Source organism: Zosterops lateralis, assembly GCF_965231275.1.
Source record: "Zosterops lateralis genome assembly, chromosome: 6".
Taxonomy (NCBI): Eukaryota; Metazoa; Chordata; class Aves; order Passeriformes; family Zosteropidae; genus Zosterops; species Zosterops lateralis.
In genome coordinates, this window is record NC_139761.1 from 14,546,362 (window position 1) to 14,834,719 (window position 288,358).

Genomic DNA, 288,358 nt, shown 5'->3' on the forward strand with positions numbered 1-288,358 from the left:
TATTTAAGACAGAAATTGCAGGAGCATCCTATCTTTGTGATTTCTCCTTCTCAGTCAAATCTGGTTGAAACTGGTCAATAAGTTCAAAAGTTACTGAGAAGAGCACTCAGAGACACACAAACACACACATATACATTGACCACATAGGCCTTTTCACCCAAGTTAAAAATAGAAAACAAATTAAATACACAAAAACTACTTTAAAAGATGAAGGCTTAGGCTTAGGCTGGAAAGAGGCTTTTGTTCCCCCTCTCCAGTATTACCCATCAGTGTTTTGCTGTGTTGGCTCAGCACGCTGATGGGGTGCAGGATAACCCACCAGCCCTGGCAGTGGGTGATGTGAACACCAGGCAGCTGTACCACAACCCCATTCCCAAAAGGACTAGGACAGGGGTGCAACTGTTGCCTTTGGGAAGGAAAAGGTGCCAGTCCTGTCCTTGTATCTATACTGCCCCATCATCCTTTCCACACTCCCTCCAGGGAATTCCACTGCCCTCTAACATATATACTGATATCACAAATAGCCATGGAAATGAGATTAAACCAAGATTCAGATCAGAATTTCTGTGAAAATTTGGATCAAAATCCTCATGGCAGGGCCCACTGAGAGCCTCCAGCTTTAGGACTTTGGTGATATGCCTGCAAGGGCTTGTCAGTCTTTCCTCACAGGACCTTCCCCAGAACAACAAACCCACCATCCTGTAAGGCACCAAATCCATCTCTCTTAATGAAGATGATGCACCCTGATGTACCTCAGTGAAGCATGGACTACCCAAGCAAAAAACATTGGGTCAGTTTAGCAAACAGCAGCTTCTCGCAGGAACGTGAACTTCTTGTCTTTGTTTACCCAAATCCTAGGATTTCTCAGCTTTGCAGAGTACCGTTTTCATTCCACCTGCTGCCTGCCACAAAGGTGTAGTTGTGCTGTCAGGTAAAATGGAGACGGCTGCAGAAAAGCACCCAGACTGCATCAACAAAAGGTCTTAAACATGAGGGAAAGAAAAAAAAGAAAAAAAAAAAGGCAGGACATGTAGCTCAGCCAATGCAAACATGTAAGAAACTCTGCAAGGGCTCAGAAGAGAAACCAGATTGCTGTTGAAATAGCTGGTTAACATTTTGTCTGGAAGCACAGCTTCAATAAAAATAGGTAAGGAAACCAGCTAAGGACCCCCAATGGCAAACATATTTATTGAGAATCCAATAAAAGTCTCAGAACAAATAGCCTGAAGGACCTGTAGACACAGCCTCTGCTGTAATAAAAGTGCAATACAAGGCATCAGGGAAATGGTAAGGGAAAAGGGCTGCTCCATGAGAAAACCAAACAAGAATCCCAGAGCATGAGGCCTGGAGACACAGGCTGGGATGTAATAAAATAACTGCCATTGGGGAAAAAGAAAGAAAAACAAAACATCTAACAAAAGCACAAAGAAGCCCCAGATATCCCAGCTAGTCTAGAAAATCACAAGTTGCCATAAAAACACATGGGAAAATAGGAAAAGGGTAATGGCTGCAAAGTGATCAACTCCTGCAGGTACCTAAGGGCAGTGTGTAGGCGAAAGTCCACAGGAAGCCGTGTCAGCTGCAGTAAACTCTGAGGGTGCCTAGGAGACAAGGCTGTAAAAGGTGACAAAACAGCAGCCTCAGAGGGGCTAAATCTCTGCATGGGAGAAAGATTTACTTTAAATCCGAACCCCACATTGCACGGAGCTACGGCTTTTGTTTTATTTATCTTGGTCAGCAAAACTTTTTGGTAAGTACAAAAAATGCTAGAGAATTTCTATCAAGAGTGCACAGGAAAAAATGTTTTCAGAGACATCTGCAAGCTCAAAGGTTCGAGCTGCACCCGCTTATTGTGAATTTTCATGTACCACAAAAGCAGCCAGAAAAATGGGCAATTATCGTCAAAGTCATTGTCATGTTAAGTACTGTTAATGAAAATTATATAAAAGAAGGGTTCATAAGAACAAGCATGATTTTTGAAGGCAAGTGAGTAAATTCAGAAAAGAAGGTGATTTTCATTTCCTGGCCTCAGCCACACACTGCAGGTCTCAGCCATAAAAGAGCAGCTCCCGTAGAAAGGTGAAGGAAGAGCTGCGATGTCGGGCTGTGCCGCGGCTGCCCAGGGAGCACAGGGGACAGGACAGGACAGGACAGGACGGGGCAGGATAGAACCTGGTGACCACACAGGCTTCTCTGCACTTGCCCCTCGTTCCACCTTCATTTAGAGCGAGTTCTACCTGGGCTCTGCAGGGATGCCCTCAGGACAACCCAAAGTCCAGACTTCACCTGGTTTTCTCCAGGTAAATGCCAGCCCCAGAGGAGCTGTGGCACACATAATACAGGTCTGCAGTAGAGGTTTGTGTCTCTTCGAAAATTTATTCAATCCACATTTAGGGGTTTTGCTTCTTAAAAAAATAATATACATACACACACACACACACATATATATATACATACATATGCTTCTTCTGGAATAGCTGCAGAATTAATTTGCTTAGGTATGTGCTGGAAGTTGTCAGTAACAAAGGTGGTTTTTTTACAATTAAGACACCTAAAGCTGACAGTGCTTTGGATCCACTTGTCAAGTTTACTTTCCATTGCTGACAAAGAATTATGTGCTTTTCCAGTAACACTTCTTCCACCTGCTTGTCAGCTCTGCCCCTTGCACCAATCACTTTAAACCACCCACACTTTTGAAATTGTCCTTCCTGAGCTGGTCTGCCTGGGCTGCACAGTCCTAGGGTTTCCTGGGCACAGGGTTGGTAGGGGATGTGGGATTAAGATTTATGTTTGAATCCCCAGCCAAGCATGTTGTGAGCTGTTCCTCACAGCTTTGATCTCTCCAGTTCCCATCGATACTTCGGGGTAGAATTCACCCTTCTTGTGTAATTTACAGTGTCACTCCCTTTCAAAGACTCTTCAAGTTTTAGACATTTCTTCCAGCCCACCTAAGGTGGTTTTATCCATCATTTCCATGCAGCTGCCATCTGCTGCTATGCCACAAAGTGCTCCAAGGACACAGTGGTGTCTGCAGTTCACCAAGCCACACGTGCAGGGGTGCTCTCATCACGCGCAGGTCTGGAAGGAAGAAAGCCCAAAAAGACCAGTTACAGCAGAAAGGTTAAGCTCAGAAAGGTTAAGCTGTTATGTCTGTGGTCCAAAAGAGCAGTGAGCTGAGCTCATTCCAAGTCTCTTGCTAATCTGGTGCTCTCATGGGTGTGAAATATTATCAGCTGTTAGAGTTATTAACCAGTGTTAACCAGGTAGTGCATGCACTGAGCTATGTTTAAGGTTAACTGTGCCATTAAGGGCTTACAAACTCAATTAGAGATTTTAGTGCTCAATAGCTAATGGTTAATTTCTGCAGATGTCCTGTTTCCAATTACTATTCATATATAATGTAAGCAGCATGGCATCACACTTCAAGTCAGACAGACCGGTTTTTTTAATATATATTTTAGACCAGCAGAAGGTTTCACTTAATTGTGTAATACCAATATTTAGTATTCCTGGAGTGTCTTTGAAATCCTTTTTAAATACCAACAATTTTCACCTTTCTTTTTCTATTATTATCACTGTTCCCCACATCACTTGTGCTCATCTGACCTCACAAGGTTACAGAGATGTTCTCTGCTTTGTGCCGTGACCCTGCTGCCCAACAGGAAAAAGGGCTGCTGCAAAGGGGTCCTTCTGCTTCCCACAGTCACAGGGAGAGACTCAGAGGGCTTTTATTTTTTTGTCTCATTGGAGATGACGTGGGAAGCTCACAGCCCCCAAAGTGTATGGAGGAGCTCAAATGCAGATTTAAAAGCCTACATTTGATCCTGCTGAGTTTGGAAACTTTTGAGCAACAAAAACCCTCTTGTAAGACCAACTCTGATAAGAGAGAGTTTGGCTAAATCTGCAGAGGGAGTTACGTGGAAAGTTCTGAGCCCTGGAGTTACACCCAGGTGGAAGGAAACTTGTTGCTGTCAATAAAGAAAAAGAGTGAATAAATCAGCTCTCAACTAATGAGCCAAATAACTTCATAAATTCACCCATTAGGAAAAATCAATTACTTTCCATACACACAATTGCGATATTCCTCCTGAGAAGGACGTGAACACATACCTACCTCTGCACATATGAGTAAATCTATGCTTATCATTAAATCTAAGTTAAGACTACAATTAAATTGAAATTAAATATGAAATGCTCTGGGAACTACTCATGAACTCGAAATTCAGTCACTTAACTGCAATGTTGAACTGGGGCCTCTGGGAGAAAAGGACCCCAGGGAGATGCACACACACTAGGCTTGCAAAACCCTATGAGATGGTTTCACAAGCCCTTCCAGCCTCCTAACGACTGCACTGCTATTAAAAAGGCATGTCCCACCTCTTCTCCCTGCCACGCTTCCCCAGCACAGCAACCAACCACGTTGTTTGGCCAACTGCATCAGCAAACTGATCTAGACCAAAAAACAATCCTCCAAAATGCCCAATAATTTTCAGATGGGTGTGTTCCTTGACTCACATGACTGCAGGTGCTGTCCTGAAAAAAGAAAGGGTGGGAGAATAGGGTGATCCAACCTCTTCTGGTGGCAGCAGAGCCATCAGCTGGTCAAGCTGGTAAGGAAACTTCATGTGCTCTGAGGGCCTGTTACAAAGTTTCTGTCATCTGGAAAGTATTTGCAATCGCTTCTGACCTGTTTTATTGTGTATGAAATCATGGCTGTTTGAGTCATTCTTTCAGGTACAAGAGCTTTTTGCATGATATCTTAGGAGATGTTGTTCTTTGACATTTATAGTCACCGCAGGCAGTGTCAGTGCCTGTTATGGATATTCAGGTCAATGTTAGTCTACAGAAAAAGCATGAGCCATCAGATAGAGATCTGCTTTTTCTGTAAGAAACACCAAACAGAGTAATTACCCCAGTGGTGTAAGTATGGGAAAGATTTGAGCAAGAGATTAACAGAAGGGAGATAAAACTTCAGCTCCTAAATACAAAAGAGGCAATGCTAAGTTCATATAGTGGAATATCAAAAAAATTATGGTGGATGGGAATAAGAGGGATGGGGCTCAGAATTTGTCTAAATGTCTCTGAAGTTTTGGGGTGAGATCCATCCTTCTCAAGTGTGCAGTGAATTTACACTGTGCATAAAGCTACTCTGGGAAGGGGTCTCCACTCTGGTGGTTGTTCAGAAGCTGTGGGAGGAATTCCAGCAAGGAATTCCTAATGCTCAGTGCTTCTTGCTGCATGTCTCCCACAGAAATACAGACTATTGAGCACCTCTAAATGCCCCCCACCAAGTCCCCAAAGGGGAGAGATTCACCCACACAAACCTGTAAATGGAAGGCAAGAGAGAGGAGGAATAAGGCATACATGACAGATATTCATCACATTCTTCAAAGCATCACTGGATGAGGTTCACATGGATTGTGCAAGTATGAGCAGTATGGAACACATCCAAAACTGAAGGATTCATCTATCCTGCTTAAGGAGTGATTTTCACTTAGCACTTTCACCTTGATGAAGATTAAATTTATATATATCAGGCATTTACTTTACAATGGCAGTGGCACCTCTAACCAAGTCCAGGCTGCCAGAGCAGAGAATAGCCCCAGCTCCCTAAAAGAGGCAAAATTAGGAGGAGTTGAAAGGGTTTCTCAGACTTCATATGATTTTTCCTTGCCTTTTTTTTTTTTTCTCAGTAGAAACTCAAAATAGCACTCAAGTGAATGGCAAAGTGTCTCACAAATATCTTGAATAATTTGGCAACCGCAATGTTCCACATCTAATTTCATTACAGCACACAGAATGTTTTGGGAGTTTTTACAATGGTTTTTGCACCTTTAACAACATGTTGATTATTGCATTTTGAAATAACTCACTTCTTTAAGAATAACTTAAGTGAAAATTTCATTTAGAGTTGCAACACCTGGAGAAAATCAACATCATGTGACATGTAGGCACTTCTAAACAGGAAATACTCCATTTATTTTTTTAGCTGTGTTTGTGTAATAAAGTCTAGCATCCAAGTGTGAGCAACACATTTTCTCGTTTTATTAAACAGCATGAAAGGATTTATTACTTCTCCTCTGAATGCACTTCTGGCACCAAATGGAGCTGGACAATAATTGTCAGGCACTGAGTTTAACATTACGAGAAAACACCTTTGGTGGAGTTCAGAGTTTATTGTATAATGAAAAATACACCTAGATGGTGAGGCTTCCTTTGAGAATTTCTTTGGTGAGTATAATCTCAGGTACTGCTGCTAATAAATTGGATTCGTTGAAACAGAAATTAAAGTACTGAAATAATATCTAAGACAGTTATTTTTCTTTTCCTCCTTCAGCCATGTAAAGTGCCCTGAGAAGGAAAATAAAAACAGAGGGAATGGAGAACACTTCTTTTACCACTCAGCAGGTTAGCACTGTGAGGTGCTTGCAAGAGCCATGTACCACATTTGGAATTTTTCTCACTTTCTCCTCTGATCTTTCTTGAATGCTCAGGCTGCTCCTCCTCCTGTGATTCCACTCCTGACCAGAGAAAGGCTTGAAGGACTTGCCTCTCTCTCTTTGTTTTTTTCCCTGTATTGCAAAGGAAAGTTTCCCCAGCCAGGGCAGGAACCTTGAACAGAGGGTTGGCTGGAGAGAAACTCAATGAGGGTTTGCAGGTGTGCAGCATTCTTGTACCCTCAGGAGTTCCTCAGGAATGGAGGCAGATGAGAAAAGGGAGAGAGGTGGTAAAAAAGATGTGGTAAAAATTAGTCCTGCATTTCAGAGGATGAGCAGCAGGGACCAATCTGCAGCACCCTGCTCTGAGTCCTCTGCATCTCATACAGGCAAAGGTGCCTGTGCCAAGTGCCTGGAAAATGTGGCAGTTTTATACTCTCTAGACTCAGTCACAAATGACTGCTCCAAGTTGAAATAATAAAAAGGCCTTGTGTATCTCTAGGGTCCAGGGCTGACAAATTCTCCCCAGTGTCCCTGTGGAGCATTGCAACACTCAACATTTGATTTGTTTTCCACTGAGACTGGCAGCATATGTGCTAGAGGTTTCAGGTTAACTACAGGAATGGGAATAAGCTTTACACAACCCCCAAATTAGGGGCTCTAACTAATGAAAAGCTGTCCCATTTACTGCCTTCCTTGGTGCAGGAGAGCAGGCTGCAGGCACCCAGGCATGTCCCGCTGGGGACTGCAGGAAGGTGGGGAGGGGAGCAGGGGTGGGGGTGCTCCCCTAAGGCAGGGAAGCACCGAAACCATCTTTATTGCCGCAGTTTTTCACACCGCCTTGTAGTTACCTGCAAATTGGGTTATAGCCAGGAAACCTCATTCCGTTTAACCATCCCAGAGCCCGCGGCTCCTCCCGAGATGCGGGCAGGCGCCAGGAGAGGGCAGCGGTGCCCGGGGACCAGCGCGCCCGCCCAGCGCGGTCCCCAACCACGGAGGGCAAGAAAGGAGATTTTCTATACCAACCACCGAGGCTCAGATGTGCCGCTTTGCTGCCGTTCATGCTGCCCGTGACGGCCAGACGGCACATGAGCCACCAGACACACAGGCATTCAATCGTCTTCATCCCCCGCCTGCAGTGCAAGCCATCTCTTAAGGGGATGAGGGTTTTAAGGCCAGAAAGGACCTCATCTTTATGGTGAGGCACAAAATTTTTAGTAGGGCCTGTTGCAATAGGACTCGGAGCAATGGTTTCAAAATAAAAGTTTAGTAGACTATTTATTAGGAAGAAATTTTTTACGAGTGTGGTGAAACACTGGCACAGGTTGCACAGAGAGGTGGGTGGATGCCCCATCCTTAGGAGCATTCAAGGCCAAATTGGACCAGACTCTGAGCAACCTGATCTAGTTGAAGTTGTCCCTGCTCATTGAAGAGAGTTTGGACTAGATAACCTTTAAAGGTCACTTCCAACTCAAATTATTCTAAACAGCTCTTACTTGATTAATTTCAGTTGCTTCTTCTGAGTTTAAATGATCCTTTTCATTTGTGTGTTCTGCAGATCTCATTGGCAATGCATAAGAACCACAGGTGAAGCAACCTGCCAACAAAAGAAAAACTTATCTACTGGTCTATGGTGCTCACAGAGGGAATATAGTAAATCACAGTCAGTAAATACATTTAAAAGTAAGATAAATCTTGAAAATTGTTTGTGCTTTTCCACATTAATGTCTCAATGCAGAAAACAGTTATGCATATAATTGATGTTACCACCCTGATAATCCCATCGTGGCACATTAACTGTAAGTATTTGCATTTTTATAGAAAGCCACAATAAGAAAGCACAATAAGGTCTTTTCAGTTCTACCTCAGTTAGGCAAGTTGCAGGATTTTATGTCCTTATGAACATGTGGGAAAATGACATTTTGAGGAAAATTATTATAATGTATAGATATTACAGGATCAAGACCTGGTTATAAATAACAAGGTCATTGCTAAAACGGGGATACTTTCCAACCAGTTTTAAAGTTTTTGTCTAGCAAAAATAGGTCAGGTCATACTAAATGGTGTTTCAGGCAATTCTGAAATCAGTTTGGAGGAATTGATTTAGAATTTATACAAGATATATAATGAAATTTTAAGCAGAATAGTAACTGAACCTCAGAAATCAAATGCAAGAAAGAGGTGGTCAGAAAATGTCCTGAATACAATCTTTTTCTAATGGGCTAGGTATACATGGCATGTACGAATGGCAAACTTCTGAGGCAGATCTTAGGGGCATGTTAATTACCTTCATAATCCTGACTCCTCACAGATCATAAATGTCTCCTTGGCAATCAGACCCTGGAGTCACTGATAAAGGCTTCATTTGGCTGGGAAATGACTCCTTCAGAGTACTGCATTTGCACACACGAAGGTACACACTGTGTGAAGGCTTGTTCCTATGGAAAAGTGCTGCTGGGATTCGAGCCATTGCTTATATTTGTACTTGGTCTGTTTTTTCATGAAGTCTCTCCAGTGTGATACCGATGATAATTCTTGCCTGACTAGACAGCTCTGTGCCTGGACCCTGTTCCCAGAGACAGAAAAACTGAGCCTGATAACTCATATTGGTGAGACTGAAGTGTGATAGGAGTAAAAATAATAACAAGTGTTTTTAAATATGTGCTTACTTCCAAGTTTCTGCACAGAAATCTAGAGCTGGCACTCCTATAACATTTTTACAGAGTGGACATTGTTCCTGTCTGACGATTTCAGCAAAGCAGCTGAGCATGTGTTTAGATATGAACGATGGTGGGAACAGAGAGAGAGAAAAAACCATGATAAAACGTGGCTATTCTTCCTAGCTGGGCCTGAACCCTGGAGATATTTGGAATGAGGAGGTGATCCTTAGAAATTGGGTAGATACATTAGGGTTAGCCAGAAAAATGTTACCTCTAAAGAAAGGAGGGAATTGGAAAGACCTATCTTGTACTGTCAGGATATAGAAGAATACATAGCCAGCCTCCAAGTCAAGTCCTCTCTAGCATCATCCCCATGGAATGTCAATTCCATCATGTCAGTGTCTGGTACTTGTGCAGGAAGAGGTTAATTCCGCCTCAGCCTTTACAAAGTAAAAGCTCTTGTTATTTTTGTTTTGGTTTGGTTTTTTTAAACTGTGTGAAGAAAGAGGCAGGCTTTAAATATTTGCGTAGGCTGCTTGGCAACAGATTGCATGCGATCTTTACAAAAACAATGAGCTCTCATAGAATTTACATTGTTTGAACTGGATGCTAATGGCTCCTGACCAGTGCTCAATGGCTGGTCTGTGGGAAGAAACAGGGACAGAGGTGTTATATTGTGCATTGTGTGCTGCTGCTCCAACTTTCCCAGAAAGAGGCACTGGAAGAAGTTGAAGATCAGGGCAGGAATAAAGCCACAGCTTTTACAGCACATAAAACGCCTGAGGTGAGAGCTGACACTGGCTGCGGTTGTGCACTCAAGGCCAGTGTTGTGGGGTTAAATCTGCACACACGAAATGGTGCTCCCAGATATCACCGATGCCCACAGACCTGTCTTCTTTGGTCTCAGGAAACAGCAGTGTTCCCAGTAGTTTTACTTCAGAAACGACGACGTCTACTTGTCTGCAGCAACAGCGCTATTAAGCAGATTGCAATCCTTTCCCTATAAGCTGGGAACTGATTTAAAACTGATCTATCATCTGTTCAGCTGTTCAGGAAAGGCAGAGCATCCCCTTGCCTGCAGCTGTTCAAAAATAATTGAAATCAGCTCAGAAATTATAAGATGTCTCAAAGCAATAAGCAGTACTTACTTTGTTTGATTGGTCCTTTCACCTCTAGGATACAACTGAAGCATGTTTTCTTAGGTTTCTTCCAATACTGTTGGAGCAAAACCATGCTTCATCTCTCCCCCAGATTTTCTTCCTGGCAGGGAAAGGGACTTTTAAGCAAATATCTTTTGCAACAGCAGTGAGAAGAAATCTGAGAATTTCTGGTACTTTCCATAATCTGAGGAGATTACACCATTTTCCTGCACTGACAGCCTTAGGTTAAGAACTTTGGAACCATTCCTGGTGATCACAGAGGGGTTAAGCACATGCAGTACCAACTGAGATACTCGAAAAGAAGACATAAAAGAGCATAAAAAACATAAAAACCCAAAAAGAAGACATAAAAAGAGCATAAAAGAACATGGGTATATCTAATACCCTACCTTAAAACATGCACAAATAAAAACTCTGATCTCTGTTGCTTCACTTTTACCAGCCAAAATACAGGCATTGCATTCTGTTTATACAGTGAATAATGAAACCACACAGCCTTCCTAAAACTATCTCCACATCAAGAGACATGAGAGTAGCAATTCACCAGAGCTGGGAGAGGTAGGGCATAGTAAACCAAGAGCATCCATATATAAATAAAACAATATGAAATTCAGAGAAATTAAGTGACTTATATATGATTACGTACGCCCTAAGCCACAGCCAAAGCCAAATTAATATCCAGACTTTTCACATTCAGGTGCTCTGAATTGAGCGAATGATGCTGGTAACGTCCTGTAGGTGTGACACTATCTGTGTTTTAACTCTCAGAACACACCTGAATGGGGAAGATGAGCTCTTGACAAGGATCACCTGGTAACAGGGCACCCACTGACTTCGAGCCTCTCTTTGCAGATATTGTGTCAATGTTATGAGCCTTTATGAAGTTATAAGAGGAGCAGGAGGCAGTCACTTCTTGCGCACAGATGTGTGCAACTCATAGAAATAGTGCTGAACCAAGCAGACATTCATATGCTCATGTTCCACCAACAACACTCCTCTGTTTACTCCCATATTTATTAATTCCATACATGTATATTTACAGGTACATAGAGGATAATTTTGTACACACCTTTGGCAGAGAGGCCATTCAGGTCAGCTATACACACAGGTATGAACTGTGCTGTAACAACCAGCTAGCAACATGTATCTTCAAATGTCATGTCATTGACTATAAATTCAGGGTAACCTCGCAAAAATGGACTGTGTGATTTTGTGACTGTCTTGCTGAATTGATAGAAGAGGATTAAATTATGACTATCAAACCATTCACCTTTGTCAGTGGCTCTAATCACAATCTGTTTGATAGCAACAAAAAAAAAAGCCGTCTGACGGCAGCTTTGTAGCTTTGTGAATGAGTGAATTAGTTCCCACTGGCTGAGCACTAACTGCTAACTGTTATCACTTCACAGTTGCTATTATGACTTTTGCTTTGCTCAACGGCTTCATTTTCCAAGGTAGAAATCTGTAAGGAATGGAATTGAAATACTTTGACCTAGTCTGTGCAAGAGCTGGAAAAACGAAAAGAAAAGCAACACTCTTTTAAGATAAACCTCACAAAACTAAAGGCAAAGGACCATTAGGCAGATCCTCTGATATAGCTTTTATTTTACAAGTCATTATACTTCACACAATTAACCCACTTTTGAATAAATTGTACTGTTTGTATGGCACATCTTCTAGAAAGGCACGCGCTCTCTCTGAAGACATTATGAGCTGGCAAATCATCATTTCTCTGGATGACTGGCTCACTATTAAAATCTCCTCATTTGGATTCATCTTGGCTTCAGCTTCTGGCCATTGGTTTTTGTCTTTCTTGTCCCCAGTGCATTTTAAAACCCCTTAAGGCCTGCTGTTTTCTTCTTAAGAAGGAAATTAACTGTGTGTGTGAAGAGTCCTGAACAGTTTGCTTCTTCATCAAACACTTCAGGGATGTTTCTCACCAATGATCATAGGAAAGAGCTCCTGGACATATACAGATTTTAAAATCATTTGTGCAATAAAATGCAACAAGATTTGTAAATGCTGGTAAAAATCACCGAATACAAAAGGCAGAGCTCTCCAGCACACCTACATGTGGTCACACTTTTACCTCATCCTGGAATCTCAAAATGCTCCCATAATTTTTTTTTTTTTTTTTTTTTTTTTTTTTTTTTTTTTTTTTTTTGGATGAAATGGGATAAGCCATTGACTTGGATAAAACCACAAGAAAGAAAATCTTTGATTTTCAAGTTTTGTGCCTTTTGGCAGTCTTAATAGAACTTAACAAAATTGGGGAATTTATCAGATTTTTATCTCATCAGTTCTGCAGTACTGGAGATAAATATTGCTGTTGGGACTTGCATTCAAACCCATCGCTTGCAACTGTGTTGGTTTTGCAAGGTAGGAGATTGCACCAAATGCCTTTTCTGGTCTCTTTGAAGGGGAGAATTAAGGGTATTTTCAATCTCCAAATTTTTTTCTCAAATTAGACCAGCTGAATTTTGTACTGTGGTATCTACGATCAGCTGCCAGTTCAAGTCAAGGGAGCTGCAACATAAATAGATGTATTCCTAAGCCTCTCTCAGAAGCAAAGTACAAACATTTCCATCAAAGCTGACTTAAGTGAGGATGCCTCATACTTTTGCCTTCCTTGTTAACGGTTGTTCATTTTTGCAAAGAAGTTATTATAACAGGGAAAACAATGCATAAATACATACAAATCCATCCCTTTTTTTTTCCCCTCAACCTGACTCTCTGGTACAGGAGGGACTGGGTGATGCAGAGGAAGGCTGGACATGGGGAAAGGCTACATTAATGAAATTCCCAAACTGAACTATATGGGCAAGTTGTCATTTCAGCATTTCTCTGCTCATGCACACACCAACACCTACAAACTGAGCACAGAAAGTTCTTTTTGGTACTCCATACCCACAAGATATTGCTGCTGTTTTCTCTCCAGATTCCAGATTTTTCTGTTTAAAGAATGGGTTTGAAGTCCAGAGCTTGATTTGGAAAATGCATTTGGAAAAGAGGACGAGAACAGATCAGAAGGAAGCAGGCAGCCACCTCTCACTAGAAACACTGCCTGGCTGGGGTGCTGCTCTCCAAATCAACACAGGGCCCTGCTGACCACAGCAAAGCAAGGACATCAAAACCTGCATAAGTAAAGGCTCCACTTTGTGATCTCTAACATGACTTGTAAGGTGATTAGTCTTTCAGGGCATATTGGTTAGAAGATAACAAACCCTGACAGACGTTTGCAGTTAACTATGCTCAGGTGAAATACCACCAACCATGACTTCTAAACTCCCCCTACAGGCACCACAAGGACATTCCTAGCACTCCTCAAGGTCACACTTTGAAACACGATAGAGAGAAACTTTCTAAATCATCAACTTCCTTCTGCTAAGGAATGACTGATGGGTTTTAATGCTCCTTTTTTTTGGAGGCTTCTGGCAGAACTGTGACATTAAATATTCAGTGAAATATAAGTAAGGTTTGAAAATGCCTGCTCTGAAAGAGCTTGGAATCATTAGTGAGTGCATCTCATACTGCAAAAGCCTCCGTCTGGCAGGTTATGTATTGGAGTCATCCATTTCTTACCCCAAAAAATTATCAGTTTATTTATCAGCTACAGGGTACAGCCCCTCCATTTGAAGCATTTATATATTTCTGTTACTTTCCAAACTAATATTGTTTGGGAAGGTCAGGGAAGGAAGCTCTTCTCACATCTCTTTCACAATCAAACTGACTTGACATTGGATGTAAAATTGAAATCCCTTCTTCAAACAGAAACAAACAAATAGGAAAAGGTTGAATTGCTTTGGAAGGGTGCTGCATTGACAGGCAGTTTAGCTGAATGTTGCATTTGAAGAATATTTGACATCTTCAGTGCTGTGAAAGAGGTCAGGCAGTTCAAAAGAAGCCTTCTTGCTTGCTGGCTTCTAAGAAACCAATTCATTTTGTTACTATGGTGAAGTACGCAGAATAGATCACACATAATTCATTCCTCCACAAACATTTTATTGCAAAAATATACTGGTTGTTTTCTGTAATACCAAATATTATTTCAGGGCTTGTAGATTTTGTTTCAGATAGGTTATGCAAGGAAATTACAGAAAATTGTAATATACAAGAGATTTGAAATCTGCAGATGGAAAGCTGTGTATAACAGCAATGTTAGCATTGTTTATACAGCAACTGCAGTGCTTTAACACTACTAATTACTTGCTGCCCTGCTTCCAACTCTAATATTCACGGGGTAGGAAGACCAGGCAATCTCCATTTTCACTTGAAGCATTCACTTCTAGTTGGTGTTAGAGAAGGCTAATTCATAATTTACCCCATATTAAATATTTGTAGTTATGTCCAGAAATAGTCTTTGCCAGCAAGTACTGTTATAGAGGCCTTACTTGTATCTCTGGGGTATACAATGAATGTACCACAAGTTCCTCTAACCAGGACAATTGAGGCAGAAGAAGGTAACCAGGGCTAGTCAGGGTGAATCAAAGCTGAGCGTTGTGCAGAGATGGCCACCCCTGAGCAGCTGGATTCAGTTCAGCTGGATTGCTTCTTCCTGCCCCACTTCACCAGCTGACACTGCTCTGCAGGACCCTCCTGCCACCATCATCATCTGCAGAGACATCCACACACCAAGACACAGCTTGTTGTCCCTCTCTCCTTCCATGCAGTAACCCCTGACACAGAACTGGCCCCTCCGTTTCCTGGGTTAATATTTAAGGTACTGCTTGCACCAGGCTGGCATCTCTACCTTTGCATGGAGATCAGACAGAATGAACCCATGAAACTCATGTTATGGGAGCAGGTTCTAAAGAGATGGAAGCTCCCAGGAGATGCTCAGATGCTCTCAAGGTGAAAGCTTTGTTTCTTTGGTCTTTTCCCTGGCCTATAGGGTGCTACACAATATCTAGAACCAGAAAATTGATCCCTTTACTGATAAACATTGCAACCTTTGTTTAGTATCTACTGGGGAAACAAACCTTCATAGCATGCTGGAGCACACAGAAGGGAATCTGAAGGTCCTGAATTCAGCTGGTCACAGATGAGTGAGAGCAAGTCAGGCTCAAAGGGTCAGAATTACACAATACTGTCACATGGATGAGACAACTGCATCCCCCATCCATCAGAAACAGAAGGAAAATAGAAGAAGAATAAAGGGAGAAAATAACAAACAAGTTTCCAAAAATTAGATGGAACTTTTTTTGTGTCAAGTCCTCTCTGAATCAAGGAAGGGTTTTGCCCTAGGAATGGGAGATTTTCAATGAAAGGCTCATGGCAACAGAAAGAAATCAGCTCTACAAGTACATAATATTCAAATGAGTTTTACATAACTACTCTCCTTTTCTTCCAACTTCCATCTGCATGAAAGAACAGCAGAAAACCAAACTGAATACAAGAAAACCAGCCTGAAGGCCAGAGAACAGCCTTTCCCATTGCCTCTGTCAGATAAAGCACATATGTTCTCAATAAATCACACCTTAAAAGGAACCACATTTACCAAAGAAAATGAAAAAGCAACAGAGGGAGGACTGAGAGTGACCCACACAGCCTTGCTCCCACCACACCAGCTGTCCTGATGAAGAATCAGAAGGAACTCACCTCTAGAGCACTAGCACATTAAAGTTGTGCCCGTGATCCCACCCCATCACCCCAAAAGACCCAGATTTGAAAATAGCCAAGTGTATTTTGTTACTAAGTCAATCCAAACCACCTTACCTTGGTAACAAGCAAATAAAACAAATTCACCTTCCAAGTTAGAAGCCACTGTAACTCCTGGCATTAATCATGGACTGTGTGATGAAACTTATACATAGCACATAATGACCTTCCAGCAATTTCCATAGTCTATTTTTTGCCAGTATGTGGCAATAGTTGTTGTGAATCACTGTGGTTCATCAGTGTGGCCTCTGTGGTGGACTTCTGGGACTCAAGGAAGGAGGACACACAGCAGAGGGAGGCTGCTCAACATCCAGAGTTCCTAAATGTGCTCAGTGGCACACTGAGGCAGGGCCAAGAGTCATCCCTCCTCTTCCTGTCTTACCATCTGAAAAGGACTAAGAGGAAGACGGGTCTAGTGGGGCACAACACTCCTATTTCTAAGGTGGTATTCATTTTATTTGTTATATACATTTTATAAATTAATTCATTGCTAGTTATCACACTTTGGTTGGACAAGTAGACCACACATTTTAGTGTACACTCCCTTTCCTTTGAAGAAGTCATAAAGCACTTATGTTTCATATCTTACTTGGGGTTTTTTTGCACATGACCTTACTTCCTCCTCTTACTACAGTTACTTAATCCTCTTACTACATTTTTCTCAGTGTCTCCTCTTGACTTGGTTGAATTAGACTGTCTTTTTCTCTCCTGACTTTTTTGGTGTTCTGCTTTGAAAGTCTGTTTTACATGGTACCCCTCCCATTGTTTACATGTGTGTGGGCAGAGGAGCCAGACTATGGGGTGGCTGCTGTCAGACAGGGTAATAGAAAATAAATCTTTGCTTACCTGTTCATCTGGGAGAGCTAATGAGTCTTTTCTCTGGACTGGCCCTCCTTGGTATTTCAGATATGGTCTAAGCAAGGAAATAAAATGTTGATGGGACCTACACTAGCATGATTATTGCCTTAAAATGGAGTGACCACTCAAGTCAGTCTGTTGTAATGTATCTGTAAAATAAAAGAGTTAAATATGAATGTGGAATACTTTCCTGTGTTACAGACTTTAACTTTCCTTTGTTTTCTCATTCAGCTATAGGGTAAGACAGCATCCATTTTCAGTCCTCTTCCTGTAAGACTTCAGAAAAAGTGTTAAAAATTGAGTGAGATCCTCACATACTCTGCAGCCCCTTTAACAAGCCAGAAGCACATGCAAAGACTCAGGGACTGTGCCAGTAGTGCAGGGGCAGGACCCAAATGCCCACCACCTTTCCTGATACACTGTTTGTCATGAGCAGAGAAACACCTTGCAGACCTGTGGCACTCAAAAAGGATGTTTTGGGAATGTGGGCAGAGGGAGGTCTAGAAAGGATCAGTGGAAAGCTGGTTTTGTAGCTCTTTGGTCAGAGCAGCCATGGATGGCTGAGGCATGGGTGGATAGGAAGTTACACTTCTCTGAGGTTTGGATTGAAATGCAAGATATTTTCACTTGTTGCAAGATAAACAACACCCTTTTCTGGTTTGGAACTATTTTAAACAAAAGCAAGAAAAAAATCCATTCCTAGAATGATTGTTCATATGGAGAACTCTGTTTATAAAGGCAAAGCAAATTAGCTTCAATGGCATAAATATCTCCCTTAATTTCAGAAATAGCTTCCTTTCTGTGAGAAACCTTCTCTTACAATTTTAGCAGGAATCACAAGGTACTCTCCATCTGGACAGGCACAAAGCTGAGCTGTAGAACTTGATGGCTTTGTCCCTACTATTACACAACCTTCAAGTGTAAATTTTCTTCTCAAACTGAGAATTCAACTCATTAAATCACTCACTGGTAAGATAGGCAAAGGATGGGAAACGAAAAGCTTTTTAACATCTTTATTCTGCATAGGCAAAAAAAAAAAAAAAAAAAAGACTACGCAGAAGAGTGGTAGGTTCTCCATGAACTTCCTATCAGACTCCCTACCTTCTCATATGTGACCAAACTCTTTTTTTAATAAACAAGCTATTATAGTTCAGAGTCTCTGCCAAGTGTTTACAGCATTGCCCTAAGTAACAAGTCTGAGCCAAGGGACTTAATTAAATCTAACCTGCTTTTTCAGTTATAGAATAGTCCTTTAACATCAAAAGGCAAGTGGACTTTGTTAATAAAATCTGAAATCACTTTTTGTTTAAGAGAAGTTCTCTACTCCTCACTGCATACAATCAGTTACTTCTTAGAAGGCATAGAGTATTTTCACAGATAATTTCCACATGCCTTTACAGAGTTTGCAACGGCTAACATAACATTCGGTGTTCTAGCTTTATATGAGAATCTCAGATTTCATACTTTCTTGCTGAGCTGATTCACAGACCCCAGGTTGCAGGGAAGAGCTTAAAAACTTAAAGAAAAATGTTTATACAGGATACCTTGTTGATCTTAAAATTTTTAAATATCCTTACAACTTTAGAGGCTTAACTTTCCATTGGAGCACTTGGTTCTGCAATGTTTTTTACAATTACCTCAAAGGATGTTCTACATATGAGAGCTCCTGCTAACCACAGAGCTGATTTGGGGAAGGTGCTGGAGAGCCATCTGAAATGGATGGACAAACACAGGTGACATGGCTGCTGCCACGGCACACAGCTGCACACCTACTAAGTGAAACTGGATTAGGGTTTTCATTCACAGCACCTCATGGCCCATGGTGTTAATGTAAGATGAGGCTGATGTGCTGGGCCAGAAACTGGAATGATCAGACCTGGCAGACAGGCTGAACCCCAGGCTGAAGTCCTGCCTGACTCGCTGGCAAGAGAAGGGCAAGGCTACTCTGCTGATGGTTTTGTCTCCATTGGCACAGGCAGAACTGGCAGCCCCAGCCTGTGCTGCTGCTTGACCACACCAGCCTCTGCTATTGTGCCTTCAGAGTACAGGGCAACACAGAGCAGGTGTTTTCCCAGGTAAGAATGGTTTAATGCCTGTTTCCTCTCTCTAAGCAGAACTTTTAACTTCCCTGTGCCCACAAAGTTAATCATTTACATCTTAAACCCAGCCTGACTCTGAGACCCAGACTGTGCAGGTCAAGTGCAGGTACCTGGCAGGCCTGGCAATGTTAGTGACGTGGGCTGCACCCTCAACCACCATGAGAGTGGAACTGAGTGGAGTGGCAGCTCTTGCATGAGGATAAGGAGGGTGAAGGCACTAATTAGCTCTAGGGAAATCTGCAAGAACAATGAATCACAGCTGTAACATCACAGGTCAGGTGGGGCTGGCAGCAAGGAATTACAGCAGAAAGAGTGTGGCCAGATTGACCAGGGCAGTGACTGTCCTCCCACACCTGGCACTGGTGCAGCTGCACCTTGAATCCTTTTCAGTTTGGGGACCTTCATTGCAAGAAAGACATTGAGGTGATTGTGGAGCTGGAGCACATCCAGACAAGGGTAAAGAAGATGGTGGCAGGTCTGAAGCACAAGTCTTGTGAGGAGCTGCTGAGGGAGGGTTAGCCTGGAGAAAAGAAGGCTCAGGAAGGATCTTATTACTCTCTACAACCACCTGGAAGGAGATTGTAGCCAGGTGAGAATTGTGATCTTCTCACAAGCAACAGGTGATAGGACAAGAGGAAATAGTCCCAAGTTGTGCCAGGGGAGGTTTAGATTGGATATAAGGAAAAATTTGTTCACTGAAAGAGTTGTCAAGCATTGTAAAAGGCTGCCCAGGGAAATGGTGGAATTGCCATCCCTGGAGGTATTTAACAGACTTGTAGATGTGCCACTTAGGGATGTGTCTTTGTGGTGGCCCTGACAGCGTTAGTTTGTTTGATGGCTGAGCTTGATGATCTTAAAGGTCTTTTCCATCCCAAAGAATTCCAAATCTGCAAGTCTATGATTCTGCTGCTCAAGGTTGCAGGTTGGTTTGCTTGTCTTCATTCATTTACCTGTATCTCATACTGCCTCCCTTTGTCCAGCTGCTGTGCTGACCATAGCAAATGGCCACTCAGAGGTCTCACAAGCAGGCCAGTGCAGAATGGAAAAGGCTATTTAGAGAGCTCATGACACCCCAGCTCCTGTAGGATGCTCACATACAATGGGACAAAGTCTCAGCTGTTCCCATCCAGTACTGGGAGTAGTCCAGCCTCGAGTTGCAGTGTGGATTAGGGATCTCCAGCTGCCTCTGGCAGACAGTATTTCAACTGATGCTGTGAAGTCATTCACCTGTTTTTCCCACAGCCACACTTGCTCACTTTCCAGCTCCACCTCTAAATGTGGTACTGATGCATTCAGCCCACTTGGATAATGCCTGGAACAAAAACAGGTCCTCCCAGTGTAAAATGAAGGCAAAGCCTGTCATTGTGATTTGTGCAAATCTATCTGAGTTTCAAACACTTGTTCTTTTCCACAAGCTGTTTTTTCCGCTCCTTACATTCAAGCTTATAAACTTTTTGTTATGGTGTTCACGTGTCCTTATACCTGTGCAAAACTTTCCAGTCTTTGTATGTAAACAGCTGAAGACTGCCTCAGACCCTTGGAAGCTGCATTTTGGGATAGCAGACTGCTGCATGTTACAGTGGTGACAAATCCTTATTAGATGCTTAAGGGGTGACTTTGCCTTCTTACCATCTCCATCTGATTTTGAGTCTTAATGGCCAAATCACCAGAGGAGGCTGTGGGAAGAGTGCTCTGCATTCCTGAGCTGGGTGAAACGACTGGTTGTGTGGAGTGTTTGCTGGAGATCACATAAACACTTCAGACTTGAAAGAGCCACAATTTCTGGATCCCAGTTTGTTTATATTTAACTTTGTAGATTTTGCTTACATGTTTTGCTAGTCTAAGTCTTGATGCTATACTGGTCTGACTCGATCGTGTCCAAATCTGCTGTTTACTAGCACAAAGGTACAAATAGTGGTATATTGCAATGAAACGCCTTGTATGCAAATAAAATGCTCACGCTGCTCATCAGGTTTGTAGAGAACAGATTTCAGTGACACCCAAGGGCCTTGGTAACAATTACTGTCCAAGCAGGATGAAAAACGGTGTACATGAAGACAGTCAACGTGAGAATTCACCTCAAAGGAAATTTGAGAGCCCGAACAGACTACCAAGAGCGAGCTAAATCAGTATGCAACTATTAGTGTTTTTGACGTACAGTGCCACTGATTTCATCCCCACGAGGAAAACCCCTTTACTGCTCATACTCTCGTTCTTCCATAGCTGCCGTGGGTGCGTGACTCTTGTTGTAGGGACAGCCCCCCTCGGTAGGGCAGGGCAGGGCAGGGCAGAGGACGCGGGCACAGACCCGGCGGTGCTGGCGGCGCCCCTGGCCCGGCAATAGACGCGTTTTCGCGGGGAGCGCGCAGAGGCCGCTGCGGCGGGACGGGCGCGGGGTCCCGCTGCTGTACCAATGTCCCCGTGCGCCCGAGGGGGCGGCCGGGCCGGTGGGAGCTGGTGCGGGGCCGCTGAGGGGAGGAAGGCGCAGGCGGTGGCGGCACTGCCCCCGGCAGGGGCACGGCCGGACCCCGGCCCGCTCCGCTCCGCCCCGCGCAGCGCCGGCGCTCCGCCACCCCCGGCCGGGCGGGCACAGGAGGGAGGGAGGCGGCCAGCTGGAGCGGAGAGAGGGAGGGACGCGGGGCGGGGCGCAGCCGGCGCGGAGAGGGGCCGTCCCCCGCCCGCTCCGCGCCCGCCGTCGGTGCCGGTGAAGGCGGCGGTGGCGGTGCCGCGGGCTCCCGCCGCCCCCCGGCCCCGCGTCCCCATGGCCGGGCAGGAGTGGGACTGGTTCCAGCGCGAGGAGCTCATCGGGCACATCAGCGACATCCGAGTGCAGAACCTCCAAGGTAAACCAACACCCCCGCAGAAACCCCTCCCTCCGCCCCCGCCCCGCTCCCCGGCCCCGGCCGCTGCCGCTCCTTCTCCCCCGCCCGCCCCGGGCCGCCCTGCGCGCCTCCCGCAGCTCCCGCAGCTCTGGGGCCGGGGGCGCCTGCGGGGCCGGGGCCGGGGGAGGTCGGCGGGGCCAAAGTTTCCCCCGAGCGCGGCGCCGGCCCGTCCGGCCGCGGGGAGCCCGGGGCAGGGGCAGGGACGGGGCGCGGGGCTCGCCCGCTCTGGGGATCTCTGGGGATGCTGCGGGGGCGGCGCTGCCGCGTCCCCCCGGGCGGTGCTGCCGCCCACGGCCTCCCCCGGGGACCGTCGGGGCGGGGGTTGCGGGCTCCGGCTGGGCTGGGGGAGGTCGGGGTGTCGCCCTGCCGAGGGAGACGGGAGCCCACAGCCCGGGTGCCCCAGGTGCGGGCGGAGCCGCTCCCCAGCGCACAGCTGGGGTCACGGCCGCGGCCAGGGCACGGCTCTGGCTCCGGACACCGCGATTGCGAGCCGGTGACTGTCAGAGGACTCGATTTAATGTATCCTCTAATGAGCTACTGTTGAATAACGTGGATGGGGCTTTTGGATAAATCATCTCCGAGATGCTCTCCTGCTCTGCCACAGGCTGTGCAGGCGGAAGGGATGCAAGCACCTGGCTCTGAATGTAGATCGGTATCGATGTAGTAGTTGTAGTTGTAGTTCCTCCAAAGTTATGTTTGCCCCTCACCAGGTAACTCCTCGTGATTGGAAAAGACGGCAAGATTCGATGGAAGAGGAATAAAAACAGCAGTGGTTTATGGGAGAACAACTTGTTTAATGCAACATACTGATCTTAATCAATAGCTCACATAATACTGTGATGTATCTTCATGCTCCATGAAAATAATAGACTTGAATCAGAGGTCATTATCTCTTCCTGTCTATGCATAATTATATTAAGGCACTGACTACTGGCAGAGCAGTGCAATTGCTGGAAATTAGTTTCAGTTTGGATTGATTATAGAAGATACATAATTTATCAGAAAAGAGAGTCAAATTAGCCATTCTTTCAGCTCTAGTGTATTAATGCATTTAGCTGCTAATGGAGTCGCTCCACATAATTTGGACCTGCATCATCCTAACCTCTGAAATTCAGATCTTGAGAATGGTCAGGGCTGTTGTTTCCAGGTTGCATTCCCCTTGGGTTTTGACAGTCTCTTATTGCATTGTAGTTCTATGTAGTTTCTGGCTTCTGTCTCAATCCCTTTCGATTCTCTGTGTTAACATGGCTGGCCTGCCTCTGTTGCTCAAAACTATAGTAATTAAACCAAGTTTAATCCTTAATTCATGGGCATTTGAGAGAAAGAATACTCAATAATTTGTGAGAGAATGGTTAATTTCCCTTTCTGGTACTTAAAATGCATGTATACAGATGCACACAGCCTTATCTAAAATTCCTGTAGTTGTGTAGGAGAATGTCATCCTACAGAGCAAATTCCTTTGAATGACGTTATGTTCATGAAAAAAACCTCCTGTTCTCTTCTTACCATCCAAGAGAAGTTTTGAAACATATATTGATTATCACCTTGCTTGGATTACTAAATGGGTTTTCAAGATGTGTCATGCCTCACATGAGCTCCTATAGGGCAGAAAAACCATTTGTTCTAAGGTGCTGCTCCAAATCAAGTGATAATAGCTGTCACAAAAGATATGATTTGTAATACATAGTTCTCACACTATCTTCTAGAGATGAAAAACATTTTACAGATGGCGAGTCTAATACTCGTGAGAGTGTGATTTTTGTCGCTTGGGAGCTTGGTGGCAGAGCATGATGCTTCTCTTCAGAACAGTTTCTTGTAAAATGGCAGCATATGCTCTATGCTCATATGTAGTAATTAAATGTGTTTCTGCTTTATAATTCAAAATTCATTCTCTCAAAACAATGCAATCTGAATCATTGCTTAGTATCATTGTCTGTCTGTTGCAGAATCAATAACAGCTTTGATGTGCTAGAAAGTCAAGAGTTTAGGATGACAAACTGGGTGAGGACAGCAGAGTTTCCATCAGCACCATCAGACCCCTCCACAGGGCCCTGGTGCCCAGAGCCACATGAAGGACCTCATGCAGTGATGGTCCCTGTCTGCTGCTGCATTTCCAGCTCCTGCAGAGCTCTCCTGTAACACCAGCTGTGTTTAGAGTATGGAGTGGATGGTTTGTCTTGTTTCAGAATGCTCCCATTCAGTGGGACATTTCGCATATGGGGAGGTGCCTCCTGGTCTCTGGGGAATCCATCATGTTAATATAGACCCAAGAAGGAGTAAGGAGAGGATGGGAGGCAGCAGCTAAATATTTGCAGACATGAACAACACATGCAAACACTGGCATGTCTGCATGCAGAGGTGGAGACTTCTGGGCTGATGCATGGAGACAGAGAAGTGTGAGGTGTGCAGGGCAGATAGAGACTGTACAGCCATACTGTCCAAGCCATCCTGCCCAGCCTGGAAGAGCTGCAAGAGCCCAAGTGCTGATGCCTGTGAGAAAGGGTCCTGAGCAGACTAACTGGTATTAAGGTTTCTGCAGGAAACATACAGACATCTGCTGTAGTAGTTTTCCATACCCTTTCTTTCTCCTTTTTTAAAAGTGAAAATTGTTTATTTCTCTTGAAAATGTCTTCATTATGTCTGAGCTAAGCTGTAAAGCGTTGCTGTCATAGAATTCTATTTGAAGATAGCATATGTTGTTTCAGTCTGTTGCATCTTCCCTCTCTAGTTTGGTTGTTCTACATCCAGGAAGAATCCAAGATGCCAATTACTGAGAAGTGTCTGCTCTTACGAAGATGCTTTTGCAGTGGTATGATCCCACTAAATTGAGAAGATTTGGTTGTTGGTGCATGTGCTGGCTGCAGAAGCAGCTTTAGGAACTATATGTTCTGTCATGTAACTATGTAACTAATGAGTGAAATTATGGCCTCTGTGGGTTTTTCAGCTTTTTCATAGGAAGACTAAAACTGACAGCAAGGGGTGAAATGTACTAAATGGGCTGGACTTCGGGGGTGGAAAAAAAATTATTTTACTAATGGAATTACATGTTGATATTTAGGCATCTAATGATAGGTTTCTATTTTCCCTTTCCATCAAGAGATTTTCTATTTTATTTTTTAAAGGGAAGTGAGATTTCAAAACTGTATCAGCTAAGTCATGCTAAAACCAGGTGCACTTCTTCCATTCTCAACAGAGGTGATTTCAGAGAACAGAAGCAGAAGTGACAATCTAATGGAGAAGAGGAGAGAGGAATATAAAGAAGGAATAAACACTAGGTGTGCTGATGCACAGACCAAGTTCCTCCTTCCTGGTCTGCTTAGTTTCTAAATGCATTTAATAAACTGATACCCTTGTGCTCTTTGTTCTGTTTTTATATTCTCCATAGTGAATTTCTCCACATACTGAGAGAGAAAAATGGAAAGCCTGCACAGAATGTAGGAGCACATTGTCATGCAGGGGAATGCTCAATAATTAATTTCCTGCCAGGAGATGGGTTTTTTCCTCTTTCTTTCTTTCGTTATAACACCATTGGGAACATTTTGTTACAATACAAGAATATTTTAAAATCTTCCCTACTGGAAGCTTCATTTAGGATCATCAAAAATATACTTCCTTATGTGGTGAATTGCACTTGCTAGAAAGAAGCAACATCCTCATCCTCTTTTAGATGATATGTTGGTTGTGTGCTTTGCAATAGTCTAAATGTCTGTAGAGTAGTACATATCTGTCCTTACATTGCTTGGAATGAAATATATAGATATGAATAATTGTGCAGTCAGATGTATTGTTCATCTCTGGCAAACAAGTGCTGCTAACACATCTTTAAAATAATTATGCTTTGAATGTTCATTTTGTATATTTCTAATAGAGCAGATAGGCTGGAGTGGTAGAACTCTACCATTCTCCTATCAGAGGACAAGTCGAGGTCCTGCTGCTCAAACTCACTCAAGGTTTGATCCGGAACTCACAGAAACCTGTACATGTTTGTTCCTTGGTTTCTGTAGATTTAACTGTTCTCTTGATTCTCATTCTTGCTCTGCTAAGGGGTGCATGGCCTTAAAAAGTATTTGGAGGGCTACACAGGACTTGTAGCACTAACAGAAATAATGGAGAAAAAAAAAAGGGTGACAGACTGGAAGAAATAACCTGAACAATATCAGCCCTGTTGGTTCCTTGCCATAGTTTATATCTCTGGGTGGATCACTTAGTCATAAAGTCCCAGCACTCTCTGATTTTGCTTGTCTTCCTGATTGGATCCGTGAGATCTAGACTTCATTAGCTTTGGAGAGTAGTAACTATAATTGTCACTAGCATGAATCTCAACATTTTATGAGGTAACAGATTCTGAAGCCTCTGTCTCAAGAAGTAATACAAATGCTTAACTCACAGAAGTTAACTCTGGCAGTGAGAGTATCTGTATATCTTTACTTTGCAGGGGCATCACTAATGGATGACCAAAGGCAGGTGCTATAGTCAGACTTGAAAATGTTTCTCTCTTTACTTTTCTTTTTATTTGTATACGAGACATATTTTTAATTACTTTTGCACTTGACTACAGAGAGTAATAGTTTTTCCTTTAATTACAAGATACAGCAGCATTCGACTTGTTTGCTGTAGTTTGACATGCTTTTCAAATACACGGAAATTTCACAAGTAGGAGGAAACCTTTTTAATGTATCCATTCATTGTGACAAAAGTAAGGTGCTGTAACTGTTCATTACTTTAACTCTTCTATAACTTGTAACCATACTCAGCAGGATTTCATTCTGCCTGTAGGCATGTTCATTTAGTGGAGTTCTTTGTAGATTCAGGTGACATTTGGAAAGTTTAAATTGCCAGGAGAACCTTAGGGAAAGCGCTGTACAGCTACAAAATGATCCCATTCTATATAAAAGTGAAGTTAAATAGGCCTGAGAATTATAAATGTGAACCACCCAAATAAAGATTCAGATCCAGGTATAAGAAGCCAAAGTTAATGCTGGAAACCTAAGTGTCCTAGTGGGGATGGTCTTTCTAAGGGCAGTCTCTTACCTGACAGTATTTGTCAGCAATGGAAGGAAGAAAGGAAGACTTTCCTGCTCCAGATGTAGGAAGCCCTGGCACTGAAATAAAGGAGCAGTAAGAGGTGAGACAAAGTGGAAATTGCATGTTTCAGCATGTAGTTTTGACAAGGTTAGTGCCTAATTTCTCTAACAAATTAGAAGTCTGGGCTCTCTGTCCCATTGAATGGATGAAATGACACCAGATTCAAATCATGCCCAGTAGCTCCACAGTCACATGAACTCACTTGTGCGCTGACACTTTGTCTTAAGAGAGACTCTGTTTAGCAGCTGCATGGACCTGACTCGAGGCATAGGGTTGATGAGCTGTCACTTACAGCACATCACCTTCTCTGTCTTTCCTGGGTGAGCTGTTGCTCAAGTGCTGACCAGGCTCAGCATTAGGGGAGCTGGTGAGACCTGAGATCACATCACTTGCCTGAAGTCGTAGTTTAAAAATTGCAGTCTTCAAAACACTGTGTTAAAACTAGTGATGATTTAAAAATATAATGGACTTTTCCTAGTTCTCCTGCTTGTTTTTGTTTTGTCCACTTGACTTGGACAGAACTTCAAACAATTTTCTTTTTCCTAAGGACAATTTCAAGGTTATGCCACGTGCCTTCTGAAGTACGTTTAGCATTTATTTTGAAAATATTACAAAGAGATGACTCGATTTCCTTTTTTCACTTTTAAAGACAGACTTCTGTTGGACTAGAAAAAGCAACCTTGGGCATTTTGGCTTGTCAGTGTCCATTTAGATGTTTGTTTATGTCCTAAGTTGTTGAACCTTGCGGTTGTTTCAGAATGATTCTTAAAGGGCATATGTCTAAAGGGAAAGAGCCAAATATCTGTCTTGTCATGTAGAAGTCAAAATGATCTCAAAAATGTATTCAGGAGTAGATATTATCAGATAAGCAATGAGATGTCAGTCAGTGCTGGGGTGGTGAAGGGCATCATGGCACCTTATAAGAAATAAGTGTTTTTTTTTCTACATGTCTCTGTACCTGTTATTCTATTTTTATATCTCCCCAACCAGTTAAATACAGGGGACTGTAGGTGGAGGATTGCAGGATGAATTTTACTTCATTGTAATTGCTGTATATTTCTGTGCAAAGAGCTGAGCTGTATTTTAGCTGCAGTTTGAGGCTGTACAGCCATAAATAAAAGTTTAAATCAGAATCTTCTAGGGATGGTAGTAATAGCAACAGCCTGGATTTCTACAGAGTGACTGCCTGTGGACCTGGAAGCTTTAAGCAGAGGATTTCTTTATAAAACCAGAAATCCCACTGAATCTGAATAGATGTTATCAAAAACACTTAAAAGATAACTCTAATCCTGTACTCATTACTTAATTTGATAGCATGATTCAAAACATATTTTTTACACTAATATAATACTTTGAGGGATTCTATTAACTTTCCACTGATTAATTTCAGACATAAATTAAAAAGTATTTTATGCTCTAGTATCTTGAAAGTTACTCCTGATGTTGGTCAATGTAGGTCAGACCAAATATTTTTGTGAAGAATGAGTTACCTTGGTTTTTATACTTTTAATATTAGCATCTCTTACTGTTAGCAGTCAGAAATTAGATCTTTCTAGACTTTCTAATTTGCTTCATTATGTTTTTCCTCTTGGTAGTGTAATTGGCTGTATAACTCCTGTTGTTTACAAAATAAATCCTCATTAAATATATTGTCACAGGGTTAATTTTAAAAACAAAATTTGTATTCCAGTCCTCATTATATTTAATGCATTCATCCTTTTGTATCTTCATTTTATCAAAATTAAGACTGTGGAGATGAGTGCATTTTGTAGTGTCCATTACCAGGAAACATGTCTGTTTAGATGCTCCATGTGCCTGAGTTCCTCTTGAGCCCTGCTAAGGTCAGAGGTGCTTTATCCATACCCATGGAATGGCCCAGATGCATTTTTACTCATCCAGTCTGCTTTTCCTAAGTTTTTTTCAAGAGACCACATAACAGTGCATTAAACCCCTGATGACTGGGGGGCCATGTGTTATTCAGATGTTGTGAGAGTCTCATCACAGCCTGAAGTGTCCATTTCACAGGACTCCAGCTGAAGCTCTGAACTGCAGCCAGAGCAGAGGGAGCAGTTACATGCACAGGCTGTTTTTCTGTTGTGCACTAATGGCCAGATAGAACCATCTGTCTTTTTGAAGAACCCCCTAATGTATGTCAGTAGGTATTTGGTGTATTCAGCCAGGGTAGTTCACAACTGAGGGCTGATTATGCTTCTCTTGGCTCAGTGAGAAATGGGAAGGGCAAGAGAGACCTGGCTCTGTGACAAGTGAAAGCAATGCCAATGAAGATAACTTAAAATCTGATCCTTCATATGACTGCATCTGGACACATGATTAAAGTTTTCTGGCTCTTAACTGATGCTCATGATAAACATGAACTGCAGTTGTAACTTAATAAAGATACAGCATTTATAAATAACGTAGTATGAAATGTCTTCTTCAGACTTATTGTCTTAAATACAAGGAATGAAACATAAATCTGTCTGGGCTGTTTGCCCAGGGAGTAACAAGGCAAACAGGAGCAGGCCCATGGGGAAGAGCGTGTTCCTCAGAAACCCAGATAGTGCAGGAGGGACTGTGGCCAGCACTTGCGCGTCATACTTAAACTTGGTGAGACATAAAAATCCTGGTCAAATGAGATGATCTTTCAGAGACAAAATTTCCACTGGCTCTCCCTTTTTGATAAGGTACTCCATAAGCCTGTTTCTGGTACAAAACCTGAGTGATTCCAAGAGTAAGAGACAAGAGAGCTGGGAAACATTTGGTTCCTCTCCTTGTTCTCAGGTTTCAGGCTGTGTAGGGGACTTCCTGCCCTGATGATTAATGCCACTGAACAACATTTAGTTCTTGTTGCTCTCATTTTTTTCCATTTTTGTTTGGTTTTCTTGTTTGTTTGTTTTGGTTTTTGTTTGTCTGTTTGTTTGGAGTTTTTTTAAGATCTCTCAAGACAAGGGATGATTTGAAGTTTAGACTCTTGCCTGAGTTCTTCTGTTTTTTCCCATTATAAAGAGTTGTTAAGGGACCTAACGTTGGTTAAAAGAACTCGTGCTCAGTCTTCTTGCAGAAGTTGTTTGGTTATTGACATTGGAGAGAAGACAGAGTATGAATTTTTACTGGCTAAACTGCATTTCTTCTTGTGGAGGTAGGCAGTCTTTTTGATGTATTCAGTGTTGGCCTTTCAAAACTTTAAAACATGTGTTTCCTTATTCTTATCAGAAGGATTAAAGAAGATAGGAGACCTTCATTCAACAACTGTGTGTATGAAGAGGAAGCACCATGTTCTGGTTGCTAGCACAGCTAAGGGATGCTGTAAAATCCTTTGTCTAAGCTGCAGCTCATGGTATCACTCATCATGAGTTTATTTTAATTTAAGAATTTGGAGGTTGCACCAGTGTGACTCCTGTGAAGTCAGGAAGTGGTTGATGTGTTGACCCTGGTGATGGGAGCCCATTTCTGCAGGAGAAGGACAGTGCACACTTCCTGTCCACACCCAGGCAGAGCCAGGAGGGGCCATTCTCAGGTGCTGAGAGATCCCCGTGTAGTGAGGAGGTCTGGGAAGCTGATATCCATCTATTTCAAAACTGTTTGGAAACTAATTAATACAGCAAGTTGTATTCAGATTTTGTTTTAACTAGTTAGATCTTAGTACTTTTCAAGTCCTTGACAGCCTTTAATTTTTGGAAAGGTGAAAGCATTATTTCATTGCCCATCCCACAGATGGCTCTAGAGCAGTTTTTTCCCATGCAGGATCTCAGGCTTTTTTCATGCATAGTGATTCCTTTGCTTTTCTGCTGACACTGATTACGAAAGCCAGTAGCAGAGGCAGTCTGGATGCCCACAGCAAGCACTGATGAGACCCCCTTGCTGCGTCACTCGAGCCAGTAAACAGCTTTGTCATTTGGGCACTTAATTATGAACTGAATGTTCACTTGACCTCTTATATTCTCATTTCACTAATGAACCAAAGCTTAGGAAGAGTGACTGACTTCAGAGCTGCAGCAGTTGGGGCTCTTTGAGCCAAAGTTTCCACTCATTTCATTTATCATACTAATGATCAGTTTTGGAGCCTAAACACAGGAGCTGCATGGAAAATACAGCGTAATGTGCTAATGTGATGGCCACGTGACAGAGAGATTGGCTGGGGCTGCCCACTTCTTCTTGGCTTTCTAGTCCTGCTACACAGGTGTATTCTTGCATGCAGCATCCTTAAAGAAGAATGAAGGGGCTGTTATGGATGTGGAAGTAGCGTTTAGGAATCTTTGGTTTTACAGAGAGGGTCCAAACTTGAGTTCTGGTACTCAGATAATATTGATGCCCTTGGGCTGGCTTTCTTACTGATTTTTCTTTGTCTTGACTAAAACTGAAATGTGTTCCTACTGCATTCTATCAGGGATTTATTTCTGGTTTTTTAATGTTTGGGTGTCTTACGGTTTTAGTGTGTTTCTCTAGATGACACCCTTAAGTTAGGTTTGAGGATAAAAGACACATGAATTGATTTCAAAGTTAGGCAGACAATCGAATGACATGCTTTTCTATGTATGAACATGGAAAGTGTTGGTGGAGCAGGCCTTAAATCTTGTTACTCTGTTTTCAAGGTGACCATTGGAACTACCTGATCAAATTCCTTTCTTCCCATATTCTTCTCTCCTTCACTGTGTTACAGCAAAAGCTAACAATGTCCCCTAACAGTGCATGTGAACTCTAACACACATATACTGCCTTCTCCATAGTAAACCTTTACAAAGCTGATAATTTCCATGAAGCTACAGACCCATCTTTCACCCCAGCATGTGGTGTTCTCATGTTTGGTGGCAGGTGGTTCCCCTCTGGGCTTGCATGTGCTTGTTGGTGTTCTGTGCTGTGCACACCAGTTGGTACGAAGGTTAACTGCAGTCACATTTCAGTTTGGCTTGACTTGGGGTGTTTTAAATGCAAGAAGAACAAATTGTTTGTAGAATGAAATAAACCTGCTTTGCTCTACTTTTTCCCCATTTGTGAAGATGTATTTTTTGATGTCTCATGTTGATCATCTCTATGAGTTACTAGTTACCATCTTAAAGTAGAAACTCTTTTTTCCTCTAAGGGCTTTGGAATTACCTCAGTTAAGATCCAAATTAGCTGTGCTCCCTCTGGCTCTTTGTACTATTCTTTCAGTTCACTGAGTTTGTTACAGAAGTTTTGTTTATTTTGTTTTGAGTATGTGTTTCTAGAAAGAAGATAAAGTGAAGCTGGGGAAGGAAGAAAACTTCCTGCTAGATGGAGGAGGGTAATTAATGATGAACATCTCCAGGAACTATAATTTGTTTTCTTTGAGAAATGTATGCTAATAAAAGCTTTCTGCTTGCATGCATAAATGAATCAAATTAAATTTTATCCCAGCATGAACTTGCTGTCAATTCATGCTCTTCAGTTCAGTTCTCAGAATCATCCAAATTTTTTTTAACAAAGAGCAGTGCTATATCCATTATCCTAAAACTCTGTCTGCCTTGTGCACAGGTCTGAAAGAGCTTGGTGGGATAGAGAGGAAGACCAAGGAAGAGATTGCTAAGGGCATGGATGAGGCATATTTATCTTGTGTGAATGTAAGGAAATACGTATTGAAGGATGTGTGTCTGCCCTGGGTGATCATAGGAATGAATATGTTCTGCAAGAGAAAGAAATCAGAGAGTTAATAAAAACAAAATTAGAAATAGGACAGCAATCAGATTCTGTGTTTTCTTACTGCAAAGGTCACAGAGGAATGAGGCAATTAATTGCCTAACCTTTAAATGTGGTTTATAATGAAAGCTCTGCCATATCTGAGAGCATAAGCTGCCTTGAGTTGAAGCCAGTTGAAGCTGCTGTCTTGTGGAGTTACAGTTTGATAAATAAGCCATTCTGACCTGCTCCTGGAAGATTCCTTTCTTTCTTTGTTCTCTATTCCCAGTTTCTCAAGCTCTTTGGTGTTTGTTTGGTCATCTCCATCTAGGCTTGGTTTCATTGCAGGAGCAGAGGAAAGCATTGCTGTTTATTCTCATTCTTAGAGGTGAGTTATTAATACTAAGAGGAATGAATAAATGACAGGTGTTTGCTGAGCACTTTCCCCCCACCTTCTCAATCCTTCTTCCCACCAGATCATGGGAAGTGCTGAGGCTTGGTAAGTCCTGAAATAGCCCCAGGTCTTCCCTGGGCAGGTTCTTCCCACTGCACACAGGCACTGCCTTGCGATCAGCGTGTGCGTAGGAGCTGATCCATCGCCTAAGGCTTCTTTGGGAACCCCAAAGAACAATAATATCCTGTTGACTGGGATTTTACTATTTATATCCATCAGCTGAGCAGCCACCTCCTGTGTCTGCTCCTTAGTTACCAGTCTGTAAATCTGTCTTTAGACCACATTGTCTACTGTATAGGTGACAACATGATTTTCAATTTTAGATGGATTTGCTTGAGACACATATAAGAGCAAATATATCAATGATGAAAGGCATCAACTTTTCTTGTTTTGGTGACCTGTTCACTTTTTGGACATCAGACAAAGAGACTGGCAGGAAGGTAATGTGAAAAACAAGGGCTTTCATTAGGAAACAGTCAATAACAAGAGGAAAACAATCAGATCCCTTATAGGTATGTTTGTGAAAAGTGCTGACATACACCTGTCAGATTAAAGACTGAATCCTGCCACCCACATACTGTCCTGGCAGTTTATTTCTTTCCCTTCCCCCCCGCCCCCCTTTTTTTTTTTTTTTTTTTTTTTTTTCTGCAGCAGATTTTCAGTCTTCTTGAGTAGAAAAGGTGTCATTTTCTTCCAGAAAAACCCTTCTCTGGCTTTGAAACATAAGGAAAACCTGTCAAATTTAGCCTGGTGTTTTCTAGGCTGTTTTTTCAAATGTGAGCTTTTTAAGAGAAGCTGTACAATTTACTTTGAAGAGAAAAAATACAGTTTAACCTGTGGGAGTTAGCTAGAGTGAAGTGAAAAGAAAGCAATTCTTTTACTGCAAGCTTTTATGAAGTTTTTTGAGGCTCCTATCAGAAAATAGAGTATGCTAATAATGGAATTTAGTTATAAAATCCAACTGCTTTGGCTCCCGTATGGATAAACCCATCGTGGACAGAGGGGGTTAAATCTGATCTGGATCAGAAAGAGTCATTCCTCCTCATTGGAGCTAATTTTAATGGTTTGAATGCAGAACACTTGTTTCTGTAATTTTGCTTTTGTGCCATCCTTCATGACCAGAGACCGGTTCTTTTTTGAAGACCTTGCTAGTATCCACCAAGAAGAGGCACCATATAGCTCTTGGCTTCCTGGTTCCTTTTCTGCACGTTGGAATGTGATGGTTCTGCCCATCTCCCTTCTGTGCTGTCACTCTCCAGCTCTGCCTTTTGAGGTTTTCCAGTGCATATATATTCTTCCTGTTAAGGTACTGCAAGCAAAATACATGCCATATTCAGCAGTGAGAAGTGAACTAGAAATACTCAGAGAAACCAGTATATTTTCTGAAATTATTTTTTAATTATAGTGAAAGCTTTGTGCTTATAGAAAGTTTGGAGTATTTTTGGTACCATCTGGATACCTAAGCTTGGACAACAAATCACTTTTGACATAATGACGACAGTGTATAATACTGTGTTCTTCTAACCCATGTCTCATTAATGTGGAAGCACATGGATTTTCCTGCAAAATGTGGATTCACCATCTGTGCTAGTATTCTTTGCATGAAGTGAAAGACTGTTCTTTGTGTTGTGATTGCAATAGAGCCATTCTGCTTTCACTGCCTTTTCTCTTGGACCAAATGGAGAGGTCACAGAACAAAATAAATCTACGCCAAACACTACTTACTGCTAATGCTTATCTACCTTACATCCAGTGTGGGAGCTACCAACATTTATTAAAGGTGGAACTCACAGATTAAGTGACATTTTAATGTTGTTCCCACTTTCTCTTCTTTATGCTTTGACATTCATTGGCTTATTTGAGCTGGAACCTCTGGCCTTGGAGAAACTGTGAATTCCTTGTATGCCTCTTGTAGATGTCAAAACTTAAGGGACAGCAGCATTAAGAGATAAAATGTTATGGGCAGATGTGTTGCAGCTTGGTTTGAATCATGCTGCACAGCAGTTATAAAGTAGCTTAGAGGTTATCTGCCTGTAGAGCTGGGATTGGCATTTTAGTCTGATCTAAGACTGGGGATCCTCAGCTTCACTGTACTTCACCATTGATGTCTGAACTGCTATTTAAATTCTCCTGCCTTCATTGTGACTCTTTTTATATTTATGGAATAATAGTTAAGATTCTTATATAGAAGGTATTGCAGAGCAGTCTGTCTTTTAACCATTATGTAATTTGAAGTATTACAAAAAAAGTGTTTTATGTGCTCTGAAACTTTATACCACTATCAGATTAACTGATAGCTTCATTCATACTCACAAGCTAGTACTGATGGTTTCCCCATGAAACCTGTCAAGCCCAGGGATCTTTGATCATCTTAGTCTTTCTTCATCTCTGTCAAGTTCTTCTTTTTCATACTGTAGACGCTGAGAAATAGATGGAACATCTTTAAGTAATAAAATAAATATATTAGCAGTAAAAATTTAATCTTCTTCAGTAAATTAATTGGTGTAGTATGACTGAGCAAAGAACTATTAAAGGACATATTCTATTTTCTTGTACTTTAGTAGTTTTACTTCTGCAGTCTCATGGAGATAAGCTGCTTTATAGAAGATACAGGTTTGTGTTTTATTAATTAACTTTTATGGTAATTTTGATACATCAGTAAATAACACCAAAGGAGAAGGAAAGAGCTCTAAAAGAGGGGTTTTTGTTGATGGATTCAGAGTATCAGTTGAGGGGTTAGACTTCTCTGAGGACACTGCAAGGGAAGACAGAACAGCAAGAAGATGCTGAGGCTGGAAGGGGACTGAAGGGGCTGGAAGCTGGACAAGCTGATGGAGAAAGAAGGTGCCTGATTCCTGTGCTTTGGGGGCAAGTCCATCTTTCTGCAGACACAGTGAACTCTTACTGGATTTGGTAACAAATTTGAAGCAGTAGTAGCAAAGCTTTTCTTAGGTCCTTAATGCAAAATTCTGGTGAAGGTTTAACAAAGAAGAGCAGTGGCTGGTGGTGGTCAGCAGGATAATATCAGAGAATTGCCTGGAGTAGCATTTTCAGAAATGAGAGAATGTCAGTAGGAGAGACTTGAACATGTAGGTAGAAAAACCCTATGATTTTGCCTGCTGGAATGAAAAAATCCAAAGCTGCTCCACAGGGGATGTGGAGGAGGACGTAGTTATAACATAGGAAGATAAAAGATTTTGATGCTTTGTTCATGACTTAAATCCACCAAACCATGCACTTGTGCAAACTTCAGTAACTCTAAGCTGTTAAGCTTGCCTTTATCCTTCCTACTTGCCATATGAATTTCTTTGCCTGCAACTGGGATTTGATCTTGCACCCACTGAATTTTTTGCCATTGAGCTCAGTGAGGCTAAATCTGGCTACTGCAGTGGAGAAACTGCTCATCTCTGCCTGTCTCTCATGTACAGAGTTGAATGCTAAGGCTCTGAGCACACAGTGAGGGTCCTCCAAGGGCTGCAGGGTGGCTGCAGCCAGTTTATATAAATGTATCTGCCTGCAGTTCAAAAACCTGAATGTACAGAACTACATACCAGAATTAAACCTAGATCCTCAAATCAGCCTGATAATCCCTTGCACCTGTCCTGGGTTGGAATGTTGCCAGGTGAGCCAGCAGCACACCTGTGCAAGAGGGGTGATGTGGAACCCCTGGGTGGATATTGCAATGCTTTATGCATTCATTTGCCTGGCTGTAGGAGTCATTCTTATGGCTTCTGGCCTATTTCTCAGCAAAGCAATTAGCAAGTCCGAAAGGTCTTGCCTCAAGGCTTTCACAAGCCATGAATTATGCATTTTATTCTGTATCCTGCCTTTCCATTCTCTAACATGCTCTTTTCGATCATGTAATGTCTTATTTTCCCCTCCCATAAAATCTGACAGCCTGGTGCCCAGAGCAGAGGCAAAGGAAAGCCTTTTCATCATCTATTTCCAACATACAACTTCTTTAGTTGGTTGGCTGGTTGATTTTTTTTCAGGTGGTGTTTATGAAAGAAAGTGCTCATTGCAGACAACGATATCTTTAGGCTATTCAGTGCCTTCCCTTCTGAGAGCAATACCAATCTGCTGGGCATTCAGCAGCAACAGCTGCTGCCCACCTGCCACCACTGAAACCCAGGTTTAGCATTTATTTACAGCACCGTGGAGCCATAAAAGTGGCCACTGCCACTCTGGTCTGGTGCAGCTAAGGAATAACATAGGCTGCATCAACATGAGTACCTTCAAAAGTTAATGAGAATTAACTTCCCTGAAGGTCAGCCTGGATGCTGGTGTAATGGTTCCCCTGAAGAATGAAGGTGGCTCTGCCTCAGCTGTTCATAGTTAAATGTAAACTGAATTCCATTGCATGCTTGAAGTCGACCCCTTACAACAGAAGTGGATGCAGAGAAAGCAGTGAGGGTGGCAGAGGACCCTGAATCCACAGAGTTGGGCCAAGCTGTGCTACTTTGTACCAGGATCAATCTCTGTGGAGCTGGGCTCACTCACCGCTGCTGATGCTGGAGGCTGTGCTGGGAGGGGCAGGCAGAGGAGAGCTTTGGCTGGAAGGGCTGAGCACAGAGCCCTGTCCTGCTGGAGCACTGGGGCTCATTTGTCTGTAATTCTGGTTTTGGCTTTTGACATTGCCTTGAGGCAGGGAGGAGGAGTTAAGTGGCTACTCTAAACAAAAATAGGCTAGGAATTAATTTCAAGAGCATTTTCCTGCTTTTCTGTCTCAACAAGAAGCTCACTGGGGATGCCTGAGCTGCTGTTAATAACAAGGATGCTGGAAAGTCACCACATGCATGTGGGTATATTTATTCTGCAGCTGACAAAGCAGGGTTATATACTTAATAGCTATATACCTATAGTGGTTCCTGGAAGCAGTTTATTAGGCCTCTCCAGACTTGGAGGATGCTCCAGGGAAAATGCCTACATGGCCCCATGGCTATACATTACCTGTTCATCTGCTGATCCACTGGATGCAATTATTCCTCCAGCCTCAAAGAAAATACCCTCCTAATTGAATTCCGTGGTATTGAGTGTGGAATGAAAGATGATTTTCAGCCACTTCAGGAGCTTGCTGCTGCCTCCTCTCAGGAGTCCCCAAGGAACCTGCACGCCTGCAAGGGAGCCAGCTAGTCTCTCACATCACTTATTTGGCATACAGACCCACCCACTCTAGTGATGGTAATTCTGGGCAGTGTCAGCTGGGAGGTAATTTGGTCCCAAGGCCCATCATTTTGCTGCTGGGGATTCTCCGTGGATGCTGGGATTGCAGGGGGTGGGGGCGAGGGAACTCACAGATTCGAAGCCTGTGCTGGCCAAATTGCACAAGCTGTGTTTCCAGTACCAGTGTTCTCATGCCTTCTTTGCCCTTCTGCACTGAACATCTTGCTTAGTTAACAAAATCAATTACAAGCTGAGGCTGCTCTTGGACTTCCAGTAAATGTTCAATTTAATTGCTAGGATGAGAAAGATTTGAGTAGTGAATTTAGTGCCATGATATAAGCAAGGCAAGGTTTGTAGGGAGAGGTAATGCCTTTCTTAGGCTGGCTGATAAGTTGCTGTGTTGTTTTTCCTGATCCTGTTTCCTGGCCTAGTGAAAACTCTCACCTCACCTCAGATGTTTTTTGGTGGCATGCTTATCTGAGCAACAGAAATCAATTACATTAGCCTAGTGCAAGTGGTCATGTTTCCAGACTGCAGAAACAAACAAGTTCAACGTTAATTCGTATAAATCCAGTTTATTTATTGTCTTGCTTATATTGCTTTTTTATCTAATTTGTGACCATTAAGAAAATAATTAGGTTCTTTCATTTTTACAGGGTAATCTCTTGAAAGTACATCATTGTACATTCAACAGCTTGGCTACAAATAAGTGAGATTACAGCAGTGAGTGACTGAGAATTACAAGTAACTAAAAGCCAAGGCCCAGCCTGACTGCAGATGCAAAATGTGAAATTTGGCCTTGAGAGGTAGTAAATGGATAAATTAAACTACAGCTGTAAGCAGGAGAACACAGTTTAGCTGTACTGCCATAACCTGAATTTTCTCAGTGATGCCCAGTCCCTGAACAAAGTCAACCATCTGTGCTTCATGGTAAAAAGCAGCACATAAAATACCTACCCAGTCTGCAGCCTGCTTGAAATCCCAGCATGTATAATGTATCAAAACAAGAAGTTTCACTGCTTGAAATGCAAATACTACAATTTATATATACATTTTCCCTAGTTTATTTGACTCTGTAGGGCGAGGCCTATTTAAACTTCATCCTCCCTTAGCTTATTTATGCATGGAAAGTCCTTGAGGAGTTCTTTAGGGAGGAGGCATGAGCGAAGGCTGGGAGATGCCTGAGTGTTTCCTCAGCCATTGCCAGGCTGTCAACATTGTCCTGGGATCATTCATTCCCAAAACCAGTGTTAGGGTTTAATTCACCTTTGCTGTTCTTGCAATGGCTAGCAGAGCAAAGTGGAAATATATTTTAATTTACTAAAGCAAGATTTGAGATACTAACAAGAACCTCATGTCTGGGACGACACTTGTGTAAACAGTAGGGAGATTGATTGAACTGCTCACTTCCCGAGTACTTCAGCAAATGTTTCCTTGATCAGTACAGTCTACTCCTATCTCTAGTCACCATGGCTGCTGGTATTACATGCCTGGAAGGTCCCTCCTGTTGACTTAGCCCTCATTAAAGCTGTGCCTTTCTCACAGCTGTGACTCCTAATGACAAACACTTTGAGTTGTGGCACTTTGCAGGGGCTGGATGTGATCCCTGAACCGAGCTGCCCAGTCTCATAAGACTCCCGGGAATCTCTTTACAGTTTTGGCTCACTGGGTGGCATTTCTCTTCAGCCCAAACCAGCTGGAAGTTGGACCTTCTCAGCTGGTCATGTAGGCTTCCCCTGCAGCCGTGACTTCTCCCTGGGTTTGATGGTTATTTGCAGTGCATGAGAACTTGAAATGCTAAATACCAGGATCGGAAAGCACTCTCATTTGCTGTGAGACTCAATTTCAGCCTCTGCTGTAAGTCTGCAGACACAGAAAAAGGTTTGCGGCCAGCAATGTAAACACTGCAGTGTAAGCCCTGCAGCTACCGAGGTGGCAGGACTAGCAGGGGGGAGACAGAGGTTGCCTCGATTTCCTTCTGACAGGGTCAGCAAACACTAATCCTTCTCTGCCAGGGGAAGGTTGCTCTGTTTCCTCGTAGGGAGCCCTTGGTCACGTCAGTCCATGTTTATGCACCAAGCACAGTATGAGAGCACATAAAAGAGCAGTGTTGTCAGCTGAGCACCCCCCTGCCCTATACAAACACTGCTTTGTTTAGCCAGCTTGTCATTTCTATTTCATTTTGGTAGGATAAACTCCTTTTCTTTTTCTTCTGTGGTGTTGGTAGAAGACTGTGTTCCATCTATTGGTTGCATGTAGTACTTGCTCACTGTGTCTGCCTTAGACACCTCCAGGTTTGTACATCTGCACCATCCCAGGTGAAGACTGCAAGAGGCAATTCCCCTGCCCCCCTGTCACTGTGTATTCTGAACTCAACCTGAACTGCTTACCCACATTCCTGGTTTTCTTACTGAGTGCAGATTGAATATCAACTGCTTAGGCACAGGTTAAACTATCTGTTATAATTGAGTCCATTAAGTTAGTGCTGAATTATCAGGACAATTAAGTGAAAAAGCCCTTGGTTATGATTGCTCATGTAGGCCCAAAGAACATTTTGCTCTGGAAAAAGAACAACTCTACCAAGTCTGAGTTTCTGTTTCAAAGAAACTTGTCGGATGATTGCAGTTTTTTGATTGTTGCTTCATTCCCTTGGCCTTCTCCATCCCACCAGCTTGATTTCACTAATAAATATCACTAAATAATCTCTAAAAATCAGAGTGCTGATACCTGTCCTTGCAGAGAGGTCATTGCTTTTCTTTGTAAAGGATGCAAATGTAGAGCAGAAGGTAACTCTAGTCCTTTCTCCCTGAAAAAAAATATCCAAGGTCAAGGAGAGAATTTTCATGTGCAGAACTTAAAAATAATACTGAAAACATAACTTAGTTGTAGTCATGCTACCTGTTTTTAAAGAACCATTGAAGTGGTATTGCAAAAAAGCCCAAGCAGTGAAAAGCCCCCCAACAGTCGTTTCTGTAGGTGCCGACCTTTCAAGAGCTGCCCTGCTACAGACTCCGTCACTGCTACCTTGGCATGGTGTGCGACCTTGGACATGTCTGAACTATGCTGAGCTTGTCTGTAAAGAGATGGGAAGTACTTCAGAGTAGAAGCTTTGTGTGTGTGTGTGTGTGTGTAGCTATGCAGTCTGGATCAAACTCTCTTTGCTTTTAAGTTGTGCTAATAATTAACCCTCAGCTTGTAGTAACTATCCAGCATAATGATAACCACACTGCTGGCTCCTGTCCACAAGGTTATTGGGTATGTACTGCACAGCATATCCCTTCCCCTCTGTGTCTGGGAGCTGGTGTCTGTGAACGTGAATGAATGTGAAAGAGTCTAAATTAGGCACACTTGTCAGTATCTTTTTCCAAATTCTAATGCTTTATAGGTACATACCAGTTCATCTGTCCTTTGACCTGTTATGTCAGGCTTGAGAATTCTTGTTGCAGAGACTTCATAAAGCTCTTGTGCACACACTGTGGGCTGTGTTCTCATGTTTGTGTTAGTGGTGGTGCTTTTTCATGTTAAACTGGTTTGACCATAAACTGTATGAGATTAAGTCCACATCTGTTTTATCTAGATTGTTTTTTTCCTTCTTCTGTGTTATGTGATGGTGGCTAAGCAAAACAGCAGTTGAGTCTCTGTGTTGCTAATCACCCTTTCTGTTCAATTCCTTGAGGTATGGAGGATGCAAACAGGCAGCAAGTGTGTTCATTTCTGCCAATCACTGATACTTTGGCAGCTCACATAGAAACTAAGAGGTGCAGGAATTGACTTAACTTTTGTTTATACTTAAAATATAATTTGCTTTAAATTTCATTTGCTGCTTCTTGTCAGATGCTTTGCCCCAGCTGCGTTCCCTCAACTGATTGTCATCAAAGCTGAAATCCTGGCACAGGTGATGTGGCTGCGGATTCCATCATTGACTCTCATCCTGGTGGCTGAAACTCAGCAATGAGAAACTTTTCACTGCAATCCAAACAGGCTGCTCCCACAGCCTGGGAAGGGGAGCAGAAAACATGCCCTCCCCTCTGTCTGCCCCTGTCCTGAGCCTGCATGGTGACCCTGTGTGGTGACCCTGTGGCTCACCCCACAGACAAGCCATCCTGAGTCTCCCACCAAGTTGATTTACAGCCTCTCCTTAAATGCATGTGTGAAGGAAGGGGAAACTGAGCTGTAGTTAATCTCATGTTTCTAAGCAACCAGGTAATTCTCTGCAGCCAATCCCTAAAGGGAAATTCCTGTTTTCCTGCACCACTGCTCAGAGGACACCTTCCTCTTTGCCTTCTCCAGCTCCTGGGCAACAGGCAGTGGAGTCTGAGGAGGTTCACAGCTTTGCAGCACTTCTCCAAATGCTGTGGGGGAGGGCAAGAAAGCAGAAAAATGGCACTTTGTTAATGATCTGTCACAGGTAAGGAGGTGTTCCTTGCAAAATCAGTAGAATAGACAGAATGTGAAAGTTTGAATGTTTTTTCCAGAGCTAAACTGAAAATCACAATCAAAAGTTAGGGGTGGGAAGCTGTGTTCTGAGAAGCTTAAAGATGTCTGAATAGTGTATTGCCAGTCCTGTTTACAGTGAAACCCATTTGCTGCTTAGTTTTGGTGATAGAAGTGACTGAATTCTATTCTGAATCTGTTTAAGCCCCTCAGAGTGACTATAAGCAACTAGCCTTCTATTGATAAAAGGCTTCTGAACCTCAGACTATTGAAATTGGAGTTACAGGAAATTGAAATGAAATGAGATCTCTCAGCTTCTCCACTGTTGGGAGAATGGATGCCAGGCTGAAGCTTCATAATAATAATTATTAATTTTAGGGCTTTAAAAAAAAATTCACATGGCCTTTACACAAGCAGTTACACTGCAGGGACCTCAATCTGCTCAGCTCCACCACTGAAGGTGATGTGTAGTGAACCTAGAGATGTGCTGGAATGGTGACAGGAATTGGGCAATGAACTCCAGTCACAGCTCCAGCCCAGTGGGGAGGGTCAGTACCTGACCCTGGAATTAGCTCATTTGGTTAGAGCATGGTGCTAATAATGCCAAGGTCACAGATCCGATCCCTGTACAGGCCATTCACAGAAGGGTTGGACTCAATGAACCTCACTGGTCCCTTCCTGCTCAGAATCTTTTGTGATTCTGCTCAGGGAAGCAGTGTAACTTTAAAGGAAGCAGATAATTTGAGAAATGCTTCTGTTTGTTGAAGGCTGCTCATTTGACCAAAGAGAACTACTGGTTAGAGTGGGGGGATGGCAGGGGAAAACGCTAGACATTCAACAGTAGTCAACAGGAGGGAATATAGTTAATAGAAACAGACACGCTGTGTAGGACAGGTGCATCACTGTTTTGAGGTTTGGGGGTTTTTGCCTTGCCTGGTGTTCTATAATCTGGACCTCAGCTGAGAAACTGTCTCTGTTGGCCTTTGTCCTGTTTATTGACAAATGCATGGTATTGGCTACTGTTGAGAACACCAAGTCCACTTCCATTTGACCCAGATAAGATTCTGTGTCAAATGGACAGTTAGGTGTGATCCAGCATTCTGTCCAGAAAAGTGCACACTAAACCACTCTGCACAAAGGTTTTATAGCTTGGGTAACCACATGCTGGGAACACAATTCTTTGGAACAAGTCTACAGGCCTGATGCATTTAAGCCTGTAACAGGCATGTGCTTTTACAGAGTGAAGTACAGAAATAGGTAACCTTTTGAAAATATAACTTCAAAGTTATATTCTTGAGTTATAACTTATGGAAGGGGCACTCATGAGATGGACTTGCCTTTGGCTGAAGTGCTGACTAGGCAGGGTGCCTTGTGCCATGTACCTCCTCACTTACTTTGGGGGAGCCACACCTCTGTAATGGCCAAGTAAAACTTCTTCCCCAGCATCACCCTGGCCCTTCACTGGTTTGCCTTGGAAGCACAAGGAAAGGTTCACCTGGGTGTGGCCTGCCCATGGAGCAGCCTGTGCATGGGCTTGCCTCTCATGGTGATGTGCAGGGGAACACAACCAGGGCTGCCTGGGGCTGGACAGATTTTATTTCCAGGCAGGAAACGCTGTCAGGGCAAATTACGAGGAAATCTTCCAGCAGACTCATTTAAGTCTTAAGTCTTGGCTACGTTTATCTCTTCATGTGGCAGTAGAAGAGCACGTACGACAGGGTAGTGTGGCTGGCACAGGGTAGTGTGGCTCATGGGGCAGTGTGGCTTACACAGGGCATTGTGGCTCACAGGGCAATGTGGCTTACCAGACAATGTGGCTCATGGGGCAGTGTGGCTCACAGGCCTGCCCTTGGAGTTCAGTGGTGCAGCTGACATGGGCATGGCAGGTCCAATTCCATGGCCTGAGGTCAGCATGGGTACCAAGGAGAGTGTCTGGCTGATACCTGGCAGCCTGTGCACAGTGAGTTTCTTCCTCTATGGTACTTTTGTTGGAAGATCTGACCATGGCTAAAGGGAGAGATTAGTGAGCAGGAAGTGCCTGACAGATCAAAGCTATTGTTGTAATTTTGGTTTGGGAACACACAAGAAATATTCTATCTGACAACCACCAGCACTGCATATGAGGTAGCTGTTTTCTGTCAGGCATGTCTACTCTCAGCACCAACATGGGCTTTCATCTGTTTTTTAATTAATGTTAATTACAAGTTATTAATACTTTTTTAAAGAGCAAAATGCAGCTGAAAGCAATTACTCCTAATTACTAATTTGTGTATGTACACCCAAAATGGTAATCTCTTCATCTGAACACCCAGTTCTCACTGGAGTCAGTGTGGTTTTGCTTCCATTTTTTACTTCAGTTTTGGATTGTATGATAGTCTTTGTTTTTAATGGCTTCACTGAAAGCTACAAGCTCTCTTCTCACAAGTTCTGTGATCTTCTGGAAAGCATGATTTAGTTAACAGTTAAGGAGGCCTCACTAATGAGATGTTCTTTGGTTTTGGAAGAATGCTTAAATCACAGTCACTGGCATTGGGAATTTATCAGTTCTTGCAAGTTGTGCATAACATTTGTGCTGGATCTCAATTTCATCTGTGAACATCATCCTTTTTCAGAAGCTAAAGGCCACAAAGGCAGCTTGTGCTGATAAATTTGTGGTACAGTTCAATGCTGACCTTTGCAATCCCAGATGTCTTTGGACTTTAAAAATTTAATTCATAGATAGCACAGCTTTCCATCTGCATATTTTCATCCTTGCCAATGTAGGAAAGATTCAAAGCTGCCAAATTCTGCCAGTGGGAAATGGCCTTTCTGGTACTGCAGTCACAGTATGGTGGAACAGATTGTTAGATGGTTTGAAATCTGCTGAGACCACCTTCGGCTGGACTCCAGGAGATCAGAGGGCTGACATCCAGCTGGCACCCAGTAGTGAGCAGCGTACTCTGCTGGAGTCCACGTTGCTCGACATTTTGATCAGCACAGAGTGTGCCTTCCTCAAATGTGTAAACTACACTAAATTAGGGGTAGCAACAGCAAATGAGAGACCCCAAATCCACAGGGATCAATGTGGTGACTAGGCCAGTGTGAAGCTTGTGGAGTTCAGAAAGGAAACCAGTCTGCACCTTGGCAAGACCAACCCCTTGCAGTGGCAGAGGCTGGGAAGCAGCTGTGTGGCTTGTAGTCCAGCTGATATGGACGTGGTAGATCTGAAGGTTGAAAACAACCCAGCAATGCACCTTGACTGTGAGTAAGTGAAGCCATTTTCTTGGTTACATTGGGAAGGTCATTGCCTTCTGCGTTTCAGTGTTAGTCACGGCCAGTCTTCTCCAAGAAGCGATCACACTGCGGTTGACATTTACTGACTGTGGAAAGGCACTTGCCTGAGAGATGGTGCATTCCTGAACACTTGCATTTGTCTGAGCACTTGCATATTGTCTGTGTTTTTATCCTAAAGTTTTACTTGAGATGTGCCTGTTTACACTTCCATAGGAAACCTGAAAAAAGTTGAATAAGGCAGGAAAAATGTTATTGGGTATTGACCAATCATTAAAGCAATGACTTTTCTTTGTCTAAAATAGCTCAGCTTTTAAAAAGAACTGAAGGAGGAAATAAAGTGATTTTTGTGCCATCTATTCTTAGTGTTACAGAACTGCCTGCCCTTTTTGGAAGATGTGCAGTACTGCAAGTGCTCAAGAACTTCTTTCCAGAAGCCAAGACCTGCAGCTGAGCCCTGTGCCCATTGCCCTTTGGGCTGCCTTTCCACAGCCAGCAAATGCCAACTGCAGTGTGGCCACTCCTTGGAGAATATTTGTTGTGACTGTGAGGACTCCCACGTGGAGGCAGACAGGACTCTGCCATGATCAGCCTTCAGGTGTTTTAGTTCTCTTTAGCAAGCTGAGTATTCACAGGGCCTTTGTCATCAAAAGTTGTTCTCTTATTTTTCTTGTTTTTACATCTGTACCTCAAATGTTAAATCCACCTCTTAGCCTGAGGTATATCCAGAGTACTTTTCCTGCACTAATAAGGGTAAGAGGACTTCTGACTGTGCCACTGGCACTTCAGAACTGTCAGGCTGTTAAGGAGGAAAGCGCAGCTGCCAGGTCTGCTATAGATCTTGCACGTGTCTGCAGGCAGCAGGGCCAGCCTCCATTGCAAGGCTGTAACACAGAGATTTCTGGACTGGAGAAGCATCTGTTGCACCTCCCATCCTACCTGGGTAGGTATGGACCATGCCATGTGTGCCCAGTCCATCCCACTGTGCCCCAGGATAGCTGGCAGCACCAAGCCCCCTTGGAGAAGCTTCCAGGGATTTCAGCTAGCACCAAGCTTTGCAGCTTGGCTGAGAGCAGGGATTTTAGTAGGTTTCACCTGTGGAAAATGATTTTTAGCCATGGTCTATATTTAACCACCTTCTGTTTGTGCATAATTAAGTCACTAGAACAAGATGGATTTGTTTCATTTTCACTGATACGGCATCTTGCAGTGAATGCCAGTCAAATCCCACACCCTGAGCCCAGCTCTTGTTTAACTATGTGGCACATTTCATCCTGGAGCAGCTTGTTAAATTAAACTAAAAAGGAGGGAATCTTCATCTGCCTGGTGATGTGCCACCAGCACGGTGAAAACAGGACAGTTGTGCCAGTCCTGCAGAAGGCAGGGATGCCTGTGTGACAAACACATTCCCCAGCTGAGAGCCAGAATGTCTCAGGATCAGTGGGTGTGTGCTCTGCTCTCAGACCTCTGCTGCCAGCCTGCTCTGCATATGTCCAAGGGACCTTTGACTCATCTAAGCTCTTTCTTATATATGAAAGTCTGGATCTGCTGGATGTTGTTCTCTCCTAACTAAAGATTTAGTTCCAGTGAAGAATACCTGCTGCCTTTAATTATTCATTCCTTCGGCTATGAAATAACCAACAGAGAGGATCCTTTCATGGTGAGCTGGATTTAAAAGGTAGCAGCCCCTTGTGATTCTGATATTTAATGCATGAGCGAGAACTGAATGCTGCTATCAGGCCTCCTGAGATGGTGCATCAGCTGCTGCCTTTGGGCAGCATAATGCAGAAATGCCTAAGGGGTGTTGTGTTCGTCTTGTGCTGGCCTGAAATGTTATAGCTGGAGTGACTAGGTATGTGTATTGCTCCCCTAACCACAGGTATCACAGAACAGCATCAGAAATGGGTTATGATTGCTCTGGTTTTCCAAATTGTTGTCTGATAAGAAAAGGAACTATCTCTATAGGGCTGCACCACATTATCAGATGTGAGATGAAAAGAAGGAATGAGGAAGGGAAGAGTAGGAGATAACCATGTGCCAGGATTACAGCCAAGATCAAAGACTGAATGGGAAATCAGCACCACCAAAACAGAGAGGTAGGAATGAAAAATGCAAAGCAGGCAAGGAGGAAGATAGTTATTGATCCTTGTGTCTCCAACCACTTGTGCAAAACAAAGTCCTCCACTTACATCATTGGGAGTAGGACTGGGATGAGCAGCTAACAAAATGTGTAATTTAAATGTTGTAAATCAACAGTATGTGTATTTTTTGCTGTGGCTTATCACTGGATAGGTAAAGGTAAGTATTAGGGAGAGGCAAAATGTAGAAACTCTTAAGATAAGGACTTTTTTTGTAGTGCAGACCCTGCAAATACACAGGAGGGAATGGACAGTCAAGCTGTTGACAGACATTACACATACCTAGTTTTTATCACAGCTTTATGTTACATTTTTGAATGCTTTTAAGAATCTAGAGAATTTAAAGGTTTTTTTCAGCTGGTTTTTTCATAGACATGCAATCAAAATGTTAGTTCTCATCCTAAGGCCTTACAAAATGCTTATGGAAGGTAGGGAGACTGGGGCATGAAAACAAATTTGTTTGCTTCTCTCATGTTGGTGGCGTACCTCAGCCAATCCTTTGCTTTAACTACCAAACTGCAACTATTGCTGAAAATACAACCATTGTATGCAGCCGTTGGATAACTGAATATTTTGTTAGACATGCCATAATTTTCCCTCCTTTATGAGGACTCATGTTTTGTTTATGAAGTGTCTCCAGTCTGGACAGCAGCAAAATTCTGTGTGATGTATGTGTGACTCAAGAGACTAAATAAAATGGCTCAAGGGCTATTAAGACATACTTTAACATACAGTTTAAATAGAAAGAAGCCAGTGCTGCTGCCAAGACAGGCAGAGCTATTACACACCCTTTTCCCTCTTGGCTCATACAGGCACAAGTGTTTGTGTGACTGTGCAGTGAATTGGATCGAGTGACCAAGTTAAAATAAACCCTTTTGTCCATCAGGTTAACTTTAGCTGACATCAAATCCTGCATCTGGTTTCCCATAGAATTACAGAAGGATTTAGACAGGTCTTCCCTATCCCCCCCTCCCAGCCATTTGAGTCTGTGAGCTGATGGAGAACATTAGGCAAATCAGGTGCTATCTGCCTGCTCTCATTGGGTGTGTAAACCATGAATTTGTGATAAAGGCAGGGAAAAAACAGATACGGCACTACACGTCATGTTTAGTCATATCGCACTGAAGGTTGAAGAAGAAAGCAAATTGTCATTCTGGGTCTTTTTTTCCTGATGGGGTATTGTAGACTTGCAGCTCTGTCATGAGATACATGTTATGTGGCTGATGAAGCCTGCTGTAGGCAGGCATTTCTCCATTTCTGCATCTCTGCTTTTGATTGCTTCCTAGGATGGAGATTTGAATTCAACTACATGAATGCTTCTAAGTTAAAGATGTAGTAATATTTTAGTTACAACCTCTGTTTTCAAGAATAGGCTACAACAAATTACATGACTGAGTTACAAACATATTCAAATGTGACAGTCACAATAAAAGTAGCAAACAAAACTTTTTTTTCCTTTGAAGATGGTGAGAATATCCCTTCCCTTGCAAATAAGCTCTGATCCAGGCATTCCACCACTACCCTATTTATAGGCATAAGGGCTTTAGTTTGCTTCCAGACCCTCATGGGGAAGGAGTTGAGGGCAAAATGAGACAGGCAGAATTTGCTTTTCTTGCTCTGCATTCAGGTCCCCTCAGAGGGTGTAAAAGGAAGTCTGAGGCTCTCCTGGGTTGGATTGCAACTGGCTGTGCTAAAATACAAGATGAGCCAAGAACAGAGTTGTCATTAAATGTTTCCCTCCTTTTGGTGGGTGCCAGGATGTGATGCACAGGCTGATGTGGGACAACCTAACTCAGGAGAGAAGTGTATCCTACTGCCCCACCTCATTAAAACCAGGAGTTATTTTAACACTACCTTTCCCATTGCTGTTAATAGATTATATGTTGTTTCTGGACAATGAAACAAAGCAGAGGTAACTGAGATCACATTTATTTCTCTGCTGCATTTGCCAGAACATGCAATGAAGAGTTTGACAGCTCTGCACTGACCTGCTGGCTGCAGAGCACCAGACAATAACTGATGTGATCCAAACTTGGAGATATGAAGTTAACTTCCAACTTTTTTTTTTTTTTTTTTTTTTTTTTTTTTTTTTTTTTTTTTTTTTACATAATAAAGCCGCTAGGTTATATTAGTTTGGCATTTTGTGTGATGTGGGTTTTTTTTTTAAATGGTTCCAACAAGCTTTAGGATGGATTTATTGTACTGTTAAACTACACTGTTGTTCTTTGCTGCTTATGTTATTAAGTTATTATGTTTATCTCTGAAGATAATGAAGTGAACTAAAAATTTACTTTGCTTTACAAAGGTTTTAGGAGACAAACTCTTGGCTAGAGAAAACAGCCTCAACCTGGCATTTAGAGTATCTTTTTGAATGATTTTCTGGGAAAATTACATAACCTACATTTGGGATCCAAGCTACCATGGGGAATAGAGAAATTGAATGCATATGGGGGAAATGACAGTGTCTCTAATTGTGTTTCTTGTCATGAGTCTTGGAACATCAATAAATGTTTAAAAATGACATTTTTTGAAAGGGTAGGAGTGCATTTTTCTGAAAGCTTTAAGCAAGTACTTCAGCTTTTTCAGAACAAAGCATAAAAGCTAAACTGACAAAGGAATAGAAGATGATGAAAGTAATCCTATTTAAAACAATTAAATAAATACATCCAGAAAACACTGGCAGCTTACTAAAGAAATACTCAGCAAGTAATTTCAGTGGTTTGCTAGGCAACAGGTACTTGGGCGCCTAACGTGTAGGTGACCTGAAATCTTCAAATAATGCTTTTGGCTCCAGAGCTGCACCAGGATATCTGTCCTTTCCTGTGTGCACCACCAGTCCCCCTGTGGCACCTCCTTAGCCTTTTCCTGCCTCTGTGCCAGGAGAGGAGTCTCAGCCTCTGCAGATGTGGCTGCAGGTCTTATATCCTAGTCACAGTTTATGGATATTTTGCACATAATAATTTGAGAATTTGTAATAGAAAAGTTTATTCTGATATGTAGACAGAATGAACTAGTTAAAAAAGTCAACAGATCTAGTGGATCGATAATTGAATGATAATTCAGTAAAACTCAGTACACTGCATTTTCAAAAAACACTTGACAGTTCAGTGTAATTTTAACCAAGACTTACAGAAGCTTAATGCTTCAGAGTTGGATAGTCATCTTTGGAGCTACAAAAATATCTGGGGTGCTGACATTACTCCAAAGATAAAATCTACAGACTGATATTTACTTAATAATGTCCATAAATCCTTCATTTTCTTCTTCCTTCCTTTCACCCAGAATCATTTTGGCATGGAAAGTGTTATTTTCCATCACACTGCCATTGCATGGTTCTTTTTGATGTATCACACTTGCACACTTCCCACAAGCTCTGAGCTGCTGATTAATCTTATTAAGGAGTTGTACCCAAATTATGCAACAGGAGTCAGTGGGCCTTTTGGAAATCCTAACAAATAGCATTTAGTCAGCTGAGGTACACTGTGCTTATTGATGAGAGTGATGCTTTTAAAAGTGGCCTGCACAGCTGTTTCCTAATTGTGGAAAACATTTAAACTGAAAGCAGTTTAAAACATAATGATGCTTCTGTAGAGGAACCTTTCATGTCCCTGAATTATTTACAATATTTATCTGCTGTGCTTGCTTTTCCATCTGCCTTTCATAGGCATGAAGAAAAAATGAAACTGCCTGTGATTTGCAGCTACATTTTTTCCTTGCTACCCAAAATGTTCCTACTGAAGGTCAAATTATCAGACCTGGAGAAGAGACAGAGATATATAGCATGTTTATGAGGAAACACAAGAACTGCTCAAAAGCAGCATGAAGCAATTTGCATTCAAATTTGAGGAAGAAAGGTTACAGAGGAGAGGAATTTGCAGAGCCCCACAAGAATCTGTGTGCACCTAGTGAGACACAAGACAAGCTTGGAATTAGCTGAGGTGTTTCTGAAACCAGCTTTTTCTCATATTTTCTGAAACATTTTATTTTCTGGTACTTGGTAATTGTAATAGAATCAAATAATCAATTTAATGAGTAAGAATAGAATAGGAAAGCAAAGTAACAATAACTAGAAGGGCTGTGCATCCAGGAGAAGCTACCTGGAAAAAGGGGCTCCTTGGCAAATAATGCTTGCTTGCATCTGGAAACAGTACAGAGCCTGAGTGCAGAGAGGACCATGGGAAAAAAAAGTAATTTAAAAAAATCACTTAATATTATTGTCTAGTGATAGAATGGAGGAGCAAATGACAAACTGGTGAATCTGCAGAATTTATTTCTGCTGTTCAAAGTACATGCAGCATCAATTTTTAATGGGATAGGATGTACTTTTTGGGGAGAGAGGAGTATGCTTTTTTTTTTTTTCTTTTCATGACTTGACTCAAGAAGCAGAAGGAGGAGGGAATGGTGGGATAATCTGAGGAACATGTGACTCCATATCCCAGGAAAAATTGAAATCCAGCCCTAGAGAAATGCCTGTAAATTGCAAAGGCAGATGAACTCTTCAGGAAAGGATAAAATAATGCCAGCCACTAGTGTGGAAAAAGCTTCCAGGCTGCAATTAAAGGAGCTCGAAGAGATTAATGAAGACAGAAAAAGTAGCATCTTATCCAGTGTGCATATGTTAGACAGTGGCACGCCAAGTGTGGAGCGAAACTCGTCCCTTCAGGCTGGGGCTAAGGAGGAGAAAGGTAGGGCAGTTCCCCCTATGGGCCAGGCTGGCAGAGGTGCTGTGAGGCTGCCCTGGTGCCTGCAGGCCCTGGGGTGCCAGGCTGAGGGCAGGCTGGGGCTCCAGCCATGGCACTGCTGCTCCAGGAGCTGCTTTGCTGCTGCCCCCAGCACCTCCTGCCTGGCTCAGGAGGGTCAGCAAAAGGGGATCATTCTGACAGAACTGGGTTAGCTGTGGGTACCTCTGCAGCTTTGAGGAGAATTGGCAGGAGGGTACAAATCTGGGACGGTGATGTGGGACACTGGCAGGAGCTGTGTGGAGCACGAGGACATGCAGCTGCAAACGGGCACCCGGAGGATGTGCGGGTTTCAATTGGGCCTCACCTGTAACTTCCTAACAAGGAAGGAACTCCCTTTTTCTCTAAAGCAGCAGAGTAGATTATCCATTATCCAAAATGATCCATTTTCCAAAGACTGATACATCTGATACTACTCATACCACCAACTCCATTCAGGGCAGAGGGTTTCACTGGAATGAGCGTTCACCCAGAATGAGCATACTGGTGTGCAGAGCTAGTTACAACACCTGTGAACCTCTTCAGTACAGACAACTGCAGACAGTGTAACTTGGTTTCAGGGACATTTTTGTACAATTTCAAGCAAGAACCAGGCACGTGAAGGTTAAGCATGAGTTGGTGTTTCCAAACTGAAGGCAAAAATTCAGGTGTATGATAATTGGCCATCAACTTCTCATTGATCCAGGTTGCAACTTGAGAAACTATAAACTTTTTAAAGAAAGGTCTTCTCCGAAATTGGATTGCTGACAGCATTCCTTAATGCAAAACAATTCTACCTTCTCACCTCTGTATCTGAAATGAATACAGAGTCTCCAAGCCATAAGAAACTGCTGATGAGTGCGTCCAGACCAGTGCAGATCATTTGAGGTTTAAGGACTGCAGTGTGAGAAGTTCCTGTCCAGGAACTGCAAGGCAGATAGTCTGAAGGGAATGTGTCCTTGAGAGTGCAGCACAGGTGGCTTTGTGGGAAAAGTGCTTGGATATGCACCTTGTGCACAGGTCATGAGTAGTCGCATTGCTTGGGGACTGAGCTGCTTCCTCAGTAAGAACACAGAGTCTTTTTTGATAACTGTGGTATTCTCTTTTGCTCTAGGCACAATTCCTGAAAAAAAACCAACCAGTTAAGAGACGCCTTTTTTCTTCCCTTCTCAGAAAAGAAGAGGCAGAAATGAGATGCTTTGAATTGAAAGAACATTCTCATATATCACCATACTCACAGAATTTATAACATTATTTTGAGAAGAGTCAAATTCTTCCCTTAAAATTCTTTCTTCTTGTCTTTGACTGATAACTTCTCTGCCCAGAGCATATTCCAGAAGTGCCAGGATGCTCTTACAGGCCAAAGGCAAGAACATTGGACAGTCGGTGCAGACATGCCTGGAAGCAGCAGGTTTCTTTATAAACACTCAGTTGATGTAGTATTTCCTTTTTAGAGCAAGTAAATACAATGGTGACCTTGTCTGTCAAGCAGTTGCATTGTTAGGAAAACCTTTAATAGTAGCATTTTCCATATCCCTAGCTGCTCAGCAAACCTGCTTCACTACAAAAAGCTCTCCTGATGAAGGGAGGGAAAGAAGACGGGTGTTTATACAACCTAGTCAGCCCAAGGGAAAGCAGGCACAGCCCTAGGGAAAGCAGGCAGAAGTGTCGTTTTCTGATCTCCAGGAAGGAATTAGGGGTCAGGCTAAGATAAACAGATCTACAAGGGGATGGAGAAATAAATCTCCAGAGGATGTTGGCATCAGTGAAATAGTGCTCACTGAGAGCATAAGAGAAAGTAACTGCTCTTTGCTTCTAGTCCACATTGAGCAGACTCTTTCTGGTTTAAAAATACTCTCTGTGGTGACCTGTCTGAGAATAATTTTGTGTTACTTTCCTGACTTTATTTCTGGCTTTTGATTTCCCATAGAGATCTGGAGCCTGATGGATTAGACCTGTTTCTGGGAGTAATTGTGGCAGTCAGGAAGGGCCCCGTATCTGGAATGTGCTTTCCTTGGCAAGCACTGGGTGGTGGAAACCTTCAGGGTGTGACAGGAGACCTATTTTTTTACTTTGGTTCTTATGCTTACTGTAGGCGTTTTTCTGTGTGTCCAACTTGGGATGACAATACTCGTCTCCCACCCATGGGCTCTGTGATAGCTACACTGTCTAAGACATACACTGCAGAAATCTTTCATGGCTGTTCTAGTAACAGACAGCTGGTTTAATAAGGCCAGCTCTTTTATAAATAGGTTAGTACATTTTAAATTAAGAAAGTAATTTGTTAAAGCAGTTGACTTTAACAGGGCGTGTTAGTTTTTACCAGTAAAAGTGAGTGAAAGGCTCTTGGTGCTGGAATCCAAAAGGGTTGTTTTATCCAGGTACTTCCTTCTCCCTGATCTTTTTTTTTTTTAATACTTCAGTCCATCTAAGGGTCAGACCATACAAGGTTGTGCAAAGAAGATGGTAAATTGATGTCAGGTATGGTAACAATCATCTATTTATCTGCAGTGGTGGAAGTCCTACTGTAGACTGGACAGAGCAGGCAATAGTGAAAAGGAAAACCACACCCAAGCCTCTTGCCTTGCCACTGCTACACAAGTGTGAAAAGGCAAAGGTTTCTCACTTTTTCTCCACCTCTCAGGGCCTTTTATCCAGAGTGGTTTTTTGCCTCAGCCTAGAACATGTCAGCATGCATTCAGCCCAGGTCTCTGACCTGTCCCACAGCTGAGACTGCTGCACTGCAGTACCTGGTAGGAGAATGTGCAGGAGGCATGTCCTCACACAAAGGTCTGCCTGGCCAAGTCTTCTCTCTCTGACAGTGTCAAAGGGGGGTACCTAGTTAGTATAAGAACAGGGCAAGAGTTTTCACAATTTCCTCATCCAGTCTGCGACTATTTGCAAAACAGGGACTTCCAGAGCCAGGAGGAATTTTGCTGGTGAACAACATGGGTGAATTTTCCTTCTGTGACTGTGCCTCCCCTTAAGCTCTCACTAAATGTGTTGAATCCTCATTGTCTGGCTGTGAGGACTTCAACAGTGCAACTACGTCAAGAGGCAATTCCCTTAGTTTTATTTTTAAACCTGTGCCCTGGTGTTTTCGATTAGTTCCTTAGTTCTTTTGCTGGGAAAGACACCAAATAAATCTCTCAGTGCCACTCATGAGACACCTCACACAAAGAGAAGAAATTATTCTGTCAAATCCTAAAGCTCCATTTCTTAGATCAAATAATCTTACTCTTGCCACCACTCTTGTATCAAAAGATAAAAGAATTGTTTGTCACTGAAAATATCCATCTGCCAGGTAAGCAGCCACAAGAGATTGGCATGATGTGTTCCAGCACCTCTGTTCTGGTAGAGATAAGGATGACAGGGCAAAGGCTGGTATCACCCACTGACTTTTTTTCAGAGCCAGCTCTTCCTAGGCAGAGACACAAGACAGCAATTACACCCTGCCAAACCCACTGCAACTTGGAGATCTTGTTAGGAAACATGCCAGGACCAGCACTGCATCCTACTTGTAGGTGGATATTGGCAAGAAGTTCAATACAGGGTAACCAGAAGGAATGCTGGAAATATGCAGCTCCTTCTTCTTGCACCCTAGAAGTGAAATATTCACCAGGATTTATGCTTTATCCGCAAGGAAACTGGGACTAATGCTTACATTAGTGCCTGGGTAAGGGGGGAAACCACACACCATGGTGACTTCACAGATTTCCTCCACTGGTTCCCAGGAGCTCCTCGGGAATGTGTCATAGCTTAACTGGTACAGCTCTGGATCTTGCTTCTAGAAGTGATTGGTGCTCAAGTGTGCCAGGCATGATGTGAAGTCAGGATACAGTCCCTTTCCTGGAATGCCTGTGGTACCTGGCTGAGCACCAGCTGTCTCAGACTTGAAGAGTAATTAGTCATGCATCTCTATTTTGATGCCAGAGGTTAAAAATGTTTTAGGGCTACTGCTAAAGTAGGAGATGAGGACTTGCATGAATTGACTTTTAGAAGTAACTTGAATCACTGGTTAGGTTTGTTACATAATGTTGTTACATTATTAAAAATAGGTGGATCCTGAGAAATTGTGGGATTTGATTAGAGTGGGCAAGTTTCAGGGATACTAACTCAGCATTGATTAGCCCCTCTCTGTACTTGAAGAACAAACTGTTAGTACAAGATGAGAGTGGAGCAACTGTATTTAGAAACACGTTTCCAGGGAAACATTAGTTTCCCTGGAAGACAACCCTGAGACATGAAATTTTATGTGACTCTTGGGACAAATGTTAAGTTTGAAGACTTTTTTTCCCCTTACTTTTTATAGCAAGTACATTCTGCTCCAAATTCATTCTCTTCAAACCTGTATGGTAAAACCTATTTTAACTGTGGAGTTCAGTATCTCAGTGGATTTCATTAAGAAAAGGGCCCACACAAGCTGCATTTCAAAGTTCCATCTCTTGCATAGCAACTCAAATCAAATCAGCTTTCAAAACATATCGTGGCATACCATGCAAAGTGTGATTTAAAAGAGCAAGGCTTGAGATGTAACTTGGCTTCTTGTATGACATCAGACAAATCAACCAAATGTAACTTGTTTGTAAAATCAGTATAGTGGTAATTTTTTAGCTTTTGCCATGAAATTGCGTGGATCAATTTTAAAGGTGTCTAAAAATCCAGAGGAAAAGGGTCAGTTTATACCAGCAGAAAGTTCTTCCTTTGACTGGCGGTTCCTACTGAAACCAGATGATTTCATCTCAACCCCTTTGCAGCTTCCTTACCAGCAAAGTTCTCTAGAAGACTGCTGTATCTCATTTAGTGAGCAAAGTTTATGTTCTTTATGCAAGATCTATGTTGAAATTGTAAATACTATGAACTTTTTAAGTACTTTTTGTCATTATTTCGTAAATTTTAATCTGTTCATAAACTCAAAGTTTTTATTTCTCTGCATGTTGTCTGTGACAAAAAATATGTCCTTTGCTATATAATTATACTTCTGTACCTGATTGTATCCAATTTTTTTTTTAGTGGAGAGAGTTGTCTGAAAGTCTAAGTGGAAGGATTTATATAATTAAGCTTTAAAATCCGATGTTTAGTGTCATAGAAGTAAATCAATTGATTATTGTTTTTCCAGCAGAGGCATATGAGCCAATACTAGCACTTGTAAAAGTCACTAGTTATCTCCATTTTTAATTTTCTGTCCCAGGTAGGAGAGGCAAATGAGATTTTTCTTGGGAATTTGAATGACCCATGGTCCTTTCTTCTCATCTGTTAATGTCAAAGTGTCTTTATTTGCTTACATATGTGAGGTTTAATGTGACCATCCTACAAAAAACAGCTATAAAATTAAATCTTTTCAATGTTGAAAGAACAGAGTAACTATTACTTATTCTTTTATTTATAATGAAATGATCTACAAATTAAATCTGTTTGTTTTAGCAGACAAAAAAAAAAGCTAAATCCTGATGCTTGTCTTGAGCTGTGGGTGCTGTCAAGGAAGAGCCTCTGTGGGACACAGCTGTGCCCAGAATGCTGCAGGATGTGAGATGAGTGAGGAATGAAGGTTCTGCAGACTTTAAAGAGGTGTGCAGCACGTTGTGGTGTCATAGCATCAAATCCTGATTAAATTATGTGCTTAGGGATTTCTGACAAGCTTTTTGTACTTAATTGCCAGCTACGTGTTTCATCTGGCATGGAACTGTAAGTAATTATGTTGCTGTCTTTGGTCCATACATGCTTTCTTTGCTTTTATCAACTGTTGCTCTCCAGCAAAACAGCAAAACCCTCCTCTGACAATGTGTCTCCACTTAGAGGATTCCCCCTTACTCTGCACTCACCACAGAAGATGAAGAGTGTTCATGTTATTGGTGTTGCTGTTGCTGACCATTTGAAAACAAACAGAAAGGAAATTACTGGTCTGTCAGCCAGATGCAGCTGTAGGCAATAGTGTGAGCTGACTGGCAGTAAAGCAACATGGAGCAAAGTTATTTTTCAATCAAGTTAGGCTTTACCCTATTAATCCACTGAAGCTGCAAAGGCTGTTTTCAGTAGACTCGTCACTTTATTAAATGGGAGCCAAAGCCAGAGGAAATCCACTTAAGAAAGGAAAGTTAAACAATGTAATTCTGCAGCTGTAGAAATAAACAGAAATAGAGAAGGTATATTTTCAAAGCCATTCTTACAGCTAAATTGCAGTCATAATTATTAATGGAAAAAATAAACTAAAGGGTAACCATAAAAAGTCTCTGTGAAGTTGCACTAAAACAAAATTCCCATCCTGACTTTTCTGGTGACTTTCTTATGAATGTCATTTTGGTGAGCAAGGGAAGAGTGGTCTGCTGATGAAGTTCAGTTGTAACATTTTCTCCTCTGTTACTTCCAGTATCAGTAACTTCTAGGGTTAATAGGTAAAAGATGTTTCTGTCTTTACAACTTTACTGCACTGGGGTCAATATACAAGTGCAAACAAAGGTAGCACAAGAGAGGCACACTGTTGTATCAAGTCATTGGCATTCCTTGCTTGGCTGAGCAAATGTTGTTATTGATCAGCAATTTTGGTATTGTTGGATACATGAATCATGAAAGTTACCTTGCAAATTCCTTGTTTTCTAAACATTAGGGCCTGACTTTGCAGTCAGTGTTTGTGGCTTCAAAGTTTGAATGATTGCAGATGAGAACCACAGAGCATGAAAATTTACCCAAGGCCTGAAAGGAATTCCCACAGGCATTTAAGATTTTGAGCCTTCTCCTTGACATACTTTACATAGGATTTTTTGATAGAGGTCATACTCTGGTATCCTTGACCTTCCTAGTAATATTTTGTAGCAGAGTCTAAATGCTGTTTTGCATTGAGAGTAATTTTATTTTTTTAATGATACCTCAGCTTCAAAGTAGCATCTTTTGCTTAAAGACTTGGTGTCTTCCTGTTGCTGTGCAGGAGGCTGCAGTCAGGTTGTTGCATTCCTGATTTATTTTTTCCTCTATGAAGATTTCATTGTGTTTCTAATCCTGAGGGGAGCTGACTGTGTATGATCATGTTTTAGTCATGATTACACAATTCTCTGGTCTGACTTTGCCCGTACTATGGATGCTGCAAGTGCTTTGATGGTGCTCATTACCATGCAGACTTCAAGCCTGCCAGAGTCCTTGGAATACTTAATAATGTCTTTCCATGATCTCCAAATGACACACAATGAGGATATGTGAACCCTGGCTCTCAAAATCCCTGAGTCATGTCTCATATTTCTGAAATGCTCTGTTTGCTTTAAGTCACTTCATAGAGCTGTAAAGAGCAGAAACTCCTCACAAGAGTAAAGTTTCTCAACTTAAAACCAGGCTCTCAAAACTAAGCAGTTGCTGGATGGCATGAGCCAGGCAAGGCACTGATTGCTGCCCAGGACCATGACCATCTGCAAAAGCTTCTCAGCTGAAAGCACCATGCAAAGGCAGAATGGCTCTGTCCTGGCTCTAACACAGCTCCGTGAGATACCTGGGATTCTTATAAAAGAATCTTGTACAAGCCATATACAGTCTTAAAACAGCTTTGAAATCTTTAGGTCTGAACATAGGGCCTGAGTGAGGAGATTTTGTCATCCCATTCACCTGCAGTGCCCATGCCCATGCTTGTACTAGCTCACCTGATTTCAGTGTTGGTGATGGGTCTGCATGCAGTGCAGCTTTCCTTATGCTTTTGGTGTCTTTTCCTATTTTACTGGATATTCCAGCTCCTTATGGATTGCCATAAGGAACTGGAGTGTGTAGTCCTGACAGCAGTGGTGTCCTTTCTGCTGTTCATCCATGCATCCATCTCATTTCCTATGGTTGAAGAAAAATGGAGGCTAAGGTATTGATTTTTCCTGTTGGAGAACATGCATGTTCCAGCTCTAAAGGTAACTGGAGGCCTAAGGAAGGTGGAGGTATCACCTATTAACCATATCCAGCACATACCAGCATTCCTCTCAGCTGAAATTGGCAGGTGTGCCTGTCAGAGAGAGGAAAAAGAGGCAGAACAGAAGCTGACTGATTAGGGCTCTTCTGACTCCTACAGTGGCAGGAATGCTGTCAGCCCTCATGTTCTGCGTTATTCCCCTTGCACAACATTCCTGATTTGATATGGCAAAAAAGCAAGAGGAACATGCACTAACCAGAAACCTGTTGTTAGAGCTTGGGGTGAGAGATGCAAGGCAGTGCAATGTGGGGAGCAAGAGTGAGATCTTGTGATAGTGTTAGTAAGTGCTCTTGGGCCAAGGGCTGCTGTACACAGTAGGCCAGCTCTGCTGCCAATGTGGGGCTTGACACCCTCCCTTGTGCTGGCCCTCCCTCTCATGCCAAAATGCCTTTATTCCTCTTGCTAGGGACTGTGACATATATTGGAAGGTCTGCCTTTCTCTGGAATATCAGATTAACTTCTTCTGAGTACAAGCTAATATAGCAAATAAATGGCTTATGTCCCTTTTTGAAGTGTATCTCTTAAACACATCTCAGGAGAGATCATTATGCATGCTGGGCACAGTTCAAAGCAACAAAATACGTGTTCTTTCCATGAGCTATTTTTTTCCCTTTTTTAATTTTAAACTTGGCTTTTGGAAAGATATGATTATGCCATATGAGCTCTGCAGATTGTATTAAAGGAAGGGCTTGTTGCTTGCATGATAATTGGTCCCTGAAGTTCTTGCTGCTCCCATTTGTTTCTTTGTAACAGAAGACACTGCTATGTCTTGTCCCCAGGGATGGAAAAGTCTGATAAGGAGGATGACAGAGCTGACGAGGTTGAAGGTACAATGCAACCACAGAGTATAGTTATGTAGTAACCAGGGCTTTGCTGGAAAGAAGATTTTCTTGCTAACGGTAATACTGTATATGAGGAACATCTCTGATAAACATTGTCTTTGGAAATGTCCATAAAGAGCACAGATATTTGCTTGGCACTTAAATCCAAATTCTTTTATGTTTGTCTTTCCTTCTGAGTGGATGTTCCCATGTTGTCTATGAAGGACAGTGTGAGTTTTTATGGTTCCTGCCACGTTCTCATTTGAAATTTGGAAAATAGTTGCAAAAAAAATATAGCAAGGTAGAGGCTGTGGTGCAAAAAAAATATAGCAAGGTGGTGGCAGCCACCACCAGCAAGGTGATGGCTGTCCTGGAAGCTGCAGCTGAACTATTTAATAACAAAGTGAAGAGGCATGTCAGTGTCAGTGCTGAAGATGCATGAAGTGTCTACAGCTCACTGTGATGTGGTTTTTGATAGCACTGATTTAATGCCATAAAATGGTACTATTTTACTGTTGGATCCTCAGAACAAGAGAGCTCACACACACATTGCTCTTTCTTGGGTTTCATCCTGGCAGATTTGCTCAAACCTGCCTTCAGGCATACAGCTAAAATTGTGGAGCTCCATCAAGAGCATCAGTCAGTCATTTGAGGGCTGCATTTCCACATTCTTGGAGACTCAGGAAAAACTGGGATTCTGAGTGTTACTGCAAGCCTTAATCCAAACCCAGTCCAAGATTTTGTCTGATACCTTCTAGCTTTGATTGATTGGTAAGCTGTGCCAATACTATTTCTGACCTATGTTCATAGATTATAACCTGGTCTTATTTCCTGCTGGATCAAAGGAAAGACTGCTACTGACTTCAGAAAAATAATTTCTCTTCTCACTTTTGGTAGCTGGATAGCATCACCCAGAATAATACCCAGGACTTGCAGTTCACAGTTACCTGGGTGCTCACCAGGGTGCAGAGGGAACCAGGCTTTCTGCTGCCCACAAAGCCTGTGTTAGTGCTGGAGGGGCCAGGCTTGGGGTCTTGTGGAGGACACTGCGTGGTTGACTTTGCTGAACACTCAGAATTTTGCCCTCCTTAGTCTGCCTGTAACTTCTTCTATGTCAGGCACCCTTTTTAGAAAAGTAGGAGGAATTCTCTTGAAGCCTCCTAGAATACATCCCAACTGGTCATTTATGTCAAATGGCAACTCCTCAGGAGTATGTACTGATCACCTTGCTCTTGCATTTTATAAAATTGCATCTTAAAAAGAATTTCTACTGTGATTCAGCTTTTTATCCATTTTAATTTAACTTTGGCAGTATACAGTCTGCCTTCACCCATTTTTGAATGGTGGTTGCCTTGTGCTGCAATACAGCACCTTATATAGTGTAGCTTCTGCCTCTTATATGGTTTTTGGTTTTCTGTTCCTCTCTGCCCCTCCAAAAGAGTCTTGTACCCTCTACTTCAGATCATGCGTCTGGCCCACAATGAACAAAGCATCTGCTTATTCCTCCAAAGTAAAGAGGATTTTTCTCTAGTTAATATTAATCTCCATAAATCTCTTCAATCTTTTGCTCTTGGAGTTGCATGTTTTTCTGCATGTTTCTAATATTCACCTGAGTACCATGCTCCTCACTCTATTTCTTCTGTGCTGCTTATTGGCTTTGATAAAAGACATTAAAAGGATGAGTAAGTGGGAGAAAGGCAGAAGGCAGTGTGGCTCTGGATTCTGCATATCCATCCAAGGCCACTCCATTTCTTGAGGACACCAGTAGGTTTTGGTAGTCCCTGCACTGGGTTGCTCTCTCTGGCTTTTATTACTGCTCTTTCAGTACTGCATACATATAATTAAGTTTTACTTCTGAACCTCTGCTAATGCTGTGGTGTCCAGAAGGCTTTGTAAGCCTTGCTTCATTTGGATAATATATTGGCTGGGTAATCTTGAGTTGTTTGGGGATAGTGGGGGAAGCAGAAAAGAGAAATCCAGAAGCCACTGGTACCCCAACAAACAATTCTTTGTGATTTCAGGGCTTTTGCAAGGTAGTTCTGTGACACAATTGTGGTTGCCTTTCCTTACCCGATTTTAGAAAATGAAACTACCGTCTTTTAAGTTTCCCACATGTAAAGGCAAATTCCAGAGAAGATTATACCCCTCTGGCAGTTGTCTTCTCAGTTTTTCTATACCATCCTATGGTGCTTTAAAGATCCTGGTTAATAATAGCAAGAAGTCACATTTTGTGTTAAAGACTGATTTGCCTGAAGAAGCTCAGGAAACTGCCTGGGACTCTTCTGTGGAAAGTGGACGTGTTGCCAATCCCCTGTACCTGCATTTTCTTCATTCTACTCACAGATTTAATTACAATGGTTTCAAATGCATAAACATACAGTTAAACACCAACCTGTTAACATTAACTGACAAATATAGGAAACAGTGGGACTCTGGGCACGTGCTAGTTCTCATCTGATTTGGAATGTCAAGAAATAATCCTGACACATAATGTGGGTTTTGTTTGGCTCCTTTGCTCATCTCAAATTTTTCAGGCTTTAGCACTTTTGTCAGATCTGATGTATAGCAGAATGTCTTACTGCATTTCAGAATTTGATGTTTCAACAAAGTTAACCAGCCAAAATGATTTTTTTTCCTCTCTAGAAATGAAAAAAATGTGAAGAATAAAGAATGCTTCACAGTTTAAGTTTTCTAGGTTTGCCGTAAGTGAAGGTAAATGCAAAGTGGAGATGGAATGGACTGGACTCTGTGACTAGCGCTTACTTGCTGGATGTGGGATGGTTTCTGGAGGATGATGTATTTTTCATCTTAGATGCCACAGGGTAAGAATGGAGATCTTGCCAGGGATCACTTAGAAATCATACGTAGATACTGGTGCAGATACTGATATGGCTGTGGGACCCACTTCTCCATGGGGGAGGGAAAGGTTTGTGCCATGTCAATGTGAACTTTATTCAAGAGGCATTTCTTTAACTGATAAGAAGATAGTGCTAACTGGTACCTGACTGAACATGAACAACTATGATTTTGTTAGTTTCAGAAGGGCTCTCCTGATTTTATTTTTGAGCAAATGCAGAGGATCTGACTGGATATACTCCAGTAGGTAGAAAAGGTGCAACAGGTCGAAATTGAAGTTAAGCATTGTGCTTTAAAGCAGAGTTCAGTATGCCAGCAATGACAAGGGTGGGATATTTTGCCCACTGTAGAGCTGGGGACCTCAGTTCCTTCAAGAAACATCAGCAGTCCTGGGAGATGAACCATTTGGAGAAGCCAGTGCTAGTGCATCATGAACTCTGGGTGAGGAGCAACTCTTAAAACACGACATTATTGGTTGATTTTGCATTTCTCCTAATGGCAATTAGGAGAAATGCAAACTGGTAACAGCAAATCCTGTTTCTTTTCATACTCAGAAGGAGGTATTATGGTCCTTGAACAGTATGTAATAAACCACAAGAGGTGCTCTGCACAGCCTGAAAACCCCTTGCTGGATCAACACTTAAGTCACTTTTTAGATCAATTTCAAACACATTGAATTTAACCTAATTAATACTTTTGTTGGGTCCAGCAATCTTCACAGTTTCTCTTTTTTAACCTTGTCAGATTTTGTTTCATAACAATGCTGGTATGTAAATGAGAAATTTTGTTAATCTGTTCAATAACATTCCCGTGTATATAAAGAGTCATGCGAACAAAGATGTTTGCTTTGTGATTGAAGGGTACATGAAGGGGAATCTTTACCATCTGCCACTACTAAATTAGTTTTCAAGGGAAAATATAAATCCCTCTTATTGGAAGCTATTTTGATCAGCTCTAATAGTAATATTTTATGTAGGATTTCTCTTCCAAAGCCCAATAGAATTTACAAGTAAATTCCTCTAATTCTTTGGTAAGAGAAACATCTGTCTCAGACATTATGAGGATTGAAGCACTAAGCGTTTTTTAGAAATCTCATATTCATTCTGTAGTATTTGTCTGGTGCATGTAATCTTAATATACCAATTGCAGCAGTAAATATTTTGCTATAACCAGACACTGAAGTCCAAAAGAAACCTGTTTAGCTGCAGCTAATGAAAATGTAATGCTTGGGATCTTACAATGTTTGCGTTCTGCAGCACCAACCTGAGTTTTAAAGAATTTTGAACCAATAAGACTTGGGCTCTGCAACTTTGATGGAATGAAAAAGCCTCAAGCTTTCAACACCTGCCATAGAAACTTAATAAGGACCCTAATAAATGGGTCAGTTTCAACAAACAATTAACTTAAGAACTTCATCTGGAGGGCTTAGAGGCCCTGTTCATAAGAGGTAACTTGAGAGCAGATTCATGTTATATAGTGTAGTTAATGTTTCCTTTAGAAAACCAGGGTTTTTAAGATTTAATATTTCATGTGCTCCAGATTACATCAAATTGGCATATGGTACACAACAAAGCCTTCAACCCCTGTACAGATCAAACAGAAAATTTATATTAATCTTCTAAGCTCTTTGGGGGTTTCTGAAGCACAAGGAAAATATAGAATTCGCAGGGATTCATAAGCTTATAAAACTAATTTTGTGGGCAATTTGGCTAAAATTATTCCTTATATTTCAATTATGCCTTTAAAATTCACACTCCTACAAATATGGAGATTTTTATGTGCAAGTACTGAGTGCTCACAGAACAGTGTTTCTGGACTGCACAATATACATGAGAGGAATGTTGTGAGCTATTTTTTCATCCTCTTGTGAAAACATGTAATAGAAACCGTGTCTCTGAGCATTCATAGTTCAATGTGTTTAATGTAACTTTGTGTTGAGATGAAACAAAAGTACAAAATTTAATTGCACTTTCCCCTGCCCTACTTTACACATTTCATCTTAAACTCTCCAGTTCTTTTGCTCTAAGTTGCTACTCCCACACCCAGTCTCTCTTGCTCACCCCCTTTTACTTTCGATTACACCTTTAATCATCACTCCTATGTCAGATGTGTTGCTTGCATGTGCTCTGTCCTTGGGCTGTGCACCTGAACTTTGTCCCACGTATTGTGTTTGAACAGTAGAAGGCCTTCTGGACAAGGATCTGTACTTCCCTGGGGTTGTCAGCATCCGGTATCTGTCATCAACATCCTGTATCTAGTGCCTGACCACGTACTCTAATGGCATGGTCTTTATTTGCCTGTAGGCAATTGCTTGCATCTATCATCATCTCAAATTAACAATTTTCGGTAAAATCCTAAGATGTCAGTCTGGCTTCCTTTGTGAACACTGTTTGCAGAGAAAGGAGTATTCAGATCAGTTAGTATGATGCCTAGTAATCAGAAATACCCAAGCTGTGTCACAGTGCAGGAACACCATGAAGCAGCCCAGTTTAAAATACAGTTCTCATTTTATTTAGTGGCCTGGAGTTCAAAAGTGGATTGTTCAATGTGTGTTCATTAGAGACTGATTGATTGCTTAACTCTGTGAACAGGGACTTGGGGGTGAAGAAGGCAGGAGAGGAATTTGCATTTCCCAAGAATTAGGGTGTCTGAACCATATTCCACTTTGGAATTAGGCTGTAGTACTTGATTATCATATATTTTCCCATATATTTTTGTTGTGTAATAAGAAGTGCCATTTTCTCCAGATCAAAGACTTTGGCAAAGCTGGGATACATCCAGAGCCATGCACATTATGAACTGGTTCTGTGATGGCCACTGGGTACTTGCAAATTGAATATGGTGGGGTGATTATCCTGGCAAGTTATTGCCACTGAAGCCAAGGGTGGTTAAAGCATCCTCTGTCACAGTTAGATGGCAAACAGCAGCATTTCCATCTTGAAGATTTGCTTCTTGTTAATACTGAGTGTATCTATGGAGGTTGAGCTTATGGTAGAAAGAAGGAAGCTGGATTTTGTGCTTATTATAAAACTGGAACTTGGCAAGATGTCTGGAAGGTAAGTTGTAAGTGGATCTACAAGCCAGCTTGGCCTGTTGTGAAGGTTTTAATGTCATTTGATGATGAAATCCTAGATGAAATGCTAATAGGTTTGGAAGCAAATTTAAGTGACCTGCTTTGCTTTGGGAGTAATATCCATACATGCAAATCAAGCAGTTTCCTGAAGCTATGTAATTACACACTGACAAGTGTTCTACTCAAATCAGCTTCCATGTTTCATAGTTCCTTGAAGTGCCCAGCCCCATGGTGGTGTGCCTCAGAGGATTACTCATAACTGGTTCTACAACAACAGACTAAATAGTATTTAGAAGCAAATCAATATTTGCTATCTCCAATTTGCTGTTGAACATAGAGACTCCTAGGGATTGGCTTCCTGCAGGTGATGTAAACAGTAGTGACCTTTGAGGAGATTTGGGAGAGGGAGAAATGGCATTAGCAAATGCCTGAGGAATTTCTACTGATGGGGAAGGAAATAGTGCCACACAGGAAAGCAGCTGAACTCTTTTGTGCATTAGCAGCTTAACCTTGAATTTTACCAACTAGTCTTTGAACTAGCTTAGTTTTACTCTTTGAGGAATTAGTTGCCTTTGCCATAAGATTTTACAAAGCAGTATATCTTTGTGAATATTCAACACTGACTAGGATGCAGTTCCTGGCACTGAGCCAACTTCTGCCAACTTCTGCTGTCCTCTAGGACATAGTTGTGGGGCAGAGAACTGTGTGGGTTATACAATAGGGTACACCCAATCCTAACCTTTTCCTTCTCCAGTGGCTTCTTGCCCTCTAAATTATTCCAGCTAATGCCTGTCAGTGCTCTACCCATGCACTTTGATACAAACAGTGCCTCTTATACCCTCCTGTGAAAGCATGTTGTAGTTGGGCTTACTGGAAGAGTGTGGAAGACCCAGTTTCAGTGAGTGGTCAGAATTTGTCTCTATAATTTTTTTCTTATATCAAGATCTGAGCTGAGCTGATCAAAAAGGCAATTCCTGACTTTTTACTAGCTTCCAGCATTACATCTTTCAATTCAACCCTCACAGCAGGCATCCTTCTTTTCCAGTATAGGATTTGTGTGCAGGCCAGCCATATGGTGGGTGTAATTATTATTTTATAATAGTCTTACTGCTCTCTAGCTGCCCAGTAAACACAGAGCAGTTTTAGTAAACTATATATGTAAGTATAGGAACTTTGGACTTGAATGATTTTCTTCACTTTTATATAATATTAGGTGTGAAGGAGAAAAAAAGATTCAATTTAATTTATAGAAACTGCATAAAGTTTATAGAGTCTCTACAATCATCTTAAATGAAAAGATTGTGGAGAAGAGAGGCTGTACTGAAACTGGGAGGTCCACAAGACCAGAGCAGAATAACAGTTAAAGGCACACATCAGTAAATACCTGTGCTGAACTTTTCCCATTAATTCTGCCATCGAGCATATGGACTGCATTAGGGCTTTGTGTGCCTTAGGGATTTTATAAACACATTTCCTCTCCTTTCCTCTTCCCCTTCCAGTTACTGTTGCTTTAGAATTTTACAGAATCAAATAGTGCCCGTTCTGGGGTCATCTCTCTTCCTGGAAAGAAGCTGTTTGCCATGGAGACAAATTCATCTCAGAAACCTGTCTATGTATGCAAGTGCTTCCATGGATGTGCCTTTTTTTAATGTTTGGTGTGTGAGCTTCCCGAAGCAGTAATACCAGCTTGGCTCATCCATGCTTTGAGGCATATGTGCAACTCCTGATTTGCATCATGGCAAAATTTCTGGAGCAAAATTAGGAGCCAGTGTGTGCTCAGTTTTCTGGATGATCTGTAAATAAACACAGCTCTCTTTTGCATCCTTATTTACACTGAAAGTGAAGGTTGCCAAAGTGACTGGTGAAAAATATGACAAGAAACCAAGCCTCTGATGATACCAGAAAACACTATGTTTGCTTCTGTGAACCTTTCTGTGTTTCCTTTTTGATTTTGGTTGACATTGTAAATCTGTATATCCAGCCCGTTTGGTAAGGTCTCCTTTTTCTTCTCTGAAGCCTGGCACTGGTGCTCATCCAAGCATTCCTCAGCATTTCAGACAAGTTTAATAGGTGGCCCTGTTGTCTGCTGCTAGCTCCTCTCCCTATTCTGCCTGCCCCTTTGCACCAACACCTGTATTTGAACAGAAAGAAGTATATCTGGGAACTATTCTGGCTTAACCTCCACCCACTGTCAAAAGTTAATTTTAACAGCTCGATTGTCGAAGTTACACCCTGGGTGACACACAGCACTTCTGCTGCTCAGCCATGGCTGTGGGAGTGAGTGCATGGAAACCCAGATCTGAAGCTGAGGAGCTGAAGAAAGTGAAGCCCAAGAAATATGTGACACATCTCTAAGTTTATTGTACTTTGGGATTTGTAGGTGGTAAATGCTGTGGGTGTTTTACAGATACTCTGGAGTCCTAATATAATTTACAGTTCCATTTGTAGAGAGCTATTTCAAATCTTTGCACATTCTTCTAAGACATTTTAAAAGAAAAGCCAACAACAATAATTAGTTTGGCATTTTCTATGTTTTCTAAAGCACTTAAAGGGTAATGACTTTTTTTAACCAATCTTGGAGAAAATCAGGTTTTATGGAATAAGATGACTTAAAAGGCCTAAATGGACATCAGTGACAGATGTACTTCATGCTGAAAAGCTCTATTCCAATGCATCAAAATAAGGAAAACAGTTATACATATGATTAGAGGCTGCTGACCCTTTGGTTAAAATGATCAAACAGAACAATATTAAAATTTGATTTACAGAAGCTACTGCTTGGCCTACAATCAGTCTGACCAATAAAAGCAACCCAGACTTTTTCAGAATGTGATTTCCCAGTAGATAGGTTAGCTGTTTTTGTAGGGTTGAAGAAACACAAAATGGTTTTAAAATATATTTGATATGCTCTATGAGTAGATTGAAATACTAGCATATAACTAGTTTTAATGGGTTTTGTTCATAAATTGCCAGATTTCCTTAATTCAAGTGAAACTTGAGAACCACTTGAGAATAATTGTCTTTAAAGTGAAATATTACTTTGACAGTCTACTTCATTTATATTAAATATACAGTTTACTTTTTTATATTAGAAGGTAAATGAAAGCTGGTCAGTAATATGATTCCTCTTGCACTCTTGCCATAGTTCACTATGGAAATGGATTCAGGAAATGGCAGATGTGATTAAAAACTCTTCAGCTGGCCCAAGAGCTGTTTGTACAGCACCCAGTGCACAGCACTTCTGGCAAGGAACAAGCACTTCTAGTCTTATTGCAATATAAATAAAATGATTCTTCAGTCTGGAGACTTGGGATTTTGATTCTAAATGCACCAGTTAGGAGACTGGGGAGATGGGATTTCACGAGGCTTTTCCATTCATAAGAATGAAGACAAAATTGTTGTGTTAGTTCTGTTTCCTTGTGCATGCAAATAAGTACCTTGGAATCCCTGCCAGCCCAATTTGCATGAGGGTGTCAGAGCAATAATCCTGTAAATTGACATAGAGGGGTCAAGCTGCCTGCTCAGAGGGTGACAACACTGGAGAGCTGTGCACAGCACATAAATGTTCACTTTTCAGAAGCTGAACACTGAAGATTGCAAAACTAAGAGAAGTTTCTTTCTCCTGCCTTTAAAATGTGTCTACAAATGTATAGCTCATGTCTGGGCAAAGAATTTGAATAAAACACTGAAACTGAACCTTGTATCTTCTGATTTAGAATGTATTTATTTTATTCACCAAGTTCTCATGAATTCTTACTCTTTTGTGCATCAGTTTCTGAAATTTCCTACCAGTTTTCCCTCTTCTGGAAACTTAAAGTCTGTTTCTTTGTTTCTGATATTTCTAGTCGAACGCGAAAATGTACAGAAGAGGACCTTTACCAGATGGATAAACCTGCATTTGGGAAAGGTAAGACTGACAGTCTTGATATCTGGATACAAGGACATAGCCATGAACAGATTGCAGTTAACTTCTCTTAAGTAGTTAAACTTGAGAAACAAAGTTGACATCTGTGCATATAGGGATGCTTGGTGGCGAATGAGCCAAAGCTCAAATCCAGTTTCTGGATTAGTTAAATTTAGTTTTCAGGCACAATGAATGCTTCACTAGCATTTATCATCTCAGGTGCATTTAAATCTTTAATGCCACTGACTGTTACCATGAGGGTAGACTTTTCCCATAGAATGCACCCACATAAAATCAAATATGGTTGAAGCTCTGAGGTGATGATGTCTCTCTGAAGTGGATGTTTGAACATCTGAGGAATCATGGCTAAAGACAGATGTTCTTCAGAACCTGTCTTTGTCCCAGATCTGAAGATGGAAAACAGTAATTCCTTGTCAGTCATGTTATGGGGGGGGGGGGTGGGGTGGGAATATGATGGGATCTTCCCATATCCACCTACGTCAGAGAGCTGATGTTCGGACATCATATCTTTAAGCTGTAATTGTTTCAAAATGACACCATAATATGGCGCTTAAACCTAATTTGCTGTTCTTATTGATGGTAGATAAGTACTACCTCTTCTGAGTAATCTGTCATGCAGAGAACGTTTTTGTTGCTGCTGAGGTTGAAAAGAGAAAAAAAATATCCTAATGCTACTGAGACAGCAGCAACACTTAGCGTGGGGTCAAGGAGTGAGACCAGCTTCCTGATCTAGACAGAGCCTTAACTCAGACTGGTGATTGAGCTTCACAATGCTTTAGTATGTGTGGCTAAATATCAAAAAGTACAGATTGAGACTAGGTTTGGGCTGACTTTCAGTTTAGTAGTTCTTGAGAAGTGATTGCATTTCAGACACAATAAAGTAAAGGGGTTTTAGAAGAAAGGCATCACACATATAGTTGCTTAAGTCTACCACTCTGCAGTGAGTGTTTCTGAAGGCATAAAGGGATCCTCTTAAATCTCTCTAGAAAATCAGAATAAGGCTAGTTGGAAATGTTTTGATTAGCAATTGCTCTCAAAGGCCTCTCAGAACGAAGACAGTGTTATGTGATGCCTTCATGAATCAGGCTCTAGGGCTTTAAACTAACTGCAGTTTTGGAACTTGTCAGAAAGGGTTGTCAAATATGTGACTGCAAAGAAGGTCTTTGATTTACAGAAGGAATTATATAATGAAAAAGGCTGTAGGGTGCTGTTAATTCTGCTGTGCCAGGCATATGAAGTCTTAGAACCTTTGTGAGCAGGTCAGCTTTCCCTGGAGTGCATACTAATTTTTTTCCTCTCTGATTCAACAGTAAAAATGCTTTTCTGGAGAAAGGGTGAAAGCCTTCTGCTTTATTAATGTTTTTGCTGGAAGTGGCACAATAAACATAACCATGTAAACAGTGACAGCTTCGCCAAAGCTGTCTCTAATTACAGGTGATTCCCTGAGGACACTCACTGAGAAAGGTGTCTTCTGCCTTTATTCTCAAGGAAGCACTTCTTGCAGAGTGGCTTCTTTTTTTCAGAGGCGGTAGTGAAGTCTTCTTGTACTTCAGGAAACTTTTGGTGTGATCCCACTTGGATCATGTCTTGAGAGAATCTAGCTCTGCTGGTCATGGGATAACTGGGAGTAGTCTGAATTTTGGAGTTCTGTTTGTTCTTGCTTTAAGTACTGAAATAATAGAAAGTGTTTGGGCTTTAGTCTTTCAGATAAGTTATTTAATTTTAAAATGAAAGATACTTTGCTTTCTTTCATGGAGTATTTTTTAGTCTTTTGGCTAGATTAAAGATCAGTAATGAAAATATGTGGTCCCAGTTTGCCAGGAGCCATGCTGAATCGAACAGAAGTGTGTTGCCCAACCAAAGATGAAAAGATTGGGCTCTTTAGGGACAGGTGAGTGAGTGACACCTGAGTAGGGTGTAATTGCTGCAGCTGGGGCTACCCCTAAGGGCTGAGCTGACTTGGCTATGTGCTTTGAAGTGCACACATCCACCAACACTGAAGTGAATGAAGACATGCTTTCCTTTGGAGAAGTTTGCTGAGAAAAGAGAGACACAATACAAGAAGTTGCTTTTTAAAGTACTTAGAAAATGCTGGGAGACAGATCGGCACCACCAGAAGCCTTTCACATAAGAAGGGACATTGTGGCTGTCTGGGATATGGACTTATTTCAAAGTGGTATTTGCTTCTGCTGGACATGTCTTAGTCTGAGGGATCAGCACCCAACCCCTGGGTGGTTATTTCTTAGGCAGGGTATTTAGAGTTAGATTCTCTTATGGGAAATCTGGAATTAGTCCTTGTCTGATTTCAGTTTTAGCTGCAACATTCATAGGACAGAATTGCCACCGATGTGAAGAGCAACCAGCTCTTTATTACACACAGCAGGCTATGATTTACTTCTTGTATCTCGGTCTTGTAAAATTTTCCTTCCATCTCTCTGAAATCATGGTGATTTATCAAAAAGTAGTGCTTTAAAACCTATCTGGTTTCTTTTCTTCACAGTGCAAGCCTCCTTTGAAAGTGAAAGACTTGTTTATTGATATACAAGATGGCAAAATCTTGATGGCGCTCCTGGAAGTCCTGTCAGGACAAAAGCTGGTATGTACAGAGGGGAAGAAACCTCCATACTTAAGAGCTCAGTATGTTACAAGCAACAGTGCCTGGACGTTCAAATAATAAGGGTGAATTTGGGCCCATGTCTTGCATAAGGTAGTAAGAATTCCAGCAACTTTGTTGTAATTTCCTTATGTTAAAGGTGGGTGTCCTCAGCTATAATGTTTCAAGGAAAAAGATTTCAAGGAAATATAACAATGAGGTGTAAATGGTGTGTGATCAGTGTTAATGTTCCTACCCCTAAGGGTTTTTAAGACTTTAATACTTTAATGCTCACACATTCCATTTGGAGATTACCCAAGTCATATTACCAAGAAAACACCTATTTGCTGTATCATATTTTTAATCCTTAAATTCTGTTTCTGTTTTGTCTAAGTTCATTATGTCACTCAGTAGGTCTTCTGATGCCTGCTGTAGGTTTGAGTTTCATTCTGATGTCCTGGCTCAAGTTTCATTAGTCTTACTAATACAGTCTAAATCAGCAGGGCAAAGCTTTACTAATCAGAAACTTCTTCTCCTCCTTTCTTTGTAAGAGCTGTATAAAGTTCCACATAATAGAAATGGAACACCCAATGCAAATACAAATGCACTTGACTTTAATGTTTTCCTTCTCCATCAATCTTGTCATCAGAACTCTCCTGTGTGTGGTTGTCACACTTGGGTAAGAGGAGCAGCTGTCTCACCACTGCAGATGCACCTGGTGATGCTCTGTAGTGACTGACCACCTGCATACCCTGCAGCAGGAATGCCTCAAATGTGTGCCCACACATTCACAGTCAAGAATATTTTTTAATATTCTTGAAAGTTAGCAGAGCTGCAGCAGAAGCAGCAGTGTCTCTATGTGCATTCACAAGATTGCATTGAAGGCCAGGCTCAAAATGAATTGAATGGGGAGATACATCATGGTAAACCCTAGGCTATGCTCTGGAAGGTCAGGGAGGAGGTGAGAGAAGGGGGTAAGGTCAGCTGGCTGTATTTCTTGCTAGCTGTTTCTGCACACATGGGATGAAAACAGTGTGCCAAAGTGGAATTGCAGGGAGACAGGCATGCAAAATCTTTCATTTGTGCCAAAGTGAAGGGTTTTGCCTCCCACCTCCCTGTGCCTGCTATTAGAACTGCTCATGCTTCCTAATTAGGACAATTTCATTTAATTCAAGACAAAAGAAAATCTGTTATTATGAATTTTCAGGCAAATTTGATCCTGTGACTGAACATGGTTGGGGAGTGATTACATAAATAATCAATGTGGCTGGTCCAAGAGAGTGGTAACATCTGGAGAACAAGAAAGCTGGTTGCTAACCCTGTTTTGCTACAATCATGTAGTTGAAGCATTTTACTGCTCACAAAAGATGGCAATAATTTTTCATAGATTTCCTTAGCTTTATTTTGCCTCTGCGCTTGTAGTGTTTTAAGCTTTGTATGATGTGGTGAATGATTCCACCAGTTTTAAAAACAGTGTGGCACTTCTTTTCTCTAGATGCACGAATACAAATCTTCAACCCATCGCATTTTTCGTTTGAACAACATAGCAAAAGCACTTAAGTTCTTGGAGGACAGTAATGTGAGTATTTTCAAAGACAGGTCTTAATATTTTCTCTTGATATATGCTGCAAGTGTAATCGTTGCCAATCTGATGCGCTGTGTGTATGCAAGAGGAGTGTACTGCTCAAGAGGCTGTGACTTACTTTTGCAGCAATGCTGAAAAGCCACATAAAAATGCACAACAAGAACACCTACAAGAGTCTAAAACAAGGATTATTTGCTCATTTTATATGTTAAAGTTCAATGGGATCAAAGGATCAGGAACCCAATATTAAAAGAAAATATAAAGAAATGCAAGTAATTTTTATTATCTGGGTCTTAGTCGCATTGCTTCAGTTACACCGATGGTAAATTACTTTCTTTTCTCAGAAATACTTTCACTATTAGAAATCATGTATTTATCTGGTAAACTGATTGCTGCAGCAGCTGATCATGAGTCAAAAGCAAGAGAAAATGAAATTTGGGAACATGAGATAAATGCATAATTCCAGGAATATAACTTCCCTCATAGTCAGTGTTGTACTACCTCAGCATCACTTCCTACAGCTTTAAGTGACCAAGTGTGATCAGATCCTGTAGCTGGAAATGATTCATTCCTTTTTTAATTTCTCCTGTGATTGGTTTATTCCAAAACCTGTAGCAGTGGGAGTAACGGGGTCAAGAGAAGCCATGTAACAATTTGTATACATGGTATACCTAGATCTTCCAGAAAGAGAAAACAGGTATTGGGCTGTTTCCTACAAGACTCCAGTAAGGTTAAACTTTATAGTTGAGGAGGGATCAGTGTGTATGCAAAACCCTGCCTTGTATGGGATGCTCCAGCAGCAACTGGTGTCATTTTGCTGCTTCCCTGCACTGAGCTTAGCTCCTACTCCAGCAAGCAGGAGAGTTGCTGCAAACCCCAGTGCAGGAATGAGCATGATGTCAGGTCTTAGCACATCTCTTATCACTTTGTAGATGTGGGAGGTTTAACATCCTTTGCCTTTTTCCCCAGGAGAGGATGTGAAAGGTCAAGAAGTTGTCCAGTAACTTCCAGGTGTTCCAGCCTCCCTATGGAAACTCATCAGTAGGGGCTGATCTGGCCCTAAATGTGTACGTCTACACGTCCTGCTGTAGAACTGCTAAGAAATATTTTATGTATTCACATATTTCTTAACAGTTTCCCAGTTGATGCTTTTTAACCAAATCCAGCTAAGGCCCACTGGCAGATTATTTCTCTCTATTGGTACCAGTGTTTGGCAGAGCTGCAGCTGAAGCATATCTGGTTGCCAGGACCTCACTAGGTCCTCAGTCACCAAGGCCAGGAAGGAGGAACCTTGAATGCAGGCTAGTAGTGCTAAAAACTACTTTCCTATGGATTTCCTGTTCATTTAAGAGTAAGCAGTCAATATCTTGTAGCTGAGTATCTTTGCTGGGCTGGGTGACAAACATAAGCAGCAGTAAGAGGACAGAGCTCACACTAAGCACTGTAATGATAAATGCGATTTCCTCCCCATTTTGGAGAAACTGCTATTCAAATGTAATAAGTCTTAAAGGTTTTCCCATGCCAAATACCTTGGAGCTAGCAAGAAATCTGATCCTTGACATATGACTACTAGAGGTGTCTTCTTGCTGAGACTGAAAATGTTGTGCAAACCATTAGATAAAAAGTTATTTTGCTTTCCTTTTTTCAGCTTAACCAAACCAGTTAGTGAACGGTGGCGATGAAAGTGTTGGCAAAATGCCTCGGCTGCCAAGAACTTCAGGGTTAGATATTAAACCAGAGTGGGTGGAACCCGACAGTGTCTGCTCCTGTGGAACTGGGGCAGCAGGGTAAAGCCCTGCTGAGTGATTCACCGTGTCCGGGACTTGTCCGTGATAAATGGGCTGCTGGGCTTTAACTCGCTCTGGGTGCCATGTGCAGTAGTGACAGCTTCCTTGTTTCCTCCCTCCTGCCTGACCTTTGCCAAAACCAAGTCTGTGTTGTCTAGGAGAAAAACATCCTGGTGTTATCAGCTGGAAAAAACCTCAGTGTGGGAAAGTCTAGAGTTTGCTTGGTATTAGGCAACCCTATCTGTTGCTAACTGATTTAATCAAAGCTCTGTGACAAGCTGTGTAAGGTGGGATAAGGAAGGAAAAAGGAGATGCATAGAAAAAAAAAGAAGTAAGCAGATCTTACTAGGATTTTAGATTTTTGTATGAGAAAATGACTCTCTACTTTTTATGAGTGGGGTCCACTGGAGGGGGCCTCATCTTCTTCCATTTTTGTATGGAGGAAACACATTTGTAGTCCCAAAAATGCAGAACTGATTTCACTTCTGTTCTGCAGACTCTGCTGAGGGTTTCAGATAGAAGTTCCAAGAGAAGGGTGATTGTGACCAGGGCAAATTTTCGCTAATACAAGATTGCAGTATTGCTTTTTTGCTGGCCTGTCAGTGGCAGCAGTGGTAATGGACATATCCAGTAGTCTCAGTGCATTTTTTGCATATACCTTCCTGCTTTGAATTTGGCTCTGAATTTATGATCTCTTCTACAGGTAAAGCTTGTTAGCATTGATGCAGCAGAAATAGCAGATGGAAATTCCTCTCTGGTACTTGGACTAATATGGAATATAATCTTGTTTTTCCAGGTAATAAAATTAGAATACTTTAACCATAAGTAATCTGTCTTCATGGTATCCATCTATTCCAGCTGAATGCTGATTTTTAAATTGATTTTTAATCTTAAAGAACATAATAGATCATGCTAAACCTGAGCTTTCCCCCTCCTAATATACACTAATTTTATAATTGCAGCTTCCTTCATTTTACTTCGTTTGACCTATTTTGATGTAAATTAGAGACAATTTAAACCCTCATTTAACTTGGACCTGAAAGAGAGCTTCAGATTACTACTTTCCCTTCTTTCCTGTGTCTTCTCAGGATTCTGTTCCAGATTCCCTGGATCTGAACAAATGTCCTGGGTATAGTTCCAGGTCACGGTTTATTTTCAATAACCTTTACCTGGATTTGGTCCAATATGGTGGGAAATTCCATTTAGAATCACTGTTCTCTGGAGACTTACTCAACACAGCAAAAATTTGCAACTGATATACATGGTCATATGAAAGATCTCAAAGGACCTGGAACTGATAACATATATTTGGGCCTGAAAATTGATTTATCCCCAGGCTTAGATTAAAACTGCTCCCTCACCTAGACATAGTTTGAAAATTATCTTCTAGATAATCCCAAGTTCTAACAGACAGAGAGAGATGGAGGGAGGGTTCTGCAACTCTCGTAAGACTGTGAGGCCCTTTCATTCTCTCGGTCTGATTTAAAAAATAGCTATAAGGTTAAAAAAGTGATCTCCAAGTTGCACTGGGGCTTCTCTCCCTGGCTGAGCTCCTCAGGCTGAACAGTGCTGCACAGAACCAGTTTGGCCAGGCAGACTCACAGGCAAAGACTGTGTCACCCTGGCAGCAGAGGGCACAGGGGACCCAAAAGCAGCAGAGTCTCGAATGTCAGTGCTGATCAAGGACAGGAGTGCTGCTGCAGGTCATCTTTTCTTGACAAAAAATATTTCACTCAAGCAATTCCTGTGAAGAGAACAATTTCAGTTACACTAACTTTTCTTTCAAGGACATGTTTCTTTGCTCTTTGTTTAATTTGCACAGTTTGGCCTGAACTGATAGCTTGCCCTTTCTGTTGCCTGGGCTGCTGCTGGCTGTCATGCTTGTAAAGTACATGTTTAGAGTTAAAATGAACAGGTTTATAATTATCACTTAAAATTCAGTATGGCACTGATCTCTTTAAAGTTTGCATGAAAACAAGGACATGATGCAGCCAGTGATAATAAAGCAGAACAACTGTGTATTTCACCTTTTATTACAGATTAAGGAGCTTACAGGCAACCTCAACAGGAACTCCTCCTCCTCCAGCCTGTCCTCTGGGCCCAGTGGTCCAGAATCAGACACATCCCCCAGCACTCCCAGTGTGGAGAGAAACATGTCCATTACAGTGAAGGATCAGCGGAAAGCCATCAGGGCCCTTCTAATCTGGGTTCAGAGGAAAACCAGAAAGTAAGCTAACAAACCCTCAAACAAAACAGTGTCTTGCCACCTGCCCCTTTGAAGCTGAGTATCTTTTCTCTGTCCTGCCCCATGGGAGTGTTACCATGAGCTGTGACTTCTTCTGCTTTTGAGGTTTGGGAGCACAGGGTCTCTGCAGGGGGTGTTTCACTATGGCCATGTGTTTACAGCAGCCAGCTGACCTTGAAGGCCTCTGCTGCTCCATGGTTTGAGTGTTAAATGTTAACTTGCACTAACCTGCTTGGTGCTGTTTAAAACAGGATCTGCCCCCTACTCCTGGACCCTGGTTTTCATGCAGCCTATTTGACATCTTTTGCTGATTAAAGGTTAGGTATAACCAGGGGATGAACTGAAAAGAATAAATGTACTGAAAGACTTTATCAGCAGCCTTTTAAATTAAGCAGTAGCCCAGAGGAAGCTTCTCTGTGCACTGTGAAGTGCCTTGAAGGACAAAGCCCCTACTAGAGTCCCTCCTTCCTCAGAATTAAAGGGGGGAAGGGGGTGAAACTTATGCCACTTCTCTTGAACTTGTAACATTTGAGTGCATTTCCACTGCACAAGACATCTCTCTCCTCTTTAATAAAAAAGTGGTTCTTTCACCAAAGCATTCTGGCAGAGTTACTGCCAGGTTAAAAAACTGTAGTAAGATGTCTCAGGCACATGTGAATATTTGGAGTGTATTTTACATGTATTGTTTATTGAAGTAGTGACTGGCAGAGAGTTTTAAAGAGGGCATGTGTCAAAGTTATTTATGCAGGTTGGTTAGCTGAATATTTGACATTTTTGTCTCTGGATTTATATTTTGCCTTTGAACACAAATTTTCTGTGTCTAGTGTTGAAGACAAAAATTTACATCTTAAATATTTGGTCCTGTGGATCACATCATCCCTTGGTTATCTCCAGTGAAGCTAAGGGTGCTTGTTAAGCAGATAAAATTCTCTCATTGGGATCTGAAGTTCACTGCTACCAGTGCAGACCATAGAGGAAGTCCAGTTTTAGTCCAAAATAATGCTGATGTCATCATTAATAGGTGGCACAAAGAAAGTGAGGACTTGAGAAGTAAAGGCCACAGACTTTTCAGCCCAGTCAAACAGTGCAAATTTATAAGATCTAATAAGAGAAAATTGTTCTTGCAACTGCATTATTTAAAACATAATAGCATCATTGTAATCCTGTTATCCAATGATCTGTGCAGAATTTTCTATTCTGGGGCTGTATTATTGCAAGTTTGATGGCTGTTTTTCCTCCAAATCTTTGGGCCTCTAACACTCTTGTGGTTTATGCATATGCTGACACCATTTGCATTTGGCAAATTTTCTGCTATAGAAGGCCAAGTACACAGGAATGTGAATCATTTATGCTTATGTGTTTAAATATTTAAATCTTGGAAGTTTTCCCAAGCTATGGCATTAAAATGCTGGAGAGCAGCAGAAACAGGAATCACAGAGACATTTGGTTTTGTGAATGTTAAATGTGGTTACTGAATTCTTAAGGGCTTTGTTTTTACTAACTACTTCCTAAAAGCAGGTTGGTGTCAGCTGTTAGCCACACCAATTCAGTTTGTGAACCCATGTGTTTTCTGAATGTATTCCTAGATTTTGAAATCCAAAAATATCTCAAATGTGACAAGTGCTACTCAGCAACCTTATGTTTTAACTTTGAGGAGTCTGAAAATGATGATGCCTTCACTTTGGATTTTGTAACAAACCATGCATGTAAACAGTATGTGATTCTCTTTAGGTATGGCGTTGCAGTCCAGGACTTTACAAGTAGTTGGAGGAGTGGCCTTGCTTTCTTAGCCGTCATAAAAGCCATAGATTGTACTTTGGTAGACATGAAGCATGCACTGGAGAAATCAGCACGAGAAAACCTGGAGGATGCTTTCAGCATAGCACAGAATAAACTGGGTGTCCCTCGGCTCCTCGAACCAGAAGGTAAACACATCAGCTTTGTTGGGTAACACTCAGCCTACAATGAACTCATGAATATTGCATTGTGATACATACCAAAAACCTCCCAGTGATTAGGCTGCTGATGGATTCAGTGTGCTGAGCTTTTTGATAAGTAAAATAAAAACGGTCAGTGGCTTGTAATTGTATACTTCCAGTCATATTTGTAAGCTTCTTGAGGTCAAAGATCTTACCGTGGTTTGAGCTATGTACACTGGTCCTGGTTATGCTTAGATGCTTTGTGATATCTGCATTCAGATGCAGGGCATTAATTGTTGTGCTGAGGGGTGTCTCAGTGCATTAGCATGTTCTGTAACACCTAGGCTGCAGAGACTAAATGTCACTCCAGGATGAACTGTGCAATGCTGCCATACCAGGCAAATGGAGTGATACCCACTCAAATGTATCTGCATCTCCCAGTTTTCCCCTTACAGTGCATGCATACACACAAGTATTTATACACATAAACCTAAGTGTGTACATGTACATAAAATATGCATAAATGGATTTCTTGTCATTCTTTTTACTGAACTCTACTAGACTGGTGCTAGGCCTTGGTGTCATGATTGAAAGCACAATTGTACTTTCATGGCCTGTTAGAAGACTGAGCCATCCTGCTAAAAATAAACCTCTGTATTGTCGCTCAACAACAGTTAGCTGTCTAGTGACAACAGCATAAATGGCAGTATAAAAGTGAATGAAAAGGGAGCCCTGATCAGGGTTCAAGGATGTGTTTGGAAATAGGAAAAAAATGAATGTGAATAGGATGTTGAGAGCTCTGTCAAGTGCCATCACCAGTGAAGAGCATCTCTCTTATCTGTCAAGAAAAAAAAAAGAAGTAGCTTGTTATTTATGTGACCATAATGGCAGGATAAATGTCTGACAATCTGTTCCTTTGCAAGAACATTTCAAAGCTGTGTGTGCTCAAGCCCCTCGCGTCTGTCTCCACAGATATCATGGTGGAGTCACCCGATGAGCAGTCAATTGTGACATATGTGGCACAATTTCTGGAGCACTTCTCAGAACTGGAAGGGGTATGTGTTTACTTCTATGTCATGTCATTTCTTTAATTTGTCTTGGTGTACGTAATAAAGTGAGATTTATTTTCTAGGTTTCTTTCTAAGGTATTTAAAATAAACAACAAACCTGGATTTAATTTTTCATATTTTTGTTAAATCCAGTGAAATGGGCTTTCACTGGTGATTACTAAACTTATTTAGGTAGAATTGTGCTTTTATACATTTACGTCCAATTGTGACTTTCAGAGGTTAGAACTGGTTTCACAGAACTCTACTGCTTTGCTATATTGGTTTTAAATAAGGCTGAAATTTACTCCTTTATCTATAATGATTCATTGGACCTCAAATTTAATTTTTACTTCTATCTTCTCAAGTTTGAGGGTCATGATCAGTCTGAATTTAGCAGGTGTGAGACACAAGATACCAAAAGCTGAATCTTGTCAATATAACAGTAAAAAACACTCATTATAAGCATGAAATAAATTGCAGTTTAAATGACTAGGATTTTAATGCAAGAATAAGGAATTGAGGATTGAACATGGGCTGACGTTATCAAGAATTGCCAAAGGCCTTTTGGAGAAACAGACATTTTCTCTCATTTCTTGACTGAAGGGTACAGTTGGGATATATTTTGTAGTTGATAAAATTGGTGGACATTACCAAAGTAATTGAAATAAAAATTATTATAATAATCTAATTATTATTATTATTAGATTGGATGAGCAATAAGATTGGTCGACATTAAGACTTGATGGCATTTTAATGGACAAAGTTAAAAATGACCTTTCTTTTAATGGAGTCTGTTGGAAAGAAATAATGTGGTAAATCAATATATTTCACAATGGATTTATTGGAGTTGTTAGATTTACGTTATTCTCAGGGTTTGGGATTGTGTCAAAAAGCCAAGTCAATTGTCTCCACAGGTGCAGCAGGGAGAGATAAATATATTAACAATTGAGGAGTAGGCTTGTCTGCATTCTGATCTTCCTGTACAAGTGCTTTCTTGATGTTGAGCTTTCCTCAAGGCACTTGACTTGCCAAATTAGTTTTCCTACTTTCAAAATAAGTGAGTCATTAATTGGCCATTTATAAAGTAATGGACTGAAAGACTAAGTATTTATTCTTTCCATCGTGTTTTGGAAATGTAAAATGGTATCTGAGCTAGGATTTGTTTCTAATGGTATATCACCACTTACAGGAAGACTTTACAGATCCTGACAAGGAGCTTCCAATTGAGTCCACATATGTCCATATCAAAGACACACCATCAGAAAAGGAAGGCAAAATCTTGATTTTAAGTGAAAGTGAAGAAAACATGTATACTGTTAATCATGAGAGGAGTCATCCGGCTCCTCCAAAGGTCCATATTCATGATATCCCTGAGAGAATCCCATCAGAAATCACTTCTGAAAATTGTAATGGGAAACTGAGTCAAGTGTTAGGTGATTTACAGGGAATGTCTGAAGAGGAGCCTCAAAGGCCTACCTCACTGAAAATTACAGGACCTGTCAGTTTTGAATCCAACTCCTCTTGGGAGGCTCTAAATGATAAATTCATGCCAGATGAAGAGAGCATCTCTGATGATGCACTGAAACAGAATGATGACCTTTCTCCAGCTGTTCTGACAGATCAGAAAAATTCAGTTGACTCTTTTGAAGAATACTCTGAAGAATTAACTAAGGAAACTCCTACTGAATATGACAATGAAACCAAGAGCCTTTCAGCCAATACTTCTTCTTTGAGTCCATTATCCTGGACTTCAGGTATACTTACAGATGATTCTATTAATAAAGTCGAAGAGAGCAAACCCCAGTCTTCAATTATTTTGCCAGAAGATACATCAAAACAAGAAGATACACAGAAGTACGTTCTCCACCTTCTAAATGATGAAATACAGACAATTCCACAAGATGAACATACAAAGGAATCACCTGTCCTTGAGACAATAGAAACAAACCCTTGTTCACCAAATGATTCTAATCTTGAAAGCCAAGAACTAGCTATACAGCATGAAACATCTGATGACTCTCTCTCAGATGTACCTAAAACTCCAGAGGACCTGGACAGCTGTGATGAAGTTGAGTCTGCAGCTGAAGTGCTACCCAGTTCTTCAAAAGTATCTGTGATACCCCATGATCTCTTTTATTATCCACATTATAATGTTCCCATATCAGCAGTTCTGAACGCTTACCTTGAGCCTTGTATCGAAGGTTATGATACAGGAAATGAAAAAGCTTCTTCTGAAACAGTAACAGATGTTGTACATGATGAGAACTCACCAGAACAGAACCACAAGGAAGATGATCCAGAGCCAGACTTGGAGAATAAGTCAGGTACCCCTCCATCAGAAACAGATACTGAGAACAGCGAGGAGGAAACTACAAAAACAAGCAGTCATGTGAATTCTTCTGATGAAAAAGAAGTGCCATTACTAGTAGAAGAGTTAGAAATAGAAGAAGATGGCAATAAGGCCATCAACCATGAAGATTCTGCTATTCCACAACATCCTGAGGTATTTTATTTTATTACAAGCATTTCTTTGTGTCTATATGTGGGCTTAGCATCAGATCCCAGTGGTTTTCATTTTCTTTCATTTTGCAATGTTTGGGAGAAATACTTAAAATGCACTCGGTTTCCTGTTCCATTACACTGTTTGCCACAGCCCCCTACTGGAATGAATGGAATTACAGATCCCTGAGAAGATCTGACATTTAAAGAGAAAATAAACCCTAATACCAAGGGCATTGCAAAAATGTGAATTTATATTATGTTTTAAAATAATTTAAGGCTTCTGTAATCTCTAAGCCTAAACGATTACATAAAAGTGCAGCAAAAATGTGAATTTTTATTATGTTTTAAAATAGATAGGGGTTTCTGCATAATCCTTAGGCATAATAGATTACCAGAGAGGATAATTTTAATAATCTGTAATAATACAGAAATTAGTATTTATTCTAAAGAAAGGATACAGGCAATGATAATTTTTGTCTCAATCCAATTAAGTTTGCCTACAAAAACTTAGAAAAACAATTTGAGTAGATACATTACACAGGTAAAATGAAGGCTTATCTGCACTGGAGGAGGAGAAAGAAGTGGGTACTTTGGGGGTATTTGATTTAGGCAGTTTGCTCCTGCATCTCCTCTTGCAGACACCAGTTTTTGAAGTGCTGTACATGTTTTCTAGCACAGTAATTTTTGACAGTGTCTTTCAGGAATATGTGTCCATTTAATGCTGCTGTACATGTTGCTTAGACATGTTGCTTGAACATGTTTTGATCCTGACTCTAACTACAGTAATGAAGTCAGTTTGCTGTTAACTTGAAGGACTAATTGGGGGTAGATTTTAAAAATTCTGGTGGATTGCTTCAAAGAGCCATGTCATATCATGACTTCTTAATAGAAAGATCTGACTTTCCAACTGTATGTATGTATGTTGAACTGATGATTCTGTGTATCCCAAAAGATTTTCAAGAAATTCATTGCTTTTTTATTCTCTTCAGTGGGACTTTCAATCTCATACTATCTGCAGTTGAGTGTCAGCGTAGGCTGCACCACTAAGATATTTGGAAGGGTGGGGAATCAGTCTTCTTGTCTTAAGGAAAACATTTCTTAATTTCAACAGGCCATAGCAGAACATCTAGAGGATTTACCAATAGCCATAAAGACACCTGAAGAAAATAGTGATAGGGAGGAGGAAGAGAAAAATATGATTGAAGAAGATTTGCAGATCTCAGAAGTTGCAACTACTACTCTGTCACAAGATGACCTGGAAGAAAATGCTGAATTCCAGGACTTTACCAGGTATTTCACATCAACTTTGTCTTAAATACACCTAAGCAGTCTTTTAAAAGTTCCCTGTCCATTGGATGTTTGTTGTAGTCTTGTTTTAGGAAGAAATATTGGGATTCATTGGCTTCTTCTTGTGTTTCTCTTAAATATGTCAAGTGATTCAGTAGGACTTGATTTGACTGTGCTACAAACTTTGCCACACAAAACCCAAGTAGAAGCCCAGTGCATTTTGAACATGGAAGTGTTACAATTGCTTTTCTATCAGAGTATTTTGTAATGTAGATGAAAGAGTCCATGTGCATTGTGACACTACATGGAAGCGTGACACTGATTGATTTTAGTAAATACTTTTTTGGATGTTTTTTCTGGTTATGAGCAAGTACATGAAGCGTTGGAGAGAAAATAAAATTAAGAACTCACGGGTCAAGGTAAAGGCATTTTAATGAAAAGGCAAAGGCCAATGCGTGGAAGCAAATAAGAAGACAAAAAAATATAAATTATTCTCTACTTCCTATCAGCATGGCAGTGTCCAGCCACTTCCTGGGAAGCAGGGTGTAGTGGTTGCTTCAGAAGACAGATAAAAGATCAAGTGTGTGTGTATGTCACTGCCCTTTGGTCAGCTCTCCTGGTTGTGTCCTCTCCAAGTCTCTTGACCAGCCCCAGCCCAGTGCTCTGTGGAAATTTAACTGCAACCCAGCCAGGCCCAATACAGACACTCAGATAATTTTGCTCCATTTATTTCTGTTTTTTTTCTTATGTTCAAATTTATTCTTATGTAATCTATTTGAGCGGGACATGAACTGTCATTTGCTGATGCTTATAACTGAAGCACTCTAAAGAATTTGAGAGTTTGCTTAGAAAAACCCATTGTTCCCTTCAAGCTTTCTGTTTCCTGTCAGTCCTTTTTTTTTATATCAATGGCCATAAAACTTGGGTATAGTCTCACTTAAATGTCAGTGATGTCAAAGGCTTGTGCCTTTGAAATGCTCTCAGATACAATTTTTCAGAAAAGATTCCTTTCTGAGCGTATGAATTTTTATTGTGGGTCAGATTTTCCCAAAGCCATTTTTATCATGCCTATGATAAATTCCAGCCCATATTCTAATACATGCAACAATGCATATATGTGGTTTTGTGTAGCTTAAACCTGTCACATCCATTTGCAGTGTCTCTTTTTACCTTAACTTTATGAATTTAAAAGCTTTGCTTTCACATACAGAGACAGTGACAGTGACGCCAACATTCATCTCCGAAAAAGGTTTTCTCGTAATGCTTCTGAGGAGGTAAGTGTGGACATTATTTATTGCTGTTTCTCTGGTTCTCTTAAACTCCAGAAATTCACACACTGTAAAAAGGTCTGTGACAGTATGAAAGTCTTGTGACTTCTAATAATTTTAGTGCTAAAACCAGGCATAGTTGCAAAGTTTTACTGAACTCTACTAGATACATACTAAACTTTACTGAACCTTCAACAAATTCACAAAGGAGTACCTAATACTACAGTTAAATCTATTGTAACTTTAAATCTTACTTCATCATACCTGTAAGCTGCAACATTTTGCTTGTTTGAAGCTGCCTTTGTATGCTACCCCAGGTTTTTTTTAGTTCTTGCATTTTCTGTATGGTGTTGGTGCCCTGGTCTCAACCCTGCAAAAATGCTGGGTGTCCCCTGAAGAGCGCTGTTTCTGAAAAACTGGGCTCTGTCCCTTTTCCTCACAGTGGCAGTGTATTATATTATATTTTAGGGTTAGCAGCAACTAACCCTAAAAGAATTTTAGTTGTAATGTGAAACTGTCTCCCTAATGACAGATGTGATTCATACTGGCTTCTTGGGAACACGTGATACAGCTGTGTCTGGATTTTTGTTTTTAAAGTCAGAAGGAAGGGACAGCATCAGCAATCTGGGCATGCTCAGCAAGGACAGGATGGCTTTTTTCAATACAAAAATAAAATTCTGTATTTGTATTTTTGTATTAAAATTTGTATTTTTTTCAATATAAAAATAAAACTCTGACCATCTTAGAGTTTTAAAAAAAATGCTGCCACCAGTGTTCAATGAAAGGGAGATTTCACACAGATGCTTTAGTTGCAGTGCTGTCAGAGCTACTAGAAATACACATGAATGAAGGAAGTTTTATTCAACTGATGAAAGTGGTTGAAACCAAAAAAAATCTTATTTGATAATTTTTTAACTTTTCTGTGTGTGCACTAGACTGCAGTGCTGGATGTGCTGCTGGGAAATATGTTTATAAGCACACTTTCATTTTATTTGAGCAAACATAAGATACAATTTGCATAAAACACAGTTACCATCTTTGTGAGATGCTGAATTTCGTTTTTGTTATCTAATCTATTCCTGGTTTGTTTAAGGAAACCTATGGTGTAAATGAGGAGAAGATGACAGATATGGGTGAAAATCCATTATTCATCGGGTGAGTGTTTCTTATTCAAACTTGGGTATAAGACTTTTGCAAGGAAGCCATAACTCCTAGGTACTACTAGCAGTGATACAAAGGGAGCTGGAAATTAATTTTAATGGTAGCAGCTGTCTTCTGTAATAGCTCAGAGTCCACATTTCCCATAGGTGTAAGATACAAAATTCTCTTATTACTCAATCTGTCCCTTGACTAAAATGCTTTTTCTTTGACCTGAAAGATTCAGCTGTCTAAGCAAGATTGTTAGCATTTTCCCCATGTGGTGGCTATCTCAGGCTGAGAGAAGAGTGGGAGAACTTCAAATGTTAGGCCTTCTGGCAGCGATGACTCTTTCCAGGTTTGGAAGACTCTAAAAACAAAGTTTAGTGAAATCAATGCCAGGGAAAGTCAATTACTTTAGTGGAGGACTGGGCTCTGTTGGAGGATCTATGAGTTTTGATAATTTGTATGTGTTTGGTTTAGACTTATGGTGACAGGTCATGAACAGAGATGCATCCCTTTGGTATTTTGGTCTAAATATCTATAAGAAACAAGGATTGCTTTAGGTTTTGCCTCTTAGCTGATACTAAATAGTACCTCTCAGAACTTCTAAAAGTAAAAGTAAAATGTTTGTTATATTTAGATGCAGAAAACACACAAAATATTATCAGGATCCACTGGCCTGTCTCTCTGTTAAAAAAAAAAAAATACACAAAGAGCTGTTACAGTTGTATCAGTAGTACAGTTTGCTGATATTAAGTGAATTTTGTGTAATACTGAGGTATATATCCAGTAGGAGGCCCCAAGCAGAAAAACACAATTTTTCTCCAAAAGTAGATTAAAAACACTTTACCGAAGTATTTTTCTTACAGTACCACAAAATTATAAAATGATTGTACCATCTTGTGCCTTTTTAAGTAAGACTTTTCCTTGTCTTTGTGAGAGTTCAGTGGTGCTGGCAGAGTCCATTGGACTTCATCCTTATGAACCACAGCTGGAAATTTGGAAAGTTGAAATTTTGTCCTGCAAACCCCCAGCAGCTAGTTGGTTTCTTGGCTGAAAGTCTTGGGCTTTTTCTGTTTAATATCCTAGTGCCTCGCATGAGGGGCTCTGAAAATAGATGATTTGGGGAAAGTATGAGATGTGTTGCCCAGTGCTATGTTTACTGTTCTGAAAATAAAAGGGCATCTTTTTGACAGGTGGAAATCTCCTTACATCAAAAGGTTGTGCTGTAATGGCACTTACTTGAACTACCTGAGAATTTGTCTGGAGTTTTCAGAAGATTGATTCTTACATGTGTTCACTCTGGAAGGAACACACTGCTAATGCAATGCCCCTCCAAGTCTAGCTGGGCCCTCCAACTGACTAGACTGAAAAGGTTCATTAAACTGCTGTCTTTTAGTCCACCCTCTTCACAGTAATTATTAACACTGGAGGTTTCTTCTTTTCCTTGCCTCTCACTGAATTCTCTTCTGTTTTCAGGGAGAAAAAGGACTTGGAAGCAAGTGAGACTCCAGCACCAACTCATGAGATAACGATTTTTGAGCAGCCAGAGCTATTCTACTTTGTCATTTTCTTCTGGGTGCTGGTCTACTGCCTTTTACTCCTTCCACAGCTTCTTAGCAACAAAGCTTGATCTGTGTGAGGTGTGGAAAATAAAGGGATGGTGTCTGGATTGCTTTGTGTATCTGCATATGAATATGTTTCTTCAGGTGAAGCACAAACAGAAATCCAGGACCTGGTATTTGTGTTTGTTATCAGGTTGTCTTCAATTCCGCTACTGTTGTGCTATGACAGTGTCAAAGCACGTTTTATATTATGGTAATTGTGTAAATATATATAAAAATTATCTGATTTAGTAGATGCAATTTTGTACATTTGTGCCTTGCTTTATAAGATGCTAAATAAAACCAGATAATTATCAGTAGAAGTATGAACAATTCAGAGCTCTAGTCTTCAAAAATTATTCTTCTGGCTTCATTTTCTTATGTAGGGCCTAATAGCTGTGGAAGAGGGATGGTGTTGACTTACCTCTGGATCTGACTACCTGCAAGGGCAAGGCTAGAAATGCTTCTTCACAGTTTCCATATGAAAAAGTTAGAGGCAGAGCAGAGCTACAGGTGAAATACACACCAAGAATTGATTACAGTTCCAGCAGCAATTCCAGTGGAGTAACAAAATCAGGTTGAAAGTTTATTGGGGTAGGGAAGTTTGACTTTTTTAGGATTTAAAGTAATTTTTATCCTGCACCTTTTGGTATGTTTCATTTGCAGAAATAAATTGGGTATGGAGATGTGTGAAGAACATATATGCTAGCTGCTTCCTAGGAGACTTTATATGGGAAATCTCAGGCCAGAAACTAAAGTTTTTTAAAAGTACCTCAGTGCTTCTGAGTCTGCTTCTCCTTCAATTTCTTTGCTGCTTATATTTACAGATCACAGAAAGATTTCTCTCTTTTGCAGATACAAAAAATAATAGGTAACTAGCTTTGCTGAGGGTACTGTTAAGGCACTCTGGCATCGCAAAAGAATTAGAAATACCTTTTAAGTGTCCAATTCAATTGAGAAAGAAATGACAGAAATAAAACTAAATACAAAGAAATGCTGACAACCAGCACTTCCTAGTGCAACTAAAGAGTGGCCTATCCATGGGCACAGTTGAGCTGCCTCTTCTAAGTTTTGTCCACATCAATGATCACTTTAAGATATTTGATATAGGATTTTTCCCAGAGAAGGTGTACCATGCTTTGTAGGACAAAAGAGAAGTCTTCAATTTCATAGTAATAACTTTTCTCCATGGGGCTTTTAGTGAAGTCACTTCTCATTGGCACAATTTTAGTTTCACTGTATGCTTTATGAGACTAGATCACATTGCTGCTTCCACCTGAAAATTCAGAAGGTTGACTTCAATGTGCTTCCTAAAATGAAGGGTGTTATAATTTTACACTGAATGAAAAATAAATGACATGGCTGTAAGTTCTATATATTTTGTTGGAGCATAAGGTATATCCCTACCATGGCTAAGTTTTCAGATGCACTAATAGCCCCTTGATCAAGATACATCAAAACGTATAGCAATTTATTTGCAGGTATTTAAAACCTGTCTGTAGTCATGTTATCTGCTGGGGTAATCCTAACCATCCATCACACTTCATTCTTCTTCATAAGCTTTTTGTTCCCCTGGGATTTTTCTCCTCAGCTGCAGTTAGAATCCAGTAGAAGTAAGGAATGACAGGAGATCTTAAACACTGATGATAAAATTCTGGACACCTTCCAACAAAGCTGAAATCTTTCCTATTCTGTCCTGCCACTGTTAACTAGAGCTGGATTAATCTCATGAACCTAGAAATAAGATCCATTGTTCTTGGTGACAAAGAGATCCAAATGCCCCAACGTAATTTGGTTTAAATCAGCTTAAGTAAAGGAAAATACATTTCTTCCATCTTGTTCATGAAAATAGTCAAGATTTTGAGTAAGCTGATTTTGTGATCCGTGAACTTGTTTGTGCTTATTGTGGAAGACAATGACACTTTCTTCCAAAAGAAAACCTATATAAGAATTTTTGAAGGCGCTTTCTGGAAGAAGGCTAAAATAGAAAGTTGAAAGGTTAGTGCTTTTTCCTCTGAAAAAAATAAAACTTAGTACAAGAAAAGTTTTATGCTTATCCTGAAAACCAGGGAATACCAGGCTGGGGTACGGCATCTATTAATTAGCAGCAAGCAGCAGTGTACTACACTAGTTTGGAGCAAAACTGTTGACAGCTTTTCATTATGTTCCACTCTTCATAGACTTCTTTGGTTTATGATAACTTTTTCTGACCCTTTTAATCTTTACTCTGGTTCTTTCATGCTTATTCATCTTCAGCAGAGGCTATTTGGAGTTGGATTACATCCTCTTTATAAGGCTTTACAGCTATCAAAGTTCAATCAAGTATGCTCCCTTCTTCTTTCCTTACTTCTAAGGAAATTAATCAGGATGAGGAGCTCTTTGGATGTCTCAGCTAAACAACTGATATCCATGAAGAATGGGAAGGTGAACAGGAACGTGCAGATGCCAGAAATGCCATTACACAGTGTTTCTGTCCAAGAAGGAGAAAGCCCAAGGTTTTCTTTGTTACCTGCCACTGATGAATAGTGACTGATACATTGAAATGAACAGTTTAAATGTCAAACAGAATCCCACAATTGTATTAGTCATCTCAGCCAGTGTTTCAATTGAGGTACACTTTCCAGTCTATCCCATTTAGAGACAGAGATTGCTTCTTCCATCCAAAAGAGATTAAAAAAAAAAAATACTAGGCCATTCCATGATACTTGGTATTATATTGCTTTCAATTTTTGGGTTTGTTTTGTTGTGGGTGTGCTATAACAGAAGCAGTGTACCTTACCCAGCCATTCCATGGGTAAGAAGATCCAGGGTGAAACACTAAGAGTGATTACACTGGTAGTGTCAATTGTGCTTAAAAAAACCTATTGAACTCTTCAGCCATTTTGCCTTTAACTGGAACTGTAAAGACTGACATCTGCATAAGCAGCAGCTTCCTCCAGTTAAACTGACTAGTGAGCCTGCATCTCTTCTTCCACAGTGCAAGGTCCAATTCCTTAATGTAAGTGCCCTGTTCCAAAAACACTGCTTGGTTTTGGGGTTTGTGGCCTATTCTGAGCAACTGCCTAAAAGCCTGATTATGAAACATTTGTTATGGCAAAGCCTATTTTAACTTGCTGCCCAGAGGACTGGTTGGTGATAGTGGAGGGTTTAAACCCTGGTGGGCAATCCATTGTCTACCCATTTTCCAACAAATCTGTGCACTGTCTGAAGTTTTTGCAGAATTTTTTCCTAGGTTGAAAAATGCTAATCTTGAACTGACCACGTTTGGTATATTGATTTAGTGGCTTAATTCAGATATGCAGGGATACTGATCTTTTAAGACTTTCTAAAACCTGCTGGTTTTGAGCAAATGTGGGTAGCAGAGCATTGTGAAGTGTGAGTGTTAGGAAGTGCCTTGAGGATCACTGGATAAAGGATGTTTGGTGTTCACAGAAGCAGCATTAAAGAGAGTGGCAACTGTACTAGGATGGTTCAATGTCATCGTAGTCATGTAACTTGACTGCAAAGTGTTTCATTGTGATTTTGTAGAAGGTGCAAGGAAAGATACACTATTGAAGACACAACCCCACTAAACATTTATGGGGCAGATGACTTAGAGTTGAGGAAATGAGTTAAACAGTCACATAATCTACAAACTGACCAGAATAGAGCTTTTGCCAAATTGTAGGAAATTATCGGTGCAAAGGCAGGGTAAGCACAGACTACAGTAAAAAACGACAATCAATTTTCAACGCCGTGAATATTTTTGAGAGATTGAGCTCTAAAATGTATTTTTATTGAGTTTCTAGATTGTAATGAATGTGTCTACAGAATTTTATGCAAAGCTTGAGAGTTCAGCTGTTTTAAAATTATTTTTTTTATATAGCAGTGATTATTTTATCTATATATTTAATAGAATTGTAAAACCATTTTACGAGTAGCTGTAAAATTCTATGTATGTGATACAATTATTTATTAATTATGACTCATGAGAATGAACATTAAGCTATGCATTGGTTGTGTCATCCATTTGAAAACTGGAAACTGCAAAGAGAAGAGCTTTTAACAAACAGCAGATATGAAAAGCAGGGAAAATGATTGAATACATTTGTGTGATTCTTAAAGCTGCATAGCAATATGTCATTTTGTGATGTTAAACTTTCAGCTAAAGTTGCAAAATATACTGAGTGATTGAGCTACTTTCTTCCATTAAAACTTCCTGAGGCTGAAATTTCTACATGTTGATATTTGGCATCTAAACACACTTAAATCCCGTACATTTTCTGGACCCTCTCAGTTTACTCCTGTTCAGTATGACTGTAACTTCTTTATTCACGTAGTGCTCCACTGAGTTTACAAGGGTACCATGCCATACCCAGGGGTTTAGAGGGTTCTCTGCACTAATCCTCAAAGAATCCGAGCTTTAGGAGATTCATTTGCCCAGTGTACGTGGTATCACATCCAGCCATCTAACACAATAATAGTTATAATAGTGCATTATCACTTATGCTAGCTTTAAATACTTGGGAGTCCCTTCTTGCCAAGCACAAACGTGAATGCATCCAGTGATGTGTTCAGTTCCTCTACTTCTGTGGAAGTCAGTGCAACACATCTGTGTGCTAAGCACACACTACAAGATCTGGCCCTGCGGGCACTTAAATCAACATCAACCACATAGGCCAGAAGTCTCTGAAGCCTATGCAATGCCCATACAAATCCAATGTACACCAACCATACACCACTCACTTCAGTTACCTCCAATTACACAGAGCATTTGTTTGCCTAAATTCTTCACAATCAACCCTCCAAAGAGAGGAAGTTAACATCTACTTCCATCTTCAATTAAGAGAACAGCAGCAGGGAACAAGTAACTGGAAAACAAGGGTGAGGTTTCAGGCTGGGGTATGGCCATGGAAGTTCCCAGGCTGCTACAGCTGAAAGCTCATACCCTGGCAATAGGTTGCCTGCTGTTTCCATTGAGCTTATAGGTAACAGATCTGAATGGAGGTAAAAGCATTAAATGCTTTGTATTTCTACATTGTGCAGGTTTTTGTCAGGTAAATAACTTCCCCTGGCACACCACTGATAACACTAAAGTACAGCTGCCCAAATTACCATTGTTCACATTCCAGGTTTGTATGTAATCAGGACACACAGTATTGGCTTGTCCTCACCCATACCAGCCCAAGATCATGAAGCCATTTATGCAGGAGGATGGGATACATTCACACTAAATTATACGGAAAAGTCATGTTCTCTGTGGAGTAGCTCACTTGCTCTGTCCATCGCTTCACACAACTCCAGAGCTCACAAAGGGTGAAAATTTAATCCTTATTTTTTCAAGTGCCATAGTCATTTCAGGTTTATCTTAACTGAAATGGTGAATCATCAAAATACTTCTCTCCTTCACTATTTGCCTCCACTTTTCTCCTCCTATTTTCACCTCAGTGGCACTTTTGACAATTCCTTTACCAGCAGCTACTACTGTTGATACTGGAAAATGAGACCCAGGTTATTTTCTCCACATAACGGGGGAAAATGTCTAAGTTTATGTCCTTAGAACATTAAATTTGCCCCTGAGTGATTAATATATTTTTTTCTTCATGAAAAGGTTAGAAGGACCAATAAATATGATTTTACCTTAGTAAGAAATACTAAAACCTACCATTCCAAGACAGGCTAGTTCCTGCTAGGTCGTTGCTGCTGTGTTAAGGACAGGTAATACCTTATTTCCCAAATGGTTTCATCACTTTCACTGGGCCTTCCTGGAATCTCTTTGATTCACAGAGTAGATTTGCTGTGTCCAAGGACCAGTTTGTACAGGGGGGTCCCTGGTCCATGGCCATTATTCAGACTGTAACAGAAAATCACTCTTGTTTATTTCAAAATGACTGGTCTGATGTGAATCAAGTAATGTAAATGCTGCTAAGTTTTTGAGAGAAACAATGCAGTCACATTTTAATGCCAAATGAGTTACACAAGTCAAATATTTTTACTGTAATAAAAAATTCAACTTTTGTCTCGAACAAAACATTTTAGTAGGCATACCACCTTGTGCTATTGTATACCGCTGTGTAAAAAGCTGAATAAACTGTTTTACCTTTCTTGTAAAGTTCTCTAGTTTAAAATGTAAAGTGCTAGATGACTAAAGAGTTAATGAGGGCCTTCATCTTAAATAAATCATTTGTAAGTAAGGAATGTAATATTTAAAATACATGTTTCTCTTTGGCAAGTGGTGAGGAATTATGGGGTTTTTTTAAATGACAACAAATGCTGGGAGGATTTGAGTGGTGTCCAGATATACTGAAGGAAAGGCATTTTCATGTACTTTCAAATACATTTCTTCTGAACACTTTCAGTCACGGGCTTGTATTGGATGTTTGCACTAGTTGATCAAAGCTAACTTTTGTGAGAAAGAACTAAATTCTTCTGTATAGCTGGTAAACAAAATGTTTTTAGAAACTGTTATGCTGTAATAAGAATAGTATTTACTAGTGAATAGCTCCAGTTTATTTTACAGAATCTCCAATTTTGAAATAAATGGACAGGCTTCCTGTATCTAATCTGTTATCTGTGGGTTTGTCCTTGTGGATTCTAACTGTTTAATTTATTAACTGTTGTTGTTATTATTATATATTGTCTCTATTATATATATAATTTTTATCTATTTACACATTTTCATGCCCAGAAACTAAATGCACTTTTTAGGAGAGAAGACCTCAGTAAAGCAAATTCATAAAGTGCATTGTTTCCCACTTACCCAAAAAGTGACTTTTCATTTTGGAGGAAGAATCTAAACTTTTTTTCTGGTCAACAAACAAATGGATTTTAAATTTTTATAAAGGGGAAGAATTACTAATTTATTAATGCATACTGGCATTATAAAGGGAAGCCATGGGAAAGCTTACAAAAACAGTTGTGCTTAAACAAATTGTAAGAACAGTAAATAATTATCTGGGCTGTTTCTATATTTATGTTTAAGACTTGGGGATTAGTAAATTACTAGCTGCAGTACCATTTCATATACTATGTACTTCCCCCTACACCTTAATTCCCTTTGCAGTATATGAGAAAAAGAAAATAAACTAAATTGAATAAACACAGAGAAAGGAAATGGCATATGGGAAAGGTATAGGAATGCTTCTTCTCTAAAAGTTTCATGGGTATCACATTTTAGGACTTGTTTTAGGACTCCTTTAATCTTTCTACAAAATCAAACCATCCCACATGCTTTCAAAGTGTTTCTAACCACTCCTGGAGTAGCTGTACCTGCCTGTTGGACCACCCTCCCCCACACCCAAGCATACATAGCAAGAGACTATTCATGGTGCTGTTGAGAATTTGGGATAATTTGGGTCCAGTCCTGTTAGCAATGCAGATTTCCAGAACCATAGAATGGTTTGGGCTGGAAGAGACCTTTAAATGTTATCCAGTCTAACTGCTCTGCCATGGGCATCTCCAGGAAATCAGGTTGCTCGGAGACCTGTCCAGTCTGACCAAACTTTTTTTTTTTTTTTTTAATTTAAAAATTGGGGGGTTTTTTTGGTGTTTTTTTTTTTTGTTACGGACACTGTGGATAGGAATTTGCAAGTGCACTGCGGAGGGCATGAAGTTCAAATAGGCAAGATGGGTCATAGTGTGTGGAAGCAGAGTAAACTTTTACAATGGTATAAGATCCAAACTTTAGTTCAATTTCAAACATAGTAACACAGGAACCATTGGACTGGTTTCCTTTTAACTACTCTGGGATAAAAGTAATTCTGACAGAAACTCAAAAATAATCTCCCTTATCCTTGCTGTGTAATCACAGTTTTTGTAGCTTGAAGGTGATGCACATGCAGTGTTGGAAACATTGGATCCATCTGGATCTTGGCAGTGACAAAGACAAGCACAGGGTTCATTTAAGATAAGGAGCCCTACACATGTGTACACACTGAGTATGTCCTTGGGTTGTGCAGGAGCCCAGACCTCCTAAGGATACCCTGTGGCCATCACATATATTCTTGCTGATAGTGTAAACTGAAGCCTTCATCCTCTCTCCAGGGCTCATTTTACCTGGTCAGTAAACAAAAAGCCAGCAGGAGCAGGAGAACCTTCAATCTGGTGAGTGGATATAGCAAAGACTTTGACTTGAGGTGTGATCTCTATTAAGACACCAATATATGATGGTAATCTTTTCTTGAATTGCTATTTCTACTGATGTTACAAGGATTATTTTCAGGAGAGCTAATTGCAGCAATTGATGAGATGCCTTCTGTGACTAACTCCATTTTTTGGTAAGACAGTACCACTGGCAAACTACACTTTATCTTGGAATGTCATATAACAAATGATCAAAGCAAAATGTATAGCTCCATCTGCTGTAAATACTTTGAATTGATTATTTTTACATTTCTTTTTTATGGTTGCTCTGTACCCTGGGGAACAGATTTATCACTCTGCTGATATGTATTTTCTGCATGTTATCAAGAATCGACATAAATGTAGATTTATACATTGTAAAGTGGTATTTCTTAGTTCTCAGGCATAAATGAGCATTAACAAGGGTATACCTCAAGGACATTAGGAGCTTCTGTTAACTGTTGCATAACAGATCTTTATGCACTGTGCCGTTGCAGCTACTTGTAGAATTGCTTCTCTCTTTCAGTAAAAAAAGTCCGGTCAGGTGAAGTCCCTGGTGACCAGAAAAAGAGAAGCCTTGCACCCACTTTTAGAAAAGGTAAAAAGGAAGAGCCTTTCCCCCTTGCTCCTCTGGTTCCCTACTGGCACAAACCTGAAAGAAAACAATGCAGTACTCAGTTCTTCAAGGGCTGACATCATCAGTAACCCTGAGCAAAACTTTTCCTTCTTGCTGCCCGTGTTCAGGAGATGTTTTTAGTCACACCAAAGTCTTTTATGACTCCCTTTTTTTTTCTACTTTTGATGTATTTTTAAGTTTATAGGAAAACTAATCACAGCATCCAAACCCATTGTAGGTTTGATGGCATCAAAATAAGCCAAAAATTATTTCTAGAGGAGTTGGAAGCCAATTTTGGTTTAAAAATATTCTCTCTGTGAGACATTCCAGAACAGCCAGCACAATTACAAGCTCAGAGTTGAACACAAATCTTATGGTTGACATAAATTTTGTCCCCCGTTGTTTGTTTTTTTTTCACCCATTGGAAGCTACAGGGGGTCAAAAAGGGATTTCTTTCCTAACAGAACATTTCTTTTTTCCATCCTTCTTCCTTACCAGTGATTTAAATTTGTTTAGCTTCTTTAGTGTGTGATAGAGACACTCTGGAGACTTTAAGTAGAAGATGATGGAGTAGATCATCAGCCTGGAGAAATCCAAGGAAAAAGCAGGGAACTTTGCCTGGGGAATGTTGCCAGGAGACAGAGGAGTCAGTTTCCAAACTACATCAGCTCATATCCTCATGTCAGTAATTTAAAGAGGTTAAAAAAAAAAAAAATTACTGAAGTTTCTCTTGCACTAAGGAAAATATCCTTGGAATTACAAAGTCCGGGTCACTGAAGCGGGAAAGCATGCCGTATTTTTTTAATGCATTTTAGGATGGGAGAAAGATTCATGCAACCTAACACCTTGTTAAAATCTAAGCTTCAATTTTAGAAATGGAATCTGTTCAAAAAGGGTTCTTTCATTCTTCCAATGTCCTTCTCTATAACCATACCTGCAGCTTTTCCCCATAATACATTGCAGGTGTTATTATTAGCACTGTGGTTTAAAATGTTTACAACTGCTCTTTCCTGCAGTGATTCACGGCTATCAGCTAGAAAACCTGGTAGCCAGACTAGGGGCTTCTTGAGAAGAAAACTTCAAGGAGAAATTTCCCGAGTGGAGTGCTGAATCAACACAGAGTGCTGAATTTCCTGGCCAGAAACTAGAATGCAACACTTGGGCATGTATTTCCTTGGTAATTGCCAACTTGTTTCAAAGTACATTAAGTGAACCAGTGTGTGCCACCAGGCCAAAGACATCGTGGCTCTACCAACAGCAGGGAACAACAGAGGTCACCATTGTCCCGCAGGAAAGAATCTCTTCAGAGTCCATTTTGGAACCTGATGTGACGAGTGGAGCCAAAACGCCCGGTGTCCACCCGTGTGATTAGAGAGTTCTGTAGCACGAACAAAGACAATTCATTGTGACAAAGTGATTTTTAATGTCAGTTTTCATCTTTTCTAACCCAAACAGAATTTTTTTTTTAATTTTAGTCAACAGAAAAAAAAAAAAGCCTCCACTCCCCATTCATTACTGATTTTTAAAAAAGAGAGATAAATGGCTCTATATTCCTGTTGTCTAACAACAGTTACTCCACAGAGTAAATATCAGTATATATAGTACTAAAGATAAGGGGAAGGCTGTTACTTGGTACATTGTCACTTATTCTTTTCCACATTTTAATAGTTGGGCAATATGTCCTTTTCATCCCACAGCCTGTTTGCTTTGTTTTTATGGTTGGTTGTGTGGGTTTTTACCAAACTCTGAATGCCAACCAGTTTAAAATATGTGGAATTTTTCAGTTGCACCTCACATGGATGAGTTCATCTTACTTTAAAAATCTTTGCAAGGAATTTGTGAAATCAACATAAAAGTAAAATTTTAATTTGGGCTTAAACTCTGGTTTAAGGTTAGGTCTGATGACACAAATATATGACATCAAATATTTGTTTCTTAGAATGGAGAGAGGGTAGTGGGGATTGTAAGGAACAGCAGAGATTGTATCCTGTGTTTTTTTATCAAAAACTCCTGTCAGCAGACAAGCTCAAGGAAGAAGTAACTGTGGAGAAAGACACCTGATTTTATAAGAAAATAACTTCCATAATTCTCCTGGTATGTGTCTGTTTTGTTTTCTAAGTGTTCTGCTTGCTTTCTCTTTGAACCTACTTGAAATAGATAAAATTCATTATTTAACCATGGCCTGCATTAAGGAGGATTTCTTTCTGCTCTATTTTATGTTAGAAGCAATCAAGAATGCCAATTTCCTTCAGTACTTCAGCTAAAATTGGAAAAATAGATCCATATGCTCTGACAGTTCCCACTGGATAAGGCAGACCAGCTGCTCTTCTTCCTCAGCTTTTGTCATGGGATATAATTATTCTTCCATCCATAAAAAACCCAGAAGGATGCCCTTTCAATCCTATAAAAATACTGAGTACTGTAGCATTTAACAACATAATGGTGGGCATTACAAAAGATGTGCTCTAAACAGCAGCAGAGGTTTGTGCCGAGAAAATATACTTAATTTGATAATAGCCCAGACCTCTAGATCACTTTGAATGTGAAGTAATTTACTCAGGTTGTTTTAAACGAACCTTAGGAGTGCTCCAGTCAGCTTTATCTTTTCACAGTGATTTTGTAGGCACAGTTGTGTTACCATGGCAAGTCCCTGGTGGAGAGGAGATGGAAGGAGGAAGCTGGATGTCCAGCAACAGATCTGCCACTGAAAACACACTGCCTTCTGCACGACTTACAAGGGCAGTGACTGGCCAGAAGTGGCATCACATTTATGGTCATTGCTTTATTAGGCACCAAGGCCGATCACCATCCAGTCCTTGTGCGAGCACATGTGATCACAGGAGACTCTCACTTGGTCCCCGGCTTAACACAAATGTAACTCATCCACCTCTGGCTGAAAAGTTTTGGTCACGGCAAAACTTTACCCTATGCCAGCTGTTTAATCTCAGATATTTCAGGGCACTTTAAAAAGCATTTAGTAGCAATATCTACTAGATCAGTGGAGTGTTGCCAAGATACCGGAGTGAGACCAGTGGTCCAGCCGGGCAACAATCTGCCTTACGCAATTAACAGAAGGAGATGCTGCCTTGGGAGCCCATATAACCCAACCACCTCCAGCTGGCCTTTCTTCTTCCTCCTTCTGGGCCCTGCACCAGCAAGGACTGAAGGCTCCCCAGTGGAAAAGTAGCGCTTTGTCTGTGGCAGGAAGGAGAATTCTGATGGAAACGGCCACCTGTGTGTGGAAAGGTGGGATTGTGTTACACAGTCACGAGACTGCACAGCGCTGCTCTCTATCCACATTACCCAAAAGGGACCACGGTTTTTTTCCCTACGGCTTGCCGTGCGACAGAACAACCCCGTTCCCTCAGATTCGTCCTCCCGTGCCCAGCCGTGCCCCAGCGGCACAAGGAACGAAGGCCCGGCCCTGGACCCCCTTCCCAAGATGGCGGGCGCCGCCCTCTCCGAGCGGTGCCGCGCGCCCGCCGCCCCCCGCCCCAGCGCGCGAGACCCGCCCGCGGGGCACGGCCGAGCGCTCGCGCCGCTCCGGCGGGGGAGGGGAGGGAGCGCGCACGCACGTGAGCGCCCGGAGGCTTTCCGGCAGTCGCTGTATCCCGCCGTCCCATTGGCCGCCTCGCGAACCTTTCACCTTTTACCCGGCCGCGGCCGCCAATCGCCTGCCTCCTCTCATCGCGTGGGGGATGCGGAGCGTGCGGATTGCGCAGGGCGGAATTCTCGGAGCGGGGTTGCGCCGCGGGCGCTGGGCGGCCCCCGTTGGTACGGGCGGGAGGGGCGGGGGCGGCGCTCCGTTTGCGTAGCGCCGGCCGTAGCGCAGGGGCAAGGGAGGGAGGGGGAGGCCGTCCCGGGCCCAGGTGAATGGAGGGACCTGACAGCTGCGGAGACTGAGGCGGCGGCAGCGGGGAAATGGCGGCGGCGGGAGCACAATGAGACGCGGCCTGTAGTGGGGGAAGCGCCGGGCTGGGTCCGGTCCGAGCAGGTAGGAGATGGCGCGCCGGGCGCTGCATGGCGGCCGAGCGCGGGTGTGCCGCAGCTGCCGCGGCCCCGGCGGGGTGGGATGGCGGCAGTCCGTCCGTCCCTCCCTCCCTCGCGGAGCCCGGGCGGTGCCGCCCCGCCTCTGCCCCGTCGGCAGCCAGGGCCGACGCTGCCCGGGCCCCGGGATCGGCCTGGGCAGCTCCCCTGGCGCCGTGGGGCCCGCTCGGCTGGGCCGCGCTGCGGCCCCGCTCGGCTTTGTCTGTGAGCGGCGCCCCCCGGGGGCTCCGGGGCCCTCCCGCCGTGTCCGGGGAAGCAGTGGCGGGTAGTAAAGGAGTTTAAACTCGGCAGTGCTGATGTTAAAGGCGATATAGGAATGTCTCGTTTCCCCTCTTTGCCTCCTTTCCATCCTTTTTCAGGGTAAATGAAGGCAGCGTGGTTAAGGCAGACCTTCTGCTGTGTTGAATATGCGTTGGAAAATGAAAGGTTAAAAAGACATATTTTGTTGCGGTGTTAGGTAATAGAGAAATACCTTGCGTGAGTTGAAAATGAAGGGTAATATTGATAGCTGACCAACAAAAAAAAAGATGGTTTGGGGTTTTTTTGTGTTCTTTATGCTTAAGCAGAAATTAGTTCTTAATAACAGTGACTCTCAAATAGTGAATGTCAGTTAACTGCAAACAGCCTGGAGGATGTTTGGCACTTCAGATCAGCTTTGAGTATTTTTGATGTTAAGATTTTGGGCTCCAAGTTGCGTGGTGGGCTCAAATGTTGAAAGTGTGTAGGCTGGAAGATTGTCTTCCGTTTTCTTTGCCTAAACGTGGTAATCAAAACAGTTAACTCTGTAGACACTCAGTTTACCGTGTTTTACTGTGTTTTATGTTTTCTTTAAAAAAGCCACTCTGGATGCTGTGTTGAAAGGCTGACTGCACGTGGATGTTCCGTAGGTGGAGGTGGTGCTTGTTTTAGCAAGTTCATACAGACACGAACTGAAATTCATTTCATAACTATTCTCTTAAGTTCCTCTCTTAAGAGAATCTTACTGTCTCTCTCCACATTGCGGTCTTTGAGCTTTGAAGATGCTACTAGCAGTTTTTCAGCTGGAAGGTGGTTTTTTTATATGCTTAATAATTGGATTGTTACCTTATTAATTGGTAGGGTTAAAAAATATGTATATATTTAGTCAGAAGTGTTGACTCTGAATTAGCTACTGCTGTTCTTCAGAGCATCCTGATGATACAGTTCTGTGAAAGTGACAAGTCAGTACTTGGTACTTGGCAGCCACAAAGTGGTTAATACAGGAATTAACAATTAATTGAGAAGGAAATGGCATCAATATGTCATTGTATAAACCTGTTCTCAGTCCATATGTTTAATATTAAATGCAGTTTGGGTATTTTCTCTTTATCTCTCTTCTACTTTAGAAAGGTTGTATTAGTCTAAGGAACAGTGAAAATTGACTGGAGCTTTTCACATGAGGAGGAGACATACTAGTGAAGGGATAACAAACATCACAAAGAGAGTCGTGAAGAAAATAGAAGAGGGAAGTGTTGATTGTTTCTCTGCTGTTTTTGAAGGATTTCTGTATCCTACAGACTGAACACAAATGTGATGATGCTCCTTTACACTATGTGTAACTGAAAGACACAGTGCATCAATCTGTTGGGAATACCAGAAGTTTACAAGACAGTTGAAACAATTTGTAGTGAAATTCACCCAAAGCTATTAAAGCAAGAATATCTTTTCAGTCTTGGCAAACACCGAGGTAGCTGGTCCATGGAAGGTACTTCTGCCTGCCCTGCAATTATAGAGCTGCATACATGTTCTCCACTGGTGACTGTTAGGGGGAAGCCAACCAAGCTGTTTTGTCTGTTATATTATACTGTGTTTTTCTAGAAGCTACACTTTTTTTTATTATTTTTTAATATATCTGGATCACCTGTAGCATACAAATGGAAAAAACCTAAAACCTGCAGTTCAAAACCAAGTGTGTTTTCATGGGTTTTTTGAATGAAGTCCATAGGTGTTTCTCCTTTCCAGCCTTAAAAATGTGCTTTTCCACTTTTTCAGCAAGGCGTATGGATTTGCTTTAGCACAGGTGCTCAGAGTCTGAATATCACTGCTTGACCCATCTTGGCTTTCAGTATGAGCTGACTAAATGTGCATTGAATGCACATTACTGGCAAAACCAAATGAAAACACATGCATTTGTAAAAGAGCAGCAAGTTATTAGAGAAAATGGATAAAAGAGCTAAAATAGTTTAATTTCTCTTTCAATAAGCTCTAGAATGTAAGTGAGAGCAAGAGTTCAGGAAGATTTTGAAAAGGGTTCTAGGGCTTTAGGGACAATGAGCATTATACGTGCCAAGACTACAGACAGGTTTTTTTGAGGCATAGGTTAATCTATTGATACCAAACTGGTTTTTGCCATTTTGCTTCTATATATTCTCTATATTCTTTACGTAAATATTTGTAGCTCTGTAGCCTATTATTGTATTTGTAGCATTTTACCTACTCTATTAGACAGAAGGACAAAAGAAATTCCTGGTGGCTCCAAGCCTCGGGGGTCTAAGGTTATGTTCTCTGGGAACTGTGGAAAATGACTGCTTGAGATACATTTTCATGAACAAAGTTCAGTTATTATCCTGAGGGGAGGTTCAGAAAAGAGTAGAACCAGGGGGTATCAGTTCATCACCTGTGTCTCCATTTGGGGATTCTCATCAGTTATGCGAATTTACTGAACATACAAATTGTATCGGCTTTATGTTATGTGTGCATCTTTGACACTTCTCATCCAGCATGTTGTGCATCATAAGGATCCTTGTAAAGGTGACTCCATTTTATCACCTAAAAGTGTCTGGCTTGTGATTTTAGGGCCAGTGAAAAGGCATCACTACCAGGCAGCAGGGAGAACTTCCGAACATTCTGAGATGGATTGTTCTGTTGTTCCACAATTCTCTCTGACTTTTTCCCTCTCGTGTAGGTTATGCTAACTAGAGAGTATATGTAGAGTGGTAGGTTGTTGGCAGAACAGCAGGGTGGCTCCTGACTGACTCTGTCACCTTCATGTATTCAAGTAATTTCTTCAGACTGATAGCAGAAGTTTGTTTTTAATTTTATATATATATGTATAATTATATATAATATATACACTTTTTTATATATATATATATATATACACACACACACTAAGGAAGCGCTACTTTTAGAGAAAGTATAAAAATTAAAGTATAATTGTAGTGTTTTGTAGAACAGATGCTTCTATAAAATGTGTGCAATGTGCTTTTAGAATGCTGTATCCTGAAGGCTACAAATACTTGGAGTAGGTCAAAAAGCATGATTTTGCTTCACACCTTCCTGATACATTTTTTTCATCCTTTACCCTTTTGTGAGTACCATATGTATTGTGATAAACCAGAAGAGAAGAAACTTGATCTATAATAAAAACTAAAAGTTAATTTTTTAGCTGAAGTTACAGTCTTTGTTGACATTTCAAGTTTTGATGTTTAAACTGTGTTGATTTGGGATATGGTGGTTTTAGGACTGTTACTAAAATAAACATTCTAGAAGACTTAATCTAGAAAACAAAGCAGTGCCCACTTAAATCTATGCCATGTTATTATGTTAGGTCAACTCTTGGTTTTCATAGTTCTTGCAGGCTTATCTAGTAACATCACGATTTTTCAAGTTTGCATACTGAGCAGTATTTTTGGAATTCCCTTGTTATTTCTGCTCTGCATTACAGACTGCATTAGTTAAATCAGTTTTGCATTATATTTGTTGCCTTCAAAATCTTACAGTCGAGAAGCAGAGAACTGAAGCTTGTGTCAAGGAATTTACGTGCACTGTTGCAGGTGTTGAAATGCTGTTCTCTGATGGGAAGGAGAAGGAGCAATATTTTCCACTTTCATAAATTACTCCTGGGTCCAGGAGACTTCAGTACTGCTTGTTGTGGCCCTTCCTTTAAGTGCAATACACTTGTCAGTCTGATACATGTTTTGGTTGGCACGGGTGTTACTACTGAGTTCCTTCTTACCAAGACAAAAAATCAAAAGTGTTCTCTCTTAATCTTTGCTAATGGTAATAGAAAATCTTGGTTTGCTGTGCTGTCCTCTCTTTATGTCAGTGACTCAGTACTTGTGTGATGTGAGCTAGCATGATCAGTTTCTGCCCATGTTTTAAATACTCTGTTATCCTTCATGAAGGATTAATTCCTGTGGGCTCATTGAATGAGCGTGAGAGATCTGAGAAGCAGCAGGGTGGCTACTGACTGGAAGGATTGGTTGCTGGGAAGAGAGGTGGACAGTTTAGGACTGTTTTAGCTGGCCTTGGGATTTTTTTTTTTTTTTTTTTTTTTTTTTTTTTTTTTTTTTTTTTGTTTGTTTTGTTTTGTTTTGTTTTAAATATCAGTATCCTTGTGTTTTTTCATTTGTGCAGATACACACACAAACATAAAAACCCCACGACCTCAAATGCATGTTTGACCCAACCCCTGAGTGTTAGTTATTAAAACCTGATTTCCAGTACCTGTCTTCTCTTTTGGATTCTGATCTTGATAGTTTGTCGTGCCATTCAGCAGCCTTTTCCTCAGCTCAGATGCTAGTAAGTAGCTGGGTAGGAGTAAAGAAATTTGTCTTAAATGTAGAATTTAGGATTTTTTTTTAATCTTTTATTTTGTAAACTGAATTGGAGTTTTAGACCTGCCCACTTACTGATTGTATAAATCTCCTTTCATTAGGAAGTGAGGTAAATACATTTTGCTTTTTAAAGTTAATTTGTTTGACTCCATTGTGGTGATTTGGCTAGGCAAGCATGTCTGGGCTGGCTACCTTTGCAATTCATGTTTCTCTTTTGTTTGCAAAGTCTGCTTTGTTTCTGATCTAGACCAAGTTTCTTACAGCTTTCTTTCAACAGTTGCTGGCCTTTTATGTTATTTTTGCTCTATATTTTTTGTTCAAACAGAAATGAAAAAGGCTTAGCTATATAAAGGTGAAATTGCCATGTAGTTTGTAGTAAAACTTCTAGGGGTGATTTGAATTCTAGACAGCATTCAAACCATAGAAGACTTAACTTCTCTCGTTGGGTTTTGGCAGCTTAATTCAGGGTGGGGTTTTCACCCCCTCTTTTTACTTTCAGGTGTATAAATAAATGACATTTTTCAGATGTTTATATTCTGCATACCTTAAAACATTTAAATGTATTTGATCTGACTTATTAACTGGGGGTTTATAGATTCAGAATATTAATTTATGTATTTCTTCTTTATTCAGATATTAGTGTCTCAGGTCAATCTCAAGCAAGACTTTTAATTCCTCACTGAAGTTGTGTATTTCTGAGCAGGCAAACTTGTGCTTTGCTATGCCTTCATGGTCAATGGCTGCTAGGCTTTTGGTTTTGGAAGAAGACATAAAATGAGTGCTTACAATACAAGCAAAAGCTCAGGTCAGTCAATTTATTTTAGTGACCCACAACCTTTGCTATCTTTCAACAAAGTTAAATGGCCATATTGTCAAATTGCTGTGTCAGGTCGTTAAGAAGGGATATGACTTTTGTTAAAATTTGTTTTGGGGAAAAAATCAAATGCTTCCCCTCTGGCTATTGAAAGTAGTTTTTCATGGTTCTTGCCATGAAAAGTGGCAACTAACATAGTGCTATCTCAATGACCTCTAAGACTGTAGAAATGGAATTGGAGATAGATAATGGACATTAAAAAGTGCACTACATCTTAAACCAAATAAACACACATTTAAACCTCTGTTTCTGCTGTGTGTTTTTTGAGTCCCCAAGAAGATGTGTGTTTTTGTCATTTGTTCTTCCTGCTGCTTATCCTTTCTTGTTTCTGTGAGACAGAATAAGAGGAAAATTGGAATGTGAATATTTTCTGCCAGTTTAATGAACAGAGTCAGCATGAATGGTGGAGACTGTAAGGGGGAAGTGACAGAAGCTTGTTACTGAGAGTCATGGGATTATCTTTGTATCTTTTTCATTATTTCTATAGTTACTGTCAGAAAGGTCTTGTGGACTACCTTACCATTTTTTATGATGTGTTAAAAAAAGCATGTGGGGAAATTTTTTTCTTTCTTCATTGTTTCTGAAGAATATTGAACTCTATCAGCATTGGCCTCAGGAGTTCACTGACACTAAAGAAAGATAGCAAACTGTAAGTGATAGGGCAATAAGAAACTGTCTGTATACTTTCAAAGATTATAACTCAAAAAATAAACATATATCCAGATATTTCCAGAAATGTATACCTAATATATCCAGAGGTTTATGTACCAAATAGATCAGTGGGCTTGTTTACAGTGTAATCAGCCACAAAGGCTCTAAAGGTAATGAAATCTTCCACTACAGAAGTGTGGCTCTACCACCTACTGAGCGAATTGGAGGCATGATGGGTGATGAAGCTCTGGAGGAGAAAGTGTGTAGAGTTTAGGAAAATAATGCGTTTTTATCTTCAAGTATTTAATTGAAAAAAGGATTGGAAGGATGCCAAAGACATTTATGAGCTCCCTGGGTCTTTGAAAGACGTATGATCAACTTCCAGGAAATGAGCAATTTTCCCTCTTGTAATCCTTGCATAGTTAATGCTTTGCTATGTTGAATTTAAGAAGCTAAACCTGCCTTGATTAATAGTGAGTTGTCTGGAGAATGGTCTTCTAATGACTGTCTGTTGCTTAAACTGAATACAGGATGAGTTTTTAGTGTCAAAATTCATTATTTGTTAAAACTGTTTACTGACCAGTTACTCAGCTGATGAGGGTCTGCAAGGAATTATTGGATGATTTTAGGGCATGTAGTGACTGGCATAATGATGAAGCAGGTGCTGATTTCTGGCAGGCATTTGGAGCAGTGTGCCACTAATTCTACTAATGCATACATTGCCAGCTATTAGGAATTGTTAAATCTTTCATCAGTTCATCCCATTACTGCTGTCTGCTGCCTCTAGGTGTTTCCTTTGGCACTATTTAAATAATTTTGGACTACACAGGAAGAAGTTTTGGGTTTGGAATTTTTATTTATCTTAGTGTGACACATTTCAGCAGTTGTTGACAACAGAGAGGAGAAACTGGTGTCTGATTTTAAATTGTGTGGTCAAAAACCTGTTTAATCCAATTTTCTTGTTTTCTGTAATGAAGGCGTTCAAGTGGCTGTCACAGTGGATGACAACCTCCTTCTCATGCCAGCTCTAATACTCCTCTCATCTATATCAACTATGAATTCAGCTTGCTGAGCCAGTAGAAAACTTGCCTAGGTCAAGGGAAAAAAAATACCACTTGGTTATATTGTCCTGAACTATTTTTTTCCCCAAAGAGTCAGACAAGTGTCAAAGCTGTTAGAGAAGGGCGGGAGCAGTGACAGTGGGGTTGCTTCTTTAAGCACTAGGTTGTCATCAGATTAGATCTACAGCCTCATAAAAACTAATCTCAAACTACTACTTCTCACCAGTTAATTGAAATAATTGTAGTGGGTTCTGTGGCTTTGTACCTTCTCACTTACTGTTAATAGCTGGTGTTATAAATACGTGTGTTACGACAGTAGTTTTGTGGTTTTGTGTATAAAAATCAGCTGTGGTAAATCCAGGATGGGAACCAAAGTGAGGAGGAAATTATGCTAGGAAAATTAAATAAGAAAACAATTGGATTTACCAACACTTCTTTAGTGAGTACTATTCTGAGATATAAACAACTGTTTAATAAAAGTAGCTATAATCAGTGCAGGAATCGAGATGGAACAGTTAGACTAGATATTAGCTTGGAAAATTCTCATCTGAAGTTATGCCTAGTTTACAATCTCTCATTTTTACCAAATGGTAATTTGTAGTTGTGACTCTATAATTAGGAATCTGTACAAGAAGCTGCTTAAAATTCTAGGACTTACTTTCCTTTTTGCCTCAGATGTAGTGATTATGTATTCCAAGACACTAATACAATTAGATACAAATCAATGACTTAATAACTTCAAGTTATTAAATTTTATTAAAAATTAATGTTATCCTCTATCCAGTTTTCCATTCTTATGAAAGTGGTGGGGTGAGGTTTTTAGATGTTGATGGCATTTCTGCCTAGGGGAAAAAAAATACTTCTCCCCCCCCGCCCAGGTCCTGGTATTTGTTGTTAAACTTCATTGGAGCAAGCATTTCTGAAGTCTTGTGGTAAAGTGAATTAACAAGACTAAGTCATGTAAGATACAATTTATTCTGTGTGATTTCTTGCACTCAGTTATAGTCTGACTCAGATGTGGTCACTGATTACCTGGAAACAGTTGTGGAGGCAGCAAGTGGATTGAAGAGAGAGTAAGAGTGATGCTCTGGGGGTATAACCGTGCCGTACAAAATGTGCAGTGGTCTGTGATCAGGAAGCCTTTATTATACAGTGTTTTGTCTTGCTGCTGACTGAAAATGAAAGAAAAGTGATAAAATTAAAAGAATCTTTCTGGTGCTTTGTTTACATCAGAAATTTATTTCTTTCTCTTAGTGTTTTAGAAAAACTTGACTGTACAACCAGCTGCATATTTTTTATAAACATATTTGAGAAAGCTAAAGTGAAATACTGATCTGGTAAAATGATGGGATGGAAAACCTCTGCATATGCCACGTGCTTAATCCTACTAAAGGAGGAGTAATAAGGTCACTCTTCTCAGTGACAGCTTGCCCATAAGGATTTAAGGCACTTTTCCTTTTCAATGTACTTCATTGCCTTAGTTGATTAGTCTCATTTTCTCTAACATCTTGTCTGTGCAACAAGGTCAAACCTAATAATTTTTAACTTAAAAATCACTTATCTTTAAAATTTCATTTCAAAACTACAAATCTTAGAGGCCTAGAGGGTTGGTTGTTTTTGTTTTTTTTTTTTTTCATTAGTGGTTTGGTGGTTTTTTTTCCACTAGTTTTAGTATTTGAAGTACCTTGAATTGCAAATTAGGAAATAATGAAAAAGGCAGTTTCTTAAAATCATTAGCTAAAGAAAAATGAGAGATGTCCTGTTAAGAGTTGAGAAGGCAGTGCTGAGGAAGAAGAGGGAAATCTCCATTGAAAGTTAGGCATGTAATCTGCTTAAGTCGTTCTGGAAGTCATCAATTATCTGCCTCTTTAGGCATCTTAATGCATCTGTGTATGCCTACTCAAATAAGCTGCTCATTAGCTGATGAAAGCAAATGATTAGTCAATGAAATTGAAAGTCAGTTGTATTTAAATATTTATTCTGAACAATTTAAACTTCTATTTATTATTATAAATGTTTGCATTAATTGAGTTATGAATTCTTTCCGAATACACCATAGTACGCAGAGGGAAAGTAGTTCTACATAATTCAGTACAACGATTAATAAGGTAAATGATGTGTTTACTGCAATGTCGATGGCTGTGATGGTATTCTCCTGATTATTCAGATCCCTGTGTTGTGAATCAGACTAAATGATACCATTATGGATGCACTTGTTTCTAAGGAAAACTATAAAAGCAATATAAGTTCCCAACTAATAGGTTAGTTTTGTAATTACCCTGGATGTAAGCTTTCCCAGTATAAATCTGGGACGTTTACCAGTATACATCAAAATTGGGGATGTTAATGCATCTGATTTAATTGGACTTTGCTGTATTGCCATGTTAATGGTGGAGTAATTTACTTTAAAATGCTTGATTATTCCTTGTTGATAAAAGAAATTATTTGGTATCTAAAGATTTTTGGTAAAGTTTGGGGGGTTTTGGTTTTTTTCCTTTTTTTAAAATCTGAAATATTTCTGCTTTTCTAAATCTTTGCATTCACGTGTTTTTGGTTTGCTTCTAGAGACTTCCTTTAATTTCCTCATAACTAGGTCGAGTTCTTTGTTGCTTGCATGCTCCCAGTGATTCTTCTGATCCAGCCAGTCGAACTGACTGTGTTCATTACAGCTGCCCTTCACTTCTGTGAGGTTTCATGGATGTCTTCAGAGAGTCTGAGTTCGATCAACCTGTGGAGAAACATAGTCTGAGCTGCTGGAATTGGTCATCTGCAGGGTGACTGTGAGAATAAATGAGGATAAGAAAGTACTCTTAATCCAGTATCATCATTAATGAAAGAATTGATGTGTGTGCAGAGCTGCCTAGACTGGAGGAGTGATACAGTGATAACTGTGGGAGACTGTATGTGAATTTGAGTGTTGTCTCCCACATTCAGAATGGTGGAGATGTGTTCTTCTGCTTGTCTCCTTCTTATTCTTCTTCCTTGTCAGTCACCAGGAATGTACCTGCCAGGCCTTTACTGTTTTCTTCTGGTAGGTCTTAATTATCCAGAGTAGAAGCTGAGCTCAGCAGCAGCAGAAAGGGGAGGTGAAGTCCAGGCTCTGCCAATGCAGCTGCCAGTCAGCCTCACGGAATTTGGCTCCATTTTTTCCTGAAAATTGAGAACTATTGAATTAAGAAAACAGCTCAGAATTTTTGACTGTTGTTGCTTGATGTTGGCTACTTAATGTTGCTGCAATCAAGCTGCTATACTTCTGGTAATTAGATGATTCCAGGCATAAAAATTGGTGGTTTGGCAGCATTAATGCAGACTACAGCTAACATGGTAAGAACAGGATGGAATTCTTTCTTTTGCTTTGTATTTTCTGTTTTTTTGATAACCAGGGTTTGTGGAGCTGATAATCCTGAATAAAGCAAATTCTGTTGTGTTGTTTTTAGACAAGAGTCTCTACACAAACTTGCAGTTTTTTGTTCTGCTCTGAAAATGCAGTTCACAACTGACTGAATTACAGGACTATATATTTTAGTATTATAGAAGAAAGGAACTCTCTTCCAGCTGTGGACTAGGGTCATATACATATGTGTGTCTTTTTTCATTAGTATTGTCAGTAGTATAAACAGGATATGGAATTGAAACAAATATAGAAATATATTAATTCTGAGTTGTGCTTAGCAAAAGAGATAATTGACAGGTTTAGTACTATATTAATTTAGCTATATTGCTTCCAGAACCCAACATAGTGTCAGAAGCCCTCAGCTGCACCTCTACGGGGATTTAACTCCTTTAAAACATTATTTCTCAGGCCTGAGTAGTTTTAGATAATAATATATAAAATGGAATTGTTTAACCATAATTTCATTTCTCTTTGCTCCTAATTTGCCTCTATAATCATTAAATGAGTATTTAGTAAATTCTGTATCCAGTAAACCACAACTGCATTAATGTCTGGAACAATCCTGTCATTTGCATATCTGGGAATGCTTTTGCATAAATGCAGGAATTCTGAAAAATGAAAGGTAAAAAGTTACCTTCCCGCTTATTTCAGTTTTTCAAGCTTTTGTTACCATTCAGTGGGGAGGAATAGCTTGGATTTTTTTTTTTAAACCCACATAGTTAAGAGTATCCATCACTGTATATGTTATAAGAATATCTAATGTGGAAAACTGGACTAATGCTGCACTGGATTGTAATCTACATTTGGCATTAGGGAAAGATACCTGTCTATACATTCAGAGAACTCTCTCAAGGATGCCTGTTTTATCTCAATTTATTCTTTCTCATCTTGCATTTGTTCTGCTACTATGGAAGTTCGATGGATGAATCAGAAATGGGACTGTTTTCTGATTTGGAGTTGTGCTTAGAAGCAACAGGATTGGAGCTAAGGGACCTTTATGAACTGGTTAAACCACCTCCTCTGTTAGCAGTGAAGTATCTTAGACCTTGTTCCAGCTTTCATGGTTGATCATAATATGAAAAGCTTTCAAAGAAGGAAAGAAAATAAAAAGCTTCTCAATCAATATTTAGACACCTATGACCCCACAGATTGGGGAAAAGAAGCTGTCCACATCACGTTTTGTGTATCTTGAATATTTTTATTTTTCAAATTCGGTTGGGATTCCATATTTACTCCTAAATGTAAGAATTCCATTTAAGGCATCTGTTTAAAAAAAAGCTTTAATCGAAATACTACACCTCCCCTTTCTGCTGCTGCTGAGCACAAGGAGAAGTCCTCAAATCTGTGTAAATTGTTCTGGTTTTTCCTACCAATAGTTCAGGACTGACAGGACACAGAACAAACATGTCTCATCTCACAGGTATTTTTTATCACTTTACCTTAGATAAGGACTTCAGCTCTTCTGTCACAATATTTTTGCCATGTAAATTGTTGAATATTTTTGATTCAGTTTCAGTATTGTCAGTTGTTCTGAAAGATCAGCAGTGCTACAGATAACCTGTGATATGAAATGCTACATGAGCATTATACTGGTGAAATGTAATATTTATGGCTTCTCACCACTTTTGAACCCCAGACAGTGTACAAATGTTTGCTTTATTGAACAGTATTGAAAAATAAAGATTGTATTAAAAGATAAAAGTTGTTAATTGATAGGAGCTGCTGAAGTCTTATATTAGTTTAACTGTAAAGAATGTGAAGTAGTTCTAGTTCATATTCTAATGTGTGTATTTATACAGAGGGAAATAGCTATATCTTCTCCAGTTTGGAATTATTAGTCAGATCATTTTACATGATGCGCATTTATTCTGCTCATATGTTGTGTAGGAGTCCTTGCAACACTGTTGGTTTGCCACAGAGCCTTTTCATAGAATTGCAGAATTCCATATGATTTAGGGAAAAGACCCCTAAAATCCATCTATCACTGTAAGATGGCCCACTCCACACAAAACCATGTCCGTAAGTGCCACATCTACACGTTCTGTTAAACACCTCCAGGGGTGTAGACTGAACCTGGGTGGCATCTTCATTTTTCATATTACATATTTAGAAAAAAAACAACCTGAAGGCAAACTCAACAACAAGCAAACAAAAAAACAAACCAAAAAATAACCCAGTGGACCTGTGGAAATGTCTTGGAAGTTACTTACATATTGTTCTTCAATAAAATAATTAAGTATGAGGGTTTTTTTATTGTGGGGTTTTTTTTCTCTTTGGTGAATTCTGTGGCAGCTGAAGAGCTTTGAATGCCCTCCGAATTTGGGAGGAAAAAAGTTTCTTTGTGCTGCATATTCTTATGAATTTAATACTGACTTCATCCCAGCTTCACATAAAAGAAAATTCCAGTAGTGTGCCCACAAGTTTGCAGCAGGGAAAGGCCATGTGAAGACAAGTAGTGTAACTGAGGAGAAGTCTTCCCTTTTTTAGGATGAAATTAAAACCAGCAAAGCATAAAATGTGGACTAAATAATGTGCTAATCAGCATATAATACACATTTTAAGGTTGCTCTAGGAGTAGTTGGTTTGACTCACCATTGATGATGAATACTTCTGTTTTGTTGGTGGCTTTTTCGGAACTAAGGCTAGAATTTGAACATTGGTTCTTGGCTGGTACATAAATTGATATGGCCGACTGCAGTAGACTTGAACTCTCATTTTAGAATTGGTGGAAGTTTTAGAGCTTGATTTACAATCCAAATGTCTGCTGGCCTTGCATCATTACTGACTTCAAAGAAAGTCTTTTGTAATGTAAGGAATTTAGTAATTTTGGATGTTGTGGCACAGTGATAACAGTGAACTGTTGAATACCCATGTTTTGAGGAGCTTGACTTTCAGCCACATGCAGAGAAAGGGTTTATGTTTATGCAAATAATGGGATTGAAGTCTCCACATGGGGTTATATTCAGGGGGCAGCTGCTGCTTTTACTTATCCAAAGCAAGAATAATTAATGCTTTGGAACTGTACTTGCCTCACAGCTTGCCCCCAAATTGGGGAAGAGAGAAATCTCTGCTCTAATGTCTGCTTAATTGCCTTCCTGTAGAAAGACATAAGTGCCTGAAAGGCTTGAACATAACCTTTAAATTAACTAAATCATCTCGAATAAATAATTTGGTACCCAAGTAAATGACCAAATGATAAATAAATTCACAGATATGGTCAGTTATCCCTACTTGCGGTACTGATATCATAGTTATCCATAAATTAGAATCTACACATTGAGCTGGAATTTTTCTATACAGCAAAAATCCCTCAAATATGTGGCATAATTTAATTGTAATTACTGTTAAAACTAATAAATGTGTTTAAGAGTGTTTGTATAGTTGAGGTTTTTTGGTTTTTTTCAGAAAGGTGTGTGTCCTGAGTGTAATTTTTTTCCTGACTTCAGTGAAGTCCTAGGTCCTTGGATGTCAAAGAGTATTTTGCTTTCACATTAATCTGAGGCAATAGGGAGTTTTTACTATGGTTTCTGACGTAACTTTATAGTTTGTACCATAATAAACCAAAGAAAAATAGTTGAAATATGAAGTTACTGGAAAAACAAGAGGAAGAGAAGGATAAGTCCTGTTCTGTAGTCACCCCTTCCCCCCTGCCCTCAGCATCTGCGACCAGCTGTGATTGTGGAGGCAGGATGCCAGCCCGGATGTTCTTTTTCTTCCCAATCATAAATAAATGCAGTTTTTGCCTTACCCCCTAAAGATCATGCAAGACTTTGTTCATGCTGGAATTCAGTTGTATTTGCATAAAGATTATTCACTAAATAAATCATATGATTTAAGACTCCAGTTGCAGAGAACTCACTACAAAATAACTTCATTTTCAACTTTTTAAGAGTTTGAATAATTGCTCTAGGGACTAGTTGTTTAATCTCAAATTGTCAAAGACGTTGAAGAGCAAGAACACGAATAGACTTTCAGAGTCAGCTTTTTGCTTATAGTGACTAAGCTTTTTGCTTCGTGTGACAGCAGGTGTTATACTGTAAATTTCAGTTACACTTTCTCACCATTCTTTTTTAATAGCAAGTTAGGTATCGTATGAATGTGATTCTTTTCAAGGACTCAATTACAAACCCATGAAATAAAAATAAAACCTGTTGATATAGTCTTAATTTTCGGATATAATTGGATATTTGGTTTTTGCAAAAGTAGTGTTTCAGTAGCAAATAGCCAGCATCTTGGCTGAGATTTGCAGGAGTAACTTGTGGTTGCTTGCAAATTTCTAGAGCGCTGGAGATTTGCAGAAGTGCCTACTATGTCACTTCTTGGATGCTTCTCTTGATGTCTTTATAGGAACTGACTTTTTTTTATGTTAGTGCTTTGAATATTTATTGTGTTTGTGATTTGAAGGTAGACACTCCCGAGTGTCTGATTATTTTAGAACTCTTGCCTTCTACCTGTTGATAAAATATGTGGATGTTGAGCTCTTAAAAGGTGACATATAAAAAAAGGGAGAGCCTTGCTATTTGACGAAGACATTGACGACAATCCTAAAAAGTAGTTTCTAAAATGTCACTGATTTTTCCTTTTTGTGTTTTTAACAAGATCCCGAGGAACTACAGAGCAAAATTAATCACTTATTTATTTAATGTGGTCCGCAGTATTTTGCGGGCTGTGGTGCGGCCCGGGGGCTGTTGGGCGCTGGCGGCAGCGGCAGGTGCCCCTGGCCCGCCCGGGAGGGATCGCACCAGCCTTTGTCTGAGCGGGTGCACCAGCGCCATTTAGATGCTAATGTGATACACGCCGCTGTTTTGTGCTAGACCTTGACTGCAGCTCGGGAATGTGGCCTGTCTGGTTTTAGGTTGGCATTCAAAGGGCCTACTGTAATTCCTGCCGGCGGATCGATTGGTTAAAGCCGCGGTCTTCTGGCTTCGGTGTGCCTAAGGAGGCGATTGTGCTTCTGCAGAATTAGAATTACACACTTTTTCGGTTCTCCAGATCTTACCTACTGGTCTCTGTGCTTTGTGTTTGCCATCTGCGATTTGGCAGTAAAGTAAATTTGCTCTGTTTTGCGGCATTAGCTTTACTGACAAGGCTTGAACCTTTCTTTCTGTTCATGTTTGCTTTTTGCTGTGGTACCCAAATGTTGCATTGTTCCCTTCAACTTTTCTTGCAGATATATAGAGAGTGGAGTATATTTCTATATTTTTACCGTGGATGTGGCAGTCTTCTGTTGTTAGGTTATTTTCTGGTTCAATGGAATATATATTCTGGTTCATGTTTAGATGCAGTGAATAAATGAATAACCTAGGCATAACAGGAACATGCTATCATAAATCTAAATTCTACTTACTACATCTCAGAAGTAATTTGCTGTATTTTGTGCTGAAAATAAAGGATGTGTTTACCTATGCTGCAGACATAAATTTAAAATGTAGCCCAGGGAATAAATTTTTTTCAGTCTGTTTTCTACATGAATGCAGTATCCACCAGATTATCTGTGCTGCATTCCTTTTGTATTCTTGTAAAATGAAATAATAACTGTTTACTTTGTTATCTGGAAAAACATACATTCTTTCAGATCTCTCTCTTAAATGTGTTAAATAATAATTTTCTTCTGGGTTTCCCTACCGTGTTAGGTGAAACATGCATGGAGCACAGGGGAGACAAGCTGTGAATCTAGTTGGCCTTAGCTGGCAATTACTTTAACAGATAAAACAAAACATGCAAATATCTCCTTAGCACTTAAGGCCGATCTTTCAGACACTGACTGTCTGTATCCCGAGCCAAAAAGGGGCATATGATAATTAGATTTTGAAGGACCATGTGCTCTTGCTACAGAGCTAAATATTAAAATGCAAGAAAGCAGACTACCACATGGCACAGTTGATTTTAATGGCAGTTCATGGTTAAATGCTCTCTCTTTATGTTGCCTTTTAGGTTACCTAGGGTGAAACAAAATTACAGGCTTGGAGACTCTGGAAAAGCTCAGCATCAGCGTTTGAGGTAAAAATGAACATACTGAACTAATCTTGTGAGTGTCCTCTTTGTTAACTTTATGGAATTGATTGGACGAGAAATTTTCATCAAGATCATTTTGTGTTTAAGTTTTCAGTATTGATTTAAAAAAATTGGACTTCACAATCTCTCCTTAGATCTGGCAAAACTCACACTCTTAGGTGTATATATTGTGCAAATTTTTTATTTTGTAGCTTTATGAACACTCTAGATCTGCTAAATATGGTATTTTTGCTTTAAGTTGTTTTTTATATATAGCATTTTCAATATATAACATGTATATTTGGCTAATATATCTAGTAATTCACTGTCATGAACTTCTGTCTGTCTGAATTTTACTTTTATGGTTAAATCGCCATCTTAAGTGCACAGTATTTTTTCTTCTACTAAAAAGATGTGTACTTTGAGAGAAATGGTTGTTGCTTTTTCATGAATTGACTGTATTACTTGCACTTTCAAACTAGAATAGTTAAAGATTCTTGAATTCTGTTTTTAATGTCTAACTCAAAGTGAAAATGCATGTGCATGGAATGCAGTACAGTTACACAAACCGTGGTAAGAATTATATCAAACATTCTACTCTAACATTTCTCGCATAAGCCAGTAATTAATGATGGTAACCTGGAAGTAGGACTAGGGAAGTGATAGTAACCTGGAAATAGGACTAGGGAAGTATGTGCACATTTAAACTAAATTTTCTTTTAAATAACACTTTTAAATTTTAGTTTCTGATAGTAAACAAAAATAATTAATGTTCAGAGTGAACCTAAATAGTTCATTTCTGTCAGCGCGTTGTAGTGTAGGCTCAACACATATAAATATTTATAAGCAACTGAATTACCACAATTAATCTTGCTATTGTAGCTCCCTTTTCAAATAATTTTTATAGTTCATAGGTTTTTGTTCTGTTTTCTTTAAGAGTCAAGGCTTGCAAATTATGTGATTAATCTACAAGCTGATATCATGATGTCAAAATGCAGTTCGGGAAGCATAAACACAGAGACTGCGGAAATTAAAACGGTAAGACTGTGCTTTGTAGTAGGGGAGAGCAGGTTGTGATGTATCACTGCTTTGTGTTCTCCTATTTTATATTTAAAGATGCTTCAGGGCCATAGAGTAAAGTACCTTCCACGTGCGAGTTTATAGAAGTTGACTGAATTTCTTTAGAAAGAAAAATGAAAGTAGCTACTTAATTTTATTCATAGACATTTAGATGTTTATCATGGAACACTTGCCCTGATACTTCTTATGAAGTTGAGTATGATTAAAAACCTGTTCCATTTTTTAAAATTATGTATGTGTGTTTTTCTTGTGGATTTTATATTCAAATATGGTTGTGTTGGTGAAATACAATCAGTTAAAAAAAAAAAAAAAAAGGGAGAGTTGACACATAGACACAGGGGGTTAAAAGGTTAAAATTAGAATTGAATTCATATGTTGTTCCAGATAGGAGATACAAAGTAAATGGTAAGGAAAAGAAATGATAGGTAAATTAAGATCTTAGTTTCAATGGTATGCTTCAGTTTGAAATACGAGTTCAGCAAAAATAGGGAAAGAGGCTATCTGATTAAAAATACATAGCAGAAGAATGTGCTTTGATAACATAGGGAAGACAGAAATATATTTAGTTCCACTGGTGGTCACCTTTCCTTGAATCTTAGATCCATATACTTCATGCTTTGTCTTTTGTCATCAGTGTTAGGGAGGTGGAAGGAGTCTGCATAGCACCAGTTCTGCACTGCTGATTACGCAACTGCATAGTTAGGATTGTTGCATGGGCCTTGTTCACATAATTTTAAAAAGTGAAAGTTTGTTCCAGAATCTGGCTGCATGTCTGTATTCGTTAAGGAAAAACATCCCCTTTCCGAATGTTTATTCTGAATGCCTCATGCACTAGTATCACTAGAGATGTGCTACAAAACCGATTTTTGTTTTTACATTGTATTGCTTTACTTGTAATGCCCTACAGCCTGGTGTGTTTTGCTGATAAATAGTGGCATAATCCATTTGCATTTGACTGTTCAGTGTGCAGCAGCACAACTCCTGTGTGAATGATGATTTGCTGGCTCTGTTTGCTGCTCAGGGTGGACTAATGGCAACACAGAATGTTTATTAGGCTTTTGCCCTAAGTCCAGGTTTGGTTGTACTGAACACTGCATGAAGGACTTAAGGGGTTTTCTGAGTCTGCTCAGTGTCACGTTGTACTCAATTTCTCTCCTACAAATGGACATTTAGGAGGAGTTTGCCAGGAATTTCACCTGTTAACTGTTGCACTGCTTGTAGAAGTGCTTCAGAATCAGCTCATCCAAATGTAGAGCTTCAGTTAAACTTTTGTTTTAATAAGCTCTTCAATAAGACTTTTCCTGGACAACAGAAAGCACAATGTCGTAGTTGTGCTGGTATGCCTTTGTAGGGTATTAAAGATTAGTGTTAGACTGGTTCTGTATCAGAAAAATAAAAAAAATTGAATTCTTATAGTTTAGAATGAATATTAGTGATTGTGCTAGGGAAACCAGGGAAGATGGTCCTTAAAGGTGCTTATTTTTGAGCTTTTAAAGCATCTACACATTCCCTTCTTGGAGAGGAACACATCTGAAATGCTTTTGCTTTTTAATTTAAGAATATCATGAGACCAACTGTAAAAATTGCTGTTAGGAAATGCATGGGAAAAAGATCTTTGAAGGATGAGAGAGAAAGTATGTCTCATAAGAAGTGTTCTGTTTTAAAGAGAGCACAATATAAAAGAGATTTCTGATTCGTCTTACTGAGTAGTACTGTCAGTTGTTTGATGTTTGAAATCTGGATTTTATATTTTTTTTTTTCAGATAAAACTTGGAGGTGTTTGGTTTGAGATTTTTCAGTTCTCTTAAGAGAATTAAAGTTGCAGGAGTAATATTAACAAAGTACACTTCTTTTTCTGGAAGAAGTAGTGTGTTCTTCTGGGCTGTCACTGAAAAAGTCAAATCCTTTTTAAAAACACACTTCTTTTAAAAGACAGCTTGGAAATGGGACAACATAGGAATATTGCAAGTTCACCTAAATTGAGGCAAAAGCAATTCTTGCCTTTGAATGCCTTTAGTGTAACTTGGTATGGAGCATTCTCAGTGACATTTTACATTTTATATATTAACAGTTATGTTAATTTTCTACTCTGTATTTTGTATTTGTAACATTTTACATTTTCCTTTTTATTTGGTCCTTCTTTACCCAAGTAAGAATTTTCTGTGTTAGATCATTCAGCAAGTTAATGTTTCATGTAGCACTTGAAGATAGAAATTGCTATAAAGAAAATGTATTCAGACTCTTTGAGTGGTTATGTAACAGAATATTCAAGCAGCAAGGTTCTACTCATATTATTTTTATAAATTGTGGTTTATTTCATTTAGAGTAAGTGGATTATTTTTACCTCTTGAGACTAACTTGTTTTGGCTGATATTGAGTGTGTTTCTAGGGGATAAATTAGAGATTCCTGGACAAAGATGAAATCCTAAAGCATCAAAAATAATGTTTGTATCACAAGGATTATATTAGGTACAAATTAAAAATCAGTATAGAAAGCAAATCAAATACATTGCAAATGGCAGTACGATGTTTTTGTTGTTAATAGAAGATTTAGTTTTGCATTAACTTGTGAAAACAGCACAAACTATGCTCACAAATGGTGGTAAAAACTTTTGAAAGTTGCGTCCTCAGGACAGTACTCTCTTCTTTGTACCTCAGTGCCATTCCATAAATGTTTTAAACTGTCCTCCAAGCAGGACTAGATCCCCAGGATCATTCCAGGTGAAGCCTCTGGTGGGTTTGGCTTGTATTCCTTAGTGCAGTAAACCTTGATTTTTTTTTTTTTTTTTTTTTGTGCACTAGGGGATGGCTTCAAATTGGATATAGTCATGACTGAAAAACCTGCACCACAGTTTCAGATTTGTTGCAGACTGAAAAAAGTTGCCATTGCTTCACATTGCTTCATTTGACTTCATTTCCAACATTTTTTTTCTGAAAAACAATTCTTTAAATGATAGAATAAGGGGTTAATTTTAGCTCTGCAGTTCACTATCTGTTCACATAAATGTGCATTAAAATAAGGACACTAGGTTGTGAATTCTGCTCTTAAAACTCTCGAGATTGATGGCTATGAAACTGGAACTTTCACTATTATTTGAGTAGAACAAATAAGCTTGAGCACTGTGCTGCTTTATCCAGCTTCTATAACTAGTCTAGAGTCACAAGAAATAAGATTTGTTTCAGATGTTTCTCACTCCAAATTCAGCTACTTCTTACAGTTTCTTGTTCTGTCAGATTTCAAAATAATGCAGTGGACAAAAATGGAGCATCTTGGCAGGTATCTTTATTACCCAACACTGGCTGAGCAGGACTAGTTTGACTTTTTGTTTTGCTTCACTGTTAGCTATTTTCAGTTAGCTCATGTGCAGTTTTCTGTGCACAGATTCTGAACATATGTGCTTACATCTCAAATGTTTTCAATTTAAAATCTGTTCTTCAAGTAGATGTGTTCTTTCCCTTTTTATTTCTAGACAATCCTGCACTGCTTTTCTTTTATTGAAGAACTTGATATTTTTCCTTACTATTGAAATAGAGACTGTAGAATGATACAATTACTGCATTATTCTGGTGTACTCCCATAATAACATCGACATTGATCTTGTCAGGTCTTATATACTTCCAGTACAGATGATAGAAATGAGGGCCAGGACTAGGAAACCTTAGTGTAACAGAAAGAAACATTGATTTGGGAGCATAACTTTTTCTTTTTGCCAGACTTAGCCTAAATTCCCTCCCCCTGTATGTTCTTTCAAACGTGTTGTGTCTCATGCAAGCTCAACCCAGGTATGACTGTGGTGGCACACAATGCTGTTTTGGTTGTGTGTACTTTCCAAGTTACAAATGTGCATATACTCCTTCCTTCACGCCTCAAAGGCTGTTTTTGTTTTTTGAGAATGCTTTTTCATCTCAGTGACATAATTGTATTTAACAGCAGGTCTTCCATGAAGGTGCACAGAAGCCAAAGCTGTAGTTTAGAGTATATGTTGTTTCAATCATTCCAGATCAAGCTGGAACCATATTTAAGCATAAATCCTCTTGCTTCTTGCAGCAGGGTAGCTAAACAGTTATTAGGTGCATAGCAAAAGAGGAGAACTATTTGTAATACTGGATCCTTTATTTGTTTTTTATTAGCAGCCTTTTAAAGTAAGGTTGGTTTTCTCTCCTTAATTCCCTCCTGGTGATGTGATACAGCTATTTAATATGTTCCCAAAGTTGCATTTATGATTTGAAAAAACCCCACAAGACAGACGGAACAGCAAACAAAGAGGAGGAGCTACTCATCTAAAGTGATTCATAAAACTGAAGTGGCTGGGTTTATGTACAAGAATGATTGAGGAATCCGCTTCAGCTTTTACAGTGGAGAATGTTTGGCTTTTTTTTCCCTAGTCCATTCTAGCAATTATTATGAATGACAATGAGGTCTCATTTTAAACGAAGTAAACATTAGTTGTTTTTCACCAGTTGCTCTATGTAAGTAGAGAAGCTTTACTGAGACTGTTTCAATTAAATACTGTAGTCATGCACAAGACCTTTGTGTTCTTCAAACACATCAGGGGGTTTGAGCTGTATGATCTTTAAGGTCTGTTCCAACCCAAACCATTCTATGATTCTAAGCTTTTTTTTTCTCTGTATTACCAACTAGTGCTTCCACTCACTGAAAACAGGAAGAGAAGCTAGATTTATTAAAGGAGACTTCATCTCTGAGCTTGGAGAAGTGGGTGGGGTGTTGGAAATGACACCTTTCCCTGCTTTTTCTCCTTTCTTCCCTATTCTGAACCTAAGCCATCAGTTCATACAAAAGCTTCACTAAGGTTACTAATGCCCAGAATTTTCTGATGCTTTCTACTGGTGTCTGGGGAAGATTGATTGTCATGCTATTGTCTTTGCCAGTGACTGATTTAATCTATCAGTCAGATGCTGATAAACATCAGGTACATTTGACGTGCGAATGCTCAGTAGATCAGAATGTCAAGGATGATCAGATTTCTATGTGCAGCTGTCTAACACCTAAACTATTCTATGATGACTGAGTCTTTCCTGCCAGCTGACTCCTATGACCCAAAGCTTTGGAGTCCCAGTGGAGGAATGGCCACTAGCTCCAAGGAGGGAATGAACCAAAACATCTTTAGTTGTGCCGGATTAGAACACTGTATAAAATTACTATAGTTGCATTGTTAAAACCTGCCTGTGCTTGTATGCATTCTTTGAAATGTATAGAAACAGTTTAAGAATCTTCTTTTTGTATTACAACTGAAATGAATAGTGACATAGTACTGATTGTGTGATTTGTGTAGACTGTGTTGTTCTTTATTTACAGCTAAATAAAGCAATATTGATCCATTTTACCTGTTTAGGTAATCTGAAATACTTGGGTTTAAATTGTAACTTACATTACAGGAGTGAAAAGTAAATGAGGAGGCTGCCTGGAGTTTGGAGATTGTCCTAAAGCAACTGGAAAAGCATAAAATGTCAAGCGTGTTCTTTACTATGTCCTATGAAAATGCACATTCATTCCTTTTGATTTTTTTTTAAGATTTTAAGACATCTTTTCTTTCTGGAATCTTCTCACTGTGACAGTTTTTGTGATGCCCAAATAAAAATATCAGACAATATTCCAGCAGTATCAACACACTTTTTATATTAAGGAGGAACATTTTTGATTGAGAGGGAAGTATGTTTATTGCTGATTCTAAACTCACAAAGTTTATCCTTGTTCACTAGCATTTACTTGTATATCCTTGTTCAGTAGCATTTACTACTGAATGTTTGTCTATAAAAGATAAGTACATTTTTACAATGGAGCTCTCTCTATAATGCTACTTCAGCTTAACCACACTGTCCTTCAGAGCTTCCCCTGCCACTTAGAAAGGAGTTGAGACAAAGCTTTATCTGACCACTGACAGTGAAGTGAAATTACTTCTGACTCTGCAAGAGGAGTGATCATGTAGTTCCCTGTATTGCCTTCTCTTTATTTTACAATATATGCCTGAGATGGAAAGTGGGATAATTGGTTTAATATCTTTTTTCAGAGCTTCCTATAATTATTTAATACTAGTTTAATATCAGTGTCTAGACATGGTCCAGATTATAATATTTAATTTTAAAATATTAGCACATAACAGAGCAACAGTGTTATTAGTTGGACACTATAGAACAAATCTAAATGAATATTTCTCTTAATTACAGAATTACATAATTACTAGGGTTGGAAGGGACCTCTGGAAATCTAGTCAATGCCTCATTTTTGATTTTTTAATTGTACTGCTTTTTTTTTTACTCTTTCTTCAGTTTTTTCTGATAACCATTACTGGTTCTTTCTTAGATAGTGTATTAGACTTCTCTCTTTTTTTTAATTCCTTACCGCACATTTTTGAAACTTAAGCAAGTTTCCTGTTGTACAGAAAAGCAAAAACATTCCAATGCAATAAAATTATAATTAGCTTTTCCTCACATCTTTTTAATTAATTACTAAATATGAATGTATGATCAATTTTATGCATTTCTCAACCTGTATTGATGATAAAATTAATAGAGAGCTTGTAGGAATTTTGAGGAAAACTAACTTTTGAAAATACTGGTTTTTGAATAGGGTATGTATCCAATTTAAAGAAGGAGTATTCAAAATTCGTTAGATTTCATGTAGTCTGTTTCTTTATATTTCAGCAATATTTTTCTATGTCATCAGGCCATAATCACTTTCCTAGGCATAAGGTTTTTATGTTGTGGGGTTTGTTTGTATTAGTTGGTAGTTGTTTTGTTTAGTTTTGTTTGATTTAATCTTGATCATTCCTGACAAGTAACAAATGTTTTTAACACACACACACACACACACACCCCCTGGTAATGAGGACTTCATAGTCTCAGTAGGAAAGTGTTCTCCAGTGTCCATTTGTCAAGAAGTTCTGAATGCTTTGTTTATTGATGAATTACAGTGTCTTTATGGATGTTGGTGGTTAACCTGGTTAGGATTTCATTCTCTATTAGCCCTTACCAGAGTAGTTAGCAATTATCTATAATGCTTCTGCCAGTTCTTGAAAAGATAATCTTATCAGAATCTGATGATTTGAAAATATTGATGTTCTTATATAGTTTCTGTTCTTTTCCTAGAAATTAGAATAAAATTCCTGTTTGTGCGTATTTAAAGCTTTAATTGGTCAAAGGCCTTTTTGGTTGAAAAGAAAAATGGATAATTTTATATTTGTGCTTGTACTGTAAAATTCAGTGTTTTTCTTTCCTGAAGTAAAGCTAAGACAGCTTTACTTTTTAAAGTTTAAATTTAAAATGAGATTCTGTCAGACCATAAATGGAACTTTATATTAAAATGTAAGTGTGTAAATCCAAATTGCTGGAGTGAGCATTGCCCTGTAAAGTACAGCTCCTTTTGAATTTCTGGGGTACTTTGATAAGCACACATCTTCAAGTGGAGACATGCCTGTAAATTTAAAATCAACATTTTCTGCTGAAAATAGTATGAGAAGAAGCACTTCTGTAAGTAAAATCAAGTAATGTCCTTTTCTTGATAAAAGTTCTCTTAATGCTTGAGATTGCAAGTATATCTAATACTGTTTCATTTTCTTCTCATAGTAGGCTGTGCTGGAACAAAAATGCAATGAAAGAAACACTGGATGAATGAATGAAAAGCCCTGCTTTGCAATCCCTCAGCATGGCGGGACTGCAGCTCATGACCCCTGCTTCCTCCCCAATGGGTCCATTTTTTGGACTGCCATGGCAACAAGAAGCAATTCATGATAACATTTACACACCAAGAAAATATCAGGTACTAGTGATAGTGCTAATACAGTAACAGCAAAAAAAGTACAGTTAAATCCATTAATTAATGGAAAAAGAACAAGAGCAGGTGGAAAATATGCTGTGATGTCCACTGTCAGGACATGTCTCTCTGAGCTCCACCTGTTGGGAGCTAATTCTTCAGTTTGGCTTTTTTAACATTTCTTATATCCTCCCTTTCCTCTTCTCAGTTTGCTCTAACAAACATAACAGTTTTTAAGGTGAGTGTTCTCCTGCCAATCTGCAGAGTGCTGCTAGGGACAGATAAATTGTACCTCTCAATTGTGTACATACATCACGTTTTCTTCCACCTATCACTTTGTCTTCCACATGATATACTGATTTTGATTTTTGGTTCACATACTGGTCAAAGCAGCCCTCTAAAGTCAGAAGCCCTATCAGGGTACTCTGATTTTTACTTTAAGGAAAACTGATTTCTAGAGTACCAGCTCTCTTTGCACTGCAGAGGTGCCCAGAAGTGTTTTGTTAGCGTTACTGAGAAACTTGGATCACCTTGAGCTAGTCTACTTCCTTGGACTGAATTGATGTGTGCAGTTAGCTTTAAAAGTGTAGCTTCTTTCTTCACACCATGTGTATAGCAACAGAATCATCTACTAAAAAGATACATTCAGAAAGCTGCCTGAGAGCAGATTGAAGGATTTTAGATTTAAAAGCTGGGCTGTACATAGTGTGTTAATATTTTTGAAGGATTGTGAGAATACATTGTTAGGAAAGAGACATGTTAATTATATGGCACTTGAAAGATCTCAAGCAATACTATTGACTTGTACTTGTCTATAGTTTATGTATTACTTTTGTTATTTTTTGTCAGCTTTTTCACTGTATTGCTGCAAGTAAGGACATAATTATTTTTTAAATCTAGGTTGAACTGCTTGAAGCAGCTTTGGATCATAATACAATAGTCTGCTTAAACACTGGCTCAGGGAAGACTTTTATTGCAGTACTACTCACTAAAGAGCTGTCCTATCAGATCAGGGGAGATTTCAACAAAAATGGAAAAAGAACTGTGTTCTTGGTCAACTCAGGTAAGAAGAAACATTCCTAAACACACTGCTAATACTTCCATGGAGTATTTTGTAGCAGAAGCTTGTGAAAGCAAAGTTGGGAAAAACTTTCGAATAAAGTTTTCAACAGCAAGGATGTGATACCTTTCATCTTTTGTTTTATCATCTGTTTAATATAATCTGTTTATATATATAACATGTTTTCTGGTTTAAAGTTATGACATTGAATCTGAAGTGCAGTTTAGTTACCCATCTGTTTCCTTGATGTGGTTTTGCATAGAGGCAGTTGCCATGTACACATGGTTTAACATTAGTCTAAGCTAAAGATCACATGAAATGTGGTGCTAGGTCATATGACACACATTTTAAAAATTCAAGTATGAGAAGACCTTTATGTAAATGTGATTATTTTTTTTTTTCTTAAGCAAATCAAGTTGCTCAACAAGTGTCAGCTGTCAGGACACATTCAGACCTTAAAGTGGGAGAGTATTCAAGTTTGGAGATAACTGAATCATGGACAAAAGAGAAGTGGAGTCAGGAATTCTCTAAGCATCAGGTATTGTATTAAGTAAAAACTATAAGCAAGGCATACAGAGAGTTAGGTTGGATCAGAAATTATTCCTTCAATTATACATTCAGTCTTTTTTAAAAAGAAATCCAGCATATTGGTAATATTTGTATGTTCGTTTTTAGGCAAATATATGTAGATGTTTTCAGGTTGTTTTTAAAAAGCCATCCTCTAAGTCCTTTGTTTTCAATCTCCCTGACTTGTTCATGATGTTGATTGCAGAAGAAATTTTGAGTATGCATTCTATATTTTAAATGCTATTAAAATTTTATTAAGTGTTAAGGTTTTGGGGTTTACTTTTTGGTGATTAGTAGTTCTCTATGGAATATGTCTGGGAATTCTTACAGAAAAAAAGTGTTACTATACTTAGTGAAGTTTAAAGTGACTGTAAAAACTGCATGATTTTATCAACAAACTCAATTTTTAGTTGTGTTAATGTACAAGAAGTAATTTTTTCTTGAAAAAGAATTCTAATAACATCCTGCTTATGTTAAAGCTGCAAATAGTGAAGAGCTTGTGAAGAACTATTTTTCTTGCCAGACACATGATGATAGGACTCACATAGGGACACTAATTTAATTTATTAGGAATTAATGATACTTGTTCTGTGTGGTCCGATTGGTGTTGAGATTGTCTGTTGTATTCATTTTTTAACTAGGCATGTGACTGGAGAGATACAGACACGTGTAAATACACCCCCATCCAGACAGATGGCTTTCTCCAGTAGAGAATGTTTTATTTTCTTTTGTCCTTACCTGGTGTAGGTAGATGAGTAGGGGTTGATATTTGCCAGTGCTGTCTCACAAGATCTGCAGAAGGCTTTTCCTCCTACACCTTGACCTCAGACAGTTTGTGCTTTTCTTGTACTGATATTTTTTTCCTTTCAATCTAGGTTCTGGTTATGACATGTCATGTTGCTTTGACTGTTTTGAGAAATGAGTATTTATCCCTGTCAAGTATTAATCTTCTGGTGTTCGATGAGTGCCATCTTGCAATCCAGGATCATCCATACCGTGAAATTATGAAGGTGCATTTATTGTGTGAATGTTTAATATACTTGGTTGAGCAGGAAAAGTCAGTGGGAGGTCTAGAGAATTGGGAACCTTTTAAGGAACTTTTGCTACCAAAAAAATACTAGTGGAAGCAATGTTAGCATGTTCCTGGGACTGTGAAATTACTGTATTAAGAGTTCAGTGATACTATGTGGTAGAAGAATAATATATTTACTGTGTTTTACAGTGGGGATTAAAGAAAAATCTGTCTTGAACAGAGAAGCTAAATTTATTGAATGAAAATATTTTTTTTTAATTCATCAATAAAATATATGAGTTAGAGAATGGGATATGGTAATCAGTTTTTAGTGTTTTTTAAAATGCTGATTTCTGAAGGTGTTTCTAGAACTTTTTCCAGAATATTATTTGACTCCATGTCTTTTTTTGGCTTAAAAGTGAGAGATACCTGCATAATAAGTATCTTTCCAAATCTCTTTTCAAGTGCATGTGCTTTTTTATATGGCATAGAAGTATTACATTATGTATTGTAAGTGTGACAAGAATATTCTGTTTAATGCTAACTGTTTCTGTTTTTCCATATAAATATTTACCTTTAAATTACCTGTAAATTATTTACCTTTAAATGTGATGGTGGTTTAAATTCCAGTCAGTAGAACAGAAAACATTAATTCAGTGTTTGGTTCCTTTTGCAACACCTGCTATTGAAATAAAATTTTCCAGCCTAAGCATCATAAGTTTGCAGGTAGATTAACAGGATACATTTTGTAAATAATTTGATATTATTTCACAGATCTGTGAGGATTATCCATCATGTCCTCGAATTTTGGGATTAACAGCTTCCATTTTAAATGGGAAATGTGATCCTGCTGAGTTAGAGGAGAAGATCCAGAAACTGGAGAAAATTTTGAAGAGCAATGCTGAAACTGCAACTGATTTGGTGGTTTTAGACAGGTATGTTTTATAATGATTGTTGGTAAATTGATGCCTGCATTTTCACTCTGGGTAGAGGAATAAACCAGTAGCAATATTTTGTCTTGTTAATTTTAGAAAAGTTTGTGTTTATATGATGCCGCTATTCCATTTAGGGTGGAGATGGAATGTTAAATGGCTTTTGAGTATAAAGGCTGATTAGCCTTGGTTGGGAGAGATTTTCTGTAGTTAAAAAACAAAACAAAAAATTGCCTGCCCCACCCCTCCAAATGCATAGCCTGGGTTTTGAAGGCTAATGAAAGATAGGGGGAAATGAGAGGAGTAGTAAATACTTAAATAACAGAGCAGGTGAGTTACAGAATCCAGAATCCTGTGAATGTCATTTAAACTGAAAGTGTGATGACTTCTAAGTCCCCCTAAGTAGGGGAACTTAGGGTAAAGTGACTGCTATGTAGCATGTTTTTTCTTCTACCACTATGTGTAAATATATTAAATGCATTTTTTAAAACTTGTCTGAACCATTTCCTTTTTAAGAATGTCTTGCTGCCATTCAAGAATAGTACTTACCTTACTTGTGTAAATGTAAATATAGACATACCTTTACATTATGTGAGTTGGTTTTCTTTTGTATAGCAGGAGTGCACTTTGGAAAAATGAGTGGAGATATTGAAGTAAATAGAATTTGCTTAAATTGTCCAATATTTGAAATGAGGATAGCAATATTAGCCTTCTTTTTAGGAGTGTATTAGAACAGTGTCTAGGAAGAAGTAGTTCAATATTTTGGGTCTTGTAGGTTTTTCTGAAGTGTTTAACTGTATAACTTTTAACAATTATTGATTCATGGTGGGGAAAGAAATGTTCTTGAATACATATTATGTTGCTGTTGTGTTTGCTGTATAACCTTAAGAGCTGAAATAGTTCTGGCTTTCAGAAGCTGTGTTTAACTTTATCTTTGCCCTTATTAAGATATACTTCTCAGCCATGTGAGATTGTTGTAGACTGTGGACCATATACTGACAAAAGTGGGTTGTATGGAAGATTATTAAAGGAATTGGATGAAGCACTTGCTTTTCTAAATGACTGCAACATATCTGTACATTCAAAAGAAAGAGATTCTACCTTAATTTCTAAGCAGGTAAGGATTTCAAGAAATGTGAGAAACCTGGGGAATAGAAATCTTACTACTGTTTTTCTTTGCCGTGTATGTTAGATGAAACCTCCTTAGCTAGCCATCCTTGATGGTCTGAAGCAAAAAGACTTCTGATTTTTGTGTTTATTAACATGCAGTTGTTTTCATAAATGAATGGGGCTTCAATGTCAGGCATTGATTAGAATTTCATTTAGTTTAAAATTCAAATTTGCTTAAATCACTAAAACAATTCTGCACCCTGATGTTGTCGGTCCTTCTCTGTGAAGTCAAGAATTTGACATTTTCACAATCTCCTATGACCTTTGAATAATTCAGTACAGAAGAGAAAATAATGTTTCAGGAAGAATTTGGACTGTACCCCATTGTATTAAAAGTTGATAAAGGAAGAATTTGGGCAAAGACTGCAGCCAGAGATGCGCAGTGTCTGTAGTTTATCTTAAAACAATACTGGACTAGTGCCACACCTTGCTGGAACAGAATTTGAATCTCAGGCTTGCCCCTGATTTTCTCTCTGTTTGCCCCTGTGTTGTCCTGACCTTTGGCAGAGGATGGTTCAAAAGGTGTGAAGTATTTAGCAGGGACCTTTCACACAGGGGGTGCAGGTACCTTTTTTAACCCTGCTTGGCCTTCCTAGTTTGGAATTGCCTGCTAAGTTGTAACTGTGTAGGTATGTAAGTCTTTGAAAAAGAAGTCAGTAGAGAGTCAGTACTGTGACTATTCCTGTAACAGTTCACAAGAAATTTGGAGAATGTATTTCTTTCTTCAGCCCAAAATATTTTGGTTTCCTTTAGCATTTTTAGAAACTGAGGACGCTGACACTGTTTATAAAATATTGTTTGTGCCAGAGGGAAGGATGTACATAAGGCAGCCTTATTACAGTGCATGGGAATTGGAAGTTCTAGTTACTTGTGCTAGACTTAAACCATAATAGGCTAAAATACATACGGAATGCTGGCTGGAGGCAATCTTCATGACTTGCAGAGTCCAGAAGAGTGGATTAGCTGCTCTACATCTGAAGCTTGTAACCCTCTGTGCTTGTTTTAAACCAGTAGCTCTCTGAGAGGACGGAGGCACCCATATTAAGAAAAGAAACGAGTTTCAGACTGAGGTTCTGTATGTCTCAGCAACGTAGGATATCAATACTCTGTACGCAGTTACAATTAGTCTAAATAGTTTTGCCCTTAAGCCATAGAACTAATAAACTTCACAGAGGGTAGGATAGCATCAAGAGGATGATAGCTTGTTCTTTATTTCCTCACAGAACAGAAGAAGGTAGAGAAATTAAAACAGCAGCTGAAAACCTGACTGTTACAGTTAGTTCCGTTGTAGTTCTTCTGATACAGTACAGGGCATCCAAATGATAAGTCCTTTTAATAGTGTTACCAGTGTGCCCCGTTTCTGAATTCCTAGTTTATTTTCCGACAATTTCACTTTTCCAGAGGATAAACTTCTCATCAGATAAGATTATGATGGTATTTAATGCCTGTTCTGTTTCCTATGAGTAGAATATAGTTCTCTCTTTTTACTATTCCACCCACATGTACAACCACTGTATTCTGTTTTTTCTTTGAAAGGATGGATTTCCTAAGGCTACCTTAAGGCTACTGTGTAACTTTCTGGTTATATACTTCTGAAACCCTGCCAGCTGTCAGTAGTAAATAAAGTAAAAATGCCAAGTAAAGTGTTTATTATATAACATAGAACTAATAGAATAAAGATAAGAATATTTGCTTTGTTTATGTAGCTGCTTCAAAAAGCATTCTCCTTTTTAGTATAAATTTCAAATTGCAGTTCTACAAAATGCCAAAATTTTGATTAAGCTTGGGTCTTTTTGGAGATTCAGAAATGTACAGTTTGAAGTTGATCGGTAATAATTTAAGGGGGGGGGATGGAACTTGCTCCATTAGAAACACCAAATTTCCCAAGGTCATCTAAATAAGAAATGCAGACTTCTGCATTTTTTTTAAAGTAAAAAAAGTCATAATCCTTACAAAGAATGTGCTGTTAGAGAAAAAAGCCCCTAGTCTTAAATGAATAGTTCATGAATGTACTCTTTGAACTGATACTTGAATTCATTTGTTGTAGATATTGTCAGACTGTCGAGCTGTGTTGGTTGTTCTGGGACCGTGGTGTGCAGATAAGGTAGCTGGGATGATGGTGAGAGAGCTGCAGAAGTATATCAAACATGAACAAGAGGAGCTGCACAGGAAATTTTTATTGTTTACAGACACTTTCCTAAGGAAAATACATGCACTCTGTGAAGAGCACTTCTCGCCTGCCTCACTTGACCTGAAATTTGTGACCCCAAAAGTAATAAAGCTGCTTGAAATCTTGCGCAAATACAAACCATATGAACGGCAGCAGTTTGAAAGTGTTGAATGGTATAACAATAGGAATCAGGATAATTACGTGTCTTGGAGTGATTCTGAAGATGATGATGAGGATGAAGAAATTGAGGAGAAAGAGAAGCCAGAGACTAATTTCCCATCTCCCTTTACTAATATTTTATGTGGAATTATTTTTGTGGAAAGAAGATACACAGCAGTTGTTCTAAATAGGTAAAGCTTTTTATTTAAAAAAAAATATTCTGAAGGAAAAAGGCAGACTTAGCTGCCAGGATGTTCATATCATGAATATGTAGGGATTGCCTTATATTTTCAGAACTCTATTCATGAAGTTGGTTTAGGAGATCATACAGAATATTTCTGTAGCATATGGGAAGAACATATGTGTCTTTGAAAGTTGTACTCAAGGACTTGTTTCAGACCTGAGTTTTAATTTGATTTGTTTAGAAGGCAAAATGTGAAATAGTGTACTAAACCTGTAAAATAAGCATATACTGATTTGTTGTGATTGGTCTTTAGATTTCTATTTTCAATGGATGTTGGAAACTTCTCTAGCCTACTGAGTTCAATACTTCTGGAAATCTCACTCTTAATGTACTAAATCACAATATTATACAATCCAAGTCTAGAGAAAATCAAATTTGTTCTTGTACAAACATCTCTCAGTACTACTTTCACAGCTGATGTTTATAAAACACCTATTTAGTCAAACACTAAGTGCTTTCTTAGTCTCCACCAAGAAAAATATGAATGTGGGAGTATTTGCCAACTGGCAGTATTGTAGTTCCGTATCAGTTCGTATTCTTGAATGTGATACGTTAGTTATGTGTGACACTTAAATATTAAAAGCTAATTGCCACCAACTGTGAATAACATGATTGATACACCTCTCCTGATTTTGGTTTCTGATAAATTCCTCTGATAGTGTAGCAAATGTCCTGTGCTAGATGTTTGTTGCATTCTGGGTACCTCTAAATCTGACCCCTCTGTTGTACATTATTGCTCTAGTTAATAAGTGCATAACGTATCCTTTGTTCTGCAGACTTGCCTATGTGTTTTTTGTCAACTTCTCTGTCTTTTCCTTTTTTCATTTTAAATATGTTCACGTAAATCTACAGTATGAGGCAAACCAAGCTGTTCAGCAATATGGACATATTCAGTTAATAAGTCCTGAAGAAATTAACAGTCTTTTACTGAGCTGAAACAAGTATTTCATTACCCTACAGGGAATGAACAGAATTCTGAAAACTTTTTTCTTTGTACAGTTATGATTGTGACTTAAATCATACTGGTTTCCCACTGTGCATTCACGTATTCTGTGATTTATACACTATACAATGTCCTAACTGCTGTTGAACCTGACAGAACACAGACTCTAGATTAAATAGATGATCAAATTCTGCCATCTTGAGCTTTAGGCACCACGAGTAGGGGTTATTAGTGGCAAAATATAAAACTATATGTGGCTTTTTATCCCCTTCTGAAAGCTAGCTGCCAGACTTTCAAAATGCTCCTTTACCTCATGTAGCACCTGATTTCAGAATACCTGATACTGTATTGACAGTCAGACTTGAGCTGTTGAAATGAAGACTGGAAGCGTTTGTTGAAGAAGCTCACTGTAGGCCCCCTTCAGCAGAGTGCATTTAATTCAAGAGCCTCTGCTGATGATAGCTGTACTTAGGCTATATATAGCAGAAAGACTCTCTGCTGAATGAGAAAGTCATGAGTGTTTGAATTAGTGTATCACAGCTACTTCCAGTAATCCAGTATGGATCGTTAAATAGAACTGACTTAAAACACAAGTATAATTTTTCTTAAAACATAGTTATTATGGTAGTATTTAGAATACCATTTTGTGAAATCCTGGATGACTGAAGAAGGGCAAAATTCATTATGTGAGTTGTACTTTCTGCCTTTAATTCTTATTGCATTCAGTTGATGGAGTGACTTGCTCACTGTTTAATTTGATGTATACAGTTCAGTTCTGGTGCCTATAAGCTCCTTTTCAGAATAGAAAACATTTTCTAAAGCCCAGTTTTCTTTCATTTGCATTGCAGTGCCTCTCAGCTCCCTTAAGAGAAGGGTTTGAAAGCAGAAGTTCTTGTATCTGTTTGATAAACACCACCTGTTATCTACCACAAACAAGTTTTTTTTAGCCACAGGGTTGAAGTCATATATGTTTCTCAGGAACCTGGCGAAGACTTGCAATGAAGTGATTATTCAGATGCTTTTAATTGTCCAGTTCTATACAAATGAACTAAAATAAGAATGTTTGGGAGGTTCAGTGGGTACTCAATTTGTCTGATCTCACAGAAATGCCATGTTGAAAAACAAATACAGAAAAAATATGTCTGATTATTAACCCATACTTTCTTAGAGTGTCTGTCTCAAGAACCTAGACTGCATACAGAAATGTAACTCCATTTGGCCTTGAATTAACAAACCACATCTGCACTTCAGCACAGGAGGATCCTTCTAGTCTGCTTCCCTAAAGATGGCAAGCTGTATGCCTCTTTTCTGTCCTCTTGCCTGTTTCTTTGGTCTTTCTAGTTTTAACAGATTGCAGAGGAGGATAGCCTTCAAGTTTTTTTTGTTCCCATAAATTTTGTTTAAAATAGGGACTAAGAAAGGGGGCAAGACTTCAGTAGTTTTCCAAGGGTTTAAAGAGAAGGGATAGCTTTGCCATTTTCTCTCTGGTTTGGCAGCAGCTTGCTGAGCAGATGGGAGACTGGCACAGCATCCATCTACTTCTATGCCAGGCAGAAGTGCTAGAGATGTTTTTGGGAAAGGTTTGAGTTACTGCTGGAGGTGTAGAGAGGCAGGCTGATCTTTGGCTGTGGGGAGCACCTGGTAATGGACATGATGATACGCTTTGAGCAGATCAGTACTGGGATAGCTGTAGTGACACATGCCAGGGATTGTTTGTTGTATATCATCCCTTGGTTTTTATTGGCTCTCCTGCTCAAAAGCCTGTTACAGTTGAGTAATTTCAGATTGTTTGTCCTGAAAACTGATCAACTAATGCTCCAGCATACTTACTTTGATTGCACACTGTAATTGTAGTTTTAAATCCATAAGTGCCTCATTTTTAGATGGTAGTGCATTATTTAGGTGAGCAATCTTCTACCTTATCTGTGAAATCAGAACACTGCAGAAGCCAACCTTTACTGGTTCTGTGACATAAATAATAAACTGAGTGGAAATAATAGTGGAAATAACTGAGGGTATGAATGCTTCTCATATCCCTGTTGAGTATTCCTTTTAAAGAATTGTATTATGTCCTCTGTTTGAGTTAATTTCACAAGTAGTGAACAACTCACTGTGTGGGCTGAGTATTTACTCTTGAGAAAAACATTTTGACAGTAGTATACTTGAACAGCATGTATATTCTGATATTAAGTAGAATTACAATCTTACATTTTAACCTAGAAGTTAACATTTTATACTGAAGATACATACTTTTTTTGAGGAAGCAGTTATAGGTCTTTCCTCTAAAATCAGCTAGAGCTTACAGAAAAAGATTAACAAAGTAATTTTGAGTAGAGTGCTTTAACAACAGGGGAGCCTTAGAGTAATAGGTTGGTTTAAAAATACCTGGTTTTACTATGATAAGTCTGAAATGTGTGATGCTTGCACACTCCTTGTGTTTCTCTATGCAGTCTGTCTTGTGGTAACCTTACAGAGGTTTTTGAGAAGACTGCAGTCAGTTTATGTGTTCACATGACTTAATTGTCATGCTTCCACTTTTCCTTTTAATACAGGTCTTCCAAATAATAGATTTTCCTCCATTTTGTAGGTTGCGTAACTTCTAAAAACACGTATAATATTTTTAGGTTGATAAAAGAAGCTGGCAAGCAAGATCCAGAACTGGCTTACATCAGTAGCAATTTTATAACTGGACATGGCATTGGCAAGAACCAGCCTCGTAACAAGCAGATGGAAGTAGAATTTAGAAAACAGGAAGAGGTAACTTGAAGAAAAAAAAATTTAACTGGCAGTACCCATTTTGTGTGTGTGTGTGTGTGTCTTTGAAATCAAAACAAATCAACAATCAGAGTCTGAGGCACAGTCATTGGAAGTTTGTATCTTTGTTTTAACAAATATGTATACTTATTGGAGATGTTGTTTGTAAAACAAAGCGTATTTGGAGATATTGCTATGTCACATTACATAAATAGAAATTAAAACTTTGTGTAAAATTATGTTTATATCTTGTCAGATTATGATCTAATTTTTCTGCATTGTGTTTGTGGTAATACAATAATCTGTTAAGAATGTAAAGTCAGGCTTACTGACATTTTCAGTAGTTAAGCTGATTTTAATATTTATGTTCTCTAAATGTGAATTTGGTTAATCGTTAAATGTTATAAATGTTTTTAAATAAACCCCCTTATTTTACATAATTTAAAGCTCATTCTGGCTGGGTTGTGCTCCAGACACCACACTTTTCCTTAGTATTGTTTCATATATAGTATAAATATTAGAAGTGCCAGCTCCTCTAGAATGTGCTCTGCACCCTCAGGATGCTTCAGCCTCAGGAGTGTTTGGGCAAAGATGGTGTCCTGAAAGCAGCATTTGTTTTTTCTTTAATACCACAACTGAAAACTTGTGAGTAAATATAGGAGATCCTCTCCATTGCTAGGGGTTATAGTAGCTTCTTAGACACATGAGATTCCACATACCTGATTTTATTCCTAGAAATCTGCTTGTCCTGATAAATAGTATTGTTATGTTTCTGAAAAGATTCTTTGTAATAGTTTTGTTTTTTCATGTCTGGACATGTTTGGGGGGTGTTGAGCCACTCATCTTGGTTTTACTGTCTTTTGTGGAATCCCACAATGGAAAAAATCTTGGACTAATAGGTCAAATTTGTCTTTGTTACTTTTGCAGGTTCTTAGAAAATTTCGAGCACATGAGACCAACCTCCTTATTGCTACTAGTATTGTAGAAGAGGGTGTTGACATACCAAAATGCAACTTGGTTGTGCGTTTTGATTTGCCCACGGAGTATCGTTCCTATGTGCAGTCAAAAGGAAGAGCTAGAGCACCAATTTCCAATTACATCATGTTAGCAGATACAGACAAAATCAAAAGTTTTGAAGAAGATCTTAAGACATACAAAGCAATTGAGAAGGTAGGAGGTCAAAGGAATGGGCCTGGGGTTTTTTAAAGTGTATCATAGTATTTTTTCTGGGAAAAATCTCTCATCATGTTCTGTTCTTAAAATGTTAAGATCCTCCGAAACAAATGCTCAAAATCTGTTGATGCCAATGAAACTGAAACCGAACCCATTGTTGATGATGATGATGTCTTTCCACCCTACGTATTGAGGCCAGATGAGAACAGTCCAAGAGTTACTATTAACACTGCTATTGGACACATAAACAGGTAAGAGGTATATTCCCTTCTTACTTCATGTCATTGAATAAAGGGTTTCTTAGTCGGTCTCGTAACATGGATGCATGGGCTGGGGCATTTTACACATTTCCTCTTGGGCAGCTTGACAGAATCTTCTCTCCTAAAGGAGGTGGTCACAGAGGTTTGAAGGGATTATTTGCTTTCTTGATCTTTATCCTACTAGAGGTTCTAGCTCTGATAATAAATGTAGTGATATTGATTCCTGTTTAATTAAAAGCTTTCCTGAAAACATTCAGCTTCAAAATGTGTAGTAAATTTGCATTTCTGCTCTTGTCAAGCTAGCTTTAAAAATAAATAAGTAAATAAAAGAACTGTTAAAACAGTAGTTAAATCTTCCAGTTCTAATATTCACATTTGTAATAGCAATCTGTTGTCATCTTTACATACAAAACCATATTAAAGTCCACAAGGCAGGATGGAAGCTACTCAAATATCAACTCTGTAAGGCAATGGTAATTCTTAGTGATAGGAAGACAAAAAAGACAAGGAAGAAGACGCAGGAAGTTGTGGACCCGTCAGTTTAACTATATTCATATGGAATGTTATGGACCAAGTCCTCACGGCAACAGTTTTTAGGCCCATAAATAAAAGGGGGTTGGCAGAAACCAAGTTTTACTGCAGGCTCTATATCTCTAGTGTCATAAAGTGGTTGACGTTCTGAAAAGCAGTGAATGTCACGTACTTAAGTAAAGCTTTTGGTGTAATTGCCAGAGTACTACCTTAGTAGCTAAATTCTTGAGATTCAGACCATTTTGATGGGCTACCTGGTAAATAAAGCCTCTCAAAGCAGTCATATTTGAAGGATGAATAGCAGATGGTAAATGGTTCTAAGGCTGTTTGGCAGCTGGTTATGTGTGGCATTACTTCTGGACTGTTAGGAGGTCCATCCAAGTTTAACATCAGGATGTTTGCATTTAATGCCAGGTTGGGAGAAAGGGAAGTCAGTACAAATAAGGAAAGGTGGGAGGGGAAACCATGATAAACAAGAGCAATACGACAACAGTAAACTCAGGAGACATATAGGAACCCTGACACCTAGCGGGAAACAGCCTTGTGCATCGTTACAAGCTGGAGTGACCTTTCCGGGGACAGGACTTGTAATAAAGGACTTGGAGGTCTTCTGCTCAGAAGTTAGTTGAGTATGAGTCAGTAGTATACCTTTACAGTGCTCGATATGCCTGAAATCATCTCTAGCATTCATATCAGTAAGGTTAGGTTCCACTGAAATGTGTTTGGGTTTTGATGACATGTAAAATGTTTTGTCAACTTAGGTACTGCGCTAGATTGCCAAGTGATCCATTTACACACCTGGCTCCCAAGTGTAAGACCCGGGAACTACCTGACCATACATTTTACTCTACTCTCTACCTGCCAATCAACTCACCTCTTCGAGCTTCAATTGTTGTAGGTATTTGGTGAAGGAAAAGCATTGTAGTACATTAATATGTTGGGCTAAGAATTGGTCTGTGCTGTTTCTAGATCTAGTCACTGTTGGTAATGAAAACTAGTTTTTTCTGTATTGTACTCTTGTCGTGGTTTGAAAGCAAAACGAGTGAGAGGCTCCAAGTCAGAAATACAATTTAATAAGAAGAAAGGTTAAAAGGTTAAAATAAAATAAATATAATAACACAAAGGACCACTGACAGTAAGGGCTGCTTGTACTGTCCCAAATCCCAGCTTATATCCAGGTGAGAATGCTTGGCTCCTCCCCCTGGGTGGAGCATCTCACAATGGGATGATGAGTTGTGAAGTGGGTCCTTGATGGCCCATTAAACAGAGGTAACTCCTGGAGGGAGTTACCTGTGAGTCATGGGCAAGGTGTTGATGGGTCATTAGCAGAAGACAGCCCAAAGGCAGGGGCCTGGGAAGAACACTGCCCCACTTGGTTTAACAGTTCGTGAAGACGGTGATAGAATAAATACTTTGTGTACATCCTACACTATAAGCCAGGACAACTCTCTAACTGGTTTTAGATCACTGTTTTTGTTATAATTCATTTTCCATTGGTTACTGTTTATGCCAGAGGCAAAAATATTTAGATATTCTTCCCTGTACATTGTTGTTTCTGCACTTGTCCTTTGTTGGTTTTGATCAATAGTATAGTTGAGTTCTTGTAATTCTGGTTTCTGTGGAAAAACAAACCTGAATATTTTCATAAAATTGCCATCAATGTGTTTTTTACAGAAATTTTGCTTGCTTCAAATGCTTGTGTTAAACTAAGCATACATAAGTAACTTGCTAGTAAACCAAAGTTTTTACGAAGTATTTAAATGTTTATAGGGCCCTCCAATGAGTTGTGCAAGGCTGGCTGAGAGAGTTGTCGCTCTTATTTGCTGTGAAAAACTGCACAAAATTGGTAAGAACTGGAAAAACAACCTCTTTATTAAAGTGTATTTTATAGTTGAGAAATTGCACATGATATGGATGTTATATATGTACATGCCCTTCTGTTGTAGCCATCTGTTGCAGCTTTCTTTTGCTTGCCTTGTTTCATGATGCGGTCATGTACTTACTAATTGAGCTCACACCTTGTAAGCTGAAGTTAAACAAGCAACAACATTTAACAAATTTTGCTTTAAACAGCAAAAGCAACATCAGTACTACATCCTACAGCCAACAGAACATGGTTTTTAAAGTGAATTGTGACAAAATGTAAAATACCTTAAATATAAAATACCCTAAGTTTATTGCTTTCTCTACTGTATTCTAAGTCACGGTCCAAAAATAGGACATTGCAGGACTAGTTCAGCTCTTTTTTCTAGTAAGTATAATGGAGTGTTTTCTTTCATTGTGGAACATTTTTTAGGTAATTCTGTATTACTGGGTTTTTTTTAATGAAGTACAGAAGTATTTATGCATTTTTTTAAAGCAAAACAAATTGTAGGTCTGGGGTTTGTATTTTTTTTTTTCTGAGTTAAACCTTTTGAACAGAGAATTCATACCAACAAATGTATCCAAGAATGGCACTCTTATGGTGGCTCAACCCAGTGTTGGAAGTGCACATTCAATAGCAGTAATTTGCTTCTTAGAATGATAAAGAAATACAAATTTTGCCTCTTCCTTTGTATAACTCCATCTGAATGATTTTAAAATAAGTGTTTCAGTCAGAGATCACTTTTTATGGGCAAAAAGAATTCTTGGATATTTTTGCTATAGATTTCAATTTTGTAATTAAATATGTTTTTTACTGCAAATAAGCATTTTAGCCCAAAATTCAGTCTTTCTCACTCTTTCCCCAAAGTTGCACTTTTGGAGCCTTGCAGTAGTCCATGTATTTTAAAACATTACATGTAGGGTGTTTTCCCAAGCAATCTCACTACTGTGTAGGATCTGAAGGAACCAAGATTTGATTGCTCATAATGCTATTTCTTTGTATTCTTTCATAATATTCAGGTGAACTGGATGATCATTTGATGCCAGTTGGTAAAGAAACGGTTAAATATGAGGAGGAACTTGATTTACATGATGAAGAGGAAACCAGTGTTCCAGGAAGGCCAGGCTCTACAAAACGAAGACAGTGCTATCCTAAAGCTGTTAGTATCACTTACTGCTGTCCAGATTTCTGATCTAATGCTTTATGTACTAATAAGACAGAATTGCCAACTCTTAATCTTAGCTGATAAGAAATTTTTAGAAGTCTTGTATTTACAGTGGAAATACTTTGATGTTCTAATTCTGTGGAAGCCTGCAGTGCTACCTGAGTTTATGGTACCACATTCTTTGGAAGCATGCCTGTAAGCTCAAAGAATATTCACTTTCTGTAGGGCTTGTTGGCAAATATTTACAAATACTTACTTGTCTAGTATGGAAATAACTGTGAGGAAAATAGTCCTGCCTTAATAATCTGTAAAATCTTTATCTTATTACTGGCTTTCAGGACAAATAATTGAACACTACAGATGTGCCCTGGGCTAAATAAAAAAATATGTTTGAGGGGTTTATTGATGCTTGGTTTAGTTTGGCAGGTTTCCTTGTTGAACAAAGAATTCCATAATTCCTAGTTTAAATCTTAGAACATCAAATAAGTGTACTTCTGATTTTCTTTTAATTTTAAAGTAGTTCTAAATATTATACTTAATGTTATACTTGATCTGTTGAAAGGGTCCCACAAGAAAATACAGCTCTGTGTTAAGTAATGTATTCACAGTCTGTTAAAACAGATTTCAACCACACCAGTTTGTAAAATTGGATTATTAAATGGTATTTGTGGGAGAACTGGAAATACTTCAAGAGAAAATGGAGACAAGAAGCTTTGTCAGAGTATTTTGCAACTACTCTGGAACCTTCCTTTTTCCTCTGCAGTAGTTACAGGTTCTGTCTAAGATCCTTTGAATAGGACAGGTAATTCATATAGAATCTGATAATCTTTGCGTTTCACAAAGATGCACAGTTTGCATTTTTGCACAGTATTTCTGGTTACAAGTGTTTTTCTTTGCCCTCTTACCTCACTACTAGTGATTGTTGGAATGGAGTGATTCATAAAATGCAAAATTATGGTATCTCATTCAGAGGAGTTGATTTGTCAAGTGGTGCATCATTCTTTCTCAGTTATTTCTTTTTTAATAGAGAATCTAAGAATACTTTCCCTTGCTTTTGTCCCAACTTCTCACATCTGGAAAAGAAGCTTTGGCAAATGTTTAAGGTCTGCAAGATCCTCTTGGGTTCAATGTAGTTATTAAATTTATGAGTAATTTTCCATTAAGCCAAGGCCGTAGTTTTACTGCAGTGTAACTTTAAAATCCAGGACTACATGTATTGCAATTTAGTTTTAGATAAACAGGAGGATCATTTTGAGACCTGCAAAGTAATGAACTTCTACCAAACATAAAGCATGGTTTCTTAACGTCTGCGAGAAATATGAGCAGCAGAATTAAAAGTGCTTGTGGCTGTTGCAATTATTCACATCTGCAAGCTAGAATTGTAATGGGAAAACTCATATAGTGTAGTGCCTGGGCAAAGGGGCAGTGTATTGATTTTTGTTTATGTGTTTGTCCCAAGTGTATGAAAACATTTTTGATACTTCTAAACAATTCTGGAAAAAGAATCTGTGTTAATGAAGCTGTAAGTTCAGTCAAGCTTTTTTTTTTTTTTTTTTTCTGAATACGCACATTTTCCTTTTTACCTTTTATTTTTCCTGTTCTGCTGTTAAGTTCCAAAGATCTTGGAAATGAAATATGCTGTAGTATTACTGGTTAAATGCAGACATTTGAATCCAAGCTTACTTCAATATGCTTAAAGGGAGGAGAGGCATGTTTTGCCTCCATTCAATACTGTAGAAAGAAAAGTTCTAAGCATACCCAAAAGCAAGATTAAAACACAAACTAGGTTAAATGGTGTGATCCAAGATGTTAATACAACTTTATATATTATAAAAGAGAGAAAATAGGAAAATGCCCAGAATAATGACAAGAAGCAGAGGAAAGGGGCTGCCAGTACCATGGGTTCAGCTCTGGTTTATGGAGCAAGATGGGGGAGATCTGCATCACGTGCAAAGTGTCTCTCTCCAGTGAAGTCCCTCCCAGAGCAGTCAGGCTTGCCAGTGAGGGAGCAGAGCCATGGCAGCAGGACCAGCACAGGGGTAGGGGGCACGAGCAGCCTCACAGTGTAGGACAGCACAGATGGGAAATTCCAAGCACTGTGTTGATTTGGTAGCACCTGTGGTAGGTTGGGCACTTGCATGTAGTGTTTTGGGAGTGCAACATGTCCACCTGGTAAAGTTCATTGGCTGGCTCTCATGAGTTATCAAAAGTCTGCTACTTGATTGCTTGATGTATCAACTACAAGCTATTTTAATAATTTTCAAACAGGGTGCTTCATTTTCTAAAAGCAGTTTCTAAGGCTTTTGTTAGAGGCAATTTGAAACTTGATTTTTCAAACCTTAATCTTCAGAGAGGTGAAGGAGAAACATTCCTTACTTTTTGCTTGTTCATGACATTCCTCCCTGTGGGTTCTACATCGCCTTGACGAACATGGATGTGGTCTTCTCCCATGGTGGTGATACAAGTATAGTGAACAGAGCGGGAAAGTGAGATGAATAAGCATGTTATCGTGCGTGTAACCAGGCTAGTGCCAACAATTAAAAATACAAATCCAGTTACTGTTGCAACTCTCAATTTGTGCTAACCACTTTCCCTATCCTGTAAGCTCTAAAGACTTTGAGAGGGCAGTAACCCATGATCTAGGTTCTGATCCATCAAACCAATCTCATGTTTGCATAGGTTGAAATAGTTCTCCAGCTTGATGACTTATTTCTTTCATCCTGGTTCATGCCTGCTCAGTGGAGGGTGAGACATTATGGATGGTAATGCAACACTCATTTACAAGGAGAACCAATACCCCTTTGTTTTTCAAGTAGTCAGTAACTGGAGTGATCTGTACTTGCTCCCAAGGGAAAGGGGTACAGATTGGTTACAAAGGAAGGAGAAAGAGTTGGTGCAGCATCTATGGTGAGTTTCTTTCCCAAACACCCATATTTTACCTTCTTTGTCAATCTGCAACTTTCTCTTCAGGAGGTCCAGTCTTAATAAATCTGTAGGGAAGTGTCTCAAAACTGTTAGAGTTTCAATCACTTTCTTCTTACCCAGCAACCAGCATCTTACCGTAGCAATCTTTTGAGATTGGGCATGCCCAGCAGCACCCACCACAAATAAACCTTTTTTTGAGGGAATGATTCCACATGAAGAGGCATCTTCAACTTTGAGAGCAGACATTTGAGCTCCAGTATCCACTAGAAAAGTTACAGGAACTTTATAGGGACCAATAGGACAGGTTGTTAGTAAGTCTCCTTTAGAATTTTTGGTAAGTCGTCTTATGAAAAGCCACCCTCTGTCCCCCAGCTCACCTACTGAGGACAAAGGAAGTCTCATGGCTGCTGGCCAAACATTTTTGCTTAAGAAAGAAAACACTGCTTGAGTCCAGAATAATTTTTTTTGTTCCTTATTTTTAGCAATGTGTTTCCAAATAAACCTAAGAGGAATTATTCAAATAATAATAACTAGGTGAAGTTTGGTGATTTTTTATCATGTTAAGATTTTTCTTTTTTTTGATTTTTTTTTTTCAGATTCCAGAGTGTTTGAGGGATAGTTATCCCAAACCTGATCAGCCCTGTTACTTGTATGTAATAGGAATGGTGTTAACGACTCCTCTACCTGATGAGCTCAACTTCAGGAGACGCAAGTTATATCCCCCTGAGGATACAACAAGATGTTTTGGCATATTGACAGCCAAACCTATACCTCAAGTAAGGAAACTGTTTCCTTTCCTTATTTTGCATGCCTTGCAACCTGTTATTTTTTACTTCCTCCCCACACAACAGAATGAAGCATTAGAAATGACCATAAATGATGCTTATATCAAGTAACCTCCAGAAAATAAACAACACTATCCATCCAATCAAGTCACCACTTCTTTTTCTGTCTGTAGGGATGGAACAATCTATTTTTGCTGCACTTCTGGTTTAGAAATTTAGTATTTTGCATTAGTAAATTCAAGATGTCCCTCCTTTTTTGTGTGAGCTATGATAGGAGTAGACATACCAGCTACAGAGGTGGCCTCCACTGCACTGCCTTATCTATACAAAAACTATGGTAACAAATCCTCTCAGCATTCCTAGTAGGCAGCAGAAGCATAAAAAGTGGGCATGTTAATTGAATTTGGCACCTTTTTCTTCAGAAAAATTTTACTAGGCATTTTCTGTTGGTAAGACTCAGATGAGGAAAACTTTTTCAAATTTTATTTTCTGTTGTCCACACAAGAAGGCATTTCAGGAATATTGCTGGGTTTCACATTTCTTTCTTCATAATAGAAAATGCTTCCTTTTCTACTTAGCTTTTATAGAGAGAAAAGCTGTAAAATACAAGGAGAACTGTTCAAAAAAAATCAGTCATTCTTTAACATTCAGAGCCTCATCTGTCACTGAAGAGTCATCACAGTTCAAAATTCTGATCCTATTTGATCTGATTTGCTGTAGGGTCAGTCAAGTATTACCTCAGAATCGGCACTAAACAGCCACTACTCTGTAAAGGAATCCTTTGGATTTTCTTTTGTGATTTCTTTCGATTGTGTTCTTGTTTAGATTCCTCACTTTCCTGTGTATACTCGCTCTGGAGAGGTTACAATATCCATTGAGCTTAAGAAATCTGGTTTTACTCTGTCTCTGCAAATGCTTGAGTTGATAACACGACTCCACCAGTACATTTTTTCACATATTCTTCGTCTTGAGAAACCTGCACTAGAATTCAAACCTACAGAAGCTGATTCAGCCTATTGTGTTCTACCTCTAAATGTTGGTAAGAACAAAAATTTTCTCATTTACAACTTGTCAGAAAAGTTCAGCCTAGAAAACTGAGTTATGCATTTTCCTTTTTAAGTTGATGACTCCAGCACTTTGGACATTGACTTTAAGTTTATGGAAGACATTGAGAAATCTGAGGCACGTACAGGCATTCCCAGTACACAGTATACAAAAGAAATGCCTTTTATTTTCAAGTTAGAAGATTACCAGGATGCAGTTATCATTCCACGGTGAGTACTCTACATAGTTTAGGTGTGTACTTCTTGTATTTATACAAACACTTCTAATAAGGGTATGTTAGTATCTGAAGCAGAATTGCTTTTTGAGAACTGTGTGCTGCTAGGCTGAAGGTATCTGGTAGCATTTCAAATAATTTAAAGATTTTTTTAAAATCAGCAGTTAATCTTATATTAGTAGGATTTAAGTGTTTAGGCATCCCAAGATTTATTATATTTTTATAAGGAATTGTAGAGCTCACCACAAAACTTACTTACATAGTATTCTGATAAAGCACTGCAGATTCATCAAGTGGCTTACTGAAACCCGTTTTCATTTGGAAAGATTGCATGGGAGTCCAGTTCTCTAGTTACTACTTATGCACACCAAAGGCTTGCTAAAGGAGGGTACCAAAGGCCTGCTAAAGGAAGGTATCATGTTGGTAGATGGGAAAATTAAAGTGATAAAGACCATTAAATAGAAATCTTTATATTCAGTAATATTCATTTTATGTACTGGATATGCAAAGGTTCTCCAGAATTGGTAGGCTTTGTGAAGGTTTAATTATTTCCTGTGGACCAGCTGGCTTCTGTTATACATAGTATAGCAGTGGTACTTGCTGAATATATAGGGAGGATAAATTTAAGTTTTAACTTTTTTGACCTCATCTGTCTCAGATATATGTTGGTTTTTGTTTTTGTTTTTGGTGTTGTTGGGTTTTTTTTGGTTTTTTTTTTTTTTTTTTTTTTTTTTTTTTTTTTTTTTTTGGGGGGGGGGGGGGTTTTGGGTTTTGGTTTTTTTTTTTTTTTTTGGGTTTTTTTTTTTTGAAACAAGCTGTAAAGTCTCAGTGACTGTGTGTAAATTTTGTTTAGAGATAGTATTTGTTTAGAGTTTCTATTTAGATATTTCAAAACTTAAAATGATAGATGGAGCAGGTCAAAGTGTGAAATAACTTAATATGCAAATCTAATTGTTGAATATTGTTTCATTATTTTAAAATTATTATTACTATTATTTTCTGAACATGTTTATCACCATAGTTTCCAATGAGCCTTGGTAGCCACAAAAAAGATGTCACCACAGTCTAGCTTTAATTTTAATATTCTGCCTGTAATACAAGATCTTCACTGTCCTTGAAAGGCTTGTGAATTTTCCTTGCTAGATATTTGAGGTTTTGTATTTTAACTTTATTTGGAGGATGACTTGGTTAAAATGCCAGTTTAGACATGAGGTAGTACAGTCTTTGTATGCAGAGGAACTCAGTTTCTACTGATGTAGAATACTACTTTGGACACCACGTGTTAAAAAGGCAAATTATCAAACTTAATTATTAGGTGTATTGAATTAAGAAATTATCATTTGTGGCATTATTGTTGCCCAGAGCTTGATTTTGTATTGCATATTGAACACTTAAATCCTCTATTTATTTTAAATTAATTAATTTAATTATCTTGTTTATCTTGCAGAGGGAATTTCACAGATTATAGATTGACTTTATTCATCTTTGTCTTAAAGCACATTTCTCATTTAGCATTTGAGTTAGCTAGAGTTAGCTAGATTCCTACAACAAAAAGAAATCGGTCATGAACAAAAAATCTCAAGTGCACTGTTAAACTGTTAATCTCCTGACCATGTTAGAACATGAAGAAATTAATAAAAGCTTTACTGTAATGTCAATATTATTTTTTTTAGATATCGAAATTTTGATCAGCCCCATCGATTCTACGTAGCTGATGTATACACTGATCTTACTCCACTCAGTAAATTCCCTTCCCCTGAATATGAAACTTTTGCTGAATATTACAAAACAAAGTATAATCTTGACCTTACCAATCTTAACCAGCCACTGCTGGATGTGGACCACACATCTTCAAGGTAACAACAGTCATATTTTGTGTCTGATGTTTGTAGTTTGACAGTAAAATGCCTTTTTTTTCCCTTCAAAATATGGGGTAAAGCTGAGAGTTTGAGTCTTCCAAAATAATTACTGATTTTTTTTTCCTGAGAGGTACTTAACTTGTGTAACACAAATTATTAATTGAATCTGCTTTTTCCCAGAGGTAATGGTGCTGTCACTTCACAGTGCATTGAAGTTAAACACTAGGAAACTTAAGAAAGTTTAGACTATTAAGTTCTATTCATTAATTATGTACTTACACCACAGTATTTTCACATGGTTTTTAGACTTAATCTTTTGACTCCTCGCCATTTGAATCAGAAGGGAAAGGCACTCCCACTAAGCAGTGCTGAGAAGAGGAAAGCAAAGTGGGAAAGTTTGCAGAATAAACAGGTAAAATAGAAGCATCTAATTCAAGTGCACTCTCTTAATAGTGATCTGGTGGCTACCTTTACAAGGAAAATTCTTTTCTTCCCCCTCTTCTGCCAGATACTGGTTCCTGAGCTCTGTGCTATACATCCTATTCCAGCATCATTGTGGAGAAAAGCAGTTTGCCTCCCCAGCATACTTTACCGCCTACACTGCCTTTTGACAGCAGAGGAACTGAGAGCTCAAACAGCCACTGATGCTGGCGTAGGGGTTAAATCACTTCCTGCAGATTTCAGGCATGTATTTTTTCAATAGGTATTTTTCAATATGATGTCTGACTTATAAGGGGAAACAACTGTTATTGCATGAATTATAAAACTGGTAACTCTCGTTAACTTGTGGCACTTCTCAGTGAAACACAGTTTAAATACTTGATTGTGAGAGGTGAAGTTACATGTTGCAGTCACTGTTCTTTTCAGAAGGTTGTGACTCTTTTTAAACATATATATGCATGTAGTGTCTTCTTGTCGTGTGCTAGTATTTTTTGTTAACAAACCTCCTGTTTCTTTACAGATATCCTAACTTGGACTTTGGATGGAAAAAGTCTATTGACAGCAAGTCTTTCATCTCTCTTCCTAACTCCTCTGTAGTAGAGAATGAAAATTACTGTAAGCACAGCACAATTGTAGTCCCTGAAAATGCTGCACATCAAGGTGCTAATAGAACCTCTTCTGCAGAAAACCATGACCAAATGTCTGTGAGTTACAGAACATTGCTCAATGAGTCACCCAGTAAACTCCAAATTGATGTCTCGGTAGAATTTGCAGCAATTAATGGTATTTCTTATAATAAAAATCTTGCCAATGGCAATTGTGATTTAGTTAACAGAGACTTTTGCCAAGGAAATCAGCTGAATTACTGCAGGCAGGAAATACCTGTACAACCAACTACCTCATATCCCATTCAGAATTTATACAACAGTGAGAACCAGCCCAAGCCCAGCAATGAATGTACTCTACCGAGTAATAAATACCTTGATGGAAATGCTAACAGATCTACCTCAGATGGATGCCCCATGATGGCAGTGACCACCAGTACTTCAAAAGCTATTAATCTTTCAAAAGACAGAGCAGATTCTGAAAAGAGCCCTTGCAGTGGGTACTCCTCAAAAACTCTCGGTCCTAATCCTGGTCTCATTCTTCAAGCTTTGACTCTTTCAAATGCCAGTGATGGATTTAACCTGGAGCGGCTAGAGATGCTTGGTGATTCATTTTTAAAGCATGCCATCACTACATACTTGTTTTGCACTTACCCTGATGCTCACGAGGGACGGCTGTCGTACATGAGAAGCAAAAAAGTGAGTAGAGCAATCCAGTCATATTGTGTAAAAGGCCTGCTGTAACCAGCCATAGATATGACACTTTTGCTGGAAGGTTGAATGGGAACAGGTTAATTTAATTCCACAGCTTTTTTCATTATACATTGAGTATCATGCATATTAGGAATAAAAATACAGGACTGTGGGCTTAATGTTGCCATAACTGTGATTGATTGAAACTGTTTTCTGCAGTTCAACTTGAAATCTAAACCAGCTGATTACGAACTAAGAACAGGACTGAATCAAAGTAGAAGTTCTGGGTTAGTGGGAACATTTGGTGCACTGGACCTCTAGGGCTGTGTTGGGTAGAAGCTCTTTAACAGCAGTACTTGAATGAAGGATTGAATTAGCAGCACAGAGCTTTAGTTGCAGCTTTACTTGACCTTTTCTTTGTTTCCTCAAGAAGATACTACCTGTGAAATTTTTAACATGTTACTTAAAAATGAAACAATAAAAAAACCTTACAGAACTGTTGCAACAAAACTTGTGAAAGTATTTTAGAGTAAATGTATACAGTAGGGAGCAGAGTCTTCAGTTCTGCTGCTGCTAGGATAATCAACCATGAAAACTTTTGTTTGTTTTGGTTTTTCTTCCACATGATGTGATTATTTCAATTAAATGCCAAGGCATTGATTGTCTACCTCTAATAAAATGCATCACTCTGAAAATGAAATGATTGTATAGTTTAATCTTGGAGAATAAGGAGGGCTAAATAAGTTGCACTGTTGAAACAAAAGAAGTGATTGAATATTCAAGTTCGAATTTCAAGACTTTAAAACATGGAAAGTGCACTTAAAAAGAGAAAAAAAGATCAGTGGTTGATAGTTAAAAAGGAAAAGGAAATATATTTGTATCTGAGAATGCTTTTTTCCCTTCCCTTTAAAATACTTAAAATCATTTTAGACGCTATCAGAATAACATCTGGATTATGACTTAATAAGTGTTACATGGAACTGTTTTAACACTTTCTACTGCCAAGGTTTAGGTCAATCTGCCTATAAATAAGAATTTTTCATTTCAAATGTAGTCTGATGATTATTTATACTGGTAATAAGTGACTTGTACAGGTTCTATTTACTATTATTTAAAAGTAGCAATCAGTTTATTTTGTGAGGAGAATGTAATATATTACAAACTTTGTTAACTGAAACAATCTCACCTAATATGCTTGGCCTCATGAAAAAGAGAGGAAAATGTCTGTCTTGCTTTGAGTTCTTCTGTGTTAAAAAAGCTGAACTCCCTTTTGAGACTTGGAGAAAATGCATAATAATACAAGATCCAGCTTGGCGCATTTTCTTGCTCCTTTTGCTTTTTAGCCTATTTATGTCAATGTATGTCCAAAGCTTTATCAGAATGTTCTTCTTAAAGGTCAGCAACTGTAACTTGTATCGCCTTGGAAAAAAGAAAGGACTGCCAAGTCGCATGGTGGTGTCGATTTTTGATCCCCCGGTCAATTGGCTTCCTCCTGGCTACGTAGTAAATCAGGACAAGAGCAACACTGACAAGTGGGAGAAAGATGAAATGGTATGAATTTATTTAACTATGTTGATGAGTAGTTACTTGTGTGTCTGTATTCTTTCACCCTTACCTCATCCCACCACCTCCCGTTATTTTGCTGTTTTCAGCAAATCAAAGCTAAATTCATATATTTCTTTTCTTTCTAAAACTTCTGTGTAAAAAAAATGAGAGGAAAACTGACTCTAACCAGAACCTTAAGTAAGGAAATTCTTGCACATCATCCAGTATTGAGTGTAGATGTTAATGGAGAAGCAAAGAAGAGCTTTTCTGCTGATATTTAGCCTGCCCCCAGGAGCTTTTCAGAAGTTTCTGTTGGAATTTTTAAATGGTATTGTCATCACTAGTTGTAATATGTTCAGGCAGAGCACTGTCTGCTTTTCAACAAATAATGAGTTCACTATTATAGAATAGACGAAAAAGAATTGGTGTTTTTCATAGTGCTGAAGCAGATTGAAGAGTAGATGGATATGACCATGGATATGACTGAGAGCTGCTTCTCATGTGAAATACAGTGTTGGCTTAAGCACCCTCGCTGTCTGACATCCTCAAATGCTTCACAATGACAAATGTTAATGAAGAAATGATCACACTATTTTCTGACATTCTAGGAGTAGAAGGACATGTTCAGAAATACCAGTGATCATATAGCAGGCAGAAACATGACCTTGAAGTGTTTTAGAGTGGTTTGGAGTTCCAGGGAGGGAGATGGAAGGACATCTTTTTTTTCCCCATTCTGAAGACCACACTCAGACTGTAGAACCACCAGAGGGCACATGAGAGTACTGTTAGGTGGATGTACTGTGCAAATAAATGTTTATTGCAGAATAAAACAACCTGATTATTGTGGTTCTGTACCGTGCCAAGATTTCATTTCAAAGAGACTTCCAGCTATACCTTTCTGGAAAATGAGATAGTATGTTTGGGTCTGGAGCTAATTGTTGGTTTTTAAAAGATTGCAGTTTTCCACAACATTTCAGTGGCCTCTGTGATAGTCACTTTATTTTTCAGACCAAAATGCAGAGGTAATGTAACTAAATAGTGGGGTGGGGGGGTCGTGCCAAGTAGATATTTTGCTTTCTTGGATGTGAATTTCATTCTCCATCCACAGGCTGGTGGTCTATAACTGAAAATAGAGATCTCATTAAGACAAATCATTACTAAAACTTAGTAGTCATATATTAGTATTTATGAAGCTTTATTAAGGGGAAGAATCTTTCTTCATTCATTTTATCAAATGTCTGATTTCCAAACGAGCATTAAAAAAGCACTTAACATGTATTTTGCATCACCTTTTAATTGGCAGTAACCTCCTGAAAATTGGTCAGGTATTATTTAAGAAAAAAAATCATTCTTCTGTGGTTCAGCATTGATTTATTTCTTAAATGCTAATGATGATAAAAATTAATGATCAGAATTGCTTTCTGCTTCCTTCAGCCACTGCTCATCCTTATCCCTTAGAATTCTTTTCTAATGTACATGAAGTGATGCATAGACAATATTTGGATAGTTTGTATAGCTGTCCTGCTCTTTACAATTTCATTTTAAGAAACTTGTGAATGAAACCACAGTGAAAATTTATAATTTGTTCCGTGTTTTTATAAACAGATGCCAAAATCTGTTTTGGAGCACCCATACAGACATGCCTCATTCAGAGACCTTTCTTTATTTCAGTAGTAAATGTGATGGGTGGTGTGTAACAAGAAAAAAGCAGCGCATGTCCTTGTTGGGACTGGTTAAATTAATCTTATCTTATGTTTTATCTTACTACAAGTACCTAAAATAACTGTCTTAAATCCAGTTTGGATATCTTTCTGATGAATTTAAGTTACAGAAGTCCCTTCTTGTGTGTGTGTGAGATAGGTAATTATAGCCACGGGAGTTCTTTCAGCAGAATGTCTAAACTAAAACCTTCTGTAGCCACTTTTTTTTCCTCTCCTCTCATTACTAAACTTGACTAAGCCTGGTCCATCCTGGTAAGGAACAGTGAGATCTGTTTGGTCCTTAGACAGTTTTAAATGCTGCCTAGAGCCCCTTACAGCTGCCACCCATCCACACATCTGGGTGGGTGTGCATTTTGCCCAAAGGGAAGCATCCCCTGTGGTAGCATCTGGTTCACAGATTTGCAAGATTTAGTGACTGAGCCCTACAATACAGCATGCAGAGGTTCAGGGAAGATAAAGGCTGTTTCACTTGATTCAAAATGTTGTTGGCTTTCGGGACTCAGTTTAGGAAAATGCTTTGAATCTGATATTGCTGCTGTCAAATTCAGTGGCAGAATTCCTGCTGACATCAGTGTTGCTGTGTTGAGACTGTTGATAGTCCTTTTGATATTAGGAACACTACCAGTGCATTTAGCGAATATGTTTAAGTGCTTTCCTGGATAGGGGCCATGGCAAATTGTAAAGAATTATATAGTTTGGAAATATTTGTGTTCAGTTTGTAATTTATGTCAGTCCATACCAATTTGTTCAATATAAGGAGGGAAAAGACATAAGACATCATTAATTTTGCTGTTGTGGGTGTGTATGTAAGTATTAGAAAATCAATGACAATTTTGCCTTCTCTTTTGTTAGTTAAATAGCCTGTAAAAAAAAAAAAAAAAAAACTGAAAGAAATTCCATTGAATGCATTTTCCGTGTAGAAAAAATTGTCACAATTGCATTGATTCAACATTTGTTACAGCCTTACTTAGCAGTTTGAGAGAAGGATGCACCTGGAACTTTCTTAGGCTTTCTAAAATATGTTAATTTAGAATTCTGTGTTGTTTACTTTGGTGTGCAAGTGTATAATGTTCAGTGGATATGAAGTTCATTGTGTGTGCCTCACATTCAAGTACAAGCACAGGTTCCTATGAAATGCAGCATGTACTATGTGTAGAACACCCTCTATTGTAAGTTAGTAACAAAGAGTTTGTATGCCAGGACAATTATTCCAGTCCTTGTGTAAGTTGAGGTTGTATTGTGCTTCTGATCAGACAGTGTACTTAGGATCATTAAAAAAATTGGTATTATTGTTAGGAGATACTTCTCAAATCCTGTTTTTCTGATCTTTCTGCACTAAAAGTGTCTCATTTCCCTCTTCAGCACCTTTTTTTTTTGTGTGTGTGTGTTTTTTCATAGACAAAGGAAAACATGTTGGCTAATGGTAAACTTGATGACTATAATGATGATGAAGAGAATGAAGACCTAATGTGGAGGTTGCCCAAGGAAGAAACAGACTTTGAAGATGATTTTCTGGAGTATGATCAGGAGCATATCAAATTCATTGATAATATGTTAATGGGATCAGGGGCTTTTGTGAAGAAAATTTCACTCTCACACTTTTCAACCACTGATTCAAACTATGAATGGAAAGCACCTAAAAAGTCATCCATGGGTAACGTTCAGTGTTCATCAGATTTTGATGATTTTGACTATAGCTCTTGGGATGCTATGTGCTATCTGGATCCTAGCAAGGCTGTTGAAGAGGATGATTTTGTAGTGGGCTTCTGGAATCCGTCAGAAGAAAACTGTGGTGTTGATGCAGGAAAACAGTCAATCTCCTATGACTTGCATACAGAGCAGTGTATTGCTGACAAGAGCATTGCAGACTGTGTGGAAGCCCTGTTGGGCTGCTATCTGACCAGCTGTGGTGAAAGGGCTGCTCAGCTTTTCCTGTGTTCATTGGGGCTGAAGGTGCTCCCTGTAATTAAAAAGACTGATTGGGAAGGCACTCTGTGTGCTGCCAGAGAGAACTGTAACAGTGAGCAGAAAAATCTTTCACCAAATTCTGTTTCTGCTTCTGTAGCTAATTCAGAGCCTTCTCTGTGTAAAGACCTGGAGTATGGCTGTTTGAAGATTCCACCAAGGTGTATGTTTGATCACCCAGATGCTGAAAAAACCCTAAATCACCTTATTTCTGGTTTTGAAAACTTCGAGAAGAAAATAAATTACAGTTTTAAAAACAAGGCTTATCTTCTTCAGGCATTTACTCATGCCTCTTACCATTATAATACCATTACTGGTAAGTTGTTTTCAAGAAGCTCTGTTGTTTTTTTCTCCATATTGCAAAAGCAAGAGAAGTAGCATCTTGTGTTCCCATATATAGATGTTTTTTAGACATCACATGTTAAAATAGTCTTGGAATACATTATCTTAAAAATAGCATTTTGCTCACTATTTAGAGGGGGATATTGCTCAATTTGTATCTCAGTGATTATTCATATTTTGACTTAATGCCGATAAAGTATATTTTCTGAGGCATCTTCAAGTTTCAAGAAGCAGCATCAGTGATAAATGGTCTATCGCTAGCTGTGTATGACTGACATTAGATCCTCATTTAATGGAAGTAAGTTCTTGTAGAACTCTGGAAAATTGCCATGTACTTCAGGAAATAGCAGTCATATTTTCCAAATATATTTAGCAAATTTGCTCTGTAATTGAATCCCAAGAATGTTATACTCTGTACTTCTGAAGATGAACTGTAGACTACAGCTTTTGTTAGCTGAATAATCTATAGGAGTGCAGAATGTGGAGACTTCCTTTTGAAGCTGTAAATTCAAAGTCTTAATTTAAGTCTAGGCATTTTATTGAGTAAATATTTAAAGTCAAAATTTTGAAGTAATTGACTAAATCAGACTAAATATTAGTTTCAGATTAATGTTTAATGTTTCTGTATACGATCTCATGAAAGATTTTACAGTGGTAGAAATTTGTTATTTCTGTGATCTTTAATTGCTCTTGCTTATACTAATTAATGTAATATTTGTTAATTCTAAAACTTGAATATTTTCCTACAATAATATGTAATCAAAAGCAAAGCATGGTAAATCACTACCCTATTGGTAGTGATTGGCAAATTTATTTGCATTCAGCAGTCTGAATTTTTCCCCATAGTGAATTGGGTCCTTTTTCCAAGGAGTGAGAAAGCTCTGATTTCATTAAAGAAATCAGTAATTTTGAAATGCTGCTACATTGAGAAACAGTTTGGACAAAACACAGAAGTGCTCCTTTGGTTTTTTGTTGTAGGGGATATTATCCACATATGTATTTACTTTTTACAAATATTTCACAAAGCGTATTGAAAGTAAATGATTCCTTCATTTTTAGACATATAGAAATATATATTACACTTCCAGAAACCTTGAGGCAATGTCCAGTTAAAATTACATTGTTGAAACTTTTGATTTAATTTCTGTTTACCAAGTGAGACAACTGTGAATAAGCTGTTAGCTGTAACTTTTTGTCTTAAAAGAGTAGCTGGCAGTTGAGATCTGGCTGTCTTGGGTTCAGCTGCTATAAAAGCAACTTAGTGCTAGTCAGTTTGCTCTCATGGTAATTTCTGTAGTAGTTTGACTTTTTCCTGTTCAACCTACCTACCCATATTTGCATTCAGGAGGGTTTTTGCTTTTGTTTATGTTTTAAAAATAGATATTCTTAGCTCTCTGTTCTCATGGCCCCTATCAATTGTCAAAAAAGCAAGGGCTTGACAAATTTAATTTCCAGTTCAAAAGACATATCCTAAATAGGGCTCTTTGTTGAAGGTGTCTTAACATGTTTCAAATCAGACAAAACCCTCAGATTTTGTGTTCCCCTGCTCTTAATATGTTGATTTTTATATTAATTGGTTTTACTTTTTTGTTGTTGTTGTTTTTTGTTTGTTTTAGTTTTAGCTCTTATAGTTTTCAGACCAGCCTGTTGTCAAAATCTGTTAAATTTACTTTTTGATGCTTCTCAGAACATGAAGATCTTGAGTAAAAACGTTAATTGATTATAAACACAGCTGTTTTTCTAGCCTACCAAATTAGCATTTTTTTCAAAATTGGCTTTATTATTAGATATAGCTCCTGCTTTTTCTGTTTTTTTTTTTTTTTTTTTTTTTTAGTATTTCATTAGCAATCTCTTTAAACACAAGGATACTTATTTTAAAAAAACAGATTGTCTTCTCTGAGCATTGGTTAGTTTGTGGAATTTATGTGGCACAGTACCAAACTTCTTGTCCAGAAAGCCTGGAAAGAATGTGTGTGTTAAACTTAATTGTGGTGTTGTACATTCTTTTATTTCCAATGCTTTAAGATTGTTACCAGCGCTTAGAATTCCTGGGAGATGCAATTTTGGACTACCTCATAACCAAGCACCTTTATGAAGACCCACGGCAACACTCTCCAGGAGTTCTTACTGACCTACGATCTGCTCTAGTCAATAATACCATTTTTGCATCATTAGCTGTAAAGTATGACTACCACAAGTACTTCAAAGCTGTCTCTCCTGAACTGTTTCATGTTATTGATGACTTTGTGCAGTTTCAAATGGAAAAGAATGAAATGCAAGGAATGGATTCTGAGGTTAGTGGAAGTAGAAGAAATATGTTCAGTATCTGATTTGAAGCATGTCACTGGATTTCTTAGTATTTTTATAATGTTTTATGCACACTGCAGCCAAAGAAGCAGGCTCCCAGTAATAAAAGGCTGTAATACACAAAGTAAAATACAGCCTTCAGGAAGTATAAAATCAATTAGAGTTTACAGAAATTAATTTGAAATCCGTTTGCTTCTCGGTTTTTCTGTGGCAGTTGGTTTTAGTCGTTGTTTTGCTCTTGTGTTGTTAGAACAGTGTGGAACACACTTAGCTTGCTGCTTTTACTAACTAATAGTAAGTACTACTACAACATAAAATTGAGGTGAAGAGTTGCTAAATCACGTAGTGCTGACTCAGGGTAGGGTATCCATACAACACCATGAACAAAGCTACCTTGGCACAATGTTGGGATTATTAAAGTAGTACACTGACAAGAGATTTCAGCTTTTTCTTCTTACGATTCCTGCTGGAGGTATGGCACTATACTCAAGTGTGTCTGGCACACTCCTAAAGGGATTCTGCATGGGAACATTATATGCATCTTTCAAGTCAACCACTTGAAAAGTAGTTTAACTGGAAATGCAGGTCATATTTTGTGCTGTGCAGGAAAGCTGATGATAATGAACCTCTATTTTCTGGAGAATGTGGTAAAAGTAATTAATTTACATTAGCTGGTTAGAAGTGGATTTCCCATTATTCTTCTTTAAAAGTGTTACTGAGTAGATGTTGATAATAATTTACCTTCTGAAAAACTGATCAGTCTCTTAAAAATATTCTGTCTGACAACATGCCAGCATTAAATAAGCATGCTATTTTTGTATTTAGTAATTTATTTTTCCTGATAAGAAATTACAACTTTAGGAATCAAAATATTTCAGTCACATATGTGTTCACAGCCCTTGTGCTCTGTTGCAGAGTGAAAATCAGGTTTTAAGGGAAAAATTCATTAAGCATTGAATAAGAAATTTGTCACTCAAGTTTAGATAATATAAATTACATTAGAGGATTAAACTCTTACCTCCCTTGTTTTCTCCACAATATAAGTGAAAAGGCTAGGAACCTTTTTTCAAACCTTACAGTGTTTGTTTTTTGCTTTGTTCAATTTTTGCAAGTATGCAAAAAGAAACTTTCGCCAAAGTTGCAACCAAATTGTGTGATAGCTGTTTCAAATAAAATCCTTGTTTCACTCTCGCTACGCCTGCTCCCTATCTTGGTCTGGCACTGAATTACTGAAACTCTTATTTCATCACTTAATGTAAGAGTCTTTGTTTCTGCAGTTCATGCCAGCTAGACTGGTTTCCATGTGTGTCTTCACGTCATCTGCTTCTCTGTTTTTTCAAATCTCACTCATGAAGCATCTGTCCCTTGCCTTACAGCTTTTAATCTCTCTCTTCTTCTGTTATTTCAGTATAAGGCGAAAGTGCTTCAGTTTACACTTGGTATGAAGTGCCCTTTTCAGAACAGTTGAACTTGGTTTTTAATGTCAGAATTTCAGTTTGTATTGTTGTATGCATCAGGTCTGAGTAGTTGTTTGATTTAGTTCAGGTAGAAAGATTGGGTAGAACGTGTGTATGAAGTATTATAGTCACTCTTCAAGAGGACTAAATTGGATTTTAAACCTCAAATGGAGTGAGAAGGTAACTGCTGGAGGAGAAGACTGACAGAAACTTACTTCTCTTTAGGCAGAGTAGCATAATGGTCAAAATCTTTGTTTTCAAGTTACTTTGGTTGGAGTTAGGCAAATGTGTATTACATGTGTTTAAAGTATTTTAGTAAAGGATTAGATCAACTCAGGACATTTAAGACATACACTGAAAGTTTATTTTTTATACTGAGAATAGATTATTGTCTTAAATTAGTAGCATAGAAGAAAACACTGCCTGGTGCACTTAAACACCTATATTTGTCTGCTAGGTCATGCTGGTGGTGGTGGTTTTAATTGTTAATGTCTTGTTTTACTAGTACTTGTTTCATGCTTGTCTTCAGAGCTAAATAAGGTAAGGAGAGGTACATGCAACTTTCATCCAGAGATTGGACTTGGAGATTTTAAAAGTCTCTTTTTGGGAGATGCATAATGTATGAACTCTTCCTTTGTTATGGGTGGCTTTCTATTAACTGATAGAAGTCTAGTTCTAATTGGGAAAAACAGACTCATGGTGAAATCCTACAGAATTACCACAGAAGAAATTTACAAAGTATAAAACTTTCCTGTACACCATGGTGTTTGGGAGTTTTTTCTCCATATTGGAAAAATGATATAACCAGCAGTTTGGTTTCACTTGGGAATAAAACAACAGTTTTGCTGTGGAAAGTTGTCAATTAAAAACTTAATGGAAGCATCACAGGATATAAAATGTAAGAGAGCTTACATTTCTGAAGATCTTTGTTTTACTATAAGTGAAGCAATCATTTCTCTCTTTTCCCCTCCCCTTCTCTCTCCCTCCCACCCTTGTCTTTTATTAATTGCAAACAGCTCAGAAGATCTGAAGAAGATGAAGAAAAAGAGGAGGACATTGAAGTACCAAAGGCCATGGGGGATATATTTGAGTCCCTTGCTGGTGCCATTTATATGGATAGTGGAATGTCTTTGGAAATGGTTTGGCAAGTGTACTATCCAATGATGAGGCCACTAATAGGTATTAGCAGCTTTCAGAAAATTACTAATAATTAAGTGCCATCTGCTATGGAAAGAACAAAGCTAATTTTTGGGTTTCATTTTTTTTTCCAAATAGAAAAATTTTCTGCTAATGTGCCCCGTTCCCCAGTGCGAGAGCTGCTGGAAATGGAGCCAGAGACAGCCAAATTTAGGTAAGAATATGCTTTCTTCCATACACACTGACAGAAAGTGTTTCTAAACTGTGCTTCATGAACTACAGAGAATTTTTAAATGTCACAAAGTACTTTTAATTTCTTTTGCACTAAGCAGCTAACGTAATCATCATTGTGTCCACTGTTCTTTATTTTTTTTCCTTGCATAGCTTTCTGAGAAATGTAATGATTTCTGTTTAATTTTACTGCTTTAACTTCTGTAGAAAAAAGAATGTAGGTCTCTTATTTCACATTACCTTGCCTTGGCAGTAAGTAATTCTTGTGTATATTTTTGCAGTCCTGCGGAAAGAACTTACGATGGAAAGGTCAGAGTTACAGTGGAAGTTGTAGGAAAGGGAAAGTTTAAAGGTGTTGGCAGAAGCTACAGGATTGCCAAATCTGCAGCTGCGAGAAGAGCACTACGAAGCCTCAAAGCAAATCAACCTCAGGTCCCAAACAGCTGAGACTCCTCTTAAAAATAAATGAAATAGGGAAAAAAATAACATACAAATAAAGCAAATTTAAAAAAAAAGTTGAGAGGAACAAATTGGAAGACAGAATTTAAAGTTTGTTTGATAACAGAATAGATAACAAAACATTTAACATGTATAAAATTTTGGAACTAATTGTAGTTATAGTTTTTTGCGCAAACACAATCTTGTCTTCTTTCCTCACTTCTGCTTTGTTTAATCACGAGAGTGCTTTAATGATGACATTTAGCAAGTGTTCAGAATAATTGTTGTCAGGTCTTTTTGTTTTACTTTTCTTGTCAGTACAGCTTTGCTTAGTATTAGAAGGCCAGGGAGCTTATGCCTAATGCAGTTGCTAGATTTATATATATAGTAATCTTGGAATTCTTCAATCTGTGCACTAGTGCCAGTCATAAAGCAGTTGAAAAACTGTACTGGATGATTGGGTATAAGAAAGATTAAGTGTGCCAGTATTCTCCTTTTTATTTTCTTTTTTTTTTTTTTCTCTCCATGTCATCTTTTTACATTAAGATGGCATTCCCAATCATTATTGCACTTATTTGTTAGGGACAGATTTTAATTGAAATGACTGGCATACTGGTAGAATGAAACTTCGGTTTCCTTATGCCACACAGTCTTGCATAAAAAAAGGTTCTTGCCTTAAAAATAAATAAATCCTCATTAATAATCTTTAATTTCTGATCTTTTTTGGAACAAACTGTTTTACATTCCCTTCATTTTCTTATGCATTTTACAATGATACAGCTCTATATTTACAGTACAACTCATTACTATAGCTGTGACTTATTACAGGATTATAATAGAAATTATATTCATATATATGTAATTAGGTTATTTTTAACAATTCTGAGGAGGTGGTTAGTCTACAGTTTTTTTATACCATAAACAAAATATGGTCTTTGGCTAAAATTCCAATTTTACACAAACCTGCAAGCTAGATAGTTCCAATACTGGAAACAGCAACAAATAATTGCACAGTGCAAACTGTCACTAACAAAATAACCTTAGACATATCACACCTAAGATATGCTGCAGATTTTATAGTCAATTGGTTACGTATTTAACAAACAGAGCACCTTTACACTTAGAGATATTTCCACGTAAATTTCTTACTGTACTTTTCAGAGTTGCATGCATATTTCATCTACCAAAGCTGTGCTGTTAAATAACATGAAAGTTGATGTTTGAGAAATAACTGCCGTACTTTTGATATATCTGTGATTTAGGTCCTTAATTTAGAGAAACTAGCTCATTGGTGTTTTGGTCTACTGGGAGCGTGGGGGGAAATCATACTTGTATTTTTTAGGCTTTGCCTATACTTCTTTAATTAGATTTTTGTAGGCACTCTTCACTTAAATACCTCAGTTCTTTTTTTCTCTTCTTTTCCTTTTTATTTTTGCATGCATTGGGTTTTTTTTCTGTTTTGGTGCTATGTTTATATATTATGCTTGAAATTTTAATTTTTTGCACTGTAACTATAATACCTCTTAATTTACCTTTTAAAAAAAAGCTGTGGGTCTTGTATTCCCACCAGTATCAGTAGAGGTTTGCTGCAATTTTGCCCTTTTAATTATGCTTGAAGTTTGAGAAAGCAGAGCAAGGTGTTTTAATGTTTTCCAGCACAATAGTTCGAACTTGATGCTGTGTCTTATGAACTAAATTACAAACAAATACTGTATTTCCTGCTTTTAAACCCTATTCCTTTCCTCACAAATGCACACTAAAACAAAACAAAAACTGTTAGCTCTTGCTTTCTTAACAAAAAATAAAGTAAATGCCTTAGTGACAAGGGGCAGACATTAAGCTTTTCTGAAATACAGTTTTCAAAAGTTCATATATTTGCTATCTCAGTCACTTTTCAGTCTGTGAAAAGGACCATTCGTGTATTTGAAAGCTGCTTGTTATGGAAGTCAAACCAAGAATTAAAATACTAGCTTATAAAAAAGTCTAGTATTTGTTTGGTACTTCAGTCATGAAAGGAGGTATAAGAACTGCAAGTGTACATGATATGGTGATATGGAACATAAAAACATGCAGTCCAAACTCTCAAATGTAAATTGCTTTGCGTTAGCTATTTAAAAAAAAAACTAAAAAAAAGAAAAAAAAAAAGTCACTGATTTAACCTATAGCTTGCTCTTTGTGGTAGGACTGAAGTTTCTTAATGAAAATACATGATTACTGATGCCAACAATTCTGTGTTTCTGGCCAGACATCAATCAGCAGATTAAATCAGACCATCTAGAAAGTCTTAAGTAGTTTTAATTGCATTATGAAAAGCTAAAATTTCAGTTATTCTTTGCCTAGAATTCTTACTGATTGTTACAAGGTTATAGATTCTCAGGGGTTTCAGATAATTGTTAGCAGTGAAGTGGTTATGGAGTGTTTGGGTGCAGACAAAATCAGCTGAACCTACTCTGTGTTTCAGAACAGTTTAATGATTACTTTGTTACTAGATAAAAGCGTATGAATTGGACATCCGAAATGTGTAGTGGCTGACTATAAAGTAGTTTCTGCTGCTGATGCATTTTTAAATGCGTTTTAAATGCCACGATTTTTTCCAGTGTGACCTCATTGAAATACTTTTTATCCTTTGAGGCAGAAAATCCATATTAGTTTCCATATTATACATCTGTGTGTTTTACCCTACAGTTGATATGATTTTGATACTGGACAGTGTATGCTATTAAAGACCTAAATCTGATCATTTGAAGGTTGGGATAGAAATCACTTGGCATGCTACAAGCACAAGTGTAAGCGAACTGTTGCAGCCCATCTTCAAAAGCAACCACACAGGCTCATTATAAATAGTGTGGGGGTTAATTGGCATGAACCTTGGGGCTTTTTGTCTAAGTCCTGTTATACTGTACTTTAAACAGTCCTCCTAACTATGCTGCGTTTTTATTTTTGTGGCTTTTTTTTGCGCTGTTCTGTTCATGTAGCACAAATAAGCATTGCACTTGGTACCATGCTTTACCTCATTTCAAGGAAAAAATGCTTAACAGAGAGGAAAAATGTGGTTTGGCCTTGCTGCTGTTCTGATTTAATGACTTTGAAAAAGATAGTTTTTAATGCCTGCAATGTGTCATTTACTTGCACAACTTAAATAGGTCATTTGTAATGTCTGTGGCATTTTTACTGTTCATAGAAAAATACAACAAAGATGTGTAACAACTCTTGATTGTATTTTAAAGCTATTATTTTTCTACTACATCATTTTACTGTTATGTGAAGTAATTAAAATTAGAATGACCTCTGACTGACACTCCAGTAATTATCTCTGAACAAACCAACATTTTACACATTTAATGTAATTTTCGGGAGAAGATAGCCCCTAGTAATTTGGTCAGCCTCAACTAAATCTGTCCAGTCTGAATATTGAGTGCCCAGTAGTGACTTCTGAAGTGTTTGTTCAGCTTGATGCTGCTAAAGTCCTTACAAAAAAAAAAAGCCTACTTTTTAAAGTCTCATTACACAGTAGTATGTTGCAACTGCCAAGTAATGAACTTGAACAAGAACCAGTTTCGGTGCTGGGGAGGAATATAGTGGTGGCCCAAGGATGAGGTGCTGGATCCTCAGCTGGTGCAGATTGGTGTAGTATCATTTCAGTCAATGGAACTGCATTCATTCACATACCTGCAGGTCTTGTGCTTGTATGTATGTTGCAGAGTTTTGTTTTTCCTCCTTGTGAGCAAATACAGAACCATCAACTGGAAATTGTGGGGGTTTTATGTTACTGCATATGACATAACATATGCTACATATTCTATGCATTTATCTGTACAGAAAATGAATTATTTGTATCCCAGTCACAGCAGCACACGCAATCCAAAAATGACAAATAGCATTGTGATCTGCTGTGATACTGCACTTGACTCTGACAGTATTCTGGGTTTGTTTTGGATGGGGTTCCCCATGACCATATTCTCATGGAAATCTCTGTATTTTTTATATGAATGAAGCAAGAAGCATTTTGATTTTTGGTACTTAATTACTGATGTTGATTCTTTTTAAATTGCTCTAATATTCAAGAAGATAATTTCTTTACTTTCATATTAGATTTTAAACTTTAAACACTACAGTTCATGACCATCAAATGCAATATAAATATCAGCTGTAACTCAATATGAATTATGTTAGCAAATATTTAGAGGTCATTGTAGTATACTCCACTAGCAGTTAAAATTAACTTCTATCAAAGCTAACTACAATTCTTAAAAATAAATTTCATCCAATAAAGTTGTTGAGGTTTTCCCTCTTTTATTTGAATGGCAACCACAGACTACTTTAATTGCTTTGTAGATGCACTCAGAATTTACTGCAGCAGCAAGTTGGGGAGAAAAATGTTTGTGAACAATAATTGGAAATTGCAGGCATTTTTATTGTAAATAGTGTGACTGAAAAGATGGTTAAAATCAAGTAGAAAGAATAACAAATATAATTTGATGGACAATAAAATATTTACCATCACATGCTGCAGCTGTCTTTAAGGGACATAAAATGTAATTCATTCATACTGTAATCATGCTGCAGAAGTTTGCAATCTGCACCTTATGGATCACAATTACCTTTAATAGTTTTTTGTAATAATTGTAGCTGAGTATATCTCCAATAAAGTTATGGTCTGTTCACCTTGTATTGTCGTTTTGCTTTTTTTAAATTCCTGTTAATATCTCTATAAATCTTCTAGAGTTTACAAAAAAAATTGCTATTCAGTCTAAATTTAAAAATATTGTGAAAACAGTTGTGAAAACAATATTTCTTCACCTTGTTTAAAGACAAGTCTGCTTGTCTCCTTCCTCTGATGAATGAACTGTCTTCAGAGCTATGTGAAGACTCTTAAGGGACGCTCAGGTTAAAAATGATGGTGTATGTAGTACAATTTGATCTCTGTGTTGACCATTATACCTGCAAAATGTCTGTTGTAGCTGGGAGGCCCCAGAGCACAAGGGTTCTTGGGCACAGGTTTTGAGAATGTGCATGACTGGCACATGTTTTAAGAATATGTTAATATGAGCTAATAGCCTCAGCATTAATAACATCAATTTAATTATTTTTGTATTTGTTTTCTGTTAGTATTTTGCTTATCTTGAATATTGGCAGTATGTATGTAGAATGTTCTGACTGGCGCAGTAGTGTCATGTATCTTTTATGGAGACAAGTCAGTCCTGCCAGACAAAGATCAGGAGTCTTCCTGAGGACTTTACAATGTAGCAATCACCTGTTTGGCATCTGCAGTGAGCATTTTTTACTACACACTTTGTCTTAATTTATGGAGAAAAGCCTGCTGGGCTGCTGGTAGGCACAGTGATAGCTTTTTATGGGATTTGGAAAAGGAGTCTTCAAGGGTAAGGCCCTTCAGGCTCCAGTGTGTAAGGCTAGTAAGGATGACAACACAGCCCCCGCCTTCCCAGTTCTAGCAAGTGAGTCAAATCAGAAAACTCCCAAATTTTCTGCAGGAAAATTGATCTGAAAAAAAAAAAAATTGGTTGCAGATGCTGTTACATGCTGTTAATTGTGGCAAAATAAGGTGAGGAATGGCTGCCTCAACTGGAGTCAGCAAGAAAATGGTCCATCCCTTACTGGGTAGCACTGTGAAGCAGATGGAGTTTCCCAGAAAGTTAAGGAGTAAAATCAGTAGAGGTTCTGCTTGAAAGGCATTTTTTGACTGCAGACTTGTATCCTTTCCAGGCCTGTATCCATGTCATTAATGAAGATGTTGAAGAGCACAGGGCTAAGGATGGAGCCCTGTGGAGCCCCACTGGTGACAGGTCCCCAGTCTGCTGTCACCCCATTTACTACATGCCTTTGTACCTGGCCTGTGGGCCAGTTGCTCACCCATCCCATGATGTGTTTATCCAGCTGTGTGCTGGATGTTTTGTGCAGAAGTCCTGTGAGAGACAGGATCCAAAGTTTTTCTGAAATTCAAAAAGATTACATCCACTGGCTTTCCTATATCAACTACATGGGTAACATTGTCATAAAAGGAACTCAGGTTTGATAAGCAGGACTTCCTCTTCATGGAGCTGTGCTGGCTGTGACCAGTGTGTGACTGTGTTACCTTTCAGGAGTTTTTCAGTACCTCCCTGAATAATCTCCATAACTTTACCAGGCACTGAAGTGAGACTGACAGGCCTGTAGTTTCCAGGCTCCTCCTTGCCTTTCTTGAAAATGAGGACAACGTGCACCAGCTTCCAGTCAGTTGGGACCTCTCTGGATTCCCAAGACTGCCCAAAAATTATCAAAGAGCGGTTTTGTGATGATATTAGCCAGCTCTTTGAGGACTTTTAGATTAATTCCATCAGGCCCCATAGATTTATAGGGATCCAGCTGGAGTAGCAGATCCCACACAAAGTCAGGGTTGACTGGGGTTTGATCATTCTCATAAGTCACTGTCCTCCAGCTCAGAGCATTGAGACCCTCTTAGTCCATCACTGATGCTGAAGACAGACATAAAGAATGTGTTAAACACCTCTGCCTTGCCCCTTCCCCAGTTTGTGAGGTAACCATCCTCATCCTGGAATGGGCTGATGATGTTTTTACACTGCCTATTGCCATTAATATATTTGAAAAAGCTTTTTATCATCCCCCACATTTCTGGCAGCTTCAACTCCAGTTAAGCTTTGGCCACATGGATTTTCTCCCTCCAGTGGCTAGCAGCATTTCTGTATTCCTCTGTCACCTGACCTTGTGTCCACTGGGTATGAACCTTCCTTTTTATGCCTTATTTCCCAGAGATGACTGTTCAGGCAAGCTGGCCTTCTGCCTCCCCTGCTTGACTTCAACATTCAGGAGTCGTGTGTTCTTGTGCCATTAGGAGGTGATGTTTAAAAAGTGACCATCACTGATGGACCCCAACACCTGCAAAGACATTGTCCCAGGAGAGTTTACTTACTAGTAACATGAGCATCCTGAAGTCTAGAGTTGAGGTTTTGCTGGTGCTTTTCCTCATGTCTCCAGAGATTTTAAACTCAATCACTTTGTGGTCACCAATCTCCACTTGGCTTATGAGATCCTCTCTGCTGACAAGCAGCAAATCAAGGAGGGCGTCTTTCTGAGTTGCCTCACTTAGGACCTGTTTCATAAAGTCATCCAGGTGTTTTAGGAATCTTCTGGGCTGGGTTGTACTAGCTGTGTGATGCTCCCAGTTGATTCCTGGCAAGTGGAAGTTCCTGTAAGAGCAAGGGAAGCTGACTTGGAAGTGATGCTTCGTTCCTCAAAGTATAATTTGTCATTGCCATTGTCCTGGCTGGGAGGTCCATTAGACTCCCATGGTGACATCCACATTATTTGTTTGCTTCTTTGATTCTTACCCAGAGGCTCTCAACTGTGCCATTGCCAGCTGTGATCTCCATACATTCTACCCCTTCTATTACCCATAGTACCACCCCATGCCTCTTCCCTGCCTGTCCCTCCTGAAGAGCCTGGAACCCTCCAACAGGGCATTCCAGTCACAGGACTCATCCCACCAGTTTTCACTTATGCCAGGGGTGTCAAATCTCTGGGACTAGCCCAAAGCCTTGAGCACCTCCTTTGCTTCTCATGGTATGTGCATTAGTGTAGAAACATTTCAGGTGTGGTGCAGTTTAGCCAATGCCTGGTGAAGCAGATTGAGAGATCCCATTAGTGCTCATTTCCTCAAGTCTGGCACATCATCAGATAGGTCATCACTGACCAGCCTGGTTTTCCCCCTTTCCCCCTTCAATGGTAGTTTAGAGCTCTGCTATTTGTCCTTCTGATAATCCTCAGTGCTCACCCTATAGGAATTGAAAAGAAGACACTTGTCTGTCTGAGGAAGAGTCTACAGGTACTGGTTTCTCATCTCCTTTTTACAAGAAAAAAATGTGTTTCATAATTGCAGCAGTTGAAATAAGATGTATTTGGTTGGCTGTTATTACTCTCAAGTAAAATCTTAAAAAAAAAAAAATAATAAAAAATAATAAAAAATAATAATAATAAAAAAAAGAGTTTGAAAACTGAGGGGAGTAAGTTTTGGACAATGCTTGTTCCTGAAAAGAGGCAGTAACAAAGCTAATCGTAACTGCAAATCCAGAAACACAGAGGACTGGGTTTGGTGCATATATGGGCTTCCCTTAACACTGCTGCCAGAGTCCAGGTGCAGGATCTATTCCTTAGAGGAAATCTCCATGTCAGTGGACACAGGCAGTACTGACATGTAAGCACATTTTATTTTCCTCATAGCAGTGATTAGGTCTTTCCTTATTGTAGCATGTGAACAATAATTTCATTTTGGTGAGCAAAATAACCAAGAACCTTCCCAGTTTTATGGAAACAGTATCATTTACTTTGCTGCTTAACCATCTCCACTTACCTGGCTTATACGATATTTTTAACATTACTTTTAATGTGTATTTTATTGGAAGTCTCATGCTAGCTTTTAAATTGAAGTAATTTTCTTCTGTTAGCTTGAAAGTTTCCTGTAGTTCTGAGTTCCTGTCTGGCTCTTACTGAAGTCACTGGGAAGACATCCACTTGGGGTCTGTAACTTGTGTGCATTTGAGTTTAACACAAAGTCCTTCAGACATGATAAGTGTAAATTCCAGATGTCAAGCAAAAGGTGAGAAACACAGGAATGTGCAAAGGCAGCCTCTGCTGTTGTGCCTCCATTTTTTCAGGCTTTAAAATAAAATGTGGCACATTCACTAGCTGCCTACTTCTGAAATAACCCAGTCTCTTCTCCCAAGTGACAAGTGACAGGACTAGAGGATATGGCCTTGAGTTGTGCAGGTTGGTGGATACTAGGAAAAATTGCTTTATTGAAAGAGCAGCCAGGCACTGGAACAGGCTGCTCAGGGAACTGGTAAAGTCACCATTCCTGGAAGTGTTCAAAAGGCGTGTGGATATGGCATTTAGGGACGTGGTTTTGGGGTGAGGACAGTGGTGCTGGGTTAATGGTTGGACTTGATCTTAGAGATCTTTTTTATCCTAAACAACTCAGTGATTCTGTGATGATTCTCCTTCAGGCGTGCCCTCTGCAGACAGCACTGTGGCTAACTCCCACCCATTTCTCTGCTGGCAGTGGAGCTGCAGGGCACCATTTGGTTTTCCTCCTCTGAGATCACCCTTTCAAAATGAGGTGAGTTGAATGAGAAAGAGGCTGCTTTCTCCCTAACCTTGGGATGGCACTCAGCTGATGTCATGGATCTCACACAGTAGCCTGAAGCTGGAAATGTTCTTCCTGGCAAAGTGAGGGAACAAGGAGAAAAGGAGATTTCATCAGAGTGCACATAGCCAGGGAATCACCTGTTAGTCCAGGATGACTCATCTCTTGCCACAGTGAGGATGATCCTCTCTTCTTTACGGTCACTTGGTCTGTAGCAGGGGAGATGAACTGCTGCAGCTGTTCCAGCTTTTGTAATAAACTGGTGCTAAGTTGCAGACTTCCCTAACTGAGGCACTGAGTTCCATGAAGAGAATGGAGGATCAGCAGTCCAGTCCTCAATTATATCTTCCTTTAAAAAAGCTGTTATCAGAGAAGTACCTGAGTGGCATTTTCATATCACTTTTAGGGTAAAGCTTTTAACTGTACTTAGTTTCTCATCTATACAACAACATTGAGAGAATAGCAGCACTGTTTGTGTGTGTTGCCTGAGTCACTACCATCATTAGAAAAAAAGCAGCAAACACATCTTGTTAAGCACAGACATTTGCTTCCATGTTCTTATACTACAGCCACTTAGATCAGTTATTTTCACTTTTGTGTAGTCATTCTCCAGTCACCACCTGACTTGAGACAAGACCTGTCTGCCTAAAATGTGTGAATGGAACCCTTCCTGAAATCAGTCTTGGGAGCTTGATAGTTAAGATTAGTGAGCCATAGAATGGTCTGAAATGAAGTGTAGTTCCACCCTGCCCCTCAATGATCAGGGACACCTTCCACTAGACCAGTTTGCTCAAAGCCTCATCCAGGCTGGCCTTCAATACTTCCAGGGACTAGGCATCCACAACTTCTCTGCCTATTCTAAGATCTACCCTATTCTCACACAACTATACCAATTAATGTTATTTTGCAGCACCAATTTCAAGTTAAGAAATTATTGCTTTCTGGATGATTCTAGCTGGAATAGCAGGGCATTATGTTCCTGCCAGCAACACTCATCACCTTTTTCCCAGCTTTACATAGTACATGTGCTCTAGGCAAAAGAGATCTCATTAAAAAAACAATCATGGCATAGGCAGCTGTACTCCCTGTCTGGCCAACTGGCTGCTGTGCAGGGCTGTGCCAGCAAAAACCTGCCATAGAACAAGGGCAAAAGTTCCTGGGACTCTGCCTCAACCATGGTGTTGAAATTGCTTGTGGTGGAGATGGGAGGAAGATTTAGTAACCTTTTTTTTTTTTTTTTTTTTTTTTTTTTTTTTTTTTTGCTGGACCAAAATGCCTTTGTTGGACTTTAAAATATTGCTCTTTCTGTGGAATCTGTCAGCTAGAAGGGTTCCTGCATGGGGCACTGGATATACTGCCTGCCACGTAGAGCTGAATTCCCAAAGAATGCCACTCTTCTCAGCAGGTACAGTAAGGCAGAGAAAGGCAAGTGAGACCTTTCCCATCCACTTTGCAGGGCTGAATCAAACACACATCCTTGTGCATGCATATTGAGAGGGAAATCCTTATTTTACTCAGCATTTAATTGCAAGCTGTTGAATTTAGTGTAAAATAACCATACAGCAACCTCTGTGGAAGGTTTCTTGTAGAGTGGTGTTGGTTTATTGGCAGGGTAGCTAAGGTGAAGGGTTACTTAATGCAGCAGCTAAATAAATGGCAGCAGAGCCTTATGGCACATAGGCTGTAGGAGCTAAACTAGACATGAGTTCCTAGTCTATGCTACATGTACAGCAGGTGTTTGTTCTACAGGGTAGGGTGTGTATCAGGAAATCCCAGAAACTGCAATGACTGAGGCAAGAAGTGATGGGGGACCTGCATAAACACCTGAAATATATCAACAAATAGAGAAAGGTGTAGACTGAAAATATGCTGGAAGAAATGCCAAGATTCAGAGACACTTCAAATATAGGAAAGGACACAGACCTGAGCAACCCAGCACATAAATAACACCCCCAGAAAGGGGTGAGCATTATGGGAAAGAGCTGGGCAGTGGTGGAAACAGGCAGAACCAAATAGTCTAGTAGGCAGGAGAAAATCTGTTGGCAGTGATTTTCAAGGGCCAGCTTTAAGCTTCTCACTTGATTTCCTTGTAAAGCTAAATCTAACAATTCAGAAGTTGATTCCTTGCGTTGATCAAAGAAGGTCACAGAAGGTCCTAAATGAGAGTGAGCTGGAGAGTTTTGGGGTTGATAAAAAGGCACAAGAGACTACTTTGGCAATTATGGCAGGTATGAAGGAGATGAAGCTGCAGTTGAAACCAGCTGAGGAGCACAAACATTTTTCAGTGGTGTAGCTAGCAGCAGTCTTTGACAGCCAAGTTCTAGCTGGGTAAACAGTCTAGCAAAAATCCATGCATTTCTTGATCTGTTCTAATATTGCATTATTTTTGTGCCATTTCATCCAGTTGCCCACCACAGAGATATCTCTCAGTGTGCCCCCATTTTCCTGTGGTTTCCTGGAAGCACAGCTGGGGTTATTTCTGGGGAATCTGGCAGTGCAGTGTGGTGATACCAGAGACAGAGCCTTCAAGCCTTCAGGTCAATTCCCTCACCAGGCAGAGCTGCACCAAGGGGAGGCTCATTCCTGTCCATGACCCACTGCCTGCAGGTTGAAGCTGAAGGCTGTGGGCTGGCCCTACAGTGGTGCTAGGATTGCTCACTAGTGATGGTTAGGGCAAGAATTCCCTGAATTGAACTAAGTTCTGCCACAGCTGCCTGTGCACCTCCCTCACCTGCAACTGTGCTCATGCTTTTTAAACGATGCTCCCGAGACTTCAGTATAATTTTCTGTGCTCCCCGTCCCCAACCATCTCCCTGGACTGTCAATGTTTGTAATGGCTGTGCACAATTCCTCTGCTCCCCTAACCCCTGTCCACCCCAGAGGCAGCTGCATTTCCACAGTGAATGAAGCAATTCCTGTATGTATGATTTTGAAGTGCTTTGAGACCCTTTGGGAGAGAAGGTGCAATTGTACAAGAACAAGATATTATTAAAACAGGAATCTGTGTAATAGGTGATAAATTTTGATACTGTATGTTTAATATAATATGACGGTTGTAAATCCAGTGAATTACCGTAGGTATTTGCTGTGCTGTGTGTTTATGAATTGTTTGGGCAGGTGTTTTTCACACAAAATGTGAGTTGTAGGACAGTTTAATAATATTCCTTACTAGACTCTAATATGCTACAATTAGCTGCAGAAATGTTATAACTCAATGGTTGAGCTTGGTTGCTGATTAGGTTTACATATAAGAAGGTAAATAAAAAAAGCAGCAGAGACAAAAAGAGACCTACACAAGAAAACTTTTAGATCTGCCTTTGATGTCTTACTAGTAAACATCTTTTAAAGCTGCAGAAATCAATATTTTCAGTATTGTTCAACCTGTATTTTACATGTGCTTCCACATAAGTTAGAAGCAGACTATTTTCATTGCAAGAATGAAATAGTTCTCTAAAAGTTTATATTCAATAGTTAAGCTATTTATATTTATTGATGTGAAGGGATATCTGTACTGCACATGTTATTTGAATCAAACCTTGTAGTATAGCTTTTTAATCAGATCCAAAATAATGTAATTCGGGATTACATACACTCAGAATTTCTTATTTTATTTTTTACTGACTTCCACATAAAAAGACTTATAAGAACTTGAAAAAAAATTTCCAATCTCTGAAGAAGAGAGAAGTGCTCTATTTCACTCTTCCATCTGCTTTTGTACCATGAGCTAAATCTCAGCCTGAGCTGATGTTCTGCCAAGCAGCACAGTATTAAACTATTGAGAGGTAGGGTTGAGGAGAGCTTCAGAGACTGAAGAGCATCATCTCCATCACTCTAGGATTTTGTGAGCATAAACCAGGCTGTCTTTAGTTTTATGAAAGCCTTTTGCTGGTGTCCTTTGGAGTGTGGCATCCTTTGCTGGCTAAGAAGGTGTTTTCAGCTCCAGAGGGGTTGGTGTGACTTAAACACCTCCATAGCCATTGTTGGCACCTTCCGAATGGGCAAAACTCATGGCTGGGCTTTGAAGGTTCCATGGTCCTACTGCTCCAGGTGATGTCCAGGGTGGCTGAAAGCCCTGGTCATCACTGCCCATCTCTCAAAGTCCCATCCCACCATGGCTCATGTGTTCCTGAGTGCCCAGGAGCCAAGCATCACTGCAGTCAGGCCCATGGCTGCACGTCACTGGATCTCACTACCATGATGCTACAAGCTGGTAGCTCAGATGGAGTCTTAAACATTTTCTTTCCCCTTGACTGGCGTGAGGAAGGCGCCTGCAGCCTGCCCCCTCCCCACACCGTGCCTTGTGTATGTGTAAAAGCTGCCCTTGGCCCCAGATGATATGTTTGCATTTCATAATTGATGCTGGACTCGACTTGAGGCAGATACGAAAGGACGATTTTTTAAACAGATGTTGCAGGTCACTTGTAAGTTATTTGTCAAATAAGTTTCAGAGCACAAGCCGCTGCTTTTGCCATTGTAACCAAAGGCGTCTGCTGTTCAGCAGCAGTAATTACAAAGCCAGGGCAACGCAGGGAAAATTCATCTTATTTAAAAGTGTTTTAGTGTCACCAAACAGCTTGCTATGCCATTAGGTGAGTTTTGCTAGACACATTCAAGTTGAGGATTTTAATTTGTTTGAAGTATTCTCTAAAACAGAATTATGTTGGAGTTTACATAAAATGAGAGAATGACATGAAAAGTTTTAACTTAAGCAGCAAAATATAAAGGCTAATCTTATTTAAAAGTAATATGTGTGTCTTGATTGAGTGCCCAGATACACTCAACTGGGACATTTTAGTGGAATCGGTTCTAAGCTGTTACACTGAGTTATACAGAGTAGGTTTTCCTGAGCTCACATTGCCAGACCTGAAATACTCTTGTGGCTGCATTTAATAAAGAAACGAAAGTCTTGGGTAAGGGGATATGATTTTTTATGACAGAAGGAATGCAAATAACTTTTAGTCTCATTGCCTAGACCGGGTTTGGTCTGATTTGATGGAGTTTAATAATGACTTATAACCTGTGCTGACAATGTGCAGACCCGCACAACGTCATTTAACTCATTTATTCTGCTTGCTGTAAAAACAAAGAGATGGCAAATAAATATATGGAAAGTTCATTGTTTGTCAGAGGGCCCAAGCCAAAAGTTTTCAGTGACCTTTTAAAATATGGTCCCAGGCTAGTACTAAAATGTCTGTCACTCAGCGCACACACTTGCACAATTTGGCCTTTTAACCCGTGCATCTTGTTTTTCTCTCTTTCAACTGGTTGTATGAATTTCAAATCAGCTGCAGCTATTTAAGTTTTGCATTGGAGGATTACTGTAAATTGCAGTCTGACAATTACAATGTACAGCGCACAGGAGAGTTATTAATGGATAGGCCTACTGATGGCCTTTCAGCGCTGACGAGGGCCTGGTGTTCCTCACCCATAATTAGATCCAGTGGTCGGGGTCTGCACAGATGAGGCAGGGAAGGGGGTCGGCCGGGGAGCGCCGCTTTATCAGGGGAAGATATCAATTGATCAGAGATAGTTACTATCGGCAACGTCTAAATCTCTAATTCACCTTCTTCTTAATGACTTGTATTGGCTTAAGAAGCTAAGTCACTTGACAGCACGGAGCTCAGCTGACAAAGCCGTGCAGGTGGTTTTAATAGAGGATTTCTGTTGCCTGAGATTTCACTAAAGACAGAGCAGCAGTTCAACAGACACAACAGAGGCCAGTAAAAACCCTGGTCTGCTGCTCTGCTCTCTGAGGGTACCAGTGGGGCTCAGCCTGCACTGAACCACCACTCCCATTTACACGGCACTTTTTCCCTTTGCAGACCTGAACAAGGGCTTTCTCTGAGGTTTCAGTATTTATTTTAAGGAATGAATCTTATGTGGGCATAAATTATATGTGACAAATGAAAACCCTTTGGAGGGGGATTTATTTATTTATTTATTTATTTATTTATTATTGCCCTGTGAAAAATGTTTAACCTGGACATAATGTTCCTGGAAAATGAAATATACTTTTAGGACAAAGAGAGAATCCAATGCCCAGGAAAAGCCAGTAAGCTTTGTAGAAGGTGAAGGCAACAATTATTTACCATTGATAAACCGAATGCAAGCAAAGTGATTAGATTAGACATGGCTTCATGAACCAAAATGTCAGGTTTTTAATGAAGTAACCCAAGAAGCTGTGGTTTTGTGCTTAGATTATCACAGTGTAAATCCAATAAGAGACGGGCACCTAACACTCCAAGGCGCTGCTGATCCAGTCCTGTTCCTTTCTAGAAGGATTACAACCACCTGCTGGGAAGTTTTCCATGCAGTAAAGCTGGTAGCCAAACTGATATTCACAGTATGTCCCAGAGACTTTTTATTGTTATTATTATTCGGATGATGCATACACATGGGAAATATAGGTTTGAGTCTGTTAAGGTTCTTTTTGGGGGTAAACATTTGTTTAAAATCTTGTTCCAATCTCTTAACACATATTGAAGTAAAATCTAATTGAGTAGATCACTGGCATAGGCAGAACTTTCTGTTGTTGTTCTTGAGGGAGAGCTCAGCAGAAAAGCAGGTCTGTGGGACTTTGCATTGTAGCCTTGAGTGGAAACATATTTATCAGCACAGAGCCTGCTATTTTAAGTTCTTCTGGAACTAGCAAAACTGATGGACTGTTCTTCTGGTTTCACCACCAGGTTCGTGACCTCACTCCTAATACCACTCCTAGGTTCATATCACAGTTTCCACTTGTGAACCATCTCTACTTCCAATGAACCTGCAACCCAACTCTGTAAGCTATGGCTTCGCAGCTTCTAGGCTGAGGACCACTGGACTGAAGTGTTAAGAATAAATACACTGTACACCTGTAGTGTGTTGTTATTTCAAAATCTTTTTGTGCTTTCAAAACTTGCTAATTATGGTTTATAAAGCTTGAGTGTTCTATCAGAGCAGAAAACAAAGGCAGGGGAAAATAAGAAACTCTCCCAAAAGCAATAAATTTTTAAATGGTTTGTTATGTAATTTGCCCAGCCAAAGCTTATAGACTGAGTTAGAGTACAGATTGAAATCCTGATCGTTTGATAATGATGGTGAAAGTCACAGAGTCAAAAAATTGTTTAGGTTGGAACAGACCTCCAAGATCATCCAGTCCAATCTTGGATTTATCACCTCCTTGTCAACTAAACCACAGCACTAAGTGCTATCTCCAGTCATTTCTTGAGCACCTCCAGGGATGGTGATTCCACAACTTCCCTGGGCAGCCTAACACACAACTCCTTCAGAGAAAAAATTCTTCCTGATATCTAAACCTCCTATGGCATAGCTTGAGGCTATGTCCTATTGTCCTATCACTTGTTGTCTGGGAGAAGACACCAATCACTGTCTGGCTAGAAGCTCTTTTCATGTAGTTGTAAAAAGTAGTGAAGTCTTTTCTGAGCCTCATTTTCTCCAAGCTAAACACCCCCAGCTCCCTCAGCTGCTCCTCATAAGACTTGTGCTCCAGACCCTTCCCCACCTCCATTGCCCTTCTCTGGACATACTCCAGCCCTTCAGTGTCTTTCTCATTGTGAGGGGCCCAGAACTGAACACAGGATTTGAGGTGACTTCACCAGTGCTGAGTACAGGGGTACAATCCCTGCCCTGGCCCTGCTGGCTGCACTATTGCTGACACAGGCCAGGATGCCATTGGCCTTCTTGGCCACCTGGGCACACACAGCTCATGTTCAGCTGCTGTCCAATGGCATCCCCAGGTCCTTTTCCACCAGGCAGTTTCCAGCCACTCTGCCCCCAGCCTGTGGCACTTCCTGGCACTGCTGTGGCCAAATGCAATTGGCCTTGAACCTCATCCTGTTGGCCTCAGACCCATTGGCTTCAGTGTACTCAGGAGCTCACCAGAATTTTCTTTTGCTTTAAATAAGGATGGTAGCCAGAAGCCCAAGTCACAGATAATTATCACAGAATTGTAAGCTTGTCATTAAAATGAGAGCTGTCATTTTGGAGCTGACTGACCGAGACAGCTGGGGTGTCAGTGTCATCATGAATTTAATGTGCATGTACCAGAAGAAAGCTAACTGGAGAATGGTGCTGAGGTGGAGGGCTGCTTTTCTGTACAGGGAAGCAAAGAAAAAACATAGTGATAACATTTGTCTTCAACCCAAAATGTCCCTATTCTGCCACAAATGAGAGATGCCCAACAAGGACTTTTTGGGACAGGTGTGTAGGGGAGCTGTTTGTTATAAAAAATTGTTTTGTTTTAGAATTTCCTGTGCTTATGCCCTTTGACTCCTGCTTTTTGTGTTTGAAGTTACATGGTGAAGGAAAGGTTTCTGGACTCATTTTTAGAGTAATCCCCACAGTGAAAAGCTGTCACTGACATCTTTGGATGCTATTATTTAGTTGCAAACTACTGGCAATGGGGAGGGCAATAAACAGTATGGTTCTTCAAGATCCCAGCACATCACAGAAAGGTGTTTTCCTCCTGTCATGTGCCTTGTGTCATCTCCCAGATACTGGTGCTGGGGCAGGCCTGTGTGTCCACCACGTTGTCTACAACTGCCTGCCAAATAGACAAAAGTCAAACTTCTCACTGAGGAAGAGTCTGGTACCAAGAATCAATCACAATCTGTTTTCTTGCTGTAAGTCTGTCTGTTTTATTATTTAATTTTTGTTCAAATATGGGTTGGAATATTTAAATTTATTTTGCTTTATCTATGTTGAGAGACTTGGTGAAAGAATTGTTTGGGAGGCAAAGAGCAGGCCTTGATCACTCAGACCTTAAAGGTGACAGTTTTGGCATGTTTTGAGGACTTGAAGCAGGGAGGCCACATTCTTTGCTCATGTTAAAAGGGGAACCTCTGCTGACTCAGTCCAGCTCTGTTCATTTATGCAGAGAAGATAGGGCCCAGTGGTTTGGTCTGTAATGGTTTCCATAAGAGACATCTCGGCTCACTCCCAGTATTCTGTGTGGTGTGAATAATTGCAATCTGTTAGCAATTTTGAGCAAGCCTGTTAGCACCATGAGCTGATCAGCTGAGTTTTGCAGAGATGTTGCTGAGCTGTTCTGTCTCTCACAGTCACTTTGCTCTGGCATTTCATCTCTTCCTACAGGGCATGGAGGAGCAAACGTGGGAGCTGCTGGTGTTGGGAAACTCTTCCTCCTTTTGCTTGCCTTATGACTGTGCCCCACCACGTAATACTTCAATTCAAACATGCCTGTTCTGTTCAGTGGCTTTGAAGGTAGTTGCTCTCTTGCTTCATGCCCATTAGCTACTGACTTTGTGATAAGCTGGTCACAAGAGGGTACATGATTTGTGACCTAATTCTACCACGGTGCCCATGAACCACAATCAAAATATGATTTTCCCTGTGCACTGGGACTTGTGTCTATACCTCATGCCTCTTTCCCAAGTAAAAAAGTTTACTAATTCAATCTCTATAACACATATATCTGTATAAATATATATATATACATACACATTGTAAGTGGATGTGTACATGAGTTGTTCATCTCTGACTTGCATGTCAAACATCTAACGACAAAGCAAAGAAAACCACCAGCTCTCCAGCTTCTGAAGTGAAGTACTGCTGCAAAAAGTATTATAATGAATAACTGACTTCTGTCTTAGTGCCTTCATCTTTTTATTCCTTTTTAAAATAAAGTCTGTTTTGACTGTTTTGCTATACTGTTAACAGACGGATACACTCAAAATCTTGGCAGTTATGTTCAAGACTGGATTAATATAGGTTTGTTATTTTACTAGCATATCCAAAGGCAAATATTCCTACTGGACTCCACCCTTCAGCTGTGAAGCAGATTGTAAATCAGTCCCTTTTTTGTTGTTTTTAAAGTAGTTTAGGGGCTTTAAAATGGTATTTAACATTATTACAGTCTGCTTGAATATTGTACAATTTCTAACTATTTCTTCTTTTTTATATCCACTTTCCTGCCACTCAGAAGCTTCTAAAGAAAACAGTGCAGTCACTGCTAATGCCAAGGTGTAGCAGAAGTGCTTATGCTGTTCTTGATGACTGTTCTCTCCCAAGTATTTTGGTGCTATGATTTTTGGCTTGTTAGGAAAACCCAACATTTACAGAGCGAAAGAATGAAGGCTGGGTTTTCAGATTTTGTTTTTAAGGCTGGAATGGGTAAATTTGTCATTGTGCCATTCCCTAGGAAAACTCCAGTAGGTGCAGAGTCAACAGTCCTTGTCCCTTTGCTGCCATCCTTAATGTAGCACTAAGACTATGGAAAAACTTATTCTGCATCTGGAAATATGGAAGGAAATGGCTACTGGATCAGGAGCCAGCAGTTCTGATGCTAGCACACATCAGACACATCCATCAAGCACTCCATGACCTGTGAAAATTATATCCTAAAATATCCTTATTCATGTGTTTCTATTTTGAAATCTTGGTCTTTGGGTTTATTCTCTTTCCTCAAAGTCAGAGGAATGTATCCTGAGTGATGGAGGAAACTGTTTTTTGAGCTGATCTCAGATTCTTGATTAATTCTAAAAATAGGGCCTGCCTACCCATTAAGATAAGACTGAAATTCTGGTGACATTAAGCACACTTGTAATAGCTTTGGTGTTCTGGTCTGAAAAAAAATGCCCATCCTGTCTAGCAGGGCCACTGTGTTGGTCTGGTCTCTCAGACCTGGGTGAGAGGTTCCAGGCTATCAGATGTCACCTCCCACCATGTCCAAGCAGCTACTGTCCCCAGAGGGAGAGAATGAGTGAACATATGATGTTTCAGAGCTCTTGTGATAAAGCTTGATCCTGGAAAGCAAATCTGCTTCTTGGTCACCTCATTCTCTTCTGATTTCGTGTCCCTGAACTCTCTTGTGCTGCTTGTTTTCCTTTTCTTTGCAAAGCTCCCCTTATCTGGACTCCTGCTGGATCTCATGTTCCCGTTCACATCCTGCCCCTGTGCTGTGGAGGGCACATGGGATCAGTGCAGCCTGTGCTGGGAGCACTCAGCCTCATTGAGGGGCCAGCATCTGTGCACAGCATGCTGTGCAAGCCCAAGGCTGCTGCCTGTGTCGGTAGCATGTTTAGAGTTTCCCAAATGAAAGGACCAAAAGGTGAAAAAGATTATCGTTTTTCAATCCCTGTAATCTAATCACTGTGTAGATTGACATCCAACCTCACTTTCCTGCCCTCCTAGCATTGTGTTCCTGCCCCTGCCACCCCAGCAGCAGTGTTTGCAGCGTGCACACTGAGCTGGGCAAGAGAACTATTCTCATCACAGCCTGTCTTTAGACATTTTTCTGTTTTAAGGTCATGTTAGCTTTAAGCTGGATCAGGTTCCTCATTTGACCTACTGCATAATTTCAGGAGCACTGGCATCAACAGGAGGGAGAAGGCAGGGCTGCTGGAGGCAGGGGAAGCACAACCTGACACCAATGTCCCCTGCCCCTGGATGTGAGCTTCTGTGAGTCCTCTGGGCATGTGCTCCCAACCTGTGTCTCCCATCACACCAGCCATGGCAGCGTCACCAGGACCAGCTGCTGACCCGGTGCTCAGGTTACTCACTGAGCTGATCTGTGTGTATAGAGCCCTGTGGTCCCAGCACAAGGAACTCATTGGAAAATACTGACAGTGGACAGGCGAGGGAGAGCTGGGCCTTTTCTTTCAGGTTGACAGTGGGTCAGAATAGGTGTGGTGTGAAACTGGACCTGCATGAAGGCACGAATCCAAGCACCAGCTCAGCATCCTCATGTCAGACACAAGCGAGCATTTAACGATTTACCTTGAGGGTGGGACAGAAGCAATTTACTTACTACTTCTGCAGGTATCAGTCTGTGTGCTGTGGCTCCCTGCTCCCCATCCACTACACACACACACAAACACACACACAATGGCTTCTTTGTTGGAGTAGAAAAATGCTCCACAGGGAGCTGCACATCCCAGAATGCAGCTCTGTTTGAGTCTAGAGCCGTGATGGATCACTGTGGGGAACCTTAAATCTCTGCAGTGCTCAGATCTCTATCAAAAATGAGGGCAGCTGGAGTACACTCCATTTAATGTAAACTGCATGTATAGCTGGATTCCTTACCACCTTGTCAGTGCCACCCCCAACTGCCAAGGCCCAGAGCCCCTGAGCCTACTGAAACCAAAGGGAGGTGAGCATTTTCTTTGACTTGGATGCAGGTATTTTAAAGGGAACATGGGAAATAATTAACACATAATTAACCTGTGGAACTTTCTGCCAGGAAGTATTACTGAGGCCAACTGCTCTGCAGGGTTAGGAATTTATATGAATAATAAGAAGTCCAAAGTGGAAAAGGTATCAGCCTTCAAAGTAGGCAGGACATTATTAAACAAAGTGAGTTAAGGAGATGGTTTTCTTATGAATAAATTATTTTCTAGTGGCCTATTGTGGGATGTCTCTCACATTCCTGTGAACTCTCTGGGAATAACTACTGATGAAGACAGTAGACCACTGGTCTGATCCACTCTGTCAAGCACATTTCCTATTAAATATACAGTACTGCAGATGTACTCTAGAGCTATTAGAGCAGCACTCACTTTGGTTATTTCTGTGCTCTGGAAAATAACTGCTTGTTCAAACAATGTAAAGAACAGTATCTTATTGTATGCCAGACCTGTCACTCTTGCAGATTGCCATTATATGAATGATTCATTGTCACTTGGTCTCACTGACAAGTTGTCCATTAGAAATGAAAACATATATATGGAGGAAGCCAGTCTGTTCAGGGGTGAACTACATATGGCTGTCAGAACAGATCAGACTGGAAGGCTGCCCTTCCCAGGAGGGATCTTTGCAGTTGTCTGTGGGTGTCTGAGGAAAAAACATAAGCAATGGAGTTAGGGAAGAGTTATCCTTCCTGATAAACCAGCTAATAGTGGGGCTTCATACCTTTGGATTCCTAGTGGAGCATCAAGTTATGTCCCCACTACAGAGATTAATACATACTTTTAAAATTTTTATTTCTTCTTGAATCCTTTTTATATTTTGGCCATCGCTACGGGCTGTAGCAGTGTCATGCCATGTTGTCTCACCTTCTGGGTAAGAAGGTGCCTCTTCTTGGTTGTTCTGAGCTTGTTTGGCCCAGTCCCATAGGATGGAGTAGAGTGAACAGTCATTCCCACAAGATATTATGGCCCCAGGGGCATTTCCTGTACCACTTACTTCCTGCCTCCTCACAGCTTTTCACCCAGCAGATCCTGAGACATCTCAGAGCCTCTGTTGCATAGAGTCAGATGGGCCCAGCAAAAGACACAGAATCAGAGAACAGGTCGGGTTGGAAGGGACCACATTGGGTCATGTGGTCCAACCTCCCTGCTCAAGCAGGGTGATCCTAGACCACATGGCATAGATCTGTGTCCTGACGGGTCTTGAATACCTCCAGTGAGGGAGACTCCACAGCCTCTCTGGACATTCTGTTCCAGTGTGTGGTCACTGCCCAGTAAAGAAGTTCTTCCTCAAATTCAGATGGGACTTCCTGTGGATCAGTTTGTGCCCATTGCCTCTTGTCCTACTGTTTAACAGCACTGAGCAGAGCCTGGATCCACCCTCTTGACACACCCCTTTCAGATACTTAGATACATTGATAAGATCCCCTCTCAGCTGTCTCTTCTCAAGGCTGAAAAGGCCCAAGTCCCTCAGCCTTTCCTCACAAGACAGATGGTCCTGTGCCTTCATCATCTTTGTGGTCTCTGCTGAACCTCTTCCAGGAGCTCCATGTCCCTCTTGTACCAAGGAGCCTGGAACTGGACACAGCACCCCAGACGCCCCTCACCAGGACTGAGTAAAGGGGCAAGGCTTGCAAATACTTACTATTTTGCACCCTAGGTGCAGTAGGTTTGCCTTTTTTTCTTTTTCTTTCTTTTCTCCTTGACCTTGCAAGAGATCTAAGATTTTGCTATCTACTTTCTCGGTAGCATTTGTGACTTTTCACACTTCTATTGTATCTGCTCATCTTTGCCACCCCAATAAACTTAAGTAATTTCAAAGTACCTTTTCCACTGACTATTTCCATGTATGAAAGTTCCAAATATCCTTATCTTTCACTGCCCTCCATACACATTTCTCCAATATTCTTTTGCCTTTCCATTTGCATTCTGACGCATCCTACTAAAGACAGGGTAGCCAAAACAACATCAGGGATTCACAATGTAGGGACACTGTGTGTTTACACAGTGGGACAATGGGCACTGTGGTGATGTTCTCCTGACCCCAAGTTCACAATTGCTCTGTAGACTACTCTGAAACCCAGAGCTTTCAGAGGACAAATGAGTCCCAGTTCTATTTCCCAAGCAGTTTTGGAGCCTGCTTAAGGAGTTCAACTCCTAGAGACAGCTCCTTGAGGATATCTTCTTTTCACTGCACAAGTGAAAAATGGTTCTTTTAAATTTTTCGTAAGAATGAAACTACAGTAATTTTGAGTCAGACCAGAAATGGTTCTTGGCCACAGCCCTGTCTCTCTGATAGTGGTTTATGGAGGCTTAGGGAAAGAACCAGGCATTACACTGTGATGTTTTCTGTATGTATTTTCCATATCTGTGGCTTGGGAACTTCATGGCTAGGAGGTTGAATTTGTTTTTGTTCTCACAGTCCTCAGGGGACCTTTCTTCTGTTCACATTCACATGGATTTTTTAATACCTTTTAATCCAGTCCTTTTTTAATCTTCAGGAGGAACTCCTCCTTATCCTAAAAGACCATAAGGAGAAGCAGGTTTCTGGCCTTTTATCGAAACTCCAGACTTGTTCACCTGACCACCATAATAGCCATTGGCTATTATAAAAATTATCTTTGCATATACTTTGAAAAGTATCTTTTTCTAATATAGTCTCCTTTTGCTTTTGGCTGTCCACATGTAGAAACCCAAAGGGGATTGCAGCTCATGAAAACTCTCCAACCCAGCTTGAAACTAGCAGCCTCAGAGTACTTGGAAATGATGGGAAGGTGCACAAATCTCCATGGATTACTTGGCCTTCTGCTGTCATCATTGCCCTGTTATCAGTGCCCAGCAACCAGAGGAAAGCCACTCCTGCTGTCTGCTCAAGTCACAGTCACACCTCCAGGCTGCAATATAGGCACACCCCCTGTCTGAGAGTCTTACTCTACATGAGTTCTTCCAGTTTTAATAAATTTGCAGTGAAATATTAAACGTTGGCATATACATTTTTTTTGGCAAAAAGAAGCAAAAGTTGGAATCTGAATTTAAAACTGTAATGCAACAAGTGGACATGAAGATTTATGGACTTAACAAACACATACAACTTTTGAGACATGCCTAACAGACATCATGCTTTTAAAATGTCACAGTTCATGTAGTTGTCACTTCAAACACTAAGGAAGCTGGCACTCCCCAAGTGCCAGCAAGCTCTGACTGGACAGTAATAAGACTCAGACGTCTAAAATTAAAAACTGTCCAAGAAAATGCATAACTTCTTAAAGACCTCATTCTGCATGTTTTATACCACACTCCACTTTGCAAAGAAATGGTTGTCTGATCAGCTAAATAAAAATGAGATATTTCCACTCTACCTTCAGCAGAGGAAACAGAGCTGTTTGTAATGGAACAGCTTCCATGGGCACTGTTATGAGCCCTACTGATTGAAAAATGTCTTCTCTTATGAGGTTTGCTTGCTTTTCTCTGCCAGATGTCTAATCAATGATTGTGAAATTTGTTTTACACTGTGACCCATCTGAACATCTCTGATGAATAGGATGTATTTTACTTCTGCAGTTATCAAAAGCCTCATTTCAGTTCACAAGTCAGATAGTTTTTCTTTCTGTTACAGCACTTTAGTAATGTCAGCTTGGAAATCTCATTGCAGCCTATTTCAGCAAGCAAGGTACCCTGACCTAATTGAGACCTCTGGTACAAATAGGTAAAGCTTTGGAAACCTGCTGCCTTTCTCCTCCTGACATCAGCAGACAGACACCCCTACAGAAGCAAATTGCTGCTGCTGAAAAGCACCATTGATAAATGAGCCTTTTCTTCTGGTTCTTCAGCAAGTTAAAATAAATATTAAAACCCATAATACAAGAACACTTTTTATGAATTCCAAGCAGACTTCACTCTTCAAAGAATCATGTTTGTGTTTGAGTTTGAGAACTTAAACATACAAATTTTCTGGTGAGCTGAGGCAGGAGAATTCTGGAGTGAATTTATTCTCTGCTACCAGGATATTCTGCTGATGCACAGCATTAAATAATCATAGATCAGATGTTTTAAGTGTTATTTTCCATATACCTGGGTGTAGTTTTACAGCTAGCAGTTGCCTCTTCATCATCCTAGAGACGTACTGGTTGTACTGGGTTTTCCTGTCCTTTTGCTTTGTGTTTCCTTATGTCAGTGAGATCAGTTCCCTCATCCAATGGCCTCCCCTCCTCGAGTCCTGCTGTGAGCACAGCAAGGGGTACCTGGGCCTGAGCACAAAGGAAAGAACAGTTCATGCCCTTCCAGACGCAGGCTCAAAATCACATTTTTCAGACTTCTAATGCAGATGTTGGACACTAATTAGTGCACTGACTACCTTGTTCCACTGAATTCCTTGTTTCCCTCGATGCTTCCAGTCACACTTCCAAGCCAAAGGTTCTATTGGGTATGGTGGGATTTTGCACTTTGACTTAATTAAAGCACATAACAGAAGCACAGCAAAGTCTCATCTATGAATATGGAACCATGTTAGAAACACATCAGGATGAACAGTTCTGTTGCAGTTTCCTCTTTTTTCTATGATGACTTCCTTTGGTGAGGCAAATGGAAATAAAATGGAAAGGAAAAGAAATATTCTTCCCTATGGAGACAAAGAAGAAAAATAAGAAAGCCCATTAAAATTCTAGTACTATATAAAAAAGACAAGGAATAATTCCTGCACTGCCACCACAGGACACAGCAAAAATGAGTGTTGTCTGTCAATATTGGTCAAGTTCCTTTTCTTATCTCCCCTTCAGGAACTGAAGACACAGCAAGAACAGCAATGCCAATGCACTTCTCAAGTTTACTCGTCTCCATCCTTTCTCTGCCAAAGTGCCTGGCTCTTTGAAAAAGACTTCCAGTTCACGAAAAGTTCAAGGATTACTAACTTTTACATAGAAGGACTGAAATAGGAGATTTTAATTAAATTCCAGACTTGTTATTGAGTTAGAGTATTGTCACAACAGACAATTATTGTCTTGGAGAATTTGTGGGGTTTTTTTGTTTGGTTGGTTTTTTTTTGTTTGGTTGGTTGGTTTTTTTTTGGTTTGTGTTGGTTTTTTTTTTTTTTTTTTTTTTTTTTTTTTTTAACATGCAGCACAAATCTAAGTAGGGCAAAAAAGAAACATCAAAAAATGAGAAAAGGAGGATCTCCAATCTTTGGATTATCAGATCCTTTTTGCTTAGAGTTTGTAGCATGCATGTGGTGGGATACAATGCAGTATATTGTATCTTTTTGTATACAAATACAATACACTATAAAAATACTGGCCCAAAAGAAGTTTCTTGGACAACTTTCTTCTTGTTTAGGTGGGCAAGACTCCTTGCTTGCGACTGTAGCTGGAATGTTACTGCCCAAAGTGTAATAGCAACTTTATCAACTGGGGACACAATGTACACAACCACAGCTGAGCTCACAGATTTGCCTTCCCTGTAGGAGTTACCAGGAGAATCCATCACAGCCTTTTAACAGCTCTCCAGTATTTAGAGACACTTTTCTCAGACAGAGTCCCACTGTTGGATCCTTGAGAATACAGGTGCCAAAAATATGAATTCTCCATGTATGATTACATGTGCTGCATGTCCTTCCCCTTCCAGTCCATGTGTATCACTAGTCTCTTGCTTCCAGCCTGGCTGATTAGGTGTGTGGCTAGAGCTGACCAGTTAGGTGGGATGATTTCCTTAATTACTCCACTGGGAAGACTAAACTATTTCCCTAGCTGTGTCCAATGAACTGGCTGTGTATTCGACACCCTCTCTTTACAAGGAGATGACAGGACAAAAGGTTTGGTATGGGGTGTATTGGATGGATGGATTATGCAGAAATTTGGAGATGGAATAAGTGAGATATTTAAGAGAGATACAAATGTGTAGGTTGAAACACTTTGTTTAAAGGTCTATGAAAGATTTGAGCAATTTTATTCCTGTACTGCCCTAGATACCAACATGAGAGTGAAATGAAAGAGCATTTCATTGAGAGTACTTTGGGTTCCCACAGACCAAAGGGATTTTTAAGCTGACCTGAGATGAGAAAAAAGACTTTGTAGGGGCAGAAGGTCTCTTGCATCCCAATGGGCCTTGTGGTGTCATGAGAAGTTTTCTGGAGGTTCTGAAGCCTCGTCTGACAGCCCATGGGGATCTGTGCTGGCTGGGATGTTGGACAGATCATGGAGAATGTTTGCACTGGCATGTCCCAACACTGGGCTCTGTGCTCACATCAACCCCCACAAAGAGATGATAAAACAAGTTGCTTCTCACCAAAGCTTTGCTCTTTGGCTAAAGAAATTAATGAGAAAGACACAGAGAAGGAAGGCCAAATGGCTTGTGTGGTGTGAGCAGGCTGCATGGTGACAGCTCACCCCTGGGATGCCACACATGTGCCTGGACAGATCCAGCAGGGGACATGGCCCCTGTTACCCTCTGTTCAGCAGTGTACATTTGTCACCACAGGGCTTTGCATATTTAATATCTCACAAGACTTGTGTGACTTCCAAGGCCGATGTGTCATAAATAAAATGAAATACTTTGCAAAGTGTAGAAAAACCTCTCTAATCCCAGGGACAGCAGTTGCAGATTTTCACATTGCTGCTATCACGTGTCTCTCTTGAACCCAGAAAAAGTCTGTGGTTTCTCTGGTTTGTCCGTGAAGCTGTTCCATGACCCCTTTAGTGGCCCATAGGATGTCTAGCAGTTTTTGGTCCTGCTTCACCAGGTGGAGAGGCTGTAGTTCTTGCTGGACATGCCTACTGAAATTAATGCAGAAAGTCACTCACACTGTTTTGAGTTATGAAACTCTACCATAATAAAAAAATACAGATTTATGGACAGGACATGCTTGTATGGTGTATTGGTAATAGCTTTCTCTGTGTGGAAAGTTATATTCAAAAATATAAAAATGCTGGGCTGTCAAAAAAGTGATTGAAGCAGCAGCTAACTATTATTTTTCAGGGGAAAAAAGTGCTCATTTGTCACTGACCATCTTCTCTTGATGTAGTTATCCCCAATTAGGCTAAAAGTGCCAGAATTACAATATAGTGTCTGGCAATTCAGCTTTACAATGGCTAGATAATTATAGAGCAAGAAAATACTATGTCTGGAAGGGTGTTAACTGAAGAGCAAGGGGCCATGTAAATAAACTTGACAATGATATTGAAAGGCAAGAAAAAGACACTACTGGATAATAGCATTATTGTGTGAAGGAGTTATTTACATGCAACCAGAGCTTGTGACAAGGAGTGAGAGTCAGAGGAAAGCCCCTGCCCTTGGATGCCAGGCACACCATGGAACATCTATGCCTTAAGAATGCCAACACAGAAGCTTAATTTTCTTTCTGGGCTGCACAATGCAGAAAGTTGGAAACTGCATCTTCTGACTGGGCCTAAAACATGGCCACACTGTCAGCTTCCAAATATCAGCTCTCCAGGCAAGTTCCTCTTCAGAGGTTGGTTAGCTCCAGAGTAAAGTGGGAAGGGGACCACGGGGCATGAGGAAGTGTTGGGGATTTTGTAGAAACCATGTGTTTTGGGGGGTGGTGGAACTCCAAAGAGCTAACCACAAGGGTTAGCTACACCAGGTACTACTCTGGCCTCACCTTCATCGTCAAATAATGCTTACAGGAAGGTTAGACAAAACTTTTATGGCTTCAGAAGGTCTTCAGTCACTTTTATGTGTAAAAAATTATTAAATTGCAGCAGAAAATCCTGCATCTTTCACCAACTTAAACTAACAGCTTCTGCAAGCCACTTGTAGAGCTTGCCTATATCTGAGCCTGTTCAGTCCATTTTCTGAAGTGGTTTAACATTTCACTGTACAAATACAAACTTTCTCTGCAATGGCCTGTATTGACCAGAAGTTATGGTTACTGCAGCTCTATTAATTATTTGAAATGCAGATTAGCACAGATATCACATGGTGCTAACACAACCCCATTGCATTCAGCCAGCTCTGAGCATGGGCAGAGCAAGGCAATGTTTGCCTGGAAAACACCATGTACATGTTATTTTCTCTAAACTAAAACAAAGGCTTGTACAGTATCCAGCAGAAGGTCCTGCTCTGAGACAAGGCCTTTTATCTGCACTGAAAATAAACAAGGATCTTATCTATAGCTAATAAATATCTTCAGGATTTGGCCCATAGAAGTGATAAACGGGATAGGTCTGTCAGATTATGAAGTGTACACAAGATTTCTCAATTTTTTTCTGTGGCTGTACATTAATGGAGACACAATGTCAAAAACTACCCAATATGATGATATCCAGTATATTGCATAATGTCCCACTGTGTTGGTATGGGAAAAAAAAAAAAAAAAAAAAAAAAAAGAAAAGAAAACCTAACCAATCAATACTCTTTAACCTCTGAATGAAGAAATGTAAATTTCTAGATGTCATGGTGACACCATGGAAAACTTTGGAACTGGAAGCAAGCTAATTATTCAGGGTTGAAGAGCAGGAGAGCAGGCAGCAGTTGCCCTGCATTTTTAAGCAGATTAAACACATAGATTTTTTTTTTTAAGTCACTGTCCCAATTTTGCTAGGATTCATTGCTGTTCCTGCACAGGAAGGAAACATCCCACTGCCTTTTCCCCCTCTCTGGGATCACATTGTCTCCCTGTAATTTTTTAGCAAGCACTTTGACATGAAGCAAATAATTTTGCTCCCTATTTCACTTTTTTTTTTTTTTTTTTTTTTTTTTTTTTTAATAAATGCAGTGTTTCATCTGGGAATAAGAGGGAAGAAGACTTTGTGTCAGGAACCAGCAGATGCCCCCTGGTTTGCCAGTGGCCAGCGCAATGTGTGTCGGTTGGAATCTCACCTACAGATGCTTCAGTACATCCCATGTAGCATCTTGCTACATTTAACATCCTGTGTGAGGAAAGCTCTGCCACTCCCCTTAAGAGTCATTTCCCTGCTGAGTAAGTCTCATACTGACAGTTGGGAGGAAAATTGCAGTTACCCAATTCATCCCATTACTGGCTGTTTTCCATTGAAGCCATCACTGCTCAGCTGTAACCAAGGCTGCTGTTTGCTCTGCTGGTGGAGCACTGCCTGTAAGTGTGTGCAGTGGTGTGGTAGGGAAAGGACTGCCTGGATCTCCTAGTTCAGCCTGGGGAGCACTGCAGCACCTTTCCTGCTGTCCTGGACATCTGCCCACTTCTCCCCACAGTTCCCCACAACCTTCTCTCAGTTCCTACCCTCAGCTGTGGTGCCCCTATGGCCTCTTTGAGCTTGAAAAGAGTTAATTGTTGCAGAAAACTGAAAGAGATTTAAATCAGATATTAGGAAGAAATTCTTCACTCTGAGGGTGGTCAGACACCGGCACAGGTTGCCCAGAGAAGCTGTGGATGCCCCATCCCTGGAGTGACCAAGGCCAGACTGGACAGGGCTTAGAGCAACTTGGTCTGGTGGAAACTGTCCCTGCCCATGGCAGGTAGGTAGGGACCAGATGATCTCAAAGATGCCTTCCAACCCAAACTAATACACAATTCCATGATAAGAGCAAAGTGTGAACAGGAGTTTCCACCTGGGGAGTGTACAAATACAGCCTACCACAGTTGTGGTGCACTGAATACCTTCCAGCCTTTCCCTCTAATCAGGTTTCAGATCTCTACCTAGGGGTATGTAAATACTTCTGAATCTGACTTTAAGTGATGAAAGCACCTCAAACCCATCTATTTTCTCTGAAACAGGACATATTCTTCCTGACTCCCTCATGCTGAGGTAACACAGCTGAGTATCCTGGTCCCATTCTGTCCCACACTGGCTCTCCCAGTATTTCATGAACCCTTCTGAGCTGCTTTCTCTCCCTCTGCCCCCATGTTGCTCTGTGCATCAACCCTGCAGCGAGGACAAGCAACAATGCAGGGGACTGAACCCTCCAGCCCCATACATGGTATCTCTCCAGGCAGCCTCCTAAATCTCAAGCAAAGCAGGACTCTTCTGCCATGGGGATCATCTCCTCTCCTCCTACTTTGCTGTTGCCTCTTTGTCCTTGCCTACCCATGGCTGGGGCTGGAGCCTCCTCCCAGCCCCCTGGGCAGCCTTGCATTGGTGGAGCACCTCTCTCAGTGTGCTTTTTGGTAGGAGATCTTGAACACTGTACAGCAGTGCACATTGTTCCTGGTAGTTTTATGCAGCTGTGAGCTGTGTAAGATTAGAGGGGTGCCCAGAGCTCAAAAGCACCATTCAAGGTAACTGCAGGGCTGGGATGAGCCAAGGCTTCAGAGATCTCAAGGTTTCATGTTGACACCTCCTGGTGATGCACCCACCTACTAAGTCCTTTTCAGGTCCTGTCCTTCAAGAGACTTGTACTGCTTTATGCCCTTCAAAAGCTGACTATATTATGCATTAAAATGTCAAAAACACTTACCTGGATCCCAGTTGCTAAATTGGCTTGACCTGGCATCTTACTCAGATGTCTGAGCTCTTCCTCCCCATCTCAACCACCCTTGAATGACCTGGGGGAGTCAGGCATATGGGCACTGTAAAACAATCCTCTTGGGAGTCTGTCTTCTTTCCAGGTGCTTAAATACTTGTGAGGCCCTCCCCTTGTTGCACCTTGTTGCTCTGGTGCTTGTTGGCACCTTAACAAATCTACATCTCATCTTTTTCCAGGGGTACCCAGAGTTCGGGAGTACTGAAGTTGATGTCTCTGCAAATTCTCTAACCAAACAATCTTGTTACCAAACACACTAAGTATGAGGAAATTAGCAGCCTCAGAGTACAGCTCTTTTATGGCCTTTTAATGTGTCTTTTCATTTCCATTCATTTGGAAAGAACCTGACTAAATGGCAAAAAATAAGTACCTGTGGAGTCACTGGGCTAAACACATTCCTGGTGTAAGGCCAATGAAGTTACACTTGGGACAAGTTTAGCTCAGTGGATTTAGGTATGCCTCTGTTTTCCATGTCAGAGAACTCTCAGCTGATCCAAAACACGTCTCAGTACATTTATGCCATCCATGAAATGAACTCATGTTTCATGTTCTTTAAACCTGAAGATATACTGTATGTTTTTCATTTCTTGTCAAATACCCCCAGAATGTTGTATCAACCTTCATGATTAACTCACCATGAAAGTGGAGGTAGCTGGCCTTTTAGAATTTCTGTCTCTCCAGGAATGCCCTAGGGAATGGAACACAGCCAGGGCAGGGGGATAAATGCACCTTCCTTCCCAGAGGGGTATAGCACAGAGAGTTGTGGAAAAGGATTCAAGGCCTTCAAAGCATCTGAGCCTCCCTGTGGATGGGAGCACAGGGGCCACAGAGAATGGAGGATGCACTGGAGGAGAATTGGTGTTTGCCTTTAGGCTAAGCACATGACACAAAAGCAGACTGCAGTTACATTTCCATCCCTTCCTTATCATACCTCCCCTCTGTTTAATACCAAGGATCTATCCCAAAATATTTAGCTCATTTTGTACATATTACCTTCAAGTAATCATACACCACTGAGTCATACATCATGGGATTAACAATCCTACACATGGTATAAACAGAACCTAAATAAAATCCCAGAAAAAGGATATTGCCTTTTAAATAAGTCTTGACAGCTGTGGAAAATATTATGCCCCAATACAACCCTCCCATACGACATACATTAATATGAAGAGAACCCCAAACCGTTCCTCTGGATATTTTGTAAGGTTTTATTTTATTGTGGATTGGACATATTGAAGTAAGACTATAATCTTATTGTGCTCTGACCTGTGCTTTTACTGCACTGTATAAACAGCAGTTACTATGTTAGATGGAGAAATGTTTACAGAAAGAAGAAATAAAAACAAACGGATTTATTGTGTTGCAGAAATTTGAAACAGGGCTGAAAGGCTGCCCATGTGTTTTGTGCTTGTAAGACCTTTCCCTGATGGAAACAGACAGCTTAAACATGACAGAAGCACAGCGAGGTCCTGTGCTATCAAGAATAAAATGCAATATCCGCACAGCACCAGCTCTTTCCAGCCTGCCCTGCCTGCAATCAAAGCCCTTGATATGGCTCTTGCTGTTGTCTGTTCACATACAGCAGGTTTGGGATCTCATTTTTTTAATAGATTTTGAAATTGTTTTTAAGTGCTAGTGAAAAGTGCCAGATTGACAGCTCTGGAGTCTGGAGCCTCTTTTTAGCCACAGAAAGAGCACAACATGGGAAATGGCAAAACAAACTTCCTTCCCCAGCCCGATCCACAACCCCATCTGTGCCAGAGAGGAGGGAAGCACAGTGGGCTATCCTTCTCCACAGGCTTCCACAACTTCTTAAAGCACTCAGGACAAGCAGTCACCAGCCTTCATTGGCTGCATGTTGAGAAATCACCTGGGGCATTCGTACAACCAGTCCACATACACAAACCTCTGGGGAATGGAAAGCCATTCTCTTCTCTCTTTCAAAAGCTGACTTTTTTCTCAAGACAAAGATCATTAGAGAAAAGTAGACTTTTTCACATCATGATTTGGCTTCTTTTTTTTTGTTGACATTTTTATTGACAAGTGTATCAAGATCAATGCCAGCATGATAATTTAGATTTTTCAGTTTTCCAAATTCTGTGTTTTGGGCAGAAAAGAATGCTAATAAACATGTCAGTGATATCCTTGATAAGAATATTGATTAAAAACACCATATGCAAAATCTTCAGCTATAAAACACAGAAGTATTTGATAAACACTGGCCTGTTTTCAGGCCAACAAAATGGAAACAATTTTGAAATTTTTTAGGATTTTTCTGTTTTGCATTTCAACCAGTCTTGTGATCTTCCAAGTCAAGTCTCCACAGACTACTCAAAAAGGAAAAAAAAGAGTTTCCTAAAATGAAATCCTGGCCCCACTAAAGTAATCTGCAAAGCTCTAGTTGAGTTCAACCCAGCTAGAATTTCACCCCTTATTTGTACACTGAGCAAATCTGATCTGGACTTGGTAACACATAATAAACATGAGACCCTAGGATGCCATTTTTAGTCACTTTTCAGGGGAGAGCTGTGCTTTAATTTATTTTGTCAAGTGTTTCCACTTAGGTTTTTCCTATTAATGCTTCTGTTACCCGCTGCACAGTAAGGTTATACCTCATATAAGTTCTTCTCCCTTAATAGTTGTGGTACTTTTGCAAATGTTACTCTCTTTAGTACGGGATTTCAGAATAATGAATGCTTGTCAAACTGATTTCTTGCTGTCTTAAAAGAGTTGGATGTGTTAAGCAATTTGCACTAGCAAACAGGCACAATACGACTTAAAATGGCAGTTGCCCCACAGAACAGGCTGAATTATCCAGGGCTCCTTCCCAATAATCAGATGTCAATTATTTGGCCATTAGGATGTTTCAGAATTTGTGATACTTCAGTTGAATTCTGTCTCTTTCAGACCCCCATTGCAAAATGTCTCTGTATACATAAAAAAAATGAATTTCTGAAAATAACTGTACATCAGATAAAACCCTGAAAAATTCCATGAGCCACCAAGTATGACAAGAAAGATGAAACACATCCTTCCACTTCCACAGGAGAGGAAATCATAGGTGCTGTTCTTGGTAACTTCAAGAATAGTTCATAAGATTAAATAGACCAGAAATGTAAAGGGGTTATCAAGAAAAAGAAATTATAAAGTTTACTGATGATTGGGGTGTTTTTGCTTTCCTCAGTGAACAGTACAAATCTCCCCCTTACAAAGAACTGCTTGAGAAGCTAGACTAGAGGTTCTGAAAAAAGCTCATTGACAAATATCACTTTTTGGGAGGAAAATTTTACCAAGTAATGAATAAACAGTTGTATAAAAAATAGTTTTTCTAAAGCTAAATCCATTCGGGTTTCTATGTCTAATCCCTTGTTTAGTCCAGGGCTGGGGCAAGTACTGGCTGACCCTGCCATGCTCCAGCTCCATTCACCCTCCCAGCAGTGCAAAGTTCCTATTTCTCACTTTTCAGGCTGTGAGCTGTCAGCCCTTCAGTTTATGGTAATTTTACTTATGGAAATGGTGTCACTATATCACATTAAATATTGAAAGGAGAAGATGGTAAGAAATTATCATATTGGTACAGAATTCCAGGTTTTGGAGGAAATAAAAGATTTTTCTGGTATATCTATATATGTATTTAAAATGGCTGTTTGAAATTGCCTGCCTTAGGGAGATGTTTAACTCACTGAATTCAGGGGATGGTAGCAAAATAAACAGTAACTACACAGCCTTGTGAATTAAATGTATTTTAGACTCACAGGAGACAAGGCTGGGAAAAAATTCAAAAAGCTAGTTATTCCACCTTTCTCTGCTGAGATGAGATCAACTTCATGTGTTGTGTGGAGTCTAATCTGCACCTTCCTATGTAGGTGAAGGGTCTGAAGTGATCAGAAGTGTGTGACCTATGTACATGGTCATCTGTCCTTGCTTTCAGACAGCAGGGCTCACATTTTGCTGTGATAGAGGCAGGAATCAGGTGATTCACCTTGATGCTGGAAAAGCTTCCTCAGCCCAGCACTGAGAGTATTTTGCAATACTACTTCTTGCTGGTCTGTTGCAGGACTATGACTGAGGAATGTTCAGAAATGTGTGGGCTGATAAGGTCTTCAAAACCTGCTTTATAGCAAAAATTGAAAGCAATGCAACCAATTTATTGTGTCAGACAGAAACTGGGCATGGTTGCAGATGAAAGAGGGACAGCTCCAGCAGCTAAATGCTGCTCAGGATAGCCTGGGTGCCTGGTCTCTCCTCTGGGGGCCACCAGAACACCCAGAGTCCCTTATGGGGAGAAAATGTTGGATATCAAGATAGGTCTTGATTTTATCAGTGCAAAGGGAATACAAATCAGTGTCTGCAAAGAGAAACTTTAGAAGGCAGTGAGGTTTTCTTCACAAAAAGAGGCCAGCTACCTTTGACTGCTGGAACAACTTCTCCAAAGCTGCAGTGGATTACCCAAACTGGAGATCTCTGTTAACATTTTCCAGCTCAGCCAAAGGGTTTTTGTTTGATTCAGGAATTGCTTCTTGGTCTTTGTTGTTTTATGGCCTTTGTTATATCAAAAGTCAGACTAGATAATCATAACAGCCCCTTTCAGCCACCAGAACTTTGGATCTATTATACAATTTTAGGAAATCCCAGCCCTGGCTCCCATGAGTTACATGTGGTCCTGGTATTCAGTGGAGAATATTGCTTGTTGCAGTATGTGCACTCCCTGTACAAATAGGTACCGTGCGCAAACAGGGAGATAAGTGAGCAATTGTGTGAGTATGTGAATGAAACAAGATGATGCACTACAGAGAGAGCGATAAAATGAATCTCTGTGTAAAACCAGCCATCTAATGGAAAAAGCAAGAACAGATGGTGAAGTAACTCCCAAACAAGCTGTTGCTTTAGACTCTGGCCATCCACAAACAAGTTGCGAGAATTTCTGATCCATGGTCCAGTGATTAAAGAGATGAAATTCAAAGGAAAAAGTGGGGGAACAAAAGAGGGGGGAAAAGAATGCATAAAACCCCAGCTCAGTTTAAGTTTCATAGGGAAATATCAAAGCAGTATTGAAACATAGGAATACCGAATGCCAATACTTTATTTTTATGTTTTGCATTTACTGAATCAGTTTCAATCGTATGAAGCTCTCTGCCCTTAAGCCCTATGATATAAATTTTATTGGATTTAAAGGAAACAGATTGGGAATCTGGGACAGAAATATATATATATTTTACCAGTGCAGATTTTATGGTTTTGCCAGAGGAAGCTTCAAAACCATTTGATGTGCTGCTTATTTAGTACTACTAACATATTCAGGAATTGGGGATGGGAAGAAAAAGAGAGGTAGGGGAAGGAAGAGAGATCTGTGCAAAGAACAAGTAATATTCTTCCCCTGGAACCAATAAAGCGATCAGAGGCTGCAAGTGTGCCTGGAGACATGTGAGTGAGAGGCTGAGGGAGGTGGAGGTGGTGGAGAGAGGGAATTCGAGATGCCTGCAAGGCCAAGTAATCCTTCCATCTATTTTTTCCGTGTCAGTCTGAGAGTTAATGCTCTAACCTCATCACTGGACAGTCAGCTGAAGTGAAGATGGCCGTTAACACCCAGTTGACAAAAGCCTGCTGCTGGAAGGGCAGGCAGATGCCCCTTTGTGGGCGCTGCCCCGGAGGTTTTATCCTCCATGCTCAGGTGTTACTGTCTAGCACCTTCCCTGCAACCAGCGCCTTCCAACCCCCTGGGGCACAGTGGCAGCTAAGGATAGGTGTAGGTAGTGATTGCCTAGGTTTGAGTTGTTTATTCCTGCCTCACACCTGGTTATCAAGAGGGAGAAGAAGCAGTGCAACCCTGCATCTCTGGCTCAAAGTTTGCTTTCCACTGGGTGTTGCAGGAGACCCTTGCACTAAAAGGGGGCTGGTCCCTCCTCTCTTTACCTCCTGAATATTTACCAGGTCTCTGAAGTAGAGGAGCCTGAGGCACCTTTCCAGTTTTCAGGAAGAATATGAGCATTAAATTGAAGCCTGCTACCATTTGTAACACTGACAGTGATCTGATCCTCTGTTAACAATATGATGAGGAGTGTGTGTATGTGATACATTCACATTTTCCAAAGCTTGTCTGTCTGTCACCTCCACTTCTACCTCCCACCAAGGTCTTCCAGCTGGGGTCATGGCTGCACCACTGGAGGACTTAGGCTGCAGCTTCCTCAACTTTAAAAAAGAGTAAAAATCTTATTCCCTACAGGAATCTGCTTTACTTGGTCATAATTCCTCATTCTGCCTACTTCAGCTATGTGTTCCTTGAGTTGGGTGCCAGCAGAGCCAGCTGATGGTGCTGCCCCAGATGCCTGAGCCACCCCATAGCAGCAGTCACCATTTGGGGTGTTAAGAAGGACAGGGGTCTAGTCCCTACTTTACTATTTCAACTCTTGCATGTGAGAAGATAGAGGAGAGCAAACTTCTTCCTGGAGAATGTAAGAAAATATGGAAGGATGTGTAGAAGGTAGGGGAAGAGCTAATATTTCCCAGTGTTTTGGACTATATTGGTGTTTCCTGGCCACAGGAAAGCTGAGGAAATCACAAGCTCCTGGGTTTCCACTGGTGGGGTAGGTATGGGCAAGAAGATAAAGTCTGTAGTCATTGTTGTGTCAGCTGTTGGTCTTGGACACAGAGGAATTCAGATGTTTCCACCATCGGTTAAAGTAAGGGGCCACAAATGGACCACCCTACCATAGGGTAGGAGAAATGGAGTTGTTCCTGAGGGAGAGGAAGCTACAAGAGGTAGATGAAACTGAATGTGAAATGAGTGTCAAACTTTCTTGAAACATGTAGGGCTGGATATTTAGTTCTCACGGTCAGTGACAGGCCTTCTTCAATTAGAAGTAGCTCTGTGTTTCCTGAGTATCCCTAGAGCTGCCCCAGTCACAGGAGAGAAATGGGAAGGTAGAATAGCCATTGGAAAATGAAGATTATGGAGTTTGTGGAGCTACTCAAAAATATTCCAAAAGCTGTGCCCGAAGAGGTAGGAGCAGGCAGTTAAATTCTCTGACATCAGTGGGCAGTCACACAGCTCTGAAATGTAAGGTTAATATCAGAAATGCCTTAAATTCACCAAAATTACTATTTCTATAAACATATATACTGCAGAGTAATCTGATTTATTTGGGCATTGGTCATGGCAAGTGTTTACTAATGTCTGTTTAGGCTGCCATCACTAGGTACTGTTTTAAGTCACTCTGCCCTCAGAGTTTACACTCACCCTTATACCAATGTGTCATCATTTACTTCTCACTAAATTTTATGTACATGTCTTTAGTAAGAGAGAGTCCCAGCAAAGAATTTCTAGAAAATATCTTTCTTAAAACAAGTCCTGAGTTCACTTCAGCTGTGTTTGTTTTCTGGGACTATTGTAGAGAGGAACTTGGCTAGCAGTGATGTTTTTAGGAAAAAAGAGTGGTGAGCAGACACTAGAAAATATCAACAGAAAGCAAATTATGACTATGTAGAAGGGTTCATTAACACCTATCCTGTGGTAATCCAAACAGAGGGAGTAAAAGTAATGTGTTTCAGAAATTTAATGTTGGATATTTTTAATAACTTACTATAAATATTTTTTTGACCTGTTTTTCTTTTTTGAGAAAAAAAAATAGATTTAAAAAAATTCTTTGTCCTTCTTCTGAAGAAGCCTGTATTAGCCAAGAAATGGTTCTCTGGGCTTCTTTCTGGCCTTTCTTTCCTTGCTCAACAATGAAATTGCACAAAGTGTTTAAAAATCTGAAGGAATCATCATGAGATGCTGTTTAGAACATGAAAATCCTGTGAACGAGAGTTCCAACAATTCATCTGAATAAACATACTAAATAAAAATTAATTTAGTTAGTTATCTAATTTGAGAACTAAATGTATTTTGTGGAATGATCTGGAACAAATATAAAAGGGTAGCTTCTGCTCTTATAAGTGGGATTTCTCAAAATCACACTGAACATAGCCCACAGGTATCATGCCAATGCGAAGCCAGAATAATATATTAATTTTTTCCAGTGGTAAAATGTTTTACTTCTTTAATTTAAATCACTGGGCTATAATATCTAGCTCTGAAAAGAAGGTTATTCCTATCCAGGGTGGAAAATGTCATCCTGTGGTAGAAGAGGGCTAACCATAATGCTAGTAATACTGGACAGAAAAAATAATCATCCATGCGGCAGCTGAAAGAAAACAACTCTAGCATTAAAAAAAAAATCTTTACTATTGAATTACAATGTGCACTAAAACTTACACTCTGCAACAGACTTTTTTGTGCATAATCCCGATTAATAAAAAGGTTGAAGGGTTTGAATATTTTCTAACTGATGCCTCTGACAAGTTAAGACTAAATATACATTGCAGCAACCACTGTTGCATATACGTTTCATGCCCAAATGGAGAAAATAACATGTTGACTGTAATTTTGTAAGACCAGAGGGATCAGTCTCAGATTCATATCTTAAGATAAAATGGTGCAATTACCATTGCAGTCCATCTTTCTGGAATATCTTCAATCAAAGAAAAGTCAACCATAATTGTGGATTTCAGTGGAATATAGATGTAGCAAAAATGTTTCAGATCGCCGTGATTACATCATCTGCATCTTGAAGATCCCGTGCCATTCACTCCCAAGCCCAGCACAGCCTCAGCTGCTCAGTGGACTGTAAAGACCAGTGATGCTGTACAGATGAAGAGAAAACAAACAAAACCCAGTCAGGGCTTATAGGGATTAGTGTGCCAACATATGCAGATTTTCCAGCACTCTCAGGGAATGCCTGTGAGGCTCAGGGGTCTGACCATGGTCCCACCCAGGAAGCTTTGCCTGTGGTGGGTGGTGCAGGAACCTGGACTGATTGCCCATCAGTGGGTCCCTCTAATGAGACCATCAGGCCAGAGGAGATTGTCTCTTCCCATGGTCAGTGACCTCTCTTTGTGACTTCTTATCCTTGGAGAGCAAAGCAAATGAAATCAGACCCAGTAAATTAATCCCCATGTTAGTAGGGCAGGGCTCAGGCACTCTTTCCCTCATTCCAACTCCTGCAATTTGGATGAACTTCACTGAGATGATCTTATCCTAGCACCTCCTACCAGAAACTTCTGCCTGCTTCAAGGCACAGACAGCTGGACCTGGTGTCTTCAGGACTGTCAGGTTTATGATGGAGGGGAGGAAAATGAAAGGCAAGGAGATGGTGAGGAGCAAAGGAAAGGACAAGAAAGATCCCCTAACAAATTACCATCCCAAGTTTCTGGTTTCTTTTCCATCCCTCAAGGTGCTGTGTATACATTATGTATCCTGCTTCTCAGCCATAATAGACAAATGTGACATGCCACATATGGTGCCACTCCACATATGGTGCCACAGACACCTTTTATTTAATTCACCTTTGAAAAAAATGCAGTGCCACAGCCATCTCACAGACTTATGCAAGCTGTAATAATCACAATTTTAATTTTTCCCACAACTTTGAGGCTTAATAGCTTTAAAATCTTACAAGTTGTAAAAACAATTAAAGCAATAATTTTAAAAATAAGCAGAATGGGACCTTCAAAAGAATGTGAACCTTTAACACTTCACGGTTAAATAAGGGCCTTGTAACACAGTCACTTGAAGGCCAGCCCTGAGAAAACGCAGAAGCATCCTGTGAATTTGTTGATGCTAGTTCAGACAGACTGTTTATTTTCATGATTTCATGGAGGAATTTTAATTTAATGAGTGTTTTATACACTAATGTAAAGCATAGTTTCAACCCTATAATTATAGTGTCAAAATATTTCTGCTTAAACAGCAGCAGCTGACTACAGAAATGTGATTTACATCTGAATTGTATCAGGGGGACGCTGCTAAAAATAATCAGCATGTGCCTTTTAATTGAATAAAAAAATTAACAAAGAATATCAATGTATTTCGCAGCCTAAATCTTTCTGCCTTTCATATAAATGCTTTTCTTATTTGCTTATTGCCTTTTCAGGGCTAGGATTTCCACAAAAAGTGTAGGCACAGAATGGCCGTGTGTCATTTTGCCCACCCGTTCCTCCCTACTGCACACACAGCGATGGGAAATTGCATGAGCAAATTGTCAGTTCCTGTCATTGAGAGCCTACATTTTTTGAAAATCTCACCATTAATCTTTCAGCTCAGTTTTAAAATAACCAACTGCCATCATGAAACAGGTTTCTCATGCTGCTTAAGGCTGTCAGCAGGTTTTGACCGGTTCAAGCCACATTTTGCTCTTGGAATGGGGTTAGAAACCTTTTTGTAGTTGCTGCTGCTGGCGAATTCATCTTTTGAGGTAATGCTTAGGGCAGCTTCAGATGGGAGAAATCTTGGTTGTGTGTTCCCAATCTGTTTGCACCCCTGCTCCACCAGAGATGGGAACACAGCCCTGAGCAGTGCCCTGGTCTTTGTCTAGCCCTTATCCGTGGTAAAGCTGGATTATTCTCTGTTTGTCTTACAGTACCTTCTAGAGGCCTCGGGTGAAATGGCACGCCTTTGTGCTGAGTGTTTCCTTCCCTTCCCAGGGATGGATGGTCTCTTTCCCAAAGAAGCTGCAACCTACAGGCCAAGGCGCACACAGGAAGGACCTTTATCTTTATTGTGGAAAAAGGGCCTGCTGTTGAGTCTACATCTACATCTGCTGTGGGTGGAAGGGCATGGGATGCTTCAGAACATATGCCTCTGCTGTGTGCTGGCTCCTTGCTGGGGAATGCCAACAAACCCCTTCTGAAATGTTCTGTGCTCACAGACCTCATTGTAAGAAAGGGAGAAACAGTAAGGAAGGGCACCATAGGCTGTCTCTGCAGTCAGGCCAGCAAATGCAAACCTGGGAGCACCTCAGAGTAGACTTGCCCTCCAGTCTAGAAAACTTCCAGAAGTATGTGATTTCCAAATTCAACCAGGAAATCTGTGAAGAAGGAACAGATATTTTCCCAAGATGTTTTGTTTCATTCATGGAGGAGAATTTGGAGAAGAAACTCGGGTACTCATGTGGTTGTCTTGTCTTCAGCAGTTGCAATACCCTGCTCCTCCTCTTCTGTGCTGCCTGAGCCTTTGTGGGTTCAGGTAAGCGCATCTGTCTTGCTTCCTGTGCTCAAAAACGGTTTGAGACAGTCAGCTAGGCTGAAGGAAGTCCTCACTCCTTTCTCTCACAGCCTTCAGCTTTAGGCCATCTCCTTTTCCCATTGCAGTGCTTTCTCTTTCAGCCAGGTCAGCCTCAGCACAGCACTGCAGCAGCCACAGAGCCAGGTCAGCAGCCCAGGGGTTAACCAGCAGCAGCACAATGCAGGCCCTGCCAGCTGCTGACATCTCCATGGCATCCACTGAGTTCCAAACACTGTCAAAATCAGCTTTGTGCTCTTGGGTTGCTATTTTCTGGCCTAAGAAGGTATGATTATGGCCTTGTACAACCAGTATGTGATCACAAATACATCTGCAAGTTAGAAGGAAGTTTCTATTATGTTTCTATTAAATTGTATAAACATTACATATGTGCATTACATACTGCATATAGGCATTGAGGTATATGCTTCCACACATATGTCTAGATGTATAAATATTGGGCTTCCCTTATTTGATGAAGCATGAATTTGGAGTCCTCCAGAATTCAAGGCTTGATCCTGATGCTTATCAATGTGCTAGCTTTAGTTCCTTTTCTTCCTGAAGCATCAGATGCTCTCCAATGCCAGCAATGTGACGTGAAATGTTTTGCACAGGGTAAGATTCTAATGTTCTGCTATGGCCTTTCCTGACACTAGGATCAATGTATGGATGAATCTGCTGTTTGTATAAATTTCAATGTCTCTGCAGGAACTGCAAATACTCTTTCTACTTTATACTAAGATTCAACTAAATTGTCCTTTGGATTTATTTCAAAGAAGGAAAAAGGAGGGGAAAGGCAGTAAAGATTGCTCCTCTTATGCTTTAGTTGTTTTTTTAACTCAATTATATTTTGACAATTCTGTATGAAACTTTGGAGTATGTCTTTGTTTAAGCAGTATATCTTCCATAGGAATAGTCAGTTCAATGTATATGGCTACTCTCAGGCATAACAAGCTTTGACAAGGGCATTTAGCGGTTGTAATTCAAATCTAATTCAGAACATCTTAGCGCTGGACCTGTCAAGCGCTTGAAATGCACTGTAGCTGCAAAACCAAAGGATATGGTCCCAGTCGTGCTCTGTGTGGCATCAAGCTGATGTGTCAACAAGAGCAGTTACAATTACAGGTTCTTTCAAGCATACTAAACTAATTTACAGTACTCTGAAAATGTGGGAAAAGGCCTTGCTAGCATAAAGGTGTATATGACTTTTAGACTGCAAAGGCAAGGCAAGTGGCATGGCCATTTCATTCAGGAGTTTAAATATTGTGTAGTTTCAGTACCACCTTTGGGGATTACATTTGTAACTAGATATTCTGTAGATAATAATAGATTTGCCTTGCAGCCATCAAATACCCTTGTCAAATCCCATTAGAATCACATTGCACATTTATTTGAAACCTCAGTCTAAAATTCATGCATCTGCTAAGTGAGGATGGGGCCCTATTTGCACTGGCACTGACTAGTCCTTTCTGTTTGTCTTCCTTGTTTACCTTATAAACACCATTTCCACCGGCTGCAACATGCTTAGGCTTCTGCTTACAGGGATTAGAAAACTTAGTGCAAAGGGAGAGGTTTTCCCAGAAGCAGATCTGATCCAAGGATGTCCCACAAAAAAAGGACAGAATTACAGTAACCAACATGTAATTTTAACATCATGATATAAAAAGACTTGATTTTAAAGTGCACCAGTGATTTAAAGCAGCTGCACACATTTAGAGGGCATTGCTTTAATGTGCACACAAAGGCTAATGGAAGCTTTTACAAATGAAAAAAAAATCAGGTTTTATGATTTATCTACTTTTTATGCACAACATTATAGGCCTTCCCCCCAGGGACTCATAAATGTGATTTTTACTTCCCAAATTACAAAGCTAGTCAATTATTTGGGAATGAGTCATTCATTCAAAAGTGTCTGTAACGGGATGTGTTAACCATCAGGAAATTTTACACCAATTGGAATTATAAACACCAGGGTAAAAAAATCTCTTGGCCAACCAGCTATGTCTATTTGTGAAACCTTGAGCAAGGAGTGCAGTGTAACTTATGCTGGAGAAGTTCTGAGAAGCTGACTTGGAAGGGAAAAAGGGCTGGTGAATTTTTTTTCCCCTTTTCCTTTTGATTGTATAAAATGTGTTTATTTTATTTTGAAATAATGTAGTTAGCAAGTCTGCAGCAACTTGCAGTCAAGGCTCCTAAAGCACCTTATAAAGCTCAGTTGATTAAGCCTTGCAGCCATGTACAGGGTAAGGAACTATTAGCTGCTTTTTATGGAATGAAAAGCTGAGGCCAGAGGTGCTGCTGGTGGGAGACACCCAGGCGTTTCCTTTGGTGACCAAAACTGCTCCTTCCCTACCACAACTCCATCAAGGCCAACAGGAACCAAAGGACCTGGGTTTAATTTGCATCTGCTTCCCTCTACCTGGCTGTTTCCCCCAAAGACTTGCACTGGCCCATCCAGAAGTCACCCCTGGGGTTAACAACAAGCCCCAAGCATGGATGTGACTGATGACTCTTTCCTAAACTGATTATCACAGAATCATAGAATATGCTGAGTTGGAGGGGACACATCACGATCATCAAGTCCAACCCCTGGCCCTGCACAGGACACCCCAAGAATCCCACCATGTGCCTGAGAGCATTGCCCAAATGCTTCTTGAACTCAGTATTGCCAAAGGCTGTATTGTTGAAACATCAAATCCTTCTTTTGGCCACCATAAACTCCTCCTGCATCCTAGGCCAAAATTAGGAAACCACTGGAGATCTTCATTAGCCACTAGTTCTCCAAAAGGAGCAGCAGTCAGGGAGGAAAGAGGAGAAGCACCTAGGAATATGTCTCTGCTGATATTTCCTCTGCTCCTGCTGGATGCAGAGGAAATCCGTTAATTCCCTCTTCATCAGTGCTGCATTTCTTTTGTGGGGAAGACATTCAATCTTTGTTTTTGAAAAAAGAAATTCATACATGCGCTTGCAAGTAGGTGAATTAAAAGTGAAGGGTGGAGAATTAAGGATAGTGTATTTATAGTGCTACTATTTTTAAAGTATTATTAGAACCTAAATAATAATTTATCTTTTTTTTTTTTTTTCCTAAAGGAATTTGAATGTAGTTAATAACTTCAGTGATGGAAATGTTTGCCCTGGTTCAGCGCAGTTGTCCTGCTTTTGTGGCATTCTGGATTTTTCAAAATAACTTCCAAAAATACCAAATAAATTCCAAAAATTTTAGCACAAAGCAGATTCATAATTCTTACATGTAGTCAGATGATGTAACATCTGAAATTTAAATCTCAGCTCTTCAAACACACTAGAACCCAGCAGGGCCACGGTTTCTACATGAAGAAAATCCAAATGTTAATGTAAGCACAGAGGTAGGGTCATGGAAATCTTGGTAAGGAGTCATCCTATAGCAGCATCCTGATGAAGTCATACTACTTTGTGCATAAGCCATAAAAAGGGTAATGCAGAATTGAAGAAATGCCTCCCAGAGCCTTGGCTAAATAGCATCAAGGATGGAGAGGGTTTAAATGCACAGGAGCCACTGCCACAGATCTCATGTGCAGGCAGATGCGGAACAGCAAGAGGTGACCTAGGACCTAGTGCAGGAAGGTGTGCAGCAAGGGTTGAGCTGCCTGCCACATTATAAGCTAGGGAGAAGACAGATCTCAGCTCTGACTCCCACTCCCACCAACTTCATAAGGTTCATTTTCTGAGGCTCTGTGCAATGCTTTGTTTCCTTTCTTTGTACTTCAGTCTAGGCCATCAGAGTGCAGAACCAAGAACTTTGTGTCAGGTATTTCCTCACAGCGTCATTTCTGCTGGCTGATTTGCAATACTGTGAGCGCAGGGCTGGCACGGTGAGCTCTGTTCTCTTTGCTCTGGAAATGTAAGAAAAACAAAACATCACCTCATGAAACCTCAAAAAACTGAATGTTCAGAGTCTGTGTCCAGACTGGAATTACGTGATGTAAGTCCACCAAAATGACAGAGGAATGTATGCTATTCTGAGATAGCAATAAAGCCAGAGTGCGGTTCTAAATAATGAAGTTCCTTCCATATCCTGTTTACAAGTAATGCCATTATTCAAGCAAAGCCTGGATCCTACTAAGACTGCAGAATGGTGTTGCCATTAAGGAGTGAGCAGATAAATTGCCTTCTATGGAAAAGCTACACACAACACAAAATTAAATATAAATTTAGGTGTTCACAGCATTAATTTATAATTAAGCCAGTTATGGGTTGCTGAATCAGGCCCTGAATGGTTTAGCAGTGCAGGATGAAAGCTCCCTGTCTGTAAATTACTTTCTGTGGAACACTTTATATTGAATTCCAGACAAGTCAGAAGATTGAAAAAGAAGGTGGAAAATTTCAGAGAAAAATAGATCTCCCTAGGTCTTAGTTAATACTTCAAGAACTTACCTGCTACATAGAGGTAATAGGCCAGTTGGTGAATATTTAAGTATTTTCCTGATATGTATTTTTCCAGAGAAATCTAAAAAATGTTAAGTAGCCTGGGTTCAGGTATTATTTACAGTGCAAATCAAGAATTCTTTTTTTTTTTTCGACCAAACTCACATGCCAGGAATCTGACACAGGATCTGAACCACAACGATTGAAAATTAAGAAAAGTAAAGGCAATAGCCTTTGTCATCACACTTCCACTTATAGTGATATGCTCTTTTGTTATTAAGCAGGCCCAATCAAAACAAAAGGGATACTGTTTCTTTTATGAGTAATGCACTAACCCACCAGCAGAAAAAAGTTCACATAAAATGTATAGGTTCGGACAGCATAAGATTTATTACGATGGCTGCAAAAATTATTCCTTCTTAACAGCACTTAAATTGTCTAATTATTCACAGCTGTTTTCAATTTGTTTCAGGTTCTTAATTAGGGGGTAGGGTCCTCTGCCCAACGCCTGAACCAGCACTGTCAAAAAAGGCTGAGAATGGTTTCACGCTAAGCCAGCCCAGCCCTGAGGCTGATTAGTGGAAACCACTGCAAGGTAATTTGTTATTCATACTTATCCATCTGCCTCCTGCTGGGCTGAGATAAAGAGATACACAATTTCCTTCTTGTTTGTATCGTTATTTTAGTCCATCACGGTAATCAAGCTAGTCTGGATGGAAGGGGAAAAAAAAAAAAAAAAAAAAAAAAAAAAAGTAGTTTGTTGTTCTTTTAGAGAAGCATTCCCGGGCACACAGGTATGTTTGGGAATATTTGGGAATCAGCACCTGATAATCTTAATTGACCTCTGGATTTGAGGTTGGGAGATCTTTGTTTAAATTTAGCATAACAGCAGGAGGCTGTGTGCCCGAGGGGTTCTTGGGGAGCAAACAGATGTGCAACCTGCAGGTAGGAGTCCCTCCTGGGGGTTTAGAGTTCCATCTAAGACAACTTTCCTGGAGGATGTTACAGCAGGGTACAGCTGGTCCCTGCCGATCTTGGGTAGGGAACTACAGTTTATTGCTGAGGAGAACATGCCAGTTCTATTCATATGTGTTGGACACTAAAAGTAGACGATTATGTCATGCTTAGAAAGATCAGAAAAAAGTTCTTGTCAGGTTGCCTCGGATCTGTCCTAGACATTTTCTTTCCTTTGAATGCTTCAACATTACAGTTCTGAGAAGTCAAAAAAAGCCTGTGAGACTCCGTGTTCTCCCTCTACCTGTGAGGCTGCGTGTTTTGCATCAGCAGCAAATGTGTGGGTGCAAGTTCCTGTAGGAGTCTGCGCTCGGCTTGGATGGATGGCTGGGCACGTACAGTAAAGGGAGCTCCAGCCAGTTCCAAAGGAAGTCTTACTGGTTTAAGTGGGAGTAATAAATCTTTCAGGTCACCAGCTGCACTTAGCTGGCCTCATTAAAATTCTGATCCTTAGTATCTGTGGGCAAGTGCATGAAAAGGGGTTATGGGGTGAATTGGTCAACAGATTTTAGGTTTGTTTGTGTTCCCTGTGGACTCCTCTACTGAAAAAGTCCTGAAGAGTTTAATAGGAAAAAAAGAACCTATGCTATTTTTTTAAAGTATCCTATAGGATTTAATAGGGAATTATATCCTGGCTATGGACATTTTTTTATGGTTCAGATAACTATAGGAAAGACTGATTTGTGCATTAATGCATTTTTCTAGTGTGTCTCAATTATAGAAACATCTGCACTAAGTGAACTTGAAACCTCTTTGATTCCCTGTGCAAATTCTCACTATTCATAAGTCCTCATGTTTTCCTATTTCTTGCCTTTAGCTTAATAGTTTCAGAGTGGGTTGTAACTGTGTAGCTTACAAAGGAAAGTGGGATTTTTAAGATGTAATTGCTCAAAACCTTCAAATCCTGCATTCAAAAAACATAGCCAGCTCAGCACCGATTGATCTCCTCGATGTTATCGTCAGCAGCATCTTGTTATCTCTAGTAGAGACAAAGGCTTTCAGCCTAAACAACAGTCAGTACTCCCTCCACACAGCCCTTTATTGGGCTGGGGAGGTTATTTGAATCCATTCTTACAGCATGGCTGTTTAATGGAAGGATGAAGTTTTGTCTGTTTTCAGCCTGGTACAGAGTGATTTTTCTTTTATTACTCTCTGCTGTTATTTACACCAGTACAAAATTAGCGTGAGCTTTTAAGGTAGGCCGTTTCACAAGGTGCGGGACAGCTGAGATTTTTTTTTCAGCTAATTGGAAAATGAAATACTACTATCTTAAAACACATTGTTAAGTTTGTTAAGTCCTTTTCCAGGTTCATATAACAACTTTATAGCAAGCTGTTGTTATTCTGGGTGTGTTGGGCAGCACAAGAACACTTCTGCAGGTCTGTGCTGTGGTGAACGGTTTCGATTCAGCGTTCACTGCCTGGTACCCCCAAAGCACAGCTGGTACCAGCTCCAGGCTGCCAGCAATGTGCTCACTTGGTGTGAGGACATGAGGCCTGTTCTGACTGTCTGTGAATGGAACTCAGAGGCAATGTCTGCTTTCCAGGCATCTTTCCACACCCAAAATGCTTTTGCTGGCATTTTCTTTGTGGAGTTGTGCATCCCTGTCCTTCCAGCTGGGGTTGAGCTACAAGTGAGGGGTCTTTGCTGTCGTCTCACTTGGTAAAAAAAAGTCTACCTTCTGGAAAGTTTTATGTCCAAACAAGAAAAAAAAATGCTGACAAACTATTGGAGAAACAAAGACACTGAAATCAATTACTGTTATTACAACAATCAAGAAAGTCACAGTGAGAAAAGACTGGGTCCTATGGCTCTCCTCTTAGGAAAATGTGTGGAAGACTTCCATTTTGATGGAGAATCCGGGGACAGACTCAGCAGGTTGCCCAGAATCATCAAGGAGTGTGTGGTATTCAGAACTGAATTTCATATCTCATGTAAACTTTTCTGTATTTCTTCAACTCTCTGAAATAACTCTGCTTAAGCCTTTCCACCACCTACATTACACATGTTGGCACAACTTTCTTACAGAGGCACTCTGCTGAGTCAATACATGTCAGCCATCACAGTTTAGAGGATATCTGCTGATATAAACACTTCTTGCCTGTCTAGGTAAGGGCTAATTCCCACTGACATCAGTTGAAAGTCCATTATTAATATCACTGACCTGAACTAAAGATTTGCTCAAATTTGCCAACTGAGTTTGTACTGTGACCATTGCTGTTGTTTATCCTTTGTCCAAGCTTGGCATTTCTCTTGAATGGAGAAACAGCACTGGCAGGTTTCATATCTGAGAATGTTCCTCTGGTTTTGCACTTTTGTGATGGCGACCTGAAATCTGTCCAGTTAACTCAAAGCATTCTGGAGAGAGTTCAGAAAAATTTGGACCAATATAATTTTATGCTTGTATGAATTGTCCCGGTGTTTTGTTAAGTCTTAACTTAGTTTATATTTTAGTCATTCACTGGGACACCAATAAAAAAGAAATAACCTTAAAGAAAAAACAGCTGGTGATTCAAAATCAAATCCTGCTAATATTTCTCTCCCAATAAAATTGGTATCACTGATATGAAGGCAAATTCTTCACATTATATATTATATGATATACTATAATATATAATAGAATATATACACACACATAAACCTGTAATACTTTAAGAGCTAGGATTTAGAAAATATATAGGGAAGCAAAATTACATTCAGTGCTGGGCACCCTACTACCAAAAATATCTAAAAAAACTGGAAGAACTTCAAAGAAGGCATGTTAAAGTGACTGGGAAACTGAGGGAATTGGATTTTGAGGAAAGTTTTAAGGTACCTAAAACCTGTATCTAGAAATTAATGAGACAGTGACTCAGAGCTCTGACTTGCATCAGAACTGGCACCATTTTTGGCTGGCATATGAAAGTAAATTGAAGACAGAGCTGATTTACATTGGGCTGTAAAATGACATGGTTTTGATACAGCTTCACAGGCAGCTGAGTCATCTCTTCAGCAACACTTGCAATTGTGGGGCTGGAAGTGACAGTGGGGAGCCAAAAATGCCAGGGCACTGCCCCAGAAGCCTCCGGCACCTTGAGAAGACCCTCAGCGGCTCCCAAGCAAAGTGCTGGCATTGGCATTAGGAAGCTGCACCCATCACCTCACCAGCAAGAACTTTGCATTTTGAGGGCACCGGTGTCTGCAAGGCTGGAAGACAGAGGGCTGCTGTGCCTTGAACTGCTGACAAGGTCCAGGTCCCACTTTATAGGCACTTTTCCTCAGATGTGGCAGAGATGTTACACCAGGGGCTGTAAAATCCACATATCCTGCAAGTGACTGACTGAGACATGGGAGGGGTGAGTTCACCTGCTCATGGACACAGAGATGATTTCCAACAGAGCATCTAGCCCAGATCCTGACATGTAACCAAAGAACAAAAGCTCCCTTAACTCGTAGCACAGCCATCTTAAAGGAAATACTAGAGACTTATATATGCACAAAATCAGAAAAATAGGAATTTCCTTAACAAAATTTCTTAATTGTAAGGTACTACATTTTGTGAGCACTGCTTGTTCTTTTCTTCATTATTGAATTTTAATTTTTAAATTGATATTTTTTGCAAGAACATATTTATAAACTTTTTCTCCAGCTGTTTGGGAAGGTTCTTGTGGGACGCAAAAGGTATAGTTCCCGTTATGTGAGATTTTTATATTTAGATGTAGCAAAATATGTTACAGAAAATCATACTGCTTGCTATGTTTATCTTTGTCCTCTCAGACAGATTGGCTGATTTAACACACCTTTTTCACTCCAGACAAAACTTACATTCTTTTCAGGTATTATCTAAAAATTAGGGTATAGTTTTATAATGAAATATTACCCTTTATTTGAATCAGTCACAAAATGAAGTCTGGTCTTGCAAGAACAATAAAAAATTGCTTTGAAGTCAAGATATTGGTATTGCCATTTTAGATGTGAGAAGATCCATTTAATGACTGGAACTTTATTAAAAAGGAATTCTGACTTGCATATTCAGGCACACGAGACACAGCACATCAGATGCTGATACCCCTTCAGTATGAAGGACTGACTGAAAAACTTTTCGAAAACTAAGGCCTCTGTGTGTAGATTCTTACTGAATCAGATCACTTCTGTTTCCTCCATATTTGGAACTTCCTTTTTTTATTTTGTTTAGAAAAAAGTGTACTTATCCCACTTAAAACCATTTCCTTTTTCCTCTTTGCAAAGTGAAAAAGCAGAGATGTGAATTAATAAACATAAAAGAGCTATACTTCTGCTGCAACAGCTTATTGTTGAAAATCTTGAATCTTTATTAAGGGAAGGAAGAGAATTTGACCTCTGGAAAGTGATAGCCTTGTAATATTTTATATATATGATCATTTGGAGAACGGCAACCACTTTTGTGTTTGAATTTAAAAGTGAAAGGTAAAATATTATTAATGTAAGTGAAACATGCTTCAAGCAAAGAATAAAGCAATGAATCACGTTAAGTGAACTTTTGAAGAATGTGGGAAGGATGTGCTGCTGCTCCTGGATGGTTAGTTTCTTGCAAACAGGCTGTTAGGTTGAAACCATATCTGTGGTTTGTTTTTTCATGAAAGTGCAAGATAAACTGGGGAGACTACAACAATAATGAAAAAACAGAAATCCATGAGACAGGTTCTGTGAGCACTTCCTCAGGGAGAGGAAAGGCAGGAGGGATGGATTGCTAATGACTGGAAGTAGAATGTTTGATGGCATTACCAGGCAATGTAAATACAGGTTAATGGCCTCATCCTGAAGTACCTCTGGTGAGGTGCTGGGTGAGAGGCCTCAAAACAGACCCCAGCCAGCAGCAGCAGCCTGGACAGGATGAGACCTGTAGCTACAGAGAATACAGAGCAGGATTTCAGTCCCTGACTGCACTTGTGGTGGGTAAGTGAGATCTGGTCTCCAGAACCACAAAATACAGTAAGTCATTGTCCCATTCATGTTTCTGTCTATAGTTGCCTGAATTTCATAGGCTCTGTAGCAATTTCTGCTTTAAAAATTCCCATTCTTAGAGTTATTTAGGGAGACATTCAGGTCCCTAAAGACAGATGGCTTCCAGACACCACTCCATAAGGACATGAGTCTCTTGCAGGAGCTCTGTGTCATAGCTACTGGCCTTGTCCTAGAGTCTTAAGCACTCTCAGGATGGCCCTCAGTACCTACAGGAAGGCTACAGTACTGCTCCCATAGTTTCAACAAGAATTTCTAGCTGTAAAAGGTTGGTTTCAATTTATTTCAATATTTTCTTTCCAATGTCCCCACTGCATCTGTGCAGGTGAAATATTCCTGGCTTAGTCTTCTGGAGGCTGGAATTCTCCCTGGATAAGAACTGGTTTGGGCATGGCAATTTTTCACATAAGTATAGTGATGATAGACATTGCTAATCTGTGAAGAGAAGACTACCTGTCGGTTAGTGTTGTCTAAAAAGGAAAAAGTGCCAATGTGCATTGGAACAGGCACCACAGCAATATTATATAAAAGTCTTCTTTATGGGTCTGGAGGCAAATTCAGCTATTGTTTGCATGCATGTTCCTCTTTTGAGTGGAGGTGCTCTTCCCGTGGACATTAGAGCACATTCCGTCTTGCCATTTTCCCTTCAGCTGCACAGCTCCTTCTTCATGTATGGCAGCTTTAAAACAACAAAAAAAGCACTCTTTAACCCTACTGACCTTTAAGCACATGACCTGTGAAAACATCATCTTCTTTCTATCTACCATACTCTGTATATTCAAGCACACATTTGACATTTATGTTTTCCTGTGGCAGTAAATTTTCCTTCTGCTGACACAGAAGTAAATGTTTTAATCAGAATAAATCTGACTCTTTAAATCAGCTAGTTACAACTATAGCAAATTAATTGCTAAAAATGGCTGTGCTTGAGGAGTCTGGATTTTTCTAGTATTTTATTAAGAGTGTGACTTTATTTTTTCTACAGCTTCTCAAGAGATTTGATCTCTGCCCAAGTGAATAATTTCAGCTTACTTCAATGGAACTAGTATGTGAGTTAAATACTATTAGTCTGAGTCCCAAAATTAATGTGAAAGCTACTGCTTTCCTTCCCAAGGGAAAGCCAGGACTGGACAAGGATGAAGGGAGCCATCTTTAACACATGTTGTCTACAAAATGGATGTTTCTGGGAGCAGGTGGTTTGAGCTCTTGCAGAGAGGACCCTGGGCTTTGTGGTCAGCCTGGGGCTGGAGGTGGGATGTCACTGTGCCAAGCATGGAGCCTGAGGCAGGGGTTGTGCTGGAACATCTCTTTTCTACCAGCCCCACACCAGCCTTGGCTCCAGGCAGTCACTGGGCTTGGCCAGCTCTGACCTACTCCTAAGATACTCCACAGATACACTCACTCCCTGAGTCCAAACTGAAAACTATAAAATACTTTCCTGCAATTTTTAACAGGAAACACATCCGGCCTCCACAACAACAATAACTGTCATAATTAAAGACACTCTTTAAAACTTCATTTGGTTGAAAAAGGAAGCTATTTGAAGGAAATGTCAATCCAAACCCTTTTTGTGAAAGGAGCCTTTAATGACTTTCAAAACCTGCTATAACTGTCTAGCATAACTTGGAAATACAAATGTCAGAAGATTTCTTGATCAAAGCAAACTCCCATTCTTACTGTTTTTCGTGTCTTTTACAAATTTCTGTCAATTTTATTGAGACCCAAGCAAGCCATTAGTTCAGACTTTATTATGAAAGAATATATTTTTCAATTTTTACAGTTTTCACAATATCTTTTCCCTAACTATGACTGCTGCTGCTCAGAAAGTAATGAGTTTGGCCAAACCTCTTTCACAGATGAAAGCTATAATGGGAAATAAAAATAAGAGCTTTCTCCACACTGACAGACTCCCATTTAGCCCTTTGTTTCTGTCCTCAAACACTTTAAGAGGAAAATGGGCTGTATTCAACCCCCCTGGCCCTGGCCCTGCCTGTAACTTGATGTCAGGCTCTTTCCCAAGACACCCTTTAACATCCAATTTACAGTGCAAGCATCTTCCCCTCAATTCTCCTTCTCCTTTGGTTAAAATGATGCCCCTTAGTGGCTGGGGGTGTGAGGACCTCTATTCATGATGCAAAGGTGTGAGTGACCAATGTGGAGTGTGGTGTAGCTGAGCTGGCTGTGGGGCATATGGGAGGGACACTTGTATCCCAGTGCCACAACATCACACAAAAGCTGCAAGAGCCTGTTCTTATTTTCCCAAGTGACCTGTGAAAGGAAATACCAACCAAAATTTTAGGGTATTCACTGGAAAGCTCTCATTTGTCATATGGAAAAATACCAGTTTTTCTAAGCTGCTGCTTATATGGTGGAAAGGTAACATCATGAGGCTTTTCTCTTTGCCAGATCTTATAAGGGAAAAGTGAGGTGTGTCTGAACCCATGCCAGGATGTCCTGCACTTGCTTCTCACTAAGTCTGAAAGCTTTGGACCAGCAGAAAAGCCCAGCATCACTGGGGGAACAATGTGTGCAGTACCTCTGGAGGCCACTTCCCTGCTCTAACTTGTGCATATCTGTCACTGCTAAAGCCAGTCACAGGACTGATTCTTCAAATGGACACTATTCAACCAAAAATGTAGGCCCTGGGGACTTAAGCTGGGGTGAAATCTGGCCAAGACAGTGTCTCTGGGGTAAAAGTGCCATTCTCTTTTAATTCACACGAACCTTACAAAATTCCTCACTCAACTCACAGCAAAAAGACAAAAAACCCAAAAAAGAATGCAACCCCCCCCAAACAAAACAAAACAAAATGCAATAAACCAACCAACCAACAACAACAACAACAACAACAACAAAAAAAAAAAAAAAAAAAAAAAAACAAACCACCCAACAACAACAACAGCAACAACAACAAAAACCAACCAAAAAACCACCAAAAACACCAAAGAGAAAATAATCAGAAATAAAATAGCAAAGAACAGACCTTAACTGGACTAAAAACCTGTCAGTTTTAGGCTCTTCATAAGTCTGATGAATGAGTGATTACTCAATTTCTTGCAAAATTATTGAGGGTTCCCCCTCACCCTTACTAAGAAAAAAAGTCACAGATTAGGCCACTGATCCACCAAAGAGTTCAAAGTCTGCTGAAGGGTGGGAGCTGCCAAATTCATGAGGTCATGTTCAGAGTGAGATAACTGTCCAGATCTCATTCTGAAAATGAGTTTCCTTTCTGGTATGCATGTGAAACCTTTCAGTTTCTCAATTGACTTTAATCTTCAGGCATTCTGAGCTTACTAGACTGCTGCCTCAGACAAAGATGATAAATAAAAGAAGTTTGCTGAATAGTTTTCTGACTTTCTCTGATCAGAAAAAAATCTCATTAAAATAAACAATACTGAGACAGCCAGTGCTGCAATGCGATTAACAAAAATGAAATCAAATAATGTTCTGGATTTAACATCCATATGTACGGAAGGGTCCATGAGCCACCATGAATAGCATCACTAGCTTGCTTCCTTTTAAAAAAAGTTTCATCCACACACTCTCAAATAAAAGCAAAATTGGGGTCATTTTGGTCCTAACTCTTCAAAATGGCATCTAGCCTATGGACTAATGCACAAAATAAAATGAGAAAGGGGGGAAATGAATGAATGAATGAATTAATGAATGAATGAATTAATTAATTAATGAGTGCTGTGAATTCTTGAGGATGTCAGAAATGGAGCAAATAGTAATTGTAGCTACTGATGGGTTCTATAACTGATCTGTGACAGAGCTCCTGGATGGGCCATTGCCCCAGCGCTGTCCTCAGGGGTCTTCCCCATTGCTCAGGGAAACCTATCAATCAGGTTAATTGAACTTTTGAAACCAGAGACAGGCTGCTCTCAGTAAATAATTGGAGGAATTTGCATTCTCCAACAGCCTTCAATAGGACAGATTTGGCAACTGGCTTTGCAAGTGACTTCTGCTAAGGCAGGGTATGCTGCAAGTCACTTCTGCTAGTTAAAAGTGGGGTGAAAGTTTTAGCTCTAGTTAGGCTGTGCTGGTCTGAAGCATTTCCAGCTTAAAGACTCACTGAATAACTCTGGGGACATCTCTTGGCATATTTAACCCCAAAAGATACTGAGATACTGTAACACACTAATGTAGTTTTTATGCACCAGTACGGTCCATGTGAGTATTCAGGCACCAAATATCTAATGAAAACATGTAAATCTGTCATTTAAGTCTCTCAGAAGAGCTTAATCTGAAACTACAAGCCTTAATTGAATGAGAGACCTTCACTAACAGCAACAGTTTAGTCAGAGTAAGGACCAAAGGATTTAGTCTTAACTTTGAAGGCAAGTAGTATTAAAACCATTGGCAACTGGATGGAACTGCTTGCTTGGAAAACTCAGAGCCACTTTTCTGTAGCAGTGGCAGAAATCTTAATGCTATATTTCCTTGCAGGTCAGTGACAGAAACACAAGAATTAAGAAAACAGTTTTTGAATGTTATCTACAACTTTAATATCTCTTTGTAGATTTGTGAGCCTGCTGAATTTGCCTGTCTGTAACCATTATTAGATAAAAAAAAAAGACTTAAAGGTAACTCTTTAGGTCAAAAATTATAACTTTCAAGTGATCATCTGCACCCTGTCATTTTGACTTCTTAAGCCTGAAGTTTGCAGTGCCTCAGGCAAAAACATTTCTGTTACCCTACGTCAGATAAGATGCGGCCTGGCTTTTTTTATATATAATATTTATTGGATATTGGGCATTGCTAAAGGGGATCTTATTTTAACTGAAGCCAGATTTTCTGTAGTTAATAGAGTTAGGAATGGTGTATTATTTTCCAACTTGGACGGGTTATTAATACTTATAAGTTGTGAACATGGAAAGAATTCCCATAAATCTGTGTAGTGCATTGAATCTTACAACAGAAGAGATAAAGATGTATAAAAAGCTGCTGAATGCCTGCACGTCACATTCAGTCCCAGTTCAAGGACCTGATTCTGCTCTGGGGAGCCCTGGAGGAGAGGATGCCTGAGTGGGGCTGTCAGCAGCTCCAAGGGCTGCTGGTCCCAGGGTCAGCTCTCCTCATCTCCACATGTTGCTCTCCAGCTCTGTGTGTTTTCCACATGTGTCATGATAGTTCTCTACTGCCCAAAAGGGTATGGTTTAGCCAAAAGTGGGAGGGTTTAGCAGGACTACACAGAAAAATCAAAGAATTGATGACTGATTATTTTCCTCCCTTTGTTTTAACAGACAGAATGGGGATGTGTTCCTTCTGTGCTGCTGAAAGGGACAAGCATCATTCTCAAGTTGAAAGGGCTCACTCCAGTTAGCCAGAGAGATCACATTCAGACCTCAGTGTCCTATACCAGATTTTGAATCTAAACAAAGTCATATACACCTGTCTGTGTAGAGCTGCTCTTTTCTCCCTGGTGAGCCATATGAAATTAGGGGTCATTTTTATTCTGGCTTCTCTTTTCAGCTGTGCACACACCTCCCTTGCATACACAAGCCTGGCATTCATGCAAACCAGGTGCATGCAGAAAAGAATTTTGCTCTGAATATGCATTTAGCCAGCAGTAACTAAGCTCTCCAAATTCTTCTCTAGAGTGCACAGAGCTTTGTGTAAAACCTGGGACAGACTCTCATTCTTAGCTTTAATTTCTCAGTTGTTCTATTCAGAAAGCTAGAGAAGATATTCCCACAATATGACCACTTTACTGCTGTTTCACTGCATGACTTCAGGCAACACAGGGAGTACAGAGCCCTGCTGGGTGCTGAGGGCTCTTGGCCCCCTTCTGACAAAATATTTAAACATGTTATTGAAATCAGAAGAAGGACTTACTGGCTTCAGTGTGACCAGTGTTTTTGCTTTCCTTGAACAGGGTTGGAGCATTCAGCTCCTTATTGCATCCAGTCCTTCATGATTTTGTTCCAGTTCTCTTTCCTTCACTGTCTGTAAATATGCATGTAATGGCACTCAGCCTGTAAAGATTTTATAATACTACACATTATGCAAGAGAAAAACTCAGGAAAGTGAATTATAAATGTCAGTGTATTATTTTGGGAAGTGTTAGTAGAAAAATAAATGTGATATATCCATTCTACTTGCACAATAGCTGCTACCATCATTCTTTCAAAACTTCTGTGCAATTATTATCACTGTGCTGTGCAAGGTCATGTTGGTAATTCCAGCTTTATGGCTGTACAGCTAAGGAAAGCTAAGTGACTTCCATAGGTCACAAAAAAAAAAAAAAAAAATCAATGGCCATGCAAAGACCCAGGCATCCTACTCAGGTTGTAACTTCTGAACTGCCTTAACTTGATGCTATAAATAGCCTGGGTCACAGTTCTGCTTCCATCTGCATTCCTGTATCTCTGTCCCCTCCATCTACGTCTCTGCTCCATTCTCTTGCAGGAACACTTACAGTTCAACTTCAGATTCTCTGCTGATGTTTGGTGAGGAGATGATAGATTAGTTCCCCTAAGCTGAGGCTGGATAACTAAAGCCAGGCTTACAGCATCCCTAAGTACACAAATGAACAGAGTTTGTTCTACACAAATCTGGAAGCAGTGTCATATGTGTCTGCACATGCACTAAACACTGATCATACCTGACAAAAAAAAGCAAAAATGGAAACCTCTTCCAAGGCAAGACCTCCAAATGTATAATTAAGACACAATGTGTGGATGGTCACGAGACTTACACTGGGCACCCTGGGACCCATAGCAACAGCTTTCTGCTTCTCAGCACTGGCAGCTTCCAGTACATGGTGGTGGTCTAGAGGGCAGGTTGTACCTTGTGCTTCTTAGTGTTTTACACAAGGAATTCAAAAATCTGATTTCAATTAAAAAGTGTCTTTGCAAAGTTTTTGGTTATGAAAAATATAACTAGTGGGTGCTAAAGACAGGACATGGGTCTGCCTGGACCTTTGGACCTGGTTCAGGTGCTCTTATGATCTGTGACTTTGTCACATCCAGCATTCTGTGGTGAGGAACTATACAACCCATCTGACAGTGGAATTTCTCTCCCTAAAACTTTTTTTCGCTTGGTGCCACAGTAGTTTGAAACATAATGAGTGTTTCCAGTTTGTACCACACCAAAATATAAATACTGACATTTCATTTTGCCTTCTGAAGGGCTGAAAATACAATAGCTGTCTGGGAGATGTTATTGAAATATTTGGTCTTAACCAAGATGGGGCATCCACACAGCTGTGTAACTCAGACCACCAGAGGTTCTCTACATGACATCACCTATGCTGTCTTCCCTTCCAGGGAAGCCTTAAAAGACTAAATTCCCTAACAGTGCTCACAAGCACTCAGGTTAGGCTGTGGTGACTGAAGAAGTCAGTTGAATGGTGCCTTTGTCAGCCAGAACAGCCACATCTAATGGGAATTTTGAGACAGTTCCCAGACCAGTAATATGAACTGAAATAGATGTTGATATTTTTGTTTGTATTCTAGGCCGTGAACATTGAAGGCTTCTGAACAGAAAAGCTGCTAAATACTCCCATCTTTTCATGGATACCATAACTTGGGTAGATTGCTTGGTACGGTACGGAGCAGAAATTTTATTTGCCACCACTTGAATTGGCAGAACTTGTGAACCACAGGCTGCTCCTATTCTTGCTGAACCACATCTCATCCACGTACTGGAAGGAGAAACAGCCTCTGAAACCACAAAAGAAAGCATCATTGTGAACTAGGTGTGTTTTGATTGAAGCCAGTTCCTATGAGAGGTTTTCAAGGCAGCTGGATGATGACTTCATTGCTTCAGTGACGAACTGGACTGCTCCAAAGGACTGTCCATGCAGAGGGCTTTGGAAGGTTACTTTCAACAAGCATTTTCAGTGAGGTGGATTGGCTTTCAATACTGGATGTGTTCTCCTGCTGGATGCTCAGCTCTGTGCTCTGGGTTCAGGGCTAATAAGTTTGACCAGACACGTGTTCAAAGAGGGATGGCAGCTGGGAGGGTCCCTGTCAGTGTGCAGCAGGCGTGATAAGCTGCCTTGAACTGTGGTCAGTGAAAGGCATAATCCCAGATTGCCAAGAAGGCTTTAATAACTTCCCAGCATTTACAGAAGGAAACATTGGGAGTATCTTTATGGGGATGGGTCACTCATGCAAGCACTGAGATGACAGGTTAGCAGGACCACCTGAATTGCTACAGAGCTTATAATGTGTCAAACTTCTGCAATTACTATTGTTAACAGTAATTAACTCTTCTATAGCTGCAGTTAATTGTTAAAGGTGCTGATCAGCTAACTATACCAAAAACCCTTAGGACTCAAACTTACATGTGGCAGCAGCTTAAAATCAGACCTCCACCAGGGATTTGATGCCACCAGTGTGTACTGCCCAGCACTAGAGGAAGTTGCTGTGTTTACATGAAGAAGACATAGAAAGTTTGTGAAGAGGCTTGTCAAGAGTCTCTGTTTTCTGGCACACTATGATGTACCTTGGAAGAAGCTAGGTTTCGATTAGATATTAAGAAGAAATTCCTCACTATGTGGGTGGTGAGGCACTGGAAGAGGATGGCCAGAGAAGCTGTGGATGCCCCATCTCTGGCAGTGTTCAAGGCCAGGCTGGATGGGGCTTTGAGAAACTTGGTCTAGTGAAAGATCCCATAGCATAATCTTTAAGATGCCTTCTAACAAAAATTAAGCTCTGATTTTATGTGCTACCACCCTGTCAAATGAAAAATGGAAGGACATCCATACTGCACCTGAAGGAGTATCATCTACCCAATGCAATGGAGTATTGTGTATGAGGCAGAGCGATTGGGAGGTAGGAAGGCAGAGAAGGGAAAGCCAGAAGGAAGCAAGGGAAGAGGTTGTTGTTGTTGTTGAGCCCCTGAGGGGGAAGTGACACTGAACTGACTCCAAGGCAAGTTTGTAAATTATGAGCAAAGATAGCACATGCTGTTTGCCTCTCTGTTTGCATTGTTCAGAGAGATGGAAATTTATGTACAGTCACGTAAATGAACTAGAGTGCGGCAAGAAATATCCCTGAATTTATCTTCCATTTTTTTCTCTAATAATTGCTTCAGGATCTCAAATCCCAGAGGATAAATATATGGTTACCCTTCTGTTCCTAGTGGTTAGATAGTTTTTAAAGAAGGATACTAAATATTAAAAGACAGTTGTATACATACATGCATGCTGTCTTGGAGATCTTGTATGCATATGTGTTTTCCAAGCCCATTCCCAGATAAATGCCATTACTCCACAAGCTGTACAATGATTTCGTTATTGAGAAAGGCAATCCCGTTGTGATTTAAATTGCGCCTGGAGTTATTAAAAAGAAAAAATCAAACATGGTTTTAATTGCTGTGAAGGTTTTAGTTGCTTATAGCCAGGAATTTAGCTCAAAATGTCTGCACTCCTGAGTTTAATTTGTGCAAAGTTTAATATCTTCATGCAATAAACCACTGAGGTATTTCTGTTTTTAGAACAATATACTAAACCATTCTGACTTCTCCAGGCAGGATCAGTTTAAAGCTTTGATTACCTAAGCTTTAAATCCTTAATCTGTGCTTGGAAAAGGCAAGGGGGGAGGGAAGGGCAGTCAGTGGAGAGGGGCAGCATTTTCTGAATGTCCAGCCAAGTATCTACTAAAAAAATGAAATAGATTTTCTATGGCACAGATACATATGATTTTGCCCACGATAAAAGCACACCAGTGTGCTAATCTGAGAGGGGGGGTGTGCATGTGTGGCCCACGCATGTGCTCTGAAGCTGGGGACAAGTGCCTGAGCTCTGCAGTCCTTGCCCCTTTTACCCCTCACAGCCATGTGTGAGTAAATCACAGCTGTCAGTATGGTAGCAGCTTGATTAAAGTTCAGGGGTTTAATAGATCATTTTAAAAACCCCAAATTACTCCCACTCCCTAGTCGATCCACCTGGACCCTTGCCCTAGGTGCATGGCAGTTTTCAACCAGCACTGGAGAAGCCAAGTCTGGGCCTGAGGTTCCTGCTTATTCCCCCAGGATCCTCGCTGCAGACCTAGACCAACATTCTCAGCTGTATTTAATCTGCTCTGAGACAAGCTGGCTATGAGAAAATGCAAAGGAAAAGGCACATAAGCAAAGACATGGAAAAACTTGGACAGTTGGCCTGCTTTGTTCACTTGGTAAACTGGAGGCTGGCCAGTAACAGCGGAGCTCCCTTGGCAATACAAGTCTGTTCCAATTAATCGTGTTTAACCATTCTAATCACACTTTAGCACATTAATCCTATTTTCAATCCAAAACACATCTGAAAGAGCGGCATGTGGGCCTTTTTATAGCAACCGCAAATCAGATGTAACTGAGAGACATAGGGCCCTAGTTTACTCTGCACTTTCACTGAACTTAAACTTAATAAAATATGTGACTGAGTTGTGGTTGGATTTACTGCATGATGTTGATGCTTCCACATATAAATAGATCCCTTAAGTAACTTAAAAACCTGTCAGAAAGGGCAGTGAAAATTTGATTATAAGGTAACCAGTGCGTGTGTTTTCTAACAATGACATTGTTCCTCTGGTCAGTGGTATTGAGAGAACTTTTAAAATTTAATCTGCTTATGGATATAAATGATGCTACACTTGGAATCATGGGGCTGTGTTTTTTTGCCTCAACCACACTCAGTTACAAAGAATTTTATGGCTTGCTCTAACCATGAAAACAAAATAAAGCTGTTATCTTCTCCCAGTCATAATTCTGGCATTTAAAATAAATTTTAGAATAGCAAAATTTTTAACTTTATTGTATTCACCATGCACCAAGTGAAATAATATTTTTGGTTTGTACTCCTGATAAAATAGCTGCTTTGCATTGCTTCTGTGTTAAAATCCTTGCTTTCAATAATAAGTGGTCTTGTTAAGGTATAGATCTGTGATGATCCATTTTATTTTTCCACTCTGTGGGTTTGCTTTAAACTGAACAACAGCAACAAGAAAAAAAAATTACATCCAGATATGTACATCCCCAAACCTCTTGATGTCTTTAATGTCCAAATCCATGTTTAAAGGCAGACTCAGTGGAGATGCATTGAAATGTAAATTATGCAGACGGATTTGTGTTTGAGCCTTGAATTTAACTGTGAAGTGAGAATGAAGTTATCAATTCATGCTAAATTAATTTAGCAATTCAGAATATAGCAAGAAAAGGTATAAAAGAAAAGTCCATCTTAAAAAGGAAAATCTTGGACAATTATCAGGATTATACTTGATGTTTGCTTTTCTAAGTAAACACTTCTAGCTTTTTATGTAACAAGTATTAATCTAGTAAGATATATTAGGGGAACCTAAATGCAAACTAGAAATTAATTTATCCAGGTAAGTAAGGGTTTATTAAACAATTTAATTCATTCCAGTTCTTTTGGAAGAAATTGCAGGTTATGGTTAATGTAGTGTATCAGACAGGAATAGCATTCACAGAGCCACCTGCATTTAATATAGGACTGTCAGAGATCTCTACTCACTACCACTTACCCAGAAAGAAATATGCAACAATTTGATCAACCCTGGACTTTTTAATATTGAAAAAAAATTTCTTTTTCTGAATACAATGAAAATAAAGACTCAGTTTATGGAATTTTGCTCTTCAGTAGAATTTATACAGGGATTTTTGAGCTTATTGAATTAAAAATCATTTTGGCCCCTTCTATGTGCTTTAGTAGGCACTGGAAAATACTATCCACTGGGACTGTACCCAAATAGAGAATTAAGACAATACATTCAAGGCAAGTCTTATAAAAAAGCTTTTCCAAATATCATGAAAGAAAATCTGAAAAAATAAGTTAGTGCTTTGTGGTGCCAAAGTCTGAAAATCCTTGGGTTGAAGATACCAACTGATGCATGGAATATTACAGAAATCCATGACCTGCTAACAAAACAGCTTATCTGCAGTTATTTCTAATATTCTTCAAAAAGGAGTCCATTACTGTTGAAAAGAGCAATTGAGTGACTTGGTATCCGTGGTCACAGAGCACAAAATGGTGAGCAGACAGTGTTGGCTTCTGCCCCACTGCTGATGAAAACCATGACTGGAAAAAATACGAATCACTTTTGCTCACTGCTTGCCCTGTAAAATGGGGACAAGGCAGGGGAGGCTGCAGAGGTCAGTTTTACTACTACAGGAGCTTTGAGATCCTGCTAGGCCAGGTTGCCTCCACAGGGATACAGAGGAGGGAAACTGCTCTAATGGGAAGTTAGAGCGGTGTGAATTATGTTTTTCAGTTTTTGCAGTAAGGCCTTCAAAAGCTTGGCACAGCAGAGTTCATGGCAGATTTTAAGGAGGAGCTGGGAGGCACATGGCAGAGCAGCAAGTCTTTCTACCTACCCTAGAAAATGAACTGCAGTCAGCAAAAATTTGCTTGCCTATGAGTTAAGTAAGTGCTGATACTTTGTCTTCTGCAGAGCAGAACTGCTAAGGGACAAGGGGTTTAATGTATTAATCTTTCTCCTCCTCAAGTTCAGTGAGTTTTTCGCCATCAAACTTTAACAAGTGCCATGAGACTCTGCTAAACCAGACAGAATAGAGGTTGATGGATTTATTTCCTTTCCTTTATTTGGAAACCTTTCCATGATTTGTAATAATTCATCTTCTGAAGGGAAGCTCTGCAGCAGATGAGTTGTCTAGAGAGTTCAGGCCAGGCAGCAGCAGGGAAGCTCTGTGGCTCTGCACCCCACAGCCCAGGTTTGGCATCTCCCTTCACCGCCCACCTGCCTACACACAGCATCCATCCACAGCAGCCTTGAAAGCCCCTGAGGCTAAGGAAACCACATAGACCTCAGCAGTGGGTACCTGCTGATGTGCAGAAATGCCACATTGCCATATCGGCTCTGTGCCAATGCCTTCTTTTCACTGCCTTCCAAATGCAAATGCTCAATGGGCTGATCATTGTTGCCTTTGGTAGACCTTAAACACATTGAATTTCAATCCAAAAATGTTTCCTTCCTTTAGGCTAGATTTTGCCATTGTGCTATAGTGCCACAACTACTCATGTGTTCCCCAAGACTTTATGTGTCCAACAGGGAAAGCTCACAGTACAAGTGAAGTTATTTGGAACTGATATGGGTTTAAGTATTTTGATATTACAGCAAAAATGTTTTCCAGAGCAACAGCTTAAGAAATTACAACTTTTCCAGCTTTTTAGATAGGATATTCCTGTTGCTTATAAAAGTGTTTATTTTTGTCTATCATTTCAGAGACAGAAAGTGTCAAAATACAAACAGAATGTGAGAATAGAAGTGATAAGTTAAGAAACAAAGGTGTAAGTGTAGTTGCTTGACCACCTCCTGATTATTTGATACAGTGGATTTCTCAGCCCAGCTTTATACCTCCGTCTCCCTGGGAGATTGGGATAGGAAGGCCTAGATTATTTACTCAGTTTCTCTGGTATGAAACTGGAGTACTTTCAGTAATTCAGATTTCGGTCCCAATTAAAGCAGTTTAAGTCCTGTAACATTATTATTCTCTAGGCAGTCTCTGGAGCTTATCCTTATTGAAAATCATGTAAATAAGATCACAGCCTAACTCCCAGAATCAGTTTGGGAACTTTTTATAATGCTAATTTTAATTCAGATTTAGTTTAATTCAGGTTTCTAATCTCCTCCAACCTACTGTTTTAGCATTAGGTGCAGATGCAGTGAGTAGTATTAAAGCTGCTATGGAAGCTCTCTAATTCCTCTTCAGGAATGGCACAATCCCTTTGTTTCAGGATCTTCAAGACAAAACTCCCTTTAAAAGAGGTGCTTTTATCTTAGCCTTGGAATAAGAGTTTTGTGCCCATACCCTTTCTCTTTTCTGGAACAGAAAAACCCAAAAGCTACAGTGCCTATCTAGCCTTTTGGAATAGCTTGAAAGCTCTTGTTTTAGATACACACATACATTCCACAGATGAATGAAGGGGTACCATGTCTTGGTCCTGTTGACCACATGGCAATTTCTTATGTATAGATTTGGTGTTGAACACACTCACATGGCTCAGCTTCCCATTATTTCTGATTATTTGAACTGCAGAAGCTGCCAGCACCCAGCTCTGTGGTACTGGGCACAAGGTGGCTCCAGTCCCTGCAGGAGTCCCTGCAGGGGCTACAGCTCAAGCTTAAGGTATGGCTGCTCTTTACAAGAGGTGGACTTAGCCCAAATTCTTTCCAAAACTTCTGGATCACCATCAGCAAAACTTCTGGACCAGTATCAGTTCTCAGCACTTATCACACCCTATATTTAGAGTAAAACTTTTAGCTGAGATGTGATTAAATCCACTGCTTCATGCAGCCAAGTCCTGGATCACTTCCCATGGCCTCGTAATGTCCTCAAGCAAAACAAGGAAATATGACATTTATGACTCATTCCTTGATAGGTGTGACAGGGATGAAGATCCCATTAAAGCTGCTGGCTGTGCTCCTATTATTTCCTTATAAAAACCTAATCTATACCACCTTTTTTTGACTAAGAATTGTAAGTTCTAGATGACCTACAGGTTAGTGTGTATGACAGGTAATGCCTTTGGATTCAGGCTAAGATGAGTGTGTAGTATTTGTCACACACAAGCAGAGGTGCCCAGACTACCTGGAAAAAAATGCTGTAGGCTTTATCTTCATAGGAAGTAGCATACTGTATGTATGTATGGAAGTACATGCAGTTACCACCTGGTGTCAAGAAATCACATCTAAAGACACAAGAGTGAATTTCCCAAGTGTGGAAGTGCTCGAGACCTCAGTCCAGGACATTTCTTAGTTTGTCTAGAATATTATAAACTGAGAAAGATAACTTGTTTCCTGACACAATACTTGCTATCTGTGTGACAGTTGAAGCCCCAGGAACTAAAGAGGACAATGCATGTTAAGTTTTGGCACTGAGAACTTGAAGCCTGTGGCTTAAGGGAGAGGTCAGTGTTGTACTAAAGGAAATTGAAGCCAGTTCCAAATTTTGCTCACATCAGTGCTTTTACACATGAGAATATTAATGTATTTTAGTTTTTCAGTTTTTTCAGGCCAGATGGTACCAATACATGCTCTTCAGACTAAATAAGTATCTGTGTTTATATTACTCAGTTATAATATTGTAGTTCAATATTGTGAAATGGCAATTCTGCAGTGCATAGGAGTGAACAGAAACTGCAAGGTGCTGAAAAAATTCAGAGCAAAGAGGTGGCCCCTGCCCTAAAGACATGGTCTGAGAAGATAAGAGATGTGAGATAAGTTAGATCAATCAGACCATATTTAGTGGTTATTGAACAGTACATCAGTAAATTCACTTTGTACTTACTGTATATATATACTGCATTTACTGACCTGTATAATAATGGATCATATTTCTTATTCAGGACTGGGGTTTCTTTTCACAAATATTTTCATTTGTTTTATAAATTGCTGGGAAGTCTCCTAGCAAAGTCTCTGTAACACTTTGCACAGGAAAATATGAAGAATATAAAGTTCTTTGTAGTTTACTGTTTATGTTGGATGTGTTTAGTGCGTGTATTTGCATTAAAAAAAGGGAAATATTTAAAGTAATTTTCTGCCTTAGATTTCTAATTAGACTGAACTCAAGAGTCAGGTTTTATAGTCAGACAATCATTATGGGTACAATCTTGCAGCCCTAGGGAATTTGGTTTGGGGGAACTATCATAATACCATCCCCAGAAGGGATGTTCCCTTATGTTTGTTTGTTTAATGATGCAGCATGTCACAGAATTCTGTGATCCCCTTAAGGAGCTGCTGCTGCCCTGGGTGCTCTTCTGTGATCAGACTTTAGCAGAACAACAGGTTAAAGAGAATTGCATCAGGCTGTTGGACTGCAGGTCCTGTGTTAAAGTCACTTTGTCACTGAAATGTCACTCCCCTCACATTGGGTGAGAGTTTCAGCAGCTGCATTTGGCCTTTTCACCCTTGTCTGCAGAGACATAAATACCTTGGTGTGCTTTCACATTAACTCAGACGTGTCAAAGGCTGTCTGTGGAGCTGAGAGCCTCACTATTTTAAAAAAGGCAAAGCAAACCCTAAACGTTATAATGGATGTAGTTAAAATTAGAAATAGATCCAAGTGGAAATGTGGGGAATGAGTCCAAGTTGAAATAGAGGCTGAACCCATATTCTCACCCTGCTTGCATCTGCTGCTCTGAAAAGAGAGCCTGGGGTGTGTTTGAAATACACACAGCAGGTTTGGGGCAGGTCTGTCCCTAACTGCAGTTAGTAATGGTCCCCACAGGGCAAAATGAAGACTTACAACTGAGATATATATTTTCAGCCTTCTGGAGCACAAGTACTTTGGTTTCAGAAAAAGAAGGTTGCAGTGTATTTGATGTCAGGGCCATCAGTTTGAGATTGAAAAAAGACGACTCCATGTCCTCCTGCATGGATATAAGGATATGTCCTCCAACTCTGTATCTCAGCCCTGGTTCTCACCTGGCTCTGACCCAGCAGGGTGTTTGCAGCAGATTTAGAGCTATGCAGACTTCATCCAACATCACTGCACTTCCCACAAGCACAGCATCCCTAGGGGGCTGTAAGGGCAGCCATATGCCCTTTCCTAAACTGCTTCCAAAGTACATTTTTAACAGAGCTGCAGCAAGGGTTTTTTTTTGGAGGGGGGAGGTTTGTTTCCCTTCTTTTCAGTCCAGCTATGCCTGATGAACAAGACTGAGAAATCCAGGTCAAACTCACTGTTAATTTATAGAGTTCAGGAGAGTGAGAATACTTCTTGTCAGTGGTACAGCCTGTGAGCTTCAGGGAGAAGTTCAGCAGCTGAGCTCCCCATGAAGATGTCTGAGCAGAGGATACTCACTGTCAGTGCCTGAGCAAGCTGAGGGGCATCCCTGCTGCTCTGCAGTGCATCCTCCACCTGCCACTGCTGCCTGGGCACTGCTGGTCTCTGGAAAGTAAAATGACACCCACAGTCAATTATTTCCATCCTGTCTTGTCTCCCTGCAAACGAGCCCTTGGAAAACAGGACTACCCTGTGTTTTCAGAGGGACGTGAGGAATGCAAGGCCTAGAAAGGCAGAGGATGGGCTCAGAGCTCACTGCTGAGGTGTGTTTGTTTGGGTTTGACAAATTTAGGTTTTCCTTTGCAAGCCTGAACCTTCCTTTTGAAAGTCTTTGAATTCCAGCTTTGAATTCAAGCTGCCTCAATTCCAGGCAGGCAGATTTTGAATCAGATCCCTGTGGTTTTGGTTTAGGGTTATATCCACAACTGAAAGGGGCCTTAATTTAGCCAGTTCCTCTTGGGAAGACGGCCAAAAGATTGAGGTTTCTGCCATCTTGAACACAACTTTCAGAAGAAATGCTCCTGAAGTTTCTTTGCTGTCAAATTCAAGCCCTTCATGCTGCTTCAGCATGCCACCCCAGTTTAAAATCTAAGCAGAGCAGGTCACAGCTTGAATCCTTGAACTCTTGTGGTGTTGGGCAGGCATAGATTACAGCAAACAGCATTCACCCCACACTTTGCTTCCTCATCACTAACTGAGATTTGAAACTGCCACAGTTCTCACTGCTTCCTGCTGTTCCAGCCTCGGAGATTTTGATTAGGAAAAGAAATAGAAATGCCAGAAAAATGAGTGGAGAGAAGAGGAAACTGCCAAAACCAAGCTGCCTTGGGACATATTCTAACTGAAGTGGTACAAGAGAAGAAAAGCTGTGGCCCTGTTGTGTTCATATTTCAGTTTCACACATGCCCAGTAGAAATGAAGATGTTCCATAGTCAATGGGACACACGCTTTCATCTCACACATTATTTGTCCTGATGAAGGAGCTAACTGCCCCATGCAAGATTGTGAAGCTCTGTGTCCATGTGATAGCACCTGCCCTGCTGACCACAGTGGGAACTGACTGAGGGACTCAGATAAAAGCTGTGTGCTTCCAGAGCTGCCATGTGGCTCTGGGGTGCTCAGTGGAAATCAAGATCTTGCCCGAGAGTAGCACAGAAAAGCCCTGAGTGAAGGTTATGAACACCTTGGGACTGGCACAGGACAGGGCTGAGAAAGTGCCACTGGTGATGTATGACGGTATAATCTCTGTAGCTTTCTGTACCCAAAATTTAGGAGCTGTTTCTTCAGCCTGTGCTGCTTAGAGAAAAAAAAAATGATGAGATAAATCTGCTGGGGTTTATTGCTGGATATATTATTCCATAGCAGCAGCCCTTTATTTTAAAATGGATTCCTAAGGCCTCCTCCCCCTGATTAACAGCAACATCCTCTAGTGCAGGAGTGCCTTGGTGAGAGGAATATTTTCCCAAAAGGCTGTTCTGGCCATTGGCTCTTTAAATATAGCAAAGAGTAGCTGCAGCAGCCCAGAAGCAACTGCAAACCATTTTAGGTCCTGTCATCACTCATTCTGTCTCCTCTTCCAGCTGGTAGCTCTTGTCACATCTTTCTTTCCTTGTTCCAGAGGAGTCTCCTGGTGTTGATAACTATTCCTTATTGCTTCTAATTATTCAACCAATCTAAACATATTCTACCCTTTATTCTGTGTGTGACAGGGATGTGTTGCTGCTTTTTCTCTAGACCCAAGAAGGGTGCACGTTGGGAGGACAGATGGAAGAAATACCTATTTTTAGCAGTGTTGATGCTGACCACAAAATCCCTGCTGTGCTTGTTTTGGGAAACCTGCACTGAGATGCAGGTAGCTTCTGCACTGAACCTGGGGTAGCTTTCTCTCCTCTATTGCATAACTTTACCTGCGGGCAGGGCACAAGCCTCTTTGTGGTCTTTGGATTGGCTGCAGGCTGAGAGAGATGGAAGAGGGGAGGAAAGGGGATTGCCTTGCCTTTGGACTGCACATTTGTTATTGTTTCATTTTAATTGTTCCTAGTAATTCTAAACTGCAATTCTAAGCTGCTCTGTGCATCTGGGGAAGTATGAATGTATAAAAGGTTTTGGGTTTTTTTCTATTTGAAGTATTTTTTCTTTCATTCATTCTTCAACTTCTTTTCTTTTTCCTGAATCTTCACTGGGTTTTTGATCTTTGCAAAAAACCACAAACTTCTTTTTCTTCTAAGTTATAATTTATTTGTTATCTTATTGGGGAGCAGAGGAAAAAGTAATTATTACTACATTTTACATTATAAAGGGATCCTGCTCTGTCACAGCTGCTGGCCACATGATCAGCCTTTCTTTGGGGAAACCCAAAGTGCTCGATTTCACTGTGCAATTCTGTACTTGTCCAAAACCTGCTCTTATGGAGTCTTCTGAAAAGGTCATTTAATTATAAATTAGGTGTAGATGTTTCACAGAATCTTAAAAATAATGAAGGTCATGACTTTGAGATAGAGAAATAAACAGATTTTTTTTTTTTAATGAGACAGTTTCAGAGGTAATGATTTTAATGGGTAGCATGTTTCAACTGAGTTTGAACAAAGCAGAAAAACAGCCTTAAATTTTTAATTCCTCTTCAAATAAAAATGTGATGGTTTTAGTTTAAGGAGGGATATAGCCTTTGTGTTGTGACATAGCTCACATGTTGTGACATGTATGCTCACATAGCTGTGAGCCTGTTTCTAAAAATCTGCTAAAGGACTGTTGCACAGAGAAAATTACTGGAATTTGAGGGTTATGGAGACATGGAGAATACGGACACGTGGATTTTTACACCTTCACATACCCCTCTGAGCTCTTCTGAAGCTCCTGGAGAAGAGGGTGGAGTTGCACATTCACATGATCATTAAGCTGGGTTGTCAAACTGCACCAAAGGAACATGAATCAGGTGTTCATTTTGCACAGTTTCTCTTCCAGCCTTGTTCTTGCCCCTCTGTTCTGGGACGACAGTTGTAAACCCCAAGAGAACCCCCTCTGAGGCTGAGGGCTGTCCAACTCAGCCCTCCCAGGCCATGCTGGGCAGCATGGCCATGCACTCAGATGTGGTGGGCTCATCAGCTGTGCAGGACCAGGAGCGCTGTTCAAGGCTGCGGCGGGCGGGAACTCCTTCAACTGCCACAGACAAAATATTTGCCTGCTTTAGTCCTTGGATGAATCAGCCTTGATGTCTGTCAGACTGTGCTGTCCATTTGCCAGTGGGCAGTTGTTTCTCCTTGGCTGATGGACAGACAAAATGCCTGTGGGTAGGCTGATATGTGACATCTTGGATACCAGAGCGATTTTTTTTCCTTTTCCAAGAAATGAGGGAATCAATTCTCTTTGACTGGGAGCAATAAACCACTTGTTGAATGCAGTCCTGAATTACAAATGGCTCTTCTGCCATTATCAAACTTACTTAGTTTTTTCCTTCAGAGCAAAACTCTAAGAATATTCAAGAAAATGTTAAATGAGAGTAAAATCTTAGGGTTATTTTTTTTTCTCATTGGATGCACAGCACTTGCTAACTTACATTATAGACCCAAATAAATTGTGGAATCAGACTGGGGTGTTGAGGGATGGTATAGAAGTGTACCAAGGTGGAGGAGGGGGAGAAATGGATGGGTTTACCTCAAACATAAAATTTGCTGTTAGAATAATAAAATAATATAATACATCTGGGTTGATTTTCTCCTTAATGATAGAGAGCTGCTCTAACAGTTAAGCCTTGGTCATGGCTGACTTGAACATACTTTAAACTCTGTGATAGGGTTCTCATATCTCTTTCTCTTTTTCTAAAATAATAACAAGAGGAAGGCATTTATTACCAGGAAGGCTGCACCCCTAGGCAAGAAGTAGTCATCTTTGATTTAACTTTACAGTGAAGTTGCTGAATTAAATGTAGTTTTGTTTCTATCTGTTTGCATGGAAGGCTTCCAGATAAAACAACTGTTTTAGTGACCTGTGCACTTGTATCATGTTAATTAGGTTTGAAAACTCATCTATTGTTTTCATAAGGCTATTACATTTTCTGTAATTAAATTAAGCAAAAAATAAGGATGCATAGAATAATATTTATTATTAATCCCAGACTCGAAAGGCTTACAACATGTGAATTGAAGGTAAGGGCCTTGAAGACAGCCTGAACTTCAAAACAGTGTCAAATAGTCCAGTTTTTCAGCAAGTCATTATAACATGTGTTTAAAGTAAGCATTGATAGAGTGAGAACCAGCCCACTGAACACCCAGGCTTCTGGTACCATTTGAAACTGTAGCTTCTGGGATCCTTACAGCCTAAATTACTGCCTAAATGGGAATGAAGCTTTATCCCCAGTTACATGGATGGGGCTGTGATCTTGTGCTGTGTTGTTTGATTCCGGGACAAGGTTTGGGAGGCTGCCTGAGTGGTCACTATTCCTGGGAGATGGAGAGAAAGTGGATGGCATGGGAGGACATGAAAGGGCTCTTCAGTGGCAGGGGTGATTCAGGTGTCTCATCTGTGTGAATCCTGTGTGTTGGTTCAGCTTAGGCACAATCACACTGTGTCAGGCCAATCACAGGTGTCTATCCTGTCCAGTGTCCCATCTGTGTGGCAGCCAACCTCAGATGTCTAGGAAGGAGAACATGTACAGAAATAAGGCAAAAGTATTTCACGGAACACAATCTCATCTACCAGTGATATTTGGATCAGGGATTTTGGGAAACAGAAATTTTCTCTTACGGTCTCTGTGAATTTTTCTCTTTTATCTACTTACTGCCTGAACTCAGGTTAACTTTTGGCACTTAATTACCTGCCGATTTACAAAGTACAATTTCCTTTTGTTTACTGTGAATCTGGAACCTGCTTCTTTCTTCTCTTGGCCTGCATCTCTGGGCAATACATGCTGCTCATGGTGAAAATCTTAGTGTGTGTCCTGTCCTGCAAAGGCAGGCTGGCAAGAGTTGAGTCTGTGTCAGTCCATTTCCCAGCCTCTGCCAAGTGGCGAAGGCAAAATTTTGCCTTCAAAATATGTTTAAAGTAAGTAGACATTAAAATGGTCCCATGCTGTGGCTGTGACCGCAGAGATGAGAGCCAGCCTAGTTAACATTCTGTCTGGGAGCAGATGTCCTGCATTGGTCTTGGTGTGCTGGGAAGCCACCAGAGCCCAGCTGCAGCACAGCACAGCTGGACTATCCCACACGGCCAGGCTCTGGCACCAGCAGCAGGGTGGCCAGTGGCTTGTATTTCATAAGGTTCTTGGCATTTCAGTCAAGGACAAAGACAAGGCTCTGCCCCTGGGAGGGCAGACCCCTGGCAGAGATCTGGGCTGGCACTGCCTGGCTGAGTAGCTTTGTGGGAAAGGACCTGTGGGGATGGTGGGCACAGACCCACTGAGGACAAGCTGTGGGACCAGAGCCTGTTCAGCCAGAAGACAACTCCAGGGGACCACACAGCAACCCCTGATACCTGTAGGGAGGTCACAGAGAAGATGAAGCCAGGCTGTGCTCAGCACTCCAGGCTGGGAGGACAAAAGGCAGCAGTGTACATTGAAACTAGAGGGGTTCAGACTGGGTGCAGGGAAGCATTTTCTCCCTGTGAGGACAGTAAGTGGTGGGACAGGTTGCCAAGAGAGGCTGTGCAGACTTGTCTGAGCAAGGCCCTGAGCAATCTGTTCTAGCTTCATGACTTTGCCAAGGGTATTGTAGATGACCCCTTCTGAGGGCACTGCCTACCTGAAATACCCTCTATTCCTATGAAATATTTCTTGTGGCTGAGGATGTTTATATTATCTTTCATATGTAGATTTTCTGGTGTCTAATAAGGCAACTTTCAGTGAGGAAAATACTAGAGTTTGTGTTCTCTGTTTGCATGAAACACAGAAAAGCAGTGTCTTAGAAACCTCTAACCTCTGCAAAGCTCCAAGACCGGGACATGCAAGCAGACACAAATAAACGCAAAGAAACAGTATGACTGCACAAGTCTCATTTTCTTAGGCTAATTTTGAAATTCGTTAAAATCTAAATATGGACAAAAGTTTGAGTGAAATGTAATAATTGCTAAACCAGTTCACCTGGCACTATAAAGATAATTAAAGTTGGTAGCCCTTCCATGAAAAGAAATTCATGACAGCTAATTGTGGCTGAGGTATGCTACAGTACAAGCAGATTTCGCATGCCTTGTAAGCAGCATATTCTGAACTGGCTTGAGTGCATGCTCATCAATCAACCAGAATTAATCTCATGTAAACATACACTGTGCAACAGCAAAACCTATCATTTGGATCCTCTGAATTTTAATTAAAAACCTATGAGAGATCTTTAAACATGAAATGAGATTGATTATTAAATGTTGTCATAGTTACAGCAATGATACTTGTAATCTTGGGCTGTGTCCTTTAATGCTGTGTGTCTTGCAGCAGTGGAAGTCTGGAGGCTCCTGCATTTGTAATTTTATGGATACTTTTAACCAGTTCTTGCATCATTGTCTTTACTGCTAGAGCCCAGGCTCTTTGTGGGAGTATATTGGCTGAAGTTCATTACTTTGTATGTTTACAACATAAGAATTTGTTTAGATATGCTGAGCAGCTGCATTTTGAAGCCTCTTGAAACAATAGCTGTCTCATAATGTTACTGTTTAAAGCAGTTTTGTGTACCAGGGATAGAGGTTCCTCATAAAGAGAGGTGTCTCTTACCTTAACTCTGAGACCATTTGCTATCTCCACCAAGTTCTTCTCCCCAGTTGTCCTACAAAATCCCTTCCTTCTGCCCAAGCTGCCAGTCCCTGGTCCCACAAGCGCTTCTAAATCCCACTGTCTTCCTGTGCCCCGTGGCTCTGGGTCCCCTGCAGCAGGACCACCTGCACTGCTTCCAGAACCTCTCCCTGGCCATCATTCAGCTGTGACCAAAGCTCTTGCAGTGGTGACCTCCATACTCTGCTCAGATTCATGGGTTTAGGTGATTGTCATCCTCTCCCCTGTTGCCTTCACCTAAGGATGCCAGGAGAAGGAACCAGGATTCACCCCCACTTCACTCCTACCTCACATAATGAATAAGCTCTAGACGGCAGTAGATACAAGATGGGTGCCTGTGGGTTTGTATCCATGTCCATAGAGAGAACAAAACTATTTCAAAAATATTCTTCAAATTCATTTCCTCAAACTGTTGAAGTTGTCCTTTGAAAGGTTGCTGAATAAAACAATCTGACTTGGGACACATAATGGCTCTTTGGAAATTGTTTTGGTGTAAGGATGGCACATAAACAAAGCTTTCTTTTTTCTTCTGGGCATCAACTGCTGGCAGAAGTAGATGAAAACAGCTTCTCACACTACACCACCCATTTACATTTTCCATATGCTGGATTTTAAGATTATAGGGTTTTAGATTCTGAGTTTGCATGTTGTATTTTACATAATAATGAGTTTCTGTCTGAGGCTGAGTTGATACATGAGAAAGCAGAACCACCACCACCCAGAAAGCGAGGAAGAACAACACACATTTTGGAAAGGAGCTCTAACTGAGCTCTTCACATTTTTTCCAGGAAGCATATTCAATTTCTGTTTTCTGCCATGCAGATGGTACGTGCTTTTGAACTCCTTGGAAGGAGTTTGTCTTCCTACTTGGTGGCTTCCTACTAAAGATCTTCCAAAATTATATTGGTCAGATTTTTCTTCATAAATTAATTGCTCTGTTACAAAGCATTCACCCCAATAAAATTTTGTTTCTGTCCTTGACTTCGACACTTTTGCACCTCCTTGTCATCACAGAGTGGCCTTTTACTGCCTGTTTTAACTGTAGAAACATCACGCCAGAAAAAGGTAATTTTTGGATAATGCTATTCTTTTAATAATTTGTTTGCCTCTTACAAGGAGTTTGTCTCTGTAAAAGAGGATGTCTGTGTGGTAGGGATGTTACTAGGAGGCTGGATTAGATGACTTCCTGGGGCCTCTTCCAAACCAAATTATCTTGTGATCCTACATGCATTTTTAAAAAACCTCCCTGATCTCCTTCTGAAAATGAACTCAAGGTTAGAATTTGTTCTGGTTCTTCCTATCTTACATTTTTTTGTCACCAAGCACTTGGGGATGAAATGTCTACCAAGTTTTCACACAGCAGAGGGCCCTGCTGGACATTGCAGTATACAGGGAAGTGATTCTTCAGCTTCTGTGCAGCATGGCAACATTCTGCAACCTTTTGTTTCCTCCATCTCTCCCTACTTTTTCTTATAGGAAAATTGAAGTAACTGGTCTTTGCCATAATTGAGAGTGCTTTGCAGATGGATTGAGAAGCTGCAGTCCTTTCCTCAAAAGTTAATTAATGACTTCAGAGGCACTTCCAGGTCTTTGCAGACATTTCCATTTCTGCAATCAGAATGCAGCCAGCATTAAATGCTTCCTTGAACATACTTTTGTTTAGATCCATCACACCCTACTTGGTTCTAACCCCCTCTCATCACAGCACTTGTCTTTTGCCTTGTGTAGTGGAGGCCTTCAAAGTTCACTGAGCAGGGACGGTGAATCTCATAAGGAGATTCTCATTTTGCAGCTCAGACTCAGGATCAGTTGGGCTCAAGAAGAATTTTTGCTGCTTGTATATAGACTTTGTCAGCTGACCTTCAAGGAAGATTTATTTCAATGTATGTTCTCAAAGCAAAGAGAACTGCAAGTATTTTCCATGCTTTTCATGCTAGAAATCACCTAAGATTTATATCTATGATGAATTAATGAAGACAGAACATCTCTAAATAGCAATCTCTGACCTGAACTTAGAAAGGTATTTCTATACATGTACAGTTTCCTGGTCACTTAGAGTGATTGGAAAAGTCCAAAGACCCCCAATAAGACTTATTTCACCACTTTATGTAGTTGGTAAAAGGGGATTAAATGGGTACATGGAATATCTTATTGCTACACTGACTGAGAATGAGCACAGATCTGCTGCTACAAAGAGCTACAGTAAAACTTTGAGACATTAAATATGCCTGAATTCTTCAGCTTGAAGACAGCTGTAATCATAATGAGCTTGCAGAAATCAGGCTGCAAGAGTAGCCTGTTCTCTCCCCCTGCCTAGGATCAGCCATAAATGACTCATAGTGAGGCGTAACACTACCTTTTGATTGAGAGGAATGTCAGTTCTTCAGCTATATGATAAATCATTACATCTTTATTAGGGAATGGAGAATGAAAGAACTGGTCTTCCATTATATGTTTACTCAATTTGTGTCCAGCTGCTTCAGGAACACCCTACTCTTATTTAGTATCTTAGCAAGCTTTGCTAAATCCATCTGTTCTAAAGCAGTATTGTGTTAAGCACAAAATAAAGAACCCAAAGCAGGCACCAGCTGCAGTTACCAACAAGCAGGCTATTGAAATCTACTTACTCTAGCTTACTAGACACTTATGAGAAAGAAAGACCATTCTAATATATTTAAGGCTAGAACAAGCTTGTGTCTCCTTGACTAAGACAAGCAGTTCTAATGATCATAGCTGGTGGTCTGGACAGCAAGAAAAGGCAGGACGGGCAAGTAAAAGCTCCTTTGACTTCAATGGCAATATGGATTTGGCCTCATGCAAACAATGGAAGTATGTGAAACTAATTATCTACCCATTGAGATTTTCTCTCCACCTTCCCCCTTTCTGATTTCTAATGAATGTAGATAATTGCTGTGTTCCCACTAACACACAGATTAGGCCTCTGGGATTAGGCTATGTGATTGAGCAGCTAATACTAAGGGTAAACGCCTCTGGTGTTCCTGTTAAATGCATTCTTGCTAGTAAGTTAAATAATCATTCTACTAAACATTACTAAAAGATTTAAATACTTGTTTTGCAGACTTCTAGTAGATTTCTATAGTTTCTGACATACTGTGACATGCTTCAGAATGTTTGTTTATATACAGTTTGATTTCTTTTGATGATTGTCAACTTAAGTTACTAAAAAAGGAGAGCATTTTGTACACAGAAGGGAAAGGGGTGGAGGGAAAGCAGTATGTTAGAAACATGAGTAGGTGCCCTGGCTTGTCCATCAGTCTTGGCATAGTTTTATTTATACATTTTCTAAAGGATTAGAAGTAATCAGTTCCAGAGGATGTGCTCTGGAGTATTGGCAGCATCTGCTTTCTTGGCAATCATTGCAAATATTTTATACAGTTTCATATTGTCTTGTGCAGTACCAAGCACTGGCGGTTTGACGTAAACAGTGTTAATGTTTTAACTTCTATGGCAGTGACACTTCTCCCCCTGCAGAGCCCTGTGCTTTCCAAAGGCTTGGAGCTGGCAGGGCCCATTTGGCATGCTGGGAATGCTCACCTGGGGGTAGTACAGGACCCCATTTTCAGAGGTGAGGTTCTGCATGGCTCTGCCCTGTGTAGCAGCACACCAGAGCCCTCAGAGCCTCTTGTCTGATCCCCCAGCAGGATGGGGGCCTGGTGAGCAGCAGCAGGACAGAGGTGCTCCCCATGCAGCCTGGGCTCATTACACCCATTTTTACAGCTCTGCCTTATTCACCAGTGAGAAATACCAGAGACCCACTTCCCAACTCACTTGTTTTAATACTTGCAGATAAATAGCTTCTAAGGTATAGACCATGCCATGCAGTTATGGATTCTCCAGACAGATGTCACCTCCTCTGGTCCTTCAAGGTTATGACCAGAAGCAAGTTTAGGCACCACACTTTACTGATTGTCCAAAAAGAACACCTGAGTGCCTGTCCCCACCTGCTGAAGTGAAGGGTGCTGGGTTTTCCTGGTGTCACTCTGTCAACTTCAGTGAGATGTTTAGGAGAAGAGTGGTAAGGTTGGGTGTTAATGCAATAACTAGAGCCCAGAAACAGTAGAGAAGGTGGGAGAGGAACATGATTTTTTTCCCTCAGAAAAAAAGTATAACGTTAATAAAAGAAAGCACTGTATTCTTGAAGAGTTAACTCTGTCCCATTGGCCAAAATAACAAGGACATGTTGGAATATCAGCAAGTGGTTTTCAGAAAGGACTAGCAAAGTTCTGGCATTTCATAAAATCTAGGGAGCATTGTGAAAAGAAACACAAGAAATAATTGTTTCTTAATATGGCATTTGCCTAAAGTAACATTGATGTTGATTGAAGTAATGTAATTTTCATATCTAAAATGTTGCAAGGGAGAGTATGTCTATTTCATTTATGTTTGCAGAAACTTAATCTACAGGAAAAGATTTTATAACAGAATTGGAGGTTAAATTTCATTTGCTGATTTAATAAAAGCTAACAGGATGGATTTGGGGATATTTCATTAATCTTTCTTTCCTTTCAGTGAAAAGGAAATTAAGTTCAATCTAGTTCAAACTTCGCTTCACTATTATACCATAGACTGCCAATGTCCATGTTCTCTCTGGCAAGTTAAAACCTAATTAGTCACAGAAAATTCTTCCCTGATCCTGTCACTGTGAGGCAGGAAAAGCCTGGGCTGCAGACAAAGAATGCAGATGCACTCGATGCTTGGCTGTGGCTCTGTTAATGTCTGTGCTTTCCTACATAGCAGGCAGTGACATAACTAAAAGTGGCATATTTTGCCCTTCATGTGATGAGATGAGATATAAGCTGCCTTTTCAAAATGCAAAGAAAATCTTTTAATATGAAGTAGTGCAAAGAACATACTGCCATTCACCACTTCCCCACTTCTGCCCACTCTTTACAGCTGCAGGACTGGCTGCCTGGGTGCTGTGAGATGATCAGCTGTGTCCAGCTGGGTGAGCAAGGGCAGAGGGCTGTGGCTGTCTGCAGCTTGTTCCAGCCCCTGTCAGGAGCCCAGCTGAGCTGCCTGGATGCCCAGGCTGCAGGGCCGTGGGGCAGGGAGCCGGCCCCTCCTGCCCCAACCTGGCAAGGAGGGTCCAGCTGCTCCCGCTGCACCTCGTGTCCAAGACCTGCTGCAGCCACAAAATACAACTTCATATTTCAACCTTTTATAATTTTGAAGAAGAGGGTCAACTGATAAAGTTAATTTAGAAGTAACATTTTATCTATCACTTCCCTCAACACTTGTATAAAATAACACTTTTTCTTTCAACATTCTTGATTACACTTAATAAAAAGCAATAACTATTAAAAAGTACGTGCCATTTCTAATTCTAGTTCTATTTCTAACAACTATTGTAGAATTATTCTGAGACTGAATTTGGCTCTCTCTGACATATATGTTGTCTCATAGTACATTGAGTTTACACTGATGAAATTTTTATGGCATACAATGAGTATAATCTGGGAAAGGAAAGTTATTTTACCTCTGAAGGTGAGATCATAGAGCGCAATTGGCACAAGCACATCTTGTAAAGGACAATTTTTTTCACATCAAATTAGTTGATTACCATTTATGTTTAGACTGAGATTTTCCAAGACATTTAGAGGCACTGTCTCATGTAACTTCTCTGAAAATCCCAGCTGTCACTGCAATGGTTTCACACTAAGTTTTGCAGGGGCAAAAAGCTGTCTGTGGTGTAGTCCAAGTGCAAGAAGCAGTTAATTCTGCTTCTTTCTGAAATTCAATGACAAAGCATGAGCCCTGGGGAGAATTTTAGTTTGCACCTCTAACTGAGATAGGGTTTCTGGAGGCAACCCTTTGTTTTTCCAGAATACATGGGGGAAATAACTGAGTAAGTCTGCCCTTCTGTTCTGCCAGCAGTTACGCCCCTCAAAACAGCAGGTGACTAAAGCAATGCAGGTACCTCACTCTGGGTAGAGGATTACTGTGAGGAAATCCTGTAGGATTTGTTTTATGAAGACTTTTTTTTCCTCCTCTATTGCTTCAGTGGTGTGGCTTTGCGGAGCTGGGAAGTGACCCAGCCCTGTGATTTCCCTTGTAAGGGTGAGTGTGGAATGAACTTGAACATCCCCTGTGGCTGCTGCCCTCACTCAGCGTGTCCTGGCCCTTGCTCTCTGCCTTTAGAGATCCTGGGGGGAAGTGCCCCTGTGAGGAGGGGAGGTGGATGTCCTGGGGACAGGGGAAGATTTTGCTGTGGTGTTCCTGCCAGGGAAGGAACAGCCCTTGGTGTCCAGCTGTGTTTATGGTCTCGGCCCATGTTCTCTCGGTTTCTATGAAAGCCACAAGTGGAACAAACCTCAGGCTTAGCCCAGGGTTTGTTTTGTGCAGTTTTTGCCTGAAGTCTGACAACGTGATGACCGAGCACCCACCCCAGGGGTCTGTTCCCACACTGATTCTTCCCTGCAAGTTGTGGCAGCTTTGCTCTGCTCTGCCTTTCATTGCTGGTGCCTTGGAGTGGCTCCTCATGGAAAGAATTAACCTAGCCTCAGGCTGTGAGCAGAGATTCACCCTGTCCTTGGACAGGACTTAGACAGACCAGGCTGATCTGGGTGCTGGAGAGCTGCCCTCTCTGTTTTGGCCTGCATGTCCTGGCTAGAGCTGGGAGATCTGGGAGATCCAGAAGTGCTGTGTTAGGCATCTGCACTCCACAGGCTTGTAAATAATTCAGTATATTGAGCTGTGGCTTACTTACAACATTAAACTGCTCAAAAAGACAAATGGAAATAAAATAATAACTTGAGCTTAAACACATAGGCTGCAGCAACCCAAGAATTCATTATGCTATTTATCTGCTACTGTGGAGCGTAATTTTAAAGTGGTATTTCATGTCAGAGCTTTCTTTTTTAATGACTATTTCAGAACATACTACTGTGGAACATATCAGCATTCCAAGCTTTTCCTATATTTGATTATAGCTGATAGCAATCACAGTAATTTTACTGCCAATAATAATGTTGGCAGCAGCTTAATTTAATAGCATGGAAGTTAAGTCTTATTTATATCATTCCTCAAATTTGATAACTTTGAATGTAACTACAAAATATTTTGCAATGAAAACTTAAAATATGGGATATTTAATTTAGTGTTCTGGCCTCATTGCTTAAAAATGTTCATTCTACACAAACACATTCTTACACCAGTTGTTTTGAATATGACTTTTCCATGGACCATAAGCCTTTTTCATAATATTCTGAGAAATGCTGATTACTTTATCACTGTGAGCCATGTCAATAGTTGAAAAATCAGTCTTCTTTGAATAACTCTGCAATTTGCCATAAATCACTAAACAATCTTTGGAAAAATAAATCTATTAACCTATTTTTTTTTTTCGCATCCTGTCTGCTTTCCATTACCTTGGTAGGCTTAGAGTTATATTATTGCCACATCAGTAGACTGTCACCAGCTTTGATAGTTATGTCAGTGTTGCATCACTAGAAAGGAGCAGAATCTCATCTCTTTATAATTATGGATTTTTTGCCTCAAATGGGGGAGGCTGACTTATAAAAAACAACAGGTTTTCACCCATGGACTGTGCCATCCATGAGATGAATGCTCTAGGTCTTAGTGAGCTACATGTGCTGCTGCCTTTCTATGGCTCCTTTATTTAGAAATATTTATGTACATAAAGTCTCACCAGCCTGTATCCTTGCCATGGACCTCTCACTGGCATGTCTGTTTCTGTGTTCAGCAGGACTGGAACAGATGAGGAGAGGTATGGATAAGATCTGACATCCTATCCATTGGTCTGCTGGACTCTGCTGAGGACTGATCAAAGCAGCACTGAAGGAGCCTCCTGTCTCTCAAAGTTTCTCAACCTCCAAAAGCTAATTTTCTGGATAACTTTATTCACAGAATGGCATCAGGTTTAAATGTTGAAGAGGAAAACGTGATGTTTTCATGCTTTCAGACACAGCTGGTTAATTCAGTGATAGGGAAGTAATATTATCCCCTGTAATAGAAGAAACAGCCAAGTCAGAGACGTTGCAAGAGAACAGTTCATGAAGAATCAGAGCCCCAGTTGATTCTGGGACTCCAGCCTGTCCTTAGGTTTGATGCTCTGTTCAGACAGCCAAGCCAGGCTTCCAGTCCTGGGGGAGGAAAATTCCAGGGAAAAGAGGAGCCACGCTTCCCACAGTGGAATCAGGGGCTTTCACGGGGTGAGTAGCACAAGGAAATGGTTGCCTTGCTTGCCAATATGAGGGTGCTGAAAGCAATGACAGGCCAGAGAATCACCATCCCTCTGTCCTGTCTGTTTCTGCTCACCCTGTCAAATTGTTGTAAAACAGATAAATAAAAAGGCTCTCTGCCATCCTCTTCCCTCCATGTATGTTTTGAGATGAAGTTTACAAGGTCACCTGCCTAGAGTGTCAATTGAAAAACAGGCAGACAGTGAATGGTAGAATTGGGGGAAGAAAGGAAGGGCAACTGGTCTGGGACTGGGATGGGAGGAGTAATCCCTTACCACTGTGTTGCCAAGAGCATGGACAGAAATTGCCTGAGAAGTGGGTTGGCAGCCTCTAGCCAGAACCTAAAAGTTAGAAATTTGTGCTAAAACCACCTTGGCTGCTAAAAGCACTCAAAGGATCTCCAAAACTTGTCAGGGGTAAGTTAAGAATAGGGAATTATGAGCCAGGGACAGAAAATATGAAACTTCAGTGTACCCAAGGCATCTTTCCATGGGGAGTCTCCCACCTGCTTCAGAAGACAGATAATGCCAACCCAGATCTGCACTCCCTGCTCAGGATACAAGTTCCGACCCATGCCCATCTTCCCACCAGGATGATACACCTGAGGCATGGTGGCCAGTGTGTCCCAGCTCTCTTGTTCTCAGGAAGCCCTGTTACATTCACCTAAGTACCATATTCAAAAGCTTCCCCCAGATTAAGCAAAAAACAATGAAAAAATTGGTCTTCTCACTGTGAAGGGAATTGCCTCTCTGCTTTAAACAGATCTTGTGCTAAAAGACAGAAAGGCTTGTGTATATATTTCCAAGATTATTAAATTACATATAGAATATACTTCCTGAGTATTAGCAGAGTTTATAACTGAATTCATCCTATCCATGCTCTGGTTACGTCTAATGAGGATAATTATTACATGGCTTAACTATAATTCAGTATTGACTCTTTTGCGCATGAAAAGCTTTTGTTGGCAACATCAGTGGAGTGCTTCAACAAAAGACATCTTTAGCTTGTGTAAACATTGTTATTTCAAGGTCTCACCCTAACGTGCTTTAGGCTAAGTACTTTCTCCTCAATTGAATTAATATAGCCAAAATGATATAAGGATGGGATTAGATACTGGCTTACACCACAAGGAAAAAAATGAAAGTTGGACAGGGAAAAATGCAGTTAATTCCATCCTGTCAGCAGTGGATATTAAAGATTATTAGTTGGCACACTCAATTATTTGTGAATCACAATAGTGGTACTGTTACTTTTTCATTCAATTTTACAGCGGCAGGTAAAAAGTGTAAGTTTAGTATCATCTTCAGGGATTATTTGTTCCTTGCAGTGATTTGAGGTTACATTAAAATGTTCAACAGGTTCAGAGGAAATATCTCTGTCTAATGAAATGTCCCACTTTTACATGATCTTAGTCACTGGATAGAAATGAACAAATCTGCCTGATGGCACTTCAGCTGCAGCTACCTTTTATGAATATATTTCTTTAGGCAGTAACTAGTTATTCTATTATATGATTGTTAAAATGATCAACCAACCAATATAGCTCTCTTTTTGCTGCTTCCCTCTGCTGGATAGAGCCAGTAGTGCTTAGTTGTATGTCAGTCTCATTAACACCAACAACCTGGAAAGACTTCTCTACCTCCTTAGGATACTGGCTTTTCCCAGACAATCAATCTGAATCCTGTTCTGACTCTCATGGTGAAATTCTCAGTCTGCAGGTTAAATAACACTCACAGAATTCAGGATAATAGAAAATTGTTGGCTCATTTAAATGGCCCCAGTCTGAGGCTTTGATGCTGGAAGCTCTTCTGTAAAGATGGGAAGGTGTGCTGGACTGGAATGGGATGCTGGGCATGGCAGTGTCTCTGCCCCTGGCCCTAGGATAGACTACCAGCAGGACAAGGAGGTGTACTGTGCAAGAAGTCAAATTAATTATGGGATATGTATATTGAAATTGTTGGGTTTTAAACAAAATAAGCCTCTGGCACATTGTTTGTGTTTTGCCTGTCTTCAGAGATTTCCATAGCCAGAGGAGACCGCTGTGATAATGCGCTGTGACTGCTCGGCTGCCGTTCCAAGACCAGCAACAATGCTAGCTGAGCTACACCATATATTTTAGGAAAAAAAATCCAAACCGAACCTTCTAATCTTGGTTTTCAGTTTCCAGTGTCAGAAGGCCTCCCACAGCATGGTGACATTCCCATATCCGTTTTCCCTTGAAGAGTTTGCATCCCCTCACAAGGTGAATGAGTCTCATTTTGAGATTTAAATGTCAGGATTCATCTTGTACAGTTTTCCTCTCCAAAACTGACAAAGCCTGTCATCATATGTGTGTGGGCCGTATGGGTATTTGACAGAAGTAGCTTGGACAACTTTGTGCTGTCTGGGTGCCCAGGCATAGGATTTTACAACCTCTCATTCAGTTGAGGAGGACTAGCCCTTTAGAGTCAGTGGTGGTGATGATGTTTGTCTGAATATCCACAAAGTTCCCCAAATCCCTCCAGAGTTACCATTTCCCAGGCTCACAAATGAGACCTATGCACTTTGAGTTTGGACGTCTGACTTTTCAAGCTGACTGTACTGAAACCCGTCATTTAGCTAAATTTACCCAGAAATTTAGACTATTGCTATAGTTTTTTTTAGGAAATGTTTCTGCTAGGGTTCGCAGTCTGTGCAAAAAATTCCAAGCCAATCTTATTGTACATTTCTGTCACATGTTATCCTTCAACCAATAGTTTATTAATGCTGGAGTCACCTTCAGCATCTGCTTCTACTACTAGTGCTCATGACCAAGTGGGAGCCTAGGTCCTCTAAAAAAGAGAGTTCTTCTCCAATAATGCATTTCTATTAAATGCATTAAGTTCATTCAATTTCCTCTCAATAACCCCTTAGTAACTGGACATCCATAGAGTCCTGCTCTAAGTTTAATTTTCTGCTTTCAAGAATTGCCTGGCTCTGATCCTTAGTGCAGTAATCACACTTCCTTAAAACTTTTAATGCTACATTTCCTCAATGTCTTGTTGGGAAAACATATCAAGACTGAAGTCTGCAGATGGGTAAAAAGGAAGGAATTTCTTATTTTTGGTTTAACACCGTTCTTTTTTTCCTTGCTGTGCTCCCCAGACACTGGAAGGTCTCCATCTCATACCCAGACATGTCCTGTTGTCAATCCTCTGTTCAGATACCATTTTAAGATGCAGGGACATCACCATTGGCATCCTGCAGAGAGGACATGGACACAGCAGGGCAGCTTGGTCCCCAGAGCATGAATGGAGCAAGCGAAGGGTGTTCAGCAAGTGAACCCCATACTTTGTGTCATGTTCACATTGTGATTCAGGGTAAATACACATTGGGTTTACAATGTTGTTGCATGGACTAGATGAATAAGAGCATACATTTGGAATTTTAATTTTAAATTTTAAAAATCGGCCAAAATCCCCCAAACTGCTGTCTCCTAGGTAGCTCTAAACATGCATTTAGCTGCCTGGTGATGTTCTCCCACCACTGTGCAGAGTGCTTCAGTTTTCAGAAAGGCTGTGATGCTTGCTTATCAGGCAACACAATCAAGGGCTTCCATGTCCCAGCAAGGGCTTTTGCAAAAATAAGGCACTGAGAAGGGAGACTTTCTCAGCAGGTGTGGGGTATTGCTTTCTGTTGGCACTGCAGTTTTGACTTGGCTACACTGTATATTTACTTTATGTAACTCTGAGTGTAGTAAGAATGCTAGCAAAAACCACTTGGAAAAGGAAAAAAGGAAACATTAAACCTTAACTCTGCATTCTCAATTAAATGATTACTCCTTCAGGATGAAATTGTTCTTGATTCTTACTGTAAACTTTTGAATTTCTTACATAAATAGCATGATTATATTTACATAAATAGTTGCACCCTGGAGTACAACAATCTTATTGTACACAAAAATCCCATTAAAATTTCCTGAGAGAAGAATACAGCTTGAGCAATGGTGTATTGTGCATAAAGCTAGTTGTCCTTACTTTTTTCTTTATTCAGGACCAAGCCATGTCTTTTAGATGCATTCACCCAAGTGCAAAATTTGACCCCTTAGAAGTCAATGCTCAGGTCCAATATATGAAAGCACAATCATAATTGAACCAATACTTCAAAGCAATATAATGTACAGATAGGTTTTCTGCAAGCTGATTATATGCATTTAGATATGAAATAGCAAATATATCCAGAGGAGTCTGACTTATCCTTGAAAGAGGCAGCTGCAACCTTGTCTTCTACCTAAAGCAACTATAATCCCAATATCTAAGCAGAGAGGAGCCTGTGTCTTAGATCACATCTCTTCAGCTTTTTGTCACTCTGAATTAGGCAGACTTTTGATTATCCTTTCCCCTTCCACAGGGTAATAGTAACAACATATAAATATTAACTTTTCAAAATTAGATGAGATGAGATGTAAAGTGAAATATGGCCCAGTGTGCTCTCTCAGCCAATAGTAAGCAGGCAAGAATCCATATTTGGCCCTAACTGCAAAATGAGACTTATGTACTTAAAGGAGGTTCATAAAAAAGGGTGAGAGGACTTTTTACATGGACAGATAGTGATAGGACAAGGGAGAATGGCTTTGAACTAAAAGATTAGAGTTTTGGATTAGATATTAGTAAGCAATTTTTTACTGTGAAGGTGGTAGGGCACTGCAAGAAGTCACCTAGAAAAAGCTGTGGATGTCCCATCCCTGGAAGTCTTCAAGGCCAGGCTGGTTGGGGCTCCAAGCAACCTGATCTAGTCAAAGGCATTCCTGCCTGTGGCAGAGGGGGTGGAAGTAGGTGACCTTTAGGGTCCCTATTCTGTGATTCTACAATAAATAAGTTTAAATAAGTAAATGTCTTTGGATCTGAGTATCCACACTGTAGAACAGCTTATAGACATTGACTGAAGGTATGAAAGTGCTGAAGAGGTGGCCACTGATCCTTGTACTGCTGTAGCTTGTGAATTTCTGACAAGCACAATCAAACAAGCACAATCAAGCATAATCAAAGATTAGCTGAAGGATATAAATAAGTGCCAGGAGCGGAATTTCAGAAGTAATTTATAATTGGCTTGATTGCTGAAGTAACAAAAACAAAAAAGGAAAATCAGAGAATCCTAGAATTTGCTCAGCTAGAAAGGACCCATTAGGATCATGGAGTCCAACCCCTAGTCCTGCACAGGGGCTAGGAGTCAAGAGTCACACCATGTGTCTGAAGGCATTGTCCAAATGCTTCTTGAACTCATGCAGGCTTGAGGCTGTAATGAGAGTTTGACTCAAAAAACTCAACCCTTTCTAATTCCTTTTGTATGAACATGTGCCTGCCTACACACATCCCACCACTTTGTTTCAAAGCCAGAGAAAAAAGGGTTTTAATAGGAAGCAAATGTATTTGCTTTCAATTTTTTTCTTTTAAAAACTCTACTTAGCCTAATACCCCTAAAAATATTGTTTTTAAAAAGGAAATCAAAATGTTTAGTAAGTACAAAAATGAGCTGTGTCTACTACATAATTCATTTTTGCATTAAAAACCTCAAACAAAAAAAAAACCCAAGCAAACAAAAAATAGAAGACCACCCTGAAATCTTGATCCAGTTTTACCTGAACCACTGATAATTTTTGTTTTGCCAAAATTACAAATTTGACAACCAGTATCCAACTGAGAAATGTAATCTAAACCTCTAGGAAATTACCTTCCTGGTACTGTCAGGTAGGTACTCAGGAAAGAGGCCTCTGGGTAGATTTGGCGGTGATGGAGAATGCTCATAAGACACCTGAAGAATTCTGCAATATTTTGAAGCCAAGAACTTGTGTGCACAAGAAGAAAAAATCAATGATGGTAAGAAATTTTTGTAATCTGAAATGCAGGGAACAAGAGGTGCTGTATCAATAACAAAAGCAGGTGAGTGGAGCTAATATCCCATGCTACTGCGGGCTGGACACACCATCCAAATAATTTTGTTGGGAGATAACAAATCTTTGATTTTGAGAGCAATGGCAAGTGACATTATATTTTGTATTTCCTGACACAGCATGAATCTAAGAATGTTTCTTACTTCATATGGGAATGATTTTGGGATGCTAGCGACATAACATTCAGGGAATGAACAGTCTAAAATTTCTATAAACACCAGAATCAAGGCATTTATGAGTTTTAGTAAAAATTTTATTGAAGTCTGGTCATGTTGGCATATTGTGCATTTTAAATGTAAATTAGATTACTGGCAGTAGATTCAATTTAGTGGTAAAATGTAAAGAAAACAGTTGGGCTACAGATGAAACAATAATGTAACTGTTCTTTAGTTAAGAGAACAGTGAAATCCAGAAACAAATGGTGTTTGGGAATATTTATGGTAGAGGAAATATGCTGCATACAATTAACTTTGTCAATTATATGCAGAACAGTAGTTTTTATACAGCTTTGAAGAGCAGTTTCTGATAGTGAACACATGAGAGGGTGAATGGATGGCTCTGAGGGTTTCCAGTGGGAGCAGAAAACCTTTCATCCTTAGCTCACTTGCTAAAATTCAGTCCAGGCTGTGAGTGAGCAATGTTGATGGCTTTGTGTGTACAACCTGTTAGACATGACAGACACCAGGTATCCTCTCCTCCTCCACCACCCATTACACCATTTCAGGTGCAAAGCCTGTGCAACTAAACAGGGCCATATGAATTGGCATTATGATGGCAGCTCTAGAGGAAAACCCACTGCTGGAGTCTTGGCATTTGGCTCCTTCTTACCAAGGTTTTCCCTGGCGGTAGAAGCCCTTGACCTCTCTGCCTTGCTCTATAGACACAACATGCTGGCTCTTGTCAGGATTATCATCAGACATCTTTCAAAAGCTTTCAAATTTCCTGAAAAATACACAGCATTTAAATTAAAAAAATTCAGAAAAATATTTAGTTACTTGTATGAGTACATGAAAGAAAAATAGAAGTTTAGGATCTGGAGACACAGTGAGCTGTTTTATTGAGCTATTAGTAAGCTCCAGAATATGCTGGAAATAAAATATCACCTCAAAGGAGCAATGATACTGAGTTTGTCATGTACATTTTTACTGGTTTTTCATGTACAGCAATCATTGCAGCTGGCAACTGGCTTGACTGGTGCAGAGCTGTGAAAGTTACAATACTGTTATTTAATTAAGCCAAATCTGTTCTGGATATATGACAATTAAAATAGATTAATTCTTTACACACACTTAGGACATGACCCATTTCCCCAGAATTACTTCTGTTATTAATAGTGAAAAGGTAGGCTAACAAGGGAGTGAAATACATGAGAATTTACCCTCCCATACCATCAAGTTTGCTTAGGTTAAAGGCACCAGACACTGGGGCTAAAATCCTGTTCTGTGATGAGCTTTGCTTTGAATGCTACTGCCACAGTGGCATAAGTTAAGGGCTTGTCAGAGACAAATGTGGGCAAAGGTTGCTGAAACAACACTTGGGGCTGGCCTAAGGTGCTGCTGACAGCTGGTTGGTGTCTGGGAAGGAGAAGCAGGGAAAATAACCTAGGAAAAGAGGCAAAAATATTCTGAGCTTTGTCAGCCAAAATCAGTGTCGGGGTCAGGTCTGTGAGAAGCAGAGAAAATGGACAAGGTTTTCAGCAAAGTGGTAACTGGGCAACATTCTGAGAGCTGGGTCCTGCACTGCTGGCCTCCCAAAGCAGGGTGCTTCAAAGGTCCCTCAGGTCGGTCAAGGAAACACCCAACTACTGCCAACTCCCTCTTATGGAAAAACCCAGAAGACTGTAACTTCTGTTTAGCTATTTGGGTCTGAAAGTGAAATGCCATTTTTTCTACTTGACAGCTTTTTTTGTTTAATTTTTCATAAACTCTCTGGGGTAGTGCCCATTTGTATGTGTTGACAATAGCTAGCACAAACTCTGCTGAAGCTTTTGTACAGCAAACTGTCCTGCAGAAAGTTAAAAGATGAGTAAATTTTCCAGCTGGGGTTTGCAGGGGTTTGCAGTTGCACCTTGAAGAGGCACTGATCAGGTACTGCTGTGACCAACAGCATTCCAAACATCAAAGCTGTACAGAGGCACAAGGAAAACTGAAACACAAATAACTTGAAATTGCTGGTTGCTGGTTTTGTGATTGGACCAAGAGCAACTGCACATCACACTGAGTCTCTGAGATCCGGTGTGACCATAATAAATGTTCAGAAGACCATAATAAATTCATTGGTAAAGTCATCTAGCTGCTGCCAGACCCCAGTCTTGAAGGACGTATCTGCAGTCTGTGCCTATGCTCGGCCTGGGATCTCACAAGCCATGGCTGGAGATGGCTGGCCTGGCCAGACAGACACCAACTAGGACTTTGACAGTGACTTTATCATTAAGGCAAAAGTTTGCAGTTGTTGTAGATGCTTAACAGCTTTTTATTCTCCAATGTAATTTAAAGATGTGAGGGGGAAGCAGCCTGAGGAGTGTTATGGCAAGATCTACAGCACAAGGAGATCAAGCAACAGTGCATTATTAGGAAACCCTTTAAAAGGCTTCCCTTACCTTTTATAGCCACTAGAAGTAGTTCACATCTTTCTACTGTAACTTTTGAAGCAACTACTTTTTGATTCATCTGATTTTATAATGAGAAGTTGTGCTGTTGATTATTTTTTATTATTTAAAAACTAGAAGGCAATGTAAGAAATCTTTCAAGAAAGAACATCTCCTCTTAAGTGTATTTAAAACCCTTTTTCTCATAAGGTTCAGAGTTCATTAGTAGGAGAACAGTTCTCTCATCAGAATGAGTAGCAAACAGTTGAAATGGAAAAAATAGGAAAACTTCAAATGAAACAGAAAGTTTTAATACAAATACTATTTGTCTGCACTGTTTTTTTAAAAGAAATTCCTTCACATGCCTCACTATGATTTAGCGTTGTGTTGTGAATCTTCAGACTATCTTCACCTTTCACTAGGATTTTGAAGTATTGTCAGTTATTCTTCCTTATTGTTAACAGTTAAATTTTTAAGAGAAAAATGTGTATTGATCAGGGTAGTGAAGATAGATATGTCATGAGAAAACCAGCACAACTGGTTGGCTGAAACTAGTTTTGCTTTTGGATTCCTGTTGTCAGGTCCCATGCTCAGGCAGTCCTGTTCCTCTGTACTTCCCTGGGTGGCTGCAGCCTCTGCATATCTGTGGTGCCACAGTTCTTGTGAACTGGTTAATTTGTGGGAAAGCATTTAAGCTTGGGTATGACCCTTTTGTTCCCTCCAGCTCCCAGCTCTGTACTTATTGGTCAGCACAACTTTCATTGCTTTCCATCATATACCAGTTGGATTTGTTTTGGCAAGGGTCTCCAATATCTCCTCTCAAGAGGGAAACTCAGTTCAGTGATTAAACCCTGTCTAGAGGTTTGGGAGGCTGAATTCAGTGTTTTGCTCTCCCATTGTTTTCTGTGTGCCTTTGGCTAAGTCACTGGAGGAGGAATTCATCTCATCTGGCTTCAGCTGTTACGAATTAGATGTCTAATCTGAGCTTGTGCTGCCTCTGTGGTCAAGGGAGAGAGACAGGCACCTCCAGGGGTAGACTCATCCCTTTCCAATGTGTCTGCTCTCTCAGTAGGTAGATCAGCAACTAACTGAGACTCTCACCCTTCATTTTCAGATGCCTAAAATAAATCAAAATGTGTCCCACACATAGTCTTTCTTTTCTGGCTGTTACACAAAAGTGGAATTAAGTCCATTTAAAACAATGCAATGCAATGGCAATGGAAATTGCTCAAAAACAAGGCCAATTTGGAAAGTACTGGCTGGCTTTTAGACCAGACCCTTTATAAATACTTGAAAACTAAAGGTGTCTCTTGATTTTTAACATCTCCTAACTCCTATAAAAGTCATAGGAATTTTTGAAAATCTCACTAAATGCCCATCTGTGCTTTTAGGTGTATAAACACTTATAAACCCCTGTCCCACTTTTATTAGAAAAAGCACTATCCTAAAATGCATCCAGGCCTCCAAGTAGCATTTTCCCTGGCTTCTGCCTCTCATCCCTCCAGACACCCCAGCTTCCATCTCTGTGGGTCTTGTCCCTGGCAGCAGAGGTAGTCTTGGATGAGGATTGTATGTGACACACAGCACTCCAGTTCTTCCCTGCTGGTGGATAATTCATGAGGATGAGAGCTGTGGCTGGGCTGGGGAGAGAATCAGTGAATCATAACTGCCTTTCCACTTCAGCTGAACTCTGTGGAAACTTGGCATGGTGGGGAATCTCAGACCTAAACCATATTTTATTAGTTGGAGTTGACAGTTCAGCTGTGACCATGGAACTGGCAAGTTATAGGCACAATGCACAACATGTAAGTTTAATTTGTCCTTTCTTTTGGGCTGCCTAGCATCTCTCATTCCTTGTTGAGCATTTCCATCAAGACCAGCATGATAAGAGTTAACGCACAGTCTGGAAATTTATGTATGCATGTGTGGTGGGACCCTTCCTCCTTTTTGGTTGTCCTTTTCCTTTCCTTTATGTGAACAGACTTGTTTGCCATCCCCAAGAGTACAAGAAGCAAAGGTGAGGAGAGAGCTGACAAACAGGGAAAATAATCCCTTTGCCCACCCCTAGTGGAAACTCTGTTAGCTACAACATGGCAGCTGAGACAGAGCGACTTAACTCAACCAAATCTCTTTTATTATGTTCCTGTGTTTATTTTTCCTCTGCATTTATGACTTAGCATGTTGGTTTTGGTGTGGAAAGGACTCTAAAGCTGTAGATATGTGTTGTAATTATACAAATTCCTCTGCATGGAGTCTGTTAAAAAGGTTGATCTATTTTTATGAGGACACACACAAATACTCATTTTGATGGACCTCATTGGCATTTATTGCAGGCCTGCCACTACTAAAATTTAAAGCCAACCTCGTAAATTTTATGGAAACTACATACTGCAATTATTAGCCCGAAGACCTCCTGTCTCGCAGGAATGAGTCAGAATTTGCTTTCCACGTACACTGTGGTTTACACCTGAAAGAGATTAGTTGGGACCACTAGTAGCTTGAAAACCTAATCTCTAGTATTTTGTTTCCAGTTTAGCTCTGAAAGATACTCCAGGTGTTCTCATTAATTAGTCATTGTAAGTCACTGTGTCACTATTGTGCATGGAATAGCTATTTTCCTTGGGCACATTTTCTGTGGGAGTGTTTTAAATTAAAAGTTAGTTTATACACTTTTTAATGTTTAGAAACAATTCTTGTGACTGGTGAAAATGAACAAAAACAAATTCTAACAGATCAGTTTAGAAGGACAAACTCTTGAACTTGAATGCTTCCTGTAATGGTGCAACTTTGCAGAGTTTAACTGAGCACATTGCTAGCATAGTGGAGGATCCAACTAAATAGCTTAAGCAGATTCTGCCATTTTCTTCTGCTGAAAAATTCCTACTTTCAGGAATTTTCCATAAGTCTTAAAGACCATGTAGTAGGTAATATTGTTGTCTTTGTGTCCTTGTCTTATTTTATAGTCACAGACACTCAGAGACTAAGTGGATTAAACCTACTAGTACAACAAATCAGTAGGGAAAAGTGAGAATAAATGTAGATGGATGATAAGGTTTAACATAAGCAAAGCATAAATATTCATTTGTGTGTTGTGTAGCTGTTTATGGTCCTGCAGATAAACTTTGTTAAAACTTTATTCACTGCTTGGGACTGATAAGTGAGATGCTTTCTTGCAAAGGACAGCTCAGCTCACAGCAGACAAAACATTGCCAGAGAGAACTTGTGTGGGATCCAAAAACCATGAGCTATGTTAATTAGGTAGCCCATTATGATGAGGTTTTAGAAAAAAAATACATTAATGTGAAGTGTTTTCATCCTTCATATCAAAAAAGTCTTTGTTCTTGGTCAGATTATTTGAATCCAAGCCAAAAGAAAGAACTCAAAGGAAAGGATTTGAGTTGCCCAGAGAAGTTACTCTGTTGGAAGTACCTTGGGTGACAAGGAGAAAGGGTATCCACTGAGTATTGGTTGAATTACTGCAGTAATGGAAAAATAGCAATGTCTTAGTGCTGTGAAGGGGAAGAATATCTCAGCAAAGCAGTCGCTCATGTAGCATTCAAGAAAATAGTCTTGCTAAGGAGTTCACCTTTGGAGCACAGGAATGCCAGCATGACCAGCTGCAGTTATGATGTTGCAGTTTCACAGGAGGAGATACAGTCATCCAGGGCTGGTCTTTAGACTAAGGGAGAAAACAAAAACAAAAACCCTGAAAAGACATCTTCAGAGTCTCAGGCAAATGGTGGGTCTATGAATCATAGTGAAAACACCTCAGATTAACTGAAATCAATGCTAAGGGAAGAGGGCTTAAAGTAAAAAGTTGAAGATTAAATGCTGAAGATTAAACTGAAGATTAAACATTATTTACTGGTGTCAACAGATATAGAATTATAGAATAATTAAGATTTAAAAAGATCTCTAAGACCATCTAGTACAACCATTAATCCAGCACTGCCAAGTCCACCACTAAACCATGTTTCTAAGCACCACATCCACACATTTTTGGAACACTTTCAGGGCTGGCAAATCTGACACTTCCCTGGGCAGCCCATTCTGTGCTTGACCACCCTCTCCATGACAAATTTTTTCCTAATATCCAACCCAAACCTCCCCTGGCGTAACTTGAGACAATTTCCTCTTGTCCTATTGCTTGCTACTTGGGAGAAGAGACCAACCCCCATCTTGGTACAACCTCCATTCAGGTAGTTGTAATCACTTGTTTTTGCCATTGCAAAATATAAGGAGCCCATCAAGAAAATGCTACCTAAAATGATGGACTTTCCTGACCATCCTGATACATTTTATGGTGAGGATGTGCAACATGGCCTCCCAAAAGAAGCAGGTAAGGCCTGATTGTACACAAGTATTTCAATCTTTTATGGGGGATGAAAAGAAATGGGGCATTGTAGAAATGATGTTATTTTCAGAGAATGAATGCTGCATGTCCACAGTAAGCTCAGTACCAAACAGATGTTCCTTTACAGCCTTAGGGGAGGTACCAAAGACCCCAACAGGCATGGGGCTTCAGAGATAGCCTGCTCTTCACCTAATCATATAATCATGGAATAGAGTCGGTTGGAAGGGACTTTAAATCCATCAAGTCCAACCCTTCTGCAATGAGCATCTTCAACAAGCTGAGGTTGCTCAGAGCCCCATCCAGCCTGACTTTGAATGTTCCTAGAGACAGGGCATGTCACCTTTCTGGATAACCTATTCCAGTGTTTCATCACTCTTATTGTAAAAAAACTTCTTTCTTACATCTAATCTAAATCACTGTCTGAGTCTAAAACATTACCCCTTGTCCAATCCCTGCAGGCCCTGCTGAAATGTTTGTCCTCATCTTTCTAGGATAGGTAGGGAGAGCTGTCCTCAGCACTGCAGGGAGCTCAGGGGTGATGATATTGTGATGTGATAGTGCTCAGATATTGTGATGATCTATAATGTCCAATGAGTGATATTTCCATCTTTTCCTGCTGTTAGGCTGAATATTTAAAAGCCTCTTTGATATGTGGGCAGGACTTTTCTTTGTATGAATTCTTCTAAGTGGTTTCAGAGTTTCTGCTTCACCTTGAAGAGTTTCAATTTGAGACCTCATAAATCTTTCTTTAACAAAGAAAGGGACACAAAATCTGTAATCAGCTCTCTTCCAATGTAACAAATTTAACAAGTATCCTGGCTCTAGCTGGATACCCCACAGTTGCTTGTGAAAATAAACAAGTGCATTGTGCTTTTTCTCAGATTTCAGAAGTAGCTGTATCTAAGTGGAATGTCATCTCTTTAGCTTGTAAATAGTCAAGGTATTAAAATGCCCAAAATGCAAATGGAATTTGAACTATAATATGCTTTAATTTGATTTTACATTAGATTTCAGCTCCTCATCTTTTCATGATAGCTATTGAAAAGATGTAATTTTATTTTGAAGTCTTAAATTTTACCTTTGCCATGTTCCAGTACAGGGAAATTGTGGTGGGAAAAGTTATAGTGCAGAGTTATGGACACGTGCAAATTAAGTTTTGACTTTGATTATATTTTTTGCACTTGCTATTTGAGACGTGCACTCATTCTATTTTTCCTTTGAGTGAATATTTATCCTGATGGCTATCACTAAATAATTGCTTGGTGTCTAAAGCTCTTTTCACATGATGGGCAATTCAGAACCTTGATCAAGGTCAATTGTTAAGGTGTCGAAATCTGAAAATTTAATCATCACCAAGAGTAAAATGATATTCAGAATTATGCCTCTAAGAAAAGGCACTATTTACCAAGAAAAGAGTTTTTATATCCAGTGATGATAGTAATTTCTAAAGTGGAGCATCTTAGAATCTACTTTGACTTATTCACTTGAGAAAATGGCTGACTATTCATTCACTCAGAAAATTCTGGACAGCTGGTCAGAAAAAAAGAGAAAATCCAGTCTGATCAACAGTAACTCAGCTTTTCTCTACAACTCTCAGAAACTTGATGCCTCGACCAGATTTCAGTGTGGCTCATACAATTGCAATGCATTGCAAGTCCTTGTCCTAAAATTGGCCCCAACTAAATCAAGAATTCACAGTCACTTTTGATAAGATTGGTGTGAAATGGCACTAGCCAATCTGTGATCTTCCACAGAGCCAGATTTTCCTCCTAGATCAGTATGTGCTCACATGGGGCTTTAACAGCTTCTCATGATGCCAATAATTCCTGTCCACCAGATAATTTCAGTTGGTTCATCTGAGAGTTTTTGAGCCCGTCTCTGTCATGGCTCAAGATTTCTAATGGCTTGTTGCTCAGACTAAATCAGTGTGGGGGAATCCTGTGTGCAGTTACATACAGCAATGAATTCCCACAGCAGGCCACAGGGACTTGTCAGCTGTTAGACAAGAGCTCTGGTTGCAGATGGAGCTGCAGATCATCTGATATCATTGGGAGCAGTGCTGGCCTCTGTTTGGGTGTGGGGCCCCCTCAGAGCAGTCACTGCAAAAGGCACAGATCAATGTCCTACTGCAAAAGTGAGGCATTTAATTGCTTATCTAGGAGCTCAAAAGCACCTCAGATCTTACCCACTGAAGCTGTAAAGATGTAAATCCAGTGCCCCATCCAGTGGAAAACAAACGACTGGCATATCTAGAGGTTGTATATAATTTCAGCAAGAAAAATACCGATTTGGTGGGCTGGGTAGTCCAGAACAATCCCCACCATGTTCCTGCAATAATCTCTGTTTCTTAGTGAGTGTATCACAAGTTCTTCAGATGCTTTCATTTATTTTTCTTTGTTAATTTTTCTCAAATTTTAAAGGACATTATTCCTGAAGGACATGTCAAGAACTTACTTGGGGAATGTCACATCCTTTCCTGCTCAGTGGATATGGAGCCTTCCCTCACAGCTTTCCAAGTCTCCTGAGAAGATACCTCTGATACCTTTTGATACCTCAGAGAAGGCAGAACAGCAGAGTGTCATGATGGCAACTGGACTGTTGAGTAAGTACTCAGCATGTGTTGCCTCTGGAGCTGGCAAGCACAACTGAAGGCTCCACACAAAGATGAAGCACTGGCCAGTGCTTTATAACAAGATCACTTATCTATTTGTTCCTGGTACCTAAGGGCCTGCTTCAGCTTACATAGACATGAACCCATTTTCTAGGCACTCTTCATGGGAGATCTTTATTGAGGGTAGTGCTAGAACAATTTTGTTAACACCTCATGGTCAAAGGTGTGATTACAAATCAGATATCTTAGATAATGTGCATAGTCTTGGTAACGTGCAAAACAATCCATTTGCAAAACCTAGCATCATGAATTACTCCAAATATTTGAAGAATAAGGTTAGTAGCTCTCTGTTGATGGAACTAATCAGCTAGTAGATCTTGAGCACAGTAGTTTAAAGCTTGCTTATGTATATCTGTAAAAACCTTAATCACACCCTGGACTGCAGTGAAGGTTGCACAATAAATTCGGTAGTAACACTTAAAGCAAACACCATCATCATGCTTCCAAGGGAGAAAAAAATGCAGAAATTAATTTATTCTAATGCTATTCTAACATCTATCTGTAGGATGAAAAGGAGATTTTATTCATCATAATCACATCTGATCTATATCCCCACTCAAAGTGAGGCTAATTTTATTGCTCAGATTTTTATGAAGTTCTCCAGGTATGCAGATGCCTCAATCTCTCTGGGCAACAGTTTTGCGAGGGATTTTTTTCTTGTATCTGACTGAAACTTCTCTTGTTGCAACTTCTTTGCTGCCTTTTGGCCTCTTCTGTGCACCTGGGAGAAGGGTCTTCCTCCATTCCCTTTATAACCATGAAGCTAAAGGAAACAGTTAGATTTCCTATAAGCTTTCTTTTCTCTAGGTTAAATAAATCCATTTCTCTAGGTTAAATAAATCCATTTCCCTCCTTGTATATTATGTGCTTCATTTCCACAATAATATTTTTGGCCCTCCATTGGAGTTGTTCCAATTCTTTCTCATACTGATGGGCACCAAACTGGACACAGCAGCCTCTGTTTGATCACCCTTGTTCCTAAGGGAGAAGAATAATCACACCCATTGAGTTGCACACTGCACTCACTATCACAGCCCAGCATGTGGTTATCGTTCCTTGCCCAAAGAGTGCCCCTTATCTCAAACACACCACTTAGGAACTTTTTCTTCCTGGAAAATCCCATTAAATATGCATCAATGGGAGAGGGGAGAAAAAGGAAGGACAGGGAAATAATTTTTTTTTAAGTATAGCTTCCTTTAAGGACACAAAGGCAATGCTAGTAAAGAAGGCTGGATGACCTTCTGAAGGCATCAGATTTCTTCTCTATGCAGAAGTATGTTGTCTCTGTTTGCAAATTTGGGCTTAAAAATATAGTAAATACTAAATCTCTTAACTTGCCTAAAATCACAAAAGAAATTTATCAAACTGAGACTCTGATTACCTTGTTCAGTTTTCAGTTCAGACTTCAATGTCACCCTTAATCTAAAAGTAGTTCAGATCAGACTATTCAAAATGTTTCTGTGGCTGTTTTTTCTTATTGTCCCACTACTGAAATGTTGGTATGAATATTTTTAGCTTGGAACATAGAAACACACCAACAGCCATGAAAGACTTCCTTCTGAAAAAAAGTGTTTCATTTTCTTTTAGAATATTTGTTTTCTCCCTTTGGTAGGCATTCAGCCATTTTACTAGGTCTCTTCTTGTCACCTTAAATTAAATTCATAAAAATGTCAGAACATAAGGGACCAAAATTATTTTCTCATCCACACTGTGGTTCTATTGGGATCTTTTCCCTAGATGATGCTATTTGAACCTGACTATTGACAATAAATTTATTGCCTGTAGAGCTCCAACTGTGTGATGTGTTTTCCTTCCTTCTTGGCTTGACGCTTGCAACATTTTCCCTTTCTGGGAAAATATTGCCACCCACAAAGTACTTTTCTCCTTTCAGAAGAAATGCTGTGCTTCTACCATAGAAGGGTCATGTGAGGTAAGACCTGAGGATGAAAAGTCAGATCAAAGCCATAGCAAGATGGAACAAGAATCATATTTCAGAAAAATAGTCAATTTCCCTTCCTCAGTCTTTGATATATAATTAGTTTTTAGCCACTGAAGTTTGCTGTCATGGCTATGTAAATTGCTGTTATGAAAAAAACAACCAGATACTCTCAGCCTACCAGTGTAAGTACCAAATGTAGGGGTATTAACAGGAAAAAATTGGTTTAGCATGAACTATTTTGTGTTTTACAAGAATCCTATTCTGAAAGCAAGACTACAACTTGCTTCCAACTTTCATCATTTTATTACAAGTCTCATGATGTTTGGTGTTTTTCCATAAAGTTCCAACTCCTGGAGACATCTCATTACCTGTGATTCTCAGCTTTCATTGAAGAGCAATGCCTGTAGATCTTGAAGTTGCAGAGAAATTTTGGAAGTTGGAGCCTGAAAGACTTAAAGCAAAGGTAAAGGCCAAATACTTTCAAATTCAATTTTTAAGTTAAACTTAACAGTCTTAGGTTCTGACCAAGAACTTCTGAGTTTTGAGGCTGACAGTAGACCAGCTATTAAGCTTCTGGATTAAAAAATGTTTAATAAATTTAAATAAATTAAGTAGTTATGTGAATTCATATATGTGTGCACACTTATAAATGTAACTACAAATCACAAATTTTTAGATCTTTATGTTTGTTGCTCCAGATTTAAGTCATATGCTACTGACTTCACAGGTAGAAGTGTCCACAAAACCAGAGGGGAAGAGGATATTTTTACAGTCAATATGGATTTAAGCCCTGGTATATTTCTACATCTAACAATATAAAATATAGAAGTACTAGCAGAATTTTGCATAAAATAATTTTGATAATTGATGCTTAATCTGTATTTGCAGTTTTTTATTTTTAAAATGGAAAAATTCTTTAGTCATGCACCATGATAGGAAAATGTTTTAATTTTGGCTGTGTGTACAGAGTACATAGGAATAGCAAGGAATAGGTGGGGAGGAGTGATGGATATAATAGATTCACTTGAAGGATGCTTTGAAATATTTTAATTCCTATTCAGTAAAATGTGATCACAATTGTTTGTGTTAACAAAAGGGTTTACCAAAAAAAAAAAAAAAAAAAAAAAAAAAAAAAAAAAAAAAAAAAAAAAAAAGTTAAAATTCTTATTATTGGTGCCTGCAAGACTTGTTTTCTGTTCTCCAATAAGAAAATAAAAGCAATACCATGTATCCATGGTGGTTTGCCATTCAGAAGGAATAACAACCAGCAAGAAACACAAAAAAGCACATGCTTGCAAATGATAAGCATGCAGGAATGTGTTTGTCTTCAAATAATAAAAGAGTTCAGACATAGCTTTTGATTGAAAAATTCATAAATTACCACAGGGTGTTATTTCAAAATTTATCCAACTGTGTATGTTTATATTATACCAATCAATATTTAACTCAGCTCATGATCCTGCCACATTCTATTTATGCCTATGTATCTATATCAGATAAAGGTTTTACAACTATGTGGTGAATTCCAGTCATGCAGTTCTGATTTTTTTTATTTGCTTGAAGAACCAAGCAATGGATGTACAGGAATAATAATAATAATAATAATAAATAATCTTGCTAGAAATAGGTAAATTCAAATATCTGAATAGAACTGATTTCAAAAAAAAGTATCTAAGTATCTCTTTTTTCTACTTTTTTTTTTTTTAATACCAATATAATTATAGCTTGTTTTTAAGATCAGAATTGTAGTATAGACAATGCCAAACCAAAAAGAGCTGGCTACAGAGTTTTGATCATTTTCTCTGGTATACACGAAGGTCTACCTACTGTATTTATTACAACAGCTCCTCAGAGGAAGTCAGAAATTCTGTGTTCTTTATACTCATCAAGTTTCACAAACCTCAATTAAGAAGATGGCTTTTGATTCCCATCACTGTTTTTCCTCCTTTCCCCATGAGTTTTGTGTCTTAAATAAAATGATCAAAGGGAATACTGTAGGAGAAAACTTCCTCATATGTATATCTCTCTACATATTCAGAAATTCATAGGCATATACATAAAACCACTCACAAATACACATACACACATGCAGATGTGTATATACACACGCAGAGGGTGGCTGGGCACTGAACAGGCTCCCCAGGACAGTGGTCACAGCATCAGCCTGGCAGAGCTCATTAAGCTTTTGGACAATGCCCTTGGGCACATGGTATGACTTTTGGAGATGGTGCTGTACTAGAAGTTGGACTTTGATGATCCTTGTGGGTCCATTCCAACTCAGAGTATTCTGTGATTCTATACATAAATGCACCTGTATGTATATATACTGCAGAAAAGGAATATTGCACTTCTGTGTCCCTACTCCCTCCAGAAAAGGTGTTGAAAGAGCAGATGGGGGTCCCAGCAGCACTGGCTGCTGGTGGCAGTGAAGATGCACCCTGTGTCAGGCTGCCACCAGAGTCCTGTTTGTGCTGGTCACACCAACTCCTGCAGCAATGACAGACAAAAGCTTCTAAGGTTGTCTGTTTGGTGTGTCCAGGAGGAAGCTCTTTCCCATGCTGGGATTCAACCACAGAGTCTCAGGTTGTCCCAGCTCCCCTTTTGGGGCTCAGGGGCTCCAGCACCTCAGGGTCCCTTTGAGGTCCTGCCTGCAGGCCCTTTGTGGAGCATGGCTTGCACATTTTGGGATAAAAGCCTTACACAGCCCCTTGCATCCAGGTGCAAACATTGATTCTCTATTTCTCTGCTCTTTTGATTTTGTCTCTATGTCTACTGCTTATCTATTTCTCTGTTTTCCATTTCCCTTTATTTTGTTTTGCACTCTTAATATATTAACACAGTGGGTTTTGCTCCATTGAACTAAGCTTTTCAACTAAATTTCCAAGAAGATAATCCCTATAAATGCACTGCAGCACCTCTAGGAGACAACTGTCTCTGTTTGGAACAGGATATGTTATGTGGAAATTGAGAGAGTATTTGTAAGATTTATTTTCCAGTATTGAAAGCTCTCAAGAACATAATCTGAAAAAGAGATTATTTCTTTTCTTCCTGTGTCTAGTAGACAGTGTTATAATTTTTTAATAAAGATCATATAGCCTTGGAAAAGCATTTAACAAGCTTCGTTGGGATATTACATTGCAAGCAAAGTTCTTCTATGAAAAATACTTAAATGTGGAAAATAATTTGAAATTTTGGACAAGTCATGGCTCACTTATTTGATTTTTTTTTTATGAAGTTACAAAATAGATGTTGTCCCCAAATACCCTGATCTACAATGATTAAACTTAGTCTTGTGTGGAGGCCTGGCACAAATCCTCTGCATCATAGCTTAATGATTTATTTTGCTTCGCCCTGAATTTGTCCCTGTTGAAGTCCAAATGTCTTCCAGGGGAGTTGGTTTGGACCATGTAGTCTGTGTGTGATAAAAAAAATAAATCTGCTTTGAATAAACGGGGCTGGGTCCAGGGCATGACAGGGCATGGATCTATGGGTGTGACGTTAAATACATCTTTATTGTCAGATAGGGTAGCTAGAAGATACCCTGAGGTAGAGCTCAGACCCATTACCTGCTCCCAAAGGACTGGAAAACGAGGCAGAAAGCAGCCTGGCCAGTCCTGGGCAGATGCTTCTCCTTTCCACCCATTTGGGTAGAAATCCCTCGTGGGAAAGCTGTGTATGGGGTGGATGCTGGGGAGGGCAGGAGGGAGGGGGAGAGATGGGCAGATCAGACCCCAGTATTGCTGTGGATTCCATCTGAGTGTGCACATGGGTCTTTGGGAAGGACCTGTGTGGTCCCTCCATGAGAGCCAGGTGCTGTTTAAGGGACCTTCAGGGTGGATCCAAGCTGTAAGGTTCTCAGATCTCCTCCATGGGCTCCAGCAGGGATGTGTGCAATGCACTGATTTGCCATCAGGAAAAAGTTTCTTCATTCCCCGTCCCTTGAGCTGGATTATGTCATCATGCCAGGGCATTAACCTAGGGCTTGTGCATGTAAATATATTTGATTTTGGGTTTTCTTCTCTTCTAATATTACAGCTTTGCCTGTAGTTTATAAATACTCCATTTAAGGAGCTATTTAGCAGTAACAACATTCCTGAGCTCAATCCAAGAATTGAGCTAATTATGGCTCCCCTTCAAAAATCCATTTCCACTCCTCCTCCCAAGGCCTTTTCTCCCCTATGGTCAAACAGATTGAAGATAATAAAGTGCAAAAAACTCCTACCTAAATAAACAGAGGAATTAATTGGATACACTGTCGCTGACAGATTAGTAAATCCCAGTCTTGCATTACTTATTTATGTGAGTCATCCTGCTGTGTGGAAATATTTGTGTAATGCCCTGATTTAGAAGAACTATATTCAAAACCCACAAAACAGGAGGTTTTTTTGGCATCTTCCCTAAATGGGATAAGGAATTGTAACAAGTTGTTTTAACTGCTTATTAGCTGATAATTGCAACTGGTCATAAATACAAAAAAGAAAGTTTCTGCTATTGCAACTTCATAAATGTTGCATTAATTTTTCATTTTTTCATTCAAGAAAAATCATGTCTTACAGTATCTTTGGAAAAAAAAAAAAAAAGCCTTCTCTGTTTATAGGCAGTGCAATTCCACATTCTTGGTATATGGAACACCAAATGTCCGGGGATAGCCAGCATCCTGGCAGAGAGCCATGCATCTTATTATATGGTAGGAGAGCCAAATTTCCTCCTGCACAGTATGCCTATAAATAAATTGCTTCTTCCCAAGCAATTAAATAGAAACATTTTTTCCAACCAGCATGCAAATACAGGATTTTTTTCTTACTGCAAGTAATAGGCAATTTATATTATTTTAAGGTTAGAATTATTTTAACAATTATATTAAAAATGCCTTCTCCTGAGCTTGCACACTTATGCAAAAGAAATTCAATGAAAAATTTACTTTAAATGACATTTCTTCACTCGTAAGGATATGGCATAAAGAAGTCATCCTTCAACTGTCTGCAATTAAAGTGTTATGTGTACATTTCAGCAGGGCTGTTAAAGGTTGACACTGCAGTCTTAAGACTGCATTTGCATTCAGCCTGTGGCTTCTTTGAGGTATTTGTGCAGTTTATTTACACAGTGCCTAGAAAAAATAATCTCATAATTTGTATTGGTGGCTCTAAGAGGATACTAGAAAATAAATTGATATTTTGTGATTCTTGATCTAAAATCTGGATGGCAGCAAACTGTCATTGAACTCCTCATCTCTCATTCTTATTCAGAACACATGGTTGTGTTTTTGTGGGCTTGACTAATAAGGTTATTGAAACAATGCAAGGAGGAGTTTAGGAAATCTTTGTCTGACTGCTTTGGTAACTTAAATTTATTGTAATAATCAGTCTTAGAAGGTGCCTCTACTTTTCAATCAGATTGGCATTGTGCCACATCACCTCTTTCAGAAGTGAGAACCAAAAGGAAACTATAGTGGTATCACCCTGTTGAACTTCAAATATTGACAGAATTAGAACACTCCAATATGCAAATTGTATCTTATTTTGTGACTTCCTTTTATTACACATGGAATGGCTTAGAAACCATGGGGAGACAAGGACTTTCTTTTTCTTTTTTTCAGTCATCTAGTGTAACTAGAGTATTTACTACTTTTCATATTTTTAAAGTTTTCTTTTTTTGAGAATGAATTATTTCAAACTACTTTTCCTCTTCCTCTTTTGTAACAAAATTTACATGGTTTCTCCCTTTAACTTCCTTCCTCTTCCATTATGAAAACTCTTTATATACTTACATAGTATCTCCCATTCAGAACTACTTTTCTCGAAGGAAATGTTTGCTGCAGTGGCATCTCATATGGTAAAAGAAGGGTGAAGAAGTTTTTCATTAGAACTATAAAGCAGATTCCTTTAGAGTCAGTATTAAAAACAAGAGCTTGGTAAAAATGCTGACTATATTATTAAGCAGTGTAAGGAGTTAATATATTTCTTGTACTTTCTTATGAAACCCAGTATTTTTTCATGAATTTTGATGTAGTGTGCAGCATAGTTTCTCTGTAGCTTCAGTTGTGCCTTCCACTTTGAATGGGAGCCAGAAAGGTGTCATAGATAGAATTAAGTGGGCCATCTTTTCTTAAGACAAAGTATGTTCTTAAATAATAAATGATCCTGGCAAGTTGTTTATTACCAGCAGTTAATGATCTGTTTATTAGTTAAAGTCTGTGGCTGTTAACACTCTAACAAATCAGTTCACTCTGTTAAACATCAATTTTGAGTACATTATTGGTATTAACCATACAACAAACTAAAACAGTTGCAGACAGTTGATTTTATTGCTCTGGCAGAATTGTATAATAGGAGGCAAAGGTGTTCAGTAGGGTCCCGCTGTAGATAGATTAGGTTACATTTGTTTGTATTGGTTAGCAACTCACTTTTATTCACAGTGTATGTGTATTCTCTTTCCCCAAATGTCTCTCAAGCAGTTTAAAGTCCCACATACTCTAATTTCCATGGTTTTTAAGCATGTAAGGATTACTTTGGTGTCTGTACATATAGTTTGGGAAAAAATAATTGATGGCTTAAAAATTAACTTCTGGAAGGTGTGTGGGATGAATAACTTGCTTTAAAAAGTATTAAAAAAAAGCTCAGAAATAAAATACTGCCAAAACTGCTTGTTTGCCTGAGCAATTGGCACTAGATCAACTGGTTTTCCAGACTACTTGCAGCTACTGGGGGGAACAGAGAGAGATAGAGTTAAGATTCTGGTGTTGGCTCTGCATTAAGCTGTGCTTCACTTACATCATGTTAAAATCCCACAAGCATCTTCAAAAAAATAGGAAGACCTGGGATATTAGGTGATCTTGATGAGAATACTTGATCTTTAGTGGAATGGTGCTCTACAAGGTTTTGGCTCTGCCTAGTCCCAAACCATAAAATACATGGATTGCAATTTTGCATCTGATCAGGAAACAAAGCTGTAAAAGTAGGTTCACTCCTAGGGCTCAAGGAGTGGTAATAAGTCTGGCAAGGCTGGATAAATAGGTGTGAGAATTACATTCCAACTCACAAATTCAAGAGTTCAGATCTGTTCTTTCAATTTTGGCCCACTTCTTATAAAAGGTAGCTCTAAATACTTTCAGCATTTAAAAGTAATCCACTGATACATTGGCAGAGAGTAGCCCCTGAAAGTTTTTCTCTAAAATGTATAAAAAGTACTTTTCCCCAATCTGCTTGACAACTAAAATATTTTTAGGGTTGTTTCTATGCTAGATTGATCAAATTGACCCAAACTCCTGTATGGGCCCAGTATTATTTTTTTTCTTTCTGGGGGGGCTGGTTCAAATTTTATTTGAATCTTAATTGAGTTGACTTCAGCTAAAATCAACATAGTTAAATCAGCAATTGGTGGTTTGTAGTGTTTAGCTAGTGCAAAGACTATCTCAAAATAGTATTTAAAATTAAATCACACTAACATTATATTGATAATCTACAGCTTGCTTTGGGTAGAAAAAATTACTGGAGAACGTGTTGTACCACCACAAGTGTAGCTGTGGTCTAAAAGGTCAGTACAGAACAAGAATTCAGTAACAAGTGACACTTTGGACCCTGAACAGGGGGATGTCTAGCAGAGCCTTCTGTAATGGTATTTAAGTGTTCAGCTCTTTTCATGTTTACCAACCAATTTTAATGCCCTGTTGAAGGAGGAATAGGAGGACCTGTGGTTTACACCCAGTGTCAACAGCAAGGTAATTTCCCTAAGAGTAAGTACTGCTTTCCGGAGAGTTTTAATTACCCTCGAGGTCCTGTGGTTTTCATCCAGACTTGCAATTAGCCAGTTATCCCACAGGAAGGTATTTGCAATGTAATCTGAATTAAAACCTAATCCAGCTCCTGTTAAAACCAAAGGAAATGTAGATTTGCTGAAATTCTCTCTCTGTCAGTTTGTTGCCAGTGTAGCTTGCTTAGGGGGTTCAGCTGCTGCAGCTTCCCTGTCACTCAGAGACCACCTCCCCTGCTTCAGAGCAGTCCCAGAAAACAAAGCAGCAGGAGGGGAAGGAGGACAGCTCAGCTCTCACCTTGGCTAGGCAGCAGCACAAACTCTCCCACTTGCCTCTGGGAACACTAAATCATATTTTAATCTTGCAAAAAAATGTAGATTTTATAGACCAGTGCTATAGAAATGTTCATATCTGAAGTCATGTTGCTCACTGTAGCCCTTGAGGATTACTGCCTACAAATTTCTGCAGTTGGCATTTTGAATTTGTGTGCATTATAAACAGAGCATTATTACACAAAGTCAGGTATATCACAGGAAATCTGTGGTGGTTGCTGTTTGCTTGACTGTCAGTGCTATATTATTGAATGCACTGATACTTGCTTCTTGCCCGAAATGTAGTGATTGCTGTATATGTTTGTATGTGTTCATATATTAAAGTCCTGTGTAGGATGGCATGAATGCTAAAGGTGTTTCCCTTTCCTGAACACCTTTTACTGCGCCTTACTCTGCCCTGTTTATACAGTGCCACAGAGCAATGAGCGGTTTTAACAGAAAAACCTCTAAGTTGTTTCTGGTAATATATATTTTTTCTTATCAATGCTTCACTCTGCATCACTCTGCAAAATGCTGCCAACTGCCCAAACAATAGACTCCTCTGGTACTTTTACTTTCCTTCAATCTGTAAGAGCAAGGCTCCATTTAAATCCCTTTAAATGAATATTGTGAATGACACATGAGAGAAAAGCATGTGTTTTACCAGTCAGGCTTGAGGGTGTTTGAAATCAGCCCTCAGTTTCCAGTGACAGATAGACAGCAGCCAGACTAACAGAGCAGAGGGAGGGTGAGAGGGAAGTTATATAGTCTGGACAGGTCAATGGGACTCAAGCAACCCACAGGAAGGGAAATACAAAAATACTGCCACTTTATGCCCCATGGTTCTTTCTCTTTATGAACAGTATCTATATTATTGCAGTCACTCTCAGCACAGAATTGTACTACATGCAGTAAGCAGGCAGAAAATTCAAGTATATTTTCAGAATTAAAGGTGTTACATTTGGAGTTGCTAGATTTTCTCATCTGGATTTTAATGGAGAGACAGCACCAGTTCAATGATTTCAGAATAAGTGTGTTGGTGGAATTGCTATACACAGTCTAAGTCCTAAATCACTTAAGAGTGAATGTTTTAATTTTCCTCCTTGAGCCTTGCTTGAGACTGTGCAACATACAACACAACCAAGTGTGGAATATAGTCCAGAAAATTTAAGACAGTCTGAAGATTGTTTGTATATCACTCTCTCTTTGACAGCAAGTAAATGGCATGTCAAGATAATGCTTTTGTTAACCACAGCCAGTTCTGAAGTCAAGGCATTCTGTGCACCAGAAAGTCAGATTTCTTTCAACATAGCTCTTTCCAGAACTTGATGTTCATGTTTAAATAATTTTAGAATTAGGAATTTAGTTGTTGGGGCCAGAGTATAGACTAGGGAATATTTGTACAAAGTACTTAAAGTTATTCTCTGGTTTCCTTGGATCCTGCTAATGTTTCAACATGGGCCAGTCTCCTTTTGCTGAAATAGGGCAGGCTGAGGTTAGGAAAACCTAAAATTAGTGGGATTTAAACTCTAATAGCTAGACTAAAGCATTAGTCATCTGGTGACTGATGCCTCAAGATGCCTTTGTAAAGAAAATATTTTTCAATCAAAAGAAACCAGAACGGTGCACTACCTGCTTTGGACAGACTGAGAATATGTCTGTCTATTGGAAAATTGGTTGGGTTACAAAGGTTCTGAAAGTTACCTCAGACTTTGAAAAGTTTTGTCCTATGTACGTTACAAAATGAATATACACAGGAACTTCACATGACACCTGTCACGGGTTTTGCAATATTTAAAGGTACACAAACAGATAACCTTTCAGATAAAGCACCAAATTAGTGATGAAAATTGGTAGATGATGCTGACACTAACTACTGTTTCAAATCCATCTTCATGCCCTGTTCAAAACAGCAAATTTTGGAACCAACATGAAATTCAAAGGTTTGGAAAGGAAAACTTTTTTTCAGACAGTTACTGTAAGAGCTGTTATTGGGCTAAAATTTGGTGTTCCGGAAACATCTGGAGTCTCGGTAAGACTTTTGCTCCTAAGTGGAATGCCTTTTCTTATTTTTGGGTCACTTCTGAACACAAAGTGGTAAAAGCCCACAGATTACTTTAAAGGAAGCCTGCTCTGTGAACTATGGTGTCTCTCTAGGAGCTTGCAGAAAGGGAAGGAAAACATCTGCAACTCACTGTCATCTTTAAGCTGTGCAGATGCTCACTGTACACATGATGAGATAGCTGAAAGGCTCAAAATACCCTCAGTAAAAAACCTTTTCCATGAGAAAATTCAGAGTAGATCAGAGTGCTCTATAAATTCACATTCTTTATGCACTGACTTTCTTGGTTAGATCTTTTCTAAAATATTTTATGCCCACTGGATTTTCTCAATGTGGTAGCAAATGCATGTTTACTACCCTGAGGCTAAACCACAGTGAAGAATTGGCCCAAGAAATGCAGATATCCATCCATCCATCCATCCATCCATCCATCCATCCATCCATCCATCCATCCATCACATTTAATCCTCAAATCAGCTGCTAATATATGTTGATATACCCACTACAAGAGGCAGGATGGGGAAAGAGCCATTATTCCCTCTCTCTGAGAATCTTTACCAACAGCAAAAGTCATGTAAGGATTCATCCTCACTCCCAAAAGCATGTTGTGCCACATCAGCACATAAACAAAGAGGATGTCATCAATAAAACTTCTGAAAAAGGAAATATCCCTGACTTTTGGCTCCTGTATCATGTTCTCTGTTCAGTTCCTAGTCCAGAATTTCTTCTAACTACACAGCATGTTGACCTCTTGAAACAGGCATCAAGCCCAGACTATGATCTTGCATATCTTACTAAAACTTTGGAACAAATCCAACAAAAAAACTCTGAATTTATATTTTCATAAAAGAACAGAGTTCCCTTCAAAAACAAAAGTTTGAAGAACTGGGCTGTGAGAAAGCAGTGCATAGAAATTAGAAAGAAAATAGAAACTCAAAGGCAGAGTCTGGAGACAGCTGCAAATGGATAAATACTGACATAATATTCCTGATTCATAGGAGCAGAAGACATACATGTTGCTCCAAGATATTATATAATCCCAAATTATAAAAATACTCCATCTCATAAGATGAGATTCTAAGTATAAAAGGTACAAGTTGCAAATTTTCAACTAGAGGTGAACATGTATCATAGGACTTCAAAAATCTAGTCTTGGTTAATTTGGAATTAGATGGTTAGTCAGGAAGAGAATAGTCATAAATTAATCCGGACTTCAAATTCATCATATCTAAATTTAACATTTTCTGGAGGTTTTCAGGAAAGTATCAAAACACTCAAGTATATCAATATTGTAAATATAATTGTCTTTAGAAATACTAAAAAGAAACAAATCCAAACTTTATAATATCACTTAAACACAACTTTTTAATTCTGTCATTTAGTGGTTTGAGTCTTGTGTAAAATTCTACAAATGATCTTTGCTGGAAATAGGCTATTTTTGCCTAAATTAGAACACAAATGAGGATGTGGTTTATTGACAGAGTGATAGAGACATAGATTAGAGTTGAGAACATTAGTAGGTTAATACAACAACACTTCTACTTCAATTTCTTCACTGGATGATGTGGTTATTTGCCTAATGTAAGCACTGGTCACTGAAACAGATTATAGTGATATTTATTTCAATGATATTATCAAAACATCCTCTAACCAAGACAGTATTTCTGTAATTCCTTCTGGCATATTTGCCTTGCCTACTTCAAATCTGTTACCCTTCATTATATCTTTCTCCACTATGGATTTGTTGGTTTTATTTTTGTACTTTTGACCTCCATTACTAATATTATTTCCTGGATTTATAAAAAATACAAATGATATGTATTTGCAATATGTATCTGGCACACTTCACTAAAAAAAGTCTACTAGGTTTTGGTCATATCATGTTTGGAAATGATAATGTGACTTTTAGCTGGAAGATATTCTTGCTTCTGGTTCAAAATCACTGGCAAGTCCCAAGACTTCCATAGGTGTGGGATTGGGCTCAAGTTCCACCGTGATAAACACTGTTAGATTAGACTACAGTCATATCCACAAACTCTAAATCTCCCAGAAAACTGTGGAAGTCTGAAAATGCATTGTGTGTATGGTACAGAAAACAATGCAGTAGCTGTCTTTTGGACAGCTGACTTATTTATTTTTAAAGGTGACTTTGTTGCTCTAACTCCCTCGAAAAGACTTTTGTAGTTCTTCACATCACAAATAAAAATCTACTTTGGGTGTAACCTCCAGGGTCTTTTCAGAGAGAGGAGAAGTTCTGGTGGCATTATGTATGTACAGTTTATACTACAGAGAAGATCTTTAGCCAATGTGATAATACTTGGGTGGAATGATAAATGCTAACCACATACAATTTCTGTTGATTCGTGGCTGTGCTCAGGATATGTCATGGTTTAAAATCCAGTGTGGTACAAGATGATCCAAAAATTTAGTTCAGTTATCAGAAAAAGGTAATGGACAACAGAAGTCTTAGTTTGGTTTATGTTCAACAGGAAAATGGTCCTTTTTTTTTTTTTTTTTTTTAATTACTCAACTTATAATAGTACAAATCTTGGCATAGAAAGTGATCAAGTGATCTTATAACATGAGCACAGCTTAAGCACAGTGTTTGTAGGGAACAGAAACATATCTCTCTCTCCACCATTATGTGTGACTCTATGTATAACATGGGGAATTAGAATTAGCTCATCCCTACAGAAAAAGAATTAAAGTACTAATAAGTTAGAGTGAATCTTGTCTTGAAGCTGGTAAGCACACTGTTACAGTATGTTCAGTTTCCAGGAGAAATTTTGGCTGCTGGCTGTACTGTGATTGAGAACCGCTCTGTAAACCTGGCTCAGTTGTGTGTGTAACAGACCTGTCATGTCAGCCTCTCCAGCACATCCCCTGGAATGAAATTTTTCTTAATGTAGATGTCCAGATCATCCCACCTTCCCGAGCTTAAATGGGCTCGATCACAGTATCTTTTAGTAAAGTATCTCACTCAAGCTGCTTTTGATGGAATACAAAACTTTCAAGTAGCAGTATGTCCTCCTGTTGACTCCTGCAATTGCAGCCAAGGACCCACAGCATATTCCCACTGTCCCCTTGTGAAGATACAGCACTTCAAAAGATTCTTCTTTGCAACAGTCTGCTCAGTTTAGATACAGATTTTTCTGTCAAGTCGAAAAGTCTTTTTCTTGCTGAGTCATTAATGCCGTATGTCCTCATTTGCCAAGTATGCTATTAGTTGGTGTTGGAAAATATATGAAACCTGCAAAAAAAAAAATCTCTTTGGCCTTTGTTCAAATTCATGGAAACCTATAAGAGATTCTACTTTCTTCACTAGCTTATATCAGACTGAATCCATAGCAGCTTTTAAATTGCTATAGCATTTGAATTGTCTGTAACAGAATTTGTCTAAGTTGACTCATTACAATTCTGAAAAAAATCACCTCTGACCACTAACAAAGGGGGCAGTGTATCTTGAGAACTCTGTGTATGACTAACTGACATATACAATAAATATAAGTGTTACTACAGTAACAGATTGAAATTATATAGTTCATTTAAACCTTTTTCCAACTTCAGCTTAGTCCCCGCTAAAGCACACGGGAAATAAACATATTGAGCTGTCTGGCACCAGGCAACTATCCAGGTCCTGTTCTGTCTAGCACTGTGCTAGGCTTATCCATCTAATCAACATTAGGAGGTTTATTTATGTGAGACAGATATATTAGTAATAAATGTATTTATTCAGTAGCTTGGTGGATTTATACATGTACAAAATCATTTTAGTTTAAGGAGACTTAAAACTGAGTGACTCCACTACTTTTATGGGCTGTATCCTGAAGTCCTTGGCACATTCTAGTCTCCTCTTCACAAGAAAAAAAACCAAAACATCCCAAAACACACAACACTCCCCCCCCCCCACGAAAAAAAATCAAACCAAACCAACAACAACAACAAAAAAATCCCCCCCAAAAAACCTACCAAAACAAAACATTAATACAAGTCAATGGAATGTTTACTTGAGCAAAAAACAGCAAAAGGCTTAAGAACTGGTAAAATGGAAGTGAACATGAAGCTGGCTAAGTGGCATGTCAAAGAGTTGTGGTATATTTATATACAGTGTATGCAATATTCTATGTATAAAAGTCTGTTTCAATTTTTACAGTCCAAGATAGTCTGTAGGAGAGAAACAGCTGACAGAATTCAGAAGGGATATCTGGATTTTCTTCATCACACCTATTTGTACTTTAGACAGACTTTGTTTTAAGGCATTAATTTGACATGCGAATCAGGTCTGCGCTACGTTGAAGAACGTTTTCACTGATTCCTCTGTTGTTTTTTAGAAAACAAGACGGAGAATTCTCCTAGTGCAAAGGTTTATCCATTTCAATCAGACAGTGAGTGGCACATTCTCACCTCATTCGCAGTTTTTAATTCCAATTGCTTTTGAAATGTCCCTTCTCCTTCCCCCCTTTATGCTGCCACTTGAAAGTTGAAATGCAGCAAGAATGTAACGTTAGGTGCCAGTTTTCTGAATTACAGGGTGACTGCTTTAGCTGATCCCAAAAAGCAAGTGTCTTTTTATACCGCATAAAAGCCTGAAATGTTTACATATCAAAAGGCTATAGGCCAATTTCTGTCAAAATTATACATGAAGTTAAGCAGTACAAGCAATTTATTTAAACACTAGTCATTGTAGAAAAATTCAAAACCATATGCTCTTTTAGCAGTTTTTCACAAATGCATTTGACCCATGACTTGGCAAGACAAGCATGCTTCATAATTTACTCTAAATTTCAAATCCCCTTGACATTTAAATAAAAGATCTTCATTAATAAAGTTTATATGAATGAAAACTTTAGAAGCTGATATTGTTAGAGGGAAGCTTTCAGAAAAAAAACCGCGTTTTTGCCTCGTTTTCAAATGACTGACTCTCTTAATCAGTTCAAGATAAGTTTATTCTGGGAACAAATTACCGTAATTTCGCATTGTATGACCATTATACTTTTTTCTCCTGGTGAAGCAATGATGCAATCAATTTGAAACAAACGTGGGGAAGGAACGCTGCAGGGCGATGGCATTTCTAAGAGATGAAGAGAGAGATGTGCCGCCAAGCGCCTTTTCCGAGAGGGTTTCACCGGCGGTCATCCCCCAAAGCCCGGGATCACCCCTCGTTACCCCCATCCCCCAAAGCCCGGGATCACCCCTCGTTACCCCCATTCCCCAAAGCCCGGGATCACCCCTCGTTACCCCCATCCCCCAAAGCCCGGGATCACCCCTCGTTACCTCCATTCCCCAAAGCCCGGGTTCACCCCTCGTTACCCTCCATCCTCCAAAGCCCGGGTTCATCCCCAAAGCCCGGCTTCACCCCCCGTTACCCCCATCCCCCAAAGCCCGGCTTCACCCCCCGTTACCCCCTCGAGGGGGGGAGCCGCAGCCGGTCCCGCTGCCCGAGGGACCCCCGGCCCCTCTCGGGGCAGCTCCGGCCCCAGGCCGGTCAAACACTCCACCGGGAAGGCGATGGGTGCGTTTCGCATCCCCGGATGCGAAATTATTCTTTAATATATTAAAATAATAATAAAAAAGTCCGATTTGTCAACAAGCGCATTTTCACAGAGTTGTGTACGGTGATTGCTTTGTATGAAATCGTGTTTGGGTAATAATATTGAAAATCAGCGCTGTGTTTACCGTGTTTCATACCTAACAGCTTGCTCTGCCCGGCGCTATGCTCCTCTTTAGATCCCTCTTTCAACCCATGCTGTGACCACCCTCCCGTAACAAACAATTGCTTAGCAACACTATGCAGCGCAATTTACTTGTGTTTCATTTGTTATTACAATTTCACCCCGACATTGTGTGACAACTGATTGTTTGTTTAACACAATTTTTCCGTTTGCCGGGTTAGCGCGGGGCGCACGGGAAATGAGAAACTCCGAGCGCAGGTTTGGCGGAGCGGGTACCAAAGCCCGGCAAAACGGCTCAGACTAAAACAAAACAAAATAAAAGACTCAGACTAAAACAAAATAAAACAAAAGACTCAGACTTAAATAAAACAAAACAAAATAAAACAAACCTTCCCCACTGGGGGGGACGAGCTATTTGGAAAATATCATTTCTGAATTAGAGATAAAGGTAAGCGTTGTATCACGGTGGCTCATCCGTCAGCGGGGCAAACAAACTCTCGGTGCAGCGGAGCGCCCGCAGGGCCCGGGCGGTGTGTGCTCCACTCGTGTCCCGGAGCTGCTTCACCTGGGAGAACCCGGACTGGGGCCGTGCAGCCCTGAACCAAGTGATGCTCAACACCCCAGAGCTCGGCGGGTGTCCCCAGCCGGGGTGTCCCCGCGGGGTCACTGGTTTGTTCCCCGGGGTGAGCGCTGTCCCCGCCGCTCAGTGCCCGCCCCGAGCCCCCCGGGCACGGCGGGATGGGATGTTCCCGTCCGGGCCGGGCAGAGCGGGCCGTGGCCCCGCTGCCGGCCTCTCCCAGGCCTGGCTGTCCCGGGAAGCCCGATCCCGGCTCTCCCGAGCCCCGCTCCCCGGCGGGGTGCCCAGGCCAGCGGTGGATGCCGCCCCGCATCGCTGCGGAGCCGCCGGGGACGTGAAGGAGCATCCCGATGGCGGCATTAGGCAGGCGCTGCTCTGCGGGCACCGTGACCGGCTGCACTCGGGGAATTAGTGACCGAAAATACCCCGGCAAACCCAAACTCACTCTCCAAGCCCACCCACAAACTAACAAAAACTAAAGAAAACTCTTAAAATATCAACAGAAAAAAAATTCCCAAATTTAAGGAAAAAGTCGCCGAATCTTTTGTCAAATAGTTTCACTTTCAATCAAATTTTAAAAACTTGCACGAAGTTCAGCTCTAAATGCCAAAGGCGTAAAGAAATGGTTAGGCAGCTAAATTGAAGTAAAAACCAATGGTGCTAATTAATCACATTGCGATGTATCCATAAAGCGAGAATTTAGTTTTGGCATTCTTTTCCCTTAACCTTTATACGAGTCTTTCGCTATAAATAGGTTTCAGATCATTCTCAGGTGCTGTTTTAAATCCTGGAATACGGAGGAAAGGAGAGATAAAGTGCGAGTAAGCGCTAACGAGGATATTCTTTGTTGAGGAAAAATAATGTGTTCCTCGTAAACGGACTCTAATGGCTTGTTTTCATTTCATGCGTACAATTTCCTACCTTCTTTGATGGAGAGTTGATGGGGTAAATAGTCTAATCTTATTCAGTTCACCTCCTGTGGATTCCCAGGGCCAGTCGTGACAGACGAAGTATTTTGCAAATCACAAGAGCCAGCTACCAGGAGAGCCAAACCTCTTAATAGGAAGAGTTTTAGGGATTAAATATTTGTCCATTTAAAAATTCATGGAACATGCAAAACATAAAGTTCTCCGTATCATTGAAACTTTATGGGCTTTGGTTTCTAAGCTAGATAATTAAAGATTAAAAAGAAAAGAAATAGGCACCAAGATAGGTTAGAAGCAAATCGGAATACCTACCACACCCGGGGATTTGAGATGGCACTGCTCTTTAACATTTGAATCTCGTGGCTTGTTTTAAAAATAAAAAGTGATACCTGTCTAAATCTTTTAAAAGGAAAAAAAAAATAAAAATAAAAAGGAGAGAGAAGTTTACAACATTCACGCGTCCTTGTTCCGCCAGGTGACCTAGTAAAATAAAATAAAAAGTTCAGTTACTCAGTGAAGACGTTGTTGCTTCACTGCATAAACCTTAAATCAGAGAAACACGTACTCCTCAATGCCCTCTCAGTCCTCCGAGCCGGGGACGCGAGATTCAAATCCTGCTGCAGAAACACTTGGAGTGGGGGGGCGTTGCATCGTTATGCGGCAGTTTATTTATTTTTTTTTTTAAGTGCTTCTTAACCAGTTCGAAGCATAAATAATGAATCTGAGCTTTAGACAGAGGAAATCGCACCCACTAATGTGAACTAACACGACCAAAGTAGGCGCATAATAGACAAGACTAGGAGCTGCTAACCACCTCTACACAATGGCATTAATGAGATTAACCTGGGCAATTAGCCGCTGCAGCAGAGATCAAGCCTAAATCTGGGGCCTTTCTAAAAAGCCCACTAATGGAAAGGATTAAGTTAATTTCATTAATTCTCAATACACAGACTCGGGCTGCTTTCACTCCTTTGTGTAACCCCCACCTCTTCCCCACCAAAAAAAAAAAGGGGAGAAAAAAAAAAATCAAATCTGGTTTTGTTTGTCATCTGCATATTACCAGGAACTAAATCCAGGATGACGTCGCCTGGGTATAAAAAAGGGAAGAGGTTCAGATGGATTATACTCCGAGCAGCCCTCTGGGTTGGGATCAGTAAACAGGCGAGAGTTGAGGGGGGAAAGTTCCAGGGGTGGATCCTGCGCACACACACACACACACACCGCACACGGCGCACAGACACACACGCACACTCTGCCCGCAAGCTGCCCTCGGAAAAGGCTCCCTTCTTTTCGCTCCGATCCCTTTTTAAAATTTATCCGAAAAGTTTCGATTTCGCGTCCTTCCAGCCTCTCCCCCCCCCCTCCTTCCCCAGCCACCACCTACCCTCCCTCCCGCCCTCCTCCCTCCCTCCCCCGGCCGGTCCCTGCCCCGCACCGTTTGGGGCATGCCTGTGAGCATGTTCAGCATCGACAATATCCTGGCGGCCAGACCTCGCTGCAAGGACTCGGTGCTGCTGCCCCCGAGCGCCGCGCCCGTGGTTTTCCCGGCGCTGCCCGGGGAGCCGCTCTACGGCAGCGCCTCCGACTACGGCGGCTTTTACTCGCGGGCGGTGGCTCCCGCCTCGGCGCTGCCGCCCGCCGTCACCGGATCCCGCCTCGGCTACAACAACTACTACTACGGGCAGCTGCATGTGCCGGCGTCCCCCGTGGGCCCTTCGTGCTGCGGGGCCGTGCCGGCGCTGGGCGCCCAGCAGTGCTCCTGCGTTCCCCCCGCAGGTAAGGCGGGACGGGACGGGGCGGACGGGCCGGGCCCTTTGTTCCCGGAGCGGGGCGGGCGGCCCGCAGAGAGCGGCCGGGCGGGCGGACGGGGCTCTTTCGGGACGGCACGGGACGGGGGTGGGGGGAAGCAGCGGTCTCATGCAAAGCCTATCGTCGACTCGTCTGTCTGTCCGTAGGTTACGAGGGCACTGGGTCAGTCCTGATGTCCCCTGTTCCCCATCAGATGTTGCCCTACATGAACGTGGGCACGTTGTCCCGGACGGAGCTGCAGTTGCTGAACCAGCTGCACTGCCGGCGAAAGAGACGGCACCGGACCATCTTCACTGACGAGCAGCTGGAAGCGCTGGAAAACCTCTTCCAGGAAACCAAATACCCGGACGTGGGCACCAGGGAACAGCTGGCCAGAAGGGTGCACTTAAGAGAGGAAAAAGTGGAGGTACTTTGCTTTCTTTTTCCTTCTTCCACCCTCTCCCCACCGGCGCCCGAAGCGGATGTTTAGCGGGGCGGCTCCGGCCCGGCTCTGCCAGCGGAGGGGGAGGCCCCGCTTTGAGGAGGGGCAGAGGGAAAGGTTTTTGTTATTTCCAAGCGCCCTTCCTTGGGGCGGCCGGCCGAGCCTGTGAGGGGCTGTGAGCGATTATGGGCAGCGGCTGTGCCTCCTGAAGGCGCCCGGCCGGTCCCACCCGAGCGGCTCCTTCCCCGCCTCCCTCCCTCCGTCTGTCTGTCTGTCCGTCCGTCCGTCCGTGCGAGCGCGGCTGCAGCACACCGGGCCCGGCAGGGCTCCCGCGGGGCTTAGGGCAGCTCCGGGTTTGCAGAGTTTTTATTTTTATTTTTTTTTCCCCCTCTAATAATTTAATTTCTTAACGCAACAGGTTTGGTTCAAAAACCGCCGGGCGAAGTGGAGGAGGCAAAAGCGATCGTCTTCGGAGGAATCAGAAAACGCACAAAAGTGGAATAAAGCGTCCAAAACGTCACCGGAGAAGAGACAAGAGGACGGGAAAAGTGACTTGGACTCTGACAGCTGATACTTCTAAGCGGGGGGGACATTTCCCGTGGACTGTCGGATACGCTCCAGAGGATGCTACTAACCTTGCACAAGATCTGCCTTGTTGGAGGGGGAAAATATCTGTATATAATGTACAATGCCCCGAGCTAATTCCGTGTAAATAAAATGTGTTGCGGAGGTGTTGCACAGGTAGACGGCGGCGCGTTTGTTCGCTCTGCGCCGCGGGGAGAGGGAAAGGGAGCGGGGAGCGGTGGTGCCCGGCTCCCCGGGGAGTGGGGCCGGCCTTGAGGGGCAATTCCGCCCTCAGCGCTGCGGTGTCACTGCGCCAGGGCCGGCGGGGGGCAGCGCGGGCGGGCGGGCAGAGGGCAGCGAGGGCAGGCAGAGGGCAGAGCGGGCAGCACAGGCGGGGGGCAGCGCGGGCCGGGGAGCTGTCGTGCATTTCACACCCGGAGGGAAGGGAGCGAGGCCCGGCCAGGCCGATCCCGACGGGAGCAGCCCAGTACGAACCCCGCCGCTCCTCCCGGGGCTCCCGCGGGGCCGCCCCGGCCCCGTTTGCCCCGTTTGCCCCGTTCTCCCCCGGCCCGCGGCCACAGCGCCCTTGGGAAACACCAGCAGGCGAAGCAAACCCGGCCCCACACTTGTCGCTCTGTCCCGTGTCCCTGCGCTCTCCCCTGTCTCCCTGCGCTTGTGCCTTGTTGGGTTTCTAAAGCGTTTGTCTTCGACCGTCGTTCAGAAAAGCCGTCTTTTCTTTAGCGGTGTTTAAAGTTGTTGTTAATAAATTTTAGACATAGATGAGTTACACATGAGGGGAGTACGAGCCCTTGTGTGCTGCTTTTTTTCGGGTGTTTCAGAGGAAGTTCCTAATGGAAGTTTTCTCCCCTCTGAGGCAGCACCTTTGCAATTACGAAAGCAGAGACAGCCTGGTCTCGTTTTACTCTTCCCTCTACGAAGGCCTCGTGCAGAGACGTCTCTTCCCCCTTTAAAATACAAGTTGGTTTTCCTTTTGGCTTTTTCCCTGCTCAGAGCTCATCATTTCAGAGAGGAGCCACGGCGTTTTCCCCATGGCATTGTGCTTAGGAAGACCCCCTGTCTCCTTGCCTAAAAGACTGCTCATAAAGTTAGAACAAATAACCTGAAAGTGTAAAGCCAATTCAGATGATCTCTGGCCCGAAAACTTCATGCTGTGCCTTTCATCCAAAGTTAAGTCGCAGGGACCCGATTTTTCTTGATTATGGCCAGTATCACCTCTATCTATTCATCTTGCCTAGTTTAGGCAAATTGTTTTTTCAAATGTGCTCACCATTACTGTCAGTGTCACTAGACAGGGTCAACTGCTGTGTTGCTTGCCCTTGTGCTTTTTCTATTTTTTTTTTTTTTTTTTTTTTTTTTTTTTTTTTTTTTTTTGTGATATATCCAGCTTTTTATGAGTGTTGTATCATAGTGTATACTGCAGGTGTTAGTGTGATAGAGACAGTGTTAGTACCTGTCTGCTCAGATAACTTTTTAATGTTAATGTTTCCACATAGGTGCAGTATCTCTTTCTGAGTGATTTCTCACCATATCAAGATGTAGGAACAGCTGCCATGGAAGCAATTCAGTGTAGTGCTTTGTGAGCCAGTCCTTTAGGGGGCTAAGGGTTTCACAGCTACTGCTCTCTTGAAGAGATAAGATTTAGCCTCTTGTTCCTCAGTGCATTAGAGGAGGAAGGGT

General features: G+C 40.1%; 3 protein-coding genes and 1 long non-coding RNA gene across 12 annotated transcripts; 3 read left to right on the plus strand and 1 right to left on the minus strand.

Moving 5' to 3' along the window:
* Window positions 1-21,594: 21,594 nt before the first annotated feature.
* Window positions 21,595-90,305, plus strand: CLMN (calmin). Of its 4 annotated transcripts, none has more exons than XM_083864348.1 (13): window positions 21,595-21,715; window positions 71,179-71,240; window positions 73,759-73,854; window positions 75,347-75,430; window positions 77,927-78,019; window positions 79,263-79,450; window positions 81,200-81,393; window positions 82,360-82,442; window positions 83,626-84,939; window positions 86,050-86,228; window positions 87,418-87,499; window positions 88,587-88,648; window positions 90,113-90,305. In XM_083864348.1, exons 1-13 carry the CDS (start codon window positions 21,634-21,636, stop codon window positions 90,264-90,266), a joined length of 2,673 nt encoding a protein of 890 aa, XP_083720474.1. In that variant the 5' UTR covers window positions 21,595-21,633; the 3' UTR covers window positions 90,267-90,305. The 4 variants fall into 4 exon arrangements, with proteins under 4 accessions (XP_083720474.1, XP_083720475.1, XP_083720477.1 ...); XM_083864349.1 differs by having other exon boundaries at window positions 21,596-21,715; window positions 87,436-87,499; XM_083864351.1 differs by lacking the exon at window positions 21,595-21,715 and adding an exon at window positions 42,392-42,498.
* Window positions 90,306-102,646: 12,341 nt separating this feature from the next.
* On the plus strand, window positions 102,647-168,800 carry DICER1 (dicer 1, ribonuclease III; the record flags this gene model as incomplete). 6 transcript variants are annotated; one of them, XM_083863202.1, is made up of 29 exons in its annotated part: window positions 102,647-102,727; window positions 119,492-119,557; window positions 120,489-120,589; window positions 128,216-128,408; window positions 129,303-129,465; window positions 129,870-130,000; window positions 130,905-131,039; window positions 131,816-131,976; window positions 132,922-133,090; window positions 135,191-135,663; window positions 139,284-139,416; window positions 140,341-140,583; window positions 140,683-140,837; window positions 142,139-142,271; window positions 143,148-143,223; window positions 144,261-144,400; window positions 147,928-148,107; window positions 148,942-149,155; window positions 149,237-149,390; window positions 151,069-151,251; window positions 151,561-151,666; window positions 151,763-151,938; window positions 152,216-152,999; window positions 154,389-154,544; window positions 157,658-158,540; window positions 160,592-160,860; window positions 163,347-163,509; window positions 163,606-163,681; window positions 163,980-168,800. In XM_083863202.1, the coding sequence occupies exons 4-29, from the start codon at window positions 128,265-128,267 to the stop codon at window positions 164,143-164,145; spliced, it is 5,766 nt and encodes a 1,921-aa protein (XP_083719328.1). In that variant the 5' UTR covers window positions 102,647-102,727; window positions 119,492-119,557; window positions 120,489-120,589; window positions 128,216-128,264. The 6 variants fall into 6 exon arrangements, with proteins under 6 accessions (XP_083719328.1, XP_083719326.1, XP_083719327.1 ...); XM_083863200.1 differs by lacking the exon at window positions 102,647-102,727 and adding an exon at window positions 102,803-102,947; XM_083863201.1 differs by lacking the exon at window positions 102,647-102,727 and adding an exon at window positions 102,803-102,947 and having other exon boundaries at window positions 128,219-128,408.
* A 113,178-nt stretch (window positions 168,801-281,978) lies between these two features.
* On the minus strand, window positions 281,979-285,236 carry LOC310910384. Its single transcript, XR_014590335.1, has 3 exons — window positions 284,179-285,236; window positions 283,862-283,995; window positions 281,979-282,663 (listed from the first exon to the last, which is right to left on the minus strand). It is a non-coding gene; the product is annotated as an uncharacterized lncRNA (long non-coding RNA).
* Window positions 285,237-285,311: 75 nt separating this feature from the next.
* Window positions 285,312-286,900, plus strand: GSC (goosecoid homeobox; the record flags this gene model as incomplete). The annotated part of the gene is made up of 3 exons (XM_083862992.1): window positions 285,312-285,642; window positions 285,822-286,081; window positions 286,515-286,900. 3 exons carry the CDS (start codon window positions 285,312-285,314, stop codon window positions 286,665-286,667), a joined length of 744 nt encoding a protein of 247 aa, XP_083719118.1. The 3' UTR covers window positions 286,668-286,900.
* Between the last annotated feature and the right edge of the window lie 1,458 nt (window positions 286,901-288,358).

What these genes read in the sequence shown, in the direction of transcription:
- CLMN (XM_083864348.1), top strand. Translation starts at nt 21,634, where the DNA reads ATGGCCGGGCAGGAGTGGGACTGGTTCCAGCGCGAGGAGCTCATCGGG. An exon ending in CCGAGTGCAGAACCTCCAAG is followed by an intron (nt 21,716 to 71,178) that starts GTAAACCAACAC and finishes TGATATTTCTAG; the next exon opens with TCGAACGCGAAAATGTACAG. An exon ending in CTATTCCACAACATCCTGAG is followed by an intron (nt 84,940 to 86,049) that starts GTATTTTATTTT and finishes TAATTTCAACAG; the next exon opens with GCCATAGCAGAACATCTAGA.